Source organism: Doryrhamphus excisus, linkage group LG14 (assembly GCF_037039965.1).
Source record: "Doryrhamphus excisus strain RoL-2023G ecotype Guam linkage group LG14, RoL_Dexc_Guam_v1.1, whole genome shotgun sequence".
NCBI lineage: Eukaryota > Metazoa > Chordata > Actinopteri > Syngnathiformes > Syngnathidae > Doryrhamphus > Doryrhamphus excisus.
This window is the reverse complement of record NC_136370.1, coordinates 3,074,256-3,362,613: the sequence shown is the minus strand read 5'-3', so window position 1 is coordinate 3,362,613 and position 288,358 is coordinate 3,074,256. Positions and strand designations below refer to the sequence as shown.

Below are 288,358 nucleotides of genomic sequence, written 5' to 3'. Positions count from 1 at the left end.
CAGCATTACACCATTTGTTTGTTTCTTTTGGCTTTTTCCTGATTATGGAGTTGTACGCTAACTGGAAAATGTACACAAACCAAGGCAAAATATTTGACAGTAACTGAGGTGGACACTAAATGAGGCACCACCATACTGTTTTTCTATTTTCTTCATCTGGGGGAAGAAATGTTCAACCAAATCAGTCAAGTCGGAAGGAAGTAGTTTCATGCAATTGTGTATCTTTGCGTTAGCCGATGTACTCTAACATTTACATTTTTAGAGCTAAAGCCGTAATACGAGGTTGGAAGATAGTTCCCGCCACTTCCGCAGTAATCCCCCATGGCGGCCTGTAATCTATTATCTATTATCCTCCTCCTTGTCAGACCCACGTTTCATTTTCCGTGCATGGAGGAGCGCAAAAAGAAAGAAAAAAAAAGTGCGTGGCAGAAGCAGATGAAAGGCGACTTTCTGCCCGTTTTTCATCCACGGGCTATTTTTATCCCGCTCTCGCTTTCATGAGGCTGCCTGCTTCTCGGCCACATCACACAGGAAAAAAGAAAGCACATGAAAGACGGGGGCAGGCCGCAGCGCTGCACTGCTACAGTATATTAGTATATTACATCTGTGCATGCATGGGGGGGGGGGGGGGGGCAGGTTTACACGGGATGTCATGGACACTTTCTCCTACAATGCCAGCCTGACGCATTGCAGGGGCGTCATTAGGCTTATTTTAGGGGGCTTCGGACCCCCTAAAATGTTATTAATCCCCCCTAAATAATTTGATATTTTTTATTGATTTTTTAATGGATTTTAAAAAATATATATTGATTTTTTATTGATTTTTTTACAAATATTTTTTACAAAAAAAAAACTGGAAAATTTTGTATAATACGGCAAAAGCAGGCTAATAAGCAATCCAATAAGCAGGCTAATACTAGCCTGTAGGAGTAATAATCAGAAGAAGGATAATGATGATAGTAATAATAATAGGCTAATGAATAATATAATAATGATTATGATATGATTGATGACTGTCCACTGGACAGAATGGTTGCAGAGCTTGAGCAGTGGTTTTGCAGTGTAGATTGTGTGTACTTGTGTACATTTAATGGTGGCCTAAAACTATTGAGTATCTCTACTAAATCTGTCCAAAAGTGGCAAAGTTATATCCCGCTTCTTGTTCCTTATTTGGTTTTTGGATTTTTTTGAACGTCTACTACATTCATTCATATCCTGTGCATCTCCAGGGGGCTAAGCCCCCCCAGTCCTCAGAACCTAGTGACGCCCCTGACGCATGGACAACATTCTCTGTCTTCTCACTTCTAATGTGTGTGTGTGTGTGTGTGTGTGTGTGTGGGCGGACAGACACGCCTCACGCGGCCTGTCGGACCTGTTGGTGAAGTCCAGGTGGAAAGCAGCCAGCTGTCAATCAAAGTATAGGTGTGATTGTCGGGTCGAGTGTTGACTTGAAACTGCCATCAGTCTTGTCTCTGGCTTGTTTAGCGACACGTGGTTGCTAATGAAGGTAAACAAGCCTGAACTCTGAGCTCAAGGTGGGTGGATCGATCCAAATATGGATATCAGAAACACCATGCAGTGCTGCGATGGACATTGTTCATTTATCGATGTATTTTGTTCCTGTTATTGCTGTTATTATAGTGTTCTGTTATTTACATCTTGTTAAATTCTCACAAATAACAGTTGATACATTTTGTTTGCCTAGAATCTTCGTCCTGTCCTTTATTGTGATTATGATCGTGATCAGGTTTGACATGGGACGCTTTAGGGACTGCAGTATCATCAAATGCATATTACCGTGCGTATGACCACATATGAAAAGAGGAATGGGGTCCATTTGAAAAAAAAACCTGAATTGCACTGCTCACACCGACATGAAAAAAAAATGAGATCCAGGTCACTTATGAGGAAAAAAATCTAAACAGGGACTAGTCAAGTACTCACGTATGGCCCCACTGTGTTTTCCAGGCCATACCACTGAAGTAGTTATTATTTTGAAGGCACGTTTTTGATGACTTTTGACTCAACTTGACAATATCATTAAAGACTCGACATCAGTGACTCGGGACCTGACTTGAAAATGTTTAGTTTGATGACTTGAAAATGGTTTGAGTAAAATGTGTCCCCAATCAAAGTATTCAAAAGACATGATTAACTTTATTATGTAATTTCCAGAGCATTTTGATGGTCAATAATTCTTATGTTTGACTTGACTTATGTTACGACCACATTAGAGCATCGTGTTCCAGTTGCACCAGCCCTCTGATAGAAGCAGTCCAGTGGACCCTGATGGAGGTCCTCTTTGAAGACAAACTGGCCGGTTGTCCATTTGACTGATTCTGAACCCCCCACCGATGAGGATGGTTAGTTTTATCGTCCGCTCTTGCCGAGATGATGAGGAAGGAGTGAATGTTTGTGGTGGTGGTGGGGGGGGGGGGGGGGCGTGGGGGGCTATTAGCTGTCTCTCTTTCCACCTGTCACACATTGGTGACTTTATTTCCACTGCCCCCCCTGCAGATATCACAGAGATCATATGCGTCTTAAGCTAAACTACTCCAACAAGCGTCGCGACCCGACCCCCCCCACCCTGATCCTTATCCCTCCCTCCTCATGTGACCCCCGCAACCCCCTGCGGCACCGTGGGGGTACAAGGAGCAGAGGTCTGGAGGACTGACCACTGCTGGGGAAGCCAATGGACTCTGTCATGCAGAAAACTGTGAGGGATGGGGGGCGGGTGGAAAACACCCCCCCCCCAACACACACACACACACACACACAAATGCATACACAGCTGGGACAAACACACACACACAGCTGTGACAAAGCCTCTGCAGGATTAGCCAGCCTTTGTTGGCAAAACACAAATTACGTCTTTGAACGCACACTTCACTCCTCCGGTCGTGTGTGTGCGTGCGCGTGCATGTGCGTGTGCATGAGACATAGCATATCAATGTGTCTGTGTCTGTCAGTATGAAGCTTACAATGTTTTATATGAGTGTCTATAGGATTCCACGCTTTGTCAAACAATGTGTGTGTGTTCATAGTGTTTTAAAGAGGGAGGCGTTGAGAGCAGCGGGACGGTGGGGTGGTCTTATTAAGAGGTCCAGGACCAGGACCAGGATCAGGACCAGGAGAGATATAGTCCACGTCTAAAATGTTGAAGAGGTCCAAGTTGTCAGCTCGCAATGTCATGACTTAAAAGTAGGTTTGTGTTTCATGTTTCAAATGACCCCCCCCGCCCCCCAATTTTAAATGCTACCAAAAGACACTCAAATTGTACAACAATGGGACAGCAACTAACAAAATGCATACATTTTATCGGATTTTTAGCTTAACTGTTACAAACCAATGGATTTTTTTGTCAAACACATTTAGATCATGGGTGTCCAAAGTGCGGTCTGGGGGGGCCATTGTCAGCCTGTGGCTTATATTTTATTTTACTGGGCAGCAAAATACAACTAAACCCCCACAACCCTCAGCAAATATGGGGATAATGACCTAATTACTGAACCTAATGTTAGCGTTGTTGCTCACATAGCTATGCTACCGTTGCTAACGTTTGTGTCCTAATAAAATACTATATTGTCGGTCCTCAATGCACTTTTTTCCTTCTTCTTTCCTGACTTTTGTGAATGAACGCATCGCACTGAATGAACATGCCTTCAGTGTGACTGATGTCCGAAACGCAATGAAAGCTTCCAGATGTTTACTTTCCCCGATCAGATGGAGCTCTACGTGCGCATGAAACATGTCTCCAGCTGAACATTACTTTAACATCGCTGTGCTTCAAGATGTTTTATAGATTTTTTTAGAATTTATTCTTCTTGGCTGCCGGTGCTCTTTGTCCTTCCGAGACCTCAAAGCGGAGGACGATTGAGTATTGATCGTCTTTGACGACCAGAGCAGCAATCAGCTGTCATGAGGGCCCAGAGGTCAGTTAGGAAAGAAAAGGATGTTTTTCACCGGTGCAAAGATGAATGCGGTGGAAGGAAAAGGTTTAAAGTCCACACACGTCAACATTTAATCATCTCATTTTGAAAAACCTTTGACATCAGCAAATTTATGCGAGGACGTAAAGTTGGACATGTACAAAAATCTTCATCATTGATTTATGTATAGGACTGTATATTCAGGCAGATTGACGCTACATGGGCGACGGGAGTAGTAGCCAGTCGACTTAGTAGATTTTTCCAGAGCTGTGAAGTTCCCTTAAGCTTTCTAAGATGAAAAAGAAAAACATTAGTAAGAAGATAAAAGCTGTCTAATGTGGAGGCATGGTGGTCGCATGGTGGTTTTTCTCCCTGAATATCATATTATTAAGACCAAATGAAGCCAACTGAGAGAACCTGAGAAGATCCACCTGACAAGGCCAGGGAAAGAACAACGTGACCTTTGGAGCGACGAATCAATCAACGACAAATTGTTGTGAGTAAAAAGGACAACTGTGTTTGTTTGCAGAGGGGGTCCTATCTTACTGAACTTTAAGGTTTGCTGTCTTTAAAGCAACCTGACTGAAGGTTCTTCTCAGCAGACAAGATATTTTGCTTCTGTCAGGACTGAGACGGATGCTGACAAAGATGCTTTGCGTAATCACCTGCTGGGATCATCTGTCATCTTATCTTGGGCCAGTAAGTGGCATAAAATAATATATAAATATAGATATACAGTGGAAAAGCCTTTTCTGTAAGGGTTGATTGCAGTTGTTGCTGCTCGGGGTGGGCCAACCGGGGTTGGGTTTAAGGAGGCAATCCCAATGAGGCTAAGCAGTATAGAACAAAAAACAGTTTTTCAAACCATGATATAAAATACTGTAGGTTCCAAAAGTTAACCTGCAAGACGGTTGTATCGGAGGTGTAATTGAGTAAAACGGACACATGGGACTTCTTTTGTCCCTGTTAACAAATACCATGCTCCCTTTTGAAGGATAATAATGGCATAATGGCAATATTAGCATTAGAAAGTTCACCATAGCATTATGGTAATGCTAATGGTTTTATTTCATTTGAACATGCATCAGATTACAATTAATTGCATCCCATAATCAGTTCCCAGTTCCACATGTCCAAAAGGAGTAGGAAGAAGCAAAGCTTATTAAATCCTACCCCTCCATCTGGTACTTTTACAATCAGTAACTGTTACATTTGTTCACTTCCTGCTTTCCTAATATAATAAAAAATGTATTTATTTATTTTTATCGAAACCTAGGTCTTAATAAAAATAAATGTATTTATTTTTTTATTGGATTAATTTTTTAATTATTTTTTTATTTCTATTTTTTTTGTCACATACCGACGTATGAGGTGATATGAGCATCCAATGCCATAATGGGTACCATAGTAAGTGTCAATATAGTGATATATATAGCACATCATGACTGGTTCAAGACTCTTCATCCTTGTATTTAGCAAACATCAACTGCTTGTATTGTTTCTTGAATTGGCTCATCGTTGTGCATTGTTTGATTTCCTTACTCAATCCATTCCATAGTTTGATTCCACATACTGAAATGCTATGGCTAGCATAACGTAGTCCTAGCATAGAAGTGTTTCAAATGTACTTCTTCCCTGAGATCATATTTCTCCTCTCTTGTAGAGATGTATTGGATGACATTTTTAGCTAATTGGTTATTTTTAGCCTTATGTATTATTTTAGCTGTTTGAAGATGAACTATATCAGCAAGTTGTGGTATTTGTCATTTTAGAAATAAGGAGTTAGTATGTTCTCTGTAGGCGGCATTATGAATTATCCTTACTGACCTTTTTTGCAGTACATTTAGCGAGTGAAGACACAAATCTACACATTAAGACTAAGGTGGTCATGTGATAGTCGAGTGAGAGATGCCAGGAATCCAACAAATGCAACAAGATGACAGCTCAGCACTCGGACTGGAAACGTGACAGTCCTGACATTGTTCAGTACCGGTCCAGCCAGGTACAAGTGTCCCAACATCCACTCAGCCGTCACCCACACAAAAGCAGCTTTGTTGAAGTTATCACGGAGGAATCAGCTCCATTGTATGCGATGATGTTTGGTGGAGAAGCATGACATCATAAATAAAAAGCTGCTTATATTCATTTGCGGCTTTCTTTTCAACTATCGAATGAGTGTTGTTCCAAAAAGCACCTCATTAAAGCAATCCCGCCAACAACGCACAGAATCAATTTCCCAGAAGTCCCTTGGGAGTCGGGATCATTAGTGGCGGCTAAGCTTAATTGGAAATCCATACAAAGACAACGCATACATACACGTTAGCTGTGTTTATGTAGCATTAGTGCGCTGCTATGCCAGCTGCTGGTTACCACGGCAACAGATGAGGCTAAGCCTGTAAAACCACAAGACGACTGCTTGCATATACAACGCTAAGGAACAATTACTGTATGCTAATAACGTCAGGATAAACAGCATACACCATCTAATTAGATCTAGCTTTATTGTTGTGCTTGTACTACCCTACTGTACTGTTGTACTATTTTAGTATTCAAACTATTTGTTGGCGTTACATTAGTAGCTGATGCAAAACTGGGTTACAGGCAGCGAGTAGGGACCACAATCTGTGAGCATGATGTCGTAACTGTGTGAGCGGGGCTCGGCGCTCGCCTGGAGGATGATTGACACATCGGCTCCAGCTGATCAAGGAGCCTCGTAGCTGTCTCTGGGTCAGCATTCGCCACTCAGCATTTTTAAAGACGCTCTTTGATCTTGAAGAGCCGGTTTGCAGATAGAGACCATTGCTGTGATTGAGGTTTTTTTCACAGAACGGCTGTGTCTGAAGTTTCTGTATCAGCTTTGCTACAATGTTTTTGTCTTTAATTCTCAGCAATAACTTGTTTTGACGGGAATTTCACAATGGAGAGAGCCTTGGTAGTACTTCACCCTCTCCTCTGTCCAACGTCAGAAAGCTTTGGTCGCTAATCTTCCTTAATAACCCCCAACCCAATACCTTATCTTCATTATTGCCCCCCTTTACCCAGACTCATCTTCTTGGTTTTAGTGGAAAAAGTAAAGGTGCAGGGGCGTCACGGTCGCAGTGTTTGGGCAACAACTTGGCCGAGCACCAGAAAGGATAGCTCGTCTATGTCTACCACTGAAGGACACTAAAAGACCGATGGACAAGAAGTGTTGCCAATACTAGTTAGCTTGTTCCTGACTAAATACAATGATTTTTACTTTGAAACCTTCAGACCGTTATGGTGCTGGCTTGACGTTTCTCTTTCCTCTCCAAAAACTAGATTGTGTCCAGAGTGTTAGTTAAGGTTCTCCTATTTTGATCAAATTCCTGGTTGAGTTTGGAATGGCATCCCCAGTGTGTTTCCCACAAGCACCACTAAGACAATCATCTCCTCAACTCCTGTCCACCTGGATCTGGTCTTTAGGATTAGCCTTTTACTTTCACTTCAGCCTTATCAGATCCAAGTATTTCCCCCACGGTAAGACCTCTTGTTTGTTCTTGAGGTCCCGTCAAACACAGTAGGTATAGAGTTCGAGTCTTGTCAACAACCATCAAAGTGAGTCCAGCTGGTGTTGCCAGGTAGCTAACCAAGCTTGCATGACAGGAAATCAGGAAGAAATACCCTTAGCGTACTGGATGTAAACTGAGGTACTGTACCAGTGTTTGTATTACTCCAAGATCATATTATTTTCCGTACAGTCTTCACATTATGGTCTAAGATTGAAAGACTTTTACATTTTTTATTTTTGTGCAAACAAAAGCATCAAAATAGATTGTTTCCAGCTATACACGACATGTTTGTCACCTGAGCTAAAGTCATTGATGTTGTATGCCCATGAAATCCCCAAACACTCCAACGCCGCAGCTAGAAGGAGACTAATTGGTGAATTTGTATGCTTTACATAAAAATATCACATTATTGCTACATTTGGACATTTTACTAGAGTACTTTCTACTAGAGTAGGTTCTTGGTTGTTCAGAGAGCCCCGTCCAAACAGTACTTCTTTATGATTAGCTGTGCTTTGAGAGTATGGCTGAGGAGGCCCCGCCCCAACAGGCTGCGCAGTGATGCAATAATGTAATCATGTAATATTGTAGGCGGTAATATGTGCTGTATGAATTAAACATATGTTTCTTTTAATGGCGGTGAGTTGAGTTCATGAAAATGTTATGAAATGTTCTTTTACCAGCTTGCCTGCAGACAACAAGAACATGACTGATTTTGGATGACCTGAAGGCTTCTGATGCGGAGCCAGGCCTCGTCCCGAAAACCACAACGCCTCCACAGCTCTACTTATCCGTGCAACACACACACACATTTGGTGGTGTTGTTGTGTTGTTGCTAAAAGGATGTGTTAAAGTGGACTCCATGATGGATGTCCCGTAGGTGAAGACCTCACTTCACTCTCGGCGTTAATGGCGTCTCCGTGCTGCCATTCCACACCTGGCGGGGAGTGTCAGCGTGATTGATGCGTGTGGTTATTTTAATCTGTCGCTTCTTCGCCTGTAGGCGGGCGGCACCGCACAATCAGCTTCTTCTTCTTCTGCTTGTCTACTGCACGTGTGGCTGTAATTCTTTTCTGCTGATTCGACACACACCTTAAACGCCGCAGGGAAGACAGCGAGGGCGTGCACCGGCGTTAACGTGCCCACTCGCAATCGTGTGTAAAAGTGTGTAAGTTTTGAATCTATCAACAATACCACCATCGCCTTCATTGATACACCCGGTGGTTCGCAACATCAGCAGAAGGTGGCGCTATCACATACAGGATCTTTGACAAGCATATTTTTGTAATTGAGCCTCAAAAGCAGCAGGAAGTTCTTATGAAATAGAGGATCTCTGACTGTTCCCAAAACAGCAGAACCATGTCATACAGACAATCTTTGACTAGCATTTTTGCATTCCATCCTTAAAAACGGCAGGAGCCTCCTTTGAAATAGAAGATCTTTTACTGCTATTTTTGCAGTAGTTTCTTAAAAACAGCTGAGGGAAAGAATCTTTGACTGGCTTTTTTGAAGAATCTCCTCCAAAGTACTCCTGTCATTTACTGATTTACTGTAGAAGATCTTTGACTAGCATTTTTGCATTAGATCCTTAAAAACAGCAGGAACCTCCTTTGAAATAGCGGAGGTGTTTCTGCAGTTTGTTAAAAACAGCTGACGACTCCTGTCATTGAGCAGATCTTTGACAAGCATTTTTGCTGTACAAGCAGAGCGCTTCTGTCTATAATCAGTACATTTAGAGGACCTTTGACTTGCATTTTTGAAGTGGACCCAGAAAAAACACAGAAGTGTTATGCCATAAGTCCTTTAAAAAACAGCTGCGCACTCCTGCCGTATAGAGGATCCTTGCAGCATCTCTTCAAGGAACCTTTGATTAACGCCCTTGAAAACAGCAGAACATCATATGGCAGATCTTTGCCGACAATTTTTGCTGTATATTTCAAAAAACAGCAGCAGTATCTTGCCAAATAGATGCTTTTTGTAGTTGGTCCTTAAAAACAGCATTTTTGCAGTATCTTCTCTTCGCACAGGGCTCTTGAAGAGGAGCTATTATGCTAATTTTCCTCCCTTTCCGTTGAGTTGTGAACTCCTACAGAGCAGCTAAATACAATAACCCGCACAGTAAGCTTTCTAGATCTTCCAGAATCCGCACCTATTCCAGCTGTATTTCCTTGGATTTCCAAAACGATGCGTTTTTATTTATTCCACCCACTGGCACACCTACTCCGCTGTGATTGGTCCCACTGGATTGGATGGAGACTAGACTAGATTAGAAAAAACTCTCTGAAACCGAGAATTTGGAGCCATCCCAAACTTCTTTCAAACTTCTTTCACTTCCAAATGCGCAAACACAAAGACAACAAAGTTTATAGGTCAGAAAAGTGGAAAATGCATCATTTTTAGCAAGCATTTTTGCAGTAGATCCTCAAAAACAGCCGGAATCTTCTGTGAAATAGAGGCTCTTTGACTGGGATTCTTGCAGTAGGTCTTTAAAAACTGAAGAGCGCCACTGTGCTCTAGAGGATCTTTGACCAGTGTTAACAGTGTGGATGACGTTATTGCTTCATGAGTGAGTCATTTGGTGAAGCTATTTGGTAGCTGTGTGTGATGAAAAGTGTTATTAACATGTTTATGCTTCCAGTAGCTAAAGCCGGTGGCCAAAATGCACATTTAATGATACAGTATGTTCAAGTAAGTGTTAACATATGTTGCTCTTCATGGATTATTTCACATAAAACACAACTTTCTTAAGCTCTTTGTGTCCTCTTAGCGAGGCGACTTTTTCATTTGTCTCGCTCCACCTGCTGTCTGGCGACGTGTTAATGATTTAACAGTAACGGCGGCCTCGTTTAATAGGAGAGAATGAACTTCATTACATCAGGGGGTGGGGGGTTGGCATTGAGGCCTGTGCAGCAGAGTGATAACTGCAGCGACGAGGCGTCTGCTTAGACAGGCAGCTGTCAGCCAAGTCCATCCAAGCAGATGCTCTCCACTGTAAAGTCACTGGAACTTCGAGGAACAAAAAAAGAGGCACCTCTACACGCTCGTAAATAGATGACGAAAACGTGGATGGACTTAACAATGGATGGAAAGAGTCCAGCTGTTTCCACACATTGTTTTATTGTGTGACTCGACGGGCCTGAAATCGACTCCTATTGTGTCCGCAGCATGAGTCAATGCAACACCCGTATGTGGGAAATATCTGACAAACTGTAAGCAAACACCGTACTCACTTAATAAAACTAAATGAAATAAAAATCATTTTCAGGCAAGCAATCACATACCATCATACCATTTTTTTACTTTAAGTGTTAAACATTTACATTGGTAATAATTCATAAACAAATCAAAAATGATTGATTCTGTTGACTCTCCTTGCTAATGTTCTGACGCAAAGCCTAATGAAAGTCGATGTTGGACACCCCCATCCAGATGTTGCGTCTTTAGGTCAACGCGACACCAACAGATTATCATTCTATCTGCTCGTGCTGAAGAACTCTTCATGGCTTTAGGGTTGCCTGCCTCACAGGGGGGAGGAGAAAGCGCCAAAAAGACCCAGAGGAACAATGTGAAGGTTGTGGTTCTGGTCCAGACTAAGTCCACCTCGAGGCAGACTGTAGCTCTTTGAGTAGTAGGAAAATGTCCCACAAAAGCAGCTTTAGTCCAGACTAGACGAGACAAGACCAGAGTGTATTTATATCTGTGAAAACACACAAGGAGGCCATGACTGACTGACACACGCTTGCTTTCAGTACACCACATGGACAAAAGTATTGGGACACCCAAATGTGGAGTCTTCCACTCTTATGAAGACTAGTTTTATGGGAATGGTTGTCCATATTTTGTACATTTGTGAAATTCTCCAGCAGCATCCTCACCCCCTTTGGTGTGGCTTGGTGTACTAGGAACAGATAAGATCTTCCCCAAAGTGTTCCCACAAAGTTTTAAGCATACAATTGTCCACAATGTCTTGCTAAGATGAAGAATGAAGATGCCGATTGGCCAGATGCTCATTCATCCGTTCATTATATTTTGTGTCCAAACCTTTTCCTTTGTGGGACCCTTTCATGTTGGCTCATCTGATAGTTGGCCATCATTGCGTTTCCTCACGCATGCATGTAAGGGTAATTGGCCACTCCAGATCATCCATAGGTATGAATGATTGTCTATATGTTCCCTGATCGACTGGCGACCACACTGGGATGTACCCCCCCCGTGACCCTCGTGACGATAAGTGGCATAGAAGATGGATGGGACACGTGAATATTACAGATGCTAAAAGCAAGCTAATGTCGGTCAATGTATGCTAAACTAGCAAATCAGTGTCACACAGCTCTAATAATGAATTCATATTATTTTTACAGGATGCAGAGGGCCAATAAAAATCAAGCTGCGGCCACCCCTGCTTTATAGTGTACTTGACAGAAGCTTAATGGCACATGGCCCAGAGGGAGGCGGTCAGGTCCAAACTGGTCTTCACAAACAACCACAAACGACACAGCTGCCTTGACCCAAAATAAATGAGTACCAAAAAAAAAATGTCATTGGTTTTTGCATGAAAGCCGCATGGAGCTAACCTTGCATGCTGTGTGTGTGTGTGTGCACGTTTAGCATGTTATTCTGGTTAGCGGGGCTATAAAAGTCGGAGCGCTCGTTTACGGTAAGTGCTGACCAGCACACTGGCACAACAACAACATGGCCGCCGCCTCGCCGTAGAACTGCGTCACATAGACCTGTAGCAGCTACTTTTGAAATATTTGGTTGCAGTTCTTAGTTTGCTCGTGTACTTATTGCACATACTGCTAACGCTTCATTTCTTTCAGTACTTTGTCTCTATTCAGCCATCATCCAACTGTGTTTCGGCTGATTGTTAACCCCTTTCATTAGTTTTATGAAGTTTTATAAGTCGTACTTTTTTTCATAGGTTGGCTGTTCCTGCGACTTATACTCCAGAGCAACTTATACATGAAAAACTGTTTATGTTCCACGAACACTGGACACCTTTTGTGTTCATGTTTATTTTTTGTGTAGCTGAATAAGCATTGTGTTAGCATATCTTACACCTATTCAGCCTGTTCTCTATTCTTTTATTGTTACAACTTGCCTTCCAAGAGAACGTAATGTCTGTTTGGAAAAGTTTGGAAAATAAATTACCCGCAAAAAATGCGACTTATACTCCAGTGCGACTTATGTAAGTTTTTTTTCTACCTAATTATGCATTTTTAGCATTGTGCAACTTATACTCCGGAGTGACTTATAGTCCAGAAAATACAGTATATAATTTACCTACAGTGATGATAAACCTTGTCTCCTATTGTTATACCACCTCATCATATCCCTGTGTATGTACAATTGGCAGAGAGTACATGTAGAATACAGGAAGTGAACAAATGTATTGTAATTGATGTGAAACAAAGAGGTGGCAGCATGAAATAAGCTTTGCTTCTTCCTACTCCTTTTGGACACGTGGAACCATGCAAACCAGCACAGCTCTCCTGCTTCGTCTGTAAGTACGTTTAAAACCACAGCAATTCATAATCCAAACTTTGTCGTTACGAGAACAAAGACAGACATAAATCATTTGTGTGTCTGTAGATACAAATCAAGAGAGAACTTGCCTTGTAAATAATACTGTAATAAATGTGTGTGATGACAGAACAAACATGGAGGACGGAATCAGCGGACCACCCACCCGGGCCGACGCCAGCTAGCACTGATGATGATGATGATGATGACTGGACTGTTTTTATTATTTTCTTAATTGAGGCTTTTTCGATGGCGTCAACACGAATGCTGCTTGGCCACAAAAATGTGGAGCACGTCCAACAAAAAAAGCGTCTCGCTCTCAGTGGGACCCGTGTTGCCTTCAAGAAAGTTAGTCTTGGCTTTAAACTTCTCTTTGTTTGCAGAATGTCAAATGAAATCAAACTACGAAATGTTAGCATTTGTTATTGTCAAGCTAACTTTTGTTTGACTATAGAGGGTTAACGTTTGGGTTGCACTCCAAATTGTACCTGGAGGACAGCCGGAAGACTAGAGTTAGGTTTTATTTATTCACTAGTGATCAATAAAGTACATTTATTTATTTATTCCTATGACAACCTTAGTTACACTTACTCGAGACAGAACACATAAAAGACATAAAATACAATAAGAAAAATGAATAATTCCTTACTTTTTATCCTGTGGTTGTCTTACACACTGGAATTGGGGGGCGGGGGGTTTGCAAGCGTAGGAAAGACAGTCTCAATAATGAAACCACTACACTGCTTACGTGTCACTGTGCATTTCAAAGGAGATCATTTCAAGGGATTCAATCAAAGATACAATCAAAGATAAAATCTTTATCCTTCATGATGGCCGCAGGGTTTGAGTGGCTTGGACCGGGCATGCAGCCCCCCCCCCCCCCGAAACAATTCAATTAGTAGTAGAATCCCTCCTTCATGAATGTAACTAGTTACCATAGAAAGAACCTTCGATTGTGTCCAAGAATTGTTTGATTTAGCTTCGTAGTGGCGTTGAGAGAGATTTGATAAGGTTAGAGATACTCTTACATACACTTTGCTGCGGGACATAATGTACACTCCACACGGACTGGATGTTCTTGCCATTTACATCAATGCCAAAGTCGTGGCTGTGAAAGGACACTTTTAACTCCACACACGGTGCTGCGTCTTGTTCTCTTGACAGCCACCTACCTGAGCTCTGGCACCGATTGCCTTACCATGAAATTACACTCTACCTTTGGCTGAGCGTCATTATTTATGTGTCTGTCATCCCTCCCCCCTCAGAAAAAAAAGACAATAGGTCTAACAAAAAGTTGGACTTATTTTTCACATTTCACTTTGGGTAATGGTAATGGTCTGGTAAAGATCGACATAGTAATGAATTCCATTACCTATTACTATTAAACAGCACTGCGATTGGCTGGCAACCAGTCCAGGGTGTCAGCTGGAATAGGCTCCAGCATACCTGCAACCCCAGTGAGGATCAGCAGCATTGAAGATGGATGGATGACTGGAAACAGTCACCAAGGAAGAAAACACTGCTTATTTCAATATCATGATTTACCGTATTTTCCAGACTATAAGTCGCACTTTTTTTCATAGGTTGGCTGTTCCTGCAACTTATACTCCAGAGCGACTTATAAATGAACTGGACACCTTTTGTTCATTCATTCATTCATTCATGTTTATTTTTTGTGTAGCTGAATAAGCATTGTGTTAGCATATCTTACACCTATTCAGCCTGTTCTCTATTCTTTTATTGTTACAACTTGCCTTCCAAGAGGACGTAATGTCTGCTTTGGTCAAGTAGTTCGTAAAATAAATTACCCGCAAAAAATGCAACTTATACCCAAGTGTGACTTATGTATGTTTTTTTCTATCTAATTATGCATTTTTTACCTTGTGCGACTTATTCTCCGGAGCAACTTATAGTCCAGAAAATACAGTATTTCTGTGAAGCACCGCTATCAGAGAAGTCCGCCTTGCAGTCTGTAACGTGCATCTAGATACGTATTCTTCCACCTACGCATTTGTACTGTAGCTAGTTCTCTTTCTCCTTTTGTAAGCTATTCATAATTCATGAGACATCGAAACATTAGGACCACCTATATGTGTACATAAATGGGGGGGGATGGGGTCTCCAGCCTTGGTGAGCACAGGCAATCACTGTTTGAGGACTTTGTGAATGTGTTGCATTCAAGGACAAATGTCTCTTCAGTGGCTCATTTATCTGACTCGACTGAAGTTTCACCTCTGCTAACTCGTCTACAAGTCATTACAAGTCATTATTACAAGCGCTGGCTGTGACGGTCAAGGCCGGGGGGGTGCCGTCCGTGCGCTACAGGGCACCCTTTCAGCACACACACACGCACACACAAGAAAAAACAAAGTCCATTCACATTGATCGGTGGCGACTCCTGCTAGTCTTCACCAAGTCCCTCAGGAGCTATTAAAGGCCGCCACTGTAGACCAGCTTCCTCACAACACGCACACACCTCCGTTTTTACCTTCTCGTCCCGAATGAAAGAGTCCGATACATCGCATGAATGTTTAACAACTGCACCTTTTACTCCAATCTATAAAGTGTTTATTGTATAGCTTTATATAAATATGCTCACAATGCTTCAGGCCACTAGCGAATGTTAACCCTGGTGAGGATAAGATGCATAGATGCATAGAAAATTGATGGATGGATGGATGGAGAGTTTCTGTTCAAAAACGTCCGCAATTTGGGTCGCCGCTTGTCATGAAAGGGTGATGGTGGGTGCCGCAGCCAAACCAGTTGAGAACCACCAAACTAAACAATCAAACAGCGTTATAGACCACAAATTCCCTGAATTATTTTTCAAAGTCTCCTTGTTTGACTTTATGGAGGTAAAAAAAAAGCTACCCTGTCTTGCAGACACATGCGCTGCTGTGGTTTGGGGTAATAGTCGAGCACCAAATTGGCCTTGGCTGGGGTCTGCGCCTGAATTCAACTGTAATTAACTCCATTCTCCTCTTCTTGTTCCGTAGAAATATTTAGACATTTTGGAGGCCAAGAAAATGGCGATAAGAAACCAGCACCCACCAACCAATAAGACCTCCAGCATGTATTATATTCTCCATGCACACGTTGGTTAGTTCAAAATCAATAGGGTTTACAAAAGGATCGGCTAAGGATTGCAGGGTATTATGTACTGATATGACCTTTAAACCTAGAGTACCAGGTCCAAATCCCCTGGCAGGGCTGTCCAATACAATGAGAGAGTGACAACAGGTGGTCCCACAAAGAAGTCTGAGCTCAAACCCTCCTCGACTGAGCCTCTAATGATTTTGATCACTCTCTCCGGGGCAAGATGGCTGCCTGCTTGTGTGTGTATATGTGTGTGCGGAATGTGCCGTTTTTTTTGGAAGCGGGTTTGTTTGGCCGCCAGCTGCGGAATGAATGGAGGCTGCGTTTGCTCCATTGTTCCCTCTGTGGATGTGGAAGTGGACAACTTTTACAGTTGGCACCTCCCAGCCTGCAAGCCTCTTTCCACTTTTACAGCTCATTAATAGACACAACAATGAAAATCATTCCATGACATCACATGACACCTGCGCCAAGTCTGCACAGTTAGCCTAGCTTAGCACGAAACCTGAAAACGCTGCAAAGCACGCCAAAGTTAACACTCGTCTAATAATACGTCTTTGATTGAGTTAAGATGTGTCACTCCATCCCAATATACAAAGCCCAATTTTCCAGCCCAAACTTCAATGCTCTGTGGTTAAATCAGGCGTTCTAATCTGGGTTTAGACCCCCCTCGGTGCAGAGTGCCCACCGGAGGCTACGCTACCGTGGGTGGCAGGTCAGGGTCGCGAGGTGGGGCGGGGCCCACGGTGCTAGGCGGGCACAATAGTTAATCCGCCGAGTAAAACACTCAAAGCCCTCATCTGTGTGTACTGATCCTGCCTGCGTGGACCGTAGTCACGATTGGACCGCTGCGTAAACAAACCAGTAAAGGCCCCCCCTCGGACCAAACAACTGCACTATTTGAAATGATAAACCAAACTGGTACATAAGAAAAGCTAGTAATTTATTTAAGAATACTCACATTTTACCAACATAAAGCTGATTTATAGCCTATGAGTTAAAAAAGCCACATTAGAGGTCATTATTTGTAAATTCAACAAACCAGGGATAAAATCTAAGACTGTTTGGTTCAAAACCATGAATCATTCTTTTGTATTGGCTCATATCTCATCATCAGAAAAGTTGAAAATAAGTCGGGACCGCCCCACCCAGCAGCCCCCCCCCCCCCAGCACTCACGAAGCCCTCTCAGGTTGTTTGCTCAGGCTGTCGCTGTGAAGACGCCCCAGTCCCTCTGGATGTTCTTTTCCCAGGCGAGAGCTGCCGGCTAGATGTTTGCTCCCCCCGCCTTCCCGACTCTCAAAGGGCACATTCACATCGCCCCCCCCCCCCCCCGGCAGAAATGAAGCCCGCTATATGAAAGTATGTGCGGCGCTACTTTGGTTCTAAGCGCTGTGCTGCTATGTGCGTTGTCCCGGTGCAGGAATTTATGGACATTTTTGTCAAGTATGCTGGCATTCCTCACATCTTTATGATGCTCCATCATGTCATCATGTGACATTCGCATACATCACACTGGCATAGGTCACCGCTAGGTTTGGAGCATAGCTCCATACAAGGGTTGTAATATAGATCTGTTGATACTTTGTATGTCTACAGATAGACAGTCGATCTGTGGTTGACCTGTATAGATCTAAAGGAGTTTTGCGACAACGTCCGACACAACTGAGCATGTTTTTAAGGCCTGACTTCAGACACACTGTTTCCTTGTTCGACTTTGTGGGAAAATCAAAAGAAATCAGCCAAGATATTAAGAAAATAATGGCGGCGCTCCACAAGTCTGCAATTTCCAGATGCGTGAGATTGCCGTGTTCTTCTGTTCCAAGTACCCGCAAGCATAAACAACATGGGAATGTCCTGCCATTATACTCTTCAGGTAGGTACCAGTGGAGAACCTATTTTGATCCCAAATGTGCCAATAAAGCACAAAATCATCGCGACGGACCTTGACAAGATGGATGGATGGATAGATGGATGGATAGATAGAACAACTAGATAGATAGATAGATAGATAGATAGATAGATAGATAGATAGATAGATAGATAGATAGATAGATAGATAGATAGATAGATAGATAGATAGATAGATAGATAGATAGATAGATAGATAGATAGATAGATAGATAGATAGATAGATAGATAGATAGATAGATAGATAGATAGATAGATAGATAGATAGATAGATAGATAGATAGATAGATAGATAGATAGATAGATAGATAGATAGATAGATAGATAGATAGATAGATAGATAGATAGATAGATAGATACGTAGATAGATAGATAGATAGATAGATAGATAGATAGATAGATAGATAGATAGATAGATAGATAGATAGATAGATAGATAGAACAACTAGATAGATAGATAGATAGAACAACTAGATAGATAGATAGATAGAACAACTAGATAGATAGATAGAACAACTAGATAGATAGATAGATAGATAGATAGATAGATAGATAGATAGATAGATAGATAGATAGATAGATAGATAGATAGATAGATAGATAGATAGATAGATAGATAGATAGATAGATAGATAGATAGATAGATAGATAGATAGATAGATAGATAGATAGATAGATAGATAGATAGATAGATAGATAGATAGATAGATAGATAGATAGATAGATAGATAGATAGATAGATACGTAGATAGATAGATAGATAGATAGATAGATAGATAGATAGATAGATAGATAGATAGATAGATAGATAGATAGATAGATAGATAGATAGATAGAACAACTAGATAGATAGATAGATAGAACAACTAGATAGATAGATAGAACAACTAGATAGATAGATAGATAGATAGATAGATAGATAGATAGATAGATAGATAGATAGATAGATAGATAGATAGATAGATAGATAGATAGATAGATAGATAGATAGATAGATAGATAGATAGATAGATAGATAGATAGATAGATAGATAGATAGATAGATAGATAGATAGATAGATAGATAGATAGATAGCGGGTATCACACTCTTCCAGAGACTGCAGATAAAACACTCTTCTTTGCAAATATTGCACTCTCCGAGAAGGTATGGCACCTTGCATGGTATGGTACTCTTCCTAGCAGGTTTCACACTCTTTCTAGTAGGTATTACATTCATGCTCACAGGTATCACGCTCCACCTGACAGGTATCATGCTGTCCCTAGTAAGTATTACAGTCTTTCTGCAGCCATCATACGCTTTTTAAAAGAACTCATATCAGTCCTTGCTGGTACCACAGCCTTTCTAGCAGGCGTCCCATTCAGGTATCGCAGTGTTCGTCACAGATATCGCTGTCCATCTCCCGCGAGGCTAATATGGATGAGTAATTTTCAAAACAAAGCACTTCCTGTGTAGCGTTGCAGCACTGTGCGGCGGCCTCAAAATGGTGTGCACAAACAGAAAGGCACGCACAATGGGTAGCACGCAGTGAAGTGCAGGCAATAATGAGGCAGATGTCTGCCTATTGGGACACACTGGGGGTGGCAGTGTTGGGTGTGGAGGGGGAGGGGGGCGGTGGGGGGGCTGCATATCCCAGCTTTTGTTGCAGAGGTTGAGTCTTTGGCTGTGTGGCACTCTGCTCCGCTAGCGTGCCTCTCACAGCCTCTCGTGGTCACCTACACACATGGAAAGCCGCACACATGACAACACACTCCTCTACACACTCCTCTACGCACTCCTCTACGCACTCCTCTCACACCTCCTCCGCTTCCATCGCTTTTAATTATCCCTCTCCAAATCCGCCGCTCCATTAGTGGCTGGATAATAGTGCGCCCCTGCCCCCTCCTACCTCACCATTCACGCCGCAGAGAGAAGCTGCCCTTTGAGCTCCTGTCAGCCTGGCGGGCCGGGGTCTTCAGGTTCTCACATTCTCTCTTGGCCAATGAGAATGCTCCGTCCTGGCAGGGCCCAATTAGACCACAGCGTCCCACCACAGGGGGGGTGTGGAGGTGGTGGGAGGGGGACGGTGGGGGAGCCAATCGCCGTGATTAATTTATTCAGATTCCCCCGGGGGAACAACTTCTGGAAGGCACCCTGTTTTGATAGAGCCGACACCTCCTCCTCCTCTTCATCCTTTTATTGAGCACTGATAGAAGAATGCAGACTATTTCTTTTTAATATGCCCCCCCACCTCCCTGTTTTATCCTCTCAAGGTAATTATGGAGGAGCTTCAATAGATGGGAAATTCACGGCTTTGAGCGGCAGCCATATGATGCGGGGGGGGGGGGCTTTAAGCAGCAAGTGTTATTGCGCTGGGCTCCCAAACAAAGTGTCCACGGTAAATAAACCAGAGTGCTTCTTCAGGACCCTTGACAACTCCTCCCTGTAACCCCCACCTCCCACCCCTCTGAGTGACCTGCTGCTTTCTCCAAGGCACTCATGACGCCCCCCCATCACCACCAGGGGGCCAAGCGGGTGACATCATCACTTCCTCTTGTTAACAGGTGTGGTTTGAGGGGTACAAAGACGCCACCCAGGCCCCTCGCCCCCTGGCACTCTCGTGTCTTTTCAGGGCGTGGGTTCTATTTCACCTTGTGGCCCATGTCCCCCCACTCCCCCCACACCCACTGTCATTCCTCAGTACTGTCCAAACAACAAAATACAAGAAGCTTCCCTATCAAACATTCACATCACATTTTGGCGCCATCTGTGTTTTTAGCTAAAGGCGCGGCAAAGCCCCCCCCCCCCCCAACCCCCCCAACCCCCCACCCCCCCCATCCAAAAGAGAAGCAGCTGTGTGTTTCCTACTCGTTGGATGCAGGTTCCACTTCCATTATTCCTCTTAAGTGTCATCAGTGATGTGTGGTGAGGTTCATGACTGGTGAGGTACTGACTCCTTTGGAGTTATTAAAAACTGGTGAGGTACGGACTCCTTTGGAGTTATTAAAAACTGGTGAGGTACTGACTCCTTTGGAGTTATTAAAAACTGGTGAGGTACTGACTCCTTTGGAGTTATTAAAAACTGGTGAGGTACTGACTCCTTTGGAGTTATTAAAAACTGGTGAGGTACTGACTCCTTTGGAGTTATTAAAAACTGGTGAGGTACTGACTCCTTTGGAGTTATTAAAAACTGGTGAGGTACTGACTCCTTTGGCGCTTTTAAAAACTGGTGAGGTACTGACTCCTTTGGCGCTTTTAAAAACTGGTTAGGTACTGACTCCTCTGGCGCTTTTAAAAACTGGTGAGGTACTGACTCCTTTGGAGTTATTAAAAACTGGTGAGGTACTGACTCCTTTGGAGTTATTAAAAACTGGTGAGGTACTGACTCCTTTGGAGTTATTAAAAACTGGTGAGGTACTGACTCCTTTGGCGCTTTTAAAAACTGGTGAGGTACTGACTCCTTTGGCGCTTTTAAAAACTGGTGAGGTACTGACTCCTTTGGCGCTTTTAAAAACTCCACCGGTGCTCTCCAGCTACTGCTGTCAAAACAAGCAAACAAAACAACCCACTGGATTTTCCTCTCTGGAAGGACGACAGTTATCATTTCACTTTTTGAAGGCCCCGCCTCACCTGCCTTCGATGACTGGGATTATAATAAAAGGGTTGTGACATGCAAATTGATTCATAAGCTTTACTTAGTACTGTTTTTCTTTACATTCTGTCTATCTCTGTTACAATAAAGACCAAAATATTTATTATAGACACACATTTTTTAATCTCAAGCACCCCCTTTTGAGAACCACTGAGCTAAATGATCAATACGCCAGTCCAAAATCAATAAACTAATAAACCAGAACTCACTCTGCAGGCGTTTCACTCCAGCACTCTAGCATGTGTGTTATTTTAAAAGTTGCAATTTCATGATTTTAAAAAGACTACACATAATTACATTTTAAAAATGTCCTTTTTATGCCACCTGTGGACTCGTAATGGCAACTGTAGCTAACGGCATAAAAAAAACAAAACACCCAAACAGCTGGTCTGTCAGGTGTAGTTAATCATTTGCTTTTAGCACACCACTTCATGACGAGTTTTACTGAAGTGTACTAACAGGATTTCTTTCATTTGATATAGCCCCAGAAAAATGCTTCTCAAGTCGCACAAATGCGTCCATTTTCTGTCCCACTTGTCATTGTGAGGGTCATGGGGTGACCAGCTGACTTTGAGCGAGAGAAACAATACCCTCTTGACTGATCACCAGAAAATCACAACAAATTTGTTTGTTTTGGGGTAAAAAAATACACAAGTGAGGTGCTTTGTCAATTGTCTTCAAGGTTAAGAATTATTCATTCATTCATTTTCTACCGTTTATCCTCACGAGGGTCGCGGGGGTGCTGGAGCCTATCCCAGCTGGGGTACACCCTGGACTGGTCGCCAGCCAATCACAGGGCACATATAGACAAACAACCATTCACACTCACATTCATACCTATGGACAATTTGGAGTGGCTAATTAACCTAGCATGTTTTTGGAATGTGGGAGGAAACCGGAGTACCCGGAGAAAACCCACGCATGCACGGGGAGAACATGCAAACTCCACACAGAGATGGCCGAGGGTGGGATTGAATTCGGGTCTCATAGCTGTCTCACCTGCGCACCAACCACTTAAGTACCGTGCAGCCCGGTTAAGAATTGTTTTATTATTTTGGATTTTTTTTCCACTTGTATGATGTGACTGAAACATTGTACATTTAATAACGCTACTAAGGCACCACGGGCTAGGGCTACATCCTGACCCTGGAACAGATTATTTCTATTGTTGCAACTGGAGGTCTTTGTGGCAGCGGGGGATTTAATTGATGAGCTCCTTCCCTTAAAATGAAGGAGGTGTTGATCATTAAAATCACCTGCACTCGTGACCAGCTGGAAAGAAAACCTGCAGTGTCTTGGCCCGCCTGGCACAAGTTTGACACCGCATACAGGAAAAATATGGAGTATGCAGGGGGCCATGTTATATGATATTCTTTACTTTTTGCTGACTTAATCACAACAAAGCCGAGTTGCACGGCTCACGCAGTGTATTAATAACAAGATGTATGTTAACCAAAAAAATGCATGCAAACTGGGGCATGCAAACTCTAACTGAGGTTCCACTGTACATATGTATTTTTAATAATAGTATAATGTATGCTATTTCAGTTTGAAGTAAGTAAATATTCACTCACCAGATTAAAATTCTCCTAAAATGTACTTGAAAGTAAAAGTGGTGATGAAACGCCGTCAAAATGTCATTTCGGCCCCAGTGCAATGTTTGAGGAGACGACGGGTCTCCACCATGTTGGAGCCGCCGCCCGCATTAACCTCCATTAATGCGCGGTCCAACCAGCTTGGCGGTGCGATGATTTATGCATCAAGCCCGCAGCTTCACACACTGACAAGCTTCCAACAAGAGAAGATAATTAGCCTGGAGACTTTCACAGCGAATGTAGCTGCCTCATTAGGCCTGAAAATTACACATGCTGGCTGACACATGACGCAACTCTTTGGGCTTGATGTCGGCTTTAACAGCACAATGTCGTACTTTGCTGACGAGGGCTGGAAGAGCCGCGGAGCCTTCAAGGTCAGTCGGCAACACTCAGGTGAGGATGATGCAGACGTTAGTGATGGATGCCTGATGAATGGCTGTCTAACGAGCCTGTGGTTCATCTGCTGAGTGCTGCGCCTTCATGAAATGATGAAATATTCATCCACAGATGGAACAGGGCCCAAAAAGAGATGATGTCACGCATCTAATTATAGACATATTGTTTTCATTGTTTACTTGACGTCCACGTACAAGAGGGCAGCTCTTAATCAATAACTGAATCAGTCTCTGGATGCACTAAAACGGGTGTGGGAGTCCAAATATTTTTCAGCAAAAAATCAGTTCTCAATAAAAAACATGTCTATCACGTCTAAACAACAATGCCACAATATAAACAACACATGAAAATATATATTTTTTACAAATATAACCCCATGAAGTCTTTACAACTGTCACCTTTGCAACTGAACTGTGTGTGCGTGTAATTAAAAAGTTCCCTTGAATGCGTAACCTCCTTCCTGCAACATGGTGAGATGCCTTTTCACTTCCTGGTTGCTGTGCAGCGTGTATTTCAATGGAAGCCATGCAGGGCGAGTTCTTATAAAATGCAATTTTAAAGCTGCAATCCATTTAAAGTTACATCATCACCTCACAAAAAAAGACGTATAAATATGTATACGTGTAAATATGTCTTTGGGAACAAGATGTTGGGTTGAAAAAACCCGTCTAAATGCGAAATAGTAAATTTTTTTTTTTGTTTTGTTTTTTTAGAAATAGTTAATTTTATCTGCACATGCACTTTGGGCACCCTAGCAGAGACCATTTCATTATGAAATCCTCATCCTAGCAAAACTTGTTGGACAATTACAGCTGTCCAACTATGTGGGAATACGTTGGGGAATGCCCTCCTCTGGTCCAGAAAGGCGTGCTGGGCGGAGTTTTTCCCCACATCACATGTACTGTAGGTTAGACGGTTAGACGGTAGACAGTTCTTCTCCCATGAATGCGTCATTTAAGTAGGAGAGAAGCCTCCAGTCTTCCACTGGAGATGCTGCTTCCTTCTGTGACTATTTGACTGTTGGCACGTCATTAAAAGGAAGCAGGAATGCTGGTTCGCAGCATCATCACTTTCATTCTCTACACACAAAGAGCGAGCATCCTCGGGGGTGTTCATTAGACACCCACCCACACACACCCACACACACCCACCCACACCCAACCCTGACCTGCTCATGTCAGTGCATAGATCCACAAATGGCAGCACTTTACGTTCACATTGAGAAAAAAAGTGTTGTCATTCATGTGATGGTGGGGAGGTTTTTTTTTTGGGGGGGGGGGGGTCATGACAGCAGAAAATGATTTGACAGATGTGTTTGAAGCACAAACCATCTCCATGTGATGCAATCATGTTGTCACGGTGACAACTCAGAAGCTTCTTATATGTCATGTCATTCTAACTGGTCTATTTCTACAGACGAAAAAGGTGTTGCATGGTTGCCTGCATCTGTTTCTACTGAGCATAGAAAACCCACCCGTCTCACAGGTGTGGCATACCACCATGCTGATGCTGATGAGAAGGCATGATTATTGCTTAGGTGTGCCTTAGACTGGCCACAATAAAAGGCCACTCCAGAAGGCATAGCTTTAACATACCCATTGTTGGCGACTGTCGCAAATATGTAATATCAAATACTGTATGCTCAGCAAGCACTTGTTTCTGGTCTGATGGATCTGTGATGGACATACGTATATCCTGCTGATGCAAGAGGACGACTCCGTTTGTGACGTGAAGAACAACGAGGCTGGAAATGAGTAGTAATGACAGTATGTCAAATAAGTTGTGCTAAAGTAAAATTATTGTGTGCTCATACAACCTACCAAAATGAGGTCAAATATGTGTGATGAGTATTTTTGAAGTTATGGCAATATTTCCGTTTGTAGCATCTTAGCAACATTGGGCCACAATGCTAATGCTAACCGCCAAACAAAGCTTTATAGAAATAGGCTTCTCTTTAGGAAACTTTCTTATTTTGTCCAATTATTCCAAATAATCTTTACACAAATGCTGTTTCTGCTATTTCTTATATGATGATGGACACAAGCACCAGTGCAGCTGCTACACGAAAGATATTGGCTGGTACTATAAGAAGAAAGAAAGAAACAAACAAAGTGAAACAAAGGCAGAACTAAGGTTGGATTTGGATGATTCCTGTTCAGATTCCTCATTTCGATTCAGATTCTTAACGGTTCTCGATTCTGATGGTTTTTAGAGGCAGGTTTGGACACCCATCAGGTAGGGTATAAAGCAGGGGTCGGGAACCTTTTTGGCGAAGAGAGCCATGAAGGCCAGATATTTTAAAATGTGTATCTGTGAGAGCCATATACATTTTTTTAAACATTGAATGCAATAAAATGTGTGCATTTGTAAGATCAACAGTTTTAGATATAATGGGCTCTAATTACGTAGACCAGGCACACTACCGCACGCCAATGGGGGGTGGCCAGCACACTTTCGTGAGCAGCGCAGTGTCTAATAATAAATCAAATACTTGTTGCCATTAATACAACTTCTGCTGCTGCATAATTTTGCACCATACTCAGTATATTTCATTCTTTTGGCCATCTTTGCCAGAAGGCTTGGTTCTGCAGCTTTAGCTAGGTGACTATTTGACTAAAGGAGAAAAGTTTATATTTACATGTTGACATCTCAATGACCGAGGTAGACTACCGCATTACCCAGTAATAATCGAGTTTTGGTGTTTGACCTGAAAAATATCAGGAAAGATGGATATGGTCGGCCGTATTGCAGTAGAAAATAGAATTTTGGATGTATTAAAATGCATTAAAAAGTTGTTGATTTTTAATATTATTTTTAACAGTCATTTCTGTGATGTTTACTTTAAAATGTTAGCAAAAATACATTTTTATTGTGGTAAGAAATGCTTGAGAGCCAGATACAGTCATCAAAAGAGCCCTACCTGGCTCCCGAGCCATAGGTTCCCTACCTCTGGTATAAAGTATAAAGTGTAAAACTCCCACAGAGAAGCAAATGAGCTATATGTCAATGATACATATTTAATTCCTGAAAACATGTAGTGAGAACATGTAGTGTGTGTTAAATGGCTAGGAAAAGTACTACAAATGTGCTCAAATGTTTATTTTATGTTATATGTTGTGTGTTAAAGTGAGGCAGCCACAGTGTTAACAGTGTCTCCTTCCAAGCGTGAGTATTCGTCAAAGTGATATCAACACAAGCGACATGTTGATGCGTTTGTTGTGTCACAGTCTATCGACACGACCCGCCCACACACATTTGCTCACATGTTACGCGTCACATATCAAACGCGAGGTATCGTTTTGCATCCTCTCTACCCCGGGGAGGAAAATGTCAGCGACAACAGGGCAGAAAATGATTGTTTTTTCAGATGTTGCGTGGCTGCAGTGGCAGAGCATTATGGGATGTATTCTGTGGCTGTGCTTGGCAGGCCTCAAAGGCGTCAGCGCAGTCTCTTTCGGGACTTCCTGGCACGCCGGCCCAAGCCGCAAGGCTGCAGCAGCCATCCTAATGAGAAACACTCCTCCTCCTCCTCCTCGCACTGCTTCTCCACGCTTCGTTTTTATACTTTTCATCTACTTGCATCACATGGACCCTTACCCCGCTAACTCACAACAAAACATCCGATCACATTTGACAACATTTGGACGATGCCACATATCTGTAGCGCCTTTTGAGACCATATTTGGTAAATGAAGTCTTCGAGACGATCTCCACACTTCAGCACAATTCAGCATGTCCAAAAAGAAGAAGAGCTTATTTAACTCCACCCCGTCTCCCGGCCTCAGCAATTGTTTTTAACACTTACTAGGTTACCATGTTCTCATAGTAAAAGAGATGGCTAAGATGTGTAATAGTAAAGTTCATTATTTGGTAAAAGAATCATGAATAAATAAGTACAAACTGTACATCTATTGGGCAGAAATAAAGAATAACAGGATAGTATATGATAAACAGTATCTCATTTTGCCTTGAGACCAAAGTGACACCAAGCGTGGCAATGAAAGAGAGACTGACAAAGTGTGTGACGAAGGAATTACGAGGATGTTCCAATTTGACACTCAAGAAGACGACTTTAGTTGTTCCAGTTCCCAAGAGGAGGATGGAGATGCCGATGAATGACTTGTGTTACACGTACTCTTCGGCACATTTTGTAAAAAACAATTTATTTAATCTTTCTGTGTACTAAATATCCCATGTTACGACATCCGGAAATGACTGTATACAGTCGTCTATCATTTATGGCAGTTAATTGATGACAGACCCATCCAGCATCAGTGATTCCCTATTAATTAACTTAGTTAGCATAGAAAACCTGTTTATGACTTTGAAAATCCGTTTTTGAAACATTATTAGAGCCATGTAAACAAGACATAACACCCCTATAGTCCTATTAGTCTTTGTTTATACTACATTGCGCAACAGTGCTGCGCTGCCAATGGGATGACTACAGAGACGGCAGCCACTCATAGCATATAGCAAGTTACCAAGCTAACTAGTTAGCCTCCAATTTAGTTGTTCTGTGTGTTTCAAATGGAGTGAGGAAGAAAGACAAAACAAAAGGCCAAAAACAGGCCACAGGCCATGTTACTGATGCACAGTGACCAGAATACTACATGTGACTTGTCTTGCAATATTTTTGACCATTATTGGGCCATAGTCAAGCATGAAATAACTTTCAGAGATTTCTGTTCCATGTCAAAAAAAAGAACCCTGTTGATTTTGATCTGAAGTTCAAAGGTAACAGTCCACAGGGGCATCACGTTTTTATGAGTTTCCTCCATGCTGATGAGAGAATGTCTAATGAAAACCTGTATTGCAAATCTTTGGCAACAATAAGGTCAAACGGAGCTACCTTATTGGCCCACACGTAGCCATGAAGCAGCCTAAAAGAGAAGAGTGCTTAAAAATAGGGCCTGTCTTGTTGGACCAGAGACACAGAACAGCCACAACGCTCTGGCAGCACACAGCAGCGTCCATTCAGCCTCTCATCATCCTGACAATCTTGTATTTAGCACCACGGGGTGCAAGAAGAGGGCGCTCTAAATATTCCCCAACATTCCGTCATGGCCGCTCCCTGTCTGGCTCCACACGCCGTGCCCAAACGTTCCCAACAACTCTGCCCAAAAGATGTCGCCAACTCGACACATCCCATTATTGTCTGCGGCGAAGGGGACAGCTGGTGTGCAGGGACGCCTTGTTAAACACGATGACATGACAACAGCGAAGGACAAAATGTTTGTTTGTTCTGCTGCGTGCCAACACAAGCATCGCAAGAACAGGAAGTGGCTGGATGCCTCTTCAGCCACATTTGTAGCCAACATCGCCGGTTTTACTCTTCTGACTCACTTAAAATGTGACTTTCAAATACTTTCCATGTTTTCCGATCATTTCTGATGACGCGGCGAGTTGGCGGTGTAGGATAAAGTGGGTCAGCGCTGCATCTTGTCAAATGCCCACGCTGATAAACTACCAGGAGATGGGGGGTCATACAAGGTTCTCATACACAAGACCCGAGATAAGAAGACCTCTTAAAATGATGACAGCTTCAAGTCACACAATCTGTGTACACATGCCTACTATTGTATGTCTGTAGCTTTAATGCTATTTAGTTGTTTAGCTACGTATATACTGTTACATATAACTGCCAATATTATGCTCACATTTTAACAGCAACATCATGCTAGGTTAGCCTATTTGCCAAAGAAAAACAACATGATGAAACAGCTCTCATTAGCTGGCTGACATTTTAAGACGTGTAGCAAAGCCGGTGTGTGTAGTAGGCTTAGATTTATTGGGTATTTGTGAGGAAAGTATTATAATACGTCAGGATTGCAGTACAGTCATTCCTCATTTGTGATAAGTTCAAGTGAATAAGTGAAACCCGGGACATGTTGTAATCTACTGTATTGTTATCCTGCTAGAAAGGTACGAGTCATGTGTTTTTGAACAAAATGCACACGATACAATCAGTCTTTCTTCCTCACTCCATTTGAAACACACAGAAAAACTAAATTTGAGGCTAACTAGTTAGCTTGGTAACTTGCTATATGCTATGAGCGGCTGCTGTCTCTGCAGTGATCCCATAGGCAGCGTAGCACTGTTGCGCAATGTAGTATAAAAAAGACTGATAGGACTATAGGGGTGTTATTTCATGTCTACATGGCTCTAATAATGTAGCACAATGTGGTGCAGGACGACTGTATATGATAAATATACGTGTGGCTGTTACCGCAGTCAAATCAGCCCGAGGGCAGATATGAAATCACCTATTATAAAGATCGTGCATAAAGGAGTGTGCATGTGTAGCTAACTACTTTTTTATGGGAAAAGCCTCAACCTTTTAAGTTTAAACGCAAGCATTTGACAGCTTCTTCTCTCAAAAGGGGAACAAACAAATGATGGAGATGATAGCTTTTGCTCACGTTTGGTGCTCATAAACAAGCTCTAGAGACACATAAAATATCATCAATAAAAGTCTCTTTTCCAAAGGAGGGGGCTTCATTTGCATTGTATTCCGGTTGTTAGAATTGTGTTTTTTTTGCTCTCTATCGGCAAAGTTGTAGATCAGGCTTTAAATCAAAACACACACACCCTGAAGTGAAGGGATGTCAGGCAAAGGAGTGATGAGGAGAGATTGGCCTGCCTCAGACATCCCAGTGGAAATCCAGCAGCTCCTTCCACTATGACCAGCATATGGACAACACATGGCTGCACACATAGAAATATATAGAGTGCATCTCCTGGTCCTCTCTTGACATTAAGGATTAGTTGCTTCCTCCTGCAGGATAAGACCATCAAAGGGATCCAGAAAGGAGTCTGGAGCCACTTTGTGTGCACCAACAAGCTCCATCCTGATGGGGTGGGCTAGAAACTGCAGTAGTAAGAGATGGAAGGAAGACTTCACCAGAGGGCAAGTGTTTTTTGTGCAGCATGAGAGGCTAGGCTAGTCTATCAAAGGAGATTAAGTACATTTTAAGCCCCCTGTGGAAGGCCCAATGATGTTAAACACAGACATTTTATGGGCTTTTCAATTCCACACAGAATTTGCCCTTCGCCGGTCGTCCCGTGCTTAACCCCCAGGATAAGCAGTAATCTACTGTATTGTTATCCTGCTAGAAAGGTACGAGTCATGTGTTTTTGAACAAAATGTACACGATACAAACGGGGCTTCAAACCACCGCTGGTTACATTGGAATGTTACATACTTCATAAGGCCTTTTTTCAGGAGCAATATTGTCATTTAAAGCTGCAGTGACCTCTGTGCTGATTGTTGCAACTTTCAAAATGAAATAAATCAACTTCCTCCCGGTGGTTTGTCCCTGTTGGAAACCAGCGAGAGTCATTGTTCGCCCTTCACTCCCCAAACCACTGATGGATATCTTGCGGTGTCTTTTATTGGAATGTTGTGATACTTGGAGCTGACGCAACATTTAACGACGGTGTTGTTGTTAGTGTGTAGGCGTTCGCGGCTGGAGGCTCGACAGCGAGCGTATATCCGTGCGACAGGCCGCGCCTCTCTAAATAAGCGGTAATATGTGCTGAATCGAAAATAGCCATTATTTATGCACAGAGAATACATTGTGGGGCTATTTGGAGACAATTACAGCCGTCTGAGAGCGGACTGCGGCGTGCCAAGAAGCTTTTTGACTCCGCACAGCTGCAGCGGGTCCAAAGTGTAGACTGTAATTACGCTGCATTCCGGCTCCCTCTGCGGTTGTCCGACTCATTTCTGACACTTCAATTAACGTCCGCGGGAGCGAGACCGCGGAGATAAGTTCACCTCCACGGACCCGCAGGCCACTCGAGGTTGTGGTGCTTTCGTTTGTTTGTTAGTGAAAGATGAGGCTGCAACGTTCCCAACGCCGCCTCGCGTCACCGGCCTACTTGCTAACCTAGTCCTTTTCTACGCCGTCACAGACATGTCTCCAAAGACACAAATGTTCATCCAAAAACGTTACACAAGTCCAACATGTCTGAGCTGTAATTTAACCTACTTTATTTTTAACGTTCCTGATTATACCATGGAGCCACAAAACGATAAATACCCTTTGAGTTCTTTTTAGGAATGACAGCAAATGAACACCATGAATTGTAAAACGTGTCTTGACATGAAAATACTGCAAAATATACAAATACAACGAACTTGAAGAAGCAGGACCTGAGGCTAATGCTAGCCGCTGCCTTATGGTAAAGTTGTTGACTTGGAGCACATTTACATAATACAGTAATCACTGTCTGTGATTGGCTGGCGATCAGTCCAGGGTGTACCCCGCCTCTCGCCCGAAGACAGCTGGGATAGGCTCCAGCACCCCCCGCGACCGTCGTGAGGAAAAAGCGGTAGAAAATGAATGAATGAATGAATGAGTAATCACTGTTGATTGGTTCTAGACCCAACCATGACAAGTACGACACAGTAGTACTTATGAATTGAATATATTTGCTCTTAGAGTATAGAAAACCTATTTACAACCTTCTAAATACGTTTTTTAACATTGATTCGTGGGGGTGCTGGAGCCTATCCCAGCTGTCTTCGGGCGAGAGGCGGGGTACACCCTGGACTGGTGACCAGCCAATCACAGGGCACATATAGACAAACAACCATTCACACTCACATTCATACCTATGGACAATTTGGAGTGGCCAATTAACCTAGCATGTTTTTGGAACGTGGGAGGAAACCCGAGTACCCGGAGTAAACCCACGCATGCAAACTCCACACAGAGATGGCTGAGGGTGGGCTTGAACTCGGGTCTCCGCGCGCTAACCACTGGACCGCCGTGCAGCCCCGTTTTTTAAGTTAGAGCATTCTCTACATGAAATACCACCTATATAGACACATTTACAGTCATATTACCCAACATAGTAGATCTAATAAGAGAAAAGACTTGCTGTGTGTGTTGCTGTAAATGTGTTGCGCTTGGCATGGGTTAAGGCCGCAACAGCAGCCTGTGTTTTTATTCGGGATTTGTATTCTGCATTACTGTGCCTATTGTGAGATAAAATCCTGTTGTTCCGGAGATTATCTCCAATGCTTGTGTGCCTCACCGAACATTACAGCGACATTACTGACACCTCCAAATCCGAGTCCATGGTTCTTGAGGGTCACCTCCAGGTCGGGGATGAGATCCTGAGTTTCAGTATCTTGGGGTCACGAGAGAAGGGAGGATGGAACGTGAGTTTGTGGTGAAGTGGTGAAAACAGAGCTGAGCTGAAATTGCCATTGTTCACTCATCATGGAGGAAGCTAACAAGCTGAATGTGTAGACGTACACTCCAGGTTTTAGCTAGTAAAACTATGTGCGTAATCAAACCCACGCTCTCATTAAGAACATGATACACACTCGTATGCCAGCAGAATAAGCCCCATAACAGCTCTGAGCAGCAGATAAATGTACAGGAAAGACACTATTAGCACACATCTTTGACACTTTCTCGCCGCTTCCCGCTGATGCTTATTAAACATTCTGGTTCCCGACAGACCTGACCCACTTTAGGTGGCTTACGCTGGCAGGGAAAAGCATCAATCACAGGCATCCTGTCACTTTCCTTGGAGGTGTGCTTTCGCATGCTTACATAATGAAGCATTGACAGAAAATACTTCATTTTAATTCAAATATGCGGGTCTGGAATGAATGAATGAATGAACAGCGCAGCCTTGAAAGATGCTCTTTAACCTCTCAAGGCCTGACTGATACTGACCACGTTAGGAATGCCCAAAGGTCCAGTGACCTTGCACCTCCCCCTTGTCTGTGGCTCTAGGCCTGATTTAATGAAGCAGTCTGGACCTCCTCACACTCAATACGTTTTTGTCTGGAATGTCCTCTTATCAATGACTGACACTCAGACATGATAAATCTCCAACGAGGTACTTCTGTTGCAAAGTTTGCAATATTCCATAGTTCACTTCTGGCCTCTCCTTAGTAAACTCATCGTGTCTTTCACTCCTCAAGTGGAAAAAGAAGTAATTGCTTTGTGAATTAAAGCGAGCGCCATGCAAAGCGTCTTCTAACTGGCCGTCATGTCTCTCTGGAGACTGGAGTCTTACTCAATTTCAAGCGGCGTGCTTGGAGATGGAAGTGTTTCTATTCACGCCGGAGCACCAGGTGGAGCATTTTGATGAAGCAAATGCCACTTCATGTGATGGCGTTTTTTTTACAAAAAAAAACATGATTGGTTGGCCGTCAAGGGAATGGAGAGACGGACCGTCAGCCTCTTATGAATTAAATGCGTCTTCGCTATGACTCAGACCCAAAGTTTCAATGTGGCGCTAATGACATCCAGCGTATAGCAGCTATAAGATGATGGGCTCCAACTTCAATCCCACCCTCGGCCATCTCTGTGTGGAGTTTGCATGTTTTACCCGTGCATGCGTGGGTTTTCTCCGGGTACTCCGGTTTCCTCCCACATTCCAAAAACATGCTAGGTTAATTGGCCACTCCAAATTGTCCATAGGTATGAATGTGAGTGTGAATGGTTGTTTGTCTATATGTGCCCTGTGATTGGCTGGCCACCAGTCCAGGGTGTACCCCGCCTCTCGCCCGAAGACAGCTGGGATAGGCTCCAGCTCCCCTGCAACCCTCGTGAGGATAAGCGGTAGAAAATGAATGAATGAATGAATAAAAGATGACAGGCTCTCGCTAAGTTCTTCAGGGTTGCCCAAACTGTGTCTCAGGTGCCATTATTTATTTATTTATTCTACAAATAAAATCAAACACAGCCCGCATTAGAGCGGTCTGAAGTAGTATTTGCAGTATGGAGAAAACACACATAAAATTGGAAATCTTTGAAAAAGAGAACTATGGTAACCAACCAATCGCTGTGCCTTGTCATGACGAGCTAGGCGGCTAATATTGTAGCTGTTGTGTATGCCAAAATCAATCCAAAGGGTCATCCCAAAGATGCAACACATACAGTAGCATACATACACAACTCCACCAAAGCCCTTCCCGGTCAAAACATGACATCTTTCTGTTGCCCCATTGCTTATATAAAGACTTATATATTCTTCTGGAATAGCTTCTTTGATGATTTGTTTGTCATGACATATGTACATGTGTACCTTTGACCTACCCTGGTGACAAGGTGCTAATAATAATGTCACTCTCTGGGAGAGGGCGCTAATGAGCATCTCAACTACATCAGGGGTGCTCACACTTTTTCAGCATGCAAGATACTTTTAAAATGACCGAGTCAAAATGATCTACCCACTACAAAAATGCAAAACATCTATTTATTTTCAAATGTATTGAGGATTATTTGTACGTACAATGTATGTTGATGTACCTTACATAAGCAAATGAGCCAATATTGCAAAACACACATAACTATTAACATTTTTTGTAATTACCTGAGTTTACTTTGATGACTTGCACTGAATTGAATCAGCCAGGGATGCATAGTCCGGACAGTAGCTGCTGATAGCCAGGTTAGCCAGGCAAACGCACTTCGAAAAAGACATTGTGAAAAAAAAGTCCACCTCCCATTCCGTATGGAAGTGATATGTTTTTGCCTTTTTACTTGGTCCAGCTACTTCACTCATTTTAGTGACCATAAACTTTAGCGAGGGCTTAAAATCTGAAGCGATTCGCCGACTAGCTTAGCACTTTGCATCGTTGTTTACGCGTGAGCGGTGACCTAAAGGTCAAAATTCAGTTGTCATCTGACTGGTTGTCCTGTATGTCAATCAAGTAACGGGGATGGATGATAGGCTGACATCGTAAGTTCTGCTGCACTTAGAGACGTTGTTTGATTTGATTGGTCACCCGAAGGGCAACATTCACTTGTCATCTGAATGGCTGCCCTGTATATCAATCAAGTGACGGCATTGATGCTAGGATGATATTTTTTTAATGTCACGCCGCGATCGACCAGCGATCGACCAGTACCACCTCTGCGATCGACCGGTAGATCGCGATCGACTTAATGAGCACCCCTGAACTACATTCAAGTGATAATATAGATCAACAGTTGTAAACTACTGTGCCATGTGACTTCCAGCTCTCTCTCTCCTTGTTCCCTAAGACTTCCGGGGATCGGGAGCTGGCCGAAGCCAGGAGCAGCAGCTGGTGCTAATCAGCCATTACATGGGGCCTAGTTAGTGGCATGGGTGCAACAGCTCTGGTTCCAGTTCCAGTCCTGTTTATTGCCTTGTTGTTCTATGTATAGCCAGTCTTTTGTCTTACTGGACTTATTTTCCCACAACGTATGTGCCCAGCAGCGCTTTTTGTATGTTTTGTATGTTATTTTTGTATGTTTCTTACAGCGCTCCTTTTGCCACTCCTACCCTTTTTCTGCAGTTGTTGTCTTTGGACTAGTAAGGTTTTTATTTGTGGTCAAGAGGGTCTCAGCTTCTGCTTCCAGGGTTCACACTTCCAGGACCATAGCACTTAACTCATCCGCTACCAAAGATGTATTTATGTTTTTTTCAATCCAACCAATCCGACCAATTCGAGCTCGCTCCTAAAGACATTGTTTTTTGCAGTGGAGGCAAAAAGAGGTGATGACGCAACTCTGCAATCGAAGCGAGCATGTTTCATGCACTTTTGAACTTGAAAAAGTGCATTTTATAAAAACTGGTATTGTTGAAGAGATTACCCATTGCAGGGAAATTTGAATGCATTGATGCGTGCGTGCACGTCCATGTGTGCACGTCCATGTGTGCACGTCCATGTGTGCACGTCCATGTGTGCACGTCCATGTGTGCACGTCCATGTGTGCATACACAGTTCAGTTGCAGTTTACAAAAAATATTGAAACGATTCACAATTCTTAAAAAACAAGCATTCTGAATTTGACTTTCAGTCAGTATGTTCACTTAACTTCACTTACTTGACGTTTTGGGCTTTTCAGTGACTGCTCAGACCATCACTGGGGGTGGGGGGCATGTCCATCATCGGAAGAACTATCCCTGATGGGTCACCCTAGTTAGGATAGGCGGCATATAAAAAAGATGTTCTGAGTTGTGAGTCGTCAACAGTTTGTGCTAACTTTCGGCGAGTGCATGCAGCGATGAAGACAAGACGCCTACGCTGCCATGTGACAAAAGCTGTGTCACTAAAATAGATCTGACTGGTGTGTTTTTTTTTTTACAATGTAGAAAGACTTCCATGGATGCTCCTCTCCTGTTGAGTGGAATAGTGTGACAAGGAGAGAATGAAAAAAAAAACACTCAACGAGATGCTTGAAGACCTCCACAAAAGTTGCAAGCCGATCCCATCTCTGGTTGACTGGGATTGTTTGGGGCCAGCGTGTCCTGAAGGAGCTCCTCAGGGCAGTATTCCCGGCCACTGATCCTAAAAAAAAATCCTTATCTGCTCTCATTGTTGTTCGTCTGAGGCGGCACCGAATGACCCGCTGTGCTCAAGCTTTGTGCTGTCGTCAAGATGAAGACGTTCTGTGGGCCCGTGAACGCCTCACGCTGACACATTGTTGTGTCTTCATGCATATTTTACATGTTCAATGCCGGAAGAAACATTTCATCTTCTTCTAAAAAGAAACTTCATAATATAACACAGCTTGTTAGAGTTTGTCTACACTACCTGCATGTTGTTATTGTTCACCATTGTTTCCTGACTCAAGCTTTTCATGGGGAATGTTTAATTTAAACACCCTATGGACCAACACTATGAGTAGTAGGTCTCATGTACAGCATCCGTCCAAAAGTGTATACAAACCTGTGTGTTTTTTTTCATACATGTACCATGTTGGTACCCAACAGTGGTTGTGTGGCCCGGAGGGCCATACGCAACCTGTAGCTCAACTTTTATTTTAGGGGGGGTTTCAACCCTCCTAAAATGTTCTTAAAATGTTCTTAAGCCCCCTAAATAAAGATATTTTTTATAGATTTTTTTTAAATAGATTTGTTATTTTTTTTTACAAAAAAAAATATCTGACAAATGTCATATAATAGGGCAAAAGCAGGCTAATAAGCAAGCCAATAAGCAGGCTAATACTAGTAATAATCAGAAGAAGAATAATGATGATAGTAATAATAGGCTAATGAATAATATAATAATGATTATTATATAATTGATCGCTTGAGCAGCGGTTTTGCAGTGTAGATTGTGTGTACTTGTGTACATTTAATGGTGGCCTAAAACTATTGAGTATCTCTACTAAATCTGTCCAAAAGTGGGAAAGTTGTATCCCGCTTCTTGTTCCTTATTTGGTTTTTGGATTTTTTTCAATGTCTACTACATTCATTCATATCCTGTGCATCTAAGCCCCCTGTCCTCAGAACCTAGTGATGCCCCTGCGTAGCTATAACTTTTTTCACTTCATTTATCTTCGGATGACAGTGCATCAAAAAGGAAAGTGAAATTAAAAGAGAACAAGTTGAAATATTGAAAGTGTGAACAAGACAACATACTAACAATAACAATAATTGTTAGCTTAGTACAGCTCGAGCTACACTGAAGTGCTTCTAGCCTGTTGTTGAATAATAAAGCGGTCCCTGCATCTCATCGATTTTTTAAATGTAGAACTTGGCTGAAAAAGTTTGGACACCCCTGACTTCAAGAATGTTTATGTTGTTGACTTGAGGAAGTGTAACTCTGGTGCCCCCTTTTGGTGGAGGCACACCCACTTCTCATGGGCATCGATTCACTCCCATGTTGTTCTGCATTAAAAAAAAACATTTGTAATTCTCCAGTCAAAGAGAATATAAACTAATGTAAAGAGAAGAGACGAGATGAAAGCATATAAACGCATTATCACAGACCAGCAAGCTGTTTCATCTGCTGTGGTTCTATCTGTCTCTTTGTGTCTTCTAGTCCATTTCTCAGTCTTTCTCTCCCTTCCTCACTTTACTCCCATTTCTCTGCACCCTCTGAAATGCCGCCACTTCCCATCTCGCCATCACGACTCACATGGATGCTCCCTCCCTGCTCGCTGTCTCGCCATGTTTGCACCTTGCTTCATCTGCCCCCCCTGCGAGCGTCCTCGGATCTCATCTGGTTCCCTGCTAGCCGCACTAGGGTAGTAAACCGGGATGTCAGCGTAGCCTGCTCACATCTTTTTGTTTTTAGGGATGAGGATCTAAAGAGAAGTGAGGGATGACCTCTTCTTCTGAAGGGCTCTGCCGAGGGGTTCCACTAAGGGCCCTCGGACCACTAAGGGGCCTCTAGTCAGGAGTCCAGCAGAGCTATTGAAGCGGGAGAATAGTTGAGCCGGGCCAGGAGGAGGGCCGAGTCCAGCCCACGCAGCTTGAGACACTCCATGATGGGGAGGTGTCTCCGCCCCCCTTGCCCTCTAATAGACGCCCAGCAAGGCGTCCATGCAGGAAGTGTGACCATGTTTGTTTTCTTCATCATATCACATCTACAATGATGGATCAAATCCAAAGGACATCACCATTACTTGTAATTAATAATGATTGACATACCGTATATATATATATATATATATATATATATATATATCACAATAGAGGTGGTAATATATACACTGGTTAATATATCACAACCTCCCACTGCAATCAGTGGATGCCCTGCTAATTGGCCCCCCGAGTGACAGAGTGCAATATGCAAATGACATCATTCGCTTAGTAAGCATCGTTGCATCCTCCATTGAAGAAGAAAGTCCCACATAATGTCAGACTTTGAGTCACCCAGCATGCAACATTGCCTTCATCTTGCACCGTTTTATCTCAAACATCAATACATTTTCCTCTGGGTGGTTCTTTGCATTTTCTTTGGCTTCTTGAGGATTTTTTTTGGCAACACTTATTTTGTTTTGCTTTTTATTTGGATTTTTGCACCTCAACAATGGGTTTTAAGAGGAGAAGAAGAAGGTGAGAAGATAAGAATAGAGACAAGAAGTTACTAAACCTAAGTAGTAAGACGCGAGCATCACCATACACGTCCTCACTTGTTAGCAAAGTTAATATTTTATCTTATGAACAATAATTCACTTATTTTTTCAAATGTGTGACACTGAAAATGAAAACTTTCTGAAAAACTACGGCCCAAGGGGGCCACATCCAGCCCGCCAAGTGTTTGAATACGGCCCACCTGTTCTTTCCAAAGTATTTATTTAAACTCAACAACAACCTGGCATCATGGCTTGAGCCAACCTTCTGATGGTTGAAGTAGCTGTTTTATCAATTTCCTTATTTGATGTGGTCTGTTGTTTACAAAATGCTCCTGAAAAAAGGGACACAAGCACATTTTAATTTAAATTTTTCATTTCATTTCATTTTCTACCGCTTTTCCTCATGAGGGTTAATTTTAATTTTAATTTTAATTTTAATTTTAATTTTAATTTTAATTTTAATTTTAATTTTAATTTTAATTTTAATTTTAATTTTAATTTTAATTTTAATTTTAATTTACATCAAACTCACTTTACATCAAATAAATGATCTCAAAGCGCACATATAGCAGATTGCATGACACTTTTACGTGTAAAATATGCGTAAAAATATACATGTAAAAATTGACTGTTACGTGTAAAATATAGTCTGGCCCCCCCTTCAATTTTGTTGAATCAATGTGGCCCGTGAGTCATAAAGTTTGCCCACCCCTGTATTAAAGGCAACTAGCCTACACGTCCTAACTTGTTAGTAAAGTTAGCAAATTATTATTTTATTATTGTCACCCTGGCTCATTCTTAAGAAGAAGAGGGGTCATCCTGGGGGGTCGGTCTATGAGATGAAGATTATGTGCAAGTTACACTTTGACAAACACACCATAGAATTGCTGTGCAGCCATTGTGGCTCAGCCAAGCGTCCTTAATGAAATCATCACCTCCATCCCAGCAGATACACAACCTCTGTCAGGGGATTCAATGGCCACGCCCCCTGCACCACCCCTCACCATTCCCCCCCATAAAGGAATCCAGAGGGTGGGGGATTAAGATGCAGCCCTTAAAGCGTATGAAGAGTCCATTTCACACATGAGTGTGTGTGCTGCTCACACTCTGTGAATGGGCAGCGGGGGCAAACCAGGCGTCCTCCAGTGATCTCGTTAAGCCGCCGCCTCTCGCTCAAGTCATCAGCCAGGCAGTGTTTGCATGAGAAAACACGGATTAATCCATATATTTATCCGTGCTGAGAGACGTCCTCGCTTCCCGCCCAGAAATGCTCACATTTTCTCACCCAGAAGTTTATTAGACTACAACACCTTATAGTTAAGATGGATGGCAATACCTTAAGTATTCTAGTAATTTCCTGATACTATTTACCATAATTTATGGTACTTTTTTCACAAGCTGAGGCTTAAACAATGATGTGGCTCATTTATGGCCAAAAGATCCAATTAATTTCCATGATGCTGTGAGTCGGGAAGAGGGCGCAAGTATCACGTTTTGAAGTCTTATGCGGCAATCGTGTTATGATCTGACAAATCTTAAGTAAGTTTGATCAAGTATAGAATTACTATTCAGCTTCTGCTTGGACTGTTTGGACCGTGGCAGCTAAAGTTAAACTCCAAAAAAAAGCCAGTGACTCGGGAACAATGAGTGTAAGTAGGATTGCAAGGTTTATAGTGTATCTTTCTGTGTAAATATCCCATGTTACAATGTGGGCACCTGCGCTCATTCCACAATTCATGATAGCATTTTTTGACAATTTTACTTTGATTATCTTGTATGAGTATAATTAATTTCACTTCTGTAGTTCCGTGATTCCCAAACATTAGTGTGATCTCCAGTGTGTCACGGGTAATGATACTTTCACTTAATTGATTGAGGAAAAAAAAAACTTCATTATTCCACACTGGTCACTAAGTGTCAGTAATGTTACAGTGAAGTTTAGTGAGGCACACAAATATCAACAACAGGTTTTCATTGCAAATTGGAATTATTTCACCATAATCCCTAACCAAGCTGAAACTCAACTCTGAACTCCCGACATCACTGTCTGTGTGCCACCTAAACGAGGGATTACAGTACTATAAATATGTCTTTGTTCATCTGTTCGTCTAAGACAGCAATGTATTGTGCCAGGGAGAACAATGAAATGCTCTTCTTCTCGATGGCAGGAAGTACATAATTAACCTGTGTATCCACCTGCTGCCATTTATAAAACATTTTTGTTTGCCCTGAGATATATTTTTTTAATTTGAAGTACATGCCATGCCTCAATAAATGTTGGGAAACTACTACAGTTCAATAATTGACTTGTACTAACTTGTACAAATAAACCTCTCTGATATGTTTAGCATGGAATCGCTTCAATCAGGTCAGCTAACGGAGTCTATAGTCCAAACTAAACCCATTTCATGTGTTATATTTGCATATTCATATTCCTGTCCATTTATTCAATGTGCCTTTGTGAATGAAATATTCTGTGAGAGACTGAGTGGAAAAAATGAAAATGTGTGTGTTGCAGTTTACCTGCAGACAAGCACGGCCCTGGTGAGACGTGTCTGTTGTCGTCGCCGTCACCACGGTGACCACCAAGGATGACATCATCTAACAATTCTCTCACCGGGTGTCCACAATACTCCCCTGGTTTGTGAAGTTTCCATGGCAACCGGAAGCAAGTAAACATGTCATTGAAATCCTGCTCGAATGTTGAAGGTTGACTTTAATGCTTCTTTTACGGATTTCACACTACTACTTCTTGTGGTATAACGTTTTTATTTTGTTTATTGTTTGCTTTTAATTGAACCATTCAGTGTACATTTACAACAGATAAGGTAAAAGTTGCCAACGTGTCGCCTTTAGCCTCCGGCTTAAAGAAGCTTCCACTCCTCGCGCCCTCGCTAGCTGGCCCGGAGAGCAGAAGTAATTAACTACCATGAAAAAGCCAAGAAAGCCAGTCTAATGACTCATTGTCGTGTCAAATAAGATAAGAATTCAATTATTTCTCTCTACCGGCTACGAGCGTTTGTGCTTTTGTTGAGTCTATCAAGCTGATGACTAATGCATGCAGACATATAGAAGTACATGAGCTTTTCACAACATGCTGGGTAATGTATAAATGTAAAGTGAAACTTCCACTAAATTATTGCTATAGTAACATTTTTCCCAGAAAATATGGTGAAATAAATCTGTAATACAGTAAAGTCTCATTATATCGATATCGGTTAAAACGAATTACTACTTATTACGATACTATTTTCATTTCCCGGCAAATTTCTAGTCTTTTATGATATAATTAGTTCCGTTAGTACGATACACGTTTATTATGATAATCCGGTTACTACGATGCCCTTTTCATATCCCGCCAGGCAATTTGGTCTGCTTATATCGATACAAAAGCAGCTTAAATCAATCTTTGCTTAAGGATTTCAATACCAAAAAAGAACACGGCGAACGGCTGCTTCCAGTCAACTTTATTTTTCACACTTCCACCACCAGAGCGCAGCACACACACCGATTCCCGCACTTCCTGGTTCACAGGTCATGCTCAACCCGCCCCACATAGCTGGCCAAACACATGCCTGCAACAGAAGAACCAACTGACATAGCATACACACCTATTCCAACGAAGACACAAGCGTTGCAAAGTGTTATGGAATTACGAGGTTACTTAGAGTCGAGAGAAAATGCATCAGATTGTTTAGAAATGTTAAACAATATTGAATCGTTTGTGTTAAAAGGTGAAAAGAGGAAGCAGAAGAAGATGGAAGATTTTTTTAAAGTACGTATTGCAGAATAAGTACAATAATAGTCATGTAAACGTTGCAGTTTTTGTTTTCCATACATGTACTCATACATGTACTGAGTTGCAAGAATGTGTTATGAAAATAATAAATGTTGAAAAAAAATGTGACCCATCTGACTTTAACTGAATTGTGTTATGTATATGAATGCAATCATTTTTTGCAAAAATGTTTATGGTTTTGTCTGCTGAAGCGTGAGGATTTTGCATTGGTTGAATTTTAGAAAAGTAATAGTCATTAAAAAAGCGTAAAGACGTTTTTATTTAATGCACTGAAGCGCCGAAGAACTGGAGTCTGAGGCGGAGTGTCGAATTTGGGAGAAAACTTTATTTTTCTTGCCAACAATAACTTGCACTCTCTTGCTACGTAAAGGCATGAAACATTGAAAGCCACAACAGGAAGCGGAAAACCCCCGTCCCTCGCGCCTACCCCTCCGGGTGGCAACACCTTCCCTATCGATAGTTCCGGGGTGAATTATGTCCCGGTAACCTATCACTACAGCGTAAGTTTATTTTTATTTACTGTAGTACAAAATTTATTGTAGTACAAAAGCATCAAAGATCCGCCCACTTTTAATGCAGTTCGGCGCAGGATCGGATATATGGATAGTCCGGTTATATTGGTATTTTTTCCGACTCCCGAGAATATTGATATAACGAGACTTTACTGTACTTGTCTTTATGCTTCACTGATGGTGGTGCAGGGATGTCACCCCTGAAAAAAGCTATAATCTACTGTAATCTACTGAAACGACAAACTTTCTTTGACATACAGTACTCACTGTCTACTTCTTCAACAGTACAACAGTAATCCCTCGTTCATCACGGTTAATTGGTTCCAGACCCGACAAATGATAAATAAATTTCTTTGACATAGCATTGCTTATTTGTAAATTATATATTGTATATTTTCATAGAGCATAGGAAACATGTTAACAACCTTCAAAATACCGTCTTTAACATAATTAGAGCCCTCCAGACATGAAATAACACCCCTATTGTCACCTTTACACTTGTATTACCCAAAATAGTTAATTAATGAAAGAGTTAATGAGGACAAATATGTCCCCAGTGACCTAGAGACCACTGTAGAATACTACATATCACCACAATATTTCCTCTGAATCCCTTATATTTGTATTTTCCATCATTATGCTTTATGATTTATTAAGGAATCTATTTTTGAAAAAAACGTGATAGCGTAAAGTGCAAAATTCCAAGCTGGAAATGGTGAAGGGTGCTTGTATTTCTATTTCTTACCTTATTTCATATGAGAAGCGCCACCTCCAGGAGGCATGAAGAACTGACCCATCAATAAACCAATTTGGAAGAGTTCTTCTTGGGAACCTGCAAATTTTTTTAGATATAAAAAAACGCAAACATAACAAAACAATATGGTACACTAAGTAAATTCCTCTTACCTCTTTTTAGCGTGGCATTAACTTGCATCATTTTGAGAGTGGAGTCTGTGGATCAATACAAATCGCCGACGTGGACGACAAGGAGTTGTGCTAATGAGATGAAATGAAGACCAAATGAGGCTGAGTGCTGCTGCTGCTGATCAAATCACTAAGTGCCATTAAAAGTGAGTATAGCCATATCATCTTCTTTGTGTCTTTAACATTGACTCATCCTTCAAACATTCATACATATTTAATATTTAATTCAGAGCTGATCATGTAAATAATGTGTGTAAATAAAATATTGGTTGGTGCAAATATCTGCTGTAGTTTTACGATTAAGAATTGTAGAACTTCTTTTTGCACTTTTACAGTACTTGAAACATGTTTGTAGTTATCTACTGTATGTAAGTTTTAGATTCCGATTCCTTCAATTTTTATGAGGGCTGTCATAAATATCACCTTAACGGTGGTAACTAATTTATTTCGTGAATTACGTTAACATGTTTCGTGTAATTAAGGAGCATCGTGTCCATTAGCCATACCTCTCTATGACTGCAGATGGATTTACCATAGTGCAACGTCCCCAAACAGTCACACAAAGTCTGACGCTCTTTAATCACGTTTTTCTGAACTAAAAACATTAACAGCAGTGAAATTAAACAGCTATATGTATCTCAACTCACATAAAATGTCTCTGGATCTCCACAGAAAGTCTTAAAACTAATCCACAGAAAGTACTTCCTCATTGTCACGCGACGGCCACAGGATGCATTCATGGACACTCCGAAAATCACAACAATATCTTAGTTATGTGCTTATGTGTGGTCTAAATGAACAGAAAGACAAAGAAAAACAAAAAGTGTGAATTCTTAATACTCACTAACCTAATTCTTACTGCGGAAGTACAATTTGACGCATTTAAGTATGCTCGGAAATCCCAGACAATGCATCTACATTGAAAACGTGAATTCAACTTAAATTACTTGATGTCTTTGAACTCTTTCGTTACAATACATTTCCAGACAAGTGTGCTATCTTTTAGCTTGAGCTAAGTTCATTTGGAGCAGTTAATACATACATATATGTAATTTAACTTTTTGATCATTTGTCTTTTTGTTTATAAAATAAAAAGTAAAATTGGTATATTTCACACAGAGATGCAAATGGTGATTATTCATGATTAATTAAGTGGAAGTGATTAATGTGACTTTTTTTCTCATTTGACTGCCCTAGTTTTTATTCCATTCCCTTTTAGGTTATTGAGGTGAGAAACATTGAATTGAAGGAACAACTTTGTTTCATGCTTAGTCATAATAATAATTGATGAGTTTTGTGTGCTACTTTTGTCATTATCACATTTCTAGCTAGATTTGAAGGTTTTCAGCTCATGTCTTCTTTGTCGTGACAGGTTGTCTAGGAATAAATGCGGTGATGTCAGTGACATTAGCATCATTGCAATATTCATCATTTCCATCCCGAGTTAGATTAGCTAAATTATTTGAAAGCCTTTAGGGTGTTAATCTCTCACGCTCATAATGCACTGCTGCCTTTGTAATTATTTCTATTACTGGAGTGTTCCATTTAGTTGAGCTAGCATGGACTCGGTTAATAATTCAATTGTCTGTCTGGAGCTTCCAAATGAAGCTTCATCATGTGAGCGTCACATGACTTAGACTCAAGTTTAGAACAGCACACAGCCGGACATTTATTGATCTCCTTGTTTCCAAGATGCGGACCCACAGGAAGTGAGGTTCTGGAGATTGCCCTAAACCACGGCTCTATCTTCTCTCTGGAACTCTTTGGACCAAACATTCAACATGTGCATGTTATGATGGAGTTAATGTGTAGCTTGTTAACATATCTACTTGGGTCGGTTTACCAATCGTAAATGTCAAAGTCGCCACCGCATCCTTTGATTTTTCAGAATGTGGTCCTCGCTGGGAAAGGTTTGGACAACCGTGCTGTAAATGCTTTTGTAGAAATGTATGAACGACCAAGACTCTAGTACAGTCAAATTCCTAGTGTGGTAACAGTCAAATTCAAGAAGGCTGAATCTGATTTGATATACCGTACGTGGTTGCAGAAGCAAAGCGAGCCAAATTTTTGCCTTGGATCTCACAAGCTGGTGTATCTAATGAAGTGTGGATGGTGTGGATGTTTGGGAGTGAGTCAGGAAGTCCCACAATGCTGATAAGTCCAAAAAGGAGGAGTGAAAGGTTGCAAAATACGAGATAAAGTCTTCCTGAGTGAGAAGGAAATCAAACAATGTGTTTACATGTGTAGAAAGAAGTGAGTGGGGCGAGTGGTGTTAAGGACAGACTGGGATGATAGCTCCATTATTGTTGTTTTATAATTGCCTGGAGTGTGTATTGCTATTGTACAAAGCCAAGTAGAAAGCTGCCTACAAGGTCAGCGAGGAGTGATGAAGGTCACATGTTGTTATTGGAGGGACTTCTTTGTTCTGGCTTCATTTCATATTTGAACTGCCCCCGGCTGAAGAGACGTCTTGGTTTATCTTTGCAAAGCGTAAAGCTGCTATTTTCTTTGTTTGCTAAACACATCTAATGGTGCTTTCCCTCAGATAAAAGAGCGCTTCTTTGCTTTTTCAAAGCTGTGCTCAAAAATTGAAAGAGGGTCAGTGCTGCCCAGTGTTGCTTCTGCCTAACAAATATTTTATATCTGAATTTACCTGCACGATACTGCACAATCTGTTAGTTATGATGTTATGTACATATTTTAAAGAGGACCTACCAGCTAGACACAATAACCCGAACAGAAAATGTTCTAGCTCTTTCTAGAATCTGCACCTATTATTGGTCACAGTGCCAAACTACTTCCTGACTACTGTGAAAAACACTTTCTAATTTAGTGGCTATGGCAGGTGAATGAATAAAGTCTTTGGAGAGCTAACTGGGAAGTGTTTAGGAGCGGCAGCTTATGATCTACTGGCTGGAGATCCCTGAGTTGAGTTACCATGTATGAACTCACCACTGGTGCTCCTCCGACCTCGCCTGCCTGAGGAGGAGGACTCATTGTCAGACACACTTTGTCAGAGGCACCGCTGGTGCCGTGGAGCTCAGACGGCGGCAGACGTGAGGCCGAAATCTTGGCACAACATCAGTTGTGGAAATGTGGTCATTGCTCCAATAACTTCTACCTGACCTTGCCTAGTCGCAGAGTTTGGGGCCTACAGCCACGCCCATAAGGAGGCTTGCTCCTCTGTGACATCACAAAAGAACAGTTTTGCAACACCCTCTGAAACCGAGTATTTTGAGCCATCCCAAACTTCTTTCAGAGCTCATTTCCAAATGTGCAAACGTCTTTATGTGAAACTTTTGCACGGTCTAACACAGGAATGCTACATTCTAACTACATTTATAGGTCAGAAAAGTGGGAAAAAAGCAAACTAAGTCCCCTTTAAGTCACATTTTAACAATCTTAAAGGGGAACTATTCTACATTTTCAACTTTTCAGACTTAAGTATACGTTTCCATTGTTCCATATGATGTGGAAGTGCCATACCGTGAGGTCGGTGTGTTTTTAAGTGCTTCCTGCTTTCATTTTTATGCCATCCTGGAATCTTGTGACCCACCGGGTATGAGAACTTCATTAGATTCCCTTTAGATCTTGTGAATTTCTCATATCCCAACAGTGACCTGGAGCCTATGTCAGCCAATCCCAGTTTTTCACATTTCAAATAATTACTATTGCTAAACCCCAACTATAAAAAAAAGACTCCATTCACTTTGTGGCCGTAAAAACATTTGTCAGTAAACATGATATTTTTTCAATACTTGGAAACATAAAGTCTGTGATGGAAGTTGTGTCTGCAGATTGGTAATGGATTGTTTGTGTACCTGCAAGTGGCACCGCAGGTTTAAAGAAGCAGTCGTAGATATTAATGGCCCTGAGAGCGCAAGTACAAATTGTACTGTTTGTCTCAGGGGACAACCATGAAGGCTCATCACTACTGAACTGTGTAGACAGTCCAGATTTAATACGTGAGTTAGCTGTGGGGGTGGGGGGGGGTCAGAGAGGGTTCTGTGTGGCAGAGACACACATCATCTCAGACCGCGCCTCAAGTACAAACAAAGCTTTCCAACTAAGGACGACTTGCTCTGCTCTGGCAGTGCTCAAGGCCTTTTAAAGCAAGGTACTGAGCCCGAATGCCAGGATGGGAACGTCTCCGGCGCCGGTCAGCGGAGAGGAGCTGAAACAGAGCAGGACTTCTTGTCCACCAAGACATGTTTCACCAGCATTGCCCTGTTTGACAGGAAGTTCTGTTCTGGATCGTCTTGGACGGCTCACACAAACAAAGCTGAATGCCCCGACTGGTCCACAGAAGCCGAGCAGGACACTTTGCCTGGAAACCTGGGCTGATCGTTTATCTTTAAAAGTCTTTCAAAGTACACATCACTATACTGCGCACTGGTCTGTAGGCCCTAAGTGAAATGTTATTTAAACTATCGTATTCCATTTCACTGATCATTTCCCGATGCATTTCAAGGCGTCTGTTCAGAGTTTAATTTGTGTGTTATGGCCACCTTTTATCGGGAAAATAATTATTTAAGTGACAAAACGTTTTGATCACATGACAACAACTTTAATTCCCCCCATTTCCCATTAATGACGATGTATTTGCATACAAATCTATAAACAATCCTTCATTTCTTATGCATCCATTCTCACAATTCTCTGCACTAATATGACGTTACTTCCACATTCGTGCAGCTGTGATGCCTCTTTGTATCATGTCTGACCTCGGGGTGGGGGGTGGGGGCTTCATATCGGCCTGTGATCTGGCTTTAACGACCAGCAGCCACAGCATCCAAGTACAACACTTTGTCTGAGACGAAATGTTGTTATCTTTGTGTGAACTCTTGTTCACTTCCTGGCCAAGGCCCACCAAGGTTCTCCTTACCTGCTTCCAGAACAGGAGCTCCATTCAGCCGCAAGCTCTCCGTGACCTTGGAGGTCTGATGACGGTGAGAAAAATACAACACTGTACGAGTGTTGACGCGCGTGTGTGTGTGGGAGGGCGTTTTCCTCTGACTCCACCGTTTAGCCTTTTGGAACTCTCCTCTTCTATAGTCTAATTCCCGTTTGACCACCTTAAATAACATCATATAACGTTTAGCAAAGACTGCTGCCACCAGAATGAGCACACACCAGCAGCATGTGTACTTTAGGAATTGATCCCTAATGAAAAATCATCAATGTCAGTATGCGTTTATGCCAAAGGGAATGAGCAAACATTCCCAAATTGGAAAACACTTCAAGGTAGTGGAGCAAGAAGTTTTAATTTCTATTACCAACAAAAGCAAATATTTGGAGGATTGATGGTTAAACGACCACCAGAGAGATGGATGAACTCAAGGAAGGACAGACGTGCATGCATGATGGGTAAATAAAGGAGACAGACAAATGGATGGACAAACCCATTGGAAGACAGATGCATGGACAAGACATGATGCATGGATGTGTTGGATGATGGGTAAATAAAGGACACAAACTGGATGGATGGATGAAGCGGATGAATCTGTTACATAATCATGGAAGCCTGGCTGGGTAGACAAGACAAGATGCATGGAAAGCACAGAGCGACGGCTAAACGATGGTGATGACGTATTTATAACGGCTTGACGATGGATTGAATGCTTGGACGATGAAGGGATGTATGATGGACAGATTTGTGGACAGATGGATGAACGTCCTGCTCAAGGGCACAGGAACCTGCTGCGGGGTCAACTTAACACGTTGGCTCACTGGACTTGAGGGATGTCCCGTGTTCTCTACAGCTGTCAGTGCTGACAAAACGGTCCAGGCCCATCCAGGCATCATCCGTTGCTGCCAGATCCACTTGCTACCAACCGCTTGGAAGCCGGTCCACGGCCTAAAGTCATCAGTCAGCGGGACAAAGGCCCGCCCACAGGACGGCCTGGCCGGGGACAGCACCCATTGAGAGGCAAGCAGAGGAGGCCAAGCCTTTCATGGACACAGAAAAGACCCCTGTAACCAAACGGTGCTCAATTACTCCCCCGATTGACCAAGAGAGATAAGCTGTAATCAATCATGCGTGAGCAAACAGCGTTTGGATGTGCGGCCAAGCGGGCCTCTTGGACACAAGCTTGAGGCCTGTCAAGCGTCTTCTCACGGAGTTGCTGTGTCAAGAAGCAGGGCTGTCTGAAGAATAACGCTCTGTGCAGTCCACTCCGCTGATGAATGTGCGCCAGATGGAACCAACATTCGGTGCTGGAGGTCAGCAGAGGTCCGACTTTCTCTTACAAAAACTCAACAGCTTACTTGCTAACTTCTGACGGACAAGAAGACGATGATAATGGTAATGGTAATGGTTTAATTTCATTTGAACATGCATCAGATTACAATTGAGTGCATCCCATAATCAGTTCCCAGTTCCACATGTCCAAAAGGAGTAGGAAGAAGCAAAGCTTATTAAAACCTACGCCTCCATCTGGTACTTTTACAATCAGTAACTGTTACATTTGTTCACTTCCTGCTTTCCTAATATGGTCTAAGTTTGTTTTTATTTATTTTTATTTTTATTTTTATTTTTATTTTTATTTTTATTTTTATTTTTATTTTTATTTTTATTTTTATTTTTATTTTTATTTTTATTTTTATTTTTATTTTTATTTTTATTTTTATTTTTATTTTTATTTTAAGAAGCAAAGCTTATTAAATCCTACCCCTCCATCTGGTACTTTTACAATCAGTAACTGTTACATTTGTTCACTTCCTGCCTTTCTAATATAATTAAAAAAAATGTTTTAAATTTGTTTACATTTATTAAAAAAAAAAACTTTAACAATAATTTTTAATAATAATTTTTTAAAATTTTTTGTCACGTACCGAAGTAGGTGATATGAGCATCCAATGCCATAATGGGTACCATAGTAAGTGTCAATATAGTGATATATATAGCACATCATGACTGGTTCAAGACTCTTCATCCTTGTATTTAGCAAACATCAACTGCTTGTATTGTTTCTTGAATTGGCTCATCGTTGTGCATTGTTTGAGGTCCTTACTCAATCCATTCCATAGTTTGATTCCACATACTGAAATGCTATGGCTTTTTAACGTAGTCCTAGCATAGAAGTGTTTCAGATGTACTTCTTCCCTGAGATCATATTTCTCCTCTCTTGTAGAGAAGTATTGGATGACATTTTTAGCTAATTGGTTATTTTTAGCCTTATGTATTATTTTAGATGTTTAAGTATTTGTGATTTTAGAAATAAGGAGTTAGTGTGTGCTCTGTAGGCGGCATTATGAATTATCCTTACTGACCTTTTTTGCAGTACATTTAGCAAGTGAAGATTGCTTTTATAGTTATTATCCCATATTTCCACACAATAAGTAAGATATGGTAGAACCAGAGAGCAATAAAGAGTGTGGAGTGATTTCTGATGAAGAACAAATTTTGCTTTGTTCAATATTGAAATATTTCTTGCCACCTTATGTTGTATATTTGTAATATGAGGTTTCCAGCTCATATTTTCATCTATTGTGATCCCCAGAAATTTTTTTTCCTTCATTTGGGCAATTAAAAAAAACAAACAATAATATATTTATTATCACAGAAAATAAATGAAGTGTATTAATGATTATTTGAAATGTCGCATTAGGCATTTTATTATTCTAGAATTGTACTTTAATAAAAAATACATATGCCATCAATGTAGCCACCGTCCGAGATGCCTGCATTGATAATGAACTTTGATGTGAACCCTGCCTCCCTCTGCTGTCCTCCGCTCGCTGCCCAGGCCGGTCGCCATGGCAACTGGCAAAAGGGCTCGCTCTCGCTCAAACAGTTTTAGGATAGAGGGACAAAGTATTTAGCTTAGGATGAAAGAAAACAAGTCAGTATCAGGATGTCAGTGTCAGGATGTCAGTCCATGGCATAAAAGCATCATCATCATCCTGGTCATCCTCACCATCTGGGTGTCAGGACCATGGCATAAAGCATCATCATCCTGGTCATCCTCACCATCAGGATGTCAGACCATGGCATAAAGCATCATCATCCTGGTCATCCTCACCATCAGGATGTCAGTCCATGGCATAAAGCATCATCATCCTGGTCATCCTCACCATCTGGGTGTCAGGACCATGACATAAAGGACCATCATCCTGGTCATCCTCACCATCTGGGTGTCAGGACCATGGCATAAAGGACCATCATCCTGGTCATCCTCACCATCAACCCAATCCTGCACAGCCCAGTCCGCTGCACACGGAACACCAGGTACTGCCAAGCCCATGAATTACTTCTTTTAATAGTTGACAAGTCTTAGAGCCGGTTCTTCTGCGGACCTTTCTGGACTGACAACTAGCTAACGCCCTTAGCATGACAATGAATGCTAATGTGACTCCCTCACTGAGCAGAAGCATTTTTAACATAAAAATGTTGTCTGAAGTGATGCGTTTATGAGGACCATGTAGATCTTGGAGCAACATGACCTTGTTCTCATGATTAGATCACTCGTTCCCTCCAGACCCAACATCTTCATCGGGCGGGGTGGGGGGGGGCTCATCCAGACACATCTTCATCCAGTGAGACGCATCATGTTGCAGAAGCCTGCCAAAGTGGAACAAGCAAGACGGGGTCAAAAAGGGAGGATTAAAGATGGAACAAGAGGCTTTGAGGAAGACTGAGCTTGCAAAGTTGGATTTTAAAGTTGGATGACACTTTAATGGATTTTCACGCTCTCACAGCCGAGTCCACAAAAAAATAACTGCAGTAAGAAAGTTCCAAGTCTTCCTCTGAATCCTGGCGGGCTTTCAGAGATGTGCCATGACTTCACCGCATTTAGGAACACTTTGTGGAACAGGAGAATACTCTGGTTTGGAGCAATGTGTTATTCCAGAACAACACAGAAACGTTGATGCGTTGGAAGCTGACGTTTCCTTGTCAAAGTCTCAACTTCTAGACTCACATTGATTCATCTGGTTTTTATGAATGGAAATTACACAAAAAATCACTTTGACATCAGCAACCTTTGCTATGTTGGATCCCAGTAAAACAGAAAGAGCATCATTTCTCTCTTCTTGAGTATCCCAAAACACTGCCCCTGAAGAAGAAGTGGGTAGTAGTGTATTGTAGTGTATTGAAGTAGTGTATTGTGTCCCTAAAGACGTGACTAGTAGACGTGAGTAGTGATTAGTGCCCCCTATGGAAGAATAAGAGTAGTGACTAGTGTCCTCTAAGGAAGAAGAAGAGCAGTGACTAGTGTCTCCTAAGGAAGAATAAGAGTAGTGACTAGTGCCCCCTAAGGTATAATAAGAGTAGTGACTAGTGTCCTCTAAGGAAGAAGATAGTGACGAGTGTCCTCTAAGGAAGAATAAGAGTAGTGACTAGTGTCCCCCAAGGTATAACAAGAGTAGTGACTAGTGTCCTCTAAGGAAGAAGAGTAGTGACTAGTGCCACCTAAGGTATAATAAGAGTAGTGACTAGTGTCCTCTAAGGAATAATAAGAGTAGTGACTAGTGTCCTCCAAGGAAGAAGAGTGGTGACGAGTGCCCTCTAAGGAAGAATAAGAGTAGTGACTAGTGTCCCCTAAGGAAGAAGAAGAGTAGTGACTTGTGTCCTCTAAGGAAGAAGAGTAGTGACTAGTGCCACCTAAGGTATAACAGGAGTAGTGACTAGTGCCCCCTAAGGTATAACAAGAGTAGTGACTAGTGCCACCTAAGGTATAACAGGAGTAGTGACTAGTGTCCTCTAAGGAAGAATACGAGTAGTGACTAGTGCCCTCTAAGGTATAATAAGAGTAGTGACTAGTGTCCTCTAAGGAATAATAAGAGTAGTGACTAGTGTCCTCCAAGGAAGAGTAGTGACGAGTGTCCTCTCAGGAAGAATAAGAGCAGTGACTAGTGTCCCCTAAGGAAGAAGAAGAGTAGTGACTAGTGTCTCCTAAGGTATAATAAGAGTAGTGACTAGTGCCCCCTAAGGTATAATAACAGTAGTGACTAGTGTCCTCTAAGGAATAAGAGTAGTGACTAGTGCCCCCTAAGGTATAATAAGAGTAGTGACTGGTGTCCCCTAAGGAAGAACAAGAGTAGTGACTAGTGCCCCCTAAGGTATAAGAGTAGTGACTGGTTTCCCCTAAGGAAGAACAAGAGTAGTGACTAGTGCCCCCTAAGGTATAATAAGAGTAGTGACTGGTGTCCCCTAAGGAAGAACAAGAGTAGTGACTAGTGCCCCCTAAGGTATAATAAGAGTAGTGACTGGTGTCCCCTAAGGAAGAACAAGAGTAGTGACGAGTGTCCCCTAAGGTATAATAAGAGTAGTGACTGGTGTCCCCTAAGGAAGAACAAGAGTAGTGACTAGTGCCCCCTAAGGTATAATAAGAGTAGTGACTGGTGTCCCCTAAGGAAGAACAAGAGTAGTGACGAGTGACCCCTAAGGTATAATAAGAGTAGTGACTGGTGTCCCCTAAGGAAGAACAAGAGTAGTGACTAGTGTCCCCTAAGGTATAAGAGTAGTGACTAGCGTCCCCTCCTGTGGGTGTGCCCCCTCTTTCACCATGGCAGCATTGTAAACAAGCAGAGCAATCAGTCTCCACTGAGTCCACACGGTGACACTATCGGCGCTCTGAAAGCTACGCCGCTGCCCCCCACCCCCCACTATGAATGCCCCCAGTGTGTGCATGTGTGTGTGTGACTTGTAACATGCGTGTATGTGGGTGTGTGCACTGAGAAGTATGCAGCATGCAGCATAGAACAACAATGTTGATGACCGCGGTACGGCTGGATAAACCATCCTGATGAACACAGGTGGATTCACAGGCCGATGTTGGGGGTTGGAAGGAAAGGGGGGGGTAAAAATATGTCACAGAAATAGATGTCTGCTGAATGGAGGTGATTGTGCCTTGACTACACTTGACCTTGTTGCCTACAAGCACACATGATGATTGACATGCTGACATGGTGCATATAGCATTATTAATCAATATTAATATCAGTCCGAGCAATGGTACACCCATGTTGTTTAATAAACAATCTTTGATCCTTGGTAGCATTGATGTGTAGCGTGTGGACCTCCTTATCAAATATTGACTGATGTTCTTCAGCCATTCAGAGATGATTTTATTTTCCATGTTGAAGCAAGAACAATAATTATTTGGAACAATGAAGTAGAAGCCAAAGTTTGACTAATTACATGCTTCTTCATCTCATCAAGAACCCTATACGTTTTTAAGGCAATCTGATACTTGAACGTCTTTCATGTGGTCTCTGTCATGTTTGAGTCGCACTTTTTCATCTGGTTCATCCGTTTCCCGTCCCCACTGCGACATTCCCACGCATCCGTGTGCGAATGGTCTTTGGCGAGCGGGGGATTATTGTCACGGCCAAGCCCCAAAATTATGGCATTACTCTCAGACTGAGCGACTCCTGACTCTGTGGCCTGGACGCATCCTAGCGGAAGAGCAGGGAGGGAGAAGACAAGAAGATCAGATGCTAGAAGAGGGATTGCTTCTAGCGCCAATGTGTCAAAACTCCTTCCGTGTTCAATAAGACATGGAGGGAGAAGAGTTGGTGTTTCATTCAAAGGTTCCTCTACTAAACCAAAAAGAACATCGGTGAGTTTTCCAATCTACTTTGGATGTTTTTTTTCTTCCTGTGATGGAATTTTAGTCCTTTCTGAGGTCAATTCATTAAGTTGGATGTTGCAGGAACATTCCAAGTTACTGCAGTTGTTTCTAATGTGGCACTGTGCAGGATGAAGCTGCCATCTAGTGGAGACAGTCACCGTACACTGTACTTGCAGCCACTAAGCCATAGGGGGCAGTGTGCGTCTACTAAAAACCATCGGAGAGCTCCAGTGCTAAAAACAGTGTTTTTGCTGAATAATGTATGGAAATATATGCTAATTATGAATACTATAATAAACAAAAATAACAACAATAATAATAAAAACATAATCATAATCATTATTATATATATTATTATAATAATATATTATTAGAACATGTTACAATATATAATAATAATAATAATAATATTCATTCATTCTTCATTAATTAATTTTCTATTGCTTATATAATAATATTAATAATAATTATTATTATTATCACATTATTATTATAATTATTATTGTTGTTGTTATTATTATTAATATGTATAATATGATGTATAATTTATAATAATATTTATAGTAATGTTTTATATAATCACTGCATGGGAATAATATATATATACATGAGAATGATTTCAAATAACTTAGTTTTAAACCAAGTTCGACAGTTTAACATCCTCATACCGTATGTTCACCATTTTCTTATATTTGTCTAACTTTGAGTCTGACAGACTTGTTACCAAAGTACTGCAGTGTCAGATAAAAAGATAAAAAGCCCATCTGTGCACCTTCTGCAGACGCTTTTAATTAGACACCTTTTAGACGTCTTTTTGAAGAGTTTGCAACTTTTAATGTTGGCCCCAGGAGACGTTTAAGAAGATGTCATAACTTTTGACAGTTCACAATTTTAATAGCATATCCTTTAATTACACCCCAGGTCCCTGTACATACTCATAGAGTGTAATCATGAGTCATTAGGGCCTCTTAGTCTTAATTATTGTCATAAGGAGCCGTTAATTTTAGGTTGTTTCAATCTTAAATGCTTAAACATTACTTTGTGGGCGGTGGTGGTGGGGGGGCATGGCCTCCAGCGCCAATATAATCACTTCTTCTTCTGGCCTCATAGTTGCATGTCATGTTAAAATCATGTGATATTTATGTCCTACTTTATTAGCGTCTATCATTGAGAATTTATGAAGCTGGACTGACTAAATTAGTATTGACTCACTGAGAGATGAGGGTGCATAATAGCATTCATCTGTTTTCTATGCTACCGGGGCATGCTGGAGCCTATCCCACTGTACACCCCGGACTGGTCATCAGCCCAGAGACAATTTAGAGTCTCCACTTAACCTAACATGAGTTGTATCTTAGAATTTCAACTATAAATGGAAAGTAGAACTATGAAAATGTGTTATTGAATGGAATGGATACCGACTTGGTGAGTTGTTCTGGGCATGCCCAGCCAGGGGAAAGGCCCCTGGGGCAGACTTATAGGACTCGCTGGCCTGGGAACGCCTTGGTGTCCTCCTGGTGGAGCTGGAGGAGGTGGCCGGGGATCGGGCAGTGGGCTTCCCTCCTGGTGCCCCCGTAACCCGGATAAGCACAGGAGAATGTAATGGAATTTGGTACAGTACATCCCACCAGCGAACGGGGAAAATTGATAGGCCCCAAAAAGACAAACTATTTTTGCATCGTTCATCTTGCTTTTCACATTTTTGCGACTCACAGGAACAATGTTGCGTTCAAGAACTGTAGCGCAAAGTGCGAAACCTCAACTCTTGACAGGAAAAATACTGACAGTGAAGCATAAAGAAAAACATGTCAATTTTGTGGGTTTTTTTTACAGTGTTACTTGCCTGCTGTACATTTCACCTGTATTATCACATACAGTATTTATAAATTATTACTGACTTAGATAGAGGACAAACTGCCTATTTTCTCAAAAAACATACAAAAATATTGACCAAAAAGCTACAATTTTGCAGGGCTGTGTACCTTACCACTGTACATTATTGATATAATCATCACAAATCATCACAAAAAAATATTTTTCAATATATGAACAAATGTTTGTATATATCATGATGTCCAACACTGCTGTAAGTACACATTCATTGTTTCCAAATCAAAATTTTCCCATATACACCCTGGACTGGTGGCCAGCCAATCACAGGGCACATATAGACAAACAACCATTCACACTCACATTCATACCTATGGACAGTTTGGAGTCAATAATTAACACCAACGTTAACGCCTTGTTTTTGGAATGTGGGAGGAAACCCACGCACTCACCAGGAGAACATGCAAACTCCACAGAGAGATGTCCAAGCGGATCCCCTGACTGCGGGGCCAACATGCAAACCACTCATCCAATGGTGTCCTAGAAGCAAAAAAAAACGTATTAGCACTTCTAATATATCATGAACAATGTTGATGCTAGCTAGAATAGCAGATATTCTGCAGTGATTATGTACATTTTTTTTTTGTTTTTGACCCAAAAAGAGTCGGCAGAGTGAAAGCAAAGTTCCAGTGTCTCCCTGCAGGAGGTTGGACGCTTCACGCCCGGCGACCCCGACCTTACGGCATGGGGCTGACCACGCCCCCCTCGCGTCCCGATTGGCCGCCGAGGCCAGCCAGGAGCGCCAATACAATTAAAAGTCTTGCATGCTGGCTGACACTTGTTGAGCGAACACCTCCGCGGTTTCACTGCACCTCCTTCTGGGGGGTTCCCGCCGGGAGTGATGATCGATCCCGAGTCCCATCACCACCAGAACCACCAGAACCAGCAGAACCAGCAGAACCAGCACCATCACACCTCCCCGAGCGTCGGCTCCCTCCCACCTAAAGGCACCCAGGAGGCCCCGGACATGGCGGCGGCGTACTGCGAGAGTCTGAGCGGCATGTATCATCATCACCATCACCACCACCACCACCAACAGCAGCAGCAGAACCTGCAGACCCCCGCCCACCGAGCAGCGGGCTTCGGCCTCGGGGAGTACGCGTCCCCGTCTAGTCCTTACCTGTGGGGCGTCAACCCCCCCTCGTCTTACCTGCACGCCGGCAGCCCCGCCGCGCCCTTCGCCCCGCCCTCGTACGGCTCGCAGCGGCAGTTCCTCGCCGCCGGCTCGCCGGCCTTCGGCGGCCCGGAGCTGGGCTGGCTGTCGGTGGCGAGCCAGGAGGAGTTGCTCAAGCTGGTTCGGCCTCCCTACTCCTACTCGGCTCTCATCGCCATGGCCATCCAGAACGCCCAGGACAAGAAGCTGACCCTGAGTCAGATCTACCAGTACGTGGCCGACAACTTCCCCTTCTACAAGAAGAGCAAGGCCGGCTGGCAGAACTCCATCAGGCACAACCTGTCGCTCAACGACTGCTTCAAGAAGGTGCCCAGGGACGAGGACGACCCCGGTACGTGAACGCAACGCCGAACCACTCGAGAAGAACGTGTTTAGTTTACTGACCTTCAAAACAAACAACTAACCCATATAGAATATTAAACTTGGATTCATTTTTATAGCAAGTATTTTTGAAGTTAAAATTGTTTGTTTTAGCAAAAAGTGCTTAATAGGGAAAATGGACAAGTAGTACATTTTTTAAATTAATAACAGCAATAAAAGCATGAATTTAAGGAGCCAATTAAAATGTAAATATAGTTCATATGTTAATAAACTAGTAAAAAAAGGGAAGTTATTTGTTCATGTATTACAATTGATATTGGTTTCCAGTGATTTAAGCAATACAACAGTACATTTATTATACATATAAGGTATTTAGTGACGTCCAGTTTTGTGGAAAAATAAGCATAATTTCATCAATTATTTTAAAAGCTGTCTTTTTAAAAATAATTATATCTTTTATTGAATCATGTAAACACTATTGAAATTAAAAATCTCTTTTCCAAGAGTAACCAGGCAACGACAAGACATTCTTAGCAATCAATAATTTCAACACAGTTATGAACGACAGTGATGTGTAAAGACAAAGTGACTGGGACTGATTGATACATTGATGACATTCATCAGGTCCGATATCACCATCATGATTTCTTTTATGCTTCAGGAAAAGGAAACTATTGGACGTTGGACCCCAACTGTGAGAAAATGTTTGACAACGGCAACTTCCGCAGGAAGAGGAAGAGAAGGTCTGATGCCAGCGGGTCAGGAGGGGTGACAGGCGCCGGCGCCACCAAGGTGGACGATGGCGGTGTGGCGATGAGCTCCACGCCGAAGCCCGTCGACAGCCCCCAGCTGCTGGGGCCGCCCTCGCCGGACATGGAGGCCCTGAGCGAGAACCTTAAGGCGGCGTCTCCGTGCTTCAACAACTTTTACGGCAGCATGGCCTCTCTGGGCTCGGGGGGCCCGAACAGGCAGGGGCCCCTGGGACTGCTCAACGAGCTGTCCAACAGGAACATTACAGCCCTGGGGAGCGCCTACCACGCCAACCCTGGCGGGCAAGACGCGGGGCCGCCCGAGCATCACGGCGACGGCCTGCATTTCAACCGCGGAGTTTACTACAACACCTTCGGAGGGGGGCAGGGCGGACAGTTCAACGGCCACTTGTACAACAGCTTCAGCGTCAACAGCCTCATTTATCCCCGCGACGGCTCCGAACTATAGGGGTCGGCGAGGTCACTGGACACTTGATTAGGTACACCTGCACCAATCGGAACGCACAACTTAGGTGTTATTTTATATATGTTGAATATGCATTGGTTGTCTTATTAAGCTACAGTGTCAAAATTTTACAAAGAAATATTGTTAAATAACCATATCTTGAAATGGTGCAGGTGTCCCTAATGAAGTGACCACTCAGTGTTGTTAGCCGAGCTTTATTTAGTGACGATGCCAACCAGCACTTATCTCCTCCCTTTGTTTATAATATGATTTTTTTTTATCTTAAACCTGCTTTTTGTGAGGTTAGATGTGTGATGATTTATGTTTATTCTCACATTTCTTCTGTTCCGTTCGTTAGTGCAATCCAATTAGTCTCATGCAAATCCACTTTGGTCTGGTTTACAGCAGTAAATATTAGGGATGTCCGATAATTGTACAACACATACTGCATGTGTTCATTCCACCACAGAATAATACGATATCGGCATCCCTAGTATGTAAGTATACATTCAGTATGTTGCCAAATGTTTTTATTCAAATTTCTGCTCTCTGGCGCCCAAACCGAGGAATGGAAAAAAAAAAGTGAAACATGTTCAAACCTGCCAAAGTTGCCTTTTTTGAAGGGCAGAGGAGGACCGCCTCACGTTACCTCACAAAGATGTCACGTCTCAGCTTCTCATGCAGTAAACATGACGCTCACACCATGTGACTGAACGGATGGCGCTACGCCTCTTTCTAATATAAATATTAATAATACAAATCCTTTTACCTTAAATGTGTGTTTATGTCAAATATAGTTTGCAAATATTTATGCTATTTATGCTGATAGGCATTTTTTTCTATTCTTATCTGAACATAGTTTGATAAATGAGACGTTCTATACGTATATCAATCACTGCTACAGTATATGATGCTTTCTCAGGATGCACTGACAGCCCTTAAACTGCTTTTATATCCATTCTGTACACACGACACGCACCTCCAGACTGTTTCATGAATAAATATCCTCTTGTCCTTATTATGTTGTCATGTGTGCATGCAGCACCATTTTCATTGTTGATGACGGAACATCGAGAGGTGTCTGCAACAAGCAGGAGGGTTCGGATGGAGCTGAGTGTCAAAATTAGTCCTTTTTATGTGTGTCTCAATTCTTTAAAGGGGACCTATGATTCTTTCCCCCCCTTTCTGACCTATAAATGTAGTTAGAATGTTCTCTTCTGGTGTTAAATCATGACAAAGTTTCAGGTAACGAGGTTTGCACATTTGGAAGTGAGTCTGAAAGAAGTTTGGGATGGCTCAAAACGCTCGGTTTTAGAGGGTGTTGCTAAACTGTTCTTTTGTGATGTCACAGAAAGCGAGATTTCTCATGGGCCCTTTGGTGTTTCTTTGGGTGTAAAGGACATTTGTTCAATTCTGAAAGACGCCACCATCGGGTTGGAATTCCTGATTCCCTACCAGCAAGTGTTTTTAAAGCCGAGTTTTTAAAACAATGGTCCCGCAAAACACAACGCTAAAATGCTAAAGCTACTTACCTTTGAGAGATGTTTCCTTAAGAAACTTGGGACTGTCCAGTCTGTATATCTGGATCTGAGTAATTCATTCATTCATTCATTCATTTCTACCGCCTTATCAAGGCTGCATGGTGTGTGAGTGGTTACCTCACAGCCAGGTGACCCTGGTTCAAATCCGCTCTCGGCCATCTCTGTGTGGAGTTTGCACGTTCTCCCTGAACATGCTAGGTTAATTGGCGACTCCAAATTGTTTGTCTATATGTGCCCTGTGATTGGCTGGCCACCAGTCCAGGGTGTACCCCGCCTCTCACCCGAAGACAGCTGGGATAGGCTCCAGCACCCCCTGCGACCCTTGTGAGGATAAGCGGTAGAAAATTAATGAATGAAATTATTATCAACTCCTATAGCGTTTAGCAACTCCTATAAAATTGGGTTAGCAGCTAGCGGCTAACACCGCTAACACCGGAAGTCTTTCTAAGCAGTTGTGAGTGTCACCAACCACAGACGAGTCGGCATGCCTAGAGGCCGTCCGTGGGGGAAAACATTAAAACACACCATTTTCGCAGGGAGCACCAAATCCAAAGAAATCCAGCTGGAATAGGTGCAGATTCTGGAAGAACTAGAAAGCTTTCTGTGCTGGTTATGGTGTGTAGCTGCTCTGTAGGAATGTGGGAGGAAACCGAAGTACCCGAAGTAAAACCCCACACAGAGATGTCCCAGATGTGGCCAACATGCTAACCATAAGATAATTCAGAAGCAGATCCTCATGTGACACCCATATTTGGGTGTTGCTGACATTCTACACAAAGACCTATGACACTAAGTAATATGTTGAATTCCTGATGACTCATAAACAAGAGTATTGACGAGTGTCGACACGATTATCATCCATCCATCCATCTTCTATGACGCTTATCCTGACATGACTATCAATTAAAGATTAAATTAGTAGTAGGCTAGTATTAGCCTGCTTATTAGCCTGCTTATTATTGCCTATTATAGCCTATTATATGAAATTTGTCAGATTTTTTTTGTAAAAAAAAAAAAAAAAATTTAATTAATAAAAAATATCAAATTATTTAGGGGGGGTTAAGAACATTTTAGACCCTCTAAAGTGAGTCAGACCCTCACTTTAACATCAGTAAACTAAACTAATCATTTTATATGTCTCAAACAATTGCAACTTTTACTGTTAAAAAGTGTCCGTAAAAATGTAATTTGTGTATAAGGAACCAGACAGTTGGTTGGTGTTTGCAAATAAAATGAAAAGAACCAAAGAAGGCCTTTCTGGTACTTTTATATCAGACAGGACAACACGAGATGGTGTGTTTAAAGCATGGAGGCCACTTCCAACCAAACAAGCGCCAAAGAGCGAAAGTTCAAGTTTGGCACCGGGCCAACGAGCGGCGAGGTCAATGCACGTGTTGATTGACAGCGACTCAAAAACAATGGGCCTTTTGTCCCGGCTCCTTCATGCTCGTCCTTTTGTGTCAATTAGGGCTCCTCTGAGGAGAGGTGGTCATGTTGCTTTGTTGCGAGCGCACACAGACTCTTTGCTTGGCGTTTGATGGTTAGCGTTAGCGTTAGCGTGCACACGATGAGAGCTTGCCATGACACTGATATGACAATGCAGCTGTGATCTTGAAGGGGAGGGGACTCCGTCATGCCAACTTCTTTGGAAATAACCGCTTGGTGACTGCTACATTTGTAAACAATTAGCAAGCAGGAAATAGCTTTTGTTTTGATTGACATTTTGATGCAAATACGGATACAAATACAAAACTCTCCTTTATTCTCCTGTTTTGCCGTATGGATCACAGTGGGAGTGGGACCAATCAAATATGGGTAGAAGCCGCCATAATTTACATGTACAAAAAGTGTTTCAAACGGCGTGGGGAAAAAAAACAAAGCAAAAAATGTACCACTTCCACACAGTATGAGAGGAGAACCTTTTTTTCCACAGTAGCCGGTCTCCATGCAGTGTGAAAGATAATGTCACGTCGCATAACATTACTAATACCTAGTGAGCACAATACTACATATAAGTTATTTCAATATTTTTTGGACTAATAATAATAAACAGCAATCATTCATTGATTATTTTTGAAAAAGCATGATATAGTGAGGGAGCGATGTTCCAGTGACGACTGTACTTCATATACAAATTAAAGGTAGCCCCCCCCTAAAATGAATAAATATTGAATTATTCGTGATTATTCTCTGTGTTTTAACATGAACACCCCCCACTGTTATGTGTGTCCATTCAGAACCAGTTTCGAACTATAGGAACATGTGATTCTATGGGTCTGCTTGCAGAACTTTTCCACCCTGGCACCAGTTCTTCCTCTGGTGAATGACCGCGTCGGCTGCCAAGCGTGGACTTCTCAATTAGAGTGGATCCACTGACCCGGGGGTCTGTTTGATCACCTTCCCTCGGGGCCCGGAACATCGGTGACCCCCTCCCTCCTAATTTGGCTGCGGCACGTCTCTATCGGGTGACATTGAAAAGCGCCATTGTGGTGCGGCTGGGAAGCGGCTGGAAAATGTTCCGAGTGCGGTCTTTGCAGGGGTGACGTGTAGGTTGCCGTCCTGAAATGACCCCGAAGGACGGAGGTGACACCTCGCTAATGAGAAACATGGAACTGAAAGAGTCTTCCCAGGGATGGGATGGGATCGACTCAGGACACGGGAGAGATGCCGGAGTCTAAAACAAGACCTTAGACTATCAATTGTAGCAACAGTACGACTGGACACTCGTTTGCCTTCATGTTGACCGATTCCAGTTTTGTGAAGGATTAACGTTGGCTCTTCTACGGCAGCGTGCGGGAAACGTCCTGATGGGTGGCGTCCAGGGAATCAGGACGGGTGTCTCCTGAGAATGATTTGATCCAGTAAGGCTCAATTAAGTGGTTGCTTTAGCCCTTGTGTGGAGCGTCTGAATCGGAGCCAGGTCATCTCCGGGTGAAGGTGTTATTCATTATTTTTCCGCCTGTCGGATCCCATGAGCGGCGGCGGGAGACGGTGGCAGCGCGGCGGCCGAGGAGCAAAGGGCCCGCCGGTGGGCTACGTCAAGCGCACTCAAAACCTCTCCACTCGCCGTGGGGATTATGATCAACAAAGCATGTCCCACACCTGCACCGGCCAGCACAATGGAAACTCCGCGGGCCGATGGAGGCGCACGGAGAGAGCAATTATTAGAGGCCCTTGACGATGAAATGGATTACATTAACCCCTTGTGTTGATCTTCATCCTGGAGATACGACATACGAGGCTGACATTTTGGATCCCCGACTTTATTCCAGACCCATCTCTTTGGTTCAATTTCCTATCAGGCCCTCATCCACAATCTTTATGTGACATGAAGGCACACATCTATCTCTTTTATGTGTGTTCGAAAGATATAAAAAAGCTAAAACATGCTGTAACTAACATGTACTATTTACAGTATTTGACCATATTTTGGGGTGGCACGGCGGTCTAGTGGTTAGCGCGCAGACCTCACAGCTAGGAGACCAGGGTTCAATTCCACCCTCGGACATCTCTGTGTGGAGTTTGCATGTTCTCCCGTGCATGCGTGGGTTTTCTCCGGGTACTCCGGTTTCCTCCCACATTCCAAAAACATGCTAGGTTAATTAGCGACTCCAAATTGGTATGAATGTGAGTGTGAATGGTTGTTTGTCTATATGTGCCCTGTGATTGGCTGGCGACCAGTCCAAGGTGTACTCCGCCTCTCGCCCAAAGACAGCTGGGATAGGCTCCAGCCCCCCCGCGACCCTCGTGAAGAAAAAGCGGTAGAAAATGAATGAATGAATGACCATATTTTGGTCCTTTTAAGCATTTCCGTGTAAATGGAGCATTGTTTTAATATCTTTAGAAGGCACAGCTGACTTTGGACTGGACATTCATTTCCTATGCTGTTTAATCCTCACTAGAGTCATGGGGGTATGCTGGAGCCTATCCCAGCTGACTTTGGGCGAGAGGTGGGGTACACCCTGCGGACCATTTAGAGTCACCGAACCTTTTTGGACATACGGGAGGAAACCGGAGTACCCTCACAAAACCCACGCAAAACTCCACACAGAGATTCAAACCCGGATCTTCTGACTGTGTGGCCAACATTCTAAGAACATGCTACTGTGGGGCCATCTTACTTATATATTCATTCATTCATTTTCTACCGCTTATCCTCACAAGGGTCAAAAGGGGTGCTGGAGCCTATCCCAGCTGTCTTCGGGCAAGAGGCGGGGTACACCCTGGACTGGTGGCCAGCCAATCACAGGGCACATATAGACAAACAACCATTCACACTCACATTCATACCTATGGACAATTTGGAGTGGCCAATTAACCTAACATGTTTTTGGAATGTGGGAGGAAACCGGAGTACCCGCAGAAAACACACGCATGCACGGGGAGAACATGCAAACTCCACACAGAGATGCCAGAGGGCGGGATTGAACTCTCTTAGCTGTGAGGTCTGCGCGCTAACCACTAGGCCGCCGTGCAGCCGCTTACTGATATATAACTGATATAAAGTGACTTATTTGTTCATATAACGTAAACATCAGGATGAACAACACTGCGTCTATCAATTAAGCACTGCTGTTTATGCGATGATGCCTTCAAGTGCACTGGTAACTTTGACATAACCGATCAGAGGATGAAAAAATACTGACGTTACTGCATCCCTGCCAGCTTGCCCTGTGTGGCACATCTGAAATCTGATTGGTTAAAGAAACATGCTCATAATGTTGAAGTGACATGGGCCTGCATTCTTGATTTCGAAGGCCCTGGGCAGATTACATTGACATGATGTCAGATGGAAGCTGAAATCTGATTAAGTAGTCAAAATCTTAACATAAAAATACACGAGTGGAAGGAAATACTAGAATTGAGTATGTGCTTCTGGTAACATTTAGGCCTGCAGTGAAGGCTATGCTGTATCTGATGGCACACCACTGCATAGATAAACAGAAAAACTACAATAGATTGAATTAGACTGAATTCTAACTTGCATGTACTCTATTGCTGAGTAATATTAAGCTACACTGGCGTGTACAACATTTGCTGTCAGTTTCAATCTCGTAGTTCTTTAGCGGCGCTACTACTCCCAGTATGAGCTGTTGTTAGCATGTAGCTAGATCCGCCACCTCGCTAGCCTGATAGCTAGCCCAGGGTTTGTTCCATTCGTGTTTTATCGGACGCTCTAATATTGCTGGCAGAGGCGGGTGTGAGCCCCCCCCCCGGGGAACCCACCTTGGGCCAGTGGGGCCTGAAGCGCAGAGGAATGCACATGGTTGGCCTCATGAACGCCCCGCCCCCTCTCTCTCCGACACTCCCACCACACACACACCGTCTGTTTAGCTTTTAATTGGGCCTACTCGGCGGGCACCTCTCCAGATCACACTGTCACTTTACACTGCGTAATAAGCTATTAGCCCCCCCATGACACCCCCCCCACTCTAATCGACATGGACATGCTCATTGTGTGGGACGAGGACTGTTGTTTCTATGGACGTCCACGCCTCGGCTTTGCAGGAGGACACAGACGGAGGGGGGCGCGGCACAGTGGGGAGGAGAGGGTGATGTAGGTAAACACAACTGGGAGGTGGTGGGGGGGTCAAGCTGAGGCGAACCCGCTCTCCGTGCCCCCCAGGAAACAAGAAAACAAACTGTAACACCTTCAGCTCTGCTATCCTGCTTTGGCAAAAATATGACTTTACGCCTCGTCCCAAAACAACAACACAGAACCTTTTGGTCCCCTCTGACGCCCACTACCACCCTCCCCCAAACCCTTGGGAGCAGTCATAATAAGCAACCGCCCAATCAGATCAACCCCGAACCAAAGAAAACTTTTTTTGGTAGCCATGTTGCATTGTGGGGGAGGGGGAACCATCCAAAGCAACAGGACTGATTCCACAGGTGCTAATGCTAGCTTACGCTGGTATCCCACCCCCATCCAAGAGCCAGCATCTTCACTTCCTGCACCCAACAGAAACAACCTGGTGAGCCACCGTCTTTAAAAAGTTGACAAGTATCGAGAAGCACGGAAACGCGGCGGAAAACCCAAATGAAAGCTAGAAATGGCGCTGTGGGCGGAGCCAATGCAACAGTGTGTGTCACTATGAGAATAATTAGTAACACACACACACTTTCTACATCCATGCTCTAATCCAGCTCCCTCTGAGCTCGAGGTCTCGGGGGAAAGGTTCATCCAGAGGGCGAAACCAGCCTCCATGGCAAAGTAAGAAATGGAGGGCTGGGGGGCCGGGGGGCTGTGGGGGTGGTGTCGGAGGAAAAGGGGGCGCCTGGCGTTCCTAACAGCTTTTTGTCAGCACATGAGGGGGATCGGCGGTGGTTACTGGTTTTTGAGGTTCCTCACCCGCATTTGTCTGGGGTCAGCGCACTGGGTAGGGGGGTCAATGAATGATTTGGGGGGGGCGGGGTTAGAACATCAGCAGGGAAATGCAGTTGTTTTGTTGACCACTTTAGAACTTTAGAAAGACACGTTCCAAAGTGTCACAAGACCCACTTCCACCCAGTGGGACTCAAAACTGACGAAACGCCCTTTTGGCTCTCGTCCTTTAGGGTACCAGGAGCAGTCCAGTGTACCTAAAGGGCGGAGCTAAGTAGAGTCCTGATTGGTGGACAGAGAACGGTGACTTCTGTGTGTTCTTTTGGCATCCCACAAAATGTTTGAGTACCTGATAATAATCAGTGTGCCATTTCTTCCCTTCACTTACCACCCTTTGGTACCCTGCTGTTGGGGCACCACCACCTATGGGGCAGCGAAAGGGGCGGGGCTGCACGGAGATAGTGTAGTGTGCCGTTTGGCGAACAGAGAATGGTCACTTCCTGAGGGGGAAGAAGACCAAAACCAAGTAGAAAGATGTCCTCCATTTGACCCAGCAAGTCCCCAAGGGGGCGTCCCCTTGTTAAAAAAGTGCTAAGACATTTTACCTTCACTTGTTCACTTTCTGACCAAACATTAGCAAGAAGGCAGGAGGGGAAAAGCTGTACCGTGCCCCCCCTGCCCCCCCCGCCCCAGCCACCCTCCATAACCCCCCCCACCACACTGCAGGTGCAATCCAAGGCCAACCGCGACGCTCCATCAGCTTTGCAGCAGGCTAGCGAGGCGCTTCAGATGAGGAAGGGGTTGGGGGGCTGGGGGATTGGGGTCTTGTCACCCCACCCCTGGCCTTGGCCTGTGCCGGTCATTGGGACAGAAAGCTGGAACGCTGCCCGGCCAGCCTGCTGGAGGCCAGGCAGCAGTGAGGGCGCTGAAGCGGGCCGAGGTTGGGGCTCCAAAAGGGAGGGGGGGGGGGGGGTGGCACCTGACCTCGAGATGACCATTGGGTGTTCCCTCATTGGGCAGTGGTGCCCGTCCCCCTGATGATGATCTGCTTCTCTATGATCAGTTAAGGCTGTCTGGACTCCTCTGGATGCTTCAGTTGCTATATAACTAGTTTGCTAGCGAGATTATACATAAATTAGCCAACGGCTCTAGTGGGGGGGGGGTCTATGGGTCAAAGTGGGAAACATTTGCATATGACTTTAAGATCTTCTCATCTGTAATTCACCCTCAAAGCCAGCGTGGAACGCCAGGTAATAACGTACACATCATACATTGGGCAATTATAGCAAGTGGGGGGTGGGGGGTGTCTTTTAAAGCTTGTTTGCGATGATTCATGGTTCCTCCAATGTAATTTCCCTGTCATTCCCCTCTCAACAGCCCGCCGCCATCTCGCTAACACATCAAACTGTGATTGGTCACACTTCCAAGTACTTCTGGACAACGTCCGAACCCCACTTTCTAATTTTGTGGGTATAGGACTTGAAAATAAACGCATGAAGTCTTTGGAGAGCTAATTGAAAAGTTTTTAGAAGCGACTGACTTGTATATGAACCCAAAGAGCAGTAACGTAGGTCAAATTTTGTTGCTTGCAATACAATGACAATAAAGGCGATTCTGATTCTGATTCTGATTCTGATTAACCGACTCCAACCACTTCTGCCTGATCTTGCCCGGTAGAAAGATTTCCTGGCAGCCACAGCTAACAACCGTAACCTGCACTCTAAAAGCCAGAGCCAACTCAAACCTCATTATCTTAACCTTACATTGTTTACCAGGAGAATAATAATAATAATAATCTGGATTAAATATTGATACACAATGCACAACGATGAGCCAATTCAAGAAACAATACAAGCAGTTGATGTTTGCTAAATACAAGGATGAAGAGTCTTGAACCAGTCATGATGTGCTATATATATCACTATATTGACACTTACTATGGTACCCATTATGGCATTGGATGATCATATCACCGAGTACTAATAAAAATAAAAATAAAAATAAAAATAAAAATAAAAATAAAAATAAAAATAAAAATAAAAATAAAAATAAAAATAAAAATAAAAATAAAAATAAAAATAAAAATAAAAATAAAAATAAAAATAAAAATAAAAATAAAAATAAAAATAAAAATAAAAATAAAAATAAAAATAAAAATAAAAATAAAAATACTTAAACTATATTAGGAAAGCAGGAAGTGAACAAATGTAACAGTTACTGATTGTAAAAGTAGGATTTAATAAGCTTTGCTTCTTCCTACTCCTTTTGGACATGTGGAACTGTGAACTGATTATGGGATGCACTCAATTGTAATCTGATGCATGTTCAAATGAAATAAAACCATTACCATTACCATTACCATTACCATTACCATTACCATTACCATTACCATTACCATTACCATTACCATCTTTTATGTTGTCTGTCTTTGGTCTGACATAACGACGTGGCCCTCCTTTCATAAATAAGTCTTGCTTGAGACGTGTCGTTCATGTTGACAAAAGGTTTTCCACGGGCTGGAAGAGACAGCAAAGCAGCACACACAGACTCTACCCCCCACCCCCACCCCCACCCCCAATACACACACACACACACACGCAAAGGCTAGATTCAGACATGAAAGGCAGGTGGAGTGAAACCATGAAATTACAGCGAAGGTGTCAATTACCCTTTGAAAGCACAGCCAGGCAAGACCCGGCCCGTCGCTGGAATTAGAACAAATAAAGAAGAACTGAGGGTAGAAGAAGAAGAAGGAGGAGGAGGAGGAGGAGGAGTGGATGGGTGGGAGTGTGCTTTTAACAATATTGCATCCATGTAAACGCTCTTAATTTGTCTAGAAATCACCCCCTCCCCCCCTTCGAACACTTCACCTCGCACACATCACACGCCGTCGGCCCGCCTCCGTGACGGCGCCGAGTCTGCAAGAGATCCAAGAGCGAGACCATTTGTCAGATTTCTCCTCTAGGGTTCTGGCGGGGGAAAACCTGCACACCCTTTTTCTTAAAATTGATCTGCGACAAATTTACACCGAAGCTCCCTGCAGGCGGTGAGGCCTAAGACTGGCTTGATTTTATTGGAATTTATTTGCATGTAAATAGAAAGTATCACTTCCTGTGGCCATCATAAGGGCTTTATGAAGTGGACAGGAAAAGGGAATTCTAGATTTTAACATTCTTACGTTAAGTAAAACATGAAGTTTACTCACAAGTGAGGGCGTATACGGTGGTGTGATACTTCCTGATTTTAATCACAATTAAATGTTTCACATCATCCAACAAATTCACTGAGTCACTGACAACACAACTTTTAAACTTTTAAACTTGTTATTATTAAGGTACAGCATCGCTGGACTTCAACACATAACATGTCCGCACACGCACCCTTCATTTCTTCAGTATTTTGCAGTACTAATATTTGATTAGTATTTATTATTTGTGTATAATTGTATTTATTCTCCAAACGCCCGTTTGTTGGACTTTGACGGTAAGTGACAGTAATTATTAGAATACAATCCTCCCTGTCTCTCTTTAATTGCCATTGCTGTGCTCGCAACAAGGTTAGTTAACAAGCTAAATGCATGGAAGCATAATCCAGGTATAAGATTCAAACTATTTTTATTTTTCACCAAGAATTAGAACATTTGTCAGGGAATTTGATGAATCGGGAATATGTGTGTGTGGCAGTGGCATCATTTGGCCTGTTTTAAAATGTTTAAAATGTTCTTAAGCCCCCCTAAATCATTTTAATATTTTTATTGATTTGTTTTTATTTTTGATAGATTTTTTTTTACAAAAAAAACTCTGACATATTTCATATAATAGGACAAAATCAAACTGATAAGCAAGCCAATAAGGAGGCAATATTTCGGAAAAAGAACATCATAACCACAGTAAAATATGGCGGCGGTAGTGTGATGGTCTGGGGCTGTTTTGCTGCTGCTGAAGATGCTGAGTTGTCAAAACAAGATGTCGGCTGTACTTTGTTGGAGGCCCGCAAAAGATGACGACGATGACGACTGAGTGACATTTTTTCCCTCTTCTTCTTCTTCCTCTTCCTCCTCTTCTTCAGCAGACATGAAGTGATGTTACGTCCAGACAGCCCGGGTCAAAGAGGATGCCGCCTTTGATTTGTTGACAGACAAAACGCTCCGTCAAAGGAGAGAAAAAAGCCCCCTTAGTTTTCTTGTCGGCGCTCTCTCGTACATGCACACGCACGTGCACGCTCAGTGGTGACTCAGACTGCTGACAGCTTTCGTTAATGTGAATAAATAGAAGAATAATATAATGATGTCAATAATGTACTATAGCACAATTCATAAAGTATAGAACTACAGCAGAGCTGCTGGGGATGCTGTCGTGGCTAATTACTGTTAATTACATCAGTAGGCGCACAATGGGGCATTCTAAAAAAAAAACTAAAATTAAATTAAATTAAATAATAATAATAATAATAAATTTTATTTGTATAGCGCTTTTCAGAATACTCAAAGACGCTTTACAGGGAAGAAAAAAAAGTTGAGTAAAAAATCAAAGTAGTAGACGTTAAAATACAACATCCATAATTCATTCAGAGCTAAAAGCTAAAATTAAACATGACATTTCAATAAAACTGCTTAATTCATCTCAATTTCCGATACCGATATCAATATCATATTGCATTTTTATGCTGAATTCGGGACGATAATTATCGATAGAGATTATCATCCCTAATTGTTATAATAGAAAATGTTATAATGTTACAATAATAAAGTCCAAATATTACAACAATAAAGTCATAGTAATATTACAAAAAATGTTTTGAAAAAAATGTAAAACAAAAATGTTTACAAAATGTAAAAAAAATAAAAATGTAAAAATATTAAAGATAAATGTAAGGATACATGTAAAGATAAAAAATATAAAAATGTTTCAAAAAATGTTCAAAAAATGTAAAAAAAATTGTAAAAATGTTTAAAAATGTTTTTTAAAAGTTTTTAAAATGTTTAAAATATGTTAAAAAAAATTTAAAAAGTAAAACATAAATACTTAACTAAAGTAAAACAAAAAGTGTAATTTAAGGTGTTAAGACATATCATTGAGTTAATACTTTGCTGAATACTTAATCAAAATACCCGAGTACTGCATAGTTTATGTTTCATTTGCATTAGTTTTATGTCCGTTACAAATGCCAGAGGCTTTTCTTGTCACAAAAGTAACAAAATGAAGTTTACATAAGAAATTAAATGAAGTTTTGTGGCTTGTAAAAAATATATGGTGTTATAATTATTGATTTCAGGTGGTACGTATAATGAGGATTTTGACATTGAAAACCTTGAGTAGAGGTAGCCACAAAATTGTTGTGTGGTGGAATCTGCGCTAGTAGTATTTGTTGTTGTTGTTGTTGTCAGGGAACTTTAATGCACCGGAATGTTGTAATTGACCTGTTTTGTGTTGTTCTGGGAAGAAAACAGGGCGGCAAATGAACTGAGTCTTATTAAAGTGGTTTCATTTGCAGTAATTGATGTTGTGTAATGAGTTGCCTGGTCTTGGTCAGGGACGGTGTCGTTTTATTAGCCTCCCATCGCACACGCTGCCAATCCAAAAATGGGCCCTCGGGTCTCTACGGTGGAGGCTGAGATGATTTGACGTGCTTTTCATATTTTTTGCCATCTGTCACCACTTTGCTATGTTAGCTAGGCGGGCCCGTAGTGCTGGGCGCCCTGGGGGGAGGCAGGTGGAACCGCACACACCGGGAAGGGAGGCAGGCAACATCCACACAATGGCGGCGGGTGTTTTCCAAATGTTTTAATATGCTTGTCATGGACTTTTTTTGTGTTGCGCAGTCAGGGCCAGCGATGCCTTCTCTGAGTCATGTTTGCAACTTCATTTCTAATATTTGCTCCATCAAATGACATTCATTATAATATAGACTCAATCTTATTCAGTTATTCTTATTATTGGGATTAATTTTCATCTATTATCTTCATTTTGTAGCATGTTTCTTGGCTGGACTGCTTCCAGCGTACTTCATGTGTTTTTGCCATGTCAGGGCCTTCAGAATCACCAGTGCTGGTCCCTGTCAGATTAGCAATGGAATTAGCTTTTTTTTTTAGCCAGTCATACTTCAGATTCAGTAACTACTAAGCAACAAGTATTATTCTTTTAAGCTGTTTTTATTTCTGCAACATGTACGTGTGTGTGTGTGTGTGTGTGTGTGTGTGAGAGCGAGAGAGAGAGAAAAAGATGAGAAGCAGTGTTGTGTTTGTCGTCTTCACTGAGTGACTCCATCAAGTGTCTGAGGGGTCAGCGGCACCCAGTGACCCCTATAGTCGGCATCCTGGCTGAGTTGGGATCAGGTCCCCATCCTGCACCTTCAAAGGAGGAAACCAGCCACCCCATCCTGGAGCATCTCCATAGAAATGCCATGCATGCATTTACACGGTGACAGGCGGTGGCGTACGGTGAGCTCTCATTGGTCCGCACGTCATCAATGGGGGTCACTGGGCGTGGTTCTTTTTTTTTTTTTTTTTTTTTTAGCAGACGTGTTGAAACGAGACCAGGACGAGGCAAGCTTCCATGTCCGTGTTTCTTTCCGTCGGCTGCGTCATGTTCTTTTGACAGCAACCAGACAACAAAGCAAACGTCACCGTGTGTTTAGCCACTTGCTAACATGAAGAATATCGGGATTTTAGTCAGTAATGATTTAAGTGTTGATCGAAAGGGGGACATGAGACAAAAACACAGGCCCAATTTCTAATCTAAGAATGTCATGTTCAGTGGCGTCATTAGGCCTATTTTAGGGAACATTTAAGAACATTTTAGGTGCTTTTAAAATGTTCTAAAATGTTCTTAAGTTCCCCTAAATAATTTGATATTTTGTATTTTTTTTTACAAAAAAATATCTGACAAATTTCATATTATAGGGCAAAAGCAGGCTTAATAAGCAAGCCATGTCCGCACATGCACCCTTCATTTCTTCAGTATTTTGCAGTACTAATATGTGATTAGTATTTATTATTAGTGTATAATTGTATTTATTCTCCAAACACCCGTTTGTTTGACTTTGACGGCAAGTGACAGTAATTATTAGAATACAATCTTCCCCGTCTCCATTTAACTGCCATTGCTGCGCTCGCGACAAGGTTAGTTAACAAGCTAAATGCATAGAAGCATAATCCAGGTTTAAGATTCAAACTATTTTTATTTTTCACCAAGAATTTTTGAATTATATATATATATATATATATATATATATATATATATATATATATATATATATATATATATATATATATACATTTTTTATTTTCTTTTTTACAAAAAAATCTGACAAATTAGGGCAAAAGCAGGCTGATAAGCAAGCCAATAAGCAGGCTAATACTAGCCTACTACTACTACTACTACTAGTAGTAGTAGTAATAATCATAAGAAGAATAATGAAGATAGTAATAATAATAGGCTAATGAATAATATAATAATGATTATGATATAATTGATGACTGTCCACTGGACAGAATGGTTGCAGAGCTTGAGCAGCGGTTTTGCAGTGTAGATTGTGTGTACTTGTGTACATTTAATGGTGGCCTAAAACTATTGAGTATCTCTACTAAATCTGTCCAAAAGTGGGAAAGTTATATCCCGCTTCTTGTTCCTTATTTGGTTTTTTGGTTTTATTTTTGAATGTTTACTACATTCATTCATATCCTGTGCACCCCCCCCCCCCTTCATTTCAGATTTTGAACATTTTGATGAAGGAAACATGCAATATACACACCCGCACACACTCATACACACACGTACGCCTGAAGTAAATCAGTCAGTAAAAAAAACAGATTAGTGGGCTTAAAGAGCATCTCATCCAGCAGAGGTCCGTCTAGAGAGCAGCTCCCACCAGACAAGCTGAGGCTGACGGAGGAAGCAGGTTGGATTAAAGCAGTTGAGCAGTAATCCTAAACCTGGATCTCAGCCAGACCACGGCCGTGCCGGACCACCGCCACATCTAAAAATACGCGTGTTCTTCCACGCCTGTCTCCCACGTTGGGTTCTTCACCCACTTGGGACATATACACTGTAACCTCCACGATAATTGGGGCCGTGAATCACATAAACAATCATATCATATATACATTATTGATACACGTTGTAGTGCTAGCTTACCGGTACATAATTCACCCCGGAACGATCGTTAGGAGAGTGGTTGCCACCCGGAGGCTTGGGCGCGAGGGAAAGGGGTTTCTCTTCCTGTGGTGTTTGCATGGTGGGATGTTATGTCTCACGTAGCGAGGAGTGTGTTAATGTTTGTGAGAAGAATAAAGTTTTCTCCCAAGTTCGACACCCCGCCTCAGATTCCAGTTCTTCAACGTATTCATTATTATTATGAATATACATTCACATTTTAAGGGATGGCCTAGGTTAGCCTATTCCCTGCATACAAAGTACCATGCTAACGATGCTAATGGATAGTTGTCCGAGCTCCAGGCTGCATTTTAAGATGTGTAGAGAAGCCCGCAGCTTCCTGTGAAGCGTTGGCGTTGCCAGTCAGCCGCCAGCCGTCAGCCGCCTCCTGACTCATCGTCTGAACACGAGAGGAGGAGGCGTGAGAGAGCCAGAGCAACAAACAGTCTGAAGACATCAGGTGAAAAATGGCTGTCAGGAAGCTCTGATGGATGCTTCACTGCCAAGACCGCACACGTGGAGCTCCACGCTTCAAAACACACACGTTGTTTTTAGACGCCATTTTGATTCTGGCCTGTAGGGGGCAGTGTAGGCTTGTTGGAAGTCAATCAGTGTTCTTTACTACTCAAACGAAGTTTTTGGACGTGACTCAAAATCTTTTATATAATTGTAGTCAGTGGCGTCATTAGGCTGAAGCCCCCCCTAAATAATTTGATAATTTGTATTTCTTTTATTTATTTATTTTTTTATTGATTTTGTTTTTTTTATAACAAAATAAATATCTGACATATTTCATATGATAGGGCAAAAGCAGGCTAATAAGCAAGCCAATAAGCAGGCTAATACGAAGCTACTAGTAGTAGTAGTAGTAATAACCAGAAGAAGAAGAATTATGATAGTAATAATAATAGGCTAACTAATAATATAATATAGTTATTCAAAATTATTTGAATTATTTGTGCAATTTACTGTTTACGCTTTACATTGTTGTTCATATTTGATGTCATCTATTCTCCACATTATTATTCATTCATTCATTCATTCATTCATTCATTCATTCATTCATTCATTCATTCATTCATTCATTCATTCATTCATTTTCTACCGCTTCTCCTCACAAGGGTCACAGGGGTGCTGGAGCCTATCCCAGCTGTCTTCGGGCGAGAGGCGGGGTACACCCTGGACTGGTGGCCAGCCAATCACAGGGCACATATAGACAAACAACCATTCACACTCACATTCATACCTATGGACAATTTGGAGTGGCTAATTAACCTAGCATGTTTTTGGAATGTGGGAGGAAACCGGAGTACCCGGAGAAAACCCACGCATACACGGGGAGAACATGCAAACTCCACACAGAGATGTCCGAGGGTGGAATTGAACCCTGGTCTTCTAGCTGTGAGGCACATTATTATTATTATTATTTATTATTATTTATCTTCTTTGTCTCTGGTATTTACTGGTACTGGTACTTATTTGTGTTTTGAATTTTTTTGAATGTCTCCTTCATTCATTCATATCCTGTGCATCCCTGTCCTCAGAACGTAGTGACGCCCCTGATCGTAGTATTTCAGTTCCAAATGGGCAGCAGTAATAAAAGTAAAAGCTGTATTGTAACGCTGTTCTGTGTAGGACCGCTTGACTTACTACGGAAATAATAATGTGAAGTGAATCCTTTAGTTGAATTGTTGGTGATTGCTTCCAGGAAATAGGACAGGTCCACAGGGGTCATCTTCTTCCTGGAGTCCAACCACCTTGACTTACTTCCTCATTTGATTGTACAGGGAGTTATGTAACATTGTTGTCGTTGGACATGTGTACTTCCTGCTTTATGTGCACTACAGTGAAAACTTGACTTGAGAAATGACTTCCTGTTGGATGTCCAAATTTACTGACACGGAGGCCATTTTTGATGTTTTTCATGATGTAAAAAAGGCTAATCCCAAACCCCATTGACTGTATTTCCCTTTGAGGTGTACTTACTGAATTTTCTGGCTTCTCTCTCACGTTTTTTCTAAATTAAATAATAAATAATGTTGTTACGTGATTGAATACAGTCCAAAAGATTGCACATTTAAGCAAAAGTTACCCTTTTTTGCCGAAAGTAAGCATTTTGTGTTGTAGTTTGTGTAGTTTGGACACCAAAGCAGACACTGAGAAGGCAGGAGGTTGACAAAGTCTAATAAAAGTAGAAAAGTACAAGATAAAACACCAAGGACACAGAAACACATTGAAGAGACGAGTCCAGTGTCGGAATAACATCTTGTGCTTTCCTGTTTTTTTGTTGTATTCCAGGAAAGGGACAAGAGGATCTACTCCCACTTCCTGCCCTTAAGGCTGAATCCCTTTAAAAGCCGCCAGCTTTGACTTTTTGGTTGAAACGCCATCATGGTGTCAGAGAAAAAGCTCATGGTTGTTGCTCTCTTGGTTTTTGCCTTCTTCTCCAAAGGTGAGGCTCACTTTGACTTGTACTTTTAGATCCACTGGATGCATGACATGATTTATCGAAGTGCCATGTCCTGTTGTGGCCCCCCTCAGGGGAGGGCATCATCGGGGGCAGGGAGGCGGCACCCCACTCTCGGCCCTACATGGCGTCTATCCAGGTGGTCGAAGGCGACAGCATGAAGCACGAATGCGGAGGTTTTGTGGTCGGCGATCGGTGGGTGATGACGGCGGTGCACTGCCTTCCCACAGGGTGAGGACTCCTCGTATGTGAGACACTCAAAACACTGGAAAATATAGCGTTGGGGCATTTTCATCACTTTATCAAAACCTCAGGATGGCCTAGACAAGATGGGAAAACAGGATATGTCCTAGGAAAGGAGGACATTTGGTCAGTAAAGCTCCAGGTATATTACTCTGACAGGGCAAACGGCAGAAAAGTGGTCCTTGGTGTTCACTCTCTGAGTCAAGATGAAGACACCAAGCAGACGTTTGACATTATGGAGCTCCACAATCACGCTCAGTTCGACTCGTCCAATTACGACAACGACATCGCTCTCATTAAAGTAAGCAAACTCAGTCGGCTGCCGTGTCTTTGTCAGACGACATAACCTTTGTCTTTTTGTGATCCTCGCAGTTGGATCGGCCGTTCAACACCTCAGACGCTGTCAAAGCCGTGGCGTTCCTGCGAGAAGACTCCGGCAACCCCGACACAGACGCCGAGGTGGACACGGCCGGCTGGGGGTCCCTGGACAATCTGGGCTCCCGGCCGGACAAGTTGAAGGAGGTGGTGGTGGAAGTGATGAACCCGGCACGCTGCAGACGCAGTGACTACTTTGGCAGGAAGTTCACCGCCAACATGATCTGTGCTCACAAGGTTTGCGAGGAACCTTGTGACCAGCCGCACAAGAAGGAGGACACCTGTGATGTGAGTTGTGATGCTTTTCCGGTGGACTAACATCAAGCTAGATTGGCAAGATACAGGAGGTCGACATGCGAGTTCCGTTACTGTGTTTCTCACCTTTACCATCAATGTTCTGTTGGAGACAGATACAGAGTCGTTCATCGTTCTGTGTGCGTCGTATATTACGAACAAATAAAACACTCACACACTATAAAGACGATTTAAGGATTCCCTGGCCGGAATCTGTCTATAGTGTCCCAATTGTAAAAGAACCGCGAACCATTCAGAGTCAGCAGAACGTTTTGGACACTCTGCGTTGTATACTATGAACAAATAAAACACTCACACACAATAAAGATGATTTAAGGATTCCCTGGCCTGAATCTGTCTATAGTGGCCCAATTGTAAAAGAACCGCGATCCATTCAGAGTCAGCAGACAGTCAGACAGCTTTGGACACTCTGCGTTGTATACTATGAACAAATAAAAACCACACACTATAAAGACGATTTAAGGATTCTCTGGCTGGAATCTGTCTATAGTGTCCCAACTGTAAAAGAACTGTGATCCATTCAGAGTCAGCAGACAGTTTTGGACACTCTGCGTTGTATACTATGAACAAATAAAACACTCACACACTATAAAGATGATTTAAGGATTTCCTGACTGGAATCTGTCTATAGTGTCCGAACTGTAAAAGAACCGTGATCCATTTGGAGTCAGCAGGCAAACACTAGACTAGTTTTAGACATGCTGTTTGGCTGTCCGATGGTTTTGGGTCACGTACCACTGTAATAATAATAATGATTCAATGGAGTACATACTGTATACGACTGAAATATCAGAACACGAGAAGTCAACACAAGGGCTGCCTGTTCTTTAGACACAATGGTTGGCATTTTTGAGTTTTCAGTTAGTTGTCACCCTAAGTTGACTGAGGTAGAAGTCAAAGGTCAAATCAGTACACAGTACAGCAGGAATTATGTTAGTGTTTTCCAGGATAAAATCTTTATTTTGAGTAATATATCACAACAAGTCCCTCCAATATTAACTGCCGTGCCTAAAGAAATGGAACAAAATGTATAAAGTACGACAAAGGAACAGTAATGGCAGAAGCGTAGGAGGCATCATCACAATCAGAAGCTGATTGTTGGAGATAAATATGTCAACATGCTTTGAAAGTCAGTCCAGCACATGAAAACAAACGTGCAGTGCCTTAGCCACCCTGTGGAACCTCATTCCATTCACCTGCCGTCAGTTTGTGTTGTATTGCAATATTTACATTATTATTTAGTTTGTTTTAGTTTATTTTGTTTTAGTTTTATTTAGTTTTTCCTGTTATGTGTTTTTATGTCACCAGTAGCCCATTTTTCCCATCAGCCCATCCCTGAATCACAACCTCAATATTAAACCCATCTTTCTCTTTTAGGGAGACTCTGGCGGTCCGCTGCTCTACAACGGCGTGGCGGTGGGCATCACGTCCAACGGAGGGAAGAAGTGCGGCCAACTGAAGAAGCCGGGGATCTACACTATCATCTCACACTACACCCAGTGGATAGACGGCATCATGGGCCTTCAGAGCGACGCTTAAGGATCACCTCGGGGGATATTTCCTTCCTCCTAGCTCATAAGGTCACAAGCCTGTCATATCTACTTGTCACTTTGACCTTCAACTGTAGCACCGAACCTAAACAGTAATCCCTTGGTTAATCACATTCACAAAGTCATATTTTTTTATTATAAATTGAATATTTTCATAGTTAGAGCATAGAAAACCCTTTTACAACCCTCTAAATGTTTGTTTGTCCATTGTTAGAGCCCTCTAAACATAAAATAACACCCCTATAGTCACATTTACACTCTTATTATCTCATATAGTAAACAAAATAACAACATAAATAAGACTCTGGTGTGTTGCTATATAAATGTGATCCATAGCAGTGGTGGGACGGACGTGATGTCAGGGCTACAGAGTTGAGTTTCAGCTTGGTGTGTTTTTATTAGGGACTTTTATTAGACGTTATTGTATCTGTTGTGGGATAATTCAAACCTGCAATAAAAGCCTGTTGTTGCAGGGATCTGGTCTCACCAAACATCTGAACCACTACATATTATCACATCTTTCACTGTGTCTTCTCAATGCTTTAATTTGCACTTTGGCTCATTTACAGTATACCGTATAGTATCGTGGTCTCCAAAGTCTGGCCTGGGGGTCATTTGTGAATCGTGGCACGTTATTTACGTATTGGACCATAACATTTTCCAAAAATAAAATTAAACTAAAGTCACACTGAGTACGCCATTCACGGGTGGTCAAAGCAAACACCTCCCTCACTCACGGTGCAACCAAAAATACCAAGTCGCACATGTGAAAACACACACAGACTGTACAGGGATCGGAATACACATTTACACACTAATATACTCTACATTCAAAACAAAACACACAAGTCATGTTTGGTAACTTCCTGTTACCTGTTGTGTTATTTTGGATGCACCGTGAGTAAGAGTGTAAATATTAAGCCGATTCACTGCAAGTAAAGAAAACCTCCTCAAGCAAGCTGAAGTGGGATGGTTTTTCTACTAATAAGCAGCCTGATTATGGCGTTTATGAGCACAACATGGCAGGTTTTCCCACAAATAAAAATAATGCTTTAGGTATAATTTGCGTCTATCAAAGTGGCCCCCAACAGAGTTTGGACACCCTGGTAAAGTCAAAGCAATCCAATAAGATACAGCACATGATGGATGATTGGCATTAAGCATCTTTAAGCAGGAAGTTGGCCTCCCAACTGTTGTTCTTCTTGTCCTCAATCGTTGTCTTCCTTCCCTGGAGCTCCTGAGCAGCGAACCTCTTCACGGCATGTGCTCGTCCTCCGTGGGACGCTACGAGCTTGTTGACGCCTGACAGCAGCTGTCTGACCTGAGGGTAGCTCAGACCATTGTGGGTCTTGGCCAGGCTCAGCTCATAGTAGCGGCTGCCGCACCTCCGGACGAGCTCATGCAGCGTGGTGTGGGCCCCCGCCACATAGTCGTGGATGCTCTGAGACCGCTGCGGGCCTTGGTTCATGTGCACAAACAGCACCATGCAGTGCTCGACGGCGTCCCTTCCAAAGATCCTCTGCAGGTAGGTTAGCATTTCGCTCTCACCCTGAGTGAAGCGGCCCACCTGGAGGACCAGCAGGTAGATGTGGGGTCCCGGCAGCGCCAGAGCCAGACAGTCCTTCACCTGCTCCAGGTTCTCCGTGCCGTCCTCATCCCACAGCTCGGGGGTGTCCACCAGGATAAGCCTCTTCCCCGCCGTGCAAACCTCCCTCCTCTCACAGACAAGGGTGGGGTGGGGGTCCTCGTCAGTGGACTCGGCGCTGGGGTACTGGTTGCTTGCTCGCTGCAAGATGAGATTGAGAGCTGATGTCTTGCCACAACCGGACAGACCCAGCAGGACGACGGACATCTTGTTTGTGTCATCCTCTAAAAGACGAGACAGATCAACTGGTTATTATGTCCTTCAAAGTTGGTGGAATTTTGGTGCAGATCCGGGTCGTTAATTGAGGGTTTTTCTGTTTGGTCTTTGTCAACTTTGGAGTGCATACACCAATATTCAATTAACCACAGACTATCCTATAGTGGTGCGTGATTTGTAAAGGCAAATATATACTATATACGTAGTTATATATAGCTTATGCAAACCACCTCGCTAACTAACAAGTTACATATAGCTTATGCAAACCAGCGAGCTAACTAACAAGTTATATATAGCTTATGCAAACCACCTCGCTAACTAACAAGTTACATATAGCTTATGCAAACCAGCGAGCTAACTAACAAGTTATACATATATAGCTTATCCAAACCACCTAGCTAACTAACAAGTTATATATAGATTATGCAAACCAGCAAGCTAACTAACAAGTTATATATAGCTTATGCAAACCACCTAGCTAACTAACAATTTATATATACAGCTGAAGCATTCAGGGGAGTCCAGACTATGACAAGAATGTTATTTTTGCCGCTCTGCTGGCAACAACTGGAAGAATTGATGTGTGGTCAAAGCAGGCTACTTTTACACCCACTTTTTAATGTGCATGACTGCCTCCTACTGGACTGGAGTGGAGCATGAGAGCTCAATGCTAATATTGTTGTTTCCGCTGAGAGACATTGAAAGTACTTTTGTGAGGACTATGGAGGAAACCTTCAAATACAGTAGTAAACCTATACCCAGACTATGGAAGAAACCAGTTTAAACATGACAAAACAACAATAGGTCGACAAGTCCTTCTGCTACTAATGGTACCTACCATCTTCTGGCCTGGCCTGGAGGTGCAGTATTGCTGTATGGCTGACCACAGCCTCCTCCAGGCTCTCCTTCTTTGCCTCGTGCCGCCTCCTTTCTGCAGCCTCCTTGCGTCTTTCCTCGTCGTGCTTCTCCCTCAGCTCCTCCACCTCTTTGGCTCGTCTCTCCTCCTTCTGGACGACCAACTGCTGGAAGGCCCGCACCTTCTCCTCAGCTTCCTGCACCTTCTGCTTCAGCATGCGCATGGCCGTGTCCTCTGTGCTGCGTTTCTTAGCGTCGGCCAGCATGCTGTGGCTGTAGCCCGTGGAACCAGTCTCGGCCAGCATGTAGTCCACCATGCTGACCAGCGCGCTGGCTTTGTCCCTGGCAGAGGTCGAGGTCATTGTGCAGTAGCGTCCATCGCACGTGTTTATTAGCTCCAGGAGGGTGTCATCCAGCATGGTCACCGCTTGGCCGTCTTCCAGAGAGACAATCACCAGGTACTTGTACGCCTCGGCTCCAAAATGTGCCTGAACTATCTCCAACAGTCGCATTTGTTTTGTTGTGTAATGCCCACCTTGAACCAACAGCAGGAATGTGCTGATTCCATCTTTGCAAGATGTGAAGCAAGCATTCATCACTTGGCTGATGTTCTCCTCTGTCATGTCTGCTTTTAAATCTGCATAGTGGAGGCTGATCAAGCGGTCATCCAGCACCAAGTTATAGACATGTTCCTCGGTATTCGATTGTTGGTCTTTATCTGTAACATTTTCCTCCAGCAAAGACACCAGAGAGGACCATTCCTCTTCTGTGGAGATGACCACCATGGCCTGTTTCATGTCTGCTAAACAAAGAAGTGCAAAAGAAGTCATTTATAATACATACAAATATACACACACACACACATATATATCTATATATATCCCGTATATGCACAAAAAGTTACACTTACTGCAGGACATGTCTCTGGCAAGGTGCAGGCTTTCATGAACAAGACAAATGACTGCTTGCTCTGCTCTGCAACATGAGAGGAACATTCCTGACATCAACAAGTATTGTGCCACCTGCATTGTTTTTCTCAAGGAACTGCATTCCAACACTCCTGGAATATGCAAGATGTGTATCAAATCCACGTCTGCATGCTCGCACGACACTAAAAACTTTATTTTGTCAGAATGTGCAGGATGATTAAGGAAGGAATAGTACAATATAGTACTGTATACTGTATAGTGTATGTTTATGGTGTGAGAATCACAATGTCTGATATAATTTATATTAATCATGTGATGAGAGTTTTAAACCATGTAAGTTAAAGGGAAAAAAATAAGGTTTGCGCATGAAAACATGCACAGCTATGCGTCCTTATTTGTGTTATTGCACAGGCACTGCACCATAATGCGGCTGTGTTGTACAGCTGTCCAAAGACCCCAAACAGGACACGACCATAGCATTAAAAAACAGAGAGGAGGGGGTGAAATCAGATATTTTAAACTTTGTGGACGGTTTTCTGACATAAACAACATTTTAAAATAGATTATGTCGCCAAAACATACAATATTTATTATGTGTGTGTGCGTGGAATCCAAGTTGACCTAAATATTCATGTTACCCCTCCTCAGTTTGTAATGGTTCGCCCCGTTGCTATGCTAGTGTGGACGTTCTCGGTGGTGATGGAGAAGATGCAGCTAGCTCTCTGGTCTGGGAAAAGCGAGATTTTAAGGATATAAAACATCTCCCTGCCACACCGAGACGATACCGAACCATGGCCGGGATTAGACGAGCTACTGGGAAATACCCTGGAGTCAACCCAGCTGTCAGGTACCGTTAATGTTGTATTTCTGCCATCTTTGCTAGCATGCTAAGAAGCACATCTGCCCATCTCCAGACTGTCAAATTTACTGTTGTTGTTTCTGCTTAACATCAAAGCTGCTCACTGTCTTACTTGCCGCCTAATCGGTGTAAACATAAAACAACAATCATGAAAGTGGCGTACACGGTTCCTACGGGAGTCGGGGATCGGTTAGTTTACGCTTCAACAAGCGTTGCTATGGTTAGCTTGAACCAGCACAGCAACCGCCGTGTTATCACATAACAATTCGCTTGTACTTGGTTTTAGTACTTCATTAAGACGCTTGATTGCAAGTAAATCATCCTCTGGAATGACAATGCAGGAGGTCAGGTCAGTTAGAACATTGCCGATAGTTAAATTAACTCCTAAGTCACTCACACTGTACACAGAACACATGACTAACATAAAATACAATAATAATAAGAAAATACAATAATGAAACTAAACAAAAAGAGAGAACCACTCCTTAAATTCTTAATTTTATACATTTTATGCCTCTAGTTGCTGCCGCCTGCGTCAGGTTCAGTCTCTGCTGAGCGATGGAGATACTTCCAGTTCTGATGGCATCCTGTGCTCTCTTGGTGAGGAGAACCGTGTTCTGTGGAACATCATTTCTCTATGGATTATGATCATTTGACATATATTGAGTATGGATGTTGTTTCTCAGGAATTGACAGCCGGTACAACGAGGGCTGCACGGAGCTGGCGAAATACCTCTTCTATGGCCTCTACGGAAGAAGTCCAATCAACATGGAACATTCCCTGGAGGGGTTCTCAGAAGAAATGCTGGATGGTGAGTCTATCGAATCTTTTGCTTTCTTTCTGTTAAGCAACTCTGTTAATTCCTCTGGTCTTCTTTACAGACGTCATCCTTCTGATCAAGGCCGGATGTGTTCACCTCTACTGCAACCCAGTCAACTTTAACTACCTGCTGCCTTATTTGTCTCACTGGAGGAACCTGCACCTCTACTGCATGACAGAAATTGAGGTTGAGTTTTGCATCGTTTTATCATGCAGCCGTTAACGTCTTTATGCACTTGTATGGTAGCTAAGAATGTTATAATGCTGCTTAAATGCTACTTTAAACCCCAACACTTAATGAAGGCTTTATACAATCTGCAGTTTGACCCTGGAACAGATGAATTCTGTTTACATTATGTCCAATGGAGACATGTTATTAAAGCAACTATTTAAGATTTCAGTGTATTTCTTCTTACGGGCTTAGCAGTCTCTATCAGGGGTGTCCCCTTCTTCTTTTTGCCCCTGACTTCACTTTGTGTCCCCACTTGTGTCTTCCCCACGCAGTACCAAGATGAAGAGGCGGCAGAGGAGTTCAAAATCTCCAGTTTTGTCACAATGGTGCAAGACTGCCATCGCATCGGTGTCCCCTACAGCTCCCTTGGTATAGATTACTTGATTCAACATTCACTTCAATGTACGTCGTTAATTATACTGCCGTTATTTGACTTCCAGGACATGTGCAAAAGTTTGATATCTTCATGGTGGAAAAGTGGCCCCTTATCCAAGCCTTCGCCCTGGAGGGCATTGGTGGAGGAAGCTTTTTCACCCTGAAGTACAAGGTGAGATGGGGTTTTTATTTGTATTTTTTATTTCATTTCACACTTTCTCCTCCGCTTTAACGACCACTTCCTGTTTTCCTCAGTTGTCGGACATGAGCGAGCAACTGTGGCAGCTTTACAGCCGACTGGACTCTGTGTCTCTGGACCAGCTGCTGGCCCAGGTCTGGTTGAACCGCTGCCATGAAAGCAGGAAAAAATATATTGACACAACCTTTCACCAGAGTTACTAGGCATCCTGAATCCTGTGCTCAGTATGATAATCATGTCCCAATGTGATGACTTCTCCTACGCGGTTGCCGCTTTCAGGATTTGAGCAGCTTTGAGAGGCAGTGGAGCAGCTTCTTCTCCAGCATGGACCTGGAGAGTCATCTGTCCATTTTGGAGCTGTCTGAGGCGCAGGCAGGAGAGGCAAGCCGACGCGCTCTAAAACAAATAGAGTTCTTATATATGCCGTTTCCATGCAGTAGTCCTCAAAGTGCTTTACTTTTCAGGCCTTCCGTCTGTATTACTCCCATGGACTCATCTCAAGCAACATCACAGACAAAAAGTAATTTTCCTGCAATAGTAAATAAAACTGTTGCAGTTCGGATGTTAACAGAACACTTTCATTTCCAGTAAAGAGAGGCAGCCCTACGTTTTGTTTGGTGCACACTCGTCCTCAGAAGACATGGACAGTTACTCCTTCAACTTTCCGTCTGAGAGTCATCAAGTTCGCAGCACAGGACCTGCAGGCAGTGCAGCCCGACACATGGTAAGAAGCAGCACAGCGGCATCCGCACATTGGCCATGCAGCCATGATGGCACATTTTACTGTATGAGACGTCAAGTTAGTTCTGGTCCTGCAGCACCACCTGGTGGTGTCATCTGGAACAGGACAGGTTCCAACATGCTGCAGTTCCCTCTCATTAAAAGCACGCCAAAGAATTCATGTCTTTAAGGATGTTTTTTTCAGTTTTTTTAATTCGTGAGGATTTTTACTGATCAATGCTCTTTCCATCCTCAGATTTTGCAATGTGTTGCCCCCAGAGGAGCGTTAGCCTGCTGTCGGACCTATTTCTTTGGAACCACACACACGCCGTACCTTGGTGAGGCCATTGGATATGATTTGACCTTACAGTTGATCCCCCGCTTTACACCAGAGTCACATTTCACTACCCATGAACGGATGAATGGGGAAAATTTGGGAGTCATCGATGCAACCATAAAAACGTCATCATAACAACATAATTTACCGCTCCCCCACCAAAGCCTCCTGCTAGCTTAGACATACACCAGGGTGTACGCTAACCAATTTTCAACTGTTCATGATTTAACACAGCTTGGAGATAAAAATCAGACTAGAGAAGCATAATAGCACTATATTTTCATGTATGTGTCATCCGCAGGGAGTTATCACACAAAGCCAAAGAAAACCCAAGTCTTGTAAGTTTTTACTTGTTTTTTTTTCTGAACCGAGTATATTTGTGAAAAATGAAGACTTAATTACTTGTCACTTTCAGGCTGTTGTCCGGCATTTACTCAGCTGCTGTTCAAGCCGTTCTTGCAGGAATCAAATGCTTCACCAGAACTTCCAGTGCCACCAAGGTGAGAAGAACCACTGTGGTTTTGTTCTCTCTCCTTCACGTGCGGCACATAAACAGTTAACGTTGTTGTAATGTTATAATCAGGCTAAAGATGTAGCAGAACACACCTTCTTGGCCACTGTGGACTCTTTGGATTTAAGTGCATACTGTAGTCTTCTCAAGTAAGGAAATTTTTATTCTTTAGACTCTAAACGTTTATTTAAATATGAAACAGGTAGCGCTTATATGTTTGTGTGATTCTGTATTCACGCAGATCCAGATGTGAATTCATCATTCAGGCAGCCAATAAGCAGGGGCGGTGGGTCTTCAGCATCCAATCAGCTTAGAGATGCACTAGAAAAGTTAAACATTAATTTTTCTCTGTTTTAGGCTCCTACCACTGACCGATGCTGCAAGCCGCTTTGTCATAAAAACCGTAAGTGTCCTTTAGATCGAATATGCAGTAACTGTATTGCTCGCTTTGGCGTGTGCTGTCAGGGGAATTACGGTTCCAATAGTAGCAACACCGTATGCATTATCCAGGACTGTAGTGCAAAAGTGCATCAACAGTGACTTACCCCCGCTTGGTCTGATAGGCTTTTGGTGATGAGGATCGTAATTCCAGTTAGTTGGTCGTACATAAACATACACGTTGTTCGTGATGCTTTGTAAAGTCTTCATGTAATTTAGTAAGTCTGTGGTCTTTGTGTACATACAACTCCTTTCTCCCTCAGGCCTCCATGACAGTCTGGGACATCCCAGACCTGCAGGGGGGTGGGGACAACCTCGGCTCTGTGGTCTTCTCTGAAGCCTTCCTAGATTCCAGCATCAGCATTCAACACAAAGGTACGACTTGTTGATATTTTGGGGTCCTCTCTGCTTGTTGTGGCTTCACCTGTCAAGTGCGCTCCATCTCCTGCAGACGGCACGGTGTCCTCAGACAGCTGCTGCACCATCCTAACTGCAACCGTGCCTCGGTACGCCTGCTGGATGGTACGTATGGGCGCTACTCAAATGAATGCGGACATTTAGAATGACCGTGGGTAGAAGTTAGCTGAGGTCGTATTAGTGAAATGTTGTGTTTGATGTAGATGGAACCTGATGTCAAGCAGTCTGAACTGGCCCAGCAACTTACAAAGGTGACGTCAGAGCTGTACACTGCATACCACGTCAATAGAACACCCACACAATCCAATTAGGAGGGAGAAGTTTTGATCCAGCCCATTCCATCGTACTGGTGTACCTATTGAAGTGAATTTCTACACGTTGATATAATGTGTGTGTGTTGTGTTTGGACAGAATGAGGAAGACTCTTGTCTGGGATTCGCTTTAACCATAGCAGACCCAGCGTACATATTGTCCAGCAGCCATCTTTCAGCCCCTGAAGACGGTAAGTATGCATACTCACAAAGATATCAGCCATCTTTTAATCATGTGACTGTTTTATGTGTTTTCATTTCGATTCCGATGATAGGTAAAATCAGCTTCTTCTCTGGCGGGCTTCTGTTTGTCCATTCTCAGTACGGAAGCATCACTATATCCCAGGAACACATCAGTACCATTCGGTTCTATGACCCGGTACGCTGCCGTGACTTATGCCGTCATGTGACTTATCTTGAGTTGGTTATCCCGATATAATAATATTATCCCTTCGAACAGGACCCTAGTGCGGTATTGTCCCTCTTTGTGGACTACAAGGTCAGCCTGCTCCCTCACCTGCCCTTCCCCCTCCACAGCCCCGACCAGTGCCTGGTCTTTGCCCTTCAGCCCAAGTCAAAGGGTTACAGGTGCTTCTACTCCAAGGTGAGCCCTTCACCATCTTGGAGTTTCATCATTTCATGTGTCACACGTCTACTCTCTACGTAGGTTTTGCCAGAGTGGCCAAGTGCTGAATCTGGACTCACCGTGCACTCGGTGGACCAGGACCAGCTGACATGGAGTCACAAAAGCATGTATGATTCACTTTTGACCATGAAATCAGTCATCCAATATCATGCCACAGCAACAACAGCTTGGATCTCTTCATCGAGTCGTCAAGTTGATTTAGTCAAGACTCGCATAATTCTCAGCTGTGTATGATTGTAAATGTCTCTCTCAGGCACAGTAGGCTGCAACAGCTGCATGATGGTCAGGAGCCTCCAGTGGCCAAACGCAGAGGCACCCTGAAGACATTACACTCACATCAGCCAGAGCAGGACATGTTCGTACTGGCATCACAATAACAATCATTTATTCTGTACAGTTTCTGAAGGTCTTAATGCTCCTTTTGCAGGTTCCTGCAACACTTTTCCCTGAGCAGCATCGGCGAGGAGCCTATACTGTTTGACCACCTGGGGGCACTCTTCCCTTCCGCAAAGCTGAGCAGGAACTCCAGCAGCCAGGGAGACACCAAGGTAGGCTTCTGAGATTGCAAGAAGGTGAAAACGACATTTTGCATTTCGAAGCTGACCTTGTCAAGTTTTTTTGGGGAAAAGGTTGTCATCACTGTTATCAGCGGGCTGCCAGGAAGCCACAAGGAGACGCTCTGCGACTTCCTGGTCCGGCTGAACAGAGAATACGGAAGGTAGGGAAATAGGAGTGCATGGTGAGGAGAAAAGTGTGCATCCAGGTCTCATTTTGCATACATTGTTCTATGTTTCATCACTCTTAGGACATTAAAATATCACACACACACAAGAATAATAAAGATCTCCCGGTGCCTGCAGGTGGTTGGTGTATCCACCGGCTGCTGACCCCTGCGACGTCTTCTCAGCCTCTCACCTGCAGGACTTTTTATCTGACTTCTCAGAGAACCATAAGAGGACCCTGGGAGGGAAGTGGCGCCTGTTGGTGCTCTCACCTGGGTAGGAAAACTCCACTTTCAAGAGATGCAGTACAGAGATCCTGCCTTTGACAAATATTAATGCTTGGTTGGGATTATTTTGGCCGAGGATTCTAACATTGCAATCTACTCCCACAGATACGCAGATGTTCTAGATGTTGTTCGGGCTGTGCTTTTCCACCCGGATCCTGTTGTCCAGGCCCATTTTACCATCGGCGCTGTTACTGCCTGCGTTGATCCACTGGCCTCCTGCTTGGAGCACAGGTGACATGTGAAGCTCAGCTCTAGAATCTCTCCACGACACCTTTACAACATGTGACACTATTTTTTTATACTGCTTGACTTGGTGTCACATTAAAGTAAACTGGAGATCCTTTCAGGCACCAACATCCCAAGAAATGAAAAATGTAAAGTATATATGAAAGGGTGTCCAAAGTGCAGCCTTAAGGACATCTTCTCTATAGGCTCATACTAGTGGATGGCGGGTCTGTATTCATTTTGTTGGTTTTAATTTGATGTTGTGCCTAGGTTTTACACAGTACATAATGATAATAATAAATAGAATGAAATGAATTAATGAGATTGCTGTAATGTACATAATTATGTTCCTTTGTGCTATGATAGACATGCCTGTCAGATTTAATTTCACTCTCTGAAGCTAATGTCAGGTTTATCAATTACTGGGCACTTTCAAAATCCGTAAATTCCCGACCGGATGCATGCGCTTGCCAAATTTGGTGTGATTTTTGGCATGTTAGATGTAGCTTTACTGAGCAGTAATATACTAAAACAGAGCGGTTTTAATGGCTTAGTGCTCTGGCCCTGTTACGTAATCCTTAATAAGGCAAAAGAAAAGTAGTATAATAGCTTGGAATAGAGGATTCCCTCAAAGAACAGCTCAGATGATGACTGACAAGGTGGATGTGGATAAGTTCCTGGAGGTTTCCAGGAGGAGGTCACGTGATGTTTTTAGCCGTTCAAACTGGAGGCTTGGGGATCAGCCTTACATTCAATCTCCTTTTTTGGTCACAGGCTTTAGTCTTTAGGCTTTAGGCTTTCACACACGGTGCACCACTCCGGTTAATTGACTCTTTTTCCACCGTGCTGGTACTGCACTGGTATAGAGACACGTCCGCATCAGGAATATCTTTAGCTTGTTAATGTTGATGTTTTCCAGGAGGTTGTGGACCCGCCCTTTGACAGGTGGTCCACATGGACTTTTCTATTTCAGGCGTCATCTTCCACGAGTCAGCCCCCCACCCACCCCCACCTCGTGACTATTTGTTGCCAGAGATTGTGTAGTGGTCAGCGGGCCCCAGTTGTGTTGCTAATTGGGTGTGTTTAGCCCATCTTGGTTCTGACCCGTCTGTCACCTCCCTCAACATAGCTCCCTAATCCACCAAAGCCACATGTGTGAGCCCCCCTTCAAGCTTATCAGTCAGCCATGATCCATTCTTTGTCATGGATACGGACACTTCATTACATCAGGACGGGGAAGATAAATGACTGATCCTTCTCTCCAGTTAAATTCAGGGACAGTGACATCACCCAAAGACGTTACAGTGAAGCCGCAGCGCACCATCTTGCACATCTTTTGGGATGTAGTCTGCTTCCTAGTATATTCGAACAGAAGTATACTTATGTTACTTGAATGAATTAGCAACTGTGACCGGTTTTGTGAAGTCCTGCACGTGCACATCAACGTGCTGGTCTTGGCCGCCAGTAGAAGACAAAAGAACCTGCCCTCAGTGTTTTCTTCTCTTTCCCTTCAGGTTTGCCTTTCCTAAACTGTTGGAGCAGTGTAGCCAAGGTAAGTCCCGCTTGCTTTGTGTCCCGCTTAACAATATAATACCGTCTGCATAAACACTCCCAAAAGGGTCACAAAGGGGCCCCGGATGTGTCTTTCAAACTGAGGCAGCCAAACAGTTGGCAATTGATATGTAAATTACTTTCAATTTGTCACAACACTGGACGTGTTGAAGTCTGCCACCAAGAATCCTGGAAGGGATGTTCCAAATACTTTGCGTGTGTATAAAAATATGCAATTGAGGATAGTTGCTTTTATTTGTAGGTATCGTAAGTGTGGTGGTGTTCACTGGGCCTGCGGCAGAGCAGACGCACCCCCTGGTGCAGCACATTCAGCAGTTGGTACGCACCGCCAACCCCAGCGCAGCCTTCGTCCTGGCAGCGAGGGGAGCGGTCACCAGGTAGGACCCCAAACAGGAGACCTTCACATTGGTCAATGAATTGATGAATAGATAGTCCTTATTGGCATTGTGGAGATACCTGAACAATGACATTTGAATAAGCAGTATGTGTAAGGTGCTTGAAAGTATCAATGTTTAAAAAGCACAAGTATCATCCTGCTGTTGTCATGGAGATGCTATCTGATGTCACATTTTGTAATGCTTGCAACAGGAATGAAGACGTCAAGCTAATTTTGTCTGAGAGCAGCTTCAATGGACCTCAGATGCTGAGAGCACGTTATGTCCTCTACCCAGGCTGGTGAGAGCCGTCTCTTGTGTGCTACCACATCTTCTTAGACTGGGGGGTCTCCCAAAGGTTTCCAGCAAGGGTCTCATCCTGAACAATCAAATGGTGGTTTTAAAATCGTGTGATCAAGATCTCCAAGATGAATCAGAATCGCCTTTATTGTCATTGCATTGCATACAACGAAATTTGAGTGCAACTCCACAGTGCATTTTGTCGAAAGTAAAAATAAGAATAAGGAAAGGATAAAAATAAAACGAGGAACAACAATATAAATATAAAAGTGGCAGGTGCTGTTCAAAATAAGTGTAAATATACGTATATATGTACATCAAAACAATAACCTATGCAGTAACAAAATGTAGAATCAGTCAAAACTATAACCTATACAGTAACAATGTGTATAATTGCAGTAACCAAAATGTAGTATTGCACATATTGTACCTGAGTTTCACTTGAATGAATGAATCTTATTGCACATAAGTCCAGTATTGCACAATTTGAAGCTTATTGTACGTAGCAGTGAGGTGTGTGTTTTAGTAGTGCAAAAATAAGTAATGTTCATTTATGATTGTTCATTGCAGTGATGGCTTTGGGAAAGAAGCTGTCTCTTAGTCTGTTTGACCACCAACAATAGATACGCACATAAAATTGTGTATTTTGGACACTCTAGGCCATCTTCCTGTCAAAATTCAAATACATTTAGCAATGAAGATGCCTTATTTACACACATTATTCCCAGGTTTTCGTGGGCCACATAAATTGATGTGGTGGAGTTTGACACTTGTGCTCTAAACCCCATAATATATCATACACTTATTAAAGGCGTTTTAAATTGTAAAATGATATAATAACGCTCTAGCCTGTCACGTGTTTACGGGTAGTGACTAGTTCTTGTTAGGACAGGCCTGTTTTATGTTTTTATTATTTAGTACTGATGGCCCTCAGGCTGCACTTTGGATGCACTTTGGATATTTTCTACATCCTCCAATACATTTCCTGGAAAAGCCCCCCACATGTCTTCCTGAATGAACACCTGCATGTCGTCCTAATGATCTTCTCCATGCCATCTTCCAGCCATACCGTTTCCTGCATATTCCCCGACTATGTCCTCACCTTTGTATTCCGGTGCATGCTCTCTCATACATACATCCTCCTCTACATACTGGTTATGCTCTTGTACGACATCCTTCCTTTCTTCTCCCGTACATTCACTTTTACATCCTACCTTACTCACGCGTCCTCAGTTAAACTTGTGGCCACCAAGCCAAACACTTCCATTGATTTTGGCTTCGGTGCCCCCCCCCCCCCCCCCCCCCCCCCCATGGTGTAATTGTCGCTCGGCCGCAGCGGTGCTGATTGCTGTAAAGCCCTCCGGGCATCTTGTGTTCTATCAGCAGCTGCCTCCTCGCAGCCCAGTAACAAGCTGTTGGCCACGCAGCACAGTTGCCATGTACACACTGGGCCCTCCATTCCTTGGCTGGACCTGCCCCATCCGCTCTTCTTGCCTCGGTGTTCACCAACCTCCCCCCATGTCTCTCCCCGGATAATACCCTTGGTGTCTCTGGCACCAGCCTGGACTTTTTAGTAGATAATCTGCACTCTTGAGTATTTTCCACTTTTACCAGCAAACCAGACAACCTCGCTTGGCTCTTTTCCTGCGGGCAGCTAGAAGAGTAAACAAGCCTCCGTCCAAAGACAAAATATAGCACAACATTTGTCTCCTCGCCATCCACGTAACATGCTCCTGGTCTTTGTTGCAGGTGCACAGGGCGCTTCCTGTCTGGCTCTGGGTCTCTGGTCCTCGGCCAGCATCGCGTGGCTTTCAGCCGGCCTCTTGAGAGGCCTCTATTTCTGGTCCGCTGTAAAGGTAAGATGGAAAGAAAGGCTCCCCTGCCCTACTCTTTTTATTCCTCTTGAAGCTTTAGATACGGGCTGGCAGAGTCCACAGTGATTACATAAGCTGGGTTTCCATCCAAATATGGGAAGGACCACCGTGCCAAAGAGCTGTAATTGTTGGCGCCTTCTGCCAAGTGCTGCCTCAGTGGTAGCAACTCCATAATTGTGCTTTTATATGATATGTATTGCAATAAATACTTACTCTTTATCATACAACACTCAGCGCTGTCTCCTCTGTAGCTCTCAAGGCATCGCTGAGGCCGAGCCCCTTCCGAGGGAATGTCTACAATCTTTCTGGAAAAGTCAGGTTTTCTGGTAGGTTTTTTTTCCTTTGTTTATATGACTGTTTACTATTTACGGAATCGGGGGTGTCCAATGTTTTCCACCGTGGGCTGTGTATTTGAAAAACCTAGGACGTGGAGGGGTGTTTTTGATCATTTTTAGGCTAAACCCAATCTAATATGCTAAAGCTAAATTAGCATTGCCACTTTTCCGCTCTACATTATGCCTGTTTGCTCCTATTTCCACAATTTTGCTGCTGGAAATATAGCTGTTTATCTCTTGCACATTAATAACATACTGTCTATCTGTTTGTTTTGTCATTTTATTTTTTGGGGAACTAAAAATTTACACCTCTAAGTTTCATATTGATACATTTCTAACTTGGTTATAATTGGATTCATATTTTTGAAGTATTTCAATGACTATTCCCTTCTTTGTTTTAGGCATTGTTTTAGGACAACATTTGTAGGTACTGGTACGGGCACCGGAACTGTTTCCAAAGTACAGATTAGGCACCGGCATCTAAAAAATGATCACATCACATATTCTTCCCGGTGTTACAATGTTTGCACCACATGTGAGGCCTTTTATCCATTTTGGGATCACGGGGGTCATACGGGTGTCGGGACATTAACACCTTGAGGGCGGCAGGTGTCTCTCCGGGTGTGAACTTTTTTTGTTCTTTGCCGTTGAGCTGCATCCATCTTTCCTTGTGTTGGGCCTCTAGACTCTCAGCATGTGATGGAGGTGAGCTACAACACTGTGACCGGTAACCTCATCATCATCCCGGAGCAGAGCGTCGACCCCTTGATCCAAGCGGGCGTTCAAAGGAACGATTCGCCGTGCTTCCTGGTCTTTGATGGAGTCAGCCTGGCTGAGGACGGACTCAAGGACTGGCTCAGGCTGTGCACCAAGCAGGTATGCTGTTATAAGCATGTACATTATGTGTTGACATTATGCACTCTGCATCCAAATGACAATTTTACATGCATTTTTATTCTAAATGCAGATGAGCATGAAAATACCGTATGTCAATAAATATGTATAGCTACAAGGTAAACACTGTGTTGTATGTGCACACAGAGACAGACCAAGAAGCCTAAAAAAACTGAAGCAACTCTTTCACCGCAAGAAATCAAGAACATTCACGTGAGCATTTTTAGTCTTTTGCTGTGTCCAGTTCAAGGTAGCTTATAGGACTTATAACACATACGACGTATCACCATTATCCTATGATACTGATATTACAGCCTTGACTATCAGCTGATGTTGGCCCATATCAGCACAAATCATACAAGTACTCGTTTTACTTATTGGAATGTTAGAAAAAGCTTGATGAAATGATATTCAAACAGAGGACAACCGTCAGCAACAGTAGGTATGAGAAAAACTGACCCATTTCCTTCTTGATGCGTTTGCTGTATAGTTTTCTCCACAATGTTGTGGCAGCTAGTCATATAGCGAGCTTTGAGGCGCCCAATGAAGCCTTCAAAGCATTCAAACCAATCAGGGGCTGGCTCTTTTCTGGTCTAGCTAATGACTTTTTATAGGCGCTTCCCTTGTGACTAAACATGTCACTGTGACCGTGTTTAGTCACATAGAGACCTATGATTCTTTTTAATTGTTAATAAAAGTATAAAACATTTACAATCCTTTCAAATTTGAACAATTTGACTGCAGCCATTTTGAGTTAATGTGGTCAAGCTGTGGATCCTCTTTCCCGTTTTCTGGCAGAGACACAACATTTTAGAAATGTTTCTTTGTTTTTGTGGTTAAGAGAGCCTGAAACTTATTACTTCTTCCGTGTTCATGCAGATGAGCAGACACTTGGACCCACTGCCACCAGGATTCTTCTACAACGGTTATCAATATGTGGACATCTTTGGAGAGAAAAGAAACAGTCATCCCAGTATCCTTCTCCGACCACATTATGTCATCGTTACCTCAGCTAACATCTAACCACCAACATTCATTTATTCATTCAATTTCGACAGCTTATCCTCACGAGGGTCGCGTGGGGGGGGGGGGGGGTTGATGGAGCATATCCCAGCTGTCTTTGGGCGAGAGGCGGGGTACACCCTGGACTGGTGGCCAACAGCCCATGGGAAAATGCGAGCTGCTAAACTGGTTTCAACTCCCAACTCGTATGCCTGGGAAGCCCAGTCCACGGTGCACCCCGCCTCTTGCCCACAGTCAGCTGGAATAGGCTCCAGCATACCCACCAGCGTGATAAGAGATGATCATCAGAAAAAAAAAAAAAAACAAACCCCGTCACAGAAGCAATAAATGATAATATGCCGTTTGATCTAAAAAAGGTGCTGCTGGCAGTGAAGTCACGTAAGCCTTATAAGGCGTCCTTATAAGACGTGTACCTTGTTTGATGACTGTGGATGCTGCAAATGTTCCATAGTAAGTTTGAAGTTTTGTGGCTGTAGCCATGAAACAGGCAAAAAGACAGCGTGTGCAATCTTGACTAGCCGCCGCGTTGATAGCATGTTATGCGGTAACCATAGAGGATGTGCACGGATGCATGTGGTGCCGTGTATGCGCTCCCTCGCCTGTTGGAGTCCATGCATGTGTTGCCTCCTTGACGTGGCTCCCTACAGACATGGACGAGTTCATCAAGGAGTACGTGGCTGAGGCCAACAAAGACATCGAGCTGTTCAACCGCCAGCTGGAGCTGCAGGTGCAACCGGACCTGTTTGATCCTTGAAGGAGAGCCACATGTGGAATCACGCCATCTGTCGGTCTAATTTAACGCCTTTGGGGAGGGGGGGCGGGGGGTCAGGGAGGGCACGGGGGTCACTGAGCACTTAACTACAAATCCTTTCTTTCTGGTGCCAAGTGCAGGCGAGTTTCGGATACGTTGTGACGCGTGTTTGCATCATGAAAGTCGTACACTCCGCCACCACACCGGCGTGCCACGCAGCCAGACACGATGTAAGGGAATTTCCATTCCAATTTCCGACAACCCTGCTGCAGCTTGCGCCTTTGTGTTTATCGCATGTGGCAAGTTAATGCCTCTATTTCTGGCCCGACGTGAATAGCCGTATGATTCCGGTGGGCTCCCTGGTGGGGTTTCTCAAGAATTGTCGTCACCCAATCTGCCAAGCACCTGTCTACTCGTCTGCGTGCCGCGCTCGGCTGCCGAGATGTAAACACAGCACAATCTGTGTGCTGTTGAGACAACAGTGCTACGCGCCAGCCCCGCGTTTTATTTTAAGACTTCCCGCCGTGAATCTAATGAAAGTGCAATTAAGCAAACGCGGGTCCCCGCAGCATCGTCTCAGAACAGCTGAGGCCGGTGTTATGTGTCCACCAGAATCTTCTCCTCTGTTACCAGGAAGAAAGCAGATTTTAGAGATAAACGCAAGCTAAGCCTTGCTGCACATCACACATCTAGCACTAGCACATCCATGTTTGTGTTCACTGCACGTCTTCCTATAGCATTAGCAATAAGAGCTAAGCTAAAGCTGGATTTGTCTAACAATCACTGAGGCATTCCATGTCGCTGTTAAAACACAAGACAGTTTACTGGCGCTTATCATAAAAACAAAACTGTGCCGTCACAGCCAAAACATCACTGAGTTTTGACCCCCTCCAAAAATGTGACATCGCCTCCCACATTTCTAACCGTGTTGTAGCACAGTGTGACATAAAAGGTCCATTTCAAAGGGACCCAATTTGGCTTGACCCCAGCTACCTGGTGTTGACGATGAAGAGTTGCCGTCGCTTACGGTAGACCGATGCTATGTTCAGGACGGCTGGGAAGTCGGACATATCCCACATGCAGCTTACGGGGTCCGAACACGAAACATATCAGTCAGATGTGAGCAAAAAACATGGCTGACGACCAGGATAAGCCAGTATTTCTCAGCAAAAAACAAATCTGTTTTGTAAAATACGACATCAAATAAGATAGTAAACATGATATATTGATATAGATACATCAGGGGTGTCCAAACCTTTTCCAGCAAGGACCACATAGAGAAAAATGTAACACGGGGGACCCTTTTGTACATTAAAGATGCTAAAAGCAATACTGTGTAGTTCAATACCCTCGCTACTTTGTGCTGCAAATTTAATGCTCTTTTGTAGTTGAATTCAGCTTATTATTAATAATAAAAAACAGCAAATGTTACGTATTTTATGCCTAAATTGCGAATTTTCAAATATAAACTATGTGATGATCATTAGGTGTCAGTAATGTTACTGTAATTAACAGGTACAATAATGCCTAACAGGAGCTATTGTTGCGGCCGTAACCGACGGCAGGCTAAAACTCATCTCTGAATCGCCGAGGTCACTTCCTCACTTGGCTACCGTCGGCACTTACAGCAACATACACGACAACGTGAGTCTTATTTTGTCTTAAATGGCTTATTTACTGTTATTATGCCGACTATATTTAGTAATACAAGTGTAAATATGACTGTAGGGGTGTTATTTCATGTCTAGAAGACTCTAATTTTTCTAAGACGTTGGCCAATATTGAAGGATTTGCACTGTGGACACCCCTGATGTACACAATAATGAGCTTGCCAAGCAGGTGAAGTCAATTGCGTTTTATATATATATATGCACATAAGGTGAGTGGTTAGCACGCAGACCTCACAGCTAGGAGACCAGCGTTCAATTCCACCCTCTGCCATCTCTGTGTGGAGTTTGCATGTTCTCCCCGTGCATGCGTGGGTTTTCTCCGGGTACTCCGGTTTCCTCCCACATGCCAAAAACATGCTAGGTTAATTGGTGACTCCAAATTGTCCATAGGTATGAATGTGAGCGGGATTGGTTGTTTGTCTATATGTGCCCTGTGATTGGCTGGCCACCAGTCCAAGGTGGACCCCCCCTCTTGCCCCAAGGCAGCTGGGATAGGCTCCAGCACCCTCGTGAGGATAAGCGGTAGAAAATGAATGAATGAATGAATATATGCACATATATAGCACCGATTCACAACAGGAGTTATCTCAAGGCACCATACACATGCGGTAGGTGTAGAAGCATGCTTCTGGTACGTTAAAGAGAACCAGCCAAACCCCACAAGACCAAGCACTTGGTGACACAAGCAAGCGAAGAAACCGCAATCAGAACCTAGGCTGGAGGATACGTAGAGGAGTCTTTAAGGGACTGAGGTCTCCTCCAGTACTGGAGGGTGTTTAGATTCCCAGTCGGTTGGAGGGGAGGTCGGGATTTGTGCGGCTGTGTCACTTTGTGAGACCACACCGGACACCGAAATCACGACTCGTTGTGGGCTGTCAGCTTTGTGTGCGGCTGTCAGAAAGAAAACATGAATATTACATTGTTTTCTCTCCAGGTCGACAGGCCAAAAGTGATAAAAGCTATCTCCCCTCGTGTGTCTCTGTGCAGATTTATATAATCCTCACTCCCCCAACCTCGCTCACAAGCCATACCATCCAGCGCTAGATGTGCCACTGTCTTTTCCAATAACGGAATGCTTAGAATAGTAACAAAGTAAGCCTCTAATGTGTTCCTCTTAGCCAGTGGAAGAAGGTCAGCGCTCGCTTCTTTTTGTAACTTCCTCCATGAATGGAAGTGTAATTGTAGCTGATGTTTAGACTGCGTTACGCTCATCGGCTCTTCAAGGACAACGACAAAGTTATTGTGCTGTAAAATGAGACACTGCTTCATTGGGGGGGAAAACAAGCAGTGCCTCTGCGGCTCTTTTATATTGACAGATTAACAGCAGGATTACGGTGACGCGGGATTAAATGTAACTGAAATCCTTTGTATGCAAAAAAAATGCTAACAAAAGCAGAGCCTGGTGGTTTTCGCTCCTAGTCGATCCCCCACCCCCCTTCCCCTCCCTCCGCAACAGTTGCTCGCCTCTCTGCAAGTAAGTTACGTAAGACCGCTGAGATTTACCTCCACTGACAGCAAAATAGCCGTGCAGAATTTGGGGGCGCACCAAAGGCTGCTCAAATTGGTGTCAAATTTGTTGGAGCCCAGCACAAACCCTGATTGGCCAAAAGAAGTCCTTAAAGAGTGGAGAGTTCTGCAGGGTGTGATATTTCAGAGATTATACCAGAGATTATACTCGCACATATACTATACGTAAAATCTGATTACCACTACTGTTTGCATGTGTTATGATGTCACGGTAACAGGATGCCACCTTAATCCCAAAAATGCCTTTCACCAACCTGCTACGACAAAAAGGAGTTATTTTGCAATACCTCCAAACAGTGAATAGTATTTTTGTACAAATATGAATCGATCATTGGATACGTATTTAAAAAAGACACATCTTGTCAGCAGTGCCTTGGCTCCAGCTCAGACCTTTATCCCGGTCCTGTGCCCAGGCCGAGGGGATGTGGTCCGCGTGGGTTCGTCTTTAAACAGTGTTGGTGAAAGGAATCTGTGGAATCATCCTGCAAAGAAATGTTTTGGTTTTTTTTCAGCCAGAGGGCGAAGTAGGCTCGGTCACACAAGAGGAAGCTGCCGGAGGGAGCAAAATAATTATTGCACAGGAACCTAAAACATGTTTGGACAATTTACCAGAGTCAGTACAACAATACGTATAGGAAGGAGTCATGGAGTACTTTAAGAACATACAAATTATGTACATATCGTAATGTTTTATGGCAGCTTATCTGACCGAAAAAGAGGAACGGTACCTTAACATAAACGTTATTTTGAGCTACAATCAATAGGGGCCAGCATTCTTTTAGAAATCTAGTGTACCTTCTAAGGCTGGGGTGTTCACAGTGCGGCCCAGGGGCCATTGTTGGCACACAGCTCTTTTTTGGATCCTTGAAATATTGTAAAATTGAAGTATTTTTGAACATTAATAATTAAATGTATTGTTACAATAAAGTAGCCCATCTTGACCTTTTATAACAAGGGACAGCAACTAGGAAGTGTCCCAAAAAGACCCTAAAAACCAAAGAGTGGATCCTTTTTTGCTGAACCGCATCCTCGTCAGGTACGCTGACGTCTCAATGGCGAAATCCTTTGATGCTTGGTGCGACTTAAGAAGTGGAATTTTCCTGAAAATGTGGTCAAATTCTACTCCCTCAGAGATGTTGAAATTTTGAGGTATGCAGTTCATCCCCCATCTTCTTAATAATTGGGGCTTCAACTTGGACTAATGATGTAAAGGAAGTGCTCGTCTCTGACAGGATTGAAAGTCAAACTCTCTTTGGGGAAATGAACTAGCTTGGTACCCAATTTTCTCTTGGGTACTTCTTTTGAATACCCCAGTTTACACTTGAGGGGTCCTCAAAGCGCTCTCCACAAGCCTCTTTTTGTACGTTCAGTGCTACACAGCTCTCTGGCGGACCAGCACCTTTGTGTCTTTGTTTTGGAGCTGAAGTTATAGGATCAAAACAAAGTTTGGTGTGATAGCGTCCAATTGTCTATGGAAGGTTGTTTCTACTTGCCATTAATGTGGATTGTAATCACTTTTGGAATTGAACGGATATGAACGTGTGTCTTGTCTCACACGCCACTTTGGGCACATGCAAGAAGGAGGAAGCTTTTATTTGTCCCCCAAATCGAATTGTGTATGGATTTTAATGTCACGCCGCCACAATTAGATTTGGAGAATAAAAATCTCAACAAAGGGCTTATAGTTCAATAAATAAAAAAGGAACTTATTGTATTGTGAACAAAGAGAGGCCTCTCGTATTTCAAAGGTGCCATACTGACCTCCACATTTCGTCTTGGAGGGCGTCAAATTGTATTTTGCACAAAACTGCTGTAACTTCAGTTTTTTTCCTGTGACTGATGCTTTAAAAAATTACTGTCTAATTACTGTATTTTCTGGACTATAAGTCGCTCCGGAGTATAAGTTGCACAAGGCCAAAAATGCATAATTAGGTAGAAAAAATAACATACATAAGTCGCACTGGAGTATAAGTCGCATTTTTTGCAGGTAATTTATTTTCCAAACTACTTGACCAAAACAGACATTACGTTAAAAGAATAGAGAACAGGCTGAATAGGTGTAAGATATGCTAACACAATGCTTATTCAGCTACACAAAACATAAACATGAACAGAAAAGGTGTCCAGTGTTTATGGAACATAAGCACTTTTTTCATTTCTAAGTCACTCTGGAGTATAAGTCGCAGGAACAGCCAACCTATGAAAAAAAGTGCGACTTATCGTCCGGAAAATACGGTATACATATACGATAATCTCATTGTGTACTTTCTGCACCATGTGACTCATTAAATATTGATACGTTCCATTGAACATTTCTGCTGTGATGGTGTTTAACTGGTTTCCTTTTCCCAGCGCTGTTTTACGGCTGTCGCTTGGAGACCAAATCCTGGACGCGACAACGGCATCAGGCCGGAGTTTAAAGAGAGAGGGCAGCTGAAAAAGTGCTGACAATGTCATAAATGTGGCTCCACATGGCGAGGTTTTAGACTTCCATTTCCTCATGCTGTGTTTACAAGAAAGGAAAAGTGTGTGTGTGTCCTTGTATTGTTGCCAGGCAGATACAGCTCTCCACATGGCTAACCTCTGACATCAGCATTTCCTCACCTCCCTCCTGCCACCCCCCGAAATGCCTGTTTCTCCCCAACGACTTAAGGCAAGAACACACACACACACACACAAAGTACCCCCTCCCCAACCTGACACACTCAGCACACTTCAAATATGAAGCAGCCGTCTTTTTTTCGCCCCTTCTCCATTGTGTTGGCGCTGTGGGGCTATTTGTGGAGCTCTGTGACAGCCGCACATAAACACTCGTCACTCACACTGAGCTGAGTGGACACAAGGCTTTGTGGACAACATAGCGGCTAAAGACAGTTCGCTTTGTTGACTTTAACAAACTTGAGGGTCCTGTTGCATGTTTGGTTGGTCGTGATGTCATCACCTTCAGTTTCCTCATCTCGGTTCACAATGTCACAGTGCGGTTTGCCGTTTATTTCCCTTCAATGAATCGCTGCTGCTGTAGCACGCTCGCGAGTCGCGACAAGATGCGGTGGCCAATTAGCTACGTACATTTTGTGCATTAAAGACGTTAAAACCAATCTCATGTAGGTCAATATATAAGCTAACGTCTGAGCTTTGTGTTATAGGTGACAAAGCTTATTAATGTACTACTAATAAATAACCCGGGCTGCACGGCGGTCGAGTGGTTAGCGTGCAGACCTCACAGCTGGGAGACCCAAGTTCAATCCCACCCTCGGCCATCTCTGTGTGGAGTTTGCATGTTCTCTCTGGGTACTCCGGTTTCCTCCCACATTCCAAAAACATGCTAGGTTAATTGGCCACTCCAAATTGTCCATAGGTATGAATGTGAGTGTGAATGGTTGTTTGTCTATATGTGCCCTGTGATTGGCTGGCCACCAGTCCAGGGTGTACCCCGCCTCTCGCCCGAAGACAGCTGGGATAGGCTCCAGCACCCCTGCAACCCTTGTGAGGATAAGTGGTAGAAAATGAATGAATGAAAAATAAGCCAATATCTTTTATTCAGTTCCTTCATCGACTCGACTTAGTTAACTTGCTTATTATTATTATTACACCCCATAATCTAATAATAATAAATAAGAAAAGCTGCATTAACATCCTTAAGTTAAAGTAGAAGTTGGATACATGCTGAAAAAAACGGCATTCAGATGTCTAAAGTAAGTTTTTAATGTGTGGTATTGTACAAAGCACAGTTCTTTGTTACACAATAGAAATACGTACAAATGCAATCAAGTCATGAAATAATGGCCGAGCACCGCAGCTGAGCACCAGTTAGAACGTGTTTAGTCCTGAATTCTACCGAAAAAAAAGGGAAAGCCTCAAGCTTTGAAATAAAACCTGCAGGAAAAGAAACTAAGAGACCGCTCACAGTCTTTGCTCATCTATCTGGCAATTGCTCATATCGTTAGCATGCCGAGCTATTTCCAGATAGCTACCTGCCCGGTCTGATCCATTTCACACTCCCTGCCCCGTTTTGATGTCAAAGGTCATCAAAACAGACAAGTCGCTGGACTCCCCCGAGGAGGCGGCCAGCTTCAGCTGCGGGACACCTTCCCCGCTGAATACTTCGCCTTCCCAGACCCGGCTCTTGTTCAGTTTCAGATCCGTCCGCCCTTCTCCCACCACGCACACCCTCTGGGCTCCCGGGATCCTCACCCGGAAACGTACACAGGTAGCGGGCTCCAACAGGCCCACACGGGGCTCAAAGAGCACGCAGCCTTTCCTCCAGGCGGCGTAGACGCAGGGGAAAGGAAGCCCCGCTTGATCGCAGGTGTTTTTCAGTACAAAGTCGCACATGGGGTCGAAGTCTCCGCTGGAGCTGGTCCTGGCGTACAGGCCCAGGCGATACATCCCCGCTTCTGGCAGACTGATGCTCACCGTCACTTTGCTGTCCGTGTACGTGCAGAAAAGGTGGCGCGTGAGTGGGAAAGACGCCGCTTTGTTGTCTGCTCTGCTGATCACAGGGTGGAGCTCCAGGTCTCGCTGGTTGTGGAAGGTGATGTTACACTTGCCTTGGGGCGTGCTCACCACTGGCGTCGTGTGGCTGAATTTGGAGAGACCCATTTCTGACGTACGGGTCCCCGGCCCACATGCCGAGCTGAGGTTAGGAGGAAACAGCTCATCCTGACTGATGACTTTTCCCTTGCAGTGTAACAGGATGTTTGCGGCCGTCTGGAACTTGACATCTGTTTTCTGGTAGTCTCGCACGAACACGGACAGCCGGTAAAAGCCACGTGCGGGACAGAGGACGTGGCATGTCAGCAGGTCTGGTTGAATCTGAGTTGCCAGGCACCGCTTGGTCACAGCGGCGTGCAGCTCCGTGTGGACCAGTTCACAAAGCACCATTAGAGACCTCGACGTCTTCAAAACCAACTCAAAGCGGCCTTCCTCCACCTGGGCCACCTGACTGTCGTGACTGCAGCCTGCCACGCCCAGAGACGCTGCGTTGGGTAGCAGGCCCCACGACAGGTAGGGGTTCTCCGGGATGTCCTCCATGGCTCGGGGTTCTGGACACTCCACCATAAAGGAGCATACCCACCCCAGCGGAGTAGTGGCAGTTTCTGGCCTGGCGAATATCTTCAGGTCGTACGTGCCGCTGGCGGGCGGCAGCAGCTGCAGGTTCATGCTGCGGTGGGAGACAGTCAGGAGACCGGAGGAGCAGTGGCTGCTCTCCTTCTGCTCCGAAGCGCCACTGTGCAGGAAGTCCTGGTCCTGCTTCATCTCATAGGTGAAGGTCACAGGCCTGGAGAAGCCAATGGAGACGTTTGCCTCACCATCATCTGCGGAGGACAGACTGAAGCTTAGTTTTCGTGGTTGGAACCTCTTGAGTCTTCCCCAAAACAACAGCACGGTGTCATTCATTGACGCGTCACTCAAAGTGACTGACCAGTGACGATGTGGCAGTGATGAGGTTGCATCAACCTCAGCCCCATGGAGAAGAAGGCTGAAGTCTTGAAGACCCTCCTCTCAAACTCCTCCAGGGTGATGGGTGACTCCAGGAGCTGCCATTTCTCCTCGTCAGGGAAGTGTGACTCGATGAATTCCTCTGGGTCCGTCAGGAAATAGAAATCATCAAACCTGAGGGGTGACAGATGGAGACTGCTGTTGTGAGAGTCAACGTGCTGCAGGCCTCTGGAATGACTTAGAGGAATAATTCATAGCTTTTGACGCTTTCAGACCTTTTGACGAAGCTCTCTTGTTTTATGTTGACTTGTCCAGCTCCCCAGCAGGCGTCCATTAAGAACCAGTGTCCTCCCAGGAGCACAGCGTTCCACAGGTGATCCGATTTCACATTCTTGAAGCTCTGGCCCTGGCGGTAACCTATGCCCTTGCTATGCCCCGCCACCTCCTGGCATTCGATGCCCACCAACCTGCAGAAAGGAGCAGAGCGTGCTCACTGAACCCAGCTGACCTTAATGTGGCTTTGCCACTGTCCGTCTTAAACGATGTCCATTCTCAGCACGTCGTTTGATGGAAAATGATCTGGCTTAAAATCCGAAGGGATTAAGAGCAGAATGCTGCTCTATTGTGAGCGAATGAAAAAGTCAATTAAATGTATTGCATTATGGAATATGACTCATTGTGTTTGGCATGCTGCCTCTGATTCAAATCTCACAGAGGCTTTCTCATGGGCTGGAAAAGCATCAAGCACATGATGCATGCACAAAATCACCGCCACTTTGCCTCTCGTGGCCACTCTCCTCCGCTTAATTCTATTTCCTCTCCCTTGCTCTCGTCTAGGAGCTCCAAAATACAAACAAGGTCATCAGAAATATTCCGCTTCTTCAGTTTACCCGCACATGTCTGCACAGAGGCTGGAGTAGCCACAGCAAACCCCTCGGCCGGTCGCTATCACTTCCTCCGGGGAGGTCATCCTCTCCGAGTGTCCCAGGAAGCCACTGACATCATACTCTGTGGAGAGTGACGAGTGATGCTCACTTTGTGTTCCCACACTGGATTCTGTCCTAAGCCACCAGGATCCAGGTGCTAGCACCCACCGATGTTGTGACAGAGCCAAACCCAGATGGCGCGGACTTTCTCCAGGTCTGTCCTGGAGACCTTTGTGATGCTCTGTACGATGGTTCCCACATCATGCACACGCTTCTCCTTCAGCTGCAACACAAAAACATGCGGCATGCTTTTACAGCATCATTACATTGTTTGTTCCAAAGAGGCCATTTTCCACTCTTTTGAAATGAAACCCACTTGGCCAATTGTAATGAATGCGGTGCATGTGGATCCAGGACAATTTGTGTGTGGGGCCACGCCTTGGCCTAGTGGTTGGCATGTTGGCCACACAGTCAGGAGATTCTGAAGATCTGAGCTGAAGGCTCAGTTTGGGCATACTTGTGTGGGATCCGCATGTTCTCCCTGTGTGTGCGTGGGTTTTCTCTTGGAGACTCTAAATTGCCCATAAGCACGAATGTGAGTGTGAATGGTTGTTTGACTGCATGTGCCCTGCCATTGGCTGGCAACAGTCCAGAGCGTACAGCATTCCCCATAAGCATAAGGTTTTAAGGATTTGGCTCACCTCTGCCCCTGCTCTGATGACATGCGAGTCGAGTCTGTGAAAGACCTCGGAGCTAGCAAAGAGATCTTTTCGACGCTTCCTCCTCCCTACTGCCACGGAGGCCTTGCTTTGCTGGTGTCTTTGCTCCTCTGCTTCAGCTCTCACCGCGCTCTTCTTCACCACCGTGATGTTCCTGGCCGCACTCTCCGAGGACAGCTGTCTCTTCGCCACCGGGCGCTGGTCCTCTGCCTCTGCTGCCAGTTTCTCAAAGACGCTCCGGCGAGAGAGCACACCGCTTTGGGAGGCCTCAGGGCAGACCAGAACTTGGGCGGCGGCCACATCGCCCTCGGCGGGAGCTTTGGGATTCCCATGCCCTTCCAAAGCCCCTACCGGTGTAACGGCACTAGACTGGCTTAAAATGGGATTTTCCTGAAGATCACGAAGCTGCAGGGCCTTCACCTGTACGCGTCCCACCTGGCTGTCCTCATCTTGCTTGGAAAGGCGTGCGGCACAAGAGAAGGGGAAGGAGAACTTATGAATTCCAACCTCTGCCGACATTATGCTGCAGTCATGGTGTCCTAAATGCAGAAACAGAAAATATTTAGCAAAAAGGGATCCAGAGCCATCGCTGTCATGCTCTGTCCTGTACAGCACCTCCTCCGGACGACAGTGATGAATTGGCAATTAAATCATTTCTATTCGTGACCATTAATGATTGCAAAGGTTGCAGTCATTAGTCTCTGTCAGTGCTTACAGCAGATTAGTTCCACCTAGCAACTTCCTGTGCGTCTCGGACCCTGAGAGCATTGTGTATGACGGCCACGCTGCCTTCACATTCCCTGAAAAAAACATTCTTGTCCTTTGCAAATTGGATTTGTGTCCACACAACGTAAGTGCCCCTCAGCCTCACTTTCAAATGCATCTGCTGCACTTGACCCTGACCTTTGACTCCTGACTTTCCTCTAGAGACCGAAGACCCGAGGATTTTTACAAAGCCTTTCACACAGGAAACGTATATCGTATCACGTATAGTCAGCGTGGTTGTACTCACCCTGAGTGGATTTGAAACGCCTGCTGTGTGTTTGCTGGAGTGTCATGTAGAGATGTTTGCTGTGTTGTCAGTTGGTTGGGGGGGCTTATATAGCCTCCCGGTGGCCTGCCAGGACAGGCCCCAGAATAACAGGCCTAAAAATACAACAAAGAGCAGCCAATGGGGTTGAGAGTGGCCACCGATCATACGTGTGTGCGTGTGTGTGTGTGCACATATGTGTGTGTTGAATGGTTGCGGTCTCGATGTGTACACATGAAGAGCCTGTGCATGCCGAGGAGTGCGGGGGTCGAGTGGGGGTCGACCAGGGGGTCGAGCGGGCCCGGCGGTGCGGTCCCCATGCGATCGTTTGTCGTAGCTGTTACAAGCAGCGCGGCATTCGCTAATGTGCACGTCAGCAGTAAACACATCAACACACACTCATAGCGAGGCTAAAAGGAAACGCGCTTTAAAATACTTGATAGACACGTCAAATGCAAACAAGCTGGTCTGAGAGCGTCTCCGGGCTTAGTCCGGCTTCATTAGGCGGGCACTGGAAAAGAACAGAACATTTACGGGGAGCGTACTCGCATGGCTGTTTTCTCGTATTCGCTTCAGCCTAACCACTGCTCCTCTTCTTTGTGTAAAAACACTTATGTCCGATGAATTAATACAGTCACCTCTCTTCCTGCCCCGTGCACTTTTTCAAATTCCAATTTTCCATCTCATGACAATGTTATAAATAGCACAGGCAACATCCTTTGTGATTCGTGATAAAACTTTACAGCAGCAATAAAAGTTTATCACCGAGACATACATCAACAGAATGACTTGGCTTGGTCTTCCTGGCCCCTTGTTGCTAGGCAGAATTTGGGGAAATCCTATCATCTGTGTCTCTTGGCTCTATAAAAAAAGACACTGGCATGTGATTTAATAATTACAAACTAGCGACTGATGGCTCGATTACTGCAAATGCAAAGCTGTAAAACAACCACAAGTTTAGCTTTAGCAGTTTGATCACTTCACTGTATGGATTATAAAATGCAACAAAAAGAAAGTAAAAGACAGTCGTTTGATGTGGCGCTGCCCCAAATGTCCTCTATGGACATTCACCACTGCGCTCATTCTTTTCCCCGGCTTCTTGTTGCTAGGCAGATTTTGTGAAGGTCCAAGGTTGTTTCAAGGTCTGATTGAAATTGTTATATTCTGACTAGCGGCTAACAGTGTTGTTTCTACCAGTGGATTTAAGAGCTGCTCTGTATGGCATACAAATGGTGTGGCTCTCGTGGACCTTTCCATGATGTTTCAAACTGTAGATTAGTAGATTCAAACCTGTGCGGTGACTAACACGCCGGCTACTATTTACTGTACGTCCATTCTCGCTGTCAGCCTTGGTCAGCTACGGCGCATGCGATGCAATGCTTTCGCATTATGTCAACCGATTGATTGTCTCGCGATACCCGGTGCAAGTCTCTACATATGGGGCAGTACCTTTCTTGCCCTTTATGGATTTTTTTATCAGATTTATCCCCAAAATGAGAGCATTGTAATTAGTTTAGTCCCAGTCAAAGGTTTCCATACACCTTGTCATATTATTCAGAAGGTGCGTCCAGACTTTTGACTGCTCGTGTATTTGCGGGATTATGTCAAAGTTTGCGTTATTTCGACTGACAGAACTGCATGGATTTTTTCCCACAGCCACTTGTTGCTAGGCAAAATGTGTCATGCGTGTGCTCACGTTGCACGGCAAAGTAGTCCAGTTCCGATGGAAGGGTCTGATTTGTTCCGTCAAAGCAGGCTTCATTTTGCATCATCACGGTTGAGTACATTCATTTAAAAACAGCAGCATGTGACGTGCCAAAAAAGCCAAAGAGGGGCAACCTGATCGTGGTAATATAATGTCAGCCGCTGACCACGTGGTTGCGTAACGCAGCCACAAGCTGCTGTTGATGATGCTGTTGATGCGGGGGGCGGAACACCGGCCAGCACAGCGATAAAACCATCTGGAGCTGCAGCAGTCTGCCAGCCAAGGAGGCGCACTCGGGCTTATTAGGTGGAGCAGTCGGTGCGCGCTGGCTGGCTGCTTCTCTGTCATACTAAAATAGAGATGAAGCGCGTGGAGATAGCGATATGAGCTAATGACACGGCAGAGAAAAGCAGGGATGTTAAGCAGCTTCCACAGACCACAGAACGTCTTTTCGCTGCACGGAGCTTAAGTTTCTTCAAATAACTATTGAAATAGTCGAGTGGGGAACACGCACCTGGCGCTGTTACCTTTGACCTACACCATGCTTCCATCTTTAACCCTCCCTGGAAGCTCAGAGACCAAATGTATTCACGAGACACTTCATACGGCACATGATCCAATCCAAACTGCCTTTACAAGATCCAAGATACAAAGTTTCATTATAGATATTATTTAACAATGTCTTCATAATTACCAGCTTTAACGTTGTAGTTCCTTTCATGTTTTATTTTAATGATGCAAAAGTAATGTTCTAACATTAATATGTGTCCCTCCAGCGTGTTTATGAGCACCAGTCATCCTCGCTTCTTTGCTCCAGTTTTGAGAGACGAGGCGCTCAAACGCTCACTTTTGAAGTTTTGGAGCTCAAACGCTCGCTTTTGAAGTTTCGTTTTTTTTTGTGACACCGTGAAGAAAGAAAACATCCTTCCTCTCGGGCATGATACCATCGCTGACCCACCCCGTACCCCGAGAGGTAGAGATACGTAGAGGTAGAGATACGTAGAGGTAGAGGTACGTAGAGGTACGTAGAGGTACGTAGAGGTACGTAGAGGTACGTAGAGGTACGTAGAGGTACGTAGAGGTACGTAGAGGTACGTAGAGGTACGTAGAGGTACGTAGAGGTACGTAGAGGTACGTAGAGGTACGTAGAGGTACGTAGAGGTACGTAGAGGTACGTAGAGGTACGTAGAGGTACGTGGAAGTAGAGGTATGTCGAGGTAGAGGTACGTCGAGGTAGAGGTACGTCGAGGTAGAGCTAGAGGTATGTAGAGGTAGAGGTACGTAGAGGTCGTGGTACGTAGAAGTACATAGAGGTAGAGGTACGTAGAGGTAAAGGTAGAGGTTAGAGGTAGAGGCACGTAGAGGTAGAGGTACGTCGAGGTAGAGGTACGTAGAGGTAGAGGTTCGTAGAGGTAGAGGTATGTAGAGGTAGAGGTACGTAGAGGTAGAGGTACGTAGAGGAAAAGGTAGAGGTTAGAGGTAGAGGTATGTAGCGGTAGAGGTACGTAAAGGTAGAGGTATGTAGAGGTATGTAGAGGTACGTAAAGGTAGAGGTACGTAGAGGTAGAGGTATGTAGAGGTACGTAGAGGTACGTAGAGGTACATAGAGGTAGAGGTAGAGGTATGTCGAGGTAGAGGTACATAGAGGTAGAGGTACGTAGAGGTATGTAGAGGTAGAGGTACGTAGAGGTATGTAGAGGTAGAGGTACGTAGAGGTAGCGGTACGTAGAGGTACATAGAGGTAGAGGTAGAGGTATGTCGAGGTAGAGGTACATAGAGGTAGAGGTACGTAGAGGTATGTAGAGGTAGAGGTAGAGGTACGTAGAGGTAGCGGTACGTAGAGGTACATAGAGGTAGAGGTACGTAGAGGAAACGGTAGAGGTTAGAGGTAGAGGTATGTAGCGGTAGAGGTACGTAGAGCTAGAGGTAGAGCATCCATAAACCCCAAGAGGCGTATCCCAGTCGGGATGACTTTTAGACTGTCTAATCCCTACACTTCCAGTACACTATTGGGGGAGCTAAATAGTAGCAATGATATGATATCCAGTAATTACATAACAGGGCCGGAATGTCATCCCAGTAAACATGTCAAGAAGTGGAAGCCGCCAGTGTGGAGAAGATGCAGGAAGTGATGTTTGGCTGCCGCGGAGACAATGAGGATGAGCTTCCAGCTGAGAGCAGCTCCTGACTGGAGGCGTCAATCATAAGATGCTTGCCTGTGATCTCACTCACCTGCTGGCTTCATCGTCTTCAAACGTACAACACGTACTTCGCCTACAGCCGCTTGTGCTCCTCCAAAGACACATTTATGTTTGGACCGAAATTTCATGAACGGTAGCAGAAATTGACTTTTTCTTGGAAACTACAAGGCAGATAATTATAAGCAGCTGGTGGCTAACCTCCTGAACTCCTACTACAAAAGCCCTTGCCTGCAATATAGATACACTGCATTCCCATCGAAGTCATCTATAATTATTATTTTTAAGCCAAATTCCTACATCTATTGTATAATCACATGCAGTTTGGATGTCAAACAATATCATGAAATATCTTGGATACATTAGATAACCAGCAATCGATTATCAATTGAAGCAGATAGAGTCCAAAAATGTGTAGACTTTTGATTATAATTCTTCCCATTCTGGAAGGGACGGTGTAGTATGGTTCAGTTATGGTGGTCAGAGGACTAAAAACTCTATATTTTGTGGTCTTTTGCTGTGGCTGTTTTAGATGTTGACAAGCAGATGGCCATGAGAACAAAAGGTTCTAGTGTTTGGAACGCCTGGGGGACTGTGAGGAGCTTTTAAAATTGTCTTTGGAGGAGTCATGCTGATGAGCCAGTGATCCTCCCCCTTTGGCGGGGCGGGGGTTGTGATATCATGGCAGAACCACCACATTCTAGTACCTTCCAGTAGAGATCCAGTCTGACCGGCCTTGACCTAGACCTAGACCGCCCTCCCGGAGGAGACTAGACCGATACATGGAGTCATTGAGTCTGGGTCGTCACGGCTACAAGAGGACAATCGGGAAATTGAAATTAAGTGTGGTGCTGTGGTTCACGGTCACATGCGATCTTGTGTAAACCATGTGACTAGCGAGTCCAATGCAGCTAACACAAGTCAGGTGACTTATTTCCAAATAGGCCGTCTTGAGCTACTGGTGACTAGTTGAAGGTATTGAAAATATTTATTATTATATCAGAGAATCTGTCAATTACAGCCTGTTATCTGAATACACTCAGAAGTTTTGACACACTTTGTCACGCTTTTGTATGGGACTCTATTTAATGTAAAGTAAAATTACTTTAACAATACTATATGTTTATTATAGAATCATGCCGTTTAGGTTGTTTCATTTATTGACATGGAAGATTATTTTTTATTTTTTTATTTATTAATTATTTTTTTATTTTTATTTTATCATAGAAAAATTATATATATATATAATTTTTAATTGTATAAAAATAAATTATTATTTTTATAATAATAATAAAGTAAAAATTATATATATATATATAGGTTGTTTCATTTATTGACATAGAAGATTATTTTTTATTTTTTTATTTATTAATTATTTTTTATTTTTATTTTATCATTAAAATTATATATATGTAATTATAATTATATATATAATTATAATTATAATAATTATAATTATATAATAATAATAATTATAAAATATAATAAAATATAATAATTATAATTATAATAATTATAATTATATATATATATATAATTTTAATTATATTAAAATAAATTATTATTTTTATAATAATAAAATGTTTACTTTATTATTATTATTTTATTTCAAGACAGATCCAATTAGAAGCCATGTTGTGATATTTTGTCCATTTTCATCCATACAATGTGACACCCTTCATTTTTTAATGAATTTTGTCAGATTTGATCTCAATTGAAAGCGGACTTCTGTTGTCACTCCGGTCTCTAGGTGAGTGTGGACCGTGGCTTCCGGTGAAGTCCCGCCAATCACGCCGCCTGGCGCGTGGAGCCGTGGGCGTGGCCGCCTGTGCTCTCCAGCTGCCCGTAACATCTGGTAAGATGTGCCTGTGGTGCCGTCGTGTTTTCTGTCTTTTCGACTTGTCGTCTCGTTGCGAGGACAGAAGGCGGACAAATGTCCACGTCGTCTCCTGGCCGCTAACTTCCGGTGTCAGAGACGCGCTTGTGACGTCACGATGAAGACTTTGGTGGATGACGGCGAGGCGGCCGCGATGTCAGGCCGCCGCTTCTCTCCAGGTTGGAACTTTTTCAAAACTTTCAATACATAACGTCATGGAGTGTGTCACGTGACGGGCATTGCCACGTGTGTAGTGTGTTAGCTACTGCTGCTGTTGTCATGTACGCCATCCATGTTCGGCATCCTGTACTGCTTGTTAACATGTCATGGAAACGTGTTGAATTACACAACAGACAGTTCAGTCAAGAGACAATATTTATTATTCATTTAAATTAAATTATTTTGGGGTTCTGACCACATTTAAAGTGAAACGAAAAAAAAGTTGTCATGGAAACAAATGACGGTTGAGACCAGAAGACTGGCTTTAAAATGCTCATGACACCAAAAAAGTTTGCAAACAACAACAACAAAATTAAAGAATTATGACTTTTACTGTGCAGGCTGTAAATAGTTAACACTTTAGAATAATTTTTAATAAATGAATATAGTGGCAGTAATGTAATACAGTGGAACCTCAGTTACAGTACATTTAGTGCCTCGGTTAGCATACATTTCGCACGTATCTTATACTATGGCGTTTGTCCTGTCGTGTACTGATACACGATGGGAGTCCAATTCAAGTTTTCCTCACAAAGCAGCCGTTAGCAGCGTGTTAACAGCGTGTTAACAGGGAAGTGGACGTCATCGTCTCCCGGCTTTGTCGCCCCTCTATGATGTCATCAGCAGTTGACACCGTAGTGCAATCAATCAAACCAAATCACAACAACCGTTATCTCATGCTGCTTTACATTCATAAATAAAAAAAGAGAACGCACTCAAACCCCACATGAGCCCGGAGGAGGGAAGAAACCTCGAACAGAACCCAGGCTCTGTGGGGTGGCCATCTGTCTCGAGCGGTTGGGTTAAGATATACGTATAGCTGGTAGAGGGATGGATGGTAGATCTTTGCTAACACACTTACACCACAAGTCTGCTTTTTTATTGATCACAGGCTGTAACATAACCCACAATGGAGCCAAAGAGTGTCAGCAATATAGAAAACGTCAAATATAACCTTTAGCTGGCTTTGTTGCACGTCCATTTGCGGTAGAGCTTCTCGTGCTAAATAATTGCAACTGTGACGCTCACCGGACATCGTGAGTCCACTGTTTTAATCCATTTATGTTGAATGGATTCAATGTTAAATCCTTTTTTTTCTGCATTCCGCGGAAAAAATTCTGCACCTGACTGTCACTATTTCGAAGTACCTCCCAAATTACTGAGTCTCTACTTTATGATTCCTACCTCCACCGCAGACGTTGTCGCTTCCTTCATGTTTATTGAAGACTGATAGGGTCCTCTGAAATCTATTCGAGTTTTTTCTCAAATTCAGTTTTTCATTGTTTTACATTTATTTCATCAGCATGTGCCTGATGCTTGCCTAAGCTAAACATCCATTCATTCATTTTCTACCACTTATCCTCACGGGGGGTGCTGGAGCCTATCCCAGCTGTCTTCGGGCGAGAGGCGGGGTACACCCTGGACTGGTGGCCAGCCAATCACAGGGCACATATAGACAAACAACCATTCACACTCACATTCATATCTATGGACAATTTGGAGTCGCCAATTAACCTAGCATGTTTTTGGAATGTGGGAGGAAACCGGAGTACCCGGAGAAAACCCACACAAACTCCACACAGAGATGGCCTTTGAACTCGGGTCTCCTAGCTGCTAACCACTTGACCGCCGTGCAGCCTGGCCTAAGCTAAACAATTGCCTTAAAAGCGTTGCCTGACACCTGTTGGAAACATTGTGCATATGCAAGACCAGGCATGCCCATATAGGAACTTGGTGTTAAAAACAACATGGCGTGAAGAGCCATCCAAAACATGGCTCACTTCCAAATGCGCAAACCTCATTTCCTGACGCGCCGGAATCCTTTAGCATGAGAATACAACATTGTAACAACTTTTATATGTGAGAAAAGAGGAAAATCATACTAATGTACATGTTAATTATTGTGCTTAATGTACTATTGTTCCCACTTTGCTCGTTTAGTACCAAGCTAAACATCATGGTGTAAGCTCCTGCGTCTTAGCATCAGTGTTTTTACCTGCAACCTTGACCTCCCCCCAACCTTCCTTGCACTTTAGTCATGTCATGTCATGTCATGTCATGTCATGTCATGTCATGCGTCGTGTTAGCATCAGTGTAGATGATGTGTTCCATTGGCCATTTGGCTGACACCTTCATCCCCAGGCTCTCGCCTTTTGCAGAGAGACAGAGAGAGAGCGAGAGCGAAATTGTGTTGTTTGGTGCTGCCCGGAGGACAGCATCCATCTTTGGGCGCCCTGCGCTGGGAGTGCTAACCTGGACGTACTGCACGTGAGGACGTAGGGCACGTGTGTGTTTAACGAGGCGGTTAACTTCCTTTTACACTTGTATGACAGTTAAGAATGCTACTTCATAAAACTTAATGAAGGTGATGGCCACAGCTTGACTGTGGAAGAGATTAGTTCCATGATGTCTTCATGGTCAATAGGAACATATGTCCATAAAATTATAGGCTCAATTCCACGTCCCATTAATGACAAATAAAATGTTATGTAAATACGCAATACCGGTTGTTTGTGACACAAGCATTACTTCCTTTTCACGTCTTTTGGAAAGGAAAAACAAACATTTCCCCAAGACGGAGGTGCGTTTACAAGGACAGTTGGAGGTCAAAGGGCATGTTTTTGGAGCAGCCCGTTTGCCTTTTTGGTGGTGTTGTTTCAGTGCCTGTAGGTGCCAGAAGGGGGCAGTGTGTGTGTACATATCAGTTTTTTATGGGAAACACCTCATTGTTCATTCAAAGAGGCCTCCCTCTTCCAGGTTTTTAAATGGCTTTACATTTATTTATGACCACAGTAAAAAGAAATATATATACGTGTTGTGTATATATACTGCAGTGTGTTTGGAAGTGAAATAGAACGAAAGCTCTTTTCTGGCCTGTGTGACAAAAAACAAACGTCTATAAAATGATGGTTTCATGTGAGAGTATACATCCTGTGTGTGTGTTGCTGAAGGAGACATATTTAGGACAATAGATGTGCCAGGATGGGCCAGGGAGGCACTAAAACAGCCAAAACATGCTGCAGCACATCCAGCCAATGTCAACGTTCTGATACCTTCAAAGTCACCATCACGTGTTTCTCTGTACGCTCATTTACTACAAAATTGGGACGTTCACAAACGAAGATGGCAGATCAAGTTCCAGACCACGTGAATGTGTAATAATGTCGGCAAATTGTTAGCCGGTTTGGCACGGTTGCTAAGAGACAAGCCAGTAGCATATTCCAATACATATTATTTCAAAGAACATGGCTGGCAACCACATTTATGCTGCGTTCAAGGGAAATCACAATTGTTAGGAAATTGGAGAATGTAGAGATGATCTTGAACATGTCATGTTTTGTCAACAGGACAGGACAGGATTTTTTTCCGAAGCATTTTTTTACGATATTTTTATATTGTTGGCACAATTAGCTCGGCTGTGGGCCACAGTGCTTTTATTTTGAAGGCCGGAACTTTGTGTTTGTGTTAAAAATGCCTCTTCCTGACGAGTTGAATAACGTGACGGATAAACCGTGGATGTCGCCCTTATTGTATGAACACGCGGTAAAACGCAACACGATATAAACACACTCATACAGCCTGAGTCTCACCAGCATGCTCTGCTAAACTAAGCTAACCCAGCCGATTCACGTTCGCTTAGGTTTGAAGTTTTTTACTGACTTAGCCGGTGTTTCAGATGCTGCTTCCACATGTTTCGTTTCGGGAGGGGGCGGATTAGTGTTGGTCGGCTGGGGAAATATTTCCCCCCACAAACGTTCCTTCTCTTCACAAAGAGGACATTTCAACAAGAAGCAGTTCCTCCACTTACCTTCCTCCACTGAGTGTTTTCACAATTACGTCCTTCGCCCCCCCACTCACGTGCATGCTGAGAAACGGCAGCATGGCTGCTCTGAGGTGCCAGTCAAAGACACAGACACTGACAGGTTTACAGTCAGTACACACTCTGCTAATGAAGGTTGTTCCCAGGATTCCCCCGCTCTCTGATTGATGACTCACTCAGGCGGCCCTCGCCGTTTGCTCGCTCTGGCGTTCTCCTGTCAGGCAGGCTCGCTCGCGGCCCCGCGGCTGGTCTAAGCATGGTGGTCAGGCTCAATGCGGCTGTAAAGGCGCGGTAGCATCCTAATGAGTCGTACTGCACATCGCTGACATCTGGCGCAAGGACAAAAAGGACAGCGTGGCACATGGCTGCCATGGCCGCCGTAGTTTTGCTACACAATTCCACACTACAAATCAGCCTGAACAACATTTTCTGCATTCGTGCATTCAGTCACACGTCTGTTAGATAACATTGACACAAAATTAAATACGGTTTACAACAATGGACAACATAATGTTAGCGCACTAACGACACTGCTTCAGTTTGGTAACATCATCCTGCTTAGATCAAAATGCTAACGTTAGCGTATAGGATAATATCTGGCTGCACTGCGGTCGAATGGTTAGCACGCAGACTTCACAGCTAGGAAACCCGAGTTCAATCCCACCCTCGGCCATCTCTGTGTGGAGTTTGCATGTTCTCCCCGTGCATGCGTGGGTTTTCTCCGGGTACTCCGGTTTCCTCCCACATTCCAAAAACATGCTAGGTTAATTGACCACTCCAAATTGTCCAGAGGTATGAATGTGAGTGTTTGTCTATATGTCCCAGTACCAGTCCAGGGTGTATCCCGCCTCTCGCCCAAAGAAAGCTGGGATAGGCTCCAGCACCTCCCGCAACCCTTGTGAGTATAAGCGGTAGAAAATGAATGAATGAATGAATAATAATGAACGAATAAGCATGCTAACTTTTGACACGCAAGCTAAAGTTGAACAGCATGGCAACAAATGTCATGGTAACGTTAACATCAGCCTCCTATCATCAGACCGCTAATGCTAAAAATCAGCATGCTAATATCAACTTGCTAATAGTACGCTGCTTGCTTTGTCATGCTAACAACAGAACACTAACATCAGTATGTGAACAACAGAGCGTTAAAATAATGGCCAAAAGCAGCCTGTTATGTAAACAGAGTTTTCCCAAATACAGAGAGAATGCTAACATGACTTTTAACCAAGCAGTAGTGAAAGGTTAGCTACTGGTCATGATGGTCAAAGACATGCTAAGTCTTGAATAGCATTGAGGCATTTGAAGGGTAGTGCTTGCGGCTAATTACAACTGGATAGTCATCTTTCCCGACTGATCTCTTGCTTCCTTTCATTGGGAGTCCTGGTCCGAGAGCAAGGATGTCAATGTTGAGGCCACCAGGGCACTGCATGCTGACACGAAGTCCAACAAGGACGGCCATTGTGCGGCACGGCCACACAAAGCCAAACAACACTAAATGCACTTAATGCTTCCGGGCGCCTGACTAGTTTTATTTTCACATTTAGACCCGACAAACATGTTTTGATGGTCTCTGAGTTGTCTTTTAATGTACTGCATCATACTGAGAGCTGTTTGTAATATTTCCTTGCTGCATATGTAGCTGTATCGCTGTGTTGGGAGTGATAGCGAGGGCACAAGCGTCTCCAGAGGCGTCTGTCCAAAGCATTAACATCGCGCTGTGCACCTTATTGCTTTCTAGTGGTTAAGGCGCAGGGCAAGTGGTGATTCATCACTGCTAACACACTCGCAACCGGCCACGAGCCTCCTGGAGGCACTTCTGAGTTAGGAACCCGCCGATGACGGGCGGGGGATTGCGTGGAGGCGGCCGGCTCTCTGCAGGATAACCCCGCTGCCTGAGCTGCGGCGTTATCTGAAGTGTACCTGAGTTTTTGTGCAGGACTCATGCTGGACGTGAGGTCAGTCACAAGCTAGCGTTGATTTGTTTTATGCCTGATAAAAGTGTGTTAAAACGTTTGTCTACAAGATCAGCGCTCGTGATCGCCATGTCTATCAAGAGAGGACATCCTCTGAGTCGTCTTTGTCTTGTCGTTTATCCGTGCGGTCACAAGCCGCTGATTAATTGAAGATGTCAAATCTTTTTTTTTTCCCCAGAACATTCGTCAGCCACTGATAACTTTGAAGGTACATTAACCACGTATACATGGACCCAAATATTCCAATTGCATTCGCTTTATTTGCTCATACGGAAAGAATGTAACCTTTGTACACACCTCATTCCGAGAGAAAAGTGCCATTCCGAATGAATATATAACGGGATTCACGGGGGTGGAATATTCCTTTCCCTAATCCGATTGACGTATCTTTTACCCGCTCAAACGGAAAGTTGTCAGGGTGAGTTCTTCTTCTTCTGTTGTTTATTGGCGGTTGGCAAGCAGCTTTCATGTGCATTAGCGCCATCTGTGGAACAGAATCTAAACCCTTCTATACGCCATTCACAAGTCCACTTTTATTAAAAAAGAAAATATATATCTATATAAAACATGTCCCCAGTTTAATTATAAAATATTAGCAAGATTGGATTTGATTTTTTCCTGTTTAAATTTATCCCGGGTGCGTTCTTTCAGCACATGCTCAGATATGACGTAACACGCAGATCCAGACGTTCTTCACTTTTAAAAATGGAGGCGAGCAATCGGCACTGGACTGCTGCGGAAAGTTGGTTTTTGATCCAAACTAAATTTCAAGACTGGACAACGGAAAAACTGGCAATACGGAGTTATTCCAACAAGTGAAAGAAAAACTCGGGGAAGTCGGTATCACGTGATGTTGATGTTTACGTTTTACTGCGCATGCCCCATTGACTATTCTGTTGGATTATAGCGGCGCATGTAGACAAGAGATTGGAATATTCCTTTCCATGTATACCATCGTTTTCGGAAAGGTCATTCGGAAAGAAAAAAACTCCTCATGTAAACTTGGCTAATGTGAAAGATCTTCAGTTCTACTGGACAGCTGCTTTTAATAACAAGGAGAATCATGTCTTTACACTTCTATCTCCAAACTAACCGATTAGTACAACTTACTATACCTTGACCGACCAGCCCAGCCCACCCTGTCCAGCCAGTCCAGCTGACCACCCACCAACTAAACCAGTCCAACAGATCTGATCACTCCAACCTGAATTGTCCTATCCCAATTCGTCTGAACAGATCCAACCAATCGATCCATCCCTGTTGGTCTAACTTTGCCAAACATCTAACTAGGGGGGTCACGAGACAAGAATGAGTCGAGATGATATTTTAAGATTACTTTTCAGAATAGAACAAAGGCAAAAAAGTATATTGAAATCTACAAACTTCATTTCTACTATGTTACTCTTCTCAACTCTGGGTGTGTGCTAGCTGCCCAGTCTACTAGAGACTATGACTGACAAAAGGGTTCACTCCGTTTATGCCGTTGTTCTATGGAACAAACGTGTCAAGGTGTTGAAACCAGTGCATAGAATGAAACCTCTTCCCGCTTGTTGGAAGGCGAGAGAGCAGGGAAACAGACACACATGGTAATACATTATTCAACTATTTTTGTGGTTTTGCCTGAAAGTTTCCTACGGCCCAGTGCCGGTCCATATCAGGGACCCCTGATCTCACCCATCCAACCCAACCCAGCCCACACAGTTAGTCCAACTGCTCTTACTAACTAATGAACCAGCGAGTCCAACCAAATCCGACCAAGCATACAGTGCATCCGGAAAGTATTCACAGCGCTTCACTTTTTCTACATTTTGTCATGTTACAGCCTCATTCCAAACTGAATTAAATTAATCTCTTACCTCAAAATTCTACACAAAATACTCCATTGTGACAATGTGAAAAAAGGTTTTTTTTGACATGTTTTGAATTTATTAAAAATAGAAAACAAAAAATGTTTCTGTATCCTTCCCCAGATTTGTGCCTCAAGACAATCCTGTCTCGCAGGTCTACAGACAGTTCTTTTGACTTCATGCTTGGTGTTTGTGCTCTGACATGCACAGTCAACTGTGGGACCTTATATAGACAGTTATTATATTTCCAAATCATGTCCAATCAACTGAATTTACTGCAGTTGGACTCCAATTAAGCTGTAGAAAGATCTCAAGGATGATCAGTGGAAAAAAGATGCACCTGAGCTCAATTTTGAGCTTCATGGCAAAGGCTGTGAATACTTATGTAAATGTGATTTTTTTTGTTTTCTATTTTTAATAAATTCAAAACATGTAAATTTTTCACATTGTCATAATGGAGTATTTTGGGTAGAATTTTGAGGTAAGAGATTAATTTAATTCAGTTTGGAATGAGGCTGTAACATGACAAAATGTAAAAAAAGTGAAGCGCTGTGAATACTTTCCGGATGCACTGTACATCCAACCCCTTTCACACACTGATGTCCACCAACCTGCCCAACCCGACAGTCCGTGTAAACCACCGTGTCACTCCAACTGGCTCAAGTAACAGAACAACATGCCATTCCCACCAACAAAACCCCCTGAACCCAACAAGTTCAACTTATACAACCCAGCCATCTCATCCAAGGAGGTCCAAACTTTTTGAAATTAGTTATTAGTATCAACATTTCAGATCAGATTTTTTCTGTTTAGATTGTGATATATATGCCTTTATTTTCCCTTTTTGGCTGTTTTAACTTTATTTCTACAACGTGTCGCTGGCCAATAAAAAGAAAACGGCCCCTGTTCCGGCCTTTCAACATCTAACATAATAACAATAATTATAATAATAATAATTAGCCCTTTTTTCGTATTCTGTCATGAATGAACTATGTGATGCAACATAAGTCTTGGCTTCTAGCATCTGGTTTCAACAATGTCTTTTTTTACATTCAGTGTGTGAAAGTAAGTAGACAGTAAGGGTCCAATGTCGGGCACAGTTGACCACAGCAGATGGTCTTGGCAGGTGCAGTGTTTTCCACAGGTACGCCATCTATTTGCGGTGTGGTGGGTCGCGAGGTTGGGGAAATGACATAACGACGTAATCGTCAAATTGGCATCATTGACTGTGACGCATTTGTAAAAAAGTGTGAAAAAGTCAAAAGCCAAACAAAGACGTTTTAGAACTACAAACTAACTTTTCTTCTGTCGCTAAACAAACAAAGATTGTGCCGCCTGAGTGTGCTTTTAGACTTGGGGATCCAAAGGGATCTGATCACTCCCGGTCACTAAGTTGCCAGTTGAACCCTCCTGCTTCATCAGACCAGGTGCGTTCTCAGGTGTTTATGAGCAGGGAAAATCTATTTGTGGCGCTCCAAAAAAAAGACGAGATGATGTCACGGTGCTTCTACTCCAGTCCTAAAATGAATAGACCCAGAAGTCTTGTTCCAGACACCACGCTGTTTGTCCTCAGCCAGGCAGGATGTACCCAGGATTAGGGGTGTAAGAAAATATCGCGTTCCATGATACTGTATTGATATTTGTAGGCATTTATCATAGACTGTATATGGTATTTATTCAAGTGCAGACACGGGAAAGGTTGATTTCTGATTTGAATTGAAACCTCCGATGGTTAGGTGGCAGCACTTCCGTAGTCAATTAGGCAAGGACGTTGAAGGAGATTGACGAGTGAAACGTCCTGACACATAAACACGGTTCAACATGGTGGAATGCCAGCACATAACAGCAGTCCCAAGTGTGGACACATTTTGGATTTCTACACAAAGTAGGGTGTGCAGAAATGGACAAAAGCCATGCCATTTGTAAAATGTGTGGTGCCCGAATAAAGTATTCGGGAAACACGACAAATCTGCGAGTCCACTTAGTGAGACACCATGAGGACCTGCCGCTAGCAAGCAATGCCAAGGTCCTTTTGTATACTACAAAAGTAGTACTGTGATATTGCAGGTATTTTGTTTTTCACATTGATATGACTATTTTGTTAAATAATTATAGTTATTTCAAGCATCCTAAAAGGACTTTTTACTGATGTTATTTACTTTGTTCCACAAAAATACTCTTCTGATGGTGGATAAGTCAGGGACTGGATACTCTGCATTTTTCCACAGATAATAGAATGTGAACATTTGAGCAGGATCTTGAGACATCATTTATTTGTTTTTTTATTGTTTTTTTTGTAAATTTAAAGCTGGATCTTAAAGATTTATTTATCCAAATGCTACTCTTTAGGTTTTTCCAGAGGAAAAGTTTGTGATACAGCATAACATACTGTTCTAATGGAATACAAATGTGTTTAGTAAGTGCATATTGCTGCTGTAATTTAGTTTTTCCAGGAAATAATCTTTAACTACAAGAAAAATAAAAAAAATATTGCCCTTGTTAACAGTATCGTGATATATCGTATTGTGAACCTAGTATCATGATACGTATCGTATCGCCAGATTCTTGCCAATACACACCCCTACCCAAGAAGGACCCAGGAAGTACTACGTTCCCAAGGATTGGTGGAAAGAAATGACTTCATGAAAGGCTTCTGGCTCGCACTGTCTGCAGACATTTGTGCAAACATATTTACATACTCCCGACTCTGTGCTCAGTTTGTGGAATAATCACTGACAGAATGATAACCAACATTACTTGTGTTGTCATATGATTATTCATGGAGTTGTGCCTAAAAGGCTTCTTTTATCTTCCAACAAATGACTTTGGACGGCTCTGGTAAAATATACAGGCTAGGAGGGCGACTCAGGACGCTCATCGAGCACATTCATATCCTAGGAAAAAATTATGTTAGCAATGTCTCTACCGGTCACCATTTTGAAGGCGGGGCCTTCTTTCTCAGTTGCTAACGATGCTTCAGTCTGGTTGACATGATATGTCACGTCTCGCCTGTCCGCCACCTCTTCATGACCTGAAACTGACCTCCTCTTGAGCCTGTCAAAACCACACGCTGCAAAATTGAGCTTGTTCGATTTCGAGCCAACCTTTTCCACCTTTGGACATTTCCTGTGAGCGGGACACGTGTCACGCTTTTACTTCATGTGAAACATAAACGATACCTTCAGGGATTTTTCATTTGATGATTCTTACGATAGGGCTGCACAGCGGTCGAGTGGGCCGAGGAGACCCGAGTTCAATCCCACCCTCGGCCATCTCTGTGTGGAGTTTGCATGTTCTCCCGTGCATGTGTGGGTTTTCTCCGGGTACTCCGGTTTCCTCCCACATTCCAAAAACATGCTAGGTTAATTGGCCACTCCAAATTGTCCATAGGTATGAATGTGAGTGTTAATGGTTGTTTGTCTGTATGTGCCCTGTGATTGGCTGGCCACCAGTCTAGGGTGTATCCCGCTTCTTGCCTGAAGACAGCTGGGATAGGCTCCAGCACCCCGCGGCCCTTGTAAGATAAGCGGTAGAAAATGAATGAATGATTCTTACGATACTCCCCCACAAGGTGGATAAACCACTTCACTCTAGTACAGTGGTAGCCAAACTGCGGCCCGGGGGCCACATCATGCTCACCGAGCATCTTCATCCGGCCCACCGGACATTTCCAAATTCCTTTATTTAAACCTTTAAGATGGAAAGTGTAGCTAGCAACATGACTTTCTGTACTATTGTGGCATGATTGAGTCACCACAATCGGCAGATGCAAAACAAAAGAAAGAAAAAGAAATGCCAGATGGGATTCATTGTAGTTGTCTACGGTAAAATCTTTACTCTAAAAAAGTATCCTCCGTCGTAACGTAAACACAAAGAAAATAGAACCTTAAATCCTGTTCAAATTCATGCGCATTGACATGTCGGCCAGGCGAGCTGCAGGTCGGCGGCCGGCTCTACTGAGTGACACACGGGCCCTGGCGGCGCCTAGCGGTCCGTATGTAAAGCAGGGCCGGCGGGCGGACCACATGGCGTGATGTTCTATATGCAGACGTATGCAAATGAGCGACCTTTCACGGAGCATCCGCATCAAGGCAGGGAATTAACTTTTTGATCCGCCAGCGACCGCGTGCTGCTAACACGGGAGGATGTAACCGAATTAGTAAATACATGTACGAGACATCGCTATGACGGAAAACGCAAATGCTTTATGTAATAACCACCATTAGGTTGCGTCTGCATTCATTTGGCGAGTGATAGTCTCTGTTGATGGGAATTTATTGTTGTACTTACTGTACTCCTTCATACTGACAGCTGTTTCTAATATTTTGGCCTCCAAGAGGGTCACAATATTAGAAACAGCTCTTTTTCTGTCAAAAGGCAGAATTTGTAATGCAACCGGAGGCCTGGGCTGCGCTGCTCAGTTCCGCTCAACAAATGGGACGACCTGTCACGGCACGGGGCCCTCGGAGGCGCCCGGCGTCCCAACGCCGACTCGTCAACACGAATCGTATCCACGCTCTAGCCTGTCGCTTCAGGTAGCCATGATGCATTTTGCTCCTCTCCGCCTCCCGCGTCCTGAAAAAGCCATTCACGCTCTGTTAGCTCCTTCAAGGTGAGCCTCCGCCGTGGACGCTTCCTGTTATCGATCAGGCTGGATAGTAATCACCTGTTGAGCAATAACACACGTCAAGGTCAAGGCGATTCACTACCTCCTGATCAGGGGGAGGGGGGGGCGTCTTAAAGCAGCTAAACATGGCGAGGATGCCAGCCTGTCCCCTCAAATACCATCGCTTCTTTTCCAAGACTCAACACACAACTACTCAATTAATCATTCTTATTAAGTCATCTGCTTCAATGTTTGCCCCACACCAGGGGCGTCACTAGGTTGTGAGGACGGGGGGGGGGCTTAGCCCCCAGGAGATGCACAGGATATGAATGAATGTAGTAGACGTTCAAAAAAATCCAAAATCCAAATAAGGAACAAGAAGCGGGATATAACTTTGCCACTTTTGGACAGATTTAGTAGAGATACTCAATAGTTTTAGGCCACCATTAAATGTACACAAGTACACACAATCTACACTGCAAAACCGCTGCTCAAGCTCTGCAACCATTCTGTCCCGTGGACAGTCATCAATCATATCATAATCATTGTTATATTATTCATTAGCCTATTATTATTACTATCATTATTATTCTTCTTCTGATTACTACTACTACTACTACTAGTAGTAGTTGTCGGCTAGTATTAGCCTGCTTATTGGCTTGCTTATTAGCCTGCTTTTGTCGTATTGTATGAAATTTGTCAGATATTTTTTTGTAAAAAAAATCTATTAAAAAATCTATAAAAAATATCAAATTATTTAGGGGGGCTTAAAAACATTTTAAGAACTTTTTAGGGGGATCTTCAGACCCCCTAAAATGTTCTTAATGAACTCAAATGATCAAATGAACTTTTTGATCCGCCAGCGACCGCATGCTGCTATCACGGGAGGATGTAACCGAATTAGTATATATATATATATATATATATATATATATCATCAATAAAAATCTCAGTATATCAGTAAAAATATCAGTAAAATCAATAAAAAATATCAAATTATTTAGGGGGGCTCAAGAACATTTTAGGGGGGCTGAAGTCTCCCTAAAATAGGCCTAATGACGCCACTGCCACACACACATATTCCCGATTCATCAAATTCCCTGACAAATTCTTGGTGAAAAATACAAATATTTTGAATCTTAAACCTGGATTATGCTTCTATACATTTAGCTTGTTAACTAACCTTATCGCGAGCACAACAATGGCAATTAAAGAGAGACGGGGAGGATTGTATTCTAATTTTACTGTCACTTACTGTCAAAGAATAAATACAATTACACACTAATAATAAATACTAATCAAATATTAGTACTGAAGAAATGAAGGGTGCGTGTGCGGACATGTTATGTGTTGAAGTCCAGCGATGCTGTCGTCAGTCACGCTGATGATGACACTTTGACCTTCACGCACAAACTAAGTGTAGTGGCGCGATGGCGCCCCGCAACGTGTTGCATCCTGTCCTCTTTCCGGGAGGGGCGGAGGGCAGGGGCGTGTTCTAACGTGCGCCTACAGGCCGGCCATGTGATGAGGATGCGAGCGACAGGCTCCGGGTGGGAGGAGTGTCGCCGTGGGCCGGCACTAGGACCCAACGGCGCGGCATCGAGCGTGCGGGCGCAGCCAGGCTGAGTCACTGCATGTGTCTGAGCGGCAGTCGGAGCGAGGAAGCCCAGCGAGAGAGTAGAGGTGATCTGGCACTCGTCAGTCCGGGATAACACCACCATGATGGGTTGACTCTCTGTGGGGGGGGCGGAGGGAGGGAGGCGGTCGGAGAGAGGAAGTGTGTGTGCGCGTGCGTGCGTGTGTGTGTGAGTGTGTGCGTGTGAGCGTTCCACGCCACCACCGCCGCCGCCGCCACGCGCTCAGCCATGGAGACCAACAAAGTTCTTCATTTTGTGCCGTTGGGTAAGTGGACGCCGTAAAACCCCCCTACCCCTTGCTGGGGGAGAACCTTGGGGTTCCCTTCCTGCTGAAACCTGAGCACCCCCCCCTTCCCTTTCCTCCCTCCCTATAAAATGCAACCCACTTCCACGCCAGATGTTTGCGACTTGTTGTTTTCCCTCCGTTTGCCACCGAGTCATCTTTGACTTTTTTATTTTCTGCTCCAGGATGCCCCCCCCCCCCCAACACACACACACTTAAAAATTACACAAACCCCCCCGCCCCCCCTGCTCCTCTTCTTTTTGCTGTGTTGTATGTCGTAAGTCACGTCGCAGAGAGCACACATCACCTGGCTGGCGAGCGGGAGCAGATGGAATGCGGAGAAAAGGCAATAATGCACTTTCTCGTGCGCACGTGTGTGTGTATGTGTGTGTATTTGTGTGTGTGTCTGTGTGCGTGCGTGTGCATGCTGGTGAGAGAGGTCCTCGGAGAGCCCAGAGTCCATTTGGAGGTGCGATGCGGCTACCTCCTCCTCCTCCTCCTCACTTTGGTTTTGTCTGGGAAGGCACACAATCCCTGTGTGTGTGTGTGTGTGTGTGTGTGTGTGCACGTGAGACGGCATTATTATCTGGAGTGTGTGCACGAGGGTGTACTGTGAGGGATAATATGACAGAATATTAGTGTGAGAGGTGTTGCTCTCAAGCACTGGTGATGTGTGCACGTGCGTGTGCGTGTGCGTGTGCGTGTGCGTGTGCGTGTGTTTGTCTGTGAGCCGGGCCACAAGAGTCATTTGCATTGGCTCATTAGCGTGTGTGTAAAGATGTTGACTCTCAGGTTTACCACACACACAAACGTCTCTTTTCTTTTAATGACTTTCCATTGATGCTGTTTGCATTTATATTGCACATCCAATAATTACACCCTCTACATCGAGACGTTACGGTTGTTGCCATTGCCGCAGGTGGTCACCTGAGTGACAAGGTCGTGACCTTGGGCTCTAACCGGGAATTAATTGTGACGCGACCTCCCCAGGCATCTTTATTAGGTACACATGCACAGTCTTGTCAAACACAATCCAGAAAGGTGTTCAAGGATACGAACATAGACGAGTCACCATGAAACATCCTTAAAGAAGTAGTGAGGGGTGTAACTATACATTGGAATCAATCCTGTGTGCTATATGTTGGAAGTGAGGGACTAGAAGTGTTCCCGTGGCCTGAAAAGGAGCAGAGATCCAGGCGTTAGCCAGAGCTTGAAACCCCTGGAAACACGGGGCTTTGGCTGTGAAATACGTACCCGTACAAAGACAAGTGGTTCGATGCCAGCACCAGTCGAGATGGGGATGCAAGTATCGTCCAAGTGCTGACATCAGAATGGCCCCAACGTGGTCCTAATGAAAACAACGTGACGCCAAGTCATATCAGTCTTACAAGTGTAAAAAGAAGTAAGCCACTAATTAGTACAGTGCTCCCTCGCTCCGCCGTGGTTCACTTTTCATGGACTCTCACCGTAAGAATACGGTTCCAGGGCATGCGTTTACATTTCCCTGGAATGCGGAACCTCTTATGTGCTACACTCCAAGATGCCTTTTCGCTTCCTGGTTGTTGCCGAATATGGATTTCCATGGGAGGGATGCAGGCCAAGCTCATAGAAAATGCACTTCTGCCACCTTGTGGCTGTTTTTCCAGCATAAAACTGCACCAACATCATCTCTTATATTGTGGAGTTGCATCATCACCTCTTTGTGCCTCGTAAAACTGTATGGTGATGGGGTTTTACAGCATTAAAACACATATAAAACACAATATAATATAATATAATAAAAAATATTTAACAAATAATAAATAAAATACAAAATATATAATATAATAAAAAATATTAAAAAATATAAAATAAAATAAAAATAAAGCTAATGTAATATATAAAATTACATATATAATTATTAAAAAATATATAATAACAAAATATTTTAAAAATAATACATAAAATAAAAATATATATAATATAATATAGTATAATATAATAAATAATGTAATATACAATAAAAATATATAATAGAAAAATATAATAATATAATGTAATGTAAAATAATGTAATATCATATCATTTATTTCAACCAACACAAGCTTCTTTGCAAGTTTCAATTATTGCGGGCTATTTTGGGAACCTAAATGAGGGACCCTGTACTCTGTTACCTTTGCTAATAAGTGGCAACCGTGTTGTGAAAAAAGCCACATTAGACTTTGATGGTTGTCGGCTTCCTCTCTGAAGGTCATGAAGCAATGGTCAAGGTCACAGGCATTAACACACACACACGTATGGTTAAGCCTCAACAACAAAACACGGACAGTGGACGGGTGCACCACAAATATACGTTTATACATTCCAGTAACGCTAAAGACAAAGTGCTCCCCCTACTGGCAGTATGGAGGACACGCTGCTGTGTGAATTAGTAGTTGCACCGCATTTGTGTGTGTGCGTGTATGTATAAATGAAGATGGATGACGTGAGTGTGCACGTGCATGTGCATGTGTTTGTATGTGTGTGTGACACTGATCTCTGATCAGTATTCACCGCTGGCAACGCATCTCACACACTGCAGCCTGCGAGCAGCCATCTGGGCAAAACACGCACACACACATCCAAATTATTATACAGTACACACACACACACACACACACACAAGCACTGGAATATCATAAAACCTCCAGACAAACGACACACACACTTATCATTCATTCAAGCTCCATAATTTGACAGTTTACACACAAAAGAATCAAGATTTATGGCAACGCACACACACACACACACACACACACACACAGACAGAAAAATTCATTACGCTAGCGTACGTGCACGCCGTCTGTATTCTGTATTGGCTCAGTCTCTCAATTTGGCATTGTGCTTGTCCGAGTCGTCTGCCTGTATTATTTGACACTTGCAGTGTGTGTGTTGGCCAGCAGGGGGCACTCTAAAATATTCCCATGAATAAATCCTGCTGTTTTGGAGATTATTTGTTAAAAGCAAATGTTTTTTATTTCCTTTGCCTAAATTAACTCATTCAATACCAAAGACATTTTTTATGGTTTTTTTTTACGTTTTTTTTTGCTAAAAAAATGGCGCTCGAGTGGTTAGCGCGCAGACCTCACCGCTCGGAGACCCGGGTTCAATCCCACCCTCGGCCATCTCTGTGTGGAGTTTTCTCCGGGTACTCCGGTTTCCTCCCACATTCCAAAAACATGCTAGGTTAATTAGCCACTCCAAATTGTCCATAGGTATGAATGTGAGTGTGAATGGTTGTTTGTCTATATGTGCCCTGTGATTGGCTGGCCACCAGTCCAGGGTGTACCCCACCTCTCGCCTGAACACAGCTGGGATAGGCTCCAGCACCCCTGCGACCCTCTTGAGGATAAGCGGTAAAAAATGAATGAATGAATGAAGCAAAGGTAATGAATTCCGAAGACGTTGACGTAGTATTCTGCAATGGTCACTAGGTGGCGTCAGTAGTGTTACCGTGATGTTTGTTGAGACACACAAGTACCAGACTTAATCACCCCAACAACAGACTTTTATTGCAGGCTGGAATGAACAGTAACCCACGCCAAGCTAAAACTCGACTTTCAACCCCTGACATCACTTCCTGTCCACGAGTGTTATTTATGTCTGGCTCATTTTCTATGATTATGTCTCCCACATAGGATAATATGCGTGTGTTATTTCATGTCTGGGGGGCTCCAATAATGTTAAAAAGGGCATTTAGACGGTCATAAACAGGCTTTATGCTTTAACTATAGAAATATTCCATTCATGAAAGAGACTTGTACTTCACTCGAAATTCACTTTCACTGACCCAATACTTTTGTTCTGATAGTCTATGTCCTCAATGCTTGACTGTTTTCCTGCCTCGGGTGGCGATGTCCCACTCTGGTCATTTTTATGTCTTGTGTGTAGTTTCTGGACTCTTTAGTTTTCCTGTGGGTTCACGACACAAAACGATGTCGGACGGCCGCTCTGATAATTATTCCAAGATTTGGGCGGCCATGTTGAGTGCGGTCATGTAGATCAAAGGCGCACATGAAGGAATCAGAAACACACAGGAGACGTTCTAACACCAAATCGCCGTATGACGCGTGCGTAGAGATGGGGTATTGCGTCATGTTCTTGCTGAAACTGATGTTATTCATGACGAGCTGCTTTTTTTCAACGTTCTGATCTTCATCCACAAGCCTCGTCTCCAGTTCCTGGCTGCGTCCATCCTGATGGACGTATTTAATTCACCAACAGAAAAAGCCCAGCTAGAATATTAGCTTAGCATCAGGCACACAAAGGATAGTAAGAAGGCTGGAGCAGATGTTGGTCTGCTAGCATAAATACCATAAATAAAAAGCAGAACGTGAGCTTGGAGGGTTCAGACTAGAAAAGAAGGAACGGAGCCAAGGCTAGAAGAGAATATGCAAGCAATTAGCAGGAAAAAAACTCACTTTTGGTCCCTCCTCTTCCTCGTCTTGTCAGGGAACAGCAGTTTCTGCTGTCAAATCCTGCCTCTGTCTTCACTACTGCATGTTCTGTACTGCAAATTGTACTCTCGGAAATGTTTTCTTATCAATGTCTCTATTTTTATGTAGCGGCATGCCAATACGGTCTTTTTGGCATCATGTCAACGCAAAGCTAAATAATCAGATCCAATATCAGGTCCATAATGTTGTCTTTTTCTATTGGCCCTGAGCAGCCAGTACAAATCCAATGAATGAATTATTAATGTGATACGGTAATCCCTCCTTAAGATGTGAGACGTGAAATAGTGACGCAGCGAAATTCCAAGCGTGTCGTAGCGAGGGACAACTGTATATTATTAAATATGATGCTTTGATATGATGCTTTCTCACCTATAACACGAAGTTAAGATGTTTTTTTTGGATAGTTTAGCATATTTTGACCTAAACTGGATGGTTTTTAGCATCTTTAATGTACCAAATACTCCCAATTTGGGGGGAAACATATTTGGACACCCTTGTTGTCCATGTCCACGCATGATGTAAATAGAAATCATCTGTTCCAGGGGCAGGCTGCACGGTGGTGGGGTGGTTAGCGCGCAGACCTCACAGCAAGGAGACCAGGTTTCCTCCCACATTCCAAAAACATGCTAGGCTAATTGGCCACTCCAAATTGTCCATAGGTATGAATGTGAGTGTGAATGAAAATGAATGAATGAATGTTCCAGGGTCAAACCGTACGGCAGAATATTAGGGTCACATTAATATTTTGAGAATAAAATCGGAAATTTACGAGAAAACAATATGAGATATTATAATATTATGAGAATAAAGTTGTACATTTGCGAGAATAAAGATAGAACGTTAGAGGAATAAAGTCATACATTTATGAGAAAAACATTGGAATGTTGCAAGAATAAAGTTGCAAATTTATGAACAAAAAATCATATGATTTTGAGAAGTTTCCGAGAAAATACTTGTAATATTATGAGAATAAAGTGGTGAATTTACGAGAATAAAATTACAGGAATAAAGTCAAAGGTCAAATAATTGCTGTGTCAGGCTATGTTTGTATCATAAAGTTTCCATTTTTTCGTTTTGTTGATTTTATTGTTGGAATATTACGAATTTTTTTCACATCAATATCCGACTTTAAACTTGTAAATTTACGACTATATTGTATAACTTTTCAAATCAGGTGTGAACATTTGTACAAGTGTTAACATGAAAAGAAATGGATGCATGCAGGCAGAGCATCAGACAGCTAAATAAATGATGCTGATTATGAAGGTAGCTGCCAATACAATGGCAACACAACAAAGGAGGACAATGGACACAAATAGACGTGACAGACTCTGTAAAAAAGGAGGTGACAAAGAAGAAGGAAAAGAGAAAAAAGGGGCACAGGGATTCAAACCTGCGTCACACAAAAACTGAGCGCCCGCCACCCCCGACAGCCCCCTCCAAGGCATTATCCAGCTCAGTGTAGCATCAATCCCTGTCAGGTGTAAGGATTAGCGTGCAGCTTTGCAAGCCGTCGGCTTGATGCCAGCCATGGCTGGTGTGAGACCGCCTTCCTTGGTGGTTTGTGGTTCAGAAAGACTTTCTTTACGATATGCTTTTAGGAATTTTAGGTTTTCCGTCACAGATCTTTGTTTGGTTTATATATTTTTCCAAAATTTAGTAAAAATAGCAAGTCGGGTCTCCAGTTTTATGACATCAGTGCAAATGCAACAGTAAATGCTGCAAATTCCAGAAACACACACAAACCTTTCTCTCGGCATCCCGGTCAGGTTTTTAAAGACATGTCATTCTGCACTTTTTTTAGCTGTGCATTAATTTTAAATTTTTATTAAATTTATTTTTTTTAATTTTTATTAAATTTAAATGTTTTTAATTTTTATTAAATTTAAAATGTTTCATTCTTATTTAAAAAAAAATCTTTAAAATTATAAAAATGTCAAATTCTAAATAAAAATGTCATGCACAGTTAAAAAAAGGAATGAAAAATACTACCTGAGTATATCTAAAATACCTACTGAGACTGATGCCCCCGCAACCCGGACCCGGATAAGCGGAGGAAAATGGATGGATTTTTTATGTTATTATTTTATTTTTTATTTTAAAATTATTAAAATTTAAATTAAAATTTAAAATTATTTATTTTTATTTTTATTTTTATTTTTATTTTTATTTTTATTTTTATTTTTATTTTTATTTTTATTTTTATTTTTATTTTTATTTTTATTTTTATTTTTATTTTTATTTTTATTTTTATTTTTATTTTTATTTTTATTTTTATTTTTATTTATAAAAATTAGTATTGTTGATGTAAATGCCTGTGAATTTGGAGCGGCCGGACCGGAGCAAGAAGAACCACAAAAAAGAAGAAGAAGAGAAACTGAGGGGGTGGGGGGGGGGGGGGTGAGACAGTAGAGCGAGTGAGACAACAACAGCAGCATTTTCGGATTCCCCCGTTCCAATGTTTGGATGTTGCAGTGTAAACAACAGGAGGGCGTGGCCACACCGCACTCTTCAAGTCAGAACCATGTGCTTCAATACGCCGTTTAATCACAAGGATGCTTCACCGCAACAAAAGTTCCCTCTCTGTTCCTCTCCCTCCCCTCCCCGTGAGTCATAGCGCTTCAAGGTTGTTTGGATAAAAACATTCATCAAATAATCCGGTCTTCACCTCGTGTGCTCGCCGGCGGCTTTGGTGAAGTAAAAATATTGGCGATGTTTGTCTATATGTGCCCTGTGATTGGCTGGCCACCAGTCCAGGGTGTCCCCGCCTCTCGCCTGAAGACAGCTGGGATAGGCTCCAGCACCCACCACAACCCTCGTGAGGATAAGCGGTAGAAAATGAATGAATGAACAAGTTGAAGTTCAAGTTCAAAAACACTTTATTTATCCCCGAGGGGCAATTTAAAGTGAAAGTGAAAGAAGAGAAAGAAACACTCATGGAAGTCTGTATCACGTGATGTTGATGTTTACGTTTTACTACCCATGGACTATTCTGTTGATTGTAGACAAGAGATTGGAATATTCCTTTCCATGTATACCATTGTTTTTGGAAAAGTCATTCGGAAAGATTCCATTTGGAAAGAGGAAAAACTCCTCATGTAAACGGGGCTCATGTTGACTTTGGACTAGACTTTTGTGTACTAGAGTACTAAGTTGTCCTTGAATCTCTTCAGTCTTCATTTCAGCAAGACAGTTTGGAAATTTTAGGCTTCCAATTGACTTCCGGTATCTGGAGGTGTCCCAGTACTTTTGTCCATTTTTCTGTTGTTTCCTCCAGTTGACGTAGTACAGTAATACAGTAGTACAGTAGTACAGTACAGTACACAAGGCCCATTTGCAGCATCATTACAGGTTGACTTTATGGCGTCGCTGGTAGCCACTGCAGCCTTTTTCCCTCCAGTCTTCATTCCTGCTTCGGTGCCAATCGGAGCGTTCTTCTCGGACTTCCTGGTGTGCCGTCCCTAGAGGACAACATTTGACTGTGTGTCACCGTACCTCTTGGGACACATGTTTTTATGTGCGCAAACGTGCATCATACCCCCCCTCCCGAACCCCCAGTGCATGCGTGGTGTATGGCGTTAACACGCCCTCACACGCCTGTATCAAAATGATGTTCTGGAAGGTCGGGAGGAATTCCCTCCCCACACGGGATTCCACAATGACGGGTGCCAAGAATGCCCGCAGGCACAATTAGTCACCAAAGGCTGGTCCTACCCTGGTAGGGACACCCTAATAAACTCCTTACCTTGGTCGTAACGGGATTTGTCTTCCCGCAGGGTGGAGGCCAGGACGGGGGGTGGGGTGTCCTGGTATGTAGCCCCCTGGAGATGCACATAATATGAATGAATGTCGTAGATGTGGAAAAAAATCCAAAAACCAAATAAGGAACAAGAAGCGGGATATAACTTTCCCACTTTTGGACAGATTTAGTAGAGATACTCAATAGTTTTAGGCCACCATTAAATGTACACAAGTACACACAATCTACACTGCAAAACCACTGCTCAAGCTCTGCAAGCATTCTGTCCAGTGGACAGTCATCCATTATATCATAATCATTATTATATTATTCATTAGCCTATTATTATTACTATCATCATTATTCTTCAGATTATTACTACTACTACTACTACTAGTATTAGCCTGCTTATTGGCTTGCTTATTAGCCTGCTTTTGCCCTATTAAATGAAATTTATCAGAGATTTTTAGTAAAAACAAAAAATTATAAAAAATAAAAAAATTTATAAAATAAAGGTTTGAAAAAAGATGTTTTTTTGAAAAAAAAAAGGGCGGGCTGAATTCCCCCTAAAATAGGCCTAATGACACCACTGAATCTGAGTTTGCAATGGTTGTCTAATAATATAATAAATATTATTATATTATTAATTATTATTATTAATTAGCCTATTATTATTACTATCATCATTATTCTTCTTCTGATTATTATTACTACTAGTAGTAGTAGGCTAGTATTAGCCTGCTTATTGGCTTGCTTATTAAGCCTGCTTTTGCCCTATTATATGAAATTTGTCAGAGATTTTTTTGTAAAAACTTTTGTAAAAAAGGGGGGGGGGCTGAAATAGGCCTAATGATTGCCACTGAATCTGAGTTTATAACGGTTGTCTAATAATATAATTATTATTATATTATCTTCTTCTGATTATTACTACTACTGGTAGTAGTAGGCTAGTATTAGCCTGCTTATTGGCTTGCTTATTAGCCTGGTTTTGCCCTATTATATAAAATTTGTCATAGATTTTTTTTGTAAAAAAAAAAAACAATAAAAAATATCAAATCATATAGGGGGCTTAAGAACATTTTAGGGGGTCTGAAGCCCCCCCCAAAATAAAAAATAGGCCTAATGACGCGAGAAATGTTGAGGTACTCAACATTTGTTGTATGCATTCGGGAACTTCTGGCATACTCAAAAATGGCATACTGCCAGTGTAGACACACTGCATACTCAAAGAGTTAGTATGAGAAGTAGGTAGAATAGGTAGTACATAGGTAGTAAGTATGCGGTTTCGAACGCAGGCTATGAAACATCTTGTGCTTTAGCGTTAACCTTATTAAAACATACGACCACAGCAGTTCTCCCACATCGTTTGAATGAAAGCAGCTAATATAAAATATAAATATAATATATATAATATATAGAGTCATAGTTAGCAGGTCCTAAGTTGATGATTTCTTGTAAGAATGTTTGCAACCAAAGTCTTCACATGTGACAAGGATGGGGGGGGGGGGTAATTGCTGCAAACAGGGAAATGGTTTCGTAAGTCTCAGACTATAGTTAGTCGTCATCAGAGACATTTGGCTCCCTTTTTAAGAAGGAAATGTTCTGGTGTGGTTCCAGCTTGAAAAAAAATGGACACATGAGCAGCTTAATGCTTAATGAAGCCCCCCCCCCCCTTTTTGTATCGAATAACCTTCATCGCGTCTCGGCTGCACCGCGGCCTCGTCTGAGTGTGACAAACGCTCCTCGCCAGATTATTCCCTAATTCCAAATTGAGCTGCGCTGTTTTCTGACAAGGCTCCGACCTCTCCAACCCCGTCCCCATTACCGCCCCATGAAAACGTCAGCGAATGCAACACGTCATTAACACGTTACATTCCACATTAAACCTACCGATGGAGAAGAAACATCTCTACAAATATATAACAGCATCAAATTAAAAGCCCAAAATGAACACAGACGGGCGTGTAGTTTGTTTTCCACAGAGATGATTATCACGTCATTGTTTGCTGTGGGTGACAGCCAGTGTGCTAGCATCAATTGACTTGACACCCAACAAAATAGGAACACTAGCGCTCAACACGGACGTGTCATCAAAGATTCATTCACACACAACATCAGCTTTTGGGAACAACGATGAATGAGAAAGATATTTGTAATCGGACACATTTCTGTGGAATTCTTACTTTGTCTCGGAGCACACAACTATGGTGCGTTCGAGGAACACTAGGAAACACAGAGCTACGGAGTCATGCCAGTGAGCTAGGGAATAATGATGTCCTGTTCCGGTTTCTATTTTGTTAGTATGCCTTGCAAGGACGCGTTGAGATAAAAATACGTTACGAGTACAGTTGGATTCCTGCTGTGTATTACCTCACCCAATGCGTTTTTATGAACCTGTATCATCGTATTTTTTGTATGCAAGATGCAAAAGGAGGTGATGATGCAACTCCCCACTAATGGATTTCACTTCAGAGCAATTTTAAGCCAGAAAAACGGCCACAAGGTGGCAGAAGTGCATGACAGGAAGTGAGTGTAGCGTGCGGAAGATTCCGTATCGTAGGGGAGAATGAAAGATCAGTCAAAATGGGGGTCGTCTTTTGAAAGATGGCTGGGAACTAATGAGTTAACGACACGACAAGATGCGCTCTACACTGTACGCTAACTGGAAAATGTATGGTAACCAAGGGAAATTATTTGTACTTAAACCGAAAAACACTGTAATAGGAGCGCATGCTAACTGAGGTTAAAGTGTAAAGTGAAACGGTCACTTGTGTCTTGGACTGAAATGTCATTTGTCTGCAATGACTTTCTTTACAACGGCAGATCTAAGTCGATTTTTCTTTGCGCCTCAGCCGAGACACTCCACAACCCGGCAAATCCCAAGTGGAAAGGAATTAAAATGTAAATGGTGCAATCATTCATTAGGCTGCGTAATATTCCGGCATTAAGCCGTGATGAATGACTATTGTGTGCAGTGAAGACACGGATTTGCAAAGTAGACCAGGATGTTGATGGACTTTATTGTCTCATATCGGGGACGGGGGACATTAAAATACAACACTCAAGTTTTAAACTTGTGCTAAGTGAGATGGAGCTTTTTTTTTTTTAACCCGGATATAAATATGCATCAATTAGAGTCAGGAAAATAGCACATCAATAACATCACACTGTAACAAATGTTGCTGTTAAATTACAGTACTGTGATCGACAACAACAGTATATTACTGTAAAAGTATCACAGTACTGTGCTGTAGAGAATATAAACTATAAATTTTACAGTTCCTACATTATTCTCAATTAACAACATACTGCTGTAAAATTACACTGTTACAATTTGCCTGTTAAATTACAGAGAATTTTTACATATTATTTACATATAAATCACACAAATGTTTATTTAAACGGGCAGTGTCGACCTGAATACTGTTACTGTAAAATACAATAAGAATAATCAAAAAAACTAAAAACCGTTATATGTTCCAGATAAACAAAGTAAATAAATTCTTCAAATGCATGGAAGAGACCTAAAGACATGAAAACATGTCAGTAATTGTTTACAGTGCAGTGTAACTGGACTTCTAGCTAGCAGTTGGATGCTACTGCTAGCTATTGAGTTGGTGCAAAGTTATTATTTAATAATATGCTTGTTTTTGCGTTTGTGTGTTATCATAATTCGGGATGTCCGATGTTGGCTTTTTTACTAAAAACCGATATTGTCCAATTCTCACTTTTTGATACCGATAACACCGATACCGATATGTGTCACGGCTCGCTAATAACCCCTGGGCCACAATTTGGACACCCCTGCTATACACCTTCCCATAGAGGGGCTCTCAAAATCCTGGCCAAGGTTCATAGATGCAACCTTTAAACTTTTTAAGATGCGTAACAAAGCCTGCAACTCGCTCTGGGGGGGCGGGGGGGTCAGAGGCGGTATCACATCCATGAGTAAGGAGGGTGGTTTGAGTGCGTGCAGGAGGCGTAGCGAACCAAGTGAGGGAAATGATAGATTTTTCTCCCATTTGGTACGCACAGACAGACTGTCGGAACATCATTAAAAAGTTGCTTGTGCAGCCTCTGTTATGATGCATTTGTTGCCATTTCAGTGCATAGCGCCCCCTTGCAGGTCACCTTAATGACTCCTTGTTGTCTTGTCTCCTGCAGAGGCGCCTCCCTCTGGCATGTCCAAGAATGGATACTTCTTTCAAGAAATGGGTGAGTTAGTTACCACGAGGTCTGCAATATGCCAGCTTTGAATGCCGTCCAACATGCACACTGAAACATGCTGCTGTGTGGGCTGTGGTTGGACTGCCGGAGCCACCGGCTGCTTCCTCACCTTCCAATTTGTCAGCCATACTGCAGTCAGGACAGCAGGGGTGCTTATTTTCTTACTAAAAACACGACCCGACCAGGCCTCACTGAGGGCCAAATCACTACAAATACACAGAAGCCCTGTGAGTTCCGGAATTGGTGAATGACTGTTAAACACGGAATCTTGCGGAATTGACATAATGTGAATGAAATGCAGACTGCATGGCGGTCGAGTGGTTTGCGCACAGTGTTTTGGTAATGTGATGTACAGTCAGGTCTATGTACCACTTCCACACAAAATAGGAGGAGAAGTTATGTTCACCCTATTACACATTGGACATGGTATGGCTGGCTACATGCAGTGTGTTGGTAATGTGATGTGCAGTCAGGTCTATGTACCACTTCCACACAGAATAGGAGGATAACTTATTTTCAACCTATTACACATTGGACATGCCATGGCTGGCTACATGCAGTGTGTTGGTAATACGATGTACAGTCAGGTCTACGTACCACTTCCACACAAAATAGGAGAAGTTATTTTCAACCTATTACATTGGACATGCTATGGCTGGCTACATGCAGTGTTTTGGTAATGTGATGTACAGTCAGGTCTATGTACCACTTCCACACAGAATAGGAAGATAACGTATTTTCAACCTATTACACATTGGACATGCCATGGCTGGCTACATGCGGTGTGTTGGTAATACGATGTACAGTCAGGTTTACGTACCACTTCCACACAAAATAGGAGGAAAACCTATTTTCAACCTACTACACATTGGACATGCTATGGCTGGCTACATGCAGTGTGTTGGTAATGTGATGTAATGTCATGTCTCCACTATGTGTTGTGTCGTTACTGATGCCCAGCAGCCAGAATAACGTGATAGAGCGAGGGAGTGATGTACTGAGGGCCGACTGTAATTTGGTGGGTTTATGTAGCATCTTATTCTGTGTTCCCTGATGTCCTTAGCACACTAAATGTTCAGTGATTTCACAGGTGACAAAGCCTTGGTGGAGGTAATGTATCTTACACGTTGCATCAAATGATGGCGTAGAGGAAGTAACGTTGAGCGTGATTTTCTCCGCTCTTGTTCCTCTTTAGCATCCCCCTCATTAGCAAGAAGCAAGGCGCACGCTGGCTCGTTAAAAACGCGTCAGACCAGATTCCTCAGCAGCTTTGACTTTGTCAGCAGCATTTCACCGCTTCACACACAGCCGCTCACCGTTGACGTGGTTTGAAAGTCAAACAGCGGGTGAGGTTGAATTCAAATGTTCAGAGGTCGGAGGTGACGCCAGCGTAGAGTAACAAGTCAAAGCGGCCTCATAGCGTCCTCGCTAGAAGGTCCACCGATGAAGATGTAGATGAAGATGTGTTCTCGGAGAGCGACCGCCTTGTCAGTGAGGATGTGACAACTCAGTCTTCAGTCATTTTGGGAATGTAAGACTTGTTGTCTTTTATTCAGGATCCTGCCAGTCTTTTTCAAGACCGCTTTTTTTGGAAACGTGACATGTTTTTCATTCCAGTAGGGGTCTGTGTTGTCTTATATTGGGCTCAATGTGAATACAGGCCAACCCTGAATGTATGACTTGTTGTCTTATATTCAGGATCCTGCCAGTCTTTTTCGAGACTAACTAATTTTCTTATATTGGCCTCAATATGAATGCAAGTCAACCCTGAATGTAAGACTTGTTGTCTTATATTCAGGATCCTGACAGTCTTTTTCAAGACCGCTTTTTTTGGAAACGTGACATGTTTTTCATTCCAGTTGGGGTCTGTGTTGTCTTATATTGGGCTCAATGTGAATACAGGCCAACCTACTAAGACTTGTTGTCTTATATTCAGGATCATGTTAGTCATTTTCAAGACCAAGTTTTGGAAACAAGACCTATTTTTAGTTCCAGTATTCAGGATCCTGCTAGTCTTTTTCAAGAACTTTTTTGGGGGGGAAACGAGACACATTTTTCATTCCAGTAGGGGTCTGTGTTGTCTTATATTGGGCTCCAGATGAATATAAGCCAACCCTGACTGTAAGACTTCTTGTCTTATATTCAAGATCCTGCCAGTCATTTTCAAGACCATTTTTTAGAAACGATACCTATTTTATTTCCACTAGAGATCTGTGTTGTCTTATATTGGGCTCAATATGAATATAGGCCAACCCCGAATGTGAGGTTGAATTCAAATGTTCAGAGGTCGGAGGTGACGCCAGCGTAGAGTAACAAGTCAAAGCGGCCTCATAGCATCCTTGCTAGAAGGTCCACTGATAAAGACGTTGATGAAGATGTGTTCTCGGAGAGCGACCGCCATGTCAATGAGGATGTGACAGCTCATGCTAACATCTATCTGCAGCAGTAAAGCTAAGACACACTTTGAGGTGCAGCAGGTGACGCCGTGTCCTTGTGTCCTCAGAGCAGAGGGAGGTGGAGCAGGACGAGGACCACGAGGGGCCCGAGGAGGGGCAGGACTCTCCCATTGCATGCGAGGATGACATCCACCTGTACGACAACCAGATCAGCCCGGGACCAGGTCAGTTCTAAACCTGGACTTTTCAGATGCAGGTCAATATCATCTCATATCAATATCGGTTTGGGACATATCGAGTTTTTACAGAATGAAATGTGTAGCCATTGGGCCTTGGTGGAGGTCAGCGCAATTTGTGCTGGTTTTTCCAAGTCCTTTGACTGACAGTCGTATTGTTTGAACATCAGTCAGGACTATTTCCAGCGGCGGATGTTACACAGTTACGTTTAATGTGTTATGTGGGTCACGCTCTAAATAAAGAATCTTTGGAGCCGTCAAGTTGGCAAACAAACTGAAAATAGAACTAGAAAAAGCAGCTAAATGATCGACACAGCCCCGCCCACTCCAGAAGATGAGCCTCTTCCAGTCTGTCAGCCGTCAGAGAACTTTTCTAATAATTCCTCGTGGCGTTCCCTGGCTGCGTAACTATGGCGACCAGATGTCAGGCGCTGACTGGAATGACGGCTCCTCGGCTGCAGGTGCTCAAGATTTTGACCCGGTCGACGGGAAGGCAGCCTCCCAGTGCCCCTTCTGGAAGAGCAACGGGCTACCGTTTCCATGGCAACAGTCTCAGGTGTACTTTGGTAAGGGGTTGGGGGTCGGAGAAAGACAACCTGTTAGCTTTGAATTTGACAGGGGAGCGAAAATCTCTGGATGACACCAAATGTCACAACTTTTGGAGAAGCTAACACACGTTGAGATGCTAACTCATGTAGAGGTGCTAACACGCTTGATGCTGTTAGCTTACAGAAGGTTGGCAACACAATTGCACAGACGCAAACTAACTGAGCAACGACATATAAATGTGTCTTTGGGCGCGAGCGGTCAGGTTGAAAAAAAACGTACACAATAAATACATCTTTGGTAGCAAATGAGTTACCTTAATAATCTTAATTGTGGATGCTAACACATTTACAGTTGCTATAATGGAAGCGAGAATACAACACGAATAAATATTGTTAGCAAAACAGGCCGAAAAGGAGCATGATGTCGAGCGGTTAGATGCGTTCATACAGTGGATGCAGAATAACGATAGAAATGGTCGATGCAAGGCTAACCATCATGACAATGACTTCATGTGACAAGTTATTATTTACTGACTTTGCTGCTGGATAAGAAGCGAAATAAGCATTTGCATCTGCATCATCTCGCCAACATCTGCCGGTTATAATGAACGCATCCCCGTCACGCGTTGCATGTTTGCATGTCAGGATGACGCAGTGGTCTGCCCGCTTCTCCAGGATGATATTCCATCTCGACCTTTACGACGTCGCGCCTGCTGGATGTTTAACTGCAGCACACTAACGATACCTTGGTTAACGCCTCCCAGCGTGTTCAAGATTGATGCCCTTGCACGTAGCTTGTCATGCCGCACGCCGCCGAGGCTTTTTAGGATGTGTCGTTAAATCCCAGGAGGGAAATATTATTTAGTGATCATTACCACTTTATGGAGTCCAGATTTATGTTTCTCAAAGGTCGTCACACAGTAAATTTCACTTTACAACAAAGTGCACTTTCTATTCATTTTGGACTGGATTTAGTGTCCTGATCAACAACGTTCAGGAATATTCCTGGTCTTCCTTGTCTTTGAGGGATTGTTGTTTTGTGTCAAAGCAAGAACGCCATTTCAGCTTCAGCTTTGATAGTTGAAAAATGGTAATAGTTTGAAAAATGGTTTAACAACATAACAAGTAAATAATAATCAAATAAAAGCAGAACTGTATTAGGTTCATATTTATTTCCTCATCATTTTCAAGAATGTTTTTTGTTCCAGTTGGTGTCTGGGCTGACTTAATGCAGGACAACACCGAATGTAAGACTTGTCTTATATTCAGGATCCTGCCAGTCATTTTCAAGATCCGTTTTTGAAAACAATACCTATTTTTAGTTCCACTAGGGGTCTGTGTTGTCTTACATTGGGCTCAATATGAATGCAGGCCAACCCCAAATGTAAGACTTGTTGTCTTATATTCAGGATCCTGCCAGTTTTATTTGGAAACACGACATGTTTTTCATTCCAGTAGGGGTCTCTGTTGTCTTATATTGGGCTCAATGTGAATACAGGCCAACCTCGAATGTATGACTTGATGTCTTATATTCAGGATCATGTTAGTCATTTTCAAGACCAAGTTTTGGAAACAAGACCTATTTTTGATTCCAGTATTCAGGATCCTGCCAGTCTTTTTCAAGACCTTTTTTGGGGGAAACAAGACATGTTTTTCATTCCAGTAGGGGTCTGTGTTGTCTTATATTGGCCTCCAGATGAATATAAGCCAACCCTGACTCTAAGACTTCTTGTCTTATATTCAGGATCCTGCCAGTCATTTTCAAGACCAGTTTTTGGAAACGATACCTATTTTTAGTTCCACTAGAGGTCTGTGTTGTCTTATATTGGGCTCAATGTGAATACAGGCCAACCTACTAAGACTTGTTGTCTTATATTCAGGATCATGTTAGTCATTTTCAAGACCAAGTTTTGGAAACAAGACCTATTTTTGGTTCCAGTATACAGGATCCTGCCAGTCTTTTTCAAGACCTTTTTTTTTGGGAAACAAGACATGTTTTTCATTCCAGTAGGGGTCTGTGTTGTCTTATATTGGCCTCCAGATGAATTTAAGCCAACCCTGACTGTAAGACTTGTTGTCTTATATTCAGGATCCTGTTAGTCATTTTCAAGACCAGTTTTTGGAAACGATACCTATTTTTAGTTCCACTAGAGGTCTGTGTTGTCTTATATTGGGCTCAATATGAATATAGGCCAACCCCGAATGTAAGACTTGTTGTCTTATATTCAGGATCCTGCCAGTCTTTGTCAAGATCGTTTTTTTGGAAACACGACAAGTTTTTTCATTCCAGTAGGAGTCTGTGTTGTCTTATATTGGGATCCAGGTGAATATAAGCCAACCCTGACTGTAAGACTTGTTGTCTTATATTCAGGATCCTGTTAGTCATTTTCAAGACCAGTATTTGGAAACAAGACCTATTTTTAGTTCCAGTAGGGGTCTGTGTTGTCTTATATCAGTAGTCTTCTACTGTATTTACACTTGTGGCCCTGTGATTTCTCATGGCCACAGTACGAGCACCTTCCTCCCTGCAGACCACATTGATAGGATGATGTCTCCTGTTGGCTGAGAAGGGGGGGGGGCGTAGCTGTGATTGATTCCCTGACAGGCGGAGGAGGAAAGCCCGTGCTAAGCTAATAACGTCCTCCCCACGGTAAACGGCGGTAAGGGAAGATTACGTAACCGAGATGCCGACCATGAAAGGTTCTTCCCACTTTTTATCGCCGCTCGGCTCTCTGAGACGGGTGGATTAAAAGTCTTATCTGTGCTCTGTGAGGCGCTCCTCTCCTCGTCTTCTCTTTTTAGAAGGAAAGATTTTCTCCTGACTGCGTGATTTTTCCCAACTTGGCAATGTGGGCCATCCACGATATTCTACATCTACGTTATTATTATTATTATTATCCATAATATTATTATCCATATGGACCTGAAAGCCTCAGAGATACTTGATGGAGCTGAGGTCATGTTAAAAGTGTCATTACGTCTCATTTTAATAAAACGCTACATTATGCTTTTGTAGACACACATATAAATAAACATCCAGCTATATTAGCCATGTGCTATTTTCTCATATCATTGTTGTGACATGAAATACGTATTTAGTACACAGAAAGATGTTACACACACAAAAAAACGTCACAAAAGTCATGCTGTTATTGCCATCGTCATCCTTCTCTTTAAAAGATCAGACGTCTTGTTGAATGAACTTGGAACAAGGAACCTGGCCCTGCAAGGCACACTGGGATTGGACCTTCATGGACCACTTTCCAAGTTTCTAATTACCCAATGTGCCACCCTGGAGGTCAGGGGAACCGGGTTAGAGAGCATGTGGAGCCACCGGCAGTGCCCAGCAAGGTGCACTGTGGTCGGACACACTCTACAAGCGCCCTGGTGTGCTGCCCCGGAGGTCCGCCCCGGAGGTCCGCCCCGGAGGTCCGCCCCGGAGGTCCGCCCCGGAGGTCCGCCCCGGAGGTCCGCCCCGGAGGTCCGCCCCGGAGGTCCGCCCCGGAGGTCCGCCCCGGAGGTCCGCCCCGGAGGTCCGCCCCGGAGGTCCGCCCCGGAGGTCTGCCCCGGAGGTCCGCCCCGGAGGTCCGTAGAAACAGGTTATCGGGTGGGTGGAGGTGATGATGTCATCTTGACTATTTGTCCACTTCCTTGATGTCTTTAATTTGTGCTTTGGCTTCCTCCGGTCCTCCGTTTTACCAAGTGACCCGAAATTTGACATCGGAACGCAGAACCCCTTTGATTGCAGAAAGTTGATCACCTGTTGCACATCATTTGCGGTATAATGCGATCCATATCGTCGCTGTGCTTCTTTCGGACATCCACTTTCCCTTCCAGCCCATCAATCTGTTCACAAGTTGATAAGTTATGATTCTTCAAATACTGAACGCTGTTTTGTTCAGTATTGCATGTCCTTTATTTATGTTGTTGTAACTAGTTGAGTACCTGGTTCCTGGCTCCGGTTTTCCGTTTTCCGTATTTGCTTCTATTATTAGGAAGTATCGAGTGTAAATTTGATGTAATAATTGCATATTTATTTTCCTTTTTCACAGAAAGCGATGACTCAGGCTGCGTGCTGCTCAACACATCCAGGAAGGTAAGCCTCAAACTTCATTAATAAGAAGTCATGTCAATCTTTTAACGACCTCTTGGCGGCTTTTGGAACGCCGACGCCTGTTTAGCCGTGACACAAACTGCTCGTTAGTGGCGAGGTAAAGCACTCATGAGCTTCGTGTGCAACCATGTGCACGCAGCCAGGCCCTTAAAAACGGTTATGAGAAACACAACTTGACACAGGTTTGTCAACGCAGGACCGAGACACGCTGCTGTCACTGTCAATAGGTTCTGGTCCTGTGCTCCATGTTGGAGGACTTTTGCTGATCCAATTACTACAATTCAGCATCTACATCGCCTTTTGGAGGGCTTGAGGCGGTGGAAGAGGGGGGGTGAAGGTCCGATTGCTTAAAACACAGAAATCACTATAAAACACATGCAACAGGAAACCACTGCAAAGTAAAACTACTGAAATCATGCTAACAGGACCGAAACAGTAGGACCGAAAACAAATCTAAGCGAAGTGAAGCGTTCATTCATTCATTCATTTTCTACCGCTTATCCTCACGAGGGTCGCAGGGGTGCTGGAGCCTATCCCAGCTGTCTTTGGGCGAGAGGTGGGGTACACCCTGGACTGGTGGCCAGCCAATCACAGGGCACATATAGACAAACAACCATTCACACTCACATTCATACCTATGGACAATTTGGAGTGGCCAATTAACCTAGCATGTTTTTGGAATGTGGGAGGAAACCAGAGTACCCGCAGAAAACATGCAAACTCCACACGGAGATGGCCGAGGATGGGATTGATCTCAGGTCTCCTAGCTGTGAGGTCTGCATGCTAACCACCCTACTACCGTGCAGCCTGGCCCTAGAACAGATGATTTCTATTTACATCATACGTGGACATGGAAAACAAATATGTTCCCCCCAAAATTGGGAATATTTGGTACATTAAAGATGCTAAAAGCCACCCAGTTTAGGTCAAAATATGCTAAACTATTCGAACAAAACATCTTAACTTTGTGTTATAGGTGAGAAAGCCCTGGCGTGCAGCCCCGTGAAGTATTCAATTAAAGCTAAACAAACATAATATAACAGTGAGCGTGTGTTCGAGGGGTGGACAGTAAATAAGAAATCAGAGTTTCCATGTTTCTGTGCACATATGCGGTACACACCTAACTGCCGAGGTGAGTTATGACGTGAAGACGTTACTAATTACACCAAATGAAAGAAAGAATCCAAAAATAGCTGCCCCCCAGGGTCTCCAGTCGCAAACAAGACAATCCAAAGCTTCCTCAGACGAGATTGTTTGATGTTTTAGAACGAGCAGCAGGGCTTCCACTCATCTTTGGAATTTTTGTCAATGCAGCGATCGATGCGGGGGTGGGGGTGGGGGGTGGTGGGGTTACCGTCTGGGCTCTTAATCGAGCCATGCTCATCTTTTTGTCCATTCATGTGTCCCTTGAAGCATTCTGAGAACGTGTTTTTGAATTTGGGCTTTTTTAGGAGGTCTACAGCTGTCATGAAAACATCATCTTAAAGAATGGGGGGAGGGGGGATTGAAGCGCTGAGGAAAAGTCAAGGTCACCTTGAGCAGAGTGGTGCGGAGAAAAGAGAGGCAGGACTGATTAGACAGGTCCAGAAATGAAATGGTGACGTCATGAAGACAGATGTTGTAGCTCTTGGTCAATGATCAATGAGCGCGAGAATGGGAATTCATCATCTTGGGAAGATCTTGGGCTGCTTCCAACCCATTTTGGGGAAGACCCTTTTCTGTTGTCCGACCAAAGCAAGGTCCATAAAGTCCAATATCTTGTCGAAAGTCTTCCGTGCATCATGGAAGCCGCCATGTCCAGGCATGAGGACTAATAGCAACCTTGCCTTTCTATAGTATGTGAAGTTGATGAACTTCGAGGAGGAGATCCGTGCTCACCGTGACCTGGATGGCTTCCTGGCCAGGGCGAGCATCCTGTTGGATGAGACGGCGGCGTCCCTGGACGACGTCTTAAAGAGGATGCTGCACCACATGGGTCAGGACAGCAACGCCCCTGAGCCCAGCTGCAACTTCGAGGAGGTGATGAGTTTGCTTTTCACCGACGCGGGCGCTCAGGAAGTCAACGGTGAGTGAGGACACAGAAGAATCTTCAGCTCACATCTACAACTTTAACCATCTGAAACTTAACTTCAGATAACTATAACGCTCTGCAACTTAAATATCTACAACGATGTACAAATCTGTAACCATACAGCTACGTCTGACCATCTCAAACTATCTATCCCTGTCTGCTAGTATATGCAACCTTTCAAAACTATCTACAGTACAACCACCATCTGCAACGGCTGTATATAGTGCTATCTACACATATCGGCAACTATCTACAACTGCAACTATCGACACCTATCTGAAACTACAGTATCTGCAACTTCATACAACAATTTGAGAACGTCTACGCATTTTACAATCTTCTGCAACAATCTCCAACTACTGCATCTACAACAATATGAAACTATCAGAAACAACTGTATCTAATCAAACTACCGTTCAACAACTATCAACAACTTCTGTATCCAAACAATCTGCAATGATCTACAACTGCCGTATGTGCATCAACCTGAATCTGCAATCATCTGCTACTACTGTATTTACAACACTCTGAAACGACCGATAACTATCTACAACTACTGTATTTACAACAAGCGGAAACTATCTGCAACTACATGTATCTACAACAAATTAAACTGAGCAATCAGAAACTATCTGCAGCTATCTACAGTATGATTACTGTGTCTACAACAATCTAAAACTATCTGGACGATCTATGACTGTCGTATTATTACTGTGTCTACAACAATCTAAAACTATCTGGACGATCTACGACTGTCGTATTATTACTGTGTCTACAACAATCTAAAACTATGTGGACGATATACGACTGTCGTATGATTACTGTGTCGAGAACAATCTGAAACTACCTGGATGATCTACAACTGTCGTATGATTACTGTGTCTACAACAATCTAAACCTATCTGGACGATCTACGACTGTCGTATTATTACTGTGTCTACAACAATCTAAAACTATCTGGACAATCTACGACTGTCGTATTATTACTGTGTCTACAACAATCTAAAACTATCTGGACGATCTATGACTGTCGGATGATTACTTTGTCGAGAACAATGTAAACCTATCTGGACGTTCTACGACTATCGTATTATTACTGTGTCTAGAACAATCTAAAACTATCTGGACGATATACGACTGTCGTATGATTACTGTGTCTACAACAATCTAAAACTGTCTGGACGATCTATGACTATCGTATGCTATCTGCAGCTGTCTATGATGATTGTATCTCCAACAATCTGAAACTTTCTGCAGCTATCTGCGGCTACTTTATCTAATCTGCAACAATCTAAAACGTACGCCGACCATATTGGCAACAATCTGAAACTACCTGCAACAATACCCCAACTATCGTATTGACAACAATCGTTGCGACCAACGTATCTACAGCGATCGACAACGATCTACAACTACGGTATCTCCACAACCTGAAAGTATTCTCCACTATCTACACGTGCCTGGAACTACTTACAACTATCTACGACTATCTACTTACAACTATCTACGACCTGCAACTATCATGTGTTGAGCGTAGCGTTGCATCACAACACTATTGATTTTGAATGACAGTGTGTATTGGAGACACAGACACCTCTATAATGTCACCATTTTCAAGTCCGTCTTTGTGTTCCATCTTGTTGACAAGAAGCAGATTTGACTGTTCAGTTAGCAATCTGCGCCGTTGTCGATGATGTGACGGCCACCTGTCATGTCAAGGCGTGCTTGCTGTCTCATGGCGTAGACACCTGGGCGAGGTGATAATTGACTGGTGTCATTGATCGCTCACTTAGCTCCTCAAAGCGCCGTCGACTGCCACCTCTTGACCGCTCGCCTGCCGAAAACATCCCCCTCCTGCCTCCTCATGTGCTCAACTATGGCTGCTGCTTGCCATCCATTTGCTAACAGATACTTTCTATGTGGGATTTTGTAGTCAGAGAAAGAGCAAACATCCTCAAGGCTATATTTGATGTGCTCATCTGGTTCCGTTTACAAAAACTGTTTACAAATTAATGACATTTTAGCCAAAAGGAGACAAAAAGACACACCACTTGTTTAGGTAGATTTCTTAACAGGAAGATGACTGATGTGCCTTTTTATTATTTCAATTCATCTTCCAATGAAAGAGTGCTAAACTACACACGATTCATTAGAAGCACTTTATGATGTTAGTGTCAACTAGCCAGCACTGCACCATTCTGTAGGTGGGGGCTCGGATTATTTTCTGGCCTCTTGCTTCTTTGGCTCCCTCTGGTGGACAGAGGCAGCTGAATGAATCAGGTTTGAAATGCTCAGAAATTATTTGCTGGGATGTTTTTTTTAAATATTAAACTCATATTTGTACTTGTATATTTCTTAGCTACCTTTTTAGAGTTTAGTTGCCGTGTGATGAATTTAGCACTCTTTGTAAGATCACTTACACTTACAAGCAGACTGCTTTGCTGAGTAATGACCTCCGGCGATTTCCAATGGCTTGGCAAGCTGATTGTGAGTATTTTCATAGCTCATGAATAAAGAGCTACCCTGTACTCTCACAGTCTCGTGCGGGCCATGATGTGGACTTATGCCGCTTGCAGTCCAGTGTGGCTTATTTAATGTTTTAATGTTATTTATACGCATGAATGTTAAGCAAGGAAAGAAATAAGGAGTTATTTTCACCAGCGTACCCTCCATTAGACCACTTGCTTTTCATGCAAAAACGCTACATGAGCACATCCCAACTGTTAGCCATTGAAGGTCAGTGCAAGATTTACAAGGTAACAATGAGATGAGATTTGCCTCTAAATTAAACAAGCCTCTGCAAGGGCTGGTGCTTCACCGCCTAGCCTGAAGTTCTGGTAGTTTTTTATGGCCGAGCGATCGCTCGAGGAGACGAGGAGAACGGGAATAACCTCTTTCTCCTTGCCGCTGCTTACTCCTCACAAGCCAGCCAGGCTAGGCAGGGAATGCGGGGAGACTTTCAATTCAGCCAAATGTTGAGCGTCTTTCCCTCCGAGGAAACATCTTAGCAGCGGCGCAGCAATGGCCGACGAGAAGGAGGAGATAATTAACGCCGAGGATGATGTAAGACTTTGTCAGTTATGCGTGCAAACACATGAGATTCACATTTAGAGCAACTGAAACTGCCAAGAATTGAAAACCCAGACTTGATTGCCCTCTCAGTTTTGCTAGTTAGCCGCTGGAAAAATCACTACAATGCCGGATTTATCAACTCCTGTTTAGAACGTACATTACATTACAATTATGGTCATTTACGGAGGCCAGGAAGGTCAAGTGGTTGTTGCAGGAAATGGTCAACTTCGTCTGATCTTCATCTCAGGCTCCTCCTTCCGATGTTTGTATAACATGGAAGTACTAACTAGTAGACAAAGCCAACAGAATTGACCATATTTTCTTTCCTGGTCATGTTGCTAAGCGGAATTCATGGGGCTGAATAGTAACTGCCCCACTGACCAATGAAATAGCTGCATCTGTCAGTCGCGCCCACAAGCTAGGATGTTTCAGGATATTTTTTTTACAAAGTCTAGTGAGTGTTTGGATTTTTTAAAAAGTTCCATGTATAGCTAGGCTAGCGTTACAAGCGTGGGTGCACCTCCATGTTCGTCTGTCGGCGCTAGCGGTGGTACACGGATCCACAGGGCGTTGGGTTGTCCTGCTAGCTCAGCACTCTGAGAAGCTGCTGTACATTTTATGTTTTACTAGTGTGTATTTCTAAATTATTACTTACTTGTGCGAGTGATTGATATGTGATATGTGTTTTTTTGTGGGATTAATGCCTTTTATTGGAGAGAAAAAGCCCAAGTGAGCGGGTTTTCCCACACTAAAAATATACTTTTTTTCCCCAAAATTTGGAGCCTCATAAATATGCGGGGATCTGTTGTGTGCCGGGTGTGAGCGTCCACCGCATGGACGTGTCATATCCTGTGCTAGGATTGAATCTTCTGAGGGCCAACCGAGCGTGATGCATCACAGCGGCGAGATAAAGCAAAGATCCAAGTGTGCCAGAGAACAGAGAAGATGAAAGCTCCCTGAGATAATTAGTCCTCCAACATGTACTGACGAGACACTCGTTTTTTTTTTTGGATGCCAGCTTCTTTTTCTGTTTTGTGTTTTAGTAATTTGGGATTGGTGCACATTGTAAACAACTCTAGTCAACACAATGGAGATTTACACAAAAGACTAAATGATGCTTGTCCTGGCTTGGTACATTCATAACTGCATGCAAAGAGGATGATGATGGCAACTGTGATTGACCACACAATGGCTTATTGTCATCAGAGCGACTCGTGTTGTTGATGACGAAATGTTCCTCATCTGTTCCGGTTCCTGTCGGCTCTCCGTGGAGGAGCGGAGCATCGTCATCCCCGGCTAGTTTGTTTTTCAGGCATTGTTTGGAAGTGAAAGCAGATAAAAACGTGGTTGTTTTGGTGACTCGCGTACACGCCAACAGCATTTATCAGATGGCAACTTCGGAAAATGGGACTGATTGACGCGGTGAAATGATACTTTGACTTAAAATACTGTCCGTGAAAACAACGCAAGATGTACATGGGACTTTCAAAAAGGCTGTGGGTTATGTTGCATTGTGCCTTCATCGATCAAATTTGAATAATTAGCCATGATGCATCAGCAGAAAAGCTAAACAAATATTTCGACTGAGATGGGGGAGGGGCCCATAGCAGCACTCGTGCTTTTATGTCAAAAGTCTCCAAAAGCCACTTGACTAGACTTGTAGCGAGCCTTCTAAATACGTATGTTTATTAACTTCATTAGAGCTCTGTGGACATGAAATAACAGCCCTATAGTCACCTTTAAACTTGTATTACCCAAAATAGTGGAGACAGTAACAGAAAATAAGCACCTTAGCATTGACAGCTGCAGCATTGGGAAAACTTTTTGACTTCCTCATTCAGTTCACAAAATTGTTCGGGGGCAGGCTCTATATTTGATACATGCGAATTGTTTTACGTTTATAATTCCAACAGTCCATCTGGAATTATTTATCCATAAAGGTGTCATACATTCTGTCCCTTATTTTCAGGAGAACAAACATCGGATCCCATCAAATAACGAAATATTTTTACAATAAGAGTATGTCAACACGACTCTGACTCCTTGAAAGTCATGTTGCCAGCTTGTATGTTAATAGTTTAAATACAACTGGCGGGCCGGATTCAAACGCTTAGGCCCCCGGGCCTTAGTTTGCCCACCCTTGTTCTAGAGGCTATTTTCTCATCTGTGGAACGTTAGTGAGAGCTCAAGAGTAGTGTACGTAGAATACCGTTAGACCGCTGATGCACGTCATGCACGTTATTAACCAGCAGCCAACACGTGCAGTGAACATTCAGAAAGGAGCTGCTGTAGGCCGCTCTCTCCAATGCTAACCTGCTGCTAGCTCGCTACAGTCCCAAACATTATTATTTCATGAATTCATTTTGGATAAAGCAAGATAGAGTGAACAGGTAGAGCCGCCATAAATAAATTAATCTATGGAAGACACAGCTTCCTGATTGGACGGCGTGACCAAACTCAAATGTCAACAATAAAACTTGTCCTCGAGTGTGAACAGGGCATCGAACAGGACTGGACATGCTAATTCAATTTTTGTCACGTTGTGTGTCTTTTTTTCTTTTTTTCCCACATCTGATCTCATCTCTCGTTGAGTCTCCTGGCACCGGTCCGACACGGAATTACAGCTATCTGTGATAAAAATCCAATTTGGGATAATAGCCTGCTGGATGCTAATCATGATAAAGACGTCCAGCACACATTGAGCAGACTTGTGGAAAATTGTAGAATGTGCAGGAAGTGAAAGGAAATGTGTGTGGTACCTGACTCTGACCGCTCTCTCTCTTTTCCTTCTTTTCCTTCTTTTCCTTCTTCTTCCCTCCGCTAGCAGACACGTCTCAGAGTTTTGTTTTCTTTGATGACGGTAAGCCGGACTAATTGGACCTAAATGTCAGCAATCAGCGCCATGCTTGTGTCCCAATCACCATCAGCATTCCTCGCCACGCTCGGGACTGGGTCGATCCAGAGAGGAGAAGTCACATGATTACCATTCTCCTCTCGTGTCATATCGATGTACGCCCCCGAATCAAGGCCTCTTGATCAGCGCTGTTTGGGAATATGATATATCATATTAATACATGTCTCATCCTCCGTCTTACACAATACGTACAAATTGTCCAATCTTAGAAAGACTTCTGAAAAAGCAGCACAAATAACGTTATTGGACAAGTGCAGCAGCAGACAAGAACATTTATCACGTTTTCAAAAGTTAGACTTGTTGTTTTTTAGCAGTCACGGCTTCTTTATTTTGTTCCTGTCTGCTTGTAAGAATTTGTATCTATTGATAATTCATACTAAATGATAATTGGCGCCAAATATTTCATCTTTCATGATGACGCTGTCGTACCAAGTGGAAGTATGTATTTTTTCTGGTTGCCATTGGGAATACTTGTAAAAAAAAAATACAAAACGTCGATCTGTGACAGTAGCCACGTATACATGGACCCAAATATTCCAATTGCATTCGCTTTATTTGCTCAAACGGAAAGAATGTAACCTTTGTATACGCCTCATTCCGAAAGAATAGTGCCAATCCGAATGAATATATAATGGGATTCACGGGGGTGGAATATTCCTTTACCCAATCCGATTGAGGTATCTTGTACCCCGCTCAAACAGAAAGTTGTCAGGGTGCGTTTTTCTTCTTCTGTTGTTTATTGGCGGTTGGCAAGCAGCTTTGGTGTGCATTAGCGCCATCTGTGGAACAGAATCTAAACCCTTCTATACGCCATTCATAAGTCCAGTTTTATTAAAAAAGAAAATATATATCTATATAAAACATGTCCCTAGTTTAATTATAGAATATTAGCAAGATTGGATTTGATCTTTTCCTGTTTAAATTTATCCCGGGTGCGTTCTTTCAGCACATGCTCAGATATGACGTAACACGCAGATCCAGACGTTCTTCACTTTTAAAAATGGAGGCCAGCAATCGGCACTGGACTGCTGTGGAAAGTTGGTTTTTCATACAAACTAATTTTTCATACAAACTGGACAAAGGAAAAACTGGCAATACGGAATTATCCCAACAAGTGAAAGAAAAACTCGGGGAAGTCGGTATCACGTGACGTTTACGTTTTACAGCGCCATTGACTATTCTGTTTGATTATAGCGGCGCATGTAGACAAGAGATTGGAATATTCCTTTCCATGGATACCATTGTTTTCGGTAAGGTCATTCGGAAAGATTCCATTTGGAAAGAGAAAAACCCCTCATGTAAATGTGGCTAGTGTTGGGTTGTTAGGAACAGTTCGAAAAGTGTGTTTGGTAGCAATGCACTACAATTTCAGTTATCCTCACAAACCTTTCAAACTTGAATTTTCACTTTTACCCTCTAACGAACTGTATCGAACCTGAACCGGACAACCACCAGGCCTACACTACCGGTCGAGTGTTTTACAACAATTATTGTCCAGTACAGTGCTGGTCAACGGATTTTGGCGATGGTATAGTACCACAGTGCGTTCCGAGCATTGTCTTTATGCAAACAGATGAGGTACTAAGTACTCCAGAACTTGGAACACCCGTAGGAATTGATTGAACCAACTGCCAAGGCTTGATCAACCTCAGCTTTAAATCGCTGACCCCTTTTGTGGTCCCAAAATCAGACTTTTTTCTATCAACCTGAAATAATAATACATTATTCGTTAGATACCTTTTTTTAACGCGTGGCACTTCACCACTTACTTACCTTTGTACCGTTTCAAGTTAGGATCCTCCGATGTTGGCTTTTTTGCTGAAAACCGATATGCCGATACAGTCCAACTCTCAATTTCCAATACCGATATCAGCCGATACCGATATATGTGACATGACGTATCTCCTATGGTGGAATGAACACACACATGTACAACGTCATTTTTTATTAGCGGAAAAAAAATCAGATACCGATATCAACCGATGTTGAGCCTATAATTATCGAAATAAATAACGGGAAAAATTGGTCTGTTGTAAAACTTTCGACCAGTAAGGGCATTTAGATCAACAATATTATCTGCCCCAATGGCTGGACGGGACACACACACAAAAAAACAACAACTTTCAACCAGTTGCGTATGCTATGATGCTACGTCATTTATTTAGCTAGGCAGCATGGACAGTACAGTACATAGACAGTATAGTAAATCCCTGCTTTTCACAGGGGCTTTGCCCCGGAACCACGATCGAATTCCGACCAGTTCCGACCTCTCCCGCCAGCTTGACATCGACATTCTCCTCCAAATTCAGATCAACATTTGCAATAAAAAAAGAACTCTCAGCTTCTCTCTTCAATTGCTATTGTTCACTTGCGTCACAATCCAAGTTAAAGCCCTAAATATACCGAAACACATTTAAAGTATATTCCCATTCGACTGAATGGGAGGAGTTTTCCGTGGAGATGTCCACGGAGGAGAACGCACACAAAAGTGTCATCAAGCGGACATATGTGATTTTGTGATTACGAGCATGACACCGTAGCGCCACTCGACCTCGTCGCCGCATGTATCATTCGCGTCATTTGGCTGACGGATTAGCACTCGTCTGGACGACGCGAGTCCCGTGGCCGACCCAGTCCCGGCGGCCCCTACATTTTCACATCGCCATGTGATCTCATCAGTGTCCCGTGCGCTGATTGGCCGACCATGTCCGCCTCCATATAGGATAAGTGTTTCATCTGCCACCTCGTCTTATTTAATCACCTCCTTCACTGTGCCCTCCACCAGCCACCAAGGAAACCAATCATTCCTCGCTCTACGTGTGTGTGTGTGTGCGTGCGTGTGCGTGCGTGTGCACTGACAGGTCCGCCAGCGTTGAGGCCGCAGTTAATCTTTTAGGCTGCATAAGATTGAGAGGTTTTATTGAGGTCACCTCTGAGCTTCATGCAGGAAGAGAACCTGCTGCACACCTCAAGCCGATATCTTAATCATCATCATAACAATCAACACCATATCTCCGCTCTCTTATTTGGGACATGTCATCACCCCCACCCCCACCCTGGACCAAGGCTGTCATGTCTGTCACACGCTTACCTTTGTTTCTTCTTTACCTTTTCTTTCATCTGCCGCCTTTGCGTGCCGATCGCTGACGAAACGGAGTCGAAATGTCGCGCAGCGTTCCGTGCTGCCTCGACTGAAGAAGAATAAGGCGGCATCTCGGAAGTTGTTGCTCGCCGTCGCACAGTTGGAGCTCACCTTGGCCGAGGGCGCCGACCCCCACCTGTGTGATCCAATCAGCGGCTTTTGCTACACTTTTTGCTGCCCTTTTAGTGGGGAGCCCAAAACTCCGATGTGTGTTGGATACAGTTTTTGTCTTTGTATTTGTATCTCTTTTTATGATTGGGGAAAAAATATGATACCAATATCAAAAATATCAAAATTTTTATGCTGATATCCACACCCCTAAAAATAATTTCATTATTCATCATTGCAATATTGTAAATGATTATTTTCATGTACTAATTATTACACCTGTTGATCATTTTTAACTCTATACTAATCGGTGTTGATATCATACTATTAACAAAAGAAAATGGTCAATAAATCATAATAGAATCATTTAACAGCCATAATAATTTATTATCTTGCATTACTTAAAATGATTGTACTGCACTTGTTATGATTATTGCTCTTTTATTCATATTTACTTCGGTACTGCAATATAATAATAATGATAACTTGAACAAAATGCATGAATGTACTACCATATTACTAAACTACAACCATATTAATACAATAACATAATAATTAACAATATGATCATTCTATAATGTTGGTATTAATAACAAGAAAAAGGACTAAAAAGTATCCAAATACGGTCCATAGAAGAAGTTGCTGGTTGTATTTCCGAGCACAATAAGGGTTATGATCATGTGTTCATGTTATGCAGCATTATGAATATTGATATCTGGTTATGATCATGTGTTCATGTTATGCAGCGTTATGAATATTGATTAGTGGTCTGGCTCCAATCTGGAACGCAGGTCTTTGGAGGGTGTACCCCACAATGTGGATTTTCCAGGACCCCCCAGTGAGACAAAAAGGAAGGTTACGGACACGGAAGGGCGTCAGGCGCTCCCGTCTACTAATTGAACTGAAAGCGTCTCGTCCTCCTTTCATCTCGTCGCTCACGTGTTTTTGGTTGTGACACTCGGCGTTTGTCATCTCATCTCCCTTTTTCGCTTTTTCATCCTCTTCCACCTCAGCTCATTTTTTTCCTTTTCTTTTCTTCCTTTTTATCAGCCTCATTCCGCCTTGCTGCTTGCCGCGCTCCTTCATGGCGCTGGAGCGGTTGTCATGGCGACTCACATCATTTTCTGGCCTGAATGGGAGCTTCTTCACTGATGAGATGGTAGATGGCGGAGATAAAACAAACATTAGAATATGGAAATAAACATTCCCCTTTATGTTACAACGTATTCCTAGTCCTCCCGGGGGAGATCCCAGGGAGGTCCAGTGGTAATGAGGCGTGTTAGGCAGGTCACATGATCATCACATGACCATCACTCGTCTGTCGCCTGGTGACCGACATCGTCATCTGAAACCAAAGCTCATTAGCGGCGGCATCTTTGGTCTGGTCGTTTGGGTGCTGGATGAGGTTTAGACGAACATGTACACGGGGGCTGCTTTTTCCAGCGGGGGTCGCATACGGAAAAACTGAAGAATGGGGGGGGGGGCACGTTGATGCAATAAAGATGTCAATGCTAAATATATGCTTTGTCAGCCTTGTGGTATACTGTAGCTTCCAAGGCTAAAATGTAGTTGATATTGTTAATAAACAACAATATGACATGGCAGGGGTGTCCATACTGCGGCCTGGGGGCGGTTTGTGCCACACAGCTTGTTTTATTGGGCCTTGGAGTATTCTAACATACACAAACATAATAGTAATCCTAACAAAAATGGTGGATATTCATATCCATCTTAGTGTAAAGTACCAAAATGGCCTCGCATCCTTCCGTTTTTCAGTAAGCGGCCCTCGGTGGAAAAAGCCTGCCACACATAAATCAGATGTGTGTGCGTGTTTGCGCCCGACTCATCGCCTGTCATGCTCAACCTTTGCCCCCACAGTCCACCTGCTATCAGAGACCATCCAGGGGGTGACGGCCACCGACACGGGGGTCCATTACCAGCAGTCCTGGCTCTGCATCCTGTGAGTGGCTTTTGTTTCTTTCACCGTATCTGGGCATGCACTCCCCGCCCACTTCATTAGGTCCGCCGGAACTACACCTCCAGTACATTTATTATTGCACTTGTACTTTCTGTACTGCATCACAATGACACCTGCTTTTAATAGAAGAATAATAAAAGCCATCTTCCCCACAGCAATACAAATAATCTGTTCCAGGGTCAAACTGTGGCCATCATGAACGCTTTATTAAGTGTATACTATATACGTAGGTGTAAACTACTTAACAACGAAAACTAAAAATGATAAAACACTTATTTTTAACATTAGACAGGAAAATGTCACAGTTGTAATGAGGAACTTTTATTATTAAAAGTCATTTTTTAACATTCTTAGCTGTACTACGAGTGTAAAAAGATGTAAACAATGTTGAGGTGCAAACCAAAAGTGACATAAACAGTATTTTTCACCTTTAACAGACAAACAACAAAGGTGAATTTGAATTGTTGCACATCATTCTTTAGCGTTAAAATGTTACTATTAAAAAAAAACAACTTAAATGATATTAGGAAGGCAGGAAGTGAACAGTTGACAGTTACTATGGTACCCATTATGTCATTGTATGGTCATATATATCACCTCGTACTTCGGTATGTGACAAAAAATAAATACAAATATGGAATAATAAAAAAAAAAGATATTAGAAAGGCAGGAAGTGAACAAATGTAACAGGTACTGATTGTAGGATTTAATAAGCTTTGCTTCTTCCTACTCCTTTTGGACATGTGGAACTGGGAACTGATTATGGGATGCACTCAATTGTAATCTGATGCATGTTCAAATGAAATTAAACCATTACCATTACCATGACTATGACCATGACCATTAGCAAAAGACGTAAGTAAAGAATTGTTCTGTTGAATGGCGTTCTTGCAGCATGTCCTGAAATAAGGCCAATGTCTGAATTGAAGTGATAAAAAGTTGACCCTTTAGTGAGCCCCTCCAGAGGAGACCCTCGGGTGCTTTAAAGCATGAAAAGCGCTGTCATCCGCTCGTATGTCAGCTGACAAATATTGTAAAAGTTATTTCCTCCTGGCGCGGCAAGTTAGATGGTTAGCTGGGAGAAGGAGAAGAGAGAACGGGTCACGCTAGTCATGCATTCCTATGGCGTCCGCTATTGATTTACGGAGGAGGAGGTCGAGCTATGCAAATGACATCCTTGACATTCCTCTTCCGTGTTTGTTCCAGCTGCAACGTGAAGAACCTGCAGAGGCGTCACGTGTGCATCTCCCGCCTGGAGAGGCCGCAGAACTGGGGGGAGAATTGCTGCGAGGTCCGCTACGTCATCCTAGTCCTGGCGCCGCTCAAAATGGTAAGCACATAGCTTATAGCTATAGCGTTAGCGTATGTACTAAACCCACCACTTCTGTTTCTGACTAAGGACATTGGACAAATTAAATCATGTGGAAAAAGGAAAAAATGTATACAATATAATATTCATTCATACTGCTTATCCTCGCGAGGGGGTGCTGGAGCCTATAACTGTCTTGGGGCGAGAGGTGCGGTCCACCCTGGACTGGTGGCCAGCCAATCACAGTGCACATATAGACAAACAACCATTCACACTCACATTCATACCTATGGACAATTTGGAGTGGCTAATTAACCTAGCATGTTTTTGGAATGTGGGAGGAAACCGGAGTCCCCAGGAACCGGAGTCCCCAGGGTGGGACGAGGGTGGGATTGAACTCGGGTCTCCTAGCTGTGAGGCATGCGCGCTAACTGCACTCGACCGCCGTGCGGCCCTACAATATAATATATAATTGTAAATCCAATGGACTCCAAAATATGAACCAAATCTAGACCAGGGGTGGGCAAACTATGGCCCAGGGGCCACAGGCGGGCCACCAAGCGTTTGAATCCGGCCCCTTGCAAGTCGGATGTCTTTCATTCATTCATTTTCTACCGCTTATCCTCACGAGGGTCACGGGGGTGCTGGCCTATCCCAGCTGTCTTCGGGCGAGAGGCGGGGTACACCCTGGACTGGTGGCCAGCCAATCACAGGGCACATATAGACAAACAACCACTCACACTCACATTCATACCTGTGGACAATTAACCTAGCATGTTTTTGGAATGGGGGAGGAAACCGGCGCACCCCAGGAACCGCCGTGCAGCACTACAATATAATATAAAATTATACAGTGAAGAAAATAAGTATTTGAACACCCTGCTATTTTGCTATTTCTCCCACTTAGAAATCATGGAGGGGTCTGAAATTTTCATCGTAGGTGCATGTCCACTGTGAGAGAGATAAACTAAAAAGAAAAATCCAGAAATCACAATGCATGATTTTTTAACAATTTATTTGTGTGATACAGCTGCAAATAAGTATTTGAACACCTGTGTATCATCTAGAATTCTGACCCTGAAAGACCTGTTAGTCTGCCCATTAGAAGTCCACCTGCACTCCATGTATCATCCTGAATCAGATGCACCTGTTTGAGGTCGTTAGCTGCATAAAGACACCTGTCCACCCCATACAATCAGTAAGACTTTAACTTGTAACATGGCGAAGACCAAAGAGCTGTCCAAAGACACCAGAGACAAAATTGTACACCTCCACAAGGCTGGAAAGGGCTACGGAGCAATTACCAAGCAGCTTGGTGAAAAAAGGTCCACTGTTGGAGCTATCATTAGAAAATGGAAGAAGCTAAACATGACGGTCAATCTCAATCGGAGTGGAGCCCCATGCAAGATATCACCTCGTGGGGTCTCAATGATTCTAAGAAAGGTGAGGAATCAGCCCAGAACTACACGACAGGACTTGGTCAATGACCTGAAAAGAGCTGGGACCACCGTTTCCAAGGTTACTGTAGGTAATACACTAAGACGTCATGATGTGAAATCATGCATGGCACGAAAGGTTCCCCTGCTTAAACCAGCACATGTCAAGGCCCGTCTTAAGTTTGCATATGACCATTTGGATGATACAGAGGAGTCATGGGAGAAAGTTTTATGGTCAGATGAGACCAAAATAGAACTTTTTGGTCATAATTCCAATAAGCGTGTTTGGAGGAAGAAGAATGAAGAGTACAATCCGAAGAACACCATCCCTACTGTGAAGCATGGGGGTGGTAGCATCATGCTTTGGGGGTGTTTTTCTGCACATGGGACAGGACGAGTGCACTGCATTAAAGAGAGGATGACTGGGGCCGTGTATTGTGAGATTTTGGGGAACAACCTCCTTCCCTCTGTCAGAGCATTGAAGATGGGTCGTGGCTGGGTCTTCCAACACGACAACGACCCGAAGCACACAGCCAGGAAAACCAAGGAGTGGCTCCGTAAGAAGCATATCAAGGTTCTAGCATGGCCCAGCCAGTCTCCAGACCTGAACCCAATCGAAAATCTTTGGAGGGAGCTCAAACTCCGTGTTTCTCAGCGACAGCCCAGAAACCTGACTGATCTAGAGAAGATCTGTGTGGAGGAGTGGGCCAAGATCCCTCCTGCAGTGTGTGCAAACCTGGTGAAAAACTACAGGAAACGTTTGACCTCTGTAATAGCAAACAAAGGCTACTGTACCAAATATTAACATTCATTTTCTCAGGTGTTCAAATACTTATTAGCAGCTGTATCACACAAATAAATTGTTAAAAAATCATGCATTGTGATTTCTGGATTTTTCTTTTTAGTTTATCTCTCTCACAGTGGACATGCACCTACGATGAAAATTTCAGACCCCTCCATGATTTCTAAGTGGGAGAAATAGCAAAATAGCAGGGTGTTCAAATACTTATTTTCTTCACTGTAAATCCAGTGGACTCCAAAATATGAACCAAAAAGACATTTTATAGAGAATAATAGCAGTTTTACAGTATAAAATACTTCAAGTAAAGAATACTTTATGAATGAAATGCATACATGAACATCCCTTTGACCTATTTTGGACACTTGTTGGCGAAGATGAAGGGAGGCTGACGCCAATTCAGCCATATTTCTCACCTTACTTATCAAATTGCTGGCTTTTACAATTGTTTTTTGGCCCCATGGTGGGTTATTTATCAGCTGCACTCAATTAAAAAAAATGCCTTGGCATTGAGTCACCAATGCGTACAGTGCATTATCCGGGGACTTGGATCAGTGGAATGGTACGGTACAGGACGAAGGGGCTGGTCGTTATGGGCAATATTGGAGTGTCTAAAATCATAATTATGACATATTTTGGATGTATTATTTATGACAAAAATGTGTACTTTTTCTCTTTATTTCATATTAGGATGAAATATAGAGTTATGGTTCTTTTTTTTCATGGCTTCAATTTGAGTTCAATGCTTCCAAAATGTCCCAAGTCATCGAGGTCCGCAGCCACGCATCAAAGCGCGCACACACACACACACACTCTATTTTGCCATCAAAGCTCTCTACCTTCTCCACACAGATGTAATAATGACTATCTGCCTTAGGTGGTTGATTTTTGTTCTCCTCACTCGGCATGAAAAACACTTTCCTTGCATCCTTGCAGCCTTGCAGCCTTCCTCGCTGCAGCAGAAGGAGACGTTTTCCTCGCTGTTACAAGAAATTAATTTTTGGAGTGAGGCTGACATCTTTATTTTAGTTCCCCGGTAACGGCGTGTGGTGTGAGCAGCAGTCACCAACACTAAGTGCTGGGAGACGTTCCTCAGAGTGAACATGACGTCCTCATTAGAGAGGAAAACATCTCCTCTTCTCATCACGGGAGGACTTCATCATTGCTCTCACGCTTCCTCTTCTCACGCTTTTGTCTTTTCTCGTCGGATCCCCAAGGTGGGGTGTCGTGTACCCGTGCTCCCCCCCAAATAGTAAACCCCCCCGCTTTGTATTCCTACATACCCCCAGACCAGCCCGCTACAACAAATTACAGCCGCATCCTGGCGGAGTCGCAGCAGCAATTATTCCAAGTCTTGTGTTGCATTTCAGACGCGACCCTCCACCATACCACTCACACCCCCCCCCCCCAACCCCGCGGAGAATACACCATGTGCCTGCAGAAGCTTTTAACAATTAAAGGGATTTCCAGGAAATGTTATGCAGATTTTACAAAGCCCTAAGCTTCTTGCAAAGCCTTGGAAGTTAGGAAAAATGCTAAATATGAACCGTCGTCTTATTCAACATTTGCAGCAAGATGGAATTTGAATAGAAAATGTGCCTTTTTGTGTGGGAGTGGGCCATGTAGAGCCATGTGTAACTCTTCCACTCTTCAACGGTCGCACACAAAAGAGTGAAAATGTGTCAACACATGCTCCCCCACTGGGCTGCCTGTGCTATTATTTTTCTGACAAATACGCCGCATGGTTGGTCATAAGTTGGACGGAACACGTCTCACACAGCTCGAAGCAAAAACACAATGCTAACTTTAGCATAGCGACATTTGGGACACGCCTTTCAGACACTGACAAGCATGGCTGCTGGTGGACCAAGACCCCTGGCTTAGATCATGACTGACCACCATAGACCAGCGTGGTCCACAAGCACAGACCAGGACTGACCACCATAGACCAGCGTGGTCTACTCGTATAGATCATGACTGACCACCATAGACCAGTGTGGTCCACAAGCACAGACCAGGACTGACCGCCACAGACCAGCGTGGTCTACTAGTATAGACCAGGACTGACCACCATAGACCAGCGTGGCCCACGAACATAGACCAGGACTGACCACCATAGACCAGAATGGTCCATGAGCATAGACCATCTCCATGAGGTGTATCTGCTGCTCCTGCTTAGAACTTTCATTCTCCTCCAAAGCCAGTCAAATATTGATAGAACATTCCTTTCATGTCAGTTCCTTGGATGGACCGGAGGTGGGCTCGGGAACGTCCAACACAGGAAGAGCAGCTTCACAGTAGTTTGCTTGTTTTTGAAGTCTAATTCTCCTGTGTGGAGGAACCTTTAGTATTCTCTTTGCTGATGTTTGCACATCAAGTCCCCACCGCCATCTTGTCTGCTCCTCTAGCGTCCATTCTGAGATGCTGAAGACCTGATTGGAACCAGGAAATGGGACCATTTTTGTCCAGTATTCAGGTCTTTGGGAGTACGGGCTTCTCGTGGTCTTACATCCATGACACGTTAGAGCCACATAAACCATCTTGGGCTTTCCAGAGATCAGGACTCTGGACTTAAACTCTTCTTCCAACTTTGACATGAACGTGTGATTCATGGAATTTTTAGGAAATGGTTTTATCCTTCTTCACTGTAAAATTCTTTCTCCCCTTTTCATGGTCTTGCAGAAAAGCACCAAGACGGCGATGGAGCTCGGCCGGACCTTCGCCACGCTCTTCTCGGACATCTCCTTCCGGCAGAAGCTCCTGGAGACCAAGACGCAGGAAGAGTTCAAGGAGGCGTTGGTGTTCCAGCGTCACCAGCTGACCGCCGCCAACCAGCAGCCCACCGCCCTGGGGAAGGAGGAGACGGACCCCCGCAGTCACAAGCCCCTCAAGGTGAGCCGTTTCAGACATCTTGGAGGACATGGGGCTGATGTTGTGTAGGAGTATGATCATCAACGCTGGAGCTTTATCATATATACATAAGTTATTTATTTAACTCTAATCATGATGTGGAGTGCATGAGAAAGTGGAAAGGCAATCGACTTTTGTAGACTGTCAGAGACGGTGTATTTTGGTGGTTTTGGTGAAGAACTCAATCATTTGTTCCAAGTTTCTCCTCCACCTGTGTGTCACTTTGTCCGTGCCGTCTTTTCCTGGCTGTGCAATCAATCAGCATCAGCTGGACCGCTCAGCCACCTTCCATCCCTCACAGCGCTGTCTCGCACACACACACACACACACACACACACACACACACACACACACATGAGAAGAGGCCTCCAGAGGGCCTCCCTCCGACATCTCCTCCTCATGTTGACAGTTGAGAGCTGGCAGACATTTTGACTTGTGTGTTTCCTCCCAGCGCAGCATTTTGTTTGCTGTCCATCCTCAAGCCTGGAAAAGGAGAAAGTGCAACATGGAGCAAGGCACGGATGTCCTAATCGGAAATGATCCCAACTCAGATTGAATGGAAAAAATTCATAAAATAATCATGAAGTTATGATTATGTCCATTTGTGAATTTAAAGGAAAATTCCATTTTAATGGGATTGCCTGAAACAAGATTATTATTATAAACACTTTGTTTGTTTTGTAAACCTCATAAAGAACCTGGAGCTTTGACTTCCCTTCCGATCTCCGGCATTCCCTTTTCCTTCTCCAGGGCGCCTTTTGCCGACTTTTGGCTGATTTTTCAAGGACACATAGCATCTACAGTATATAGACATAATCAGCAGTAGAAAAAACTGCACTTGTATCGGTTGTCAAGAGATACATTTCAAGTTCAATTCCACCCTCGGCCATCTCTGTGTGGAGTTTGCATGTTCTCCCCGTGCATGCGTGGGTTTTTTCCGGGTACTCCGGTTTCCTCCCACATTCCAAAAACATGCTAGTTTAATTAGCCACTCCAAATTGTCCATAGGTATGAATGTGAGTGTGAATGGTTGTTTGTCTATATGTGCCCTGTGATTGGCTGGCCACCAGTCCAGGGTGTACCCCGCCTCTCGCCCCAAGACAGCTGGGATAGGCTCCAGCACCCTGCGACCCTTACGAGGATAAGTGGTAGAGAATGAATGAATACATTTCAAGCATAACTTTCACTTTGACACAAATATATATTTAGCCCCCACTCCCCCCCTCCTGGTTGCTGCAGAGCATGGATTTCTATGGGAAAGATGCAGTCTGTGTTCTTATAAAGGACACTTCTGCCACCTTGTGGCCGTTGTTTTGTTTTAAAACTGCACCAAATGTGCCTGCTCTCTTTTATTGTAGACTTGCATCAACCACCTTTGTGGTAAAAGACGTATAAATACATATAAATACATATAAATACATATAAATACATATAAATACGTATACATTTGTCTTTGGTAGCGAATGAGTTCATGATACGTCCCTGCTGATTTGGGTGTGCCCTCTGCTGTCAGTATGAGCGTGAGAGGTTGTTTGTCTCTATGTGGGATAGGCTCCATCATACCCTGCAACCCTAATGATGATAAGCGGCATAGAAAATGGATGAATGAATAATTGAGTAAATATTTCTGACAATATCTGTTTAATATTTACTTGACATTAATGGACAGTTTCTTAATGATGTGTTTAATGAATTGTTTAATGATGTGTTTAATTGCCCACGAGAAGATAAGATGTGTTTAGACGTTGCAGGTGTATCTACTGTGGAGTCCATTAAATGTCTACACACCTGTGACATGCACACATTGTTGTCATGTAGACCAAGCTGGCCCAGTTTGGGTCGTCCTGCACCCGTGGGTCGCTGCGACCTCGCTAACAAGGTCCCCCTGTACCCCCCCCTGCCCCCGTCTGTCCGCAGTGTAAAGACTTCTTGAGAGCGGGCCGGGGGATTTACGAGGACCTGTGCCGCAGACTGCCTCTCTACGCCTCTGACTTCACAGATGGTAGGCTTGACCCGCGTGAATCATCCTGATGATGCTAGCGACCGCCTGCGCCGCAGACCTCTTGTTGGCATCACAACGCCTTTCGCTTCTCAGCATCTTAGCAGCCTGCTGGCTTTATTGACACATCACATGATCCTATTATTAGCTAATCTCTACCGCTCATACGCGCCGCCTGTGTCACCTCGCGCATCAAGAAGCGCTGTGAAGCTAAAATGATACTTTTTTTATGGACTTTTTCACTTGAAATGATGCAGACCCAGTTCAAATCTTAAAGGGGCTCACTTTTGGGGTATTTGGCCAATCATTCACACTCCACATATTCCTGTCCTTTTTCTGTGCACTATAACACCAGAAAACGGCGACAACACTTACAATGTCCGCTGTCCTTGGGATGGCTGTGTCTTCCAGCACATGACATGACGGCAAATAATATGGCTGTAGCTTGGTTAATATACAAGTCACTGATGGAAATGGAACACTGTTGGCCTTTTTTGAGTTTTGGGGGTTTTAGCGTCAAAATAAGTATTCACCATGACGTCCGTTTTTAGCTAGCTCATATTAACTTGTTTTCTCATGCTAGAATGCACAGAAAAGGGATAGAAAAATGTGTTTGTGGATTGGGAATGATGGGCAAAATTTCCCCTTTTAAGTAGCAAATTAGCGTTGGAAGTGAGCTGTGCTTGTGTTTGTCCCCCCTCCCCCGCAGGTATTGTCGGCAATAACAAGACCCTGCTGAAGTACATGACCACCGCCATCTTTCTGTACATCGCAATCCTGCTGCCCGCCATCGCTTTTGGCTCCCTCAACGACGAGAGCACGCGTGGCGAGATTGGTACCAATGTCATTTTAGCACCATAACATTGAAATATTACATTAAACTCTGTTTTATTAATTATGAGAAACAACACAAAATATAATGTTTGAAAATTGTTATGAGGGAATATTAAATATTATGGGAATAATATTGCAAAAACTATGTACAAGGCTCATTTAAGTAGAAAGAAGAAATCATTGAGTCCAAATGGGAAAAGGCTGAAGTTCATACTAGTACCTAGTACTAGTACTAGTACATGTGCTGCTTATATGCAAAAAAAAATCCAAATATTTTGCTTTAAAACATCTTAACTGATTATTATGCAACTTTTTGCAAAGGTTGCAGAAATCTTGAACAGTTTGGTGCAGATCCAGATCAAGGTGCGCTTGGGCACTGATTCCAACTGCCTTGGCGGAGGTCTGTCATTGGAGTTTTAAGACTACTTTGTTGTCGTTTGGAAATGTGTTTTTGTTTTGAGCCGCGAGTTTAGCGAGCGCTAATGTTAGCGACTGCTACCATCACAACATGTTTGGGAGATGGGCTGGAAAACGTGCAGCCTGCAGCCGCAGCGCACGCGCCACACATAAACACACATAAACACACACATGAACACAGAAACGCTGCAGGACGCATACCACTACTTTTGGGAATGAAGAAAATACGTGCACACGTTTATTTTTACGGCTGGATGTTATGAAATGTGTAATAAGGTCTTACGGGGACTTTTGGCTCCTAGCGTCTTGTAAAACCAACATTATGATTTGACCTTCCATGTTTAATACCTGTGTGTGTGTGTGTGTGTGTGTCCGGGCAGACGTACGGAAGACCATCATCGGCCAGAGCATCGGCGGCGTCATCTACTCCTTGTTTGCTGGTTCTCCTCTGGTCATCCCCCTGACCACGGCCCCCCTCGCCATCTTCATCAGCGGTACGTCAATGTCACAGACTGTTAGTGGACAAAAGTATTGGGACACATACCCTGAAACGGCCTTTTAAAAAAAAAAAAAAAAAAGGGGGAAAATATGAGAACATTTGTCGTTTCCGTAGACACGTCCCAACCCAACCACCGTGACGCACAGACCTATGACCAATCAGTCATGTGACCAAACATGAGCTTTGGCAACACAACAACATAATATCCACCCACATGACTCACCTCAGTCGACATTCTCCAAAAGGAACGGTAGACTTCGTCATACGTCTAGATCAGGGGTGGGCAAATATTTTCACTTGTGGGCCGCATTGAGTTAACAAAATGGTCCGGGGGGGCAGAACATATATTTAACACACACTATTTTATTATTATTATTATTATTATTTGTCCAATTTTATCCGTAAAAGTGTAGTTCAGGAGCACTTTAAACATCAACAACATCATTCATTTTACAGTTTTGTTGTTTTTTTTTTACTAAATAAGACATCCGACTGTACGGCGGTTGAGTGGTTAGCGCACAGACCTCACAGCTCGGAGACCGGAGTTTAATCCCACCCTCGGCCATCTCTGTGTGGAGTTTCCATGTTCTCCCCGTGCATGCGTCGGTTTTCTCCGGGTACTCCGGTTTCCTCCCACATTCCAAAAACATGCTAGGTTAATTGGCCACTCCAAATTGTCCATAGGTATGAATGTGAGTGTGAATGGTTGTTTGTCCATATGTGCCCTGTGATTGGCTGGTGTACCCCGCCTCTAGCCCGAAGACAGCTGGGATAGGCTCCCCCGTGACCCTTGTGAGGATAAGCGGTAGAAAATGAATGAATGAAAGACATCCGACTTGCAAGGGGCCGGATTCAAACACTTGGTGGTCCGTCTGTTGCCCCCGGGCCGTAGTTTGCCCACCCCTGGTCTAGATGAACCTTGGAAACCTGAAGACGACATATGTCTTTCTTCTTGGATAGTTTGTCTCACATTTATTTCGGAACCACAAGCTCAACCTTCAGCTGAAATCTCATAAAAACATCGGATAAAAATGTAGTAGATATTTTTTCCCGCACGACTTGCCTTCCCTGGTAAATAATGACATTTCCTCAACACCTTGAACTCGTCAGTGGGTGAATCCACCCTGAAACAAACAGCATCTTCCATGTCGCATGACTTGATCCCCTCCACTGACGTTACATAAGAGCTTGTATCAGCGCCCTGCGGGTCGGGAAGCTCGCACACGTCGCCACATAAACTCTTACAGCCGCTGGTTCTTAGCAGCGGAATTTAAAGCATCCTGGCGGGCCAGCTAGCGTGACTGGGCTCACATTAAATAAAAAGGAAAGTGGTTTTTAGGAGCACAGCTATCATTTTTTTGGGGGGGTTAACGGTGTGATGATCTTGGAAGAGTACTGCTGAGGGAATTTTCAGCAGGACAAAAGCCCCCGTTGGCAAATCGGAGGTTGCGGTTATTAAAAGTGACGCCCTTTAGTTGTTTGTCCTCGGAAATTCCACCGGCATCGTGGAAGAAGGCCTGCTGGGTTTCCATCAAGCGGCACACTTGGTTGCAGTTTGGACCAAGGCCCTTTGGTCCCCTTCCATTGGGGGCCTGAAAGTAGTGCTAAAGTCCCAAGCGGTTATTATCTTTGGGGGTATTCCTGTCTTCACACATGGACCATAAAGGGATGGAGAAACAGATTAGTGGAGCCTAAATGATCAATTCAATGAGAAGAAGACAAAAAAACCAAGGAGAAAGACGTCCTCCATTGTTGTTTACGTAGTGGAATTGATTGACACCGATCAATCAATCAATACATTGTTGATGAAGCTTCTTTGTTGAAGAGTCAGTGATTAGCTTCCTAACAATCCGGATTCCATCCCAGCGTCCCTTTGGAAAAACACCATGGATTTTTTTCCCCATTAAGTCATATGACCTTGCAGTGATCCGAGGAATCTGCGACGACTACAACCTGGACTTCCCGGCCTTCTACGCCTGCATCGGCTTATGGAACTGCTTCTTCCTCATCCTGGGAGGAGTCTTCAACGTCAGCCTGGTCATGAAGCTCTTTAAAAGGTTCTTACGCAATTCTAATGAACATATTCTTAAATGGCTTCAAAGTAAACATCATCTTCAGAAAGCAGGACTCCCAAGTGTACCTAATGATGTGGGTGGTTGGTTACCTACTCCATGACAGCACATTATTTGTCCAGGGACAGCAACATGTCTTTATTTGGTTTTCTTCAGGTCAACAGAGGAGGTGATTGCTCTCTTCATCTCCATCGCCTTTGTGGTGGACGCCGTCAAGGGAACCGTCAAAAGTGAGTGATGATAAGAGAAAATGTATCTTATTGCTCACTTAGCAAAGCCTTCAGTGGCGAGCAGCAGTTTGCTTTGGTCAGTCTAGCTATAAAGCTATGATGCTAACGCGCCCGCAGCATCCTACTGGGACCAGTAGTTGTCATGACAGTGGGGGCAACAATACGTGGGGGCGTGGTCCTCACTGTGCAGAACAAGGGAATCCCTGAGGGAGCCTCCCTCCAGGGACCCCAAGAAGGGTGGGTCTTCTAAACTGCTGTTTGGGGCAAACTACAGTTCCAAACTACCGTCTAGTTGACCGGGGGCAACAACAATAGCCACCCCTGAGTGGATTAAAGCAGCCCCTCTTTAGAGCTGAGTCTGACTCTACCTGGCTTACCAGCTTCCCCACCAGAGAGGTGACGTCCACCTACTGGGGGCCAGCTTCTCCAGCCGAGGTCCTAAGCTGGACGTACGTGGACTGTGGAAATAGTGAACGGCGGGTTTGATTGAATCTTTGATCTGAACTGTTGATAGATGATGTGGAATTAACTTTATTGCCGTGTTGAATAGAATCATATTACTGTTTTTACAGTTTTTGTTTGGATTGAAAGATTCTAGCCGGGCTGCACGGCGGTCGAGTGGTTAGCGTGCAGACCTCACAGCTTGGAGACTCCCACCCTCGGCCATCAGTTTGCATGTTCTCCCCGTGCATGCGAGGGTTTTGTCCGGGTACTCCGGTTTCCTCCCACATTCCAAAAACATGCTAGGTTAATTAGCCACTCCAAATTGTCCATAGGTGAATGTGAGTGTGAATGGTTGTTTGTCTATATGTGCCCTGTGATTGGCTGGCCACCAGTCCAGGGTGTAGCCCAGGATAAGCGGTAGAAAATGAATGAATGATTCTAGCGGTAATAGTCGTCCTAATAATGTTATTAGGACCCAGGCGGGAAGGAATGCTGAGTCAGCAGACAAGATGAGAGATCTGGTATCGCAAATGAAGCCGTCCTGGTCCCGCTCAGCGTCACCACCGCCCACACGGTTTCATTTCCTAAAAGGAGACCATGTTAGGAATGTCATTAATTCATTCATTTGGCGTCGGTTCCCCCACCCCGCCCCCCCAGAATTTTTTTTTTTTCACAGTCGTTCAATTTCCCGGCACCATTAGCATAACATTAACCTCTTAACCGATCGCATGCTTTACTTGATTTCCTGCAGTTTAATGCTGCATCATTTACAACCATGCTACACTTATTTCATATTTTGGTTTTGGTGACTGATGGATATTTCAAATGATGAAATGACTCAAATAAAATGATGCCTTTGGGAGGATGGTGGCATGGATTCATCATAATACACTGGAACGGGGGGGGGGGGTACGATATTCATACGTTTTCTGTTCCAACAACTCGTTTGTATTGCTAAATAATTTCATACTACAGGTTGCCAATAAATAATATGACATATTATCATACAGGAAAGAGTGTAGCCCCACTGATTGATGCTAACAAGTTTTGCAGCGTAGTTGGACTCTGTCCTAACTGAGCTCTGTCCACATGTCCCCAGTCTTCCAGAGGTACTACCACCCGCCGACGCTAGCCAACGCCAGCACGGGGGAGTTGCGGCCCGTGGCGGATCTGCTGGAGAGCAACAAAAGCGTGGTGGCCACGGGGACCACGGCGTCCTCGCTGCTGCACGTCCTGCCCGAGACGCTGATCCACTGCACGCGAGAAAGACCCGTCCTCTGTCTGCTGCTCATGATGGGCACCTTGTGGATGGGATACACGCTCTACCAGTTTAAGAGGAGGTGCACAACGGCTACTACTAGGACTACCATTACTACCGTAGTATACAGTAGTTGGGCTGGTAGCAATACTACTAATCTTTGACTGACCGTCCTCTTGTCTCGTGTGTGCGTCCCACAGTCCGTTCCTGCACGCCAAAGTGAGGGAGGTGTTGTCCGACTGCGCCCTGCCCATCTCAGTGCTGCTCTTCTCCTTCATCGGGTCGTACCTGTTCAGCGACATCGAGCGTCAGTATCATTTCTTCTTTTTTTTGTCTTCTTCAACGCCGTGGTTGTTGATGACGTAGTTCCAGGTCACATGACACAACAGCAGGTTTATTTTGAAACAACATACGACTTCCTGCAAACAGGTGATAAGTAGATAATAGTGTGGAAATATGGGCTAATAACTATAAAAGCAATCTTCACTCGCTGAATGTACTGCAAAAAAGGTCAGTAAGGATAATTCATAATGCCGCCTACAGAGAACATACTAACTCCTTATTTCTAAAATCACAAATACTTCAACTTGCTGATATAGTTCATCTTCAAACAGCTAAAATAATGCATAAGGCTAAAAATAACCAATTAGCTAAAAATGTCACCCAATACTTCTCTACAAGAGAGGAGAAATATGATCTCAGGGAAGAAGTACATTTGAAACACTTGTATGCTAGGACTACGTTAAAAAAAACAAAAAAGTTAAAAAAATTATAATATACATAGATAAATAAAAAATTATAAAATAAAGTTAAAAAAAAACTTAAATCATATTAGGAAAGCAGGAAGTGAACAAATGTGGAGAAATATGATCAGGGAAGAAGTACATTTGAAACACTTCTATGCTAGGACTACATTATGCTAGCCATAGCATTTCAGTATGTGGAATCAAACTATGGAATGGATTGAGTAAGGAAATCAAACAATGCACAACGATGAGCCAATTCAAGAAACAATACAAGCAGTTGATGTTTGCTAAATAAAAATAAAATTAAAAAATTAATAATAACAAAAAAAACCTTAAACTATTTTAGGAAAGCAGGAAGTGAACAAATGTAACGGTTACTGATTGTAAAAGTACCAGATGGAGGGGTAGGATTTAATAAGCTTTGCTTCTTCCTACTCCTTTTGGACATGTGGAACTGGGAACTGATTATGGGATGCACTCAATTGTAATCTGATGCATGTTCAAATGAAATTAAACCATTACCATTACCATTACCATTACCATTACCATTACCATTACCATTACCATTACCATAATGGTGGTGAGTGTGGAACTTTAATACCTCTCTCAGAGCTTCCATGGTGGTTGGTGGCTTTTCTGTTCCGTGGTGTATTCCCACCCCAAGTAGCCTAACGCTCGGGAGGCATACTCAAGTGTAAAAAGGTCATTTTTCAAAAAACTACTGGCCATTTAAGACAATTTAGACCGATCTCGAGAATATTGTGTTCCACGGCTATATATACCTACCAGAGGAAAGATTAGACTCCCGTCCGATATCTTTTTACGTTCTTCAGTAATCAGCAGTAGAACATAGGTAAGTTTCAGGAAAATATTAGTTCCCAACTAAAAAAGGGAAATAAACAGCTTTGTGCAAAGTGATACATTTGAATTGTAACTTTCACTTTTGGTACCGATCCAAAATCTAATCAACTATACTGCAACATAAACAACATAAAAAGGGTTGTTTGAATTTATTTACAAATTTTCACATTCGGTACTGAACTATGTGTGTGCACACGTGTGCGTCTTTGTGCGTTAAAATTCATAAGCATCTTCACGCAACACTTCCATCGAAATGACCCCGCCCTGCTCTCGTCAACTGCACTTCTGCCATCTTGTGGCCGTTTTTATGGCTTAAAAGTGCTCTGAAATATCAAAGCATCATCATCACCTCTTTTTGACTCCATTTTGGCGTACACAGTAAATAAAATACAGTAAGTACATCCTCCCCGGTAATGGCACTGTATTCATCCGGCGAGTGCGAGACGAGGCATTCACTAAATATTTGTGAAGTTCAACCTTTTCATCCATCTTCAATGGATCAAACGTATAACTTTAGCACAAGCTTTCATGCTAATTGCTCACCTTGGAGAGAGCGAAGCAACATTTAACCAACAACAAAGCTATGTGGGGCACACGCGGCCCAGGGAATAGCCAACATACTTCTGCGGCGTCTGCGCTGACGTTTATTAGGAATGTTTGTTATGAATGTTTATCTGTTTTTTGGTGCCGAGGTGAGCCATGAACGTCTGGCTGCGTGTCCTCAGGGGGACATCTCAAGGCCTCTTTGCCCTATAAACCTCACATCTCACCAGCTGATGAAAAACATATTTATTACACGTGCACGCCTCAAGGTTTTCCCCTTTCGCTCTCTCCACGGCGTTTATTCGCTCCTTTCACAGCATGTTGTGTCCTCTTTTGTTTGCCTTCATTTGTCCTCTCCATTCATTCGGCGTTGCCAAGGCGGCAGCTGCTCGCACGGCGAGGGCCAACGCAGAAGACGGCGAAACGCAAAGCGGCACCAAAAGCCCCCAGTTGATTCAAATTGAAGTGCCAGGCCAATTTTCCTCCAGAGACAATCAGTCAAGAGATAATGGAGCCATTATTCTGTTGTCATGTGGCGCTAAATGTAAGCATTGGAGGAGATTTAACAGGAAATGAGACGATGATGGAGAAGAAAGTTATGTGATTAAAGATGGAATCTGCCACAAAGTGAGATTCCTTGCAGATTTATGATCTTTTCCACGTTAAAAGTCCACGAGCGGAACTTTGGGAAGATCATTCACACACTCGTGGGTGTCCAGCCTTTTTCCAGCCAGGATTGTTTGCTACATTGCGTACCGATGCTAGTACCGATGCTAGTACCGATGCTAGCACCGATGCTAGTACCGATGCTAGTACCGATGCTAGCACCGATGCTAGCACCGATGCTAGCACCGATGCTAGCACCGATGCTAGCACCGATGCTATCCCCGATGCTAGCACCGATGCTAGCACCGATGCTAGCACCGCACAGCCCGACATGCTAAACTAGCTGACTTAACCTTCCGCTTGTGTTAGCTTTCTGGTATCATCTCTTATGGTAACGGGTCGGTTTTTACCCATGTATTAAATCAGCTATAAAATACACTAAAACAATAAGTTACCATCAAATTTGCTTCTTATGTCTTGGTTACCTTCTTAGGCTTCCTCATCCATGAAAATGTTGCTATTAATACTTTTGGTGTGGGCGTGTAGGCCTTTTTTTGTCACTATAACCCTCCATTTCTATTTCCAAAAATGGTCAAATGAACTTCTAAAGAATCATTTTAATAAATTGAAGGTTCTTTTGTTACCTTGCTATTACTGATGGATATAGAACATATCTCTTAAATCAATTAGTTTTCTCATTCAGGAAGTAATCAGTAAAGAAACATGTATGGTGTTGGGGTGAATTTTGACCCATATATATTCATGTCAAGAAAAGGTAGAAAAAGTGATTGTTTTCAGCAACAGAACTTTAGTATAAAGTGAAATGAAAAAGCAGAACAGGTCCAGATCTTGGTTCACTGGACTTCTTGACATTCTTTCCATGATCCAAATTGTAAATGTGAAATCAGCCAATCAAATGAGTGAATTCCCCTCCCATGTCTGGACCTTGTTTTTCTGCTGGTATACTGGAAAAGCGGTCCAAATGAGAATCCCCTGAAGCTTCCATGATGAGAAGAGGAGCTGGTTGTCATTGTGTTGGCTAATTGGACACTTATGACTTCAGTTGGGGCTCAAAATATTGCTTTATAGTCATATTATTATTATAACCGGGTCCAAACCCACCCTAACAATACAGTGGTCATAATTTCAAACATACCATTTTAAAATGTAGTAAAAAATATTTTTTTGGTTTTATTTTGTTGAAATAGAGTTTCCTGACAAAGTCAAAAAGCGTTGATGCAATAAACAAATGTTATGGGATTCTTTTTATGCATTAAAATGTAAAACGGGTCGGTGCCGTCGCTAACTCAAGAGGAGGGTTAAATAAAGAAATGTTGATGTGTTCAGTTCCAGTCTTCAAAGTTCACGATCGGCCCATCTTCAACGTGGCTCCCTTTGAGCGCCTGTCGGCCATGAACGTGCTCAGCGCCATGGGCCTGGGCTTCCTCCTGGCCCTCCTCATCTTCATCGACCAGAACATCGTGGTGTCGCTGACCAACGCTCCAGAGAACAGGTACACACGGCGTCGTGTCCCGGTCCCGAATAAACAGCAGCGTGTGGTTGAGATGGGATGCCGATCATCTCAGCCGCCCGGAGCTCCTCCTCCGCTCACCCGTGAAAAGGACCTTTGGGGATCCACTGAGCCTTGATCCCGCCCGGGTAGGGGCGGCGGACAAGTGAACCACAAATGTTGACATCTGAGTCGAGAAGCCTGGCGGCCAAAACAGGAGTTCACATTTGAACCAGCGCGTGTAGCGTCCCTCGTCGTGACGGCCGAGCCGTTCTCGGCTCTTATCTTCTGCATTTTGTCAGAGTTAATTGGATGTTCCTGACGCGGCGGACCTGGCCGGAGGGCCAAACAGCGAACGGCTGGACGCTGATGCCTCTGCAAGAGCACGATAGCCCGCCAAGGCCGCCGGGGAATTTGATGACATGTGGCGCTCGTGTCTACTTGTCATGTAAAAAAAACATGCGGCCATCGAGATGAAAATAAATAGGATAGTCAATATAATCCCATGGAAAACACACAATATAGGAAACATTCATTTTCTACGTGGGGATGCTGGAGCATACAATTAACCTAGCATGTTTTTGGAATGTGGGAGGAAACCGGAGTACCCGGAGAAAACCCACGCATGCACGGGGAGAACATGCAAACTCCACACAGAGATAGCCGAGGGTGGAGTCGAACTCTGGTCCTCCTAGCTGTAAGGTCTGTGCGCTAACCACTCGACCGCCGTGCCGCCAATGCAGGAATTAGCACAAATTTACAAATGATTACCGAGATGTTTTTTCTGGGCGGAAAAAATGCAAACATGTTTTTTGGGTGTTCTTACATCCCTTAGACTGGACTGGGGGGAAGGGGGGAGGCGGGGTGAACCCACATGTACACCAGTGATCCCTCACTAACATGTAAATAAAAAGCCGGCGTAGCGCCGTAAAGGTTGAGGTTGACAAAAAGTGCGTCTTTGGCGTAGAGGATGTGTGGGCGGGCCTTCTTTTATGGAGGAAGAGGAGGAGGAAGGATTCCGTGGAACATCTACATTCAGGTTGCGTTTCAACGGCTAACCTTGAGAAGATTATCTACTTTTTTTCCCCCTCGAGACCTGAGTAATCACGGCTTTTGTAGGCCAAAAAGAACTCACCGTTTTATTTTGACAGGGCGTGTGACGTCTTGACATCACTTTGTCATTTTCTTGACATGTTATGTTTTTAAACGTTATTTAACAACAGAACATGACCTTTGGATTTACTGCTGTTGCTTTCATTTTGTGCCGAGTGCGCCTCATAACACACAGACGTGCCGCTAATATGTTTTTATATGATAATATTATTGTAGGTATGGATGATGTGATGAATGTTCTATTGTCTCTGCTGTGCTGTTTTTAAGGTAAATCCAATCTGTGATGTTTTAAAGCGTGAGCTTGACGTTGCAGGCTCCTGAAGGGCACGGCGTACCACTGGGACCTGATGCTGTCGGGCCTCATCAACATCCTGATGTCGGTGCTGGGGCTGCCCTGGATGCACGCCGCCTTCCCGCACTCCACGCTGCACGTGCGCCAGCTGGCCTTCGTGGAGCAGCGTGTGGAGGGAGGACACCTCTACGAGACGTGAGTCGCACGTGCTAATCAGGGGGGGTCGAAAGGGCGGGCGTACCTTCATCCTTTCTGATTGCCTGATTGCTTAAGAGTCAGAAGAGGTGAAGTTCATCATCTCCCTAAATGACATGAATATAAAAGTATGGTAATTCCACGTCTAATTATACACTTGTCAAGTGTGTTCATGACATCAGTGGGACAGCTGAATGTATGCTAACAACGCCTAGGCTAACGTCCATTTCAGGTCAAGAATAAAAGTAACTTTAACGTATATGTTGCAGTGATGTACAAGTAAACTAGCTGTTCACTTCTCCTTCTCCCGTGTGTTTTTCTTTTTACCTTTTTGTGTTCGCTTGTAGCCTTGTTTTTAGCTCTGAATGAATGTATGGATATTGTATTTGAATGCATCATTTACTTTGTTTTTTACTCAACTCTAGTCTTCATTTCTTTTCTTCACTGTAAAGTGTCTTTGAGTACTCTGAAAAGCGCTACACAAATAAAATGTATTATTATTTTAATTTTAATAATAATAGTATTGACCAGGGTTCAATTCCACCCTCAGCCATCTCTGTGTGGAGTTTGCATGTTCTCCCCGTGCATGCGTGGGTTTTCTCCGGGTACTCCGGTTTCCTCCCACATTCCAAAAACATGCTAGGTTAATTGGCCACTCCAAATTGTCCATAGGTATGAATGTGAGTGTGAATGGTTGTTTGTCTATATGTGCCCTGTGATTGGCTGGCCACCAGTCCAGGGTGTACCCCGCCTCTCGCCCTAAGACAGCTGGGATAGGCTCCAGCACCCCTCGTGAGGATAAGCGGTAGAAAATGAATGAATGAATAATAGTATTATTACTATATAATATTTATTATTATTATTATTATTATTATTATTATTATTATTATTATTATTATTATTATTATTATTATTATTATTATTATTATTATTATTATTATTATTATTATTATTATTATTATTATTATTTAGTCATCAGCACCCAAAGCTTTCAGGAAAATACCAGTTTCCAACTAGTGACGTTTTCCCCTTCACTTAAAATCTGCCCAGCTCTTATGAAGTACGCTTCTGCCACCTTGTGGCCGTTTTTAGGGCTTAAACGTGCTCTGAAGTGGAATGCATAAGTGGAGAGCTGAGTCATCCCCTCTTTTTGCCATAAAATGTAAAATATGTATAAATACTAAGGGTATGGAAAATAATCGATATTAATCGATATATCACTTCGCATTCATCGGGTTTGGCGCCTAGAAGGAATAACGCCAAATCCTTTTTGTAGTTTTCCTTTGCTTATTTGCATCATGTTGAATTGGACCATATTGGATGGCATTGATTTGAACTAAATGATTATCGTATAATGGTATCGCATCATGAAGAGGCTGAATTGTATCGCCAGAAAATTCCATGTATCGTTGAAGTATGGTATCGCTGGCCGTGCATCGAGATGTGTATCGAGTGCTGAGATTCACACCCCTAACAAATACGCTGTTGGGCTGGCCGTTGGGATTGTTCAAATGTCGTGGATGAGTTAGCATTTTCAGTTAGTCGCTGCAAGCGTGCTAGCAGCTAAAAGGTCAAGTGCATGACGTTGGAAGCAGATCGCTTATTTGCAATCAGCCGCCATTGACACGAGAACAAGTGAAGTCAGATTTGTTTTGGACATCAAGAACCTACGATGGAGCGTGTGTTGATTCGTGTGTCGCATGTGGGTGTGGTCAGTATCGTGCAGGTGAAGGAGACGCGTCTGACCTCGCTGGCCGCCAACATCTTCATCGGAGTGTCGGTGCTGCTGCTGCCCGTCCCGCTGCAGTGGATCCCCAAACCCGTCCTCTACGGCCTCTTCCTCTACATCGCGCTCACCTCCATCGATGGCAACCAGATGTGCGACCGCATGGCCCTCCTCCTCAAGGAGCAGGTGTGTCTTGATGTCTGCCCATCAAACGTTTGACCGCATGCCCGGTGCTGGACCAGGACCAGAACCCGGTCCAACTAAATTTGCAAGTCTGATCTGCACAGTAAAATCGAAGTACAGGAGAACTTTGGTTTTCCTCTTTAATTTGGTCCAAAGGCGAGACGAAAAGCGACACGTACAAAAAATTAATACTTTTTTCTCCAAAGAAACAACATAAATCCTATTGGTCCATTTCAGACAACCAAACTATGAACAAAAACACATTATACAAAATATGTAATACAGGTTGACAGCCGATGCGTTTTAGAACAACCACAGCTTGTTTACAAGCTTTTCCAGCTTCATCTCTGCCCTTGCTAGCTCCCGCTTCACAGAGAGAAAAAACATCAAAGATTGTCTAATCGCGAGAAGAGCACTCACTCTTGTTGTCACTTAAAAAGGATTGGAAACAGTAATCCCTCCTTTATCGCTGTTGTATACAGTAATCCCTCCTTTATCGCAGTGGTATACAATAGTCCCTCCTTTATCACGTTGGTATACAGTTGTCCCTTCTTTATCACGGTGGTGTATAGTAGTCCCTCCTTTATCGCGGTGGTATACACTAATCCCTCCTTTTATCGCTGTGGTATACAGTAATCCCTCCTATTTTGCGATGGTATACAATAACCCTTCCTTCATCGCGGTGGTATACAGTGATCCCTCCTTTATCACGGTGGTATACAGTAGTCCCTCCTTTATCGCGGTGGGATACAGTAATCCCTCCTTTATCACAGCAGTATACAGTAATCCCTCCTTTATCGCTGTTGTATACAGTAATCCCTCCTTTATCGCAGTGGTATACAATAGTCCCTCCTTTATCACGTTGGTATACAGTTGTCCCTTCTTTATCACGGTGGTGTATAGTAGTCCCTCCTTTATCGCGGTGGTATACACTAATCCCTCCTTTATCGCTGTGGTATACAGTAATCCCTCCTATTTTTCGATGGTATGCAATAACCCTTCCTTCATCGCGGTGGTATACAGTGATCCCTCCTTTATCGCGGTGGTATACAGTAATCACCCCTTTATCGCAGCGTTATACAATGATCCCTCTTTTAGCGCAGCAGTATACAATAGTCCCTCCTTTATCAGGGGGCTATACAGTGATCCCTCCTTTATCACAATGGTATACAGTGATTCCTCCTTTATCACTGTGGTATATAGTAATCCCTCCTTTATCGCTGTGGTATACAGTAATCCCTCCTTTATCGCTGTGGTATACAGTTTCCCTCCTTTATCACAATGGTATACAGTGATCCCTCTTTTATCACGGTGGTATACAGTAATCCCTCTTTTATCACTGTGGTATATAGTAATCTCTCCTTTATCGCTGTGGTATACAATAATCCCTCCTTTATCGCTGTGGTATACAGTTTCCCTCCTTTATCGCGGTGGATTGGTTTTCAGGACCTCCTGGGACATTGTTACACACAGAAAGCTTTTCTTCACCAGAGTTCCATCTGGGGGATCTAGTGAGCCACTGATCCCACATGACCCCGATGCGAGCAGACTCTAAAGACGTTTGTCTTTTACATTTCAAATTGTTATCTTGACATTTATTTGCACGTTGATTTTCAACCGCGCGATCTGCAAGTGGAGACATTTCCCCACGAGTTCCTTGAGTGCTTCCTTAGACGACAGCTGTCAGGGAAAGGACCTGGGGGAAGATTGTTCTGGAAGCGACCTTGATCTTCTTCTCCTTCTTCTCCCCCACCTTTACTTCTGCAGACGTCTTACCCGCCCACCCACTACATCCGCAAAGTGCCCCAGAGGAAGATCCACTACTTCACCTTCCTGCAGATGATGCAGCTGCTGGTGCTGTGCACTTTTGGCATGTACCCCATCCCCTACATGAAGATGATCTTCCCTCTGGTCATGATCCTGCTCATCCCCATCAGGTCAGATCTCAGACACTTTTAGAAGATACGACCACACAGCGGTTCAGTTGAACATGTTTTGTTTTAAAAACACCACTGATGCTGAAGCTTCTCTGATGTTTGAGAGCAGCAGATGTTTGCTCTGCATTATGTATGAACATATACACGTGCATATATATGTACTGTATGTATGCATACACGTACAGTTGTGGGACAGTCTTCTCCCCCTTCCTGATTTCTTATTTACATGCAGTTTTTCCAAGAAGCGAGATCTATCAGTCTGGAATAGATTATAAAATAAGAAAATGTACCTCGTACCAACAGTAAAATATGGTGGTGGTAGTGTGATGGTCCAAGACTGTTTTGCTGCTTCAGGACCTGGAAGACTTGCTGTGATAAATGGAAGCATGAATTCTACTGCCTGAATTTAGCATGTCTGACCATCTCAAGCTGAGTCCAACTGGGGTTCTCCAGCAGGACAATGAATCGAAACACACCAGTAAGTCCACCTCTGAATGGCTGAAAAAAACCAAATGAAGACTTGGGAGCGGCCTAGTCAAGGTCCTGACTTACACATGACCTTCACAAGGCTTCAAGCTGGAAAAGCCTCCAATGTGGCAGAATGACAACAATTCTGCAAAGATGAGTGGGGCAACATTCCTCCACAGCGCTGGAAGAGACTCACTGCAAGTTATCACAAACGCTTGATTGCAGTTGTTGCTGCCAAGGGCGGTCCAACCAGTTATTAGCTTTTTGTGTTGTCATGGACTAATATTTACTACATTTGTTTGATGATCTGAAACGTTCAAATGTGACAAACATGCAAACAAATTAGAAATCTGGAAGGGGAAAATACCTTTTCACACAATTATATGTATGTATGTTCGTATGTATGCATGCATGTATGTACGTATGTATGTATGTTTATACACACATGTACGACGTGTAGAAGGGGAAGGGGAAAAAAAGTTTTTCACACAGCTATATGTATGTATGTATGTACTTACATATGTACGTATGTATGTACTTACATATGTACGTATGTATGTACGTACATATGTACGTATGTATGTACGTACATATGTATGTACGTACGTATGTATGTATGTGTATGTACGTATGTATGTGCGTACGTACATATGTATGTATGTATGTTCTTATGTATGTACGTATGTACGTATGTACGTATGTATGTATGTTTATACACACATGTACGACGTGTAGAAGGGGAAAAAGTTCTTCACACAACTATATGTATGTATGTATGTATGTACGCATGTATGTACATACTTATTAATGTACGTACGTATGTATGTACGTACGTACATATGTATGTATGTATGTATGTATGTATGTATGTACGCATGCATGTATGTACATACTTATGAATGTACGTACGTATGTATGTACGTATGTATGTACGTACGTATGTATATACGTACGTATGTATGTACATATATACATATACATACATACATACATACATACATACATACATACATACATACATACATACATACATACATACATGTATGTATGTATGTACGTACGTACATACGTACGTACATACATACGTACATACATTCATACGTACATACATATGTACGTACATACATCATACATACATACATACATAGGTACGTACATACATGTATGTATGTTCGTATGTACGTATGTATGTAGTATGTATGTATGTATGTATATCCACCCATGTATGACGTGGATGTATATCATTGCATATGCAGAGCCCTCTCCTCCACATACATACGTACGTGCATACATACGTACATACATTCATACGTACATACATATGTACGTACATACATGTATGTATGTTCGTATGTACGTATGTATGTAGTATGTATGTACGTATGTATGTATGTATGTATATCCACCCATGTACGACGTGGATGCCCTCTCCTCCACATTGTCAAGTGCAGTCTTGTTTTCTAAATGAGGAATGAGGAAGAATGAGAAATGAGGATTTATTTGCACTTCAAACGCACCTTGACGTTTCATGTACACACACGGTACTTCATTAGGTACACATGCACAATATGATCAGATACCATAGAAAAATATGCTCTTGAAAAGATAGCAATTCTCAGTTTGGATTCATTTTTAATGTTGTTGATTTCGTTAGCGGTTAGCTTGGCTGGCTTGTAGCTCATTATTTCTTGTGTGCATGCGACTCGTTCAGAAGGCGTGCAGCCCACCTCCGCCAAAGTCTTCTTCATCTTAGCAAGGCATCGTGGACAGTTGTATGCTTCCAACCTTTTCTCCATCAGGGCATGCTTTGATGAGTTTGCTATGGAACAACACTTGAGCATGCAACTTTCCCATCTGGAGTTCGAAGTCTGGACCAAGCCCACTAGACCTTGAGCAGTGAGCTAGAATGGAGATGGCTTTGGCCCGTGACCTCACAAAGGGACAACAACACTCCAAAGAATTGTCAAAAGTGGACGCTGTTTTTGCCGAATTTACTTTTTCTTGATGTTTGACTTCCTGTTGCTGTCCCAAAACCTAGTCCACGTGGCGTATCGCGATGATGTCACATGTTTTTATGTCTTGTTGTAACTTGGAATCATGTGTGTGTGTTCAGGAACAGCGTGCTTCCTCGCATCATTGAGGCCAAATACTTGGACATCATGGATGCCCAGCACATGTAGCTACAGAAGAAAGGAGCGCCGCATGCAGTACAGACATTCGGAATCCAAGAAGGGCAAAGAAAAAAGATATTTTTCAATGCAAAAACTGTGCAGTCATAAAGGAACTTGGAAAAAAAAATAACAAAGCAACCATTTTTGTATTAGAACATTCCGCTGGGGAAGCAGAACGCTGCACCAGAGGAAAGACTAAAGAGGAGTGGATGGACAGAATCTCCACGGGACGTCCAACGGACAGCCCCTCCCCTCCAATGCAGTGTGTCCATGTCTGTGTGCTAGCTCGTGGCTAAGTCCTTGAACTGCTCGCTAACGCCGTGTAAGTACGAGCTCTGCCAACGCGGTGGAATGGCGGCGTGTCACATGACGTCGTGTCACGTGACACCGCGCCATTCACCGTGGGACGCTTTAGTCACGTGACGTACTTACACCGTGTTGGTTCGTTGTTAACTACGTCTCCATGGAGTACGACTGGACTTTTTTTTCTGTGTTCTTCTCACTGTGCTCTTTAACATTCCATGAAGGACGCGCGTCTTCTTTCCATTCCAGACATTTCTCCTGCTTTCTGTCAAAAGACCATTTTATTGGGAAGAAAGCGTTCAAAGCGTTCCAACACTGTCTGCAACAGGGCTGCGCCATTTTAGGTCCTCCGCATATTCTAATAATACATCGATTATGAACTTGTTCGATCCCAGCCATCTTTCAGAGCACTGGCCGTTTTAGGAGATGTTGACTGTGACTTGTATGGCTGTGGAAACATGGAACCAACCAAATGAAAGATTCCATTCTTTAGTAATCAGCAGGAGAACATAGGTAAGTTTCAGGAAAATATCCGTTTCAGACTAAAAGGAGAAAAACAAGATGCACTTCAAGCCTAACTTTCACTTTGACACCGATGTTTTCCTTTTGTGACATCTCAAATATCTAAAAAACTACAACGCAACATAATACAAAAAAACGGTTTCACATCAGAATCGTTTATTTACAACTATGACACATTTGGAATTAACGGTGTGCACGTTTTTTTTTGTATTTTATAATATTTTATGTTCATTCATCCACTCAAAGCTTTTGTCACATTCCAAAAAATGCCCAACATTTTCCCAAAATTCCACAATATTCACACCAAAAATTCCCATGGACACACCACACCATACCAACTTTATTTAGAAAACACTTTAAGCTAAGCTAAGCTAAAGCTTAGTGCTGAAAAGTAATATTAAATATAGTTACCAATCACGACAAAAAGCACTTGCATACAGTAGTCCCTCCTTTATCCCATGGTATACAGTGATCCCTCCTTTATCGCAATGGTATATAATAGTCCCTCCTTTATCACAGTGGTATACAATAGTCCCTCCTTTGTCACAGTGCTATACAGTAATCCCTCCTTTATCGCGGTGGATTGGTTTTCAGGTCCTCCTGTAGTTACAGCGATATTACACACAGAAAGCTTTTCTTCACCAGGGTTCCATCTGCGGGATCTAGTGAGCCACTGATCCCACATGACCCCATTGTCCATGGGAATATCCATGGAAATTTTTGGTGTGAATATTGTGGAATTTTGGGAATATCTGGCATTTTTTGGAATGTGACAAAAGCTTTGAGTGAATGAATGAGACAGCTGGGGTAGGCTCCATCATAGCCGTGCCCGGATTGGATTGAGCACCAATAACCCTGTCGCTAAGTTAAATGCATAGGGACGGGTTTAAGTACTAAAGACGCCTCACACACGTACCAGGCATATTTTCAAGGCTCGTGGCTCCACTGGATACTAGCTTGGGGGAGTCAGAAGAAGTCAGAAGTGTAGAAATTATGACTAACTCAGGGTGAATGAGATGTGTTTTCGGGGGAGGGGGGGGGGTGCACGAATGGGCGGGATTTCTCACAAATCGTTTTTTTGGCCCCCAAATCTGTAAGACCATGAAGGCCGATGCGGTGTTAGATCCTTTAGCATCCTGGTATACTTCCACTTTCCATGAAGGACGCGCGTCTTTTCATTCCATTCCCGACCTTAGCCCTGCTTTCTGTCTGCTCTATAAAAACGGGTGAGGAGGTGAAAAGTACATTAAAAAAAGCTATATATTGTGTAATGATTTAGAATGGCAGCACAAACCAAAAGATGTCGTTCAATCATCAGATGCGTATATTAGAATATATTATTGCTTTAGGTTGCATTGAGATTGAAATATTTGTCTTTAGTAAATGCTTATCTTATCTATGAAGCTTTACGTTGCCCCACGTGGGGTTCATGTCGGTGTTACATGTCACAGTGCAACACACACATCATATTTGTGTGTCCGTACCAAATGTCCCATATTGATTTGGATTCCCAAAACTAAGATTTGCAAGCTTCTGTTTTGTTTTTCATACGTAAGAAGGCGTGGTCGTCGATACCCAGCAATACCGTGTCGAAAAGCTCAGCGAGAAGGCTGGGAGTATTTTTTAACACGCATAACTTTTTTCAGCTCCCTCGTGCAGCTCGAGATGCGAGAAAGATGTCCAAGCTTAAACCGGGCGTCTCGCGAGACATTTGCATAATCCTTGGACCGAGGCCTTAAGTCTCAAGGCCTCGCTGGCAGAGTCAGAGTCACATGTACAGTTTCAGATGCAAAACGTTGACTTTTTATCTTCTTGTTTGTTTCTGACTTACACTAATGTGACCGTGTTGTTGGTGGTGGTAGTTTCTCTGTACGGATCATTCTGGAATAACGGCAAGAGGACACGCCGACGCTTTTGTTTGTGCCCATCCCCCCCAAATATGACTTAGTTGGAACATTCCGTAACGTGCTGTTATGTTTTCTTTTTCTTTCAGAAAGCCTACTTTTCTAACCATGAATGTAAGACGTGTGGGTTTTTATATAGCGTACTAATTTAGGTGTCAAACACAATCTGTAATTTTGTCTAAAAGATCAGCTATATTTGTAAGCTGTGAGATGTAAAAAGGAGAAAAAACAGAATGTGTTGGTTTATTATAGTATATAAATAAATAAATATATATATATATATATAATGTACACTGAAGAAGAGAGACTGTCTCAAGCTGTTTGCCAAATAAAAAGTAGTAGATGTAAAAAAATGTTTGGGTTGTTTTGTTCTCAATAGAAATGTCTCCATCGTTTTTTTTTGTATTTTAATGTATTTATAATGTATAAATATGGCTCCCTCATCAATAATTGATGGCACTCTCGGCAGTAAGGAAATACAATAACACTAGACATGATCTTTCTATCAAACCTTAATGCTAATGCTATTTTTGTGACGCCCTTATTGGCGTATATAAATTGGCATTTTATTCCTTTATTGCAATGTTCATGTCATTATTAGCAAATCAAAAATTCATATTATGTCGCTAAACTGCACGCGTAATACATAAAATTGTCTTCTTGCGCCACCTTTAGGCGAGCATATTGACCTCCCTAGCTTTATAAATTGACAGCAATGTTTGTAGAGTGTCACTGCTTCGCATAAGTTCAGTATTTGGCGTTAAATTAATTTACAAGCATTCCGTTTGAGAATGAACAGACATCTCCATTGTCTTATTGTTGGTTGTCAACAGGCGTCTCCACTTCCGAGTTGCTTTCTTGCGCCTGCGCAAAGTTGGAAGTCACATGACACGCCACACTTGTTGCTTCCGGGTAGAGAAGGCGGGTTTTTGTGAGTGTGAATGGGCCGGGTCGCGAGGCTTCGGGGGTGGGTCACCTTCTCTAAACTCCCGCCTGGATCCCTGACAGCGTCCACACTGTTCTCGGCGCCTCTCAGAAGCCGGAACCGCATATTCACGTCGCCCCCGTGTGCTGCTGCTCGTTCTGCTGGTATGGCGGAGGAGGCGAAGAAGCTAGCCGCATACGCCGCGGTGGACAACCACGTCCAGGTAAGATGTATATAATGATTGTCTTTTCATTCATGTCCACGGTTTATATTACAGTTGTAGTGAATGTGATATACACATTCACCTCTCTAGCTACGAATCCACGCTATGCTAGCATAGTTAGCCAAACCGCACGCTGTGCTACTTTGGTAATGCTAGCTTGTTTTTCTGTGAGGTAATTGTTATCAATACAGGCTGCTGTCATCTAACACACACTGAGGTGACAAACCCGTGAGATAGTAGATAAATGTTAGTTTGACCTTTGACCGGACTCGAAAGTGACAACATGGCTACTTAAAACTACAAAACCGTGTTTTTCAAACACCATGCAATGATTTTGCTTGCCCTCATTAAGCTCAACCAACTGTGAGCTGAAGCCTACACCAGCTGACTTTGTGTGAGGAAAAAAGGGCAGGGTAGCCATTCCCACCTGTGGACAATTTCCTGTCTCCAATTAGCCAAAAATGCATTTTTATGCGAGGAAGTACCTGAAAGAAAGCACATCAACTTTAAACCGTATTTGTTTATTGTCCCACAGAACAACCAGGTGGTCGGAGTGGGCAGCGGGTCCACCATCGTCTATGCGGTGGACAGACTAGGTGAGGGACTCCTTAATGGAGATGTTTTGTCTCCCTCTTAGTGTTTGATTGTGTGCAAAACAAGACGGGATGAGCTGGACTCTACGGTGTATTCGTGTGTTTCTTATAGCGGAGAGAGTGCGCCAAGAGAAGCTGAACATTGTGTGTGTCCCCACCTCATTCCAGGTCAGTTTTGACATTTGGAATTCATCTATTTTCCCCCAATAATTGCCTTTTAAGCCTTGTTTCCTTGTTTTCCGTCAGGCCCGTCAGCTGATTCTGCAGCACGGTCTGGTGCTGTCTGATCTGGACAGACACCCTGAGGTATATGACTGCTTATCTGTGCAAATTAATGGAGAATACCACAGTTATTCGGGACTACTGGACTAACAACTGGACTAAATAACAGCTGTGTTATGCTGCCACCAAGTGTCACGTTAGCCAGCGTAAACCAAGTACTGCTAAAGCAGTTCTATAGTAGTCCTATAAACCTTTTGTGTAATCAAGAAATGTGATCTTTCAGGAGGAAAAAGGAACATTAGTGCTCTTTGTTCTAACTGGTTTCTGCTTAATTCTAACCAGCTGGATGTCGCCATCGACGGAGCAGATGAAGTAGATGCAGATCTGACGTTAATTAAAGGTGGAGGGTGAGTGTTCCACCTTGCAGACTGCAGAGCCTCCGCCCCTTTAATCGACTTCTGTGTCGTCGTCCTTTGTCGCTCAGTGGGTGCTTGACTCAGGAGAAGATTGTAGCAGGCTGCGCCAAACATTTCATCGTCATCGCAGATTACAGGTTTGTGTATGAGTAAACAAAGCGCGATGGCAGCTTAAAAATCTCCATCTCCTCCCAGGAAGGACTCCAAGTCTCTGGGCCAGCAGTGGAAGAAGGGCGTTCCCATCGAGGTGGTCCCCATGGCCTACGTCCCCGTCTCCAGGAGGATCGTCCAACACTTTGGAGGGGAGGCCAACTTAAGAATGGCTGTCAGTAAAGCTGTAAGTTCTATGTTTTTGTTATATGTCGTGTTTGAACAGTTTTTCTGTATGCGACTCTCCCGTTTGGACATCCCGAGAACTTTGTGTGTATTTCGGACACTGATTGTCACGAGTGATCTGAGTGTCTTTGTGGGCGTCAGGGTCCCGTGGTGACAGACAACAGTAACTTCATTGTGGACTGGAAGTTTGAGGGCGCTCAGAAGTGGAAGGACATAAACCGTGCCATCAAGATGATTCCAGGTGAGGCTCTCCGCGCTTTACGTTTGCCGTGCTCCGTGTGCTGAGGCGTGTCCTCTCTCAGGGGTGGTGGAAACGGGACTCTTTGTGGGCATGGCAGAGCGGGCCTACTTTGGCATGGAGAATGGAAGCGTGCAGATGCGGGATGCTCCGGTCAACTGAGGAGTGAAGACTCGGCATCTTCTTTTGAAGGACTTCTCCGTGGAAGTGGACACGTCTCATAACCGCCTTTTGAGTCTGCTTACGGTGCAAGTGTCTCATTAGTTTTTCCCACTTGACACTGTGTGGTCCCATGGAATATTGAGATTTATTATTGCCAGAATTTATACAATACATGCAAGACGTGCCTCCACAATATATCTGCAGTTGTATTAAGAATGAAGCCATGAAGAAAACAAACGATACCGGTGATCATGTTATTATATGTTGTGCTCAGGAGAAATTATGGATGAAAAATGGATCCTATTTTCTATAAAACAATCACGTAGCCGAGAGTGAAGATTGGAATGCGGTTGTGGCTCAGTTCGGGTTTCATCAGCACTTCCTGTCTTCCAACTCGCTGAATGTGTTTTCAACACATGCCTCGCTCAACTCGTGCCTGTCAAGTCTACATGCGTTTACGTTTTACACTTGTTTACACACTCAGCCGTGTGTCACCATGCTCTTTGCAACGATGCTGCTTCATCGTGTCTTTTCGATGGACATTTTGGACTTCATCTCACGTCTCATTACTGTTTTACTTTAAGTGCTGTAAATTCACGCAGAGTCCGCAAGGTGCTCAATATATACTGTATGCACCTGTTTGCTTCCAGTACATGTTGGTATGTTACACAAACTATCATGTTTTGAACCAGCAACTGAATTAATTCCTCTTTGACAGTGTGACTGTGATTATCTTAAGTTTACTGTTTTTTTGCAATGCAAATAGATGACCAAAATGTGCCTCTGTTGCAATTCTGTGTGTTCCATTTCATTTCGAAATAAAATAGAAAACGATGAGGAAAAAGTTGAGTTATTTATGATCCAGATGAATGTTTTGGTATTTTTGTACTCCTGGGTGGTTTTAAAGAAACTATTTGGTTGCCATGTGCCTGTGCTGCCACATGGAGGCGCTGTGAAGACAAACGTCATTGCAAGTAACCGGTTCAAGCTAATCCGTTCACTGGTTTTAATCCAGTCCTACAATTTGGTTATTTCTTGCATGCTATATCGTCATCCGAAAAAATCGATGCTTACATATCCATCCGTTTATTGTGCTTCGTGTCATTTAAATTGTATTGTATATTTATTTCAGGCTAATAACACTACTTGTTTGCGGGTCATTGTATTTCCTGTTTAGCCTTGTACCAGGAAGAGGAAATGCAGCCAAAAGTCACTTCTGCAGCCACGTTGGTGATTTTGCGTCAGCTGACTTGACAACTACAAATGATTGACAACAGCACAAACCAATGGTGTTAGTAAATCGAGACCGAATAGATAAATATCCAACTCGTCTGATTGGACTGACGGATACACGTCCTACCAATCGCTTGCCCCCCAGATTGGCGACTTCTGCGCGCATGCGTCATTTCGACAGACAGGGGACTTGGCGAATGAAATGCAGTGTTATTGAAGCTGGCAATATCGGCGGGCTTCTCTCGGAGTGGCAGGAATGTGGTCCAATTGCTTTGTGCTTAGTATGCGACCCTTCGTAACTGACAACTCTTAGGCCAATAGAAAGTTCCAGGTGACTTGTCTGTTGAACTCATGTTTCCCTTGTCCAATTGTGGGACAGAAACAAGGCGGGGCTTAAAGCGTAACCACGGCGAGTCTTGCGTCAACTATAAAGGCAATAACATCGTGTTTGAAGGAGTCTGTGTAATTTACACAGAGAACTGAACAGAAGGTAACTTTAGGGCACACCCTGCCCCCCATTTTTTTTACTCATACCTTAGCGTGTTTTACACTTTTGGACTTATTTCGTATGTTAGGATTTACACGGCCAGTGGCATGTAAATGTCATGTTTCACTAATGTGCCAGTCTTACAAATGGAAAGGGGGCTTCACTTTGGAAAGGTGAGCATTGCCCTGCTGCTCCTGCTGCTGCTCAAAGTGCTCGTCGGACTCGGCTCTTCGCACACCCAGGGCTCCGCAGCCATCTCCAGGAGGGAGCCCCAGCTCGCCGGCCGGAGATCGGGCTCGGGTTCGACCCCGGTGGACGATGGAGACAACGTCATGAAGCTCCACCTGGAGAAGGTTGTCGGCACTCCGGCCATCGCGGCGGCAGACGTGACGGTGGAGGATGACGAGGCCGGGGAGACAGAAGAGACTTTGGGAGGAAGTCATGGAGACGTCCCCGTGAGGAGGTAAGCAGGCTAGTGGGACCGTCTAAGCTAGTAAACACTACCCGTGGCTAGCGCTGGACGACACATTTCATTCAAAGCTGTTTTTTAAACTTGACAAAAAGTGATAAAAAGTGTAAATACACCTTAGGTTAATCACCTATAAACTTAACTGAGTTGCTTGTATTCCTACGTCGACGAGACGAGGTAAAATAAACATTGGAGCTAGCTGGACAAGTCTGCTAATGGACCACCAGACATTTTGATTTTCTTGATTGAACTTTTAATCTTCTAAATCTGCAATAAAAATACGCCCAAAAGCGATTGATGACGAGATGCTGGGCCAGTTGGAAATTAAACTAGAAAGCTGTAACTTGACTTAATTTAAAACAAGCAAAGCACAGTCACTATCTGGAGGTTCATTTGTGTTTGAAGTCATCACCTGACATGTCCTATTCTCAGCATGGGGTTTCATTTAGATTTCGATGTTGTGCTATTTTAATAACACATGTGGTCAATATAGTGCAAAGTGATGTTGCAGCATGGGACGTCATATCGCGATCGACCAGCCGTTTGTTCTGAGGCTCACTTTGCCTACAAAGTGGACTGTTATGTGTTACTATTAAAGCACCACATTTGCTATATTTTGTCTATTGGGCCATTAAAGTACTTTGTATTTGTTGTTTTTAATGACATATGGCTGCACTGTGTTTCCCAAAAATAGCCCTCTGGTCACTTTATTAGGTAAACCTGCACAATGCCTTCTATTCCCTTCCCTCGTCACTATTATTATTATTTTGAATATAATTCCATATAAATGCTATGCTCTGTCATAATTAACATTTTTTACCTTCACCAAAAAACAAGCAATATATTTTCATTGGTCACTGAGCCACTCTGTGACATTAATGTGCCATTTCTGAAAACCTGCTATAAACAAAAATATTCATATATCCGCTATTTGATAGGACTGGGTTTTTTGGACATATTGTCAAAATTGCTGTACAAGTCGTGCAGGAAGTTATTGGTTCAGCATGAAGCACAATTTTGAGGTCATACCACAGCATCTCAATAGGATTCAGGTCAGGACCTTGACTAGGCCACTCCAAAGTCTTCATTGTGTTTTTCTTCAGCCATTCAGAGGTGGACTTGCTGGTGTGTTGTAGATCATTGTCCTGCTGCAGAACCCAAGTTGGTTTCAGCCTGATGTTGCAAACATATGGCCGAACATTCTCCTTCAGCAGTTTTGGTAGACGACAGAATTCATGGTTCCATTCATCACAGCAAGGTCCTGGAGCAGCAAAACCGCCCCAAGACCATCACACTACCGCCATCATATTTTACTCTTCATATGTTGTTTTTCGGGGCTGCACAGGGGGACGAGTGATTAGCGCGTAGACCTCACAGCTAGGAGACCCGAGTTCAATCCCACCCTCGGCCATCTCTGTGTGGAGTTTGCATGTTCTCCCCGTGCATGCGTGAGTTTTCTTCGGGTACTCCGGTTTCCTCCCACATTCCAAAAACATGCTACGTTAATTAGCCACTCCAAATTGTCCATAGGTATGAATGTGAGTGTGAATGGTTGTGCCCTGTGATTGGCTGGCCACCAGTCCAGGGTGTACACCGCCTCTCGTCCGAAGATAGCTGGGATAGGCTCCAGCACCCCCGCGACCCTCGTGAGGATAAGCGGTAGAAAACGAATGAATGAATGTTGTATTTGCAAATGAATATACTATTTTATATATATATATATATATATTTTTTTTTTTTAGTAATCCACTACAAAAAATGTCATTTTTGAACTGAACTTGGCGTGTATTTGGCTCATGGGCCACCAGTTGGATAACCCTGATGTAAGGAGATCAGTCTTAACAAAGATGGTAGCGCTCCAACGTGTTGATTATCGAAGATGTAGTTGGCGGTGGTTCACAGCAATATTGTATCATACAGATGCTGTTTTTCCATATTTTGACCTTCTCATGCAGCTAAAACGGCGGTCAATTTTTTTTTTTTTTAGAAACATCTAGATTTAGAAACATGCATGTGGACGCCACCACAAACTACTATAATAAACATGCAGTTTGCCATAATGAAAAGTGAGAATGACCATCTTTGTAAAGGAGGGAAATAGGTAGGCTGATTTATTGCCAGCCACAAGTAATTGTTCATAACAGATAGTAAGTGTATAATAATGGAATCTTTATGCATCTATAATACACAGTCCTAGAGCCCTTACACAGTGGTTGCTTTACAGTTTAGCAAAGGTGACAATAATATGCGGTACTAATAATGCTTTTTGTGCCAGCCGCATACGGACACCATGTAGTCTGTGACCTGTTGTCATCATTCAGACGCGGACGATGACGGCAGCTGAACATTCAAAGGGCAATCATCTGACATTTGTCCACATATTTTCATGCACTCGCTTGTCACTTTTGCGTCTAAAACTGTTCAACTGGCTTCCATCCTCAACAAAAGTGAGATGCGCCTCTCGGATATTGATTTTGTCCTGCATCAGTTTGATGCCCACTTTAATGTTTGCTGCAGTGTGTTTCTCATGCCTCCCTCGCCCGTTTCTCCTCCCTCTTGACCGCCGCTAGTGCTGATACTTCTTCAAGTATTCTTCATTCAGTGTCTCGGGCCCTTTACTGTTAAATTATTCTGTGTGTAGTATTTTAAACACACTTGTCTGTCTTTTCCTGGCTGCAGACAGATCAAAACCATTCATGAAATTGAAAAAAAAACATATTGAACTTGCTGCTCCTGAGATTCTTGATGGTAAAACAGTTTCCTGCCCAACGTTTTATTGATGAGGTTCTCGCTTTAAGGAGAAAATGTCAGTTGTGCTTACAAGCCCCAGGAGCCACACTGCAGCTACTTAACACAGCCAGGCTAGCCTTTATTAGCGTTATCTTAGTATTTATAGATGCTATACCATAATGTGGGGGTTCAATATTTACAGCACATACTAGATACATGCCAAGCGTCCTCTTCATTCCACGCTGGTGCACGCCTACCAGTCGCTTCTAGACCGGCATCAAGAGGAAATCAGAAGTAATTAGGCAAGCAGTTAGCGCTGATAGAAGCAGCTAATTCCCCCGCCGGGCTCCTCGGCTGCAACACCGAGAGTTTGCGGCGTTCCTCCTAATCAGCGGTCACGCCCCGACGCTGACTGCTTGCTTTTAGCACTTTCTGATGTATGTTTTATATCCTTCGTTGATGAATGGGGTATGGGGGGGAATGAAGTAGCAATATATTAAAAATGTTGGCAGCCCACAATGGTTTAAATTAAGTGGTTGCATTCAAATGCTCGCAAGAAAATAGTTCTTTGTGAGGAAATATCAGCGTGTGAATCAACATGTGAATGCAGTTTAGTAGGGAAAAAAACTCCACCGAAGTACACACAAATTCCAGCAGTGTGGAAAGCATGACTCCATTCACGTTATACAGTGTACTTGCTTTAGCTTCTGTTCAAACGCTGTCCTGCAGCAAAGTTTGCTTTGTGTTTTGGATTTCCGTGGCAGCCCGTCTAAGCAGCAAACTTCCTGTGCTCTCTCTTGCCCTTTTACAAACTTTGCGATGCCTCCTCCGTGGCTTCAAAATGCTAGCATTGATGCATCAAAGTCCCAAGAGTCAGTCATTTATCATGCCTGTCCGGACCTGATCTGCATTATCAGTAATCAATTAATCATGCCTGTTAATTCCCTCTCAACTGAAATTATGATTCCTGGAGAGGAAAGGGTTATTTTACCTCTCCCCAAAGTCCGGAACACCTGACTCCATTCACTTTATACTGCCTGTGTTGTAGTTCTACTGCAATATTGACCACAAACTCTGTGTTCAAAACGGCCCAGCAACAAGATTTGCTTTGTGTTTTTTATTTTTGTGGGCATTTTTTAGGCAGCAAACTTGCTGTGTTCTTTGTTGCCTTTTTTGTGGAGTTTGTGAAGCAACTACAAAGTTGGGTCAATCAAAGTCCGCAGAATCAGTCATTTAATATCAGAGGTGAAAGATCTTAAGAATCTTAACAATATTAACAAGAACAAGCTGTGCTAGCAGTGATATATGTAGCATTTATATAAAAGTCAAAAAAGCATCAGTTGTCCATGATGGAGATCAAACCACATTTCAAATGAGGATTTCTTTAGATTAAAAAAAGTGTAGAATAACAAACACAAAGAAGATGACAGATTTGTCTGTTTTAATGAACACCATGACAGGAGATCATCTTTTTGTGAAACTTCATATTCCACCAATACTGCATGAAGATGTACCATTTCTGGATGACTGTGGGCGCGTGGGTGTGCACACATATATTTTTCTTTTGGTTTCTAACTGATATCCGCGCCCTTCACTAGGTTCATAAGACATGACGGTGCCTTTGTATTGAGTTGTGGACTCATAGGACTTAGGGATCAGCTAACAATGGTAACCAGCACAGAAAGCTTTCTAGATCTTCCAGAATCTGCACCTATTCCAGCTGTATTTCTTAGGACTTTGGACTTAGTGCTTCCCGCAAAAACGGTCTGTTTGAATTTATTCCACCCACAGCCCACCCACAGCCATGCCCACTCCACCGTGGTTGGTCACACTCCCAAGCGCTTAGGAGGACTTCCGGTGTTGTGCTGCTAGCTGCCGAACCAATTTTATAGGAGTTGATAAACGGTAGAGGAGTTGATGATAAACGCCGCATGTCCACCGGATGTGTTGGATCCTGAATCCGATCCGGAAGTAGAGACTGGACAGTCCCAAGTTTCTCCAGAAAAGGGAACGCCAGGACGTCTGATGCTAGCTTTAGCATTTTTGCTTTAGGTTTTCGACAGCATCTGCAACGTGTAATGTAGTCGTTACACTTGGGGCAGCTGCATGTCATGTTCACTAAACAGTCCACTGTGAAATGCTGTTGACAGATTAAAATCATTTTTCTTTTGCTGGTAGGGAATCAGGAACTCTAACCACTTGTGCCTGATGTTTGCGTTGTTAGGAATTGTAAACAAATGTAGCTTTCCCTTACACCCGAAGAAATACTTCCTGGGAGCCATTGCTAACAACGTAAACAGAAGCAGAGCTTGGGAGAGGGCAGAGAGCGTATCTGGCCTTCAGTTCACGCCCATATAAGGACACCCGTCAATGTGTGACATCACAAACCTCCAGTTTTACAACGTCCTCCGAGTGTTTTGAGCCATCCCAAACTTCTTTTAGGACTGACTTCCAAATGGGCGAACCTCATTATCTGAAACTTTGGCATTGTTTAATACCAGAATACTACATTTAGAGGTCAAAATAGTTTGAGTGTAATTGCTAACAAGTTAGGATGCGTATAGTGATGCTGGAGTTGCTCGACAAAGTCACCTAACGTCAACAGGTCTACCATTATTATGTTGTGGCCATTTTGCGGGCTGTTTATCTCCCAGAGTAGACGGGCGTCTGCGCTCTCTGACTTCCCTTGTTTACAACGTTGTTCCTTGTCTTTGGTGTGTTACTGTTTTCAAAATTAAGATTTTGGACTTCAAAACAAACTGGCTGTTATCGCGGAGTGTGACGTGTACGTCATTTGTATATATTTGTGTTGTTTTGTACCCTCCCCGGCCTCCACGCGCTGTCATGCGTTTCCTGTCGTCTATAAATATTGCAGATGCTGATCAAATATTGCTTTGATGTAGCATCACTCTGACGCCAGCTGCTGTCACCTCACCTGTAAAGGCTGCTCTGTGCACGTTACAAACGCCACCCTGGAGACCGTGTGTTTACATGTGCAGGTGTGTGTGTGTGTGTGTGTGAATCATGCATGTGCTGCTGCCAGGTTTGATACCGCCGCCAGCAGGCACTCTCCACCGGGGCCCCAGCAGCACCTATGGGAGCTCTTGGAGGTGAGAGGACAGCAGCATCGTTTGAACCTTCCGTACCACCGCCACTACCCCCCACCCCTCAGGGCCCCGTGGCGGCAACAGCTCTTGTGAGGCGCCGCGCTCGCCGCTCCGGCTCCCGGCAGCCTACTGCTTAGCAACAGCCAATGGGCTGAGCAGGGCGCCTCGTTGGCCAATTGCATTAAAGAGACGGGACTGCTCCTCAGCATTTGAGAGTGAGGGCCACATGGGTCTGGCTATAGTTAGTCTGGATAAGAGGAGGAGTTGATGTTGGGCTTTTTTCTCCTTTTTTAGTTTGTCTGCCTAACTTGGTTCCAGTAATCGTCTGGCTGTAACCGGGGAGATGCTGCGGGTTTCATGAATAACGGCTGTCCCTAGAATGGGTGAAGTCTAGTGTAAAGTCATCCTAGTTGACTCCTTACATAATGTATCTTATCTAATCAGTCATTATGTAAGCCTGTTTTGATCCATGATTGATTCTACAGTATTGTTATGTCATTAACATCTTCTGTTGTGTGTTTTGCCACAAATGGAATGATTTATTTGGTGGTAGTTGTTTACTTCCCGACTGAAGCTTGCTTGATATTGTTTTAAAAGTTGCTCTCGGTGCAGAAAAGTAGATTTATGAGGTCAGAGGCTATTTTGACTCGTCGGCAGGACACATCCCGCAGCACTGCAGCAGTCTGGGTGGGGCAAAGGCAAAAAAATAGGAGGTACGCTTCCAGACGGGGAGGGAGTGAGGAGCAGAGAGGAAGAAAAACAATAAGTTAGCCGGTAGCGAGGAGGACCACGCTGTCTTGTTTTTGCAGCCCTCACTGCTTAGCAACAACCAATCGCATCCTGGCATCGGTTGGCGGCTCGGCCAATCAGCTGCCAGGAGCGTGGCGCCACGCAGTTTGGATTTAACCACGTGTGAGAAGGCATGGGATGCGGACTTATGCAAGGAGGGAGAGACACGCTTTTCTACCTAAAAACCACACCCTTTCCTCCGCAGTGACCCTGATGGATGAGAGGTGGACTCTTGGAGTCCTGAAGTCCTCCTCAGTGAGACGTAGAGATGTCTCGTCAACTCAGCCTGTTTGATGCCACTGAACTTGTTCTAAAAGTGTGTGTGTTTGTAATGGATGAAAGGCTTTTGTCCCTAAAGTATGGACGCATTTTACTTCACTGGAATATTAATGAACAACATTTTCAATATGTTTTACAACATTTGTGAAAGGTTAGTACACTTGGCATTGCAGCATTCACGTCGATATAATAATGTATACATATATATGTATATTATATATATACAAAACATTTTTACAGCATTATACTGACTTTTATAACATAATAATGTAGCTTAGTGTAACTTTTCTGAATTATCATGACCCTTTTTTGTGTATTAGGTGGAAGAAAGCAAGTTTTTTTGCCGGGTAGACATTGAGTTGCCTCATAAACCACCCAAAAACCTGCAGTGCACCATGGGATTTACACCTTTAGCCTCCAAAGCTCTTACTTCCCTTTTGTGTTAACATTGTGTGCTCTTTGTTTTCTCAACACTTCAGAATGGACCAGGTCAGTGTGTTCACCGCCACACCTAATGTGGAGTGCCCACTTGGTGCTGATGCTGGCGTTAATGTTCGGATGCTGGGTGCGGCCGGCTGAGCGCTGCATCCATAACTTTCTCCCTACCACGTGCTCCCCATGCGCTGGTATTTTTGTTGCATCTAGGCCGCCGCCGCTCGCTGTCGCATGGTTACAAGCAGCCCGATGCTGCCATTGGCCCGTGCGGCGCATGGCCGTGTGCCCATTGGCCGAGCGCGGAGGACAACACGGACTCCATTGGCTGCTGAAAAGCTGGAGGCAGGTGGGATTGGTTGATGCTGTGCTCCTTAGAGACCTGCCATATGTAAACATCCTGCTTGTTTCTTTCAATGGAGTGTGTTTACAGCCCGCTTTCACACCTCGCTGTGTGTGTGTGTGTGTGGGGGGGGGGGGGGGGTCTCTACAAGGAGCTGTGAGAGCAAGGCTAATTGGATCCCTGCTCTGGCGTGCGTTTTGTGATTGAAGATGTGCTCGCCGCTATTATGACACGCTGACAGCGTTATACTAAGAAAGACGCTAACGAGCCGCCGTCTGTTGCCCTCCCTGCCCGCCTCCCCCACTCCGAGCCCCACACCCCTGTCTTCTTCGGCTGCTCCGTCCCCGTGGCGACTAGAAAATCAACTGCCTGCAGTTGTAAACGCTGCTTTGGGGGCCTTTTTCTTCAGTCGGCGTCTTTTGTTTGGTTTGCTCCGTTCTGTGCTGCTGCCGCTCATTTACTCCATTACCGTCACACTACATGCGTCTCCCACCCTCCTCCTCATCCTCATCCTTCATCAACAGCGCTTTTCATCTCCATCTCAACTTGTACTCGGCGCTCCCACTGACTTCTTCATTCTCAGCATGACTTGAAGTGGGCGGGGCCTCTGGTGCTTAGCCTTCGTCCTCTCACAGAGGCAACTGCTTAGCAACAACCAATCGGCCCCAATATTTTTGGTGGGCTCCGACAGCCAATAGAAAGACCAAATTTCTTCTTTTTTTATTGGTAGCTGAGCGAGGAAAAACAGTGTTTCTTCGTAGCGCTCCTGATAATGCCAGGAGCAGATTTAGGGAGATCATCTGGGCTTTTGATGGCGCAGAAAGACACATGGCTCATTACCGTGTTTGCCTTTTGGTGCACGCTCCTTGCTCCTGTCTCAGATAAGCAGCAAGTGTTGCTCTCTGATTGGGAACACTGGAACACAAGACAAAACTTCCTCATATTGATTAGGATTAATCCTTGCCTCTGTTTCCAGGCTTACTCCCCCTTGATGGCTAAGAGGTGTTCAATACATCAAGTCAATAACAGATTATTTCTCTTCAGTGAGAGTGAGAGAGGCTAGTAGCTACAACCTTTAACGTCAAACACCGGCCACTCTCTTCAGATGTAATCACGTTTCAAAGCAATTATTCCCTTCATGAATAATGGAAATAAAAATGATCAAACAATAACAAGCATTCAGGTGTAGAGGGTGCACCATATTTAATTGGCTTAATTGATGGTGCCATCTCACTTTTACGGCGGTGCGGCTGAGTAATTAAAACCTGCAGTTGACCCTCAGCGGTATGTGTTCAGGTTAAATAGAGCTGAAAGCATCAGTGACAGCCCGGCTCCAATCAATACTGTGCACACAGCTCCGCCCTTGATTGACAAGCAGCAGTGCAGCACAAAGGGTGGAGCCGACACCTCCGCTCATTCCGCTCTTGCCTGCAGTTACCGCTCGGCACCGTCTGAGCGTTAAACATTTATTTGAGAGTTTAAATGTAAATGAACCCGGGTTTTTTTATGTCTGTAATGGCCTGTGGAAAGTTGCAATGTGTGCATTCACACCGCGACCATCTGTCCTCGTCTCCTCGTCCCTGGGGGGCTTCAAAGGCCTGCCTACCAACAAGGCCGTGTTGCCATAAAGTTGCCAAGTGTCCTCCAAGTAGAAGGAAGAAGTAGATCCTTGGCTTTGGTACGGAGGCCTGCTTAACTCCCACACAGAATTTACTTAAATACTTATTAGAAATATTAGCTGAAATGGTCATAGTTGTCACACCATTACCTTGTTGTCTTCACGTACACTGAAGCTGTAACTCATCGCACAATGGGCTGCTGTTGTCATGGCAAAGGTGGGATGCTGAAGGTGGGTGAGGGCGGTCCAAGTGTGTGTGGGCCACCCCAAACACTGTTCCACTTTATACATTGCAGTAATCTGTCTAGCTAAAAGTACGGTACAGTGGTGCACCACTGGAACCCCCCAAAACCTAAATCGTACTCCATGTACTGGATCCAGTTGGTGGTGTTTTCTAATGGTCAGCCTTCATCCCGCAGGTCTCTTGTGATCATCAGTACTCTGGATGGGCGCATCTCTGCTCTGGATCCTCACAACCAAGGTCGGAAGCAGTGGGATCTGGACGTCGGCTCAGGGTGCCTGGTGTCCTCCAGCCTCAGCAAACCTGAGGTATGCAAACGCCGTGCACACCTCGTGTACTAACACCGTGCAGTTTACACCGGTATTAATACTTGTAATACACATGTATTTAACAGATTTAGCAGGTTTAACTTTCAGTTCTATAAGATAAAAAGACCTCCATTTGGAGGTCAAGGATGCACCCACCCCCCCTCACCCAATAATACCAGTGGCTGAACTCAGTGCACTTTGAACACGGAGCATGCGCCTACATTCCCAACATGTAAACACTCTCACAATGGGCATCAAACACCGTGTACTAGCGCCCCACGCTAAGAGTAGCTGTTTCGCCTGGAGGATTATTCTCTTTTGTTGGCTGCTGAGGTTTAAACATACAAACGCAGCAAGACCCTGGGATGAACACGTACGCGGCAGCTTAACCGCCCACATTGACACGCTAAAAAGCCAAGTGGCGCGCCGAGCGGGACTACAGTGAGCACTTTTGCACACACACACATGCCTTTTTTTCTGTTTGATGTGGACTCGCTCCATGTCAGGGTTCCTACTCAGAGGACCCGGCCCGTCACAGAGGACCGGGATCCGTTTAATGTTAGCCTCTCCCTCTGGAGGCATGTGGACAGGAAGCGGTGGGGTGCACGGGACACCCCGCTGTGCTATGGTGGGACATAGCCTGGCGACGCAATGTATGGCTCCCACAAATGCACCATTTATAAAAGACAAGGATGGAAGATAGCTTCCAAGGGAAATAAAATAAAATAGTCTCACGGTTTGACACCTAAAATAAAATCACCATATCAAAATATTATCTTTATTGTTAGCCAAGTGTCACAAATCATATTATATCATGAGATTGCAACCTCTAAGAAATATACTATTTTTGAAGTACTTACTAAATTTTGAGCATGATGATGTGATTAACTCATTCGCTACCAGGCGTATTTAGACGTCTTTTATGTTTTGTTTTTTTTTTGCACAAGAGGCACAAAGAGGTGATGATGCAACTCCACAATAAAAGAGAACATAGCATGTTTTATGCAGTATTAAAATGGCTCACACATGGTTCCCTTGCCAATGAGTTAATTGCATTTAAAATGGTTAAATGCCCATCACTAGTTGTTTACTTTGCAACTTTTGTCAAGCTGTAAGCCGGTCTCATGAGTTCTTGTGGGAAATTTAGAATGAAAGTCCTCCAACTATCAGAGGCTCCTGGTTTGAGATTTAAAACTCAATCTTGGAAGTCAAGAGAGTCTTTATTTCCTCTCTGCGCTCCTAGATTTCTAAAGTATAAATCCCCCTAAAGGACCCTCTCAGCACAATCATATTTCCACGTGTCTCAGTGTGGTTGAACCCCAGTGGCACCACAATGTAAATGTGACCTTGACTATAAAGACATCATCGTGTTGTTTTCATGGAGTCGCTGGCTGACAGCTTGGCTGCGCTCCTGCAGAACTTTCAGACATTTCAAGTATTTTTTTTACAGGGTGACAAATACATTGTTCTTCTTTCACGGTGTTCCTGCATTATTCATTCTAACGTGTCTATTCTCGCCCCCGTCTTCTCATAGAACGCTACATAGGAACATAAAACACCTTCCTGGTTGGACTGCCTGCCACGGGCCTTTAATGATAATGTGACAACGTGAAAGGAGATTTCACGGCAGCTTTGTTTAATCCTGGCATGAGAACACAAATCACACCAGAGGGATGATTTTTGTCATCTCAGCAACACCAACATCTGAATTAAAACCAGGGGCGGACAAACTTTTAATACAGGAAACCATCCAATTGAAGTCCATGGATGCAGCCACATTTTAGCTTTTGTGTTAGAGCTCAAATAAGTACCGTATTTTCCGGACTATAAGTCGCACTTTGGCTGTTCATGCGACTTATACTCCAGAGCAACTTATAGATGAAAAAAGTGTTTATGTTCCATAAACACTGGAGACCTTTTGTGTTCATGTTTATTTTTTGTGTAGCTGAATAAGCATTGTGTTAGCATATCTTACATCTATTCAGCCTGTTCTCTATTCTTTTATTGTTACAACTTGCCTTCCAAGAGGACGTAATGTCTGTTTTGGTCAAGTAGTTTGGAAAATAAATTAACCGCAAAAAATGCGACTTATACTCCAGTGCGACTTATGTATGTTTTTTTTTCCTACCTAATTATTTTCTACCTAATTTCTACCTATTACACACACACTATTGATTTGAATCTAAACGTTCAATTTCATAGGTTTGATTTAAGCTGTGTTAAGATTCAGCATTTTAATATCAGCTGCTAAAAATTATAAATGTTACTTAAATTGCCTGTAATGATTTATGATGGGGGCTGCACGGCGCTCGTGTGGTTAGCCCGCAGACCTCACAGCTAGGAGACCCGAGTTCAATCCCACCACATCTCGCACATCTCTGTGTGGAGTTTGCATGTTCTCCCCGTGCATGCGTGGGTTTTCTCCGAGTACTCCGGTTTCCTCCCACATTCCAAAAACATGCTAGGTTAATTAGCCACTCCAAATTGTCCATAGGTATGAATGTGAGTGTGAATGGTTGTTTGTCTATATGTGCCCTGTGATTGGCTGGCCACCAGTCCAGGGTGTACCCCGCCTCTCGCCCCAAGACTGGGGTAGGCTCCAGCACCCCCGCAACCTTTGTGAGGATAAGCGGTAGAACATGAATGAACGAATGAATGAATTATGATGGCCACAGTTTGACCCTAGAAGACATTATTTTCGTTTACAAAATCCAAATTCTACTGCATTTTATTTCTATTTTTTGTTGAATGTTTGTACCCAGAGGAGACTGTTAAGGCGACGGTGTGACGCTATGTTACCAAGATGGCATCTAACATCTTCATGTGGACTTGTGTGTGACATTTTTCATTGTTCACCTGTTAACTTTCATTTGGCTGACGGTGAAAGGACGCCTGTCCTCAGTGACCCTGGTGTCTGGCTGTGACGTCACGTATTATGATCCCAAGAGTGTGTGTGTGTGTGTGTGTGTGTGTGTATGTGTGTGGTTTATTGAATTTATTTATTTATTTAGAATGAGCTTGGCCACCTCTGCCCTCCGTAACATGGCCTGTCACTGTGCCGCGTGCAGGTTGTGCGCCCGCTAACCGCGGGATCGGCTTGTGGTTTTCAGACAGTCTGCTCGGTGATTAGAGTCATGGCGGGGAGGGGTCTGCCGCCGTGCCATTGGCTAGCCCCCATCATGCCGTGGGAGGAGACAGCCAGTCACCTGCTGCATGTGTGTCTTCTTTTTTTGTTACAGAAGAGCCGCAAACAGCTTTGTCTGCAGAAAACGAAGCAGGATTCACTTGTTTGTGTGTGTGCGTGCGTGTGTGTGTGTGTGGTTGGACGAGGGTGTCAAAGCCATGTGAGTCATGCCGGCGAGGGTAAAGGGATGAAGGGGTGGGGGTGGGGGGGGTGTTTGAGTGAGGTAATGCTTCTGACCAGAGATGATGTCATCACCCACTTGCATAGCCGTGCAGCACCAAACGAATGAATGAGGAAATGTGATGGATCGCCACATTGTCGCTTGTGATTGATTGCATCCTAGCCTGGCAAGCCAGCAATAAGTCTTCCTGCACGGGGTGGAGGAAATGGAGAAGGCCAGACGAGCGATATTTTTAGCAGAAAGTCAATTTTCTTCTCTGGTTGCTCCAATTTGACTCTATTTATTTATTTATTTATTTATTTTTTTATATTTGCACACTGTCCGCCAATTCGGAAAGCCGCGTTGTCCACACTGACACGTGAGCTGACTGTGTTTTGACATGAGCATTGGACCATCCACAGTAACACACACGGAGACAGTATTCATTCCCCAAGGCAAGGATATAATGACACTCTGTCCTGCTCCTGAATGTCCTCAATTACTAATGTACTTCAATAAAATATAGATTTTTAAAATTCATTGACTAGGTGTGTGGCAATGTAGTATTTTTTATTCCACAAGTTAAAGCAGTAAAATGTGAGGTTCCTTTTACGGAGCAGTCAATGAAACAAAGAGCTTTTAGATCCAATAGTCTTGGCACAAAGACATAAAAGGAATATGGGGGGAGGGTCAAAGATAATATACTGTATTCCCACATGCTTGAACAGAGGCGGAATTTTACAATGTGCCGGAATTTAAATTTTAAAGGGAATGGAGTGAGGTTCCCCGAGCTGGTGAAGTTAGCATATCAGTAACTTGGCAGCATTTTTTTTCAACTGCTGGCTGGCCCGACACGTTGCTTATATGCTTATATGCATATAAGCAACGCTTATATGCTTATACTTATTATTATTATTATTATTATTATTATATAATTTCAATGTGATGGTATTTAGCTCTGAGCCGCCCGTCCTGCTGACATCCCTGCCTGTTTTTGCTGTGTGCTTTTATATCAACAACTGATTTCAATGAGTAATTCTTAAGCCAATTCCATTGAACTTCAAAACTTCAAGTTTGCCGTGGCTTTTGTGTACTGTATAAATCTGATGTAGGAGATCCAGGTCAAACAGCGTGCAAACACACTGCTGGGTCAGATAAGGATTAAGGCGTCCATCGCAGGATGACTCACCCGCCGCCCCGTCCAGCCTCCCATGGCAACATGGGAGCTGGACGAGCTGCTCCCGTCGTTAACACCCTCTTCATTAGCTTACTAAATCTCCTGGTCTTAAGTCGCCTCCGTCTGTGGAGATGACATCACCTCTGCCCGGGGCTGCGCTCTCCACCTAATCAGCCTTCTGGAGCGTTCAAGTCGCCATAAATCTACTCTCACTCGTTGCAAAGTGGCATCTGTCAAAGCAGTAACTCTTGGATCAGAAGGTCACTGGTGAACTGGAAAGACTGGAAATTAATCTGCTGTTATGTCAGGTGAAATAAAAGGTTTTTTAAATACTTTTTGTGACTAAATGGTGACTTCCAATCTCCGATAAGCTGTTTATGTTCAGATTGGGGTCAATTTTTAGCAGTGATGTCATCCTATCTTCCCTCTTAATACACACACACATACACACACACAGGATATCCTCCATTGCTAAAGATGCAGGTCAAGCAACGAAGCGCTCGCTCGCGTAACGGAGCCCTGTGGATTGAGTGCAAAGCGGCTGCTTGTGGGCGGATGTGTGTCATGGAGTGATCTCCAGGTTGGCGACACAAACGCTTATTAGTCTTCTAAGATTGGGGTGTTGATCATTTCATGCTGTGTCTCTACTTCCCTCACTACACTTGGTAATATGCAATACTTTGAAAGCTTTTTGTGTAATTAGTTCCTGAGTGCGACCCTGCAAATGAGTGGATTTTGAACAAAACAGAATTGTTTTCATTTGTGACAAATTCCACCCTTCTATGCTTTTCATCTAGCTTTCTACATCTCATTGACCGTAACTGGTGATACAGACAATGTGGGTATGGCATCCACACTAATACACATGCATATAGTTACCACCGTTATTAATATACAACACGCAAGGCATGCTGGGAAGCCCATGTGCACACCCACTACTGTAAGAAGTTACCCATCATGCGTTGCTGGTTATCCATCGACTATCCACTTTGTATCGCTTTGAGTGATGCACACGCTGTTTTCATCCATAATGTGACGAGTCCACGCTGCAACTCCACAGCGTGCGGCGCATATTCATCCGCTAATGCAATGTTTACAGAACACAATCGAGGCATTTTATTTCCAACAAAGCAACATGATTGTTTCCACAGGTGTTTGGCAATAAGATGGTCATCCCCTCACTGGACGGTGCCTTGTTCCAGTGGAATCGTGACAGGGAGAGTATGGAGGCAGTGCCTTTCAGCGTGGAGTCCCTGCTGGAGTCGTCCTACCGCATCGGAGACGACACCGTCCTGGTCGGGGGCAAATCCCTCACTACTTATGGTCTGGGGACGTACAGTGGCAAGGTCAGTTCTTGAATGACTTTAAAGTTTGAAAGACTTTTCTTATGTGGTTTAGTCGACTAACCACGCGACTTGTGTTCTTCAGCTGCGGTACATCTGCTCTGCGGTGGGCTGCAGTCACTGGTGTGAAGACGAGCTGGACGGCGAAGACGTACTCCTGCTGCAGAGGACGCAAAAAACTGTCCGAGCCATCAGGCCGCGCTCAGGAATAGAGAAGTGAGTTTGAGTTTTCACTTTTCTGGACTTGAAAACATACTGCTCATTTCTCCAGCCCAGGCATGTCTTTTTACCACCAAGGACCACATTTTTAATTTTAAAAGTTTAATTCATTTTTTTAATCCAAATACTCAATAATATTGAATAAGCCAAATATCCTAACCCTAACCTTAATTATCCTTCATCAGGTGATGTTGCAGGCAGCATTTAATGGTATTAAAGATGAATAAATAACGACAAAGAAAGAGCTGTGGGCCGCAGACCCCACCGGCCTTGACCATGTAGTCCCTGACAGCGGATCACAGTGTTGTCACTCTTCTCACTAGATGGAACTTCAGTGTTGGAAACTTTGAGCTGAAGCTGGTTCCAGAGGCCAAGTCCACCATCAGCTTCCTAGAGGGAGAAGTTGCCAACGGCAAGTCCTGGGGGGAGCATCAGCGAATCATCACTGAGGAGTCCAAAAGACAGGAGCAGGCGGACCATCATAAAAATCATAACCTGGACCTGGTCATCAAAGTGTCTGTTCCTGACTGGAAGGTCATGGCCTTCAGCACCGAGCCTGATGGACAGCTGGTGTGGGAGCATCAGGTGATCAGACTGTCTGGCTTAGTAAAATATATTTTTTTAAGTGTTCATGAAGAGTAAACTAATGCACTTTTTTCACAGTTCTGCACACCCATTGCCTCGGCCTGGCTGGTGGGAGGAGGCAAAGTCACGCCAATCAGCCTGTTTGATGACACCGCCTACAGCAACCAGTCCGAAACTGATGAGGAGGAGGACGACGACAATCCGGGAAAATCCAAAGATGCTTCAGCGTCCAGCGTTTACCTGGGTAGATGTTTGTTCACCGCGTATCCCAAGTCCTTGAACTCCGACCTGTTGTCTCATGCGAGCTGCCTGGTTTTGCTTCCTCAGGGATGTTCCAGGGCCAACTCTACCTCCAGTCCTCAGTGAGGATTTCTGAAAAGTTCCCTTCTAAAGCCATCGGGTCCGAGAAAGATATTATTCCGCTTCCCATCGTCAAGTGGAAGCCTCTCATCCGTAAGTTGGCCAGCAGTGATGTTGTACAAGGATGGGATATGTCGGAGCTTGATGATTTTGTAATCTGATGTTTTTGTACGCCATTCCCACACGGAGAGGAAGTGTAAACAGACAAAGACTAGTAGATTAGATGAAAGCAGTGTGCCGCTGTTGTACAACAGTAGAGTCTTCTTTTGTCCAATTTACATCCCGGGGGCCTTTTTTTGCAGCAGCTTGCTTTTTTTTATTGGATTTTTTTTATTACATTCCCATCTTTCATCAGGAAAATAAGTTTGTTTCTACCTTTTTCAGTTCTTTAGTAATCAGCAGTACAACATAGGTAATTTTCAGGAAAGGTCAAGCTTAACTTTCATTCATTCATTTTCTACCGCTTATCCTCACGAGGGTTGCGGGGGTGCTGGAGTCTATCCCAGCTGTCTTCGGACGAGAGGCGGGGTCCACCCTGGACTGGTGGCCAGCCAATCACAGGGCACATATAGACAAACAACCATTCACACTCACATTCATACCTATGGACAATTTGGAGTGGCTAATTAACCTAGCATGTTTTTGGAATGTGGGAGGAAACCCGAGTACCCGGAGAAAACCCACGCATGCACGGGGAGAACATGGAAACTCCACACAGAGATGGCCGAGGGTGGGATTGAACTCGGGTCTGCTTAACTTTCACTTTGGCACAAATATGTTTGCTTTTGTGACAGCTCAAATGTTTAAACAACTATATCACAACATATCACAACAAACAACACAAACAAGCGTTTGCTTTACATGAAAATAACAGTTTATTTACAAATATAACACCATGAAGTATTGGGGAATTTGCACATTTGGAATTGAAGTGCGTGTTTGTGTATGTGTGTGTTAAAACGTCCCTACAATTCATAACCCTCTGCACGCTACACTCCTCCACACTCTCACTTCCTCCTTCCCGTCATGTCCTGTATGTTTTTTCCATCCACAAGATCTCTGCTAAGCTCTTACCAAATGCACCTTGTGGCCGTTCAGGGCTTAAAATTGCTCTGAAGTGAAATGCATTAGTGTGGAGTTGCATCATCACTGCTTTTTGCTTCTCACATAAGAAAAAAATCAAAAACATGTAACTACGTCTTTGGTATTAAAGGAGTTGATTTGTTTGTGGTGTTCTGCCACAGACAAAATTGAGCTACTTTTACTTGTCCTCAACTCCGTACGACCGATGTCATCGTAACATATGCACACGCCACAACTGGCAACCCACCTGTTCATCAGTAAATAGTCAACATTAGTCTTTCTGACCAGTTAAAGCATTTATCGATTTCTCTCTCTCCACTTCTTCTCCATCTCGTCCTTGATGTAGATTCCCCGTCTCGGACTCCCGCCTTGGTGGGCTCTGATGAGTTCGACAAGTGTCTGAACAATGACAAATTCTCCTATGATGAATACAGCAATGGAGCCCTGTCGATACTGCAGTATCCTTATGGTGAGATCCTGGACGCTCGCCCTAGCATGTAAGACTCCAGCAAGTAACCCATAATGTCTGCGTCCATCCGTAGACAATGGTTACTACTTCCCCTACGGCAAGAGGTACCGGGGGAAGCGGGACAGCGCTGTGAGCGTCATTAAAAGAAGCGGGTCACGCACCGACAACGGCAGGAAAAAAGACCCCGTGCTGCTGCTGCCCTGGTGGAAGGAGATCCTTGGCACCATCGTCTTCTGCATCTCCGCCACCACCTACATCGTACGCAAGTTCTTCCACCCTCCTGCGCCCGTGGCCTACATACGGGTAAGTGCAGCTTATCCCCCGCCATTATTGGTGTCAGGCTACTTGAAAAGATGTATATGAGGATGTCATATAATTGATTCATTTACTGTTACTGTCAACTGGTTTGTGTAGTCTAAAAAGGGGGTCCACCCACTGGGGTCAGTACTGGATCATGTCACCACCCGACTGTCGATTCCATGCCAATGTACTGTTATTACCTCCGAGGCCGTTGCCTCAGAGGTGCTGGAGAAAGTGATTCCTATAAAAAGCACTGCAATAAGAATGTGGACTGATGATAAATCCATAAATGAGACAAGCAAAAATAGTTTAGTCGTTTCTACAGTCCACACAAACATTTTCACGGAACCGGTTCATGTGGTCTTTGCTCTCTAAGTTCTGTCCCCCTTTCTCCCAAGCAACGTAAAGAGTCGGAGACACAGTGCCAGACTGACAGCAAGTTTGACCTTGAGGTCGTGGACGCCAAGGAGCCGGTCGCTGTGGAGATGCGTTCCAGCGAATACGTGTCCAGGTATATCGTTAGCACAAACGACCCCTAAAACCTTCATTGCTGCTACGACTGTGAGCTGCTGTTTGAAAGTCACACGTGAGTTCCACTCGAGATGTAGCTACAGAATTGGCCCTGTTACCATGGTGACCACCTCTCTTCCACACGGCCGTGATTGGCCAACTCGGCTGAAAACACGCCCACCCTGCCCACTGGCCACGAGGTCACTGTCAGCGCTCTCATCCCAAATATGATTAGTGCCCATAATTTATCATCTCCCTGTTGACCTCCAGATGTTTGAGCCTTAGAGAGCATGTGTGTGTGTGTGTGTGTGTGTGTGTGTGTGCACATGTGTGACGTACGTATCTCCCTGGACTCTGCAGGTACCTGACTGACTTTGAGCCGGTGCAGTGTCTTGGCCGCGGGGGCTTTGGCGTCGTGTTTGAAGCTCGCAACAAAGTGGACGACTGCAACTACGCCATAAAAAGGATCCGTCTGCCCAACAGGTGGCGCCTCTCAAATCTCTCTTCTTTTTTGTGATGCGGTCATTGACGCTAAGATGGGTACAGCAAGAACATCTTGAATGAAAGACCTTTAGCTTAGAGCCACGAGATGACTTCCTAACCTGGTCTGGGGCCTCTCAGGGAGCTAGCGCGCGAGAAGGTGATGAGGGAGGTGAAGGCGCTGGCCAAGCTGGAGCATCCCGGGATCATTCGCTACTTCAATGCCTGGCAGGAGAGCCCCCCCGAGGGCTGGCAGGAGGAGATGGACCAGAGGTGGCTGAAAGACACCAGGTGAGATGGACTTGTTACGCCTTTTCAGGGAACGTGCAATGGAGAAATGTTCTCTTTTTCTTCACTGTTTTTGTCTGGATATTCTTTTAGCGCCACCGACTGGCCGATGATGAGCTTCCTCGACAACATGGAGGCGCTGTCGGTCAAAGTGCCGGTGTCCAGCTCCGTGTCACCCACCAGCGGGTCGGAAGGAGGCGCTCTTGAGCAGTCTGTCAACGGGCATCATCCGCTTCTCTCCAGCAGCTCCAGAGGGGCGGCGGGCTTCAGCGTGAACGGAGACCTTTCCTTCCACCCCCTGCTGGGCCACGACAGCCTGATGTCAGAGCGGGACAGCCAGGCCGACCCGGAGGCCTCGGATACGCCAGAGTCCTTCGAGCTGTGCCCCCCGCGCGGGCCAAGCGACTGCACCTCCTCCTCCTTCGACATCGTCTTTGAGGATTCGGGTTGTGACGGGGATGCAGACGCAGAGACGGACTCGGCCTCCAGTGCCACCCATCCAGATCCGGCCACCGTGGAGAAACAGGCTTCATCTTCCTCACACACGAGACAGCAGGGAAACTCTCACCCCTCCTCTTCATCGCCATCTCGGCCCACCTCGCTCGCATTGGCGCTGCCCGAGCTTCCTCCGAGCCAGCGAATGCAACCTTCTCCCAAGGTCAGTCAGACATTCCCATTCTGATGAAGCTAGGTCTTGTTTTTGTGAAAGCTGCTAAACTGGACACCCCCCCCCTCCACCCCCCAGGTGTATCTGTACATCCAGATGCAGCTGTGCCGCAAGGAGAACCTGAAGGACTGGATGGCTCAGCGGTGCCTCCCCGAGCAGAGGGAACACAACCAGTGTTTGGACATCTTCCTCCAGATCGCCGAGGCCGTGGACTTCCTGCACAGCAAGGGCCTCATGCACAGGGACCTCAAGGTGAACATGCTCTGCACGCACCGCGCCACAAGGTCCCCATCAATGGACATGTGACGTGCTGGTTGTCTTAACATTATTAGAGCCCTCTAGACATGAAATAACACCCCTACAGTCACCTTTACACGCATCTTACCCAATATAGTAAATATAATCAGACGAAATAAACCATTTAAGACATAAATAAAACTCAATGCTGGTGTGTGTTATAAGTACTGTGTTCCAGGAAGTGATGTCCAGGGTTCAGAGTTCATTATGGCCACACAGTAGTCTGTTTTATTAAGATTACGTTATTATTGCAGGATTATTAATTCTATTTTGAGTCATTTTACCATTTTTTTAAAACACAGGTTGGGTTATTTGGAGGAACATAAACACCATTCATGTCAGTAGTAGTGATGACATGTATGATGTGATTGGAATGTTATTTTTAGATGTTTTTGGAACGGATTCTATGAACTCAGCTCTCTGACGCTCTGGGGGAGGCACTCTGACTAAAAGTGCTTTTCCATAGAGGAACAAAAAAGCCTCCTCAGACTGCCCCTGGAGTTACTTGCTGAGATGTTCCTTGTCGTTACAAACTGACCGTGGATGAGTTTTATATCAGATAAAGGTTTGAATACATTGTCCTAACTTTAAAAAAAATCAAATATAAGGATGGAAAAGTGAAAATAAAAGGTAGTTGAAACTGACATCTTCACATTCAAATAAACGGGACAAGTCTAAAAAAGCAGGTAAACATAATAAACAAGTAACGGCGCCCTCTGCTGGTTAAAATGAATCAATGACGGTATTCATGTCGCTTCTTGTTTGCAGCCCTCCAACATTTTCTTCACCATGGACGACGTGGTGAAGGTGGGAGACCTGGGTCTGGTGACGGCCATGGAGCAGGAGGAGGACGAGCACGAGCACAGCGCCCTGACGCCCGCCCCCCTCCTCACCCGCCACACGGGCCAGGTGGGCACCAAGCTCTATATGAGCCCCGAGCAGGTGAGGGACCACGGAGAGGACGTGGACACACTCGGTACTTCTTAGACTGCTTCTAAATCTTTGGGTGCTTTTATTTTGGCCAGCTCTCTGGACACTCGTACTCGCACAAGGTGGACATTTACTCTCTGGGTCTGATCCTGTTCGAGCTGCTCCACCCTTTTCGGACCCAGATGGAGAGAGTCAGGGTGAGCCAGCGTCTCTTCCGTCTGATTGGATGATTTGACATCACTGCTTTTACCTGATGATGCTCATTGCCGCTGTCATGCGTCTCCTCTCCAGACGCTGACGGAGGTGAGAGCTCTTCACTTCCCGGAGTGCTTCTCCAAAAACAACGTCCAGGAGGTGAGTGGCCCTCTGCTGCCTCCCGGTGGCTGTGAGGAGGAACTGCTGGCTGGCTGATAAAAACAAGACACTCATGACATAAAGTTGCATTTTAAAACAACAAACGTGCATATGAAATATAGAATATAGAGAAGGGGGAGGAGCTATTCAAAACATGTAGCTGTTTACTTGGAAACGAGATTAGCAATAATCCCGTTGGATAATCTGTGATGCCGCAATGCTGCATGAACCTTTGGCCTGCTATCCCAGCATTCCTCTGTGCTATTTTTAGATGTCTGCACTGTGCGTGTTAAGTTGACGCTCGTTAGCATCAGCCCTCGCGCCTCACCGTCTTGTCTCGTGTGTCCCAGCTGAGCATGGTGCGCTCCATGCTGTCGCGGAGCCCCGGCGAGCGCCCCGAGGCGGCCGACATCACCGGCACTCCTCTCTTCCAGGAGCTGGAACTCCCCTGCCGGCTGGCCGTCAGGCAGCGGTCCCGCACCTACAGCGCCTCGTCCGCCGGCCGCCCCGCCCGCCAGACGTCGGCCACCTGACCTGCGTGACCGCCGCACCTCCTCGGCGTGACAAGCGTGCAGGACATCCCCTCGCAAGATTCCCGCACGCTTGGCAAAGCCCGTGGAGATGATTTCCCAATCAATGCCGAGCTTACCTACTTGATTTAGCGACGTGCGGACAATTCCGCCGCTGATTTACCGTCCGCTGAGCCTGAATGGAATATCGGTTTTCTGAGCCCATGTTGGTGCACAATCCAACATTGAGCCATCCTTCACGCGCCCGTGCTACACCTCAGGTATGATGACCACGAGGAGAGGCCTTCACTGACGATGACGATGCTGGTGAAGCACAGCCAATAATATGCCTGATGTGGAACACCAAAAATGGACTTTTAGGAGTCCGGCTGGATTGCGTGGCCAGGAGTTGCGGATGGAGTCCAATCTGATTTGCCTTTAGACTCAATGATTGCTGGCCTGTTGCCTCATGAAGGGAGACGTTCTTCCTGGTTCTCCAAGCCGGGACTTTTTCACACCGAGGTGCTCAATCACTTCGTCATTTGACGCCCCCGGTCCCCGCGCCTCATCTGTCATCTTTTGTGTACATAGAAGCGATGGCAGCCAGCCTTGGCCTTGAAGTAAGCTGTAAATAAATAGTCTAAGGCCGCAGCCAAGCGGAGATGATCACTGAATGTCGCGGCTTGTCGCAGCGTCACCTCTCGAGTGCTCATTCGCACTAGCATGGCAGTTTGAACTTATCAGCGTTTGCACGCAGCGGGGGTGGCGACTGGAAGGGACATTGAGCAGCACAAAATACGGTCATGCCCTCGAGGAAAACACAATTGTGGTGAATTAATTAATTTATTTTTTTTAGCTCTTCCCTTACGCTGAGAGCTATCTCAGCGTAAGGGATGCATCAACTTGGCATGGCATGGCTTGGCATGCATCAACCTCTGATTGATTTTCTTTAAATGCTCCAAGTGTTGATGGTAGTTGGTGGTGTGACATTTTATTTATTATTAATATGTGGGCGTGGCCTAGACTACCAAGGAGCTTTCGGGCCACACTGAAACAGAACAGAGTAAAATCCATTTATTTTCACATTTTTCACTGGAATGTCATCATATGACTGCTATGACTTTTGTTCATTCATCCATTTTCTATACCGCTTATCCTCACCAGGGTCACGGCCGTACATACTGGACTGGTGGCCAGCCAATCACACGGCACATATAGACAAACAACCATTCACACTCACATTCATACCTATGGACAATTAATGGACGCCTAAGCTTAATATTCATTCATTCATTTTCTACCGCTTTTCCTCACGAGGGTCGCGGGGGGTGCTGGAGCCTATCTTGGCTGTCTTCGGGGTCCACCCTGGACTGGTGGCCAGCCAATCACAGGGCACATATAGACAAACAACCATTCACATTCACATTCATACCTATGGACAATTTGGAGTCACCAATTAACCTAGCATGTTTTTGGAATGTGGGAGGAAACCGGAGTACCCGGAGAAAACCCACGCATGCACGGGGAGAACATGCAAACTCCACACAGAGATGGCCGAGTATTATATTCATCCAAAAAAATACAATTTTCTCATAATTTGACTTTTTTCCCCGTAGTAGTACGACTTTATTGTCATATTACACTGACTTTATTCATCCAAAAATGACCTTCTTCCCCAAATAATTATTTTCCCTATAATTCTATATTTTTAATGTATTATGACTTTTATTGTTAGAATATGATGGCTTCATTTATCCAAAATATAAATATTTTTCTTAATACTAGAACTTTTTTCCAATAATAACCCAACTTCCTTGTGATATAAAAATATTTCTTTTTATAAAATAACTTTATTATTATATTTATAATAATAATATTTATAATTTATATATATTATATTGTGTATATATATAATTTATATATTATCGTCCCAAACAAGCTTTTTTTGTAAAATGTTTTTTCTCATGATACTGTTATTATCATGCACTGCTTTTGTATTGAACATGTCATTACCTTTTCCCTGTAATATTATGAATTTGTTGTAGTTATGCATTAATTGTAATTAATCTAATTATGCATGCCCGCGACCCTTGTGAGGATAAGCGGTAGAAAATGAATGAATTATGACTTAATTCATCCAACTTTCCAAAGTCAAAGGACATCATTTGTTTTAAAAATAACTTTTTTCTTATCATAGGAATTTATTGTTGCAATATTATGAGTGTTCATCCCAAAATAGCTGCTTTTTCTCAGTGTCCAATTCCCACATATGACTTTACAATCATGATAGTTTTCTCTTCAGTGTGGTACAAATAAGCTCTGCCCCCATCCAGCCGCCATCCTCCCCCGAGGTGGTCTGCATTTTGTAGACAAAGCGAAGGCCCCCCTCTGCTCTGCAGGCGGTGCGGCGTGGACCTGATGTTGGTCATGTGATCCAAGTGCTGAGAGTCACATGACTGAGACATGTGCTTCAATGATTGTACTTTTCTAAAGATCCGTGTTTTGGATAAGAGCGGTTTTTGTTTTTTTACTTTTTTTAGCCAGCAGGAAGTGCAGGCGGGGTTAAGTGAGGTTCATCCACTCGGCCTTCCCAAGCGTGAGGCCTTGTTGTTGAGAAGAAGCTTCTGTAAAGCAAAACGACCTCCAGCCAGGCACAAGGTTGTGGACGACCACACCACAAGCTAGTGGTCGTCCATTATTCCTCCGCCTGGCTTTCACTCCGAGAAGCAAACGGGAGGTTTCATCATGCTGTGTTCAAATGACGACGGTCTCTCTCGCCCTCTCGAGCTTTCTCTCAAGAGATCCTGTCCATACTGAATTGTAAATATGTTCATTTGTTTTTATTTGTTACCATGCCATTGATCAATCCATTTTGGGTTGGCGTTTAATATGAATGGAATTTGACTTCTTACAAGTCTGACTTTAATAAAACTGTTTGAGACACGCACGCCTGTTGTCCTTCATGTGCACATGCTAAACCAGAGGAAAAAATACTAAACCAGATGAAAGACATGCTAAACCATAGCTCTTCTTTTTATTAACCTTGCTATACTTTTACTATTTTTGGAGTTGGAAATAAAGAAGACTTTGTACTGATTGGTATGTAGCCTGTGGAATCATAGTGTTAGGGATTAACAATAGAACAAGTTGAATGACAAGATATATACTGCCTATAAATATAAAATGTAGCTATAATTGGATATGCAATAAAGTGTTTTGCTATTTAAAAAATATGATATAGAGTGGAATGGTTTTCTAGTTTAAGGTTGTCAAAATGGAATTAGTTAACATAGCCAAGAAATACAAAATATTTAAAAGTACTAAATCAAGAAAAGGAAATAAATACACAAATATGTTTCTGGTATAAATTGGGGCGTCCTTCAGCTTCAGCCCAAGTGACGCTAGGACCGCCCCTGCGTGTGCGCAGCCGCAGTCCATACGAAGACGATTTTTTTTCTCTGAATTGAAAGCACATAGAGTCATAGACACTCAGGTGTTCTTCTGGTTCTGGTGATTGGTACGCAAAGCTCCAGAGTGTCGCCGCCTCCCCCGGCTTACGCACTTCCGCCGTCGTGACGTAACTTCTGGCCGTCTATATGCGGCTGTGTGCGGTGCTGAGAACCAGAACCTCTGGAAAGATGTAAGCGGTTCGCGGAGCTCGGCCCAGCCTCGTCAACTCGTCACCACAGCCGGAACCTCCAGGACAAGCGAAGCGGTCCCTCCGAAGGCCCGTTCGAGCGGCCAAGGCAGGGCAGTCAGGCTCGCCCACCGCCGAGCAGCAGGAGGAGCAGCGGAGCGTCTGGGCTATAGCAGCCATCTTTAGCGACACAATGTCCCGGGCGACGCGGCGGGCCTGGTCGGTGTCCGGCCCCGGAGGCCGGAGCCTGGCACTGCTGCTGCTGGTGCTCGCCGGGCTGCCCGGAGACTCCGCGGCAAAGGAGTGCGATAAGACATGCGTGAACGGCCAGTGCAACGCGGCTACGGGTAGCTGCGTGTGCTCCCCCGGCTGGGTCGGGGATCAGTGCCAGCACTGCGGAGGACGCTTCAGGTAGGAGCCACACTCACCTGACACCGCTACATCCTCCATGTTGGAACACCTGCAGACCCCCCCCCCCCCCCCCCCCATAAGACATGACGCTCTCTTACCTGAGTAACATGGCGTCCGCGTCTCCTCACCATCTCACACCTTCGCACCTGGATCATAACAACGTTTGCTGCATTGGACTCTAATTTCCCCCCCAGCACGGAGACGAGGTGTTCTGGTCCTGTCTGTCCTTCTGGAGGCAGGACATCTTTCTTACTGTTATTTCCCCCTCTGCATGAATGAATAACTAATTAGCTACGTTAGCATTAACAAACATTAGCATGCTAATGTGACACTTGACCCCTATTATTGTGCTTGAAAACAACACGTAGCGGTTTAGTTTGTAGTTTAATCCATTTGTTAAAAGTGTTTCTCCACAAAGTTATGACACAGCGGAACCTCCAAAGGTGGTTTAAGTAACAGTTTAACATTCTTAAGTCTTTCATTTAAAAAGTGAACCATAGCAGTCTGTGTTCTAGAGCAGCTGTCACTGACCTGTTGTTTATAGCTCTTGTCATTTAATGATCTTTGACTATTGTTTTTGCAGTAGGTCCTTATCAACAGCAAGATGCTCATCATAGATGTATTTGACTTTAACAACAAGAATCACTTGCTTATATACAGGATCTTTGACAAACAACAGGTCCTTAAAAACAGCAGAATGTTTTTGTCTTGTTGAGCATCTTTGACTTGCATATATTTGCAGTGAATTCTTCGGTAAACGGCAGAACGCTCTTCATATGTAGAGGATCTTTGATGAGCCGCAGGTCCTGAAAAACAGCAGAGAGCTCTTGTCATATAGAGGTTGCAGTACTGTAAATCCTTAAAAATAGCAGACAGCTGTTGTTGTGTAGAGGATCTTTCGCTAGCTGCAGGTCCTAAAAAAACTGTAAAGCGCTCTTGTTATATAGAGGATCTTTGACTGGCCTTTTTGCACTCCTGTAAATCCTTAAAAATAGTAGACCGCTCTTGTTGTGTAGAGGATCTTTCACTAGCTGCAATTCCTAAAAACAGCAGGGTGTTCCTGTCACATAGATGATCTTTAACTAGTGTTTTTGCAGGAAATCTTTCAAAACGGCAGACACTCTTGTTATAAATAGGATCTTTGAACAGCAGAGTCAGTGTTTTCACGAGTGTTTTTGCATTAACTCTTTTTAACTCTAAAGGAGCATTGACTAGCAGTAGATTCTTAAAGAAATAGCAGCATGCTCCTGTCATATAAGCGGATCATTGACGAGTGTTTTTGCAGTAATTCCATAAAATCAGCAGCATGCTCTTGTTGAACATCTTTGTCAGTAGCAGTAGATTCTTTAAAAAGGAGCTTGGATAACTGTTTTTGCAATAAATCCTTCAACAGTAGAGGGCTTCGGTGTATAGAGGATCTTTGTCAAATGTAAAGCTGTTGTTTTTTAGCGCTGATATTGATCATATGATTAATATATGACTAGATTTATGTTATTCGTCATGTCGTAGGTAACAATGTTTGGGAAAAGGAGCAGCGCCAGTGAGAGTTTGTTGGTTCATCTCGAGGGAGTTGTTTGTTTGCTAACGTGAAACGTTGCTGTGTCTCTCTGTAGGCTTTGTGAGTCGCTAAGTGACCGTCCAGGTGAACGTAGATGTTCCAAAATGTGTGTAGCATATTGCAAGGAACAGGCACCAGTCTATTCAAGCAACGGAGGACATCTTTTAACTTGTTTCTCTGACCAGTGTCTGTCCACCAATCACACACAGCACTGTGTCAAGCCCCGCCTCCTTAGGTACACCATCACACTGCTTGGTACTCAGAATCAGTGCAGTAGATGAGTTACTTTGCGTTTGTGGTAGGTTGATCCATAACAACCTGGCTACAGAAGGGACTCGTAGCACCCTGTGGGTGTGTCCTTAGCGGCATCCTGAAGCAAAGTTGTTTTTTTTTTACCTTGTTAATAAAAACATGGATTGCATCCAAGTGTAGTTCAGCCGTGATTAGCCTGTTTACAGCTACTAGTTTTGCAATCATTCACTTGCATTGCTCTTTGACCTGATGGTGATGATCATAAGGAAGAGCATTACGAATTTGATATAGCATGTCTGCAGTTAGCGTGCATGCAGTTAGCATGTGCACTCGTCCAGTTACTACTCTACTGTAGCCTGCTAGATTGTCTATTTTGTTATTAAAGTTAGCCAACATGTTGTTTAATCCCTTTCACTCACTTGTCCGTATTCCTGTCTACGTCCCTCCACTACAAGCTAACCCGCTAACCTACTCCCGCCAGTCGGCTAACATTAATTTCCAAGGAGGTAATATTCTCTGAAAAGAGCATCTAACTTATAGCTAGCTAACATGCTTTTCCAATGAGTCAGGACGCTATCACACTTCGTATTGAGGATGCTAACACGAAGCTAACATTGTTTTCCAGGGAGCTAGTTCATTTTATCTGCCATGGAGCCAACAGGAAGCAAACACACTCGTCTAATGTTCTAACGGCAAGCTAACGTACAGTGCCAATGGTCCAACATGATGCTAATATACTTTTCCAGAGAGCTAACAGACTGGCAGTGAGCTAACGAGAAGCTAACCTTCTCCATTAGTCACTAATGGGAAGCAAACATGCTGAAAGTGTTCCAGTCCAACTTGCAACCATCATGGCTGTCTTGGCTCTTTTACGCTGATTATGTTTTTACTTTCCGCTCTTCTTGTCCAGGCTAACGGCGCCCTCTGGCTTCTTGTCGGATGGACCTGGGAACTACAAGTACAAGACCAAGTGCACGTGGCTCATCGAGGGACAGTAAGTTCAAGCACACTCTCAACAAGTTGGGGTTTATACGCACTTATATATACCTTCTATATGCCCATATAAGGAAGTTCCACTCACTGATGTCACTAGTGTCCCAGTGTTAGAACAAACTCTGAAAGCGAGCGTTCAGAGCCATCTGAAACTTCACGTCCAAATGTAGAACAGATCAGAAAAGTGGAAAAAGCATCATAGGTCCCCTCTAACCTCTTTAAATTCTTTTTGGGAAGTTGGCAGGAAACCGACATACTCTTCGAGGTAGCGCACCAGAAGCTCACAGGAAACTATGAGGAATTAACACAACGGAAGGCTGTTAAAGCTACGTTCACACCGATGCCGAATTGATGGCAAATTAAATTGGCGAGCAAAGCGGCGGCAAAGCCTAACAAAGCTTAATGAAAGCGTAAAGACCGTAATACAGCGTAAGAAAGGTTTGAGCAATTCGGGACATTCGGCAAGAGCGCCAAAAAATTTTAAACTGTTTAAAAATTTGAGGCGATCTGTCACGAATTGCGTAAAGCGGGGAGAGCGTATTAAAGCTTATCAAAGCGTCACAAAGCTTATCAAAGTTTTGCTCAAAGCGTAGGAAAGCTTAACAGAGCTTGGTTCAAAGGATCAATGGATCTGCTGCATCTTTATATATTGTAGCGTCGTTGCCGACGGGAAATTACACGACTGCGATCGCTGACAAGCTTTTTATTGCACAACAATAATACTGGCTACTGTCGGCCGTAATCACGCCGTTGCAACCACCGCCAGCAACACAACAGTACTTCCTCCACCAGACACGCCCCCACCCCCTGGTGCATTCACAGTCACCCGGAACAGTCGGACACCCAAGAGCACAACGTCAACATGAATACGTCAGGGTCGCTACAATATGCTCTGGATCAGAGGCGGGATGCAGTCGGGATCTCAAAATTTTCCATTGCGTAACAGAGCTTAACAGAGCTTAAACATATCTGAGATCGTGAGATTTTTTGAAAAATGACGCCGAATTCGTCGCCGATTCAAAGCGCGACATTCGGCGTCGGTGTGAACGTAGCTTAACGGAAAATCCTTTTCTAATTTTCTATTGGGGAGCTAACAGCAACCTTGTACACTTTTCTTGGAAGCTCACAAGAAAACAAGCATTCTTGTTTCATTCATCAGGGAGCTGATGCAAAGCTAACATGCTATTTGAGGACGCTAAGCTAATACAGTACAGGAAGAACCCAAAGGGAAACTAGCATACTACCTACAGTAGGGCAGCTATTAGGAACTTTCTTTCTAACTTTCTTTCCATTCATTCAAAGGCGGCCAAAGTCAGCTGGGATAAGCTCCAGCATGCCCCTCATGACCCCAGACAATGGATTTATTTTAATGGGATGCTAACATACACCTGTGGATGAGCTAACAAGAGAATAACCGCCGGGGTGCTAATATTCTCTGATAGGGAGCTAGCATAAACTGCCAGCTACGTTGTTACCCAGCGCTAACCCATCTATTTTTAGCTCAGCAGATAAGATGGAAGAACTTTGCAGTTTGTGGATAATCAAATAACCAAATAATGTCATCTTGCTAACTTGTTATGTTTTCCAGGGCTAATTCCATCCTTCGACTACGCTTCAACCACTTTGCCACAGAGTGCAGCTGGGACCACCTTTATGTCTACGACGGCGACTCCATCTACGCCCCCCTGCTGGCTGCCTTCAGGTACCTCTTCAGCCGGTATACACGGCAGTAGCGTCATTTACGAAGTGCACGCTAACAGAAAGTCTTGGTCTTTTGTCGCAGCGGCCTGATCATTCCTGAGCGCTACGGGAACGAAACGGTGCCCGAGGTGGTGTCGCAGTCTGGTTACGCTTTGCTGCACTTCTTTAGCGACGCCGCCTACAACCTGACTGGATTCAACATCTCATACAGGTACACGTACTGTATACACACACGTACAGGGTCATAAACATACAGTATGTGCAGGGTGTTCAGTGGGATACATGGTGGTCGTCTGCTGCCACACATTCATACTTTTGAAGCATTAATAACACAAACAATGTTACCCAATTATCATTTTACTCTGTGACTTTGTTGTCAGGCGTATGTTTGCATGTTAGCCGTTAGCCTATTCAAAGTGAGCTACCTTTATTTGCTTGCTGCTAAAGCAGGCGTGACACCACTCAAATTCCAAAGTCAACATTTCTACTCGTGTGCGGAGTCCATTGAACTGCATTTTCAGGCATCAAGCTGGGACACCTATTACCTGAATGTCTTTGTAGACGTGCACGCCCTAACATGTTTCTGTTGTTTTTTTAAGAAGTCAATCTAGCTGCAGGGCATTTATTTAGCCTGCTTTTTGGTGTCCCGAGTATCTTCACTTCCTGTTGTTTCCCAAAAGTATGTCATTTCCTTGTTAGCTTCCTGTTAATGTCCAAGAACAGTATGTTGACTTCCTGTTAGTCTCCAACAGGAATTTATTAGTTCCCTGTTAGCTTTCAAAAATAAAGTTAGCTTCCAATAAGTGCCTGATACCTGCCAACAACACTGCGTTAGCTTCCTGATTGTTCCCAAGAGGAATCTCCTAGCTTCCCGTTGGCACTAAAATGTTAGCTTCCACTTTGCTTTCAGGAAGTATATGTTGGCGTCCTGTTAGCGTTCAAGCACAGTATCCCAATAGGAACATGTTCTCTCCCCATTAGCTCGCTGGCAGAGTAAGTTAGCTTCCTGTTCCTTCCTTCCTTCCTTCCTTCCTTCCTTCCTTCCTTCCTTCCTCCCAGGAAGAGTAAGTTACTTTCGCGCCTAAAAAGAGCATTGGCTTCCAAGAAGAGAGTGAAGAGAATATATTCATATTCGCCTACTATTTTTAAAGAGGAATATGTTAGCTCCTCGTGAGGTCTCAAGAAGAATGTTATCTTACTGTTAGTTCCCAAGACGGTTACTTTCCTGTTAGCTTCCAAGAAGAGTATATTGGCTTCCTCTTAGCTTACTGTTCGTTTCCAATATGTTAGCTCTCCGTTAGCTCTCAAGATGAATGTTGGCTTCCAAGAAGTGGCTATTCCTCATTCACTGAAATCCCGTCCCACTTCTTAATGCTATGCTGCTGTCTGTGATATACAGCATCTATTATGTTAGAGCGCAGAGTTACAGTAAATGCATCTAAAAAAAAAAAAAAGTGGATAAAGTACACAATAGCGCTTCTTCCTACAGTGCGGGTTGGTCTTTTTTTGTGCTGTTGCCATGGTGACTGGATTAAAGTTGGTTTGATAAGTTGGAGTCAACATGCCGTGGGCCCTGGCAAACATCAAAAACATCAGACTGCAAAAGAAGAACATGAAAGCATGATGACATTCTTTTACTTTCAGGGTCTCAAAAAAACAACCATTGACTTTTCTGACTTGTCCACCAATGGGAATACCTTGTATGTCAACATGGTGTCTCTGTTTGACAGATGTACATGTTTTAGCATGTGTTGTTGATACTACTGGTTGGATTACAGCTGCTTAAGTCACCATTACACTCAGGGAAGAGGGTGTTAAGCATCCCGTTAGCTCCCAAGAAGAGTATGTTAGCATCACGTTAGCTCCCAAGAAGAGTATGTTAGCATCCCGTTGGCTCCCAAGAAGAGTATGTTAGCATCACGTTAGCTCCCAAGAAGAGTATGTTAGCATCACGTTGGCTCCCAAGAAGAGTATGTTAGCATTCCGTTGGCTCCCAAGAAGAGTATGTTAGCATCACGTTAGCTCCCAAGAAGAGTATGTTAGCATCCCGTTAGCTCCCAAGAAGAGTATGTTAGCATCACGTTAGCTCCCAAGAAGAGTATGTTAGCATCACGTTAACTCCCAAGAAGAGTATGTTAGCATCACGTTAACTCCCAAGAAGAGTATGTTAGCATCACGTTAGCTCCCAAGAAGAGTATGTTAGCATCCCATTAGCTCCCAAGAAGAGTATGTTAGCATCACGTTAACTCCCAAGAAGAGTATGTTAGCATCACGTTAGCGCCCAAGAAGAGTATGTTAGCATCCCGTTAGCTCCCAAGAAGAGTATGTTAGCATCCCATTAGCTCCCAAGAAGAGTATGTTAGCATCCCGTTGCCTTCTGAGAAGTGCATGGTAGCTTTGTATTGGTGCTCAAAAACATATGTTAGCCTTCCAGAAGCGTATGTTAGCATTTGGTTAGCTCTTTAAAAAAAAAAAAAAAAGAGTATGTTTGTGCCAAAGAAGAGTATGTTAGTTTCCAATAAGACTATGTTAGCTTTCAGTTGGCTCCCAATAAGAGTATGTTGACTTCCTGGTGTTCCTGTTTAAGTTTTGAGGGTCAGTGTAGTCGCTGGAATTTGAGTAAATGTGTCATTTAGCAGAGTTGGAAAAGAAAGCTTTAGCATCAGTCGTTGGGAGAGATGTATGAACCTTGTATTGGGCTGTGCTGTCAATCATTGACTTGAATGACTCGCGTGTGACATTTGTTTTCATGTCACTGCCTTGAGCATGAAGAAACTGACCTTTGACCATTTCCTACTAAAAGTCTGAATCGTTTGTACACATTTTTGCCTCAAAACACAGAAATGAGATTGTGGACAGCGAAAGGTCAGGAGGTCAGTCTTGTTTGGACTAAATCAACCTCTCCTCGACAGTTCAGAATTCCACCCGCAGGTTTTTTTTTTTTTTTTGCTCCAGTGACCAAAAGCAGGCCACAAATTCAAAGAGCAGATGTGTAACTCAATTATTAAATACAGTCATATCTTATTTATGTGGAGTTTGCTTTTCAGGCACTTGTTCTTCTTCTACAGGGTGAACACGTGTCCTCACAACTGTTCCGACCGTGGAGAGTGCCGCCTGTCCAACGACACGGGAACGCCGTACTGTGACTGCCAGGAAAAGTGGAAAGGGGACGCCTGTGACGTTCCCTCCTGCCCGGACGATTGCGGATACCCCGAGAGAGGACGATGCCGGGACAAGACGTGCATATGTGGGATTGGATGGCAAGGTGGCGGCCATTTTCATTTCTGATTGGAACTTTCACACAACAGCAAGTCCATATATTAAGTGGAATGCTTATTGCCGCACTCGCCAAAGTCCAAACCAGGGGCTATTGGCTACTTATTGAATTTCTTCCTGTTTAATTCTAGTGGAGTTGTTCATTTAGCTAAAGCACAAAGAGGAGGGGCAATAATTTGAAGCAGCGGATAATTGGAGAGGGGGCATTTCATCATTGTACACACTGGCTCTGGTTTTTACCTTCAGGTCCAGACTGCTCCGTCTCCATCCCAGCCGACTCGGCCTTCTGGAGCCGAGAGGCATTCAGCGATCCCGGCCTGGCCAGGGCATCCCACAAGGCGGTGGTGGACCAGGACATCATGTGGGTAATCGGAGGCTACGTCTTCAACGCCTCCGACTACCACATGGTCAAAGCGTAAGTCAACTTCTCCGTCCTGGTGGGAATGTTATCCAACTTCTCCGTTCCGGTGGGAATGTTGTCCTCTGACTGGGCGTGTCTGTCTGTCATGTTCAAGGTATAACCTAAGCAGCAAATCCTGGCTGACCCTTGACCCCTCTGTCAACACTGTCACACCTCGATATGGACACTCTTTGGCTCTTCATGAAGTACGTACACAATTATTACTCAACTTACTATTTAAGGCGCAGATCCTTCCTCTCAAACCTTTTCCGGCATTGATCACCTACAGTACATAGAAATGCAAGTGTGTGGGGCCCCAAAGATGCTAACAGCAATCCACTGTAGGTCAGTACAGTGGAACCTCGGTTAGTGTAGGTCCTCTTTGTTTATTTTTTGGTTTACATCAGTGGTCCCCAAACTAAGGCCCGGGGGCCGGACACGGCCCACTTCCACATTTGACCCGGCCCCCTGAACAATAAAGCATGGTCATTTTTCTGTCATAGAACTGGAAATAGTAGCCTATTTGGACGTAACTACAACCACATTTTGCCCCAGTCACAGAACATAAACAAACATACGACCCTGACCCTGGCCCCCTTCAGAGGAAAGAAAAGTCATGTGGCCCTCACTGGAAAAAGTTTGGGGACCCCTGGTTTACATAGTACATTTTAGCGAAAACATCTCATTGGTTTGCATACTTTTCCCTGTTAGTGTAAAATATGGCGCGCCTCTTGTGTTATTAACACACACTGCATGAGCCCAACTGTGTTTGGGACGTTTTTTTGTTAGCATGCGAACCGGAAGTCATTGTCCCCAAGCTCCGTCGCCCATCTACGGCAGCGGTTGACCCTTTAGTCCTTTGCCACAGTCACACCACTAGTCTCTGCCTTTCTTATTGAGTGGAGCCCAAGAAAGTCAGAAATAGCAGCGTTTTGATAAAGAAGGTGAGGAATAACGCCACACTGTGCCTTCATCTGCCGTCACAATAGAAGGGCGGGGCTTGCCCTGATGCACAGCTGAAAAATAGAGTTTACCTGTTTGGTATTCTGAAGAATATTGAGGGCACTTGGAAGGTTACGGGAAAATAAAACGCCATTTTTTTCTTATTATTGTTGAGACTCTGAAGGATGAGGTCTGACCTTCTCACCTTTTTGCAGCGCTATATATGTGTGTGTATATATATATATATGTATATGCCAATATAGCAGTCCTCTTCACTGAAGGTTTGTTGAAATCTATCTTGAGACGCTTCTGTGTGTTTTTGGTTTGCTCCTTTCCGTAACTCATTCAATCCCAGACATTTATTGACTGATTTTTCACAGGCACACACAATCACAATATTGTGTAAATATGTAAATACAGTTAAAGGTTACACTCTAATCTTTCATCAGAAAAAAACAAGTTTTTCTACCATATTCCATTCAGTAGTAGAACATAGGTAAGTTTCCGGAAAATACCAGTTCCCAACTAAAAAAGGCTGAAAAGCAGCTTTTTGTGAAAAGATACATTTCTAGCATTACTTTCACTTTTACACATGATTTTTATTCTTCTGTGACTGCTAAAAATGTCTAAAGAACTATACCGCAACATAAACAACACATAAGGGGGTGTTTTACATCAAATTAAAAATGTATTTACAAATATAACACCATGATCTATTAACAGTTTTGTTGATTCCTAATAAGAGTGTGTTAGCATCCTGTTAGCTTCCGAGAAGTGTATCGTAGCTTTCTGTTGGTGCTCAAAAAACACATATCAGCATCCTGTTAGCCCTCCAGAAGCGTATTTTAGCATTTTCTTAGCTCTGAAAAGATTGTTTTCACCAAAGAAGAGTATGTTAGCTTCGTGTTGGCTCCCAATAACAGTATATTGGTATGTTAGCTTCCTGTTGGCTCCCAAGAAGAGCATGTTAGCATCCCATTAGCTTCCAAGAAGCGTATGGTAGCTTTCTGTTGGTGCTCAAAAAACATATATTAGCATCCTGTTAGCCCTCCAGAAGCGTATGTTAGCATTTTGTTAGTTCTGAAAAAGAATATGTTTGCGCCAAAGAAGACTATGTTAGCTTCCTGTAGGCTCCCAATAACAGTATATTGGTATGTTAGCATCCCGTTAGCTTCCGAGAAGTGTATGGTAGCTTTCTGTTGCAGCTCAAAAAACATATATGAGCATCCCGTTAGCCCTCCAGAAGCGTATGTTAGCATTTCGTTAGCTCAGAAAAGATTATGTTAGCTTCATATTAGTTTCCAGTAAGACTATGTTAGCTTTCTGTTGGTTCCCAATAAGAGTATATTAGCATGTTAGCATCCTGTTGGCTCCCAATAAGAGTATATTAGCATGTTTGCATCCTGTAGGCTCCCAAAAAGAGCATGTTAGCATCCCTTAAGCTTCCGAGAAGTGTATGGTAGCTTTCTGTTGGTGCTCAAAAAACATATATTAGCATCCTGTTAGCCCTCCAGAAGCATGTTGTTAGTTCTGAAAAGAGTATGTTTGCGCCAAAGAAGAGTATGTTAGCTTCCTTGTTGCACCAAAAGAGCTTATCTGAAGAAGACTGTGTCAGAGTGGCCCGAGTGGGCACGATAGAAACATTTTGTCTCAACCAGCGCTTACATTGGAAAATCCTAACAATTTTTCTGAGAGCCTTATTTTGTTACATGTCGTCTGACAGGATGCAACATGCAGTGTTTTTATTGTGAAGGCTGGAATGTACTGTATAGTCTTTAGGATCTTAATGGCTGTGTGTGTGTGTGTGTGTGTGTGTGTGTGTGTGTGTGTGTGTGTGTGTGTGTGTGTATACAAACCTGCGTGCGAATAAAAAGCCCCTCCTGATCATCATGGCTGCCATTTTGTTATGTTGAACATCAGCTGACATCATAAAACTTTCTTAGACAGATTAAAAAAGTTGTGATAATCCATGGAAGGTTAATGAAAGAAATATCAGTAGAAATTTGATATATATGGTTGTAAAGAATATATACCTTTCGTATTTCGAGATTTCTTTTCACGATGTCTCGTCCCACTCGTCCGCAGGGTAAAGTCTACATGTACGGAGGGAAAATCGACTCCACGGGAAACGTGTCCAGTCAGCTGTGGGTCTTCCACATCCAGAACCAAACGTGGGTTCTGCTGAGCCCCCACAGCAAGGAGCAGTACGCTGTGGTGGGACACTCGGCCCACGTGGTGCCCCCCCTGCAGGAGGGGGACGCCCCCGTCATGCTGGTGCTGTTTGGCCACTGTTCTCTGTACGGGTACATGAGCCTGGTGCAAGAGTACAACATTAGTAAGTTCTCAAACGCAAACATTTTATCATCGCTTTTGGTTTTGGAGAAGTAAAACAAAATTCTAAATCTAGTCACCATCATGAGTGATGTTACCAGATTTTGTGACTTGAGCCCCTAAAGGGTGAACAACCCACCACACGGAAGCGTACCAGTGATGGCAAAGTGGGAAAATGTGATGATAACCATAGCGCAGGAAGTGGAATTTCCCATATCTTCCTGTGACCTCTTGTTGAAGTGTATGTTTTAGTTTTTTTTACACTTGTATGACACTTAAGGTTGTTAAGTTGGCTTCACAGTTTGACCCCGGAACAGATAAATTGACTTCTTCCTGATTATGCGTCTGTGCAGACAAGAACACGTGGAGTGTGGTGTCCACGGAAGGTGCTCTGATCCAGGGGGGTTACGGCCACAGCAGCGTGTTGGACGCATCCACCAGAGCCATCTACATCCACGGGGGCTACAAGGCCTTCAGCGCCAACAAGTACGGCCTGGCGGGAGACCTCTACAAGCTGGACGTGGACACCAGGAAGTGGTGAGAGACATCGCAATGAGGGGAAGACTGGTTCCTTCACACCATTAATGTCGGTCAATGTTTTGTGACCACAGGACCATCCTGAGGGACAGCGGCTTCTTCCGCTACCTTCACACGGCCGTTATGGTGAGCGGCACCATGCTGGTGTTTGGAGGGAACACTCACAACGACACGTCCATGAGTCATGGTGCCAAGTGCTTCTCCTCTGACTTTCTGGCCTACAGCCTGGGTCAGTAAACACACCGACGCCTCCGCACCACATTCAATATGTCCGACACCAAAATGCACCCATGGACTCTTCATTAGGTACACAGTCTGCATTTAGCAACATAATCGACTTTTCGTTTCAAACCAAGTTATCAATCTGTTTGTTTTTAAACACTTTTGTCTTCAGCCTTGACTTGCATCTCCTCATCAAGCCCACCTTGCAGGGTTGTGGTCCTCAGCTCTCTCATTGCCTGATGATTACACTCAAGATGGGCCTAATGAGGCCTGATTGCCCCCTTCTTAATCAGCTGGAGGCAATTAGAGCGCCACATTGATCAAGGCCTCATGCAGTACCAGTTTTTGTCACCAGATGGCACTGTCTATCCTCGGATGTAATCACCATGGTGATGCTGTCAGGCTCTTTTCTCGTTTTAAAGGTTGTGAGAGGCAAAATTACTGTTTTGAAACAATCAATTAGGCTCCTTTCTTTTTATACCCACGGATGATTTCACCTGTGAAAGAAATAATATAATTTCCAGGTTTTATTTTGACAGCAAAACAACCTTCTCCTCTGACTACCTCTTGCCTCTGCTTTCATTTCCAGCATGTGATGAATGGACGCTGCTGCCGCGGCCCCAACTTTACCATGATGTCAACCGCTTCGGACACTCGGCGGTTGTCAGTGACAGGTAATATCAATCAGTCAATCAGCTGCACGCATGTTGTGAATGCCTAGATAAATGGCCTTCATGATGTTTAAAAGCCAAACAGGGAAATTATATTAGAAGGAAATAAGACAGAAACTTCAAGGGTTAAGGATGTACAGTGCATCCGGAAAGTATTCACAGCGCTTCACTTTTTCTACATTTTGTCATGTTACAGCCTCATTCCAAACTGAATTAAATTAATCTCTTACCTCAAAATTCTACACAAAATACTCCATTATGACAATGTGAAAAAAGGTTTTTTTGACATGTTTTGAATTTATTAAAAATAGAAAACAAAAAAATCACATTTACATAAGTATTCACAGCCTTTGCCATGAAGCTCAAAATTGAGCTCAGGTGCATCTTTTTTCCACTGATCATCCTAGAGATCTTTCTACAGCTTAATTGGAGTCCACCTGCAGTAAATTCAGTTGATTGGACATGATTTGGAAATATAATAACTGTCTATATAAGGTCCCACAGTTGACTGTGCATGTCAGAGCACAAACACCAAGCATGAAGTCAAAAGAACTGTCTGTAGACCTGCGAGACAGGATTGTCTTGAGGCACAAATCTGGGGAAGGATACAGAAAAATTTCTGCTGCTTTGAAGGTCCCAATGAGCACAGTGGCCTCCATTATTGGTAAATGGAAGACGTTTGGAACCACCAGGACTCTTCCTAGAGCTGGCCGGCCTTCTAAACTGAGCGATCGGGGAAGAAGGGCCTTAGTCAGGGAGGTGACCAAGGCCCCGATGGTCACTCTGTCAGAGCTCCAGCGTTCCTCTGTGGAGAGAGGAGAGCCTTCCAGAAGGACAACCATCTCTGCAGCAATCCACCAATCAGGCCTGTATGGTAGAGTGGCCAGACGAAAGCCATCAGACCAGAGAATTTTGTTTCTCATGGTCTGAGAGTCATTCAGGTGCTTTTTGGCAAATTCCAGACGGGCTGCCATGTTCCTTTTACTAAGGAGTGGCTTTCGTCTGGCCACTCTACCATACAGGCCTGATTGGTGGATTGCTGCATACAGTTATATTTCCAAATCATGTCCAATCAACTGAATTTACTGCAGGTGGACTCCAATTAAGCTGTAGAAAGATCTCAAGGATGATCAGAGGAAAAAAGATGCACCTGAGCTCAATTTTGAGCTTCATGGCAAAGGCTGTGAATACTTATGTAAATGTGATTTTTATGTTTTCTATTTTTAATAAATTCAAAACATGTAAAAAAAAGAACTTTTTTCACATTGTCATAATGGAGTATTTTGTGTAGAATTTTGAGGTAAGAGATTAATTTAATTCAGTTTGGAATGAGGCTGTAACATGACAAAATGTAGAAAAAGTGAAGCGCTGTGAATACTTTCTGTATGCACTGTAAATGTAATATACCGCATCCCATCTTTTTCAACAATCACGTCAGTGAAGATCAGGGTAACTTTACATTTTAGTTATAGTTGGACTTTCTGATTAACAGCAGATTAACAACGCTAACCAATGTTCCACTGTAAGTACATTTGTACCTACAGTCATGGAATACTGTCAATCATGTTTAGGCTCCACCCCCTGATAGCCTGATTGGTCAGTATATTGTATTAGCACCAGTGTGACTTGAAGCAGCACGTTATGGATGACATTTCATCTTTATTAACCAAAAGAAAACATAGCTGTAAAACCTCAAGACGGCCATGGGGGCTGGGGGCCGGCAGGCACATGGAGCGCCAGGAAAGCCCGTTTGCGTTCATTCCGTTCATCAGTGCATGTTTGCGGGTGAGACGCTCGAGCACTTTGCAGTGATTTGTGAGTAAACGGAGGTGACGTGTCCTCCTTCCATGCGTGTTTTTTTTAAATTATGCACACATGGCATTTAAAGATGCAGACATGTAATGCTAGCATGTTTAACCTCCACATGCATATTTTAAAATGTGACTCTCGGTATATTGAAGCAGGGCTGTCCAAACTTTTTCCATACAAAAAATTGAAAGAGCCATCTGAATATAACATGCCTGTCCTAGATTTGTTATAAAAGTATAAACTATCATAATCTGGCTGATATTTCAAGGCACACAGAGTGTTGTCTTCTATGGCTGTATAAACATGGAACCTACCGAAAGACAGACTAGAGTCAAAAGTTTGTTTCTACCGTTTTCCGTTCTTTATTAATCAGCAATAGAACATGGGTGCGTTTGGCCAGCTTATTGTGAAAAGATGCAAATCAAGTATATTTGCTTTGTGACAGCTGAAATATGTAAACAACCATACCAACATAAACAATGTTTTCACTTTTCTCCATCTTTATGATCTCTGCTGAGCTCTAATGCGCTTTTGCCACATCGTGGCCGTTTTTGCGTCTTGAAATTGCTCTGAAGTGAAAGCCATAAGTGGAGAGTTGCATCATCACCTTTTTGGGGGTTGTACGTTTGTGTATATAAAAACTTAAAGCTATGTCTTTGGTATTGAATAAGTTCACTTAATTTTATTTTATTTTTTTACAATTTGCTGAGGGACAATAAAAAACAAGATAAGTGCCAAAAATGGCCCGTGGGCCACATCTTGGACACCAGTGCCTTAACGGTACAACATCACACCGGTACTTAGAGTTATAGGCCAGGTGGTTACTGTGCTGTTATTTGATATAAGACTTTTACATGGACTTCAAACAGCGCATCCTCTCGGCATAGCGTGCCGCTAACGAGCCATCAAGTCTGCGCGGCTCTTCTTGAAGGTCGTTTTAGTCACCGCCCCACAGCCACACAGCTGCAGGCAAAGTGACTGCATGTCTCACGTCACACCCGGAATGCTGATCCGGAACGTTCCTCGTCAGAAGCCAGATGGCGCTTAATGGGTTGAGAATGGAGACAAACCTCGTTAGCAGAGCGTGCTGGTACATCGTCTTTCTGGATTCCGGTTCAAGCAACAGACGGCTGATGAGGAAGCGGCGATTAGTCAAAGGGCTGTGTCCCGTTCCTTTGACATTTTTGTTCGCAATTTTGATGCGATTGTGACTTCTTTTCCAGACACATCTTTCTTCAGGCTTCTGATTGGCTAAAATGGCTTTATAATTTGAGGTTATTCTGTAAATTGTTGCTTCACGATGCCGCATGCAAGCCGTTTTAGCAAGAAATATGCACATCCACACTGACATGAAAAGAAGAATCATAATATTGAATACGGTTGTCACCTTTCCATAATAAAGCCAATAAAGAAAAAACATATTTTGAGGAAAGTAGTACAAAGTTGTAATCTTAGGAGAAAGATGTTTGCCAGTAAACATCACAATTATAAAATAAAAATAATTATGGAAATGACGATACAGCCGAAGCTAAGGAACACATCATAAACTGAAGCAATAAAAATATTTGTCTTTATTATAAAATGACAACAATAACAAGTGTAGAAAAACACATTTTGTAATAAGCGCAGACAGCCTCATTTACTTTTTAAAAAAGTTTTCATGGTACTAAACGCAACAATGATTTTAATGTATGTATATAAATCTTCCCCGCTGAAGTATTTTTTCTCAACTTCACTGAAGTGAAAAGTTGACTTTATGTATCCCAGTTTTTACCTTCCGCCATCATTCATAGTTGTGTTGTTCCTAAAGAGGAAGAATGTTGTTCCTAAAAGTTCCTGCTCTCTATCTTCCTCTCCCAGTGTGATGTACGTGTTCGGAGGGTTCAACAGTCTCCTCCTCAGCGACGTCCTTGCGTACACGTCTCCCCGCTGCGCCGCCTTCTCCAGCCCCGCCTCCTGCAGCCAGGCCACGCCCGGCATCCATTGTGTATGGAACAGCACGCTAGCTTCCTGTTTGCCGTGGGAGGGCAACGCCGCCTCCACCTCCGCCGTGGACCAGCAGCAGCTGGCGTCGAGCTGCAACAGCAGATCTTGTAGGTGTTGCCACGACGACTGCATGTCAGATTCATCCTTTGACTGGAATCCCCATCTGCTCTCATTCCTCCCTCATCCTGCTTTGCACCTCCGCCGAGGGAAAGCGGTGTCCTGGAATTTCTTCCAGGCTTTTTCAATGCCAGGGAGACACTGTGGCCCAGTTTCTCAGCGTGGGTTTGACGTGTCCTCCATAACGAGCTTCATCTCCTTTGCTGGGCTTTGCTTTAAATCCTAAACGGACACTTGATTCCAAACACCTTGTACTTATTCCATCCTTGATTTATGCTTAAATCGCTAATTAATTCATCATTCATTCTATCAACTATTGACAGCTGGCTGCTTCCTGAGCAGGAACACGGGCGTAGATAAAGAAGTGGAGCCCAAATGTGACATACTTGCATAAATCCCTTCCAGATGCGGATAACGAGCGCTGTGACCAGTACAGCGACTGCTACAGCTGCACCGCCAACACCAACGGCTGCCAGTGGTGCTCCATCCAGTGCGTCTCGCTGGGCAGTAACTGCACCTCCGCCTCGGTGAGACCTCGCCCATCACCACCGCCTCCCTTTGTGTAAAATAACCACAGTAGAAATGACATCTCGGTGCCGTGTGCCCATTGGCAGGGTCCCATCGTGGACTACGATGCCTGTCCCAAGGACAGCCCGTCGTCCGTGTGCAACAAGAAGACCAGCTGTAAGAGTTGCGCCGTGGACCAGAATTGCCAGTGGGAGCCGCGGAACCAGGAGTGCATCTCGCTGCCAGGTAACCACGGCAACGGCAGCTAGCTAAACTTAAGAAGTTAGTAATAAGTTACCCACTTCTTGAAGTGGGTATCCTGGAGCGTGAACACCTTTGCTGGACTGCATGTAAGCGATAGAAATGTGCTTGGTGTCAAACGTCCCCTCTCCGTCATTCCAGACAACGTTTGCGGCGAGAGCTGGCACCTGGTGGGCAACTCCTGCCTGAAGTTCATCACAGCCAAGGACTCGTACGACAACGCCAAGCTGGCCTGCCGCAGCCACAACGCCGTGCTGGCCTCGCTCACCACGCAGAAGAAGGTGGACTTTGTCCTCAAGGAGCTGCAGATCATGAGTGTGGTGGTGAGCACAGGCTTCCGGGCTTTCGTCTTCCATTTAGCCCTAGCAACTCTTTCCAGACAGGGTCAATCAATCAACTTTTGCAATTAAATGGATGGGATGGAGAAGCTTTAATTGGAGCCACGTTTGAAGGAGATGGAGCTTTTTTTCTTTGTTTACCCGTACTGCAGAAGCATGGAAATTGATTGGGGATAGGCTGGATCGCCGATGGGGTCTGGAGAGGAAGTCTCAGTCTGTGAAATTGATGTCGGGACAAATAAAAGTTTCCTCTGACACCGTCTGTAAAAAGTAGAAAAAGACTGGATGGAAATAATTGTATGTATTTTAGCCTGCCTCATGTCGAGTCCTTGTTTCGCAGTACAAGGCTTCCGTGACTCCCTGGGTGGGCCTCAGGAAGATCAACGTGTCTTATTGGTGCTGGGAAGACATGTCCCCATTCACCAACACGTCCCTCCAGTGGCTTCCCGGCGAGCCCAGTGATGCCGGCTTCTGCGGCTACCTGGCTGAGCCCGCCTCCAGCGGCCTGAAGGCACAGACGTGCATCAGCCCGGTCAACGGCAGCCTGTGTGAGCGTCCAGGTGAGACCCAAACACTGGATGTGTTCAAAAAGTGGCATTATCAGAAGACCATGAATGTTTTGTTCGGAGTAGTGATGTCATAGACTAGATGGTCAAATCCAACTGCCGTCCTTACCCCTGGGTGTCCACCAATGGCCAATCATTTCAGTAATACATACACACTTTTGTTAGCCTCATTACGTTGCCTTTCATAGACCTGCGTGATAGCGCCACAATGTGGTGCATGTCCATGTTTATGTTCTTCAGTTCTATGTGACTTTTGAGTTCCGCCCCGTCTACGTCCTAACTAGTCTAGACTGGACAGGTCACTTCCACGAGGATAAGAAAAAATGATGCCCTTTGTTGTTTTAAAGCCTGCTCAGGCTAACATCTCTGTGGTCGCTCCTCAGCCAACCACAGCGCCAAGCAGTGCCGGACGCCGTGCGCCATGCGCGCCACCTGCAGCGAGTGCACCAGCAGCAGCTCGGAGTGCATGTGGTGCAGCAACATGAAACAGTGCGTGGACTCCAACGCCTACGTGGCCTCCTTCCCCTTTGGCCAATGCATGGAGTGGTACACCATGAGCACCTGTCCACGTAAGCGCTCGCCAAACTTGCCGCTAAAATTAGCCTCTTGTTGTCAGCACATCTTCAGTGGGTCGTTCATTGTCCTCTTTGTCAGACGGGGAGTCCCTCAGGCCCCCCCGGCCTTTCCTTTTCTTCTATTTTCAGGCTGGACTTGCTGTTCTTTCTTACTTCAAGTGACAAGTTTGTGCGCTTATGACTTTGAAAATAACTCTCGACAGCTTTGTCACCCTTGGTTGTATTCCACAGAGACTTGGATTTAATCGCAGCCACAATGACTTTTAGTGTTGCTTCAATTTATTGAAAGAAACTTCCCAAGGGTGAAGAGCTACGTCTATTTGTGCCTGATCCACCTGTGTATTGGAATGCACCATAATCCCGGTGGGATATATTGTGGTCGTCAACAAGGGTACATTTCCTGTTATTAGCAAATCAGCTGGTACAGCAGCTGTGGGAGTAGCAGAATAAATTTGGAGTTGTGTACCAATATCATGGTAAAGTTAGGTGAAAATCAGCAACGCTACATGTTGCATCGAAATGCAAACAAATATTAAGATTATATAATAAGATTATTGGACTATGGCATTTCTACTATGAAAGACGGTCACGTAATATGGAAGTAGCCGTCGCAAGGATGTATCGCACAGGATACAATATTTTACCGTATTCTTCCTTTACGGGAGCGATGTTGTTTGTCTTGTGCAAATATTGACATAACGTCATCATGAATACGTCTAAATGACTCTAAAAAGCACAACATCACTATAACTAGCTTATGTTGGCAGTCATTCTCCACTTAAGTCATTTTGGAGGATAAAGCTTCCCTTCTAGTTGTGTTGCCCACGGTTTAATTGAGACGCATCATGTGACTTCCCTGACTGATGAGCGTTTGTTTTGTGTGCGTTGTTCCAGCTGAGAACTGTTCGGGCTACAGGACGTGCGGCCAGTGTTTGGACCAGCCAGGTTGTGGCTGGTGCACGGACTCCAGCAACACGGGCAAAGGTCAGTGCATCGAGGGCTCATACCGCGGTCCCTTCCAGACCTCTGTCCCGGCGCCGTCCACATTGCCCGGCCTGCCTGCCGACCCCCCGCCGGCTCTCAACGCCAGCATGTGTCCGGTCGAGGCCCGCTACAACTGGTCTTTCATCCACTGTCCAGGTGGGAGGAGTCACGTAGGTCACATGCTCTTCTTGAGCTCTTCCCGTCTTGATTCCCACCCCCTTGGTTCCTCTTCCAGCTTGTCAGTGCAACGGCCACAGCCGCTGCGTCAACGAGAGCGTGTGCGAGAAGTGCGAGGACCTCACCACGGGCCGCCACTGCGAGAGCTGCATCTCGGGTTTCTATGGCGACCCCACAAACGGCGGAAGCTGCCAGCGTGAGTTTTCCTGTCTCCCTTTAATAACTTCATATCTGCTGTCATGTGGCGGCACATTATAGTGCCCCCCCGGGGATATTAAAGATGTCCTCACACACAGCCATCCCGCATCAACACCCCAGCTTAACTCAAATATCAGATTTATTACACCTGAGCGGGACATTGTGCTGACTTCCAGGTCACCCTGTGGAATATATATTATATTTACTCTTGGTGTGACAGCCGATCAATGGCCGCTGAAGAGTTGAGTGTCGTTCACGCTCCTGAGTGCTGCTAAAAACCTGCAGGCACATCACCACCAATCAAGTGCATCTCCAGGCATCTACAATTGGCTTTCCCTTTCGCTCCACTTTTGAGAGACGCTCGCATTTGAAGTGAAGTCTTTTCATGACGTCATTAACGAAATATCTCTGCTGACGCCATCCCAGCTAAGGACAGCTTGTGTTCAACAGAAAAACAGGATAAATTCTTGCAAATTATTTAGAATTGGTCGTTTGCACTCGCATTTTACCCTCTTGACCAATTTCTTCTCATTTTACGCCCGTAGGAACCACACAGTAATCCCTTACCCTGCCTCACGTTTTCAAAAAATACATTGATAAATGAATACAACCTATTATTCGTCAAAAAAATGCATATTTAAGCATTTTACCTAAATTGAGCATTTTTAAGTATAAAAATTGCTAATTGAACTAAAATACAAACGTAAGGCATTCAGAAGGATGTGATGAAATGTACACGACCGCTCAGAAATTTGGGGTCACTTGCAAATTTCTTTGTTTTCCAAAGAAAAAGAAATTTTCATGCATTTCACAACAATTATTTTTTTGATTTCACAAAAAATTAAAATGAATCACAGGATTTTACATTTTTGCATCAAGGCCTACTATCAACAACTGTCAGTCCTCTGCACCTCTTTAAATCTGTTTTTAATGTCTAACTTTTTTATATCTGACTGCTGTGCCCCGCCCCACTTTTACTCATGTTTTAACTGTGTATTAACCAATGAATGTTGTATTTTGGTGTGTCTTCTATTCGGTTTACTTGCTTTGTTCAACTTCACTCTTCTGTAAAGTGTCTTTGAGTATTTTGAAAAGCGCTATACAAATGAAATGTATTATTTATTATTATTATCAATCTGCTGGTATAGCTGCTAATCAAAGTTCATCATTTTATAAGGCTAATAGATTATTAGAAAACCCATCTAAAAAATCTAAACTAAAATCTCTTGTCATGCTGTTAACTACTCGAATCAGAGAGCAGCACAAACTGGTTCTAACAAGGACAGAAAAACGCTGCACAACTGTGCAGGAAGACAAATATGTGAGAGTGTGTAGTTTAAGACAAAGACGCCTCACAGGTCGTCACCTGGCAGCTGCACTAAATAGTAGCCGTCAAACACCAGTGTCAGTATCAACGGTGAAGCGGCCACTTCAGGATGCTGGACTTCATAGCAGGACTGTCTAGAAAAAGCCATATCTCAGACTGGCCCAAAAAATTTCCAAGTGGCCCCAAACGTTTGAGCTGTAGTGTATAGTATTCTACCCGGGTCACTCGGTGTCAGGTGAAGAGGTTCTCAGGTTCCTCTTGGTGAAAGCACCTTGTTTTTTTTCCTTCATCCAGCCTGCAAGTGTAACGGCCACGCCAGCATGTGCAACCCCAACAATGGCAAATGTTTCTGCACCACCAAAGGCATCAAAGGAGACCGCTGCCACCTGTAAGTGTCGTAAATATCGCCCATCATTTTGTCCGCCGACTTTCCATCACGTTCTCCTCCATGTCGCCTTGTTGTTTAATACGCACAAGAAAATGGAAAGTGGACGCTTATTTCAAGGCCCAGCATGAGTTTGGAACCACATGTCGTGAAGACGATTTTCTCTGCCGCCATGCTGCGGGTTTTGCGGAAGGTTCCAGTAGTGGCTTTTCATTAGCGCCTGCAGATGTATTGACATTACTTTCCCTCGCACCTAGCTCTTTGTGTGTCTGAACAGAAGACATCAATAATCATCTTCACGTCTGCTGGCACAGAATGAAGTCCAGATGTTTGGCTTCACTGTGCTTTATGTCCATGGTGTGGCGCCGTTGAAGGAAAACCCATCTTTCCCGGTCCTTATGTGAAACATCAACTCGTATTTCTTTCCCTTTTCTGTACATTATAACACGAGAAAAACAGTTTATATCAGCTAGCTAACAACGGACGTCATGGGAAATATTTGATGCTAAAGCCGTCACACAAAAAAACGCCAACAGTGGTCCTTTTACATAATGGACTTGTATATTAACCAAGCTACAGCGATATAGTTATTGTTGTCTCGGTGTCTTTCAGAAGAGTGGATACCGTGGATATTGAGCTCTCAATTTCACTAGAAAGACTCATAGTTGAAAAAGGTGCATCCCAATCACGTTTGTAGTCAGCTCAGTCATATGGACTAATTTTCTCGTGTTATAATGCCTTGACAAGGGAAAGAAATATGTCTTCATATTTCACATAAGGATTGGGAATGATAAGCTTAAGCTTAATCATTTAGTCGCCGCACGTTGGACGAGTGGTCAGCATGTAGACCACACTGTCAGGATATCGGGAAGACCTGGATTCGATTCCACCCTCTGCCATCTCTGTGTTTGCATGTTCTCCCCGTGCATGCGTGGGTTTTCTCCGGGTACTCCGGTTTCCTCCCACATTCCAAAAACATGCTAGGTTAATTGGCCACTCCAAATTGTCCATAGGTATGAATGTGAGTGGTAATGGGTTTGTCTATATATTCCCTGTGAGGGTGTACCCCGCCTCTCCCCCAAAGACAGCTGGGATAGGCTCCAGCACACACCCCTGACCCCAGTGAGAATAAGCAGCATGGAAAATGGATGGATGGAAGTTTACATTCTTTTGTGCTTCTCTTTCTCATACCCACATTTTGTGTTTCAGGTGTGAAGTGGAGAATCGTTACCAAGGCAACCCCCTCAAAGGCACCTGCTACTGTAAGTGTAGTTTAAACCGAAGGAGCGCTCAGGTCGATGCTAACGTGTACTTACCTGGCACTCTAATCAAAGCGTCTCTCGGCGAGTTTGATGTTAGAATACGTGAGGCGCAGACAAGAAGCAGAGGCATAGAAGCGTTGAAGTGCAAGTGAAAATCAATCAATGAAACTTTTTGAAGACATTCAATTTGAAGGCCCCTCCACCCCCCCTCATTCCAGGACTGCCTGCCAATGGTGATGAGATCCAGTCGCCCGTAAAATATTTGACACACCACTCACTCCCCCTCCCCCCAGGTGAACATTGATGTTGTTCTCCGATTTCGCATCATATGCGATAAAAGTGACTGTTATGATTATTAGATTAGAATCAGCGCCAAACCACCCCCCCCCCAACGTGCCTGACATAATTACTGAAGACATTCTAGTAGAAAATGTACTAAATGATAGATAAATGATCATGTGATATGATCAATAAGCAGATGAAAGTTACAGAGTAGAAGTATTAGATGTTTTACTTCCGCATCTCACAGCAACTATGTGTTCAAGGACTGCCAAACAAATCCTGAATGCTGTACATTTTACTTGCATTATTACATGTTGTGGAATTGGTACCGTTTTAGGCTGACTGAGGTGGCTTTTCTGCGAAAAACGCCTATTTTTGGAGTAAAAAATATAAATATACAAAATATATCCGCTGTCATCGCTCGTTTACTACAGTTAATTGGTTTCAGGCCCAGCAGCGATAAGTGAATTTCTGTATAGTAGGATTCTAAATGAATAAATGCAACATTTTTGTAGTGAAACCATGCAGTTTTTTAGCATTATTAGAGCCCTGTAGACCTGAAATAACACCCCTAATATTTGTTGTAAACTCTAAAGGACAGGCTACGGGATCACTGCAGAGATGGTCGCTACTTGTAGCATATAGCACGCTACCAAGCTAACAAGTTAGCCTCAAGTTTATTTCTTCTAAAGTTGTGTGTTTCAAACTGAGTGGGGAAGAAGGACAAACAAAGAAGCCAAAAACCACTTCCCCACATGCAGTGTGAAGAAGTGTTCACTAAGAATCGTACGGCTATTGGGGCAAAACAAATGGGTTACAGCTACTGCTGCAGAGACCAGATGCCTCATATACGTACACATACTTGTATACGTATACTTACTGAGGTGTACTGCTCTTTCAGTACATAGTTTTACAGCCTGTTACAAGCGCTCACCACATTGAATAAACCCGCTAGTGAATCCTTAATATTCATTGTTTTTATTTTTATTCATGTTCTGTTCTTATATGTATTCATATACGTATATCTCTTGGTGGCGCCTGGGGTGACCTCTCACAGACACTCTGCTCATCGACTACCAGTTCACCTTCAGTCTGTCGCAGGAGGACGACCGCTACTACACCGCCATCAACTTTGTGGCCACGCCTGAGGAGGTGAGGGTGTCGCCTGACAGCCATGTTGCACCTTTTGGACATTTACAGCACAGAGTTAATTTTCAGATATTTTGTTTCATCATTGTATGTTTGATTTGTGTGTTTTGTTTATAGAAAACCATTTTATACAGGTTTTTATTAATTTTCAACATTGCTTATTTACATTTAATGAAAACATTTGAATGTATTTATCTATTTAAAATGTGTTAAATTAAATGTAATATATTTTAAATATATTTAAAAGTTATTTTAACATTTTATCGGTATTTAAACAATTTTTTAAAAGCTTCATGGCTCCATTTTCAGCCTTTACATTCAGAAATAAGTCCTCTGTACTGTCAGTTCACACGTTTATTCCTCTTTCTCTGCCTTTTCCTGAAACGACTTTCTTCGGGCTGGGCTGAAATGGCCTTTCCGTAAGACGTTAGAGCGCCATCTGTGACTTATACAAGCGAGTGCACTTGTTTTAAACTTCTTCTGATTTTCTGCCTGCTCCCCCTCAGCCAAACCGAGATTTAGACATGTTCATAAACGCGTCCAAGAACTTCAACCTGAACATCACCTGGGCCACCAGCTTCACGGGTAAGTGGCTAACTGATGCTCATCACAGCTGCAATGCAGTGTCGTTGATTCTTGCTGACCCGTCGCTGTCGTCTCCAGCGGGGACGCAGACCGGCGAGGAGATCCCCATCGTGTCGCGCAGCAACATCAAGGAGTTCAAAGACAGCTTCTCCAACGAGAACTTCGACTTCCGTAACAGCCCCAACATCACCTTCTTCGTCTACGTCAGCAACTTCACCTGGCCCATCAAGATTCAAGTGAGTCAGCCTCGACTTTGACGTCACGGTCACAAAGTAAAGAGGTCAGTCCAGCCACTAGATGGCGATGGCTGTCTCTATGATAACCTTAGTCGGGCGGCACTCTGATACATCTTCTACATCCATGATGCTAAAAGAAATCTATAAGTACATCTTACCTTTGTGTTGTCGCTGACAAAGCAACATAGTGTCATATGTAATAATATACGTTATTAATAATCAATTTGGGGTATTTTTACAATATGCCGTGGCATAAAAATGATGAGTCAGCACCCCTGCTCAGATGTATGTGATGTGACGTGAACAATGCTACTAGATGTAGACCTTGGTCTACTTATGTGTTTCGGTCCTACTTCTGCCAAACAATGCAGTTTTAAGTTTAAGTCTGAGCTTCTACTGAAAGTACTTGCTTTGTACATAGAGCGCATAAAAGGCAAATAATATACAGTAACAAAACAATTAAATGAAAGTGATAAAACAAAGTGGGAGCAACTCCCTACTTTCATCCGGGTGATTGTCTTGCACACTGGAAGGGGCGTTGCAAGGGAGGGAGAGACAGGCTACATTATCATACAGCAATGCGCTGACTTACTCTTCCATTTCATGTACGTGTCTCGTTCTATATTTCATTTCATACAGTATTCATAATTTATGGGAGTGTGTATGTAGCCTGGAAACATCACACATAATGTAACTCAAGGACCCGATCTTATTTATCCTGGAAGTTAAGTTCTTCCTTGTGATGTGGTCCAACTATTAAACACTTCCATGACACAGTACAGTTGGACAAGCATCATTAGAAACTATTTTGAAGCAATGCTTGTCGAAACGGAACATTTTAAAGGGTGAATGTCTATTGTGGATGTCTGTGAGTGTGTTTAAATAGCATGGGAATCTAAAGTATAAAATAACAACGTATGAGTTGCCCCGTTAGGGTCGACCGTGATGGGATGTTTGTTTTTATTGGGACAGTCCACCTGAGCCGGCCTTGTAGCACATGAATAGGATTCCTGTCTGTGGTTGGACAAGTAGGAGCCTCTCGGAAGCAGCACTGAGCAGTCCTGGAGCGGTTGAAGCAGCTCTGGGATGAATATGCGTGTTCATGCGCGTGTGATGCTTCTGAAAGGAAATTGGCATGTCAACATGCGCCCCCTTCCCGTTCCTCCTAAAACGGGAACAAATCCTGCCTCCGCCTTAAAGCTCGGGAATGACCAGTCTGAAGTCCTGCGGAGGAGCACACATAGCTCGGCTCGGATCAGACCCAGAGTTCCAAACATGCGGGACCTGTACCTGCATCGGTCAGGTAATCTTTTTCCGCTTGTCCTCTCACAGCGCCTTGTTTTGTTAGCATTTCTGCTAGCGGCTGATCGGTGATGGCGACATCAGAGGAATGTTGAGCTGGAACACGTGCTCCTATTTTGGGTCAAAGGGCCGGGATTTTATTCCGGCATTTCCTGGCTGTTGGAAACATTGGCTGGTTTTATTTTAGAATTTGACATGGGCCAATAAAATAATAATGGAAAAAAAGCGAGCTGCGGGCCACAAATGGCCAAACTTTGGACACCCCAGCATGAGATCCTGAGGTGTCTTCATGCTGGAAAACCAGATAGTCCGAGGGGTTGGATACTTGGCATCCAGCACCAACCAGTCAGACTAGAACTCTCCTATCTCGTCTTGCATGATGTGGGTTAGTGAAGGATCCACAGGATCTTTAGTCTGAGGGTTTGGCGCGGTCCCATTGAGTCGCTTTCCAGTGGCCTGGATGGATGAGAATATTCACACAGATGTCATCTAATTATCTCATTGTGTCAAAGCCAACATGGTTAACGGCCATATTCCGATGGGTTCTGTATGAAAGGCACACTCTTGCATGACAAATTGACGGGTAATTGCAGTAAAAACTTTTTTTATCCATCTCTGACCCATCACGTCTCCGTGTGACCTCGCCTCATCAAAGCGGAATCAATCGCACTGCTGAGTCAGCGAGCATCACTGCCCCCCCTCCTCTCCTTCTCTTGATGAAGAATGGATGCGAGTTTAATGATGTTTGTAATGAAAGGCAAATCCCAGACTAATTACATTAAAAGAGCTGTGATCTGACGCTCGGCGCCGTAGCCAACATGTCGAGATATCATCCAGATTAGAGGCAACGCTCTCTCAAGCAGCCGTCTCCTCCCCCTGCTACTCTTTATGGAAGAAGAAGAAGAAGAGGAGGCGCTCAGTCGCTCGTGAAAACAAAAACTTAATTCCAAATGGACACGGTAGCTCCTCTGACCCGACCCCAACAGGATTGAGACCACTCTGAGTATACGGTCACCATGTTTCAAAAAAGCAGGCTTCTCTACGCATTTAAAAAGAAAGCTTTCCAACTGTACATTTGGTCATGATGTTGCTGTTTAAATGTGGCTGAATTACAGTAAAATTGCTTCATTTTGACATGAGGTGAACTGTCATTGTTATGCTCTTTTGCTGTGCTTTGGCCTGCAAACTCATGTTGGATGTAAAGGTGGAAATAATTAGGGAAACAAAGGCACAAAATGTACAGACATCAATAAGGAAATTAATTCAATACGAGGCTTATTACTGCAGCAAATGGACATACGTATGTACACACAGGGAATTAGATTATGCAAGGTCGAGGTGAAATTAAGAATAGAAAATACATATCTGTCTGAAAAAGTAATACATAAGTCTCCATCTGTGTGACACTTGGTGTGTTGAAGGACCGCCCAACAAAGTGTCTCAACGCCCAAGAAGGCATAAATAAAAACAAACTATTTAGTCACAGCGCCACATAAGAAGAGCATCTCTCATTTAGCACACAATATAAATGATCTTCAAGATGAAACACTTGGAGTGAATAATGTCATCGTCAAACGAACATATTTGTTTATCTAACGCACACAGAACAATGATCAACTTCTTCTGCTGTGGTCATTGGTGAGGCATTCGATCGCATTGCGTAAATCTCTGTGTTCACAGCAAATTTAGTCAAGCAGTTTTTTTTTAATTTTTATTCACTAACCCCCTGCGGGGGCATGGGTTGGCAACCTTGGGCATCCAAAGCCATTTTGCCTCTTCTGCCAGTAAAAAAAAAAAAAATAGTCTGGTGTCTGGAATAATCAGGAACATTACACAGTTTATAAACTTGTCAAAGTTGTCATTTTAACAAAAAATGTTACCCTTCCTTGATTGTCTTTGCAGAGTCAGCCACTCTTTCATTTTTTTCCAATCATTTCTTGTTTATTATTAATGCTCTGATATTTTTTATCAAGAATTCCGTCATGTATTCTCCATCCGTAAATGGCTTTCCTCTCCTTCCAGTCTCACACGCAGCCCAGTGCTTCCAACTTGGCCGTTTCCTCGCTAAATCTGGTGACTTTCCAAACCTTCTTGGTGACTTATTTTCCCCAAAGTGACTAATTACAAATGTAGGAACTTGTAGTTGGAGACGTAAAAGTCAAAACATATATTGCGCTGCGGTTGCTGCCCAGAGATCTGGCACGCCTCACAGCAGTCGCAAGCAGTGAGTGTGCAGTCCCCAAACATTGTTTAATGAGCACCTCAACCATTAGCGTGTCACGGCCTCCAAACACATAGCTACATCAATTTGCAGCAATTACCGCTCGTTATTTCCCGTAATTTCCTTTTGAATAAGCCACTACTTTTTTCACGGTATCATCTTTACAGTATTGCTAAACTCACCACACAATAACTTAACACTGAAGGTACCTAATAAATATATATATACTGTATGTACCAATTTAATAATGAAACAACTTGTTTACCTTTTTCCCATAATGCATTAAGTCCCAGCAAAACATTTGATTGATTATTCCTGTCAGGTTGCTGCAATGATGTCAGCCTCCCTTTGGGCTTCTCTGGTCGACAGAGGTAGAATTGCAGCGCCTCGTGTTTTTCACTATATACAACGCACAGAAAAGGGAAACCGTGTGTTTTTGTCCCATATCAGGATTATGGACGGTGGGCAAAATTCCGAGTGCAGTTTTCCTTTTTAATGCTACCCTGTTGGATGTGATGTATGGCGTCGATTAAGTTGGGCAAGTGCAGAGTTACAGTGTGGATAAAGTGTCTACTTTATCCACTTCTTGGAGACACAAATTCTGTCGCAAACAAACCGATCACATGCGCATTAAAGTTACAGAAACACAAAACGTTTGCCAGTGCGCCTTGCTAACAGCACTTTTAAGCTATGTCAATATTCCAATTCATGACTGCGTCTTTGGAATTGTTGAAAATGGGACCTTGCCAGTTTGTATTGAGTTGACATTCTTCAGTGTGCAGGAAAGCATCAATGGTCATGAATTCACAAAGTCCCGTCCCCTCCCTTCAGTGTGTCTCTTGTGCTTGGTCGTTTTTCCACATTCCGACCCATCCACATACATATACATATAAGTACATATATACACATATCTTGATCACATATGAAGTATTCATAGACTAATCTGACACGCTTGCAGGCCCCCATCCCTCGCTTCCAGCTGTATGCTAATCCCGGCCATGCTGAGGAATAACAAGCAGCAGTGCTGATGAGTTGGGCCTCAAGGTACACCTCGGACCGGAACGCAGGGGGAGGTGGAGCGTGCTGCAATCATGCAATGCTGCCAGAGTGAGGCGTTGTGGTGTCATGGCAGCCGTGCTTTTCAGTGTAATATGGTGGATGTGTAGGAGTTTAGCGGGAGGGTGGATTAGTGCGGCACTTAAAATGTTGCCCCTGGCAACCATGATTAAGGCAGTAATACAATTGCTTTTGTGATGATTATTTTTTTTATCTTCGTCTTCTGCCCACCACGAGTGTTCAAGCACTAATATTTATAGAACGTGTACGTATGCTTGCCGTCATCATGTGACTGCCTGTCTTTCCTCCACAGATCGCCTTCTCCCAGCACAGTAACTTCATGGACCTGGTCCAGTTCTTTGTTACCTTCTTCAGGTGAGAATGCCAGTAGACAACACGAGTGCTCTTGGCCTTTGAGGTGTGTGTGTGTGTGTGTGTGTATTTACACTTTACTACAAAGTTATCAATAAGCATTTACCTAAGTATAACACTACATACAGTAGCAAGTAACTATACTTGCAATGATACACCACAGATTATATTTACGAATATCAAGATAATTGTGTATGTAGTCAAGCATGGTGGTAGAGCACACAAGTGCTGCCGGAGGAGCTGTGGTTCATTGCAAAGTAGAGCATGATCCCCTCTCTTTTTTTCTTCAAACACATTTTTTCCCAAGATCTTGGCGACTTAAATTGCCAATAGCGACAAAACTGGCAAATCTTCCGGTTCTTTTGACAGGAAGATTTTCTTGCCTGCGTCAAGCACGGCGCTGGTAGCATGCACGAGTACTGAAGCACCGGGTGAGCTGCGGTTCATCGAGGTGAAAGATTCATTCAAACATGTGCTGTGACATGTGAAACAGAAACTGGGCCTCTTGGCAGTTTTCCAACATAAGGAGCACAAACACCCCTTCCCGAGATGACAAGTGTTATTGCAGAGGAAGATGAAGGTGATGGAGTGGCCAAGTATATCTCCGCCACACCTGAACCCAATTGAGTACGTGTGGGGCATCCTCAAGTGGAAGGAAGCCGGAGGAGCACAAGGTGTCTTACCATCCACCAGCTCCACCAGTGATGTCATGTGGGGGAATGGGAGAGGATTCCAGGAATAACCTGCCCAATTCCTGATCTGCTTCCATGGCTAAGAGGATTAAGGCAGTGATATGAAATGTTCACCCCAATGACACAATTTGGACATGTTCACTGTGAGGCGCACTCACTTGATTTGCCAGCTGTTGAGACGATGTGACTTGTTTTCATTGGATGGTAAGTCTACACTGACTACTCTGATGTACCTCCATGTTTGTGTTCTGTAGTATTGTCCCTCGACATGATATACTGTCATCAACACGAAAGCTTCCCAACCAAGGGGATCATGCTGTGCTTCACATTGTCATTTTTTCCCCCTCAGTGAACCACAGTTCACTCCAGTGCCGGCAGCACTCGTGCACGCTAGTACCGCCATGTCAGACTGTAGACACTTGTCTACATCATCTACACATGATGGCTGTGTTGACTCATTTCTGGTGAATTGTAGATCATACTGCTCCACAAGCCTTAGCCTGACGCTAAAGTATGCAAGTTGGCTTTCTACAATATTGCCCCTGACAAGATGGAATAAAAGGCTTGCTGAAATAATATTCATATCGGATCTGGAAGACACATTTTCTGTAAATGTCAAGCGAGTGGGTGTAAATAAACTGTCAATTAACGGTGTAATTGGCCAATTAGGTGCGTCGCTGAATTGAATTAGTGCCAGAGTCATTGTTGTCACAAAGTCAACAGCTGGTGGTGGGGGGGGCGGGGGTGGTGCCACGGTATCGAGCAGCAAGCCGTCAGTTGGTCGCCATGGTGACGAGCCTGACTGACAACCACTGTCGCTGAAACCAAGTGCGTAAGCCGCCTCCCAAAACCTGGGCGTGGGTTGGCTCTGCGGGTCATGTGTCAAGAACAGACCTGGGCGTGTGCGGCCATGATGGATCTCTTGGCCATGTGCCATCCATACAGGAACTGCTCTAATGTGTTATTGATTTTAAAAAATGACTGAGAAAGATTTACTGCAGAGCTGTGTCCACAGCACGCTTGCCTGCGCCCCACACTAGTGACCCTTTTGGCCACTTTATTAGGTACACCATCTATTTTTTTATAAAGGTGGATCATTATGCTCCGTTTTGATGTTTAAGATCCATTTTCAGATTAAGTCATATTCATGGCTGGATTCACGTCTCTGTCATCCCGTGTTGCGGTAAGGCCTGATGTTCCAGAAAATTCCACCTCCCCTGGGAGTGAAACTTCTCAACACAGTTGCGCTGCACTGCGGCTGCTGTGTTGTTTTTTTGTTTTTTAAACACATTCTGCTGGGAGCCTCTTTGCGACGCGGATGCTTGCCGTGTATTTTTAGCATGCCAGCGGTCCCCGCTGGGAAGCCGAGCGCCGGTTGTTTAGCGCACCTGTGAGTGTCTCTCCAAACAGTTTGACGAGGCCCAACGGTTGAACTGACAAGTTGTGCGTGAACATACATGCTGGACACGGGAGAGTTTAGTTTAGTTGTGATGCTAACAGTTTATCACGATGGCTGTTGGTTGCTGAGTGGAAAAGAAAATCTAATCAGCCCTTGTATTTATGTATTTATGTATTTATTTGTCAATCAGCCACAGATGCAGGGCCTTTATTTTGTTCATTTTGGTTTTATTCAGCAAATTGGCTGACCTAGCATGATTAAATCTAACTATAACGTTAGCGCTTCAGCGCACACAGCTGTGCTCGTGCTGATGTTGATTTGAAGTTATGACAGACTTTAGGGGTTTATATTTCCAAAAATGTTTTGAAATTGAATTCCAAATTGAACGACCTGACGTTGGAGGTTCCAACTGTGTTTATTGACAAGCCGGCTGAGTTTGTTATCCTCTGAGCTATTCCAACGCCTCCAGCGTATGTTGTTTTGTGTGATGCCTTCAAGTTCAGACATTTTGTGCGGCTGACTTCACAATATTGCAAACAGTCATGTAGAGCAGGCTTCCCTACATGTCTTAAAATGCACCAGGTACAGTCAGGGCACCCCTTTTAAAAACTACATGGTTTATATGTGGGAAAAAAATAATTTTCACATTTTGTAGTCACAGGTAAATGGGTAAAATATCAGGAAATAGTAACAGTAAACACGTTTTATAACCAACGACAAGTCTCTGGATTCTATTATTTGGGATTCCCACCTTCTTCTTTGCAAAAAGCGTCAAGTTCTTGCATGCCCAAAAGATCTACCAGCAGATTTTCAATGAAGTTTAAGTCTGGAGACTGTGAAGGCCATTCCAAAGCCTTCGTTGCTTGAGGCAGTCCGTGGTGGATTTAAAGGTACGTTTAGGATCATTATCCTGTTGTAGAAGCCACCATCTTTTCCATGTGATAGTTGCCTCCAGAATTTGCTGGTATTTAATGGAATCCATTATTCCCAATCCCCCAAGCCTGATGGATCCACCTCCTTATTTAACAGTTGGCAGGGTGTTCTTTTCATGGAATGCTGCTCCTTTTTTCTGCAAACATACATGTCATTCATGTCAATCATGATGTCTGTTGAAGCCGATCCGTCTGCTCGACCACCTTCCTGCTTCTTATTCCTCACACATCTCCACCTGCCTTCATCTTCCCCTCTTTCATTCCTCTCCATCTTCCTCTTCTTCGCCGCCTTCTGCATTCTTGAGCGTGCTGGCTTTGCATGTTGACCTCCTTGTCAGGTCATCAGCGAGATGCCAGAGGAAGATGTATCAGCTCGAGGAGCAGCCTGCTCCTCTTCCTCATCTTCATCATTGGTGCTGCGGTGAAGCTGAAAGGCTTTCGGCTCTTTCTTGATTAATAATAAAGGAGTCATATCAGTCACTTTGCCCCCCCCCCTCCCCTGTAATGAGCTGCAGGAAGACACGGTGCTTCATAATGGGTGGAAGTGGGGAGTCCCTTGGGCCATGCGGTGTGACCCTCAAGGTGCTCTGTGATGATGATGATGATGATGTGGTGACAAGGATGCTGCTCAGGTATCACACAGTTGGTCAGTACAGACTAGGCCTGATTAATCCATCCATTTTCTATGGCTTATCTGGGTCCTGGTCTAGGGAAGTCCGGACTTCCTGTTCTCCAGTCACCTCATCCCACTCCACCAGGGAGAACACCGATGCATTCGCAGTGAGACATAATCCCTCCAGGGTGTTCTTATCAGTTCCAGGGCATCGTCCCGGCTTGGCATGCCCGGAACACCTCACCAGGGAGGCTTCCAGGAAGCATCTGGACTAGATGCCCTCAACTGGCTCCTCATGGTGTGAAGGAGCAGCGGCTCTATTCTCAGCTCTTCCCGGATGGCCGAGCTCCTCAGCCTCAGCAAGCTCATTTTGGCCGCTTCTATCCGGGATGTCGTTCTTACGGTCACGACCCAAAGCTCATGTTTTCTTTACATTCAAGTTTTGAACAGAATTAGTGACAAAAGGCAGTCTTGGAGGTCAACGTTCTCCGGAAACGGGATGAAACCTGTCCTTTGAGGAGTTGACTACCTCAGGGCAGCCGTTATTTGAGAAGATATACGTAGATGACATTGTATAACATACTATTTTATACAGTGCATCCGGAAAGTATTCACAGCGCTTCACTTTTTCTACATTTTGTCATGTTACAGCCTCATTCCAAACTGAATTAAATTAATCTCTTACCTCAAAATACTCCATTATGACAATGTGAAAAAAATTTTTTTGACATGTTTTGAATTTATTAAAAATAGAAAAAAAAATCACATTTACATAAGTATTCACAGCCTTTGCTTAATACTTTGTTGATCCACCTTTGGCAGCAATTACAGCCTCAAGTCTTTTTGAATATGATCCCACAAGTTTAGCACACCTATCTTTAGGCAGTTTTGCCCATTCTTCTTTGCAATAAGTCTCAAGCTCCATCAGGTTGGATGGGAGACGTCTGTGCACAGCCATTTTCAGATCTCTCCAGAGATGTTCGATCGGATTCAAGTCTGGACTCTGGCTGGGCCACTCCAGGACATTCACGGAGTGGTTCTGAAGCCAATCTTTTGAGATCTTGGCTGTGTGCTAATGTCTACTATCTGTATGGTCAAGGTACATGACCAGTCTACTGAGGTCAAGAGTGCTCTGGAGCAGGTTTTCATCCAGGATATCTCTATATATTGCTGCATTCATTTTTCCTTCTATCCTGACTAGTCTGCCAGTTCCTGCTGCTGAAAAACATCCCCACAGCATGATGCTGCCACCACCATGCTTCACTGTAGGGATGGTATTGGCCTGGTGATGAGCAGTGCCTGGTTTCCTCCAAACATGGCACCTGGCATTCACACCAAAGAGTTCAATCTTTGTCTCATCAGACCAGAGAATTTTGTTTCTCATGGTCTGAGAGTCATTCAGGTGCTTTTTGGCAAATTCCAGATGTGCTGCCATGTTCCTTTTACTAGGAGTGGCTTTCGTCTGGCCACTCTACCATACAGGCCTGATTGGTGGATTGCTGCAGAGATGGTTGTCCTTCTGGAAGGCTCTCCTCTCTCCACAGAGGAACGCTGGAGGTCTGACAGAGTGACCATCGGGGCCTTGGTCACCTCCCTGACTAAGGCCCTTCTTCCCCGATCGCTCAGTTTAGAAGGCCGGCCAGCTCTAGGAAGAGTCCTGGTGGTTCCAAACGTCTTCCATTTACCAATAATGGAGGCCACTGTGCTCATTGGGACCTTCAAAGCAGCAGAAATGTTTCTGTATCCTTCCCCAGATTTGTGCCTCAAGACAATCCTGTCTCGCAGGTCTACAGACAGTTCTTTTGACTTCATGCTTGGTGTTTGTGCTCTGACATGTCAACTGTGGGACCTTATATAGACAGTTATTATATTTCCAAATCATGTCCAATCAACTGAATTTACTGCAGGTGGACTCCAATTAAGCTGTAGAAAGATCTCAAGGATGATCAGTGGAAAAAAGATGCACCTGAGCTCAATTTTGAGCTTCATGGCAAAGGCTGTGAATACTTATGTAAATGTGATTTTTTTGTTTTCTATTTTTAATAAATTAAAAAAAAAGTCAAAAAAAAACTTTTTCACATTGTCATAATGGAGTATTTTGTGTAGAATTTTGAGGTAAGAGATTAAATTAATACAATTTGGAATGAGGCTGTAACATGACAAAATGTGGAAAAAGTGAAGCGCTGTGAATACTTTCCGGATGCACTGTATGTTCAAGGATACCATCTGTAGCCTTCAAGATGGCAGCCACTGTTGCTTTGTCCTCTTTCTCAGCATTTTACCAAGTCTCATTTCACTTCAGCTTTCGTTTCTTTGATAGGCAGCCATCAGAAGGATCTGCCTCACGCTTGGAATACATAGTCGACATAGTCGATAGGACTATGTATTCTTCTACATAAGTCTTATTTCACATGCACATACTGGTTATCTTTTGCTTTTTGTACACTAATAATAACAGAATTAATGGAGTGCTTGTTATGAAGCCATCAAATTCAACCCCAGTTTAGTTTTTCCAGAATGAAACGCCACAAACTTATTGAAAAAGTGTTTTTGTTCAGCCATAAGACCACATTTCTTCTTCAGAGCCGCTCTTGTGTTTCCTTGGCCACGTTCCATTCACCTCTGAAGCAATTCCTTGTCAAGGAGGCTTTTAACACAGATGGCAATTGGCGAGACGACACCATCACACCCACGGCCCCTCCCCCTCCTGTCAGGTGTCATGGCAGCTGCCTTAATTAGTCGCGTGTGAGGGTAAGTAGAGGAGAGCTCGTCCTCGGCAAACGGCAACAAAAAGCCGCTCGGCTCAAACGCTTTGCTAACTGGGACGCACGCACATTGCCCGCCCCCCTTTCGCCCACCCACAGTGTGGACAGCGATTGCCATGCAGGTCGCCGTGCGGTTCATTAAACAAAGTTAGCGGCCACTGTGCCGATGCTCTTGTTTGCCAACCTGGAGAAAAGGGCAGCAGGCGGCAGGTTTAGGAATTCAGCTCGGCCCACTCGGCTGCCGTTTGCCCCGTGGCTGTTGTCTCGCTGTCAGCTTGGACCATGACAAGGCCCTCAAGCTCTCGCTCTCTGCAGCCACGTTCCTCTTTCCTGTCAAACAGGCCCACTTTTCAGCTACTCAACACTGGCGCACACTTTTTTTTTTTTGGTGTTTTACATGCTCACCGGGGGTGTCACGACACACTCGGCTTGTGAGACAAGACCATTAGCGTTGGGCATTGTTTGAATTTGAGCGATTCCGATTCCTTGTTTCCATTCCGATTCTTTTCAGAGGTAGGGTCGTAAAGGGGTGTATGGTTTAAATGAGGTTACTAACCACATTTTTGGATGAAATAACTGAATGTTATATGAACTTTTTATCAATTACTTTACAGAATTTCTCACAGGGTTACTTTCAAACACTTTTTGGAGTCCCTTTACATAGGAGTACACGGTCACAAACGTTGCCATTTGCCATAACTAGAATTCAAAGCACAGATTCGGGATCCAGCAGATATGGCTGAATGTTAAAAGCCGCCATTTTAAAAAGATAAATCCCTGTTTATTATCAACTCCTCTGCCGTTTATCAACTCCTATAAAGTTGGGTTTGGCAGCTATTGGCACAACATTGGAAGTCCTCCCGAGCATTTGGGAGTCTGACCAACCACAGCGTTATGGGCATGCCTGGAGGCGGGACGTGGGTGGAATAAATTACAACAAGACAGTTTTCGCAGGAAGCACAAAATCCAATGAAATTTAGCTGTAATAGATCTGCAAAGCTTTTCTGTGCTGGTTATTGTGTGGAGCTGCTCTATAGGAGCACACAACTTCATACAAAGGGCTGAAAAATGAGCATAATAGGTCCCCTTTAGACTGGGGACTTACTGCAGCTTACTCAATTTACTCAATGATTACTCAATTTGTGTGCGTGTGTGTGTGTGTGTGTGTGTGTGTGTGCGCGCACAGCCAGTTCTCCCGAAACTTCTTGCCCTTTTTCATCTTAATCTCCCACGTGGAATCATATGGTTAAGAAAATATTGCACTTGGAATTGCCAAGGATTGTCCACTTCCTGGACGCTTTCCATTCACATTAACAAGTCGCCTTTTTTGACAATGTCAATAGCTACATAAAAAATGTAACTTTACCAAAAACACCTGCATCTGAAGGTAGCCTAAGCGTCTGTTTTGTTCGACTTCAAGCTGCATCATTATATGTTTTTTTGAGTTGAGCGTTGTCAAAGCATTGTCGTTTTCCATTACATTGTGCATTCTTTATTCTCGCAAGTGAAGTATGACACCTCGGCTGCAACATTCACGTTGAGCCTTTTTTTTTTTTTTTTTTTTAAAGCCGCGTCGTGGAAGTGCTGAAATTTAGAAGGTGCGATGCGGAACGGCGCGTGAATGCTGACAGGGAATCAACGAGAGGCGTGACTGTCGTCGAATGAAGTTCGGATTGTAAGCGGTGGCTGTAGATGATGTGTTTGAAGGCGCACACCCAACACCCTTTTGTGTTTGTGTTTGTGTTCCCGACAGACTCGTGTCATCACCTTTCAGGCCTTGTGGGAATTTCATGTTCAAGTGCAGAATGCTGTTTCTTCCTTTTAAACACCATTCTGTCATGTGACACCGTTGGCTTACTGACATTATTTGGTTTCATGTGGTGCAGCTCAAATGTTAGGTTTTTACACCAAAGTTTTTCTTTTCTTACTTTTTGACTGGACTTCCTGTCCACCCACAGCTGCTTCCTGTCCCTTCTGCTGGTGGCCGCCGTCGTCTGGAAGATCAAACAGAGCTGCTGGGCGTCACGACGACGAGAGGTTGGTCTCACTCACCACACACACACACACAACCTTTTTTCTGGCGTACTCCAGAGCAGCCATCATTTTACTTCCTTTGCACCGGGTGACATTTACAAGCCGCCAAAATAAAGCAAGTCGACAGGTTGCTGTTGTTGTTTTTGTCAAGGCATGCTTTTTCTTTGACATGTTTAGAGCTTTGTCATATTTTCTGATTCCATTTTTAAGTACCCGTGTGAGGAATTCGCTCCCATCAGCAGCATAGCACCACTTTGTTGACGCATCCCAGACCGATCATTCTGGAGCAAAATAAGCATTTTGACTCAAGCACCTTATACCCCAACTATAACTATAACTAATTTCTCACAAACGTACGTGCAGCACTCACATTTTTATTGCAGTATAACCTGTCAAGTGATAAGCTAGTAGTTGGTGTCCAGCTTGTATAGCAGTAGAAGTTTACCAGCTACTGGAAGTACTGGAAACACAGCCATTATCGTATAAATAGCTGACAACAAGTGAGGAAAGATACTTGTCTTTTTTTACAGTCAAACCTGGTGGTGGTAGTGTAGTGGTAGCTGCTTTTCACTGAGGCAAAATATGAATTCCAGCATGTACTGTGACACAGCGAAGCATGGCATCATCCTTGATGTGTTTAATGAATCATGTGAGCATGTAGCATATCATATCATGTGTCGTCTTCCTCAAGTATGTGCACATCAAACACATTTTGTTCCTAGATCTTGGCTACTTAAATTGTGAGTAGAGACAATGCGTGTAATTTTTTCTGGTCTTTTGGCAAGATAACTGTCGCCGTGGTAGCCTGCATGAGTGCTGCCTGTGTTGAGAGCTGCGGTTCAATGACTGGAAAAATTCCAGCGTTGTACTGTAACATTTAGAAGCAGAAACTGGGCCTTGTGGTGGTTTTTACATGATAAAGATGACAAGTGAAGGCGATGGAGTGACCAGGTATGTTTCTCCCGCACCTGAACCCAATAGAGCACCTTTTGGGGCATCTTCGAGGGGAAGGACGGAATGTGAAAGAGCCTCAGATGTCTTATCATCCACCATGTCGTCACCATGGAGGAGTAGTAGAGGATTCTTGTAACAAACGGTGTAGCTCGTCTCAATTCCATGTCCTAGAAGATGAAGGCAGTTTTAGCTAACAAAGGTACAAGGACACATTTGGACATGCTCACTGGGAGGCGTACTCACTTGTTACAAACTATTTACACGCTAATTGCTGTGTTAACGTACTTTCAACGCTGTGCTAGCTGCACATGGACAAGATTCATTGGGATGGATTGATTTCTTTGCCGCCTCAAAACACAAGGTTTAGTCTTTGTACTGGGAAAGGGGGTGTGCTGTCTGGCATCCCCGGTGTGAATGCAGTCCTGGTCCATCACTGGCATGCTGATAAAGCTGCTGCAGGATGGCTTTAGGCCTCCTAAGATGACAGCCTCCAAAGAAACCATTTGCTCTATTTACGACTCCCATTTATTTTCCATCCGTCCTCCGAGGAAGCGCCTTCACGTTTTATGTTATGTGCTGCAAACGGTTCGACACAGGTCGGACCCGACTTTGATTGACGGCCGTCTGTGGCTAGATACTCGCTCGTTTAGTGATGTCTGACTTGACCGCTTAATAGCACACGGAAGAATACTGGGACACCTTTAGGAGCTGTTGATGGGTTTGTAGGTCCAACTTAACTCTATTCTCATAGCAAAAAGTGTCGTTTTGATATGGTTTTATGTTCCACTTGCACAAAAAGTATTGGGATCATCCCAGGGAGGCAAAATGTGGAGTTTTTGCTGCTAAAACGTTACGTCTTGGGGGTTGTCTGGACCCTCGGTGGGTCTCACTTTACAATAAGGGACACACAAATTTAGTAGTTACTAACGACTACCTTATTTTGTAAAGGGTTACCCTCAGATGCAAAGCAGATTCCCATTTTAAACTCATTTTTCCAGACATTCCCAACTAATAAAAAACACAAGGATTTGTTTTGAACAGTCTGTATACCTTTTTTAATAAAAAAATTTAGCCTTTCAAAAAATATCAAAGCACCCTCCCGCAGTCAATCTGCCACCCTCCGTGATACAAGATTGACAGCCCTGACACAAACGGGCAAAGACAAGGAGCTTTACTTTGCTCCAAAATAAAATGATCTCGTCTTGTTCACTCCGCTAAACAGAAAGCAGCCATGCGTCATGGCAAATTCTATGATGTCCTTTACCTGTGTTTGTTTGTTTTGAGGCATCTATTGGGAGGTGAACGGACCCCATTCAGTGAAAGCTGATGTCATGAACTCTTATTTTGTGCTTTTCATGAGCTGAAGAGCCTCTCAGCTGCGACCTTCCTCTCACCTTCAGCCCTGCTTTCCTCTTAGCGTCTATGCATCACCCACCACCCCTCTTCAGGCTAACCTTTAGACTAAATTAGCACTGGGCTCTTATTATTTGTGTAGTGCTGTGAAAGGCAAGGTGGAAACACTTTTGGGTTGTTTTTTTTCCTCTCCAAAAATGTTTATATGGATGTGAGCCGTGTCTTGTTTTCTTACCCAATCAGGTTTAAAAAGTAGATGTACTTGTTTTCAGTGTGTTTTAGCATTTGGCCCATAAATGCTTTTATGTCAGTGTTTGTCATGGACAAACATGTTTCTAATAAACATGTCCATGTATGTTTAAACTTCATACACCCAAAGTAGGGGAGCTTACTGTTAATATGATGATATGTCATATGATATCAGCCATTGATCATATCATATCTACAAAGTGACCAACACTACCTTACGTAATGAGCACACATGTTGTAGATTCAACATATGGAGTTGTTAAATATCTGGGAGGTTTGGTGAGAAAAAGTATATTCATGTTATTAATATATATAAAAGATCTCGTCAACAATGACGGTGACTCTTCTGCTTAGCACGAGCCATAATCCAGCAAGATTCCCAGTTCCACATTTCTGCTTCTGCTTCCTTCCTGCTCCAGACAGCCTGAAAGATCCCCCTCACTTTAAGTATTAAAGCATATCTCTTCAAATACGTCCATCGCTGAGGGGAGTCTATATAACGAGGATTCTTCATCAGGTCTTTGTCCTTCACGCGGAGACACAACACAGTTCCACCTGTACGTTTACAGATTTTTTTAAACGTTTGTCACTTCATAAAAACACTTTTTTTTTTTAGCCTTGAAGACACAAGAAGACTTGAAGGTTAACCATGTGACTTCTCCCCAGCCAACCAATCAGCAAAATCAGTGACAATAGTGAAATACATTTTAATACATGCATATTCCATTCATTACGATTTTGGAAAATGCCACCAAATTTAATATAAGTGCAGCCCGGGGCCGTGTGCCCCTCGCAACTCGGTTTTAGCATAACTCATATCAGAACTACAAGTCATTTGCTTTGTCACTTCCAGGATAATAGTACGTAAAATAAGTAAAGTATGCCAAAGAATGCCTCGTTTTTATTGGCTGGTCCTACATGGTGAAATGAAATGACACCAGTGCTGTGGAATCATCTTTACCTTAAGCCGTCCCACCGTTGGGTTCAAGTGTCAGACTAAAATAGTCTTTGTGCGGGTCAACCACGCTTGGCAAGCAGGGGAACGAATATAAGTATGTACGACATGTCTGTTCCTTCCGCGTAATTACGACTCCGCCACGCAGAAACACAGCGGTGGTGCCTCATACTGCATCAGCCCAGCGTGTCACAATATTGTAATTATGGAACAATTTCATATCCTGCAGGTTGAACGCTAATAATAATCATGTAGCGTGACGAGGATGCTGCGGCAAGCTTCCTTGTCACCGCTGCCGGTCACCGCTTTTGTTCTAACGTTTGCATGCTGACGTCTTATTGTAGCCGTCATTATACACGGCCATGGCCAGCAGGGTAATTATCGTCCATTTGTGTAATTGTGTAATCTGAAGGCCTCCTGTAGGGTTGGTGTATTAATGAAGTCATGTTAGCTTCATTAGGTACACTTCATCCGGTCCAAAAGCTCAATCAAAACTTCAGCACTTTACAAACGTGTGCAAACTTCCTCCCAACGCTTTTCACTTGGATTTGTTGGCGGACTACTTCCTGGTTGGGTGACGATGATGTAAGACGCAACGAAACTGAGCACATTTTTATTGTGGAGGGAGTCAATCTGAGATACTGCATCGGCCTGAACGTAATACACCATTTTATTCAGATAAACTACGGGGTCGTCTTATATTTGGGTGGAGAAGTTCATACAAACCAGAAGGTGGCGCCAAACAACTTCTCCCCCAAGCAAGTAACAGCTTTTCTTCCTCTCACTCACAAAGACGCACACACACCAAAGGTGTGAGGAGGTGCAGCTTTAACAGAGAAAGAAATGAAAGCTTAGCAAATTGGCCAACAGAGGAGGCGTTACGTATCACCAATGATGGTGTTTAGGAGAACAGTAACTAGAACATGCCTGATGTCTTCATTGGACTGCAGATTCCTCACTGGAGATGTGAGCGCTGCAGGCTGGCTGAGTGAGATGACCTTTAACAAGAGGCTCTCCACTCATTATTTGGCTTTCCAAGGTTTTGTCAGAGGTTCACCACAAAGCATTTTTCTTTCCAAGCGCCATTCCTTGTAGTCAGAAAAATACACGCGGACTGAGGAGGATAACGGCCACCAGACCCCACAGACCCCACACGTCTACGCTAGAACCCCATTGATTTTTCAATAACGGATGAGACATGCTTGATGAGCTGCCATCTGGTGCCGAAGAACGAAGCCGGACATTTTCCTTACATGTCATCCTCAAAGTCTGCAAGCTTTTGACTGTATCTTGTAGAAAGTTAACTTGGATATACTTGAGTAGTCAGAGTACAGCTTGGAGAGCGGTATAGATTTGCCATCCACTGAATGAGTCAACACACAGCCATTATTGACTAAATAGCTGGCAACACCAAGGGTCTGCTGTGCCCATAAGGAAGACAAGGCATGATATGCTGCATACTGTTATGCCTCGTTAAACTCAAATAGAAAGTGATGATCATGCTGTGCTTCATGAGGTCACTGTACATGTTGGAATTAAATGTTTCTCCTCAATGAACCACAGCTTTCTGGTGCAGGCAGCACTCATGTAACATACGCCCCAACGAGCTTGACTGCAGGCAAGACCGTTATCTTGCTCCTCAGCTCCTTCAACAACAATGGCTGTGTGTTGACTTGCTTTCTGATATGTTATGTGACCGTTTGTACAAGCTATACACTAACTTAGTATATCTAAATACTTTCTATATTGTGGTATTGCTCCTTTGCATGATGTACTGTAACTAAAACTTCCATGTAGCCTAATTTCACAATGGAGGCGATGATGCTCTTGCTTCATGATGTCACAGTTGGAATTCATCTTTACCCTAAATGAACCGCAGCTCCCCCAGTGCCAGCAGCACTCATGCACATGACCAAAGTCGGGCTTAATGTTAAATAAATAAATTATTTTTGCAAACAGACCAGAAAACGTCGCTGGTTTTGTTGGTGTTGGCGATACGCCGAGATCATCTTCAATAATTCTTTGATGTACCGATCAGGGAGACAATGCATGGTATGCTCCATGCTGGTATGCCTCATTCAACTTGCGTGGAACTCCGGAAACAAATATCTTGCTGCTCGCTTGTCCTGGGTTATTGGCTTCATGTTGATGAGAGACGGAAATAAAGGCGTAGGCGTTGTACTTCAGAAGAAGCAAGCGCCATAATGCCCCCTGCTGATTAACAGGACCATTCCCATAGTCGCCACTTTTTGTAGGCACACACGGAAATACTGTTTTCTCTGTTCAACCAATCCTGAGGAAGGAAGGAAGTTCCAGATAAAGAACAGCACCGATGGTAATCCGCTGAACTTTGACCCCTCTTTTGTCATCCCTGAAGGGTTGAAGAAAATTGGAGTGCAGTTGTGACAACTGGAAGGTATTCCGCTTTGGATATAATACATAATCCCTGCTGGTCTTCCTTTGCTGTGTGACAGCCGTGGATTAAAAAAAAATCTGTTTCAGCCAAACCACTAAATGACTATCAGCATCACTTCCTCACTTGTTCTATTCTGTGGAGTGCAATATGGGATGCCGCACCACTTGTCCTACTTTTTTGCTGCTGGCCTTTCCAGATGATTAAACTAGAATTTAAATAAATATTCACCTAGAAGGGACAAACTTCCTTTCGCTTAGCCACTTACACTGCCATATCTGCACCGTGGACTGGAGGACGCTTTCATTTCCTCATATCTTTTGTATCAAGTTCTTGGGTATTCTCCAATGTGCTAACAGGTTTTCTTTTTTGCTGAGTCAGCGTCTTTTTGTGTGTTAGCGAGCGTGAACTGGTGGCTTTTTGTCTCTCACGGCTCCCACGATGCATCTAAATCCTGCTAATCGTAATTCCACTGAGATGTTGGGTGTAATTAGAGATTGGGATGGCTTCCAGTGTCTCGCCGCCTGTAATCTGCTATCCCAACACCGCTGCTGCTCTGTGGGTGACCCCTCGCCGCTCCCCCCATCATCCATCATCCGTCACGGCCCCTGTCAAACACTTCTCTTGCCGTTTTTTTGTCCTCCATTTTTGTTTGATATCCGTACCTTTTAGCTTGGTTCTTTGTACTGTAATGACTTCATTCCGGCCGTGACGCCTTGTCTTCACAGGGCATGCTAGTGCTAAAGGGGATGATCTTAGCTTAGCTTTGAGGTTGTCACCAATAGGATGTTATGCGGAAACACAGTTAGTTGGGGTCAGGGACCTGGTGGCAGGGATTGGGGGTTGGGGTTAGGGTCAGGAAATAAGGGCTATGACTCGGGTTATGGGTTGAAGTTCATGTCAGGAGGTTGGAGTTAGGGTCAGGTTTAGAGGCTAAGAGTCGGGAACCAGGGTTCAGGAACACGGTTATGTTTAGGGTCGGGAGGGTTGTGGTCGATTTTACATGCTAACTAGAGCCCTTTTATTTCCACAGTATTCTGCCTTTGGACATGGCACCAGAGGCGGGATGGCGGCCCTCGATGTCGCATTGTTTACGTTGTGACTAACTGGAGTCTAACTCTTGTTTCCGTAGCAATTGCTGAGGGAGATGCAGCAAATGGCCAGCCGGCCTTTTGCCACCATCAACGTTGCCTTGGAGACAGACGAGGAGCCGCCTGACCTGATAGGAGGAAACGTCAAGGTGAGCCTCCTTCTCATCCCCTCTTCACAAACGTGCGTGATTGTTTCAGCTAGCCAGTGTTTCTTCCTAACAAGGGCGGCTATGAAGACAACACAAGTCAGAATTGAGAAGAAAAAAAAAACAAGAAATGACGTTGTTGTTGTTTGGATCGTATTCTGGTTCTCTTTCATTCTACAAAGTGTTCTTCTGCAGAACTTTTTCCAACCAGCAGATGTTGTTTGTTGGAATCAAAACTAAAGAAAAGTTGTTGGCTGTCCAGGGAATTTTAGCTCAGACATGCAAATAAGTTTGCAGCCCTCTTTTAAATCCAGCATGGATATCTTCATTTGGAGCAGACAGAGTCAGGAAATGATGGGTTTAGGGAGATTAGTGTGTCAAGCGGAGTGATGTTTAAATCGAGGAGTTCCATTGTGTGTGTGTGTGTGTGTGTGTGTGTGTGTGTGTGATTCATCCCATCATCATTGTTGCCAGACCCTTGTGTTAAACATTGTTCAGGAAGGACCATGTTTGGGTCCAAGTTAGTACTTCCTGTTTTCTAGTGGAGGTGAAGAAAGAACTGTGCTCTTCTATTCCAAAACGGTCAAATCCATAATCTGGATGTCTTTCCTTCATAGATGGAAGCTGTGTCTCAAATAGGAGTGTTCACATTCATGCGGTAATCCATACTGGGATGTTACATTCAAACCCTTTAAAAATAAAAGGAACACCAGGAACACCTGAGGAACAACCAGTAGTGGAGGAAAGTAGCTCAAAGTAAATTGTGAAAAGTGTATATCGTAAGTATTATAAAAATGGTACAGTCTTTAATATATTTAGAGACAGAAAACAAGATAAGCCAAACCGAAATACGGTTAACTTCAGCAAGCGGGCAAATTAGGCATCAGAAAAGTGCACATAAAATAAAATATAAAAAGGAACATATAAAATATAAAAAGGAACAACATGGCTTGAAAAAGCAATTACTTGTCAAAACACTGTTAGCACAATAACAAATATATTTATACATTATAAATGACAGGAGTGAACTCTTTTCCTGCCTGTTTGGACAAGAAAAACATGCACAGACATGGTAGTATATCACATCGTAGTACATGGCAAAATTATGTACTTTATTTTCATTTATTGAGTGTTTATCATCCACAATATATTTTTTCTTCCTGAGCGAGACATCTTGTCATGTTTAATCTGACACGATATCTTGTATCTTAACGACCGGTAATTGGTGATTGGCCAGAACATTTGGTGCAGGCCTAATTATGAGCCAGTCAGTCGATGTTGACGGTCAACGTAGCCTTCATCTCAGCTCCTTTGTCTTCTGTCTGACGTGAAACACACACGCATTTCCAATTCTCAGACCAATAAGGCTGATTTGTAGGCTATTACATAACAAACACATTATACTGTATGTAAGCATGTCGGCTCAGCATCACCCACGGCGTCGGAATGATACAATCTTGATCACTTGACATTTTCCTTTTTCTTTTTGAACATTTGATTTGAGATCAAGTCTCATGAAGAAATTTAAGAAAGGGACCACGACGCTTCTCTGAATTTTTTGGAACAGCCATTCGGTGACAACCTAATCTTCTCTATTTCCCTAAAAAAAAAAAAAATCAAGTGTCTTTAATCCAGCGGGTGTGGGAGGGTGGTGCTGGTGCTTTTCCAATTCCACACAATCAGTCTCCAAGCCAACGAAGTTGCAAATGAATCTTTTGAATGTTTGGGGAGACGACAGAAGGGCAACTCCAAATAGTGCCGTCCATTTTCCTTGTGGTTACTACTGACTACCAGTGATGGGAATAACGCCGTTTAAAATAAGTTACTTTTTTCAGTAGCGGGTAATCTAAATAATTACTTTTACTGTCAGCATAACGCCGTTACCATTTTCGACACCCCGTTACTGCACGTTACTTCATAAATCTCACAAAGTGAGAGTGTTGCAGAGCAACAAGGGAGGGGGGAGAACCACATAAGCAATGAGGATTGGCTCAGGTTTTAGTAAGATTGCGTCTTCGGCCAATCACAGAACTTGAGTGGACGGGTGTTAAGAGCACATCCAAACATTAATTCATTCATTTTTTACCGCTTTTCCTCACGAGGGTCGCAGGGGGTGCTGGAGCCTATCCCAGCAGTCTTCGGGCGAGAGGCGGGGTACACCCTGGACTGGTGGCCAGCCAATCACAGGGCCCATATAGACAAACAACCATTCACACTCACATTCATACCTATGGACAATTTGGAGTGGCTAATTAACGTAGCATGTTTTTGGAATGTGGGAGGAAACCGGAGTACCCGGAGAAAACCCAAAAAAGAGGTTGAGAAGAAGCCGCCATGTTTGCTCCTGACTGCACTTGTTCTATCAAATAATTGCACTCACCAGTGCTGCCCGGAGACACACGGGGTTGATTGACATGAAAAACTGCACAAGAACAACATGGAAATCATCATCAGTGTCGTAACAAACCCCAACACAGAACGCCATGCAACATGCAAACTCCACACAGAGATGGCCGAGGGTGGAATTGAACCCTGGTCTCCTAGCTGTGAGGTCCGCGCGCTAACCACTCAATCGGCGTACCGCCCACATCCAAACAGCGTTTGCCAAATGGTGGCAGTACAGACACTACTTTAACGTTGTTGATGTCAAAGGTAAAATGTACATTACGTCCCCGAAAAAAAAAAAAAAACTTTGTCCAAGTCTTGTGTGAGCAACTCATACGCACAGAAACACCTGTCCACTGCAATAAATACAAACCTCTGTAATGGTACCCGTCTTTGCTGTGGGGGGGCAATAGTGACTTTTACTGGTAACTAGTTACTTTTATAGTGGAGTAACTCAGTAACTGGAGAAGTAACTATAACTAATTATTTTTTAAGTAACATGCCCAACACTACTGACTACTGCAATTTCTACCCAGTAGTCAAGTAGAGATGAGTATATGATGTACAATTCCACTGCAGGAGTGATAGTTGAATATTGTAAGACAGCCCCACCAAAATGCTCGTTAATCTCCTTAGAACATCATGGTCATTTCCATGTTACGTTAACATTGCGGTAATGAATTTTTGGACCACTGGGCTGATTTAAGGATATTTTAGTATGAACGTTGTAGAAGGAAGAAGTAGGCTTTACTTTTCTCCAAACAGGTCAGACTAAACTTTCCTGGCCGGTTATGTTATCTTGCTTGCACGCGAGCAATCCCTTCAATTCCGCTGTTTAGTGAGGGCAGCATAGATAATAGTCTTTATGGTGGCGGGGTGGGGGTGAAGTGCCCAACGGTATTTATATGCAGGAGGGGGAACGTATCTAAAGTTTTAGCTGAAGCCTGAATGCAGATGTGTTTGACACCTCTTTAAACATCGGGGGTCTTTCAGCTTCCAAGTGAGGGGGGGCAGGAAATAGTGGTGCACCAAAGTCAGATGTATTTGATTGGTACATCTGTTTGTTTGCGTGTCAGTGCAGTGTCAGACATGTTTACTTCACATTCGTGTTGCGCTCTAATTTACTGACCCTTTACTGATTTTATCATCTGATGTCTGCGCTTCTATGTTGGCCTTATCTGTACTGTGCAAGTGTGTGTGTGTGTGTGTGTGTGGCAAGCCACGTGTCTTTAACAAGCGAGCATAAAGTCAAAACAGGAGCTCGCCGCCGCTATCTGCTGTCCTCCTCCGCCTCCTCCATCTGTGCTCTCCCTTTTCTTCTCCTGCCTCTGCTCTCCTTTTTTTTTTTTCACCGTGTCTTTTCCTCGCAAGTCGAGATCCAATTTAGATTCCACTTCGTCTGCCTTTCTCTGCCTCAGACGCGGGCCGCACACCGTCCCGCCCTATCTGCTTGCCGAGGCTCATATTGGGAGAGGGGGAGTGGGTTGTCCTCCTTGTTTCCACGCTGCTTTTTTTTTTTAATGTGTTTTTATCAGGACGCCACTGCGGCGTTACAAAGGTGCGGAATGCTGGGAACCTATTCATTAAAAGTTGTTTGTGGCCTTAATCCAGAGTCCAAAGTTGTTCCATTGAAGAGGGGGTGGGGGGGTCGTACTCGCTATGGCCATCATGGCTGCCGCTTGTTTGCGGGTTCTCTTATGGTTTCAAACTGGAACCCACATTTTCTAATGGTCATTAAGTCACAACCCAACTTTATTTATTTCATCATTGCTCTTTCCTCTTTTTTTTTTTTTTTGCTGTAGATTTCATTTTTGTTATTTGTCAAAAGCATATTATTAATATTAACTGTTTGGTCTTACCATTACCATAATATTATGACTTTATTCCCATAATATTACAACTTTATTCCCATAACGTTACAACTTTATTCCCCTACTATTACGACTTTATTCCCCTACTATTACGACTTTATTCCCATAGTATTACGACTTTATTCCCATAGTATTACGACTTTATTCCCATAGTATTACGACTTTATTCCCATAGTATTACGACTTTATTCCCATTGTATTCTGACTTTATTCCCATAGTTTTATGACTTTATTCCCATTGTATTCAGACCTTATTCCCATAGTATTACGACTTTATTCCCATTGTATTCAGACCTTATTCCCATAGTATTACGACTTTATTATTGCTTTGTTCCCATAATATATATATATATATATATATATATATATATATATATATTTTTTTTTTTTTATTATTTATTTTTTTTTTCCCATTACTCTTTCCTCGTCGGCTACGGCCTATTACTAGTCCAAAAATATTGACGGACAAGTCATATGTAGTATTCAGTAATGTTACTGTGGTGTTCGCTGAGACACACAAGCACCAGATTTGATTCTCGGAAGTGGCTTTTATTTCAGGTTTGAACGATCTCATCTCCAAACAAGCACAATAATCCCGACATGAACTCGTGTTGTAGCTAAAACTCACCTCTGAACCTCAGGCGTCACTTCCTGTCTGATACGCACCGAGCCTCTCACATTTTAAATGGCGTATTGTCTCTTATTATGTACACTATATTGGCTAATGCAAGTGTAAAGATGGCTATAGGGGTGTTATGTCATGTGTAGATGGCTCTGATAATGTTAACTGCATTGGGAAGGTGGTAAACGGGTTTTTTATTCCCCAACTGCAAAAATATTACTTGTTTTCTTATTACTTTCCGTAAATTCACATAATTGGTCTTGCCCTAAGCAACCGTAATAAATGAGAGAATACTGTGTGCAGCATTTTGTAGCCAAATGTTATTTAGAGTGAGAATAAGCGGCATAGAAGATGGACATTCATTCTTTGCAGGGCGGCTAAGATGTTTGCAGGAAAAGTTTCTTCAAAATCTTCCTGAAATACAACAAACTGGGCAAAAAGAATGACGACGGCCAATATTTCTATTAATGTAACGTGACTAATCCCTTATTGTGTTCTGAACACTTGGGGCGCGCACATTGTTCATTTTTGATCTGTTTGGCAAACCGTTTAGCCATCAAACCACCAAATATTTGTTGTTATGCCAACACTGCATAAGCTCTTAAACCCTGAGCTTAAGATGCCTGGCCTCAAAAAAGAAATATCCAAAATATATATTTTTTCCTGCGTACAAGGTCTTCATGGATTTTGTTGGTTCGGCTGTCTCAGTGCAACATCCGATCTGGTACCGATATTTTGTGTATCAGCCGATACAGATGTCAATCCGATATGAGAACAAATCATACATACTTTTGACTTCTTTTGTAGGGTGGAATGTTAGAGAAGTCGTGATCCAGTCATATCACCCAAAAAGGGAACAATCATTGAAATGTTGAAATGAGCTTTTAGCGGACGTTTTCCGATCATGTGGATGTATCGCATGCGTCAACTTGATCAACAAATTGCTGCTAATCGGGAATTGAAGAGTTGTATCCATTCTTGTCCTGAGATGCCCCTTTTTATTCTTTGGTTGCTAACAAAACAAAAAAAACAAGGATTTGGATCGTCTCTATAGAAACAGGCTAGCCGCTTTATGCTCACTTCAACAGGTTGAAGTAGAAGTTATTCCAGAGGAAGAAGCTCACCAATCCCGATGGTCGGTAGAGTTGTAAACGATGGGGACAGTGCCTTCTCGTGTGTGTGTGTGTGTGTGTGTGTGTGGGAGAGACTAAACACTGGAGCAAATTGAAGCGGCGTCTGTGTCGCCGTGCCTGCTCCGTCTAGATAAGCTGTGATGTTGTGTGTTGGAGTGGTGGGGAATTGACGGGGGCTCCACACTGTAAAACCCATGAAGAAGAAGAAGAAGAGACGTTTTGGTGTGGAACATCTCAGAGTGGAGCACAGCATTCATGGAGCCACTTCAAAGAAAACATAATTGATTTTTTTGTTGTGGTGGTGTGTGTGTGTGTGTTTGTCTGCGGGCGGGCGGGTGGAGGGGGTCCGTGTTTATTGATGTTTATTCGCCACATCTACTTCCTGTGCTCTCTGGAAATGAGAAACGTCAACAAGCGAGAGGCTGAGATGCTCTGGAAATTAGAAGCTGGAGGTGTGTGTGTGTGTGTGTGTGTGTGTGTGTGTGTGTGGCGTTGTTGTCCTTCCAGATGTAAACGGCGGCTGAGAGCAGCACCACGGAGCCCGAGGCGAACGCCGTGGAGTAAAGGGAGGAAAGAAATGGATCCATGTGCTGTGTGAATTAGTGGAGTGTGATATTACACCTCCATGTGGGCTTCTGGAACGCTATCCCAATGTTCTTTGCATTTTGGCACCTGGAAGGAAGGCTTTGATTGGCTCCTAATTTACTGTACAAATGTTTTGGCCTACGGGGTAAAAGGCGGTGATCCAAATACAAAATCTTTTGGATTCTTTCTTTTTTTGTCTGGATTGGTGCCATATATTTCTTTAAACAATTTCTCTTCTACTGGGTCGTGACTCCAACAGGAAATGTCCCGTGACGTTATGGGTGAAATCAAATAAATAAGATGTCTGCTTTTTGCTAAGGTGCTGTGGTCCAGGACCACCAGAGAATGCTGACAAAGCAAACATTTTCGACACACTGCTTGTTCCTCCCCCTCCAAAGCTTCCTGCTAGCTTGATGTTGTCGTTCTACTCTGGTTTGGGATCAACATTTACAATAAAAGTGACGCCAAACTCATCCAAGCAGGCTGTAGATTTCACAGTGCAAAACCATTGTTGACGTTTTTGGAGTCAAACATTTTCCCTTCTTTTCAACAAAGTTGGTCTTTTACAACATAAAACTTGCAAAGTCCGTCTGGGTCGCTGGTTCTGCTGGTCTGGAGCGAGCTCAGAACACTAGGGTGGTGATTTATGGTTAAAATGTAACCTTGTCAGCATGGAGTATCTGTGTGTGTGTGTGTGTGTGTGTGCAAGTGAGACTATGGTGATTCCAGCCAGCGAGTGGTTCCACCGTAGTCCCATTTGTCTGCATCTGAACTCTTTTAGCCCCCTGTCAGCTCCCAGAGGAGCCCCCCCCCCACACACACACACATACACACAGACAACGTGTAGCTCTCAGACAGCTGTAATGAAGCTGCACGATGATGTACAGCAGCGTCCTATCCAAGGAAATGACCGGATAACAATATGACAATAATCATTCATTCATAATAATGATGCAATTTTGCCGGATCTCTGCGTGAAAGAGGCTACAGTGGGGAAAATAAGTGTCTGATTTTGTAAGGAGGTAAAGATGAATTGAGTTTTGATTCCGAAATAACACTCCGATATTTGACCACCAGGGTGGTAGACATCTTAGGAGGGATTTTGGTCGGAGAACATCCCCGAAGCAGAATGGGGGGGGTCTTGTCTTTCGCACGTGTTCGTGTTTTTACCCCATCGGGTGAAATCTTGCACGGAGGTCCCGAGCCAGAGTGACTGACTGTCATCTTGCATTCCTTCTGTTTATGAATTATTGCACCATTAGTGCTGTCTGTCTCACCAAGCTTCATGCTGATGCTGGTGGAGCCCGTATCAGCCTGGTGCAGGTCTCCAATCTCTGGTCCCTGAGGTCCTTTGGTCTTGCCCACGGTGGTGGAGACGTTTAAATGGAAGGGGGTGTTTCTTATCCATACAAATTGGGATTTAGGAGTACAGTGGAACCTTGGTTGGCGTCAATATAATAATAAAACATGCTAACTGAGGTTCCACTGTACTTTGTTACAGGAACAGGATGAATTTGTGTTTCATGGACACGTGACAGGACCGGACTACTCATTTCCTTTATTTCCACATAGAAATAAATATATAACTGTTCCATGTTTTTTTTCCATTCATAGAACTACAATAATTGTTCATATTTTCCCCTTCCCTCTCCTGTAGATATAGAAGGGCTCCATAGATGGAGGTTGGTCTTACATGAATTTTTGTAGCGCACACAGAGACACGTGCGCCCAGACATAATGCAGGTCTTTGAGGGGCTGTCACAGCTGCTAGTAAAGGTAAACCTCGGTAGAGATTCAATGCCTAAACTGGGTCAAAGCCCGAATATCATTACGTGCAATACGCGTGCACGTGTGTGTAGCGGCATTGGCACACATGCGATATTTAAAGACCGCTGTGGAAGAGCCTTGTATGCACGTGTGGAGTGGATCTCCATACATTCACCACCCAGCAAATCGGCAGAAAATTATTATTGTATTTTTCAACGCATCCTATACAAATACAATACAAATGTACAAATATATGATAATACAATTCAATTTTCATACTTCACTGGTCACGATTTTTTCTCAAGTGTTGGCATATTGCACCTTGTATGGTGGTCCATACGGTGGTCCTTCAACACCATAGTTTGTTACACTTCAGAAGTACTAGCTCCAGCAGTCTTCCATCAGTACCTATACATTTTGGACTTGAAATGTGTTTAATAAATATATGTGAGGCATATTTATGGCTTTAACCAGGATTGCGTTTCGGGTGGACAATGGCAATTGAAGAGAGAAGGTTCTGGAGCGGATTATAATCAGATTATAACTTGTCGATCCACAATCGGAGAACGTCAACATCAAGCTAGCAGGGGAGTTGGGGGGTGAAGCAAGCTGTATGTATTAACTTGCAAGTTTAGTATTTTAGCATTTCAGTATGTGGAATCAAACTATGGAATGGATTGAGTAAAGACCTCAAACAATGCACAACGATGAGCCAATTCAAGAAACAATACAAGCAGTTGATGTTTGCTAAATACCAGTCATGATGTGCTATATATATCACTATATTGACACTTACTATGGTACCCATTATGGCATTGGATGGTCATATCACCTCCTACTTCGGTACGTGACAAAAAAAAACTTAAACCATATTAGGAAAGCAGGAAGTGAACAAATGTAACAGTTACTGATTGTAAAAGTACCAGATGGAGGGGTAGGATTTAATAAGCTTTGCTTCTTCCTACTCCTTTTGGACATGTGGAACTGGGAACTGATTATGGGATGCACTCAATTGTAGTCTGATGCATGTTCAAATGAAATTAAACCATTAGCATTACCATAGTAGGCCTAAAACGGGAGCAATTCCAGTGTGTGTGCAGTAGGTGGCACTGTGAGTGCCTGTGGTGGTGGTCTAATTGTTTATTATTATGTGTCCTTCCCTCCACAGTCTGTCCCCAAGCCCATCGCCTTGGAGCCGTGTTTTGGCAACAAAGCCGCTGTGCTCTCCATCTTTGTGCGTCTGCCGCGGGGCAGCGGTGGCATCCCTCCCCCAGGACAGTCTGGTAAGCAGAGTGTGTGTGTGTGTCTGCAAACTGAGCCCCCACAATCAAACAACTGTTTTGTAATTCATTAAACTCTCCTCTTGCACTTCCTGTAGTTTACTTCCTGTTTTCTGTCGTAGTAGTAGTAGTAGTAGTAGCAAACCAATCAAGGAGTTTGGCCTGAATTCATTGTTCCCCCCGCTGGTCATAACGTCATTGTGTCACATGACATTGTGACCCAACTGCCACCTCCGTCATCTTCTTCCTCGTTCCTTTGTTCTTTGTTCATGTTCCTTTCTCCTTCACTTCCTGTCTTTTTTTTCTTCCTACTCTTTTCCTCTCTCTTCTTGTTCTCTACTTCTCACTGGATCACTTCTCCCCTTTCTTTTTCTCCTCCTTTTCCCCCTCATCTTCACTATTTTTCTCACTTTTGTCTTGTTTGCTTCTTCTCATTATCTTTTCCTTCTCTCCTTCTTGGGGTGGCCATATTGGCGCTAAATGTTCACTGGTGGCGTTAGAGCAGCCTACTCGGTCATGAATGCCAACAGGGGGCGACACTATCCCGGTGTGCACTATGGATGCTTCCTGGAGAGCCGACGTATGTTGTACGTCTGCCCTAGGAATATCCCAGGCCGCCGGTGGGAATGTGTGGATTTGACACGGATAAACATCGCTACTGGAGACGGCTTTAGTTTATCGCTATTTCACGGCCCCAAGACGATTAATAAATGTTAATCAAGTGTGGAATGTGTTAATTGCCGCCTGCGGTCCTTGTGTGTGTGTGTGTGTGTGTGTGTGTGTGTGAGTGTGTGCATCTGCATCCTCCACAATGCACTGCACCACGTCAAACCTGTTCCACACTCCAGTTTCTTCATTGGGTATCGAATGCCAACCACCATAGAGGGAAATAAACCAGACGTAATATTAGGAACAGCCTTCAGTATGATACTAGGGTCAAGCAATGCGATCATATGCATTCTTATCGAGGGTATTTGTGCTACACGCCCATGTCAAAGTCCTAAAATGTTGGGATTTTTTATATCTAAAATGTGAATATTAAAATATAAAAAAATAAAATATCTTGTGTTTAAGCTTGCGCCGACAAAAATCATAGCATCCGGTGCTAGCTTACTTACTAGCAACGTATATTTTATGCTAACTTTAGCCAACAGTCTGTTTTCCTTCAACTGTATTCATTCATTCATTTTCATTTTCTACCGCTTATCCTCACAAGGGTCGCGGGGGTGCTGGAGCCTATCCCAGCTGTCTTGGGGCGAGAGGCGGGGTACACCCTGGACTGGTGGCCAGCCAATCACAGGGCACATATAGACAAACAAACATTCACACTCACATTCATACCTATGGACAATTTGGAGTGGCTAATTAACCGGGGAGAACATGCAAACTCCACACAGAGATGGCCGAGGGTGGAATTGAACCCTGGTCTCCTAGCTGTGAGGTCTGTGCGCTAACCACACGGCCGCCGTGCAGCCCCAAAAAACAACGTATGAAGAGTAAAATATGGTGGCGGTAGTGTGATGGTCTGGGGTGGTTTTGCTGCTTCAGAACCTAGAAGACTTGCTGTGATAAATGGAACCATGAATTCTGCCGTCTACCAAAAACCCTTCAACTGTAGTTAGGGGGCCAAGTTAAACCCGAGCATACTGACGTGGACGTGTTCCCTCGAAGGCGCTATGCACATGGAAACGTTTTCCAGTAAATTGGTAGCACCTTAGCTATGTCAAGTAATAGACTGACGTAGGTTAATATTTCTCACATGTCATCTAATCACATACTTAACGATGACATCTGCAAATGTAAACTTGCATGTTGGAACTACTGTATCCAAAACCATATGATGGTAACAATAAAAGGTTCTTCTTATTATTATTATTATTCCCAGGTCTGGCAGTGGCGAGCGCCCTGGTGGACGTGTCCCAGCAGATGTGTGTGGGCTACAAGGAGAAGTCGGGGGCGTTGAGGAACCGCAAGCAGCAGCCCAGCGCCCAACCGTCCACTTGCATCTGACTCCGCCCCCTCCCGGACCACACCCAACACCCCCTCCCATTATCATCATTCAAGGAAGAGGTGCATGCTGCGACGCTTTGACTGTAAAAGTGGGGAGCGTCTCCTTGATGGATGAGCTTGTGAAGGGAACGTTTGCTCCGCCCACTCAAAGTGAATGAGGAACACTACCAGACTTGAGCCCCCGCCCCCCCCAGAAGAAACATTTTAACCGTCATGTTGGGACGGTTTGCTGCTAGAAGAGATCTCATCTCATCTTTTTTTTTCCTCTTTTTATTTTTGTTTTGTCTTGTTTGCTTTGTAGGCCAGAACTTTTACATACTGTACCTCCGAGTACCCCCCCAAGGCCCCCGCCCCCCGGTCCACATTCAGATGGCGAGTTTGCTTCCTAAGTTGCCCCCCCCGTCCCCCCCCCCCCCCGCCATCCTGTGTCCTCCCTGTGGACATCTGGAGGACATGCATGATTCCTCCCATGCGGCTGCTAGCTGCTAGTCCTCGTGAGGACTCGAGTTAACGGTCCAGCTTCTTTTACTTCCTTTTTTCCGGAAACGGCCTGGGAAAACTGCTGGAAGTGAAACTGGAATAACAAGGCACCGCCTCTCTCCTCTACGCCGGATAACCAAGGTTTTCTATTTATTTGCGTCTTTTCCAACATTTTCTTTCCTCCAACTCCAACCACCATGCTCCATGCTAGCTGGCCTCGGAAGCTTTCTTATTCCGGGGAGAACACCAACCTGGAAGAACAAAGTGGCGCTGAAAGAGAACACTAGATTTAAAAAAAAAAAAATACTTTATCCATTCACTTTAGTCCAGGGGTTAACTCTTTGAACATGAATTATTTTTAGTTGTTTTAGTACCTTAGCATTTTATCTCTATTGGCATCTTCACCAGCAGCGTTTTACAGCTACTAGCGTCTTTGTTCACCGCTAGCTTCCGTATGATGCTAGCTCCTTTTCCTGTCTCAGAAGAGTAGGGATGTCTGATAATATCGGTACTGAAAATTTGATATCTGTATCAGAATATATCCAAATCATCTCATATCGGAAGTTGAGAGTTGGACAATATCAGTTTTTGTCAAGAAGGCCAATATGGGACATCCCTACATAAGAGTTAAAACACTGAACAACTTTTAAGTAGCAGGACTACAGCTTTGAACACGCCCTAAGAAACTAGCTAGTTTATTGGTCAACACCAGCGAACTCTTCTACGTCGGTTGTTTTTATTTAGAATATTATTATTTTTGCCGCTACAACCATCGTCGCTCACAGCTAGCTTGAATAAGAAGCTAGCTTGTCTTTCAAAGCTTCTTCTTTAGCCTCCAGAGGCGAGGGAAGCTAGCTTAGCTCTGCCATCTTTCATGCTAGCTAGCGTTGGTCGTCTTTGCTCGTGTTTGAAAACAAGACCAGACTTTGCATGGCGACATTGTTAACTTGTGGCCGTCTGGAGAAACGGGAAGCATCGTGGAAAGCTTAGAATATTGTAATTATAGAATTAAACAACTTAGTATCATCTTTCTTGATATATACAATATTTTTTTTAGTTCGTATTTCAGACGTCTCTAACTATCCGTCTCGTGTCACTTTGGGAGCGCTTTGAGGTGTTTTTGTTTCTTTCTGATCCACAAAACCTCCTCGGTGAGGAAAAGTGGGATTATTTTGGGATGAAAGTCCTCCATCGTCACGCTGCTGGCTGCTAAAAACAACATCGTCGGGATACAGACGCTACTAGAACAAGGTTGTCCAAACTTTTTCCCACCATACAGGCAAAGGTAATCATTTTATATTCTTTATTTTCATAATTAAACACAAATACCAGGTCCGAGTTATGGGTGGTATTCTGGCCACTAGGGGTCAGTGATGAGACATGACATCAGATTAGATTAGATTGCCATGCTCGACATGACAGTTAAATGAAGTTCTCCTCCCACTTTGTGTGGAAGTGGTACATTTTTGGCTTCTTACTTTGTCTTTCTTTCCGACTCCATTTCACACACTTTTTCACACACCATTTTTAGAATAAATGAACTAGCCTGTGTGTGATGTAAAAGAATAATTGGCCTGGAAAGGTGACTATAGGGGTGTTATTTCATGTCTACATGGCTCTAATAATGTTTTTCTATGCTCTAATTACTAATATTGAATCCTACTTTGCAGGGATTCACTTATCGCGGTCAGGTCTGGAACCAATTCACCGTGATAAAGGAGGGACGACTGTTATCTTTTTGTTTTTGTACAGTAATAATAATTTATTGGAGTACACCCTGACTGAAACGTAAAAGGAGGTCAGCCACCCTAGACATCGTTAGTAGGATCATAGTTTAACATTCAACATTTTTTCGCAAACCTTGTAACCCTTTTTGTATATTTTTTTTCCTACGGTTTTAATATGTAATATTAATACATCATTCATTCATTTTGGGCCAATTAAAAATAAGAAAGCTGCAGGCCGTGATTTGGGCATCCTTGTGCTAGAACCTTCAATGAGTAGCTTGGAAAGAAGCTAAAAGGTCTTCTCAGCGGTCAAAACTTCATTTTGGATTGTTTGGCTTTCAAATTTTTTTGTTTTTCATACGTTTGTTTCCTAAGGATTGGTCGACCTTTCGTTAAGACACAACACAACCGCACGGCTTAGCGAGGGTCAGGTGATGACTTATTTTGCAGGGGTCTCAAAGGTGCTGTGTGGACACTTCCTGTTTACCTTCAAGGCATTTTTTTGTTGTTTACATCTGTGGTTATGTTTATAATGATGCTTTTTATTGACTATCCAATTCCTGCTGATGCAAACTCAAACATTTATTTCCCTTTCATGTGGACTTTTATTGTGACGGTCAGAGGAAACATGCAAGCTTATTTTGAAAAGAAGTCCCACGTGGCTGGACTTGAACGTTGAACACATTCGGGTGGTCGAGCACAATTTGAATGTTTTTAGCTTTCCCTGAGAATGTCGGAGGTTTAACCTTTGACCCTTCAATGTGATGATGCGTGTAGCCAGTGTCGGCCATCTTGGCCTCCAACCTGCTGAACCTGCAAACCCCCCTTTTCTCCTTGACGGTGACCTGGTGATGAAGTGTACAGCTAATAACGTAACGTGTATGACGTGCATATGACACTACATTTACGCTCATCACAATAGGTCATTGGCAAGCAAGTACCCCCCCCTCCTAATCTGACCACGGTTTCCTCCATCTAGCGGCATTAAATGTGCGTGAGGATGTAGTTTGTTGATATGTATAATTTAGGAGACTTTGTGTAAATAATGCTGAATGACGTTTTCTTGAATGGTTTTAAAAAGTTAGTAATTTATGCAGCTTTAAAAAAAACAAGTTGACTCGCATTTCATTTCATTAGCATTTTTTGTATGTAAAGAAGCTAATGTAAAAGTTCAATAGAACCTTGTAATTTACTGATGTACATAAAACTACATGACACATTTTGGACTGATTCAATGTGAAAATTAAAAATGGAAACGTACTCTTTGTCTCTGCTTTTTCATAGAAAGTGATATTGGTGGCTTCCAATCTTTGTTTTTACCAAAATAAGGTGGAAAAACGTAGTCGCTTATGTCCGTCCAACATGAGCTTAAGCTGTAGCATGAAAGATGAAAGAACATAGCGTACATGCATATGCTTTGTTGAAATCCTTCAGGCTCCTAAGAGAGTCCATCAGAGAGGGAAAAAAAAAGTTCAAGAAATGTGGCCGCTGAGCCGAGTGTGAACACGTTGACGTTTGCAGGGACCAATTTATCCTAAAGCCAACATTAAAATATTGTTAGAACTCGAAAATGCTTTATGACAGCACAAGCTGCTTGTTGATGACAAAACAACTTTGAAATGTCTGAAAACACTTTAACTTAACTCAACTCATCAAATCAACTCAAGTCTGTGGTATGTCGATGGTAAATCTATGCTAGGTTTGTGGTAGGTCTATGGTAAGTCTGGTAGGTCTATGGTAGGTCTATGGTAAATCTATGCTCGGTTTGTGGTAGGTCTATGGTAAGTCTGGTAGGTCTATGGTAGGTCTATGGTAAATCTATGCTAGGTTTGTGGTAGGTCTATGGTAAATCTATGCTAGGTTTGTGGTAGGTCTATGCTAAGTCTGGTAGGTCTATGGTAGGTCTATGGTAAATCTATGCGAGGTTTGTGGTAGGTCTATGGTAAGTCTGGTAGGTCTATGGTAAATCTATGCGAGGTTTGTGGTAGGTCTATGGTAAGTCTGGTAGGTCTATGGTAGGTCTATGGTAAATCTATGCTAGGTTTGTGGTAGGTCTATGGTAAGTCTGGTAGGTCTATGGTAGGTCTATGGTAAATCTATGCTAGGTTTGTGGTAGGTCTATGCTAAGTCTGGTAGGTCTATGGTAGGTCTATGGTAAATCTATGCTAGGTTTGTGGTAGGTCTATGCTAAGTCTGGTAGGTCTATGGTAAATCTATGCGAGGTTTGTGGTAGGTCTATGGTAAGTCTGGTAGGTCTATGGTAGGTCTATGGTAAATCTATGCTAGGTTTGTGGTAGGACTATGGTAAGTCTGGTAGGTCTATGGTAGGTCTATGGTAAATCTATGCTAGGTTTGTGGTAGGTCTATGGTAAGTCTGGTAGGTCTATGGTAAATCTATGCTAGGTTTGTGGTAGGTCTATGGTAAGTCTGGTAGGTCTATGGTAGGTCTATGGTAAATCTATGCTAGGTTTGTGGTAGGTCTATGGTAGATTTGTGGTAGGTCTATGGTAGGTCTATGGTAAATCTATGCTAGGTTTGTGGTAGGTCTATGGTAGATTTGTGGTAGGTCTATGGTAAGTCCGGTAGGTCTATGGTAAGTCTGGTAGGTCTATGGTAAGTCTATGATAAGTCTGGTAGGTCTATGGTAAGTCTATGATAAGTCTGGTAGGTCTATGGTAAGTCCGGTAGGTCTGTGGTAAGTCTGGTAGGTCTATGGTAAGTCTGTGGTAGGTTATGGTAATTCTATGGTAAGTCAATGGTA

At 43.6% G+C, this 288,358-nt stretch overlaps 9 protein-coding genes across 17 annotated transcripts; 7 read left to right on the top strand and 2 right to left on the bottom strand.

The window, feature by feature from the left end:
* Positions 1-58,802: 58,802 nt before the first annotated feature.
* foxi2 (forkhead box I2) lies at positions 58,803-61,826 on the top strand. The gene is made up of 2 exons (XM_058077833.2): positions 58,803-59,620; positions 60,272-61,826. The coding sequence occupies exons 1-2, from the start codon at positions 58,957-58,959 to the stop codon at positions 60,826-60,828; spliced, it is 1,221 nt and encodes a 406-aa protein (XP_057933816.2). The 5' UTR covers positions 58,803-58,956; the 3' UTR covers positions 60,829-61,826.
* Positions 61,827-79,142: 17,316 nt separating this feature from the next.
* cfd (complement factor D (adipsin)) lies at positions 79,143-81,895 on the top strand. Its single transcript, XM_058077860.2, has 5 exons — positions 79,143-79,296; positions 79,386-79,542; positions 79,714-79,855; positions 79,927-80,217; positions 81,622-81,895. The coding sequence occupies exons 1-5, from the start codon at positions 79,236-79,238 to the stop codon at positions 81,781-81,783; spliced, it is 813 nt and encodes a 270-aa protein (XP_057933843.2). The 5' UTR covers positions 79,143-79,235; the 3' UTR covers positions 81,784-81,895.
* A 7-nt stretch (positions 81,896-81,902) lies between these two features.
* Positions 81,903-85,306, bottom strand: LOC131132328 (uncharacterized). The gene is made up of 2 exons (XM_078796111.1): positions 84,494-85,306; positions 81,903-83,663 (listed from the first exon to the last, which is right to left on the bottom strand). The coding sequence occupies exons 1-2, from the start codon at positions 85,293-85,295 to the stop codon at positions 82,951-82,953; spliced, it is 1,515 nt and encodes a 504-aa protein (XP_078652237.1). The 5' UTR covers positions 85,296-85,306; the 3' UTR covers positions 81,903-82,950.
* A 620-nt stretch (positions 85,307-85,926) lies between these two features.
* Positions 85,927-100,360, top strand: dnaaf9 (dynein axonemal assembly factor 9). 4 transcript variants are annotated; one of them, XM_058077854.2, is made up of 37 exons: positions 85,928-86,286; positions 86,819-86,898; positions 86,985-87,110; positions 87,181-87,305; positions 87,623-87,719; positions 87,791-87,897; positions 87,981-88,058; positions 88,204-88,305; positions 88,389-88,444; positions 88,513-88,648; positions 88,901-88,982; positions 89,283-89,319; positions 89,397-89,481; positions 89,565-89,641; positions 89,734-89,778; positions 89,850-89,895; positions 90,194-90,305; positions 90,382-90,452; positions 90,551-90,598; positions 90,759-90,849; positions 90,934-91,037; positions 91,119-91,262; positions 91,326-91,411; positions 91,558-91,659; positions 91,732-91,852; positions 91,934-92,022; positions 92,165-92,302; positions 92,419-92,544; positions 94,053-94,090; positions 94,352-94,487; positions 94,699-94,785; positions 96,534-96,640; positions 96,910-96,984; positions 97,679-97,869; positions 98,035-98,100; positions 98,767-98,860; positions 99,558-100,360. In XM_058077854.2, exons 1-37 carry the CDS (start codon positions 86,231-86,233, stop codon positions 99,662-99,664), a joined length of 3,468 nt encoding a protein of 1,155 aa, XP_057933837.2. In that variant the 5' UTR covers positions 85,928-86,230; the 3' UTR covers positions 99,665-100,360. The 4 variants fall into 4 exon arrangements, with proteins under 4 accessions (XP_057933838.2, XP_057933837.2, XP_057933840.2 ...); XM_078795996.1 differs by lacking the exon at positions 85,928-86,286 and adding an exon at positions 86,411-86,647; XM_058077855.2 differs by lacking the exon at positions 98,035-98,100 and having other exon boundaries at positions 85,927-86,286.
* Positions 100,361-106,427: 6,067 nt separating this feature from the next.
* ky (kyphoscoliosis peptidase) lies at positions 106,428-111,031 on the bottom strand. Of its 2 annotated transcripts, none has more exons than XM_058077752.2 (7): positions 110,958-111,031; positions 109,928-110,484; positions 109,395-109,509; positions 109,191-109,308; positions 108,576-108,767; positions 108,284-108,474; positions 106,428-108,176 (listed from the first exon to the last, which is right to left on the bottom strand). In XM_058077752.2, the coding sequence occupies exons 1-7, from the start codon at positions 111,001-111,003 to the stop codon at positions 106,852-106,854; spliced, it is 2,544 nt and encodes an 847-aa protein (XP_057933735.2). In that variant the 5' UTR covers positions 111,004-111,031; the 3' UTR covers positions 106,428-106,851. The 2 variants fall into 2 exon arrangements, with proteins under 2 accessions (XP_057933735.2, XP_057933736.2); XM_058077753.2 differs by having other exon boundaries at positions 109,197-109,308.
* A 19,829-nt stretch (positions 111,032-130,860) lies between these two features.
* slc4a11 (solute carrier family 4 member 11) lies at positions 130,861-192,496 on the top strand. Of its 4 annotated transcripts, none has more exons than XM_058077330.2 (21): positions 130,861-131,124; positions 143,521-143,571; positions 146,092-146,203; positions 150,816-150,859; positions 152,714-152,942; positions 158,845-158,880; positions 164,063-164,144; positions 165,369-165,492; positions 170,389-170,598; positions 172,534-172,618; positions 173,325-173,450; positions 174,247-174,360; positions 176,290-176,422; positions 176,594-176,667; positions 178,211-178,451; positions 178,570-178,676; positions 182,473-182,638; positions 184,062-184,235; positions 185,952-186,147; positions 187,912-188,081; positions 190,663-192,496. In XM_058077330.2, the coding sequence occupies exons 2-21, from the start codon at positions 143,548-143,550 to the stop codon at positions 190,727-190,729; spliced, it is 2,514 nt and encodes an 837-aa protein (XP_057933313.2). In that variant the 5' UTR covers positions 130,861-131,124; positions 143,521-143,547; the 3' UTR covers positions 190,730-192,496. The 4 variants fall into 4 exon arrangements, with proteins under 4 accessions (XP_057933313.2, XP_057933307.2, XP_057933306.2 ...); XM_058077324.2 differs by having other exon boundaries at positions 146,087-146,203; positions 158,848-158,880; XM_058077323.2 differs by having other exon boundaries at positions 146,087-146,203.
* A 1,837-nt stretch (positions 192,497-194,333) lies between these two features.
* On the top strand, positions 194,334-197,408 carry rpia (ribose 5-phosphate isomerase A (ribose 5-phosphate epimerase)). Its single transcript, XM_058077673.2, has 9 exons — positions 194,334-194,597; positions 195,133-195,193; positions 195,303-195,358; positions 195,437-195,496; positions 195,755-195,819; positions 195,897-195,965; positions 196,024-196,165; positions 196,306-196,405; positions 196,467-197,408. The coding sequence occupies exons 1-9, from the start codon at positions 194,391-194,393 to the stop codon at positions 196,562-196,564; spliced, it is 858 nt and encodes a 285-aa protein (XP_057933656.2). The 5' UTR covers positions 194,334-194,390; the 3' UTR covers positions 196,565-197,408.
* A 576-nt stretch (positions 197,409-197,984) lies between these two features.
* eif2ak3 (eukaryotic translation initiation factor 2-alpha kinase 3) lies at positions 197,985-222,393 on the top strand. Its single transcript, XM_058078700.2, has 18 exons — positions 197,985-198,747; positions 208,471-208,600; positions 214,273-214,467; positions 214,550-214,680; positions 215,007-215,268; positions 215,347-215,512; positions 215,596-215,721; positions 217,058-217,180; positions 217,254-217,483; positions 217,879-217,991; positions 218,351-218,473; positions 218,612-218,761; positions 218,852-219,416; positions 219,504-219,677; positions 220,491-220,664; positions 220,748-220,849; positions 220,944-221,006; positions 221,357-222,393. The coding sequence occupies exons 1-18, from the start codon at positions 198,398-198,400 to the stop codon at positions 221,537-221,539; spliced, it is 3,360 nt and encodes a 1,119-aa protein (XP_057934683.2). The 5' UTR covers positions 197,985-198,397; the 3' UTR covers positions 221,540-222,393.
* Positions 222,394-225,023: 2,630 nt separating this feature from the next.
* atrn (attractin) lies at positions 225,024-286,857 on the top strand. 2 transcript variants are annotated; one of them, XM_058078695.2, is made up of 29 exons: positions 225,025-225,563; positions 228,284-228,367; positions 229,955-230,068; positions 230,150-230,278; positions 233,136-233,332; positions 233,590-233,758; positions 233,859-233,949; positions 236,771-237,020; positions 237,370-237,553; positions 237,628-237,782; positions 238,365-238,449; positions 242,116-242,348; positions 242,764-242,885; positions 242,973-243,111; positions 243,268-243,449; positions 243,805-244,024; positions 244,414-244,599; positions 245,500-245,745; positions 245,825-245,962; positions 247,586-247,679; positions 248,886-248,938; positions 250,278-250,372; positions 250,876-250,954; positions 251,033-251,190; positions 256,083-256,144; positions 264,501-264,579; positions 271,633-271,740; positions 281,269-281,383; positions 283,266-286,857. In XM_058078695.2, the coding sequence occupies exons 1-29, from the start codon at positions 225,346-225,348 to the stop codon at positions 283,388-283,390; spliced, it is 4,110 nt and encodes a 1,369-aa protein (XP_057934678.2). In that variant the 5' UTR covers positions 225,025-225,345; the 3' UTR covers positions 283,391-286,857. The 2 variants fall into 2 exon arrangements, with proteins under 2 accessions (XP_078652395.1, XP_057934678.2); XM_078796269.1 differs by lacking the exons at positions 264,501-264,579; positions 271,633-271,740; positions 281,269-281,383; positions 283,266-286,857 and adding an exon at positions 256,449-257,244 and having other exon boundaries at positions 225,024-225,563.
* Positions 286,858-288,358: the final 1,501 nt, after the last annotated feature.

Bases quoted from the DNA above. Each gene is read 5' to 3' on its own strand.
- eif2ak3 (XM_058078700.2), top strand. From the start codon at position 198,398: ATGTCATGTTTCACTAATGTGCCAGTCTTACAAATGGAAAGGGGGCTT. The intron at 215,513-215,595 runs GTAGATGTTTGT...TTGCTTCCTCAG, and splicing joins AGCGTCCAGCGTTTACCTGG to GGATGTTCCAGGGCCAACTC. The intron at 217,992-218,350 runs GTATATCGTTAG...TGGACTCTGCAG, and splicing joins TCCAGCGAATACGTGTCCAG to GTACCTGACTGACTTTGAGC.
- cfd (XM_058077860.2), top strand. From the start codon at position 79,236: ATGGTGTCAGAGAAAAAGCTCATGGTTGTTGCTCTCTTGGTTTTTGCC. The intron at 79,856-79,926 runs GTAAGCAAACTC...TGATCCTCGCAG, and splicing joins ACGACATCGCTCTCATTAAA to TTGGATCGGCCGTTCAACAC. The intron at 80,218-81,621 runs GTGAGTTGTGAT...TTTCTCTTTTAG, and splicing joins AGAAGGAGGACACCTGTGAT to GGAGACTCTGGCGGTCCGCT.
- dnaaf9 (XM_058077854.2), top strand. From the start codon at position 86,231: ATGGCCGGGATTAGACGAGCTACTGGGAAATACCCTGGAGTCAACCCA. The intron at 91,853-91,933 runs GTAGGCTTCTGA...TTTGGGGAAAAG, and splicing joins GCAGCCAGGGAGACACCAAG to GTTGTCATCACTGTTATCAG. The intron at 98,861-99,557 runs GTATCCTTCTCC...GGCTCCCTACAG, and splicing joins GAAAAGAAACAGTCATCCCA to ACATGGACGAGTTCATCAAG.
- slc4a11 (XM_058077323.2), top strand. From the start codon at position 131,088: ATGGAGACCAACAAAGTTCTTCATTTTGTGCCGTTGG. The intron at 174,361-176,289 runs GTACGTCAATGT...ATGACCTTGCAG, and splicing joins CCTCGCCATCTTCATCAGCG to TGATCCGAGGAATCTGCGAC. The intron at 176,668-178,210 runs GTGAGTGATGAT...ACATGTCCCCAG, and splicing joins CGTCAAGGGAACCGTCAAAA to TCTTCCAGAGGTACTACCAC.
- ky (XM_058077752.2), bottom strand. From the start codon at position 111,003: ATGACACTCCAGCAAACACACAGCAGGCGTTTCAAATCCACTCAGG. The intron at 109,309-109,394 runs GTGGGTGCTAGC...CACTCTCCACAG, and splicing joins TTGGCTCTGTCACAACATCG to AGTATGATGTCAGTGGCTTC. The intron at 108,768-109,190 runs GTAAACTGAAGA...TCCTTTCTGCAG, and splicing joins CTCTGTGCAGACATGTGCGG to GTTGGTGGGCATCGAATGCC.
- LOC131132328 (XM_078796111.1), bottom strand. From the start codon at position 85,295: ATGGTGGTCATCTCCACAGAAGAGGAATGGTCCTCTCTGGTGTCTTTG. The intron at 83,664-84,493 runs GTAGGTACCATT...CTCGTCTTTTAG, and splicing joins CCAGGCCAGGCCAGAAGATG to AGGATGACACAAACAAGATG.
- rpia (XM_058077673.2), top strand. From the start codon at position 194,391: ATGGGCCGGGTCGCGAGGCTTCGGGGGTGGGTCACCTTCTCTAAACTC. The intron at 194,598-195,132 runs GTAAGATGTATA...ATTGTCCCACAG, and splicing joins CGGTGGACAACCACGTCCAG to AACAACCAGGTGGTCGGAGT. The intron at 196,166-196,305 runs GTAAGTTCTATG...TGTGGGCGTCAG, and splicing joins GAATGGCTGTCAGTAAAGCT to GGTCCCGTGGTGACAGACAA.
- foxi2 (XM_058077833.2), top strand. From the start codon at position 58,957: ATGATCGATCCCGAGTCCCATCACCACCAGAACCACCAGAACCAGCAG. The intron at 59,621-60,271 runs GTACGTGAACGC...TTTATGCTTCAG, and splicing joins CAGGGACGAGGACGACCCCG to GAAAAGGAAACTATTGGACG.
- atrn (XM_058078695.2), top strand. From the start codon at position 225,346: ATGTCCCGGGCGACGCGGCGGGCCTGGTCGGTGTCCGGCCCCGGAGGC. The intron at 243,450-243,804 runs GTGAGCACAGGC...CTTGTTTCGCAG, and splicing joins TGCAGATCATGAGTGTGGTG to TACAAGGCTTCCGTGACTCC. The intron at 271,741-281,268 runs GTGAGCCTCCTT...TTCCCTCCACAG, and splicing joins TGATAGGAGGAAACGTCAAG to TCTGTCCCCAAGCCCATCGC.